The following is a 287,565-nucleotide window of genomic DNA, read 5'->3' on the forward strand; positions in this document are numbered from 1 at the left end:
ACAGGGCAGGAAGGACCCATGCTGCACCCTCAGCCTCCCCTGTGAGCACCCAGGCAAGTGGAGGGCAGAACACAAAGGGAGCTCTTGTAGAAATAAAGATGGTGAACACCCCGGGCTGTGACAAAACCGCCCACATTGTGTAGGATGCGCAGGAGGCCAGACCCAATAAAAGGCTCCTCGCTGTTTTAGTCAATCAAACACGACCTCCTGAGAAAAAGACACATCTGTCTGTCCCTTGTTTTATTTCACTAATGATGTAGTTTTTCTGTGTCCAAACATAAAGAAGTTTGAAGTTGACACAGCCACAGAGAGCAGAGCGTGCACCCCACTCACAGGCCTGCTTCGAGTCCAGACCACACCGAAATGACGTCTTCAGGGAGATTGTTCTAGACGCATCCCAGCAGATACCGACTAGAGAAGAGATGGATTCACTGGGATGTAGGTGGCTGGGCAGTACGTCCTGCAACAAGTACACCCCACCGCTGGGCACCTGAGTGGTTCTTCTTTCTCCTCGGCAAGTGTGTGGTTGGGTCCAAGTCCCTCCCGGATACCACAGTGCCACGCTCGCTAGTCATGATGATGAATTAAAGTGCTGCAAGTCAAGGTATGGCACTGAAATCACAGTCACGTGTTCGGGTGGTCTGTAATGAATCTCTGGATTCACCTTCTCAGGAGTGAAGCTTCCAGGTCCCCCACCCTGGGCAAAGCCAGACACAGGTAATTCCCCTCTCATCCTGCTGGGCTGCTCCCAGGTTTTGCAAGGAGAATGAGATGGGTTTGAAACTCAGATCTCCAGATCTCCAGATCTAGTGTGCAAGAAATAGCATTTTCTCGATATTCTATGCTTCTGGTTCTGTCAGACCCTCCTTCCACCCCCAAGGCAGAGGACCCCAGTTCGGTGGTTCTTTTCCTCCAGAAGGAACCATTCACTGTATGGACTAAGCCTTGCGGACAGAGCTGGGCTGGAAAAGGGCAGAGACGGAAATGCCTGGTGGGATTATCATGATTGGGTGTAAACTGTCTACTCTGTGAACCAATAGGAAATCCCAAAAAAAGAAAACAAAAGACACTCTTTTTTCCTTCCTCTCCCTGGGTGGGTCGCTTTGGTGTTTGTGAGCCAAGTCTGACCCCTGCTGACACCGTCTGGAAGTGGACGTCCTGTCACCAGTGCCATCCCAACCCATGCCCCACCCACATTCTCTTGTTGACTTCCTCACTGTGTGTTTGAAAAAAAAAACAAGCCTGGGCCAGGCACGGTGACTCAGGCCTGTAATCCTGGCACTTTTGGAGGCCAAGGCGGGCAGATCACGAGGCCAGGAGATCGAGACCACCCTGGCCAACATGGTGAAACCCCATCTCTACTACAATACAAAAACTTAGCCAGGCGTGGTGGCGCATACCTGTAGTTCCAGCTATTCAGGAGGCTGAGGCAGGGGAATCGCTTGAACCAGGGAGGCGGAGGTTGTAGCAAGCCGAGATCGCGCCACTGCACTCCAGCCTGGCGACAGAGCAAGACTCCGTCTCAAAAAAAAAAAAAGAAAAAAACAAGCCTGAAAGGGAATTCTACCAGCATTCCCTGAGGCTGAGCGGATGACAATGTTGTTTTGTAGCTTAATGTTCCCCTCCAAGACCTGGTTCTTTGGAAAGACGGAAAGTGGTGAGAAGGGGGCGGAGCCGGCCTCAAGCTGGGCAGCCAAGGGGCCAAAGGCCTAAGCCAGTGCCTGTCTCCAGGCTGCAGCCTGTGGTGCTGAAGAGCTTAAGGACAGGCCTGGGGCCACCAAGCCAAGCACTGGCCCTGGCAAACACTGCTGCACTCGTCAAAGAAGAAAGAGCTATCATAACCGTCCACCAAAGTACATCTTATTTTAGAACCAAATTTGAGATTTTTTTAGACGTGATTCATATTGGTGCATATTATGGGCTGAGTGGAATGCTCCCTCCCCCACCCAAATTCAACCAGCCAACAATTCTGCAAGGATCAGAGGTTGGAAGAAAGGAAAATGGCAGCATCAAATGCACAGCCGCAAATCCCAAGAAGGCCCCAGGTGCCTGGGAGTGGCTGCGGAGGAATTTAGGGCTGGATGGCCCACAGGACATGGTGAGAACCACTATCATGGGCTGAATTGTGTCCCCCTAAAAAGCTATGTTGGAGACTGATATGGTTTGGTTCTGTGTCCCCACCCAAATCTCATGTTGAATTGTAATCCCCAGTGTTGGGGGAGGGACCCTAACCCTAACCCTATAAACATGGTATTTTTTATATCCTCATATATCCTCATACCATATATAAACCTGTGGTAAGCACCTGCTCTTACACAGGAACAGCAGATAACTGGAAATCTTAGAGGCCTTCCCAGAACTGGCGTTCATCAGAACATGGGTGGCTCCCGACCCATCACTCCCAGACCCAGAGCTTATGCATCATAGGGGAGAGGTGGTTCAGAAGGGATGTGCAGGACAACTAAAGTACAGTAACATCGAGGTCGCTTGACCTGAGGGCAGGACCTATGGTAAGTACCTGCTTTTATGTAGGTATATACAGTAAAGGGAGCAGTCATAGCAGTGGGGGAAGGAAGGTGATTAAATAAATGACACTGGGACAACTGGATCACATTTGGGGAAAAGAAGGTTGGAATCACTCCTCATTCCTTACACCAAAAAAAAAAAAATCAAAGATTTAAATATTTAAAAAAAAAAGAAATAATGGGCCAGGCACAGTGGCTCACGCCTGTAATCCCAGCACTTGGGAAGCCAAGGCAGGTGGATCATTTGAGGTCAGGAGTTCGAGACCAACCTGGCCAACGTGGTGAAACCCTATCTCTACTAAAAATACAAAAATTAGCCAGGCATGGTGGCAGGCACCTGTAATCCCAGCTACTCAGGAGGCTGAGGCAGGAGAATCACTTGAACCTGGGAGGCGGAGGTCGCAGTGGGCCGAGATCACACCACTGCACTCCAGTCTGGGCGGCAGAGTGAGACTCCATCTCAAAATAAATAAATAAATAAAAATAAAAACTATCATAGAGTTAAAAAGTAAAAGGTAAGCTGGGAAAGCTGTGTGCTTCTCATGCCGCCCAGTTCCAGCCCACCCCCTCCAGGAAGCCCTCCTGGCCACCAGCCCACCTTGCTGCCCCTGAATCCCAGCTCAGGCGTCCTCTGCGCAATTCATGTCAGTCGTATCTGCCTTGTCCTGTTGTTGTGGCCTCTCATCGTCTTGTCTGTCACTCCTTCTCAGGGGTTGCAATAATGACCGTGTGCCAGGCTTCCAGGCAGCCCCAAGTCCAGTGGGACAAGTGACTCCCCTGCAAAGCTTCTCTGCTCCTATAGGCCAGGATTTCCCAGCCTTGGCACTATTGACATTTGGGGCCAGATACATCTTTGTCAGAGGACGCCCTGTGCATTGTGGGATGTCCAGCAGCATCCCTGGCCCTCCCCTACTGAAGCAGCAGTACGTCCCTCACCCCAGCCCGCCAGTTGTGATAACCAAAGATGTCTCCACATGCTGCCAAATGTCCCTGGGGGAGCAGGATCGTCCCCAGCTGAGAAGTACCGATGTATTCCCTTCACAGGGCTGCATGGAACCCTGGCCTCAGGGCTCCCACCAGGGCACTCAGGCATAGCGCAAATGGGCACAGGTGTGTTAGGAGTCTGGAGTCGCACATGTGCACTCCTGCTGAGCAGACAGACCTTTATGGAAACGAAGGTTGGAAAGGAATCAGTGCACATCTCGAGCTGAACACTTGTGTGATGCTGCTACGGAGGAAGTCCGAGCAGAACTGGAACTTTGCGGACACTGCCCCTGGACGTAGGTGTGGGCCTGGGCAGGGGGAGCCACGCGGAGGTGCGACCAAGTCCTGCACGGACCCCACTGCCTCCGTGTGATGTGGTGGCTGTGCTGTGATGGCAGCTGAGCCCTGTGTCCAGCCTCGTAGTCCTCTTGGCTGGCCCCACACTCAAATTCTAGAACATTTAAGTGCAGTGCACCGTGGACACCACGAGGCTCCACACTGTTGGACTCCAGTCCTTTAGCCCAGCTGGGAGCAGCACTGACACAATAATTCTTCAACAGAGGCTTCTCCTCAACCCTGTCTCATGCTTCTCCTCTCCCCTCATCCCCAAGGCCGACAGACGGTGGCTGCACACACATTCAGGAGATTGCAGGAAATAATTTCCAACAGCAAATGAGACATTAATTATTCAATGCAGATAAACATCAACAACAGCGCTTCATCCAAAGGAATTCCACTGGGATCCAGGGGCTCTGAGTTGGAGCCCAGTTCGGTCCTCTACTCATGGTAACCTCAGACAGTCTCTGTGTCTCGGGCTCACTGCTGTAAAATCATGCAGCCTGTCGATGGGTCCATGTCACTTGCAACATCTTAGTCCTCATTCTGGAGGACACGTGCCCTCTTAGCAGTGAGCCCTGGAGGGGCTGACTCGCAGTGTCTGCTGTGTTTTCCAGTTTCCATGATGTAAATGCACCAGGGCTGACTCTGGGCTGCCAGTGTTTTGACAATTGATTTGCAGACTGCGTGAAAATTTAAAACTCAGCTCTCTTGAGCTGATATGAGCCACCCCAGCCCACCCCTGCAGCAGGCGCGAACGTTTGCAGGGAGAGGCCAGCTGAGCTGCTGCACAGACCTGCTGGGATCATCACAGCTGTGCGCTTCAGGCCAGTGCCTCTTCCTGTAAAAGGAAACAACATTCTCTCTACAGGGGATGGAAGGACAGAAGGGCTGAGGCCCATGTGCAGGAGGGGTCAGGAGAGAGAGGAGGCCAAGTCCCTGGGTCTAGGAAAGACGGGTGGGTGGAGCCAGGCCAGGGGCACTAAGTGGAATGCTGTCTGCTCCCTGCGGAGCACTGGACAGACTTTTGGTTCCAGGGATTCATCCCGAGCTGTGTCTCTTCCGGGATCCTTGGCCAGCAGCGACTCTGGCACCTGGAGCACTCCTGAAGAGAGCCCCCAAGCTCTCGCCTCTCTCCAGCCCTGCTATCCAACCAGATGTTCCCACTCCTGCTCCTCCCTGCCTCATCGCCTCAGCCGCCCGGGGTGAGCCACCTGCTCTCCCAAGGCAAGACACAGCTGGCATGCTTCACACACTCACCTTGAAGTTCAGGGTTGGAAGGTCAGTCCATCCAGCTGAAGTTCACTACTAGAGATGTAATTGAATCAGCCCTGGCAGGAGCATCTGGACCACAGGAATAGGCGAACACGGCTGCGAGTCAGCCCCTCCAGGGCTCGCTGCTAAGAGGGCACATCGTGTCCTCCAGAATGAGGACTAAGATGCTGCAAGTGACGTGGACCCATCGACAGGCCACATGATTTTACAACGGTGGGCCCGAGGCACAGAGACTGCGTCCGAGGTCACCATGAGCAGAGGACGGAACTGAGCTTTAACCGAGATCCCAGTGTAATTCCTTCGGATGAAGCGCTGTTGTTGTTTATCAGCATTGAGTAATTAATGTCTCATTTGCTGTTGGAAATTATTTCCTGCAATCTCCTGAATGCGTGTGCAGCTGCTGTCTGCCGGTGCGTGGGGGGTTCTTCATGAAAAGTGAGAGGGGTCCAGCTGTGTGAAAGGCCTTTGCAAGTTGCCACAGCAAACTCCCAGAATTATGATGTACTTATTCCTGTGTGGTTCCAAGTAAATGCCACTTCCAGCTGTCCAGTACCATTTTTTCCTGGGACTTAAGGCCACAAAAATGAATTAAGAAACACACATGCATACATGCAATCTTCCTGGTGGAGTCTTCAAACAAAGTTCTCCAAGAAGTCATTAAAAAATTAATGATCTGGAAATGTCATGTTTCTCCTTCTCTCTCCAAAATGTATTTCTTTCAACCATTAACTCATTCTCTTTCATTGTGTTCCATAATGAGACAAAACTGTGTTAGGACAATAAACCAAGCAATTTTCCAAAGAAGCTACAGCACGAAAGCAACGTAAATCCCGAAGGAGAAACGCCTGCGAATGAGCTCACCGAAAGCACACTCTCCTCCCAGGAGCCTCCCCGGAGAGGCAGCCCGTTTATTTGAGTTAGTGATTTTGGAAGACACACTGCATTTTCTTTGCCTCCAGCTATCCTTGTGCCATTTTGTTCTCCTTGCCAGGTACTGATAGCACTTATTATCTAGAAAATATAAACAGACTTTGAGGAAAGGCAAGGGGCCCTATAGATTATTTATTTTTTTGCTTCTCAAACTCTGGACCGAGGACCAGGATTACAGGCATTGCCTGGGAGCTTGTTAGAAATGCAGGGCCTCAGGCACCCCCGTCTCCCGTGTCAGCAGCTGTGTCTTAGCAGGATCCCCAGGGCATTGCCTCAGAGTCAGGGTGGAGCAAAAGTCCCGCCTGGCGTCCTGGTGAGTGAACCAGGAGGCAGCAGGTGAAGGCGATATTATTGGTCCTTCGACTCCAGACAAGAACTTGCAGCTTAGCCCGAGGAAAGAAACTAGCCCATATGATGAAACACAATCTGATGATGTAAGGATTTTTGTACTTATGCCCACATGTTTAGACATGGCAGCCCGCATACTCTTAAACCTGAACTTTATCATACTGTGACTTAGAGCCACAAACAACAAAACAGAGGGCAGGAACCAGAGTTCTCCAGAGAAACAGCCAGTAGGAAACAGGACCCACTTCCATATGGATACAAACATACAGATACAGGCTGGGAGAGGGAAGGAGAGAGGGGCATTGGCTCACACTGTTACAGAAGCTGAGAAGCCCCACGATCTGCGGGAGCTGTCGGCCTCCCGTCTGGAGGCCAGTAGGCTCGAGACCCAGAGAGAATCGATGTTTTCATTCAAGTCCAATGGCAGGAAAAAGCCAATGCCTCAGTTCAAAGGCCGTCAGACATGAGGAGTTTCCTCTTAGCCTTTTGTTCCATTCAGACCTTCAACTGATTGGATGAGGCCCACCCACCCTGGGGAGGGCCGTTTGCTTGACAGTCTCCTGATTCGAATGTTCATCTCATTCAGAAGCCTCCTCACACACCCCCAGAGTGACACTGGGTCAAAACGTCTTTGCACCCTGCAGCCCAGTCAAATTCACATGTGCAATTGAGCTTCACATTGTGCGTTTCTGCCCTGGTAATGTCCTCCCATTACCAAGAGCCTGGCATTTCTCCTTCTTTTCAGTGGGTTTCACAGCCTAGCAGCAGCTGGCCCTCTCATAGAGCAGCAGTTCCCAGCCTTTTGGCACCAGGGACAAGTGTCGTGGAAGACAATTTTTCCACAAACCAGGGTGGGATGGGGGTGGAGAATGGTTCTGAGATGATTCAAGTGCAATTACATTTATTGTGCACACCTTATTTCTATTATCACGTTGTAACATATAATAAAATAATTATACAACTCACCATAATGTAGAATCAGCGGGAACCCTGAGCTTGTTTTCCTGCAACTAGACAGTCCCATCTGGGGGTGATGGGAGACAGTGACAGATCATCAAGCATTAGATTCTCATAAGGAGCTCACAGCCCAGATCCCTCACAGGCACAGTTCACAGTAGCATTCACACTCCTCTGAGACTCTAATGCCACCACTCATCTGACCGGAAGCGGAGCTCAGGCGGTAATGAGAGCAATGCGGGGTGGCTGTAGATATAGACGAAGCTTCACTTACTCATCCACCCATTGCTCACCTCCTGCTGTGCAGCCTGGTTCCCAACAGGGGTTGGAGGCCTCTGTTACAGAGGACCCTCTCCTGACCGCCAGTGAGACCCATGAGCTCACCGTCTTATCTGCCCTTCCACAGCCCACGCTCCCTCCTCAGCCCACACTCCCTCCTCAGCCCACACTCCCTCCTCAGCCCACACTCCCTCCGCAGGCTCAGCACTGGGAAGAGTTCGTCCTTCCTCACCTCAGCCCTCATGTGTGGAGTCCGGCCCCTCAGTCATCCACTCAACAGGCATTTATGAGGGAATGCTTGGGTGCCATTAGCACTGCTGGGAAAGCAGCAGTGGATCAGATACAAGCTCACTCTAAAAGAGCTTATATTTCAGTGGAAGGTGGTGAGCAATGGACTAATAAGCCAGTGAACACGTAACACCTCCTCTGCCAATACGTGAGGTGAAGAGAAGACAGCAGAGAGGGGGACAGAGGAGGAATACAAATGTTATGTTAGCAGTGAACAATCAGTAAGTAAAATAAAAACATCACTTATAGTAGCATAAAGAAACTAGAAGCAAAAGAGTATGTACTGCATGATTCGATTTATATACAACTATTTAGAGACAAATCCAATCTGTGCTGACAGAAAGCAGCACATCAGATGCTTAAGGCTGGGAGTAGGGGAATGGATTGCAAATGGGCATGAAGATATTTTCAGGCTGACGGGAATCTGTGTGCTGATTGTAGGGTGGTGTATCAGTCTGTTCTCACTCTGCTAATAAAGACATACCTGAGACTGGACAATTTATAAAGGAAAGAGGTTTAATGGACTCACAGTTCCACATGGCTGGGGAGGCCTTATAATTATGGCAGAAGATGAAAGGCACATCATACATGGCAGCAGGCAAGACAGAGAATGAGAGCCAAGCGAAAGCAGAAGCCCCTTATAAAAATCATCAGATCTTGCGAGCCTCATTCACTACCACGAGAACAGTATGGGGAAAACTGCCCCCACGATTCACTTATCTCCCACCAGGTCCCTCCCACAACATGTGGGAATTATGGGAGCTACAATTCAAGATGAGATTTGGGTGGGGACACAGCCAAACCATATTAGGTGGTCACATGGTTGCCTATATTTGTCCAAACTCATTTAACTGTTCACTTAAAATGGATGTTTTACTGTCTACAAAATATACTTCAAGAAAGCTGATATAACATGTTTTTAATTTTTTAATTAGATTGGGATATTAGGCTACTGGTGCCAATGCCCAAGGGCTTCCCGTGGGCCCCGTAGAGGGCCAGCTCTTGTCACACCCACCGGGTGAGGCACAGAGAGGCCAGTGCTCCCTGAACCCATAGCCAATGGCAACTGATAGAGCACTTTACAAATGTCTTTATGATGGTTAGGGTATTTGGATGATTTTGTTAATTTCTGAGTTGTCTACATTTTGGGGTGTTGGTTGGAAGTGACACTCTTACCAGGTTCCCACAACACAGGAGCCAGATTTTGAGGTGGCACAGGCAGTCTAGGGTTGTAATTACATGAGCTCAGGTTGGTTCCTCCATCCCTTAGCCACCAACCCCCTTCCAGTCCCTCTTCCACATACCTCCCTTCATTCTGTGCTGTATTATTATTATTATTATTATTATTATTATTATTATTGAGATGGAGTCTCACTCTGTTGCCCAGGCTGGAGTGCAGTGGCATGATCTCCGCTTACTGCAAGCTCCACCTCCCAGGTTCACGCCATTCTCCTGCCTCAGCCTCCCAAGTAGCTGGGACTACAGGCACCCACCACCACACCCGGCTAATTTTTTGTATTTTTAGTAGAGACGAGGTTTCACCATGTTAGCCAGGATGGTCTCAATCTCCTGACCTCCTGATCCACCCACCTTGGCCTCCCAAAGTGCTGGGATTACAGGCATGAGCCACCACACCTGGCTGCTGTATTATTATTTACTCACATACATATCTTGCCATGACGTTGCAGGGATGCAACATGAGTTTACTACTCCATGCTCCTTCCACCTAGCCACCCCCACTCCTGCCCAAGCCTGACTCCATACACAGTGTTTGATCATAGTCCCCATTCCATAAGTTGTGGTCATATTAAAAGTGAATAAAATAATCCCCAGAGTTTAGTTGTGTATCATTCTATTTCAATAGTTGTTTTTATTGTGGTGGTAAAACTAATATAACCTAGTTATAACACTCTTTATGATATTAATATAGCCTCTAATCTGTCAAAGTTTCTAATTTTGTGGGCACTCCTTTTTATTGTATTTGCAAAAAGCAGTAAAATCCGGGAATGCAGTGTACTCTTGTTCCCGGACCAGGCTGAGTGTCGGGCAGCTATTTCTTGTGGCCCAATAACGAGATGCAGATGAACTGGGGAGGAGAAGAGTTTTTATTTCTGAAACCAGTTACAGGGAGAAAGCCTGGAAATTATGACTAGACCAACTCAAAATTACAAAGTTTGCCAGAGCTTGTATACCCTAAGCTCTATGTCTACATGTAAGTGTGCATTCATCTGAAGACTTAAGTGATTAACTTATTTTAATCTATAACTAAGGTCTGAGTCCTGAAGACCTTCCTCTGGAGTCTCAGTAAATTTACTTATCTAAATGAGTCCAGGTGCTGGGGTGATTACCCTTATCTTGACTTCTGCTAAATCTTGGAGATCTAGGGAGTTCCTTCAGACCTCCAATAAACTTGTCTGTGGAAGCCTGGGGAGTTTTTTAACCCCGATAAAACTTGTTTAATCCTAAATGGGTCCTGTTAAGAATTCTTTCATTATTTTGTCATGCTCTAAGGCCCAGGAAAGGCCTGGGCAAAACCCTTGGTGGGCTTTTGTTACATTTCAGCTTTTGTATAGGGGCACTGGCTTTTCTTAGCTTTTAATATTTAACTTAACTACTCGGTCAGTACTGAAGCAGTTGTTATGGAGACCTGCGTTAGTGAAACCTGGCCCTCCACACTCTGTTTTACATACTCTTACAAATCCAAGTTCTAGAAAATTGTTTTCAAATAAATTTATCTTATGCAGCAGCTGTGTTCTGGATTGCAAGTGGATAAAATGAAACTGAGTGGATTTAACCATGCAGCACCAATAACTACCAGGTAGGGGCTTCCCACGTGGAGGTGTCAAACGAAGTTCGTTCCCTGCACTCCCTCATGCAATCCTCAAGGCAACATGTGAGATTTGCAATGAAGAAATTATACAACACGCAGAGATCACAGAGCTAGCTAACTGTGACGCTGATGTAACCTGGAAGTTACCAGTCTTTGAACTGGACGACTGTTACACTGAGCCGTGAAAGCTGATGGTTCTCAAAATGTGGCCCCTGGACTAGCAGCACCTGTCCCCACTGGAAACTTGCTACAAATGCACATGCTCAGGGGTGGATCCGAAATTTGGGATGGGGCCCAGCCATCCGTGATTGGACAGGCTCTCCAGGTGATTCTGATGCAGCTCAACCTGAGAAACATTTCTCTTGGGGAAGTGGCTTTGTGGAGGAATGCCACTACAGATCCAATACAAAGAATGGCCCTGGGAGGTTGGCAGTCAGGTGTTCAGGTCAGGTTTCCTCAAAGGCAAGACTCCTATATGACAGGAAGATGATCCTGTGACTTTATAACTACAGATGTGTGTGTGTATATGTATCTACGTGTGTGTATCTATGCCATTTGTATACACGTGTTTTTTTTTTTTCTTCCTACAATGTGATGAAGAATCAAATTGCAGGCTCTTCATCCACAGAAATTCCCCCTTGTGATCTGAGGCTCTGCCGAGCAGTGGCCCCTCTCCAAAGCAGCCCCAGTTCTCCACTTCCCTCCTGGCCCCCACCCTTGATCATGGCTCCTGAGCATTTTGGGTTTTGTCCAGGGGCTCACTAAGAACTCTGAGCAGGAAGTTCTCGCTACAAAGATTCAGCTGTGGGCGAAAACTGTATCATTTCCCCAGGTGACGTGGGGTGTGAGGGCAGGGCTGGAGTGCCCCGGGTTCACTGGGGAGCTGCAGAGACTATCACTTGCCTTCCAGGAACCCTTACCGTGTGCCAGCTTCCACAGGACTGTGGTGGAAATGCGGTCAAGGTCTTAGGAGCAGGCCACATGGGGATGGTTCATGCACTGAGCGAGGGGTGTGGAGCCTCTGATTCTGATGGGACTCCCAGGGGTGCTCACAATGGCAAATGGGCTGCTGTTACCTCCTAGCACTGGACTCTGGGTCACCCACAAGTGTAGGTCACTTCCTTGCTGGTCAGTAATGGGGCACAAGTCACCACGGCAGGCGCTGCTCCTGAAACTCTCTTCAGGGATAGCACGGGGGGAAGTGCAGGCAGCAGGCAGAGCATGGAGGTCCGTGTGGTGCTCAGTCACTATGGCAACTAGAGATCACAGAGCCACAGTCACCATCCCCCTAGGGCACCTGCCCAGGGAAAAGGAGAAATGTAAAACCACAAGCATACAATTAAGAACAGGTGCAGAGACCCAGCGGCTTCCAGGGCAGCTTTGAAGGGATCCCTCATCTCTCTGGTCCCAGGACATCTGTGCCAAGGGCCAAGCATGGGCCTGATTATAAGGAGCAGCACTGAGGTTCCGATTAAATGCTCAACCCTGCCTGATCTCTTACAAGTAAAGGGTGTGATATGTCCCCACTCAAATCTCATGTTCAATTGTAATCCCAAGTATTGGAGGTGGGGCCTGGTGGGAGGTGACTGGATCATGGGGGTGGATTTCCACCTTGCTCTTCTCATGATAGAATTCTCATGAGATCTGGTTTAAAAGTGTGTGGCACCTCCTCCTTCTCTCTCTTCCTCCTGCCCTGATCTTGTAAGACGTGTCTGCTTCCCCGTCGCCTTCCACCATGATTGTAAGTTTCCTGAGGCCTTCCCAGCCATGCTTCCTATACAGCCTGCAGATCCCTGAGTCAATTAAACCTCTTTTCTTTATAAATTACCCAGTCTCAGGTAGTTCTTTATAGCAGTACAAGAACAGACTAATACAAGGTGTCCATGGGGAAAGACACATGGAGAGATTTGGGCAGAGATGAAAGAGAGGCTGGAAATTTGGAGCTGCCAATTCCCCTGAACCCCTGTTGTCTACAGAGGCAGCTCCCCTTTGCTCTCCCTTCTCTTTCTCCCCTCCTCTCTCCTCCTGTCCCTTCCCCTCCCTTTTGCCCCCTTTTCCTCCTTTCACCTCCTGTCCCCCATGGAACCCAACACTCCTCTATTAAAAAGCCTTGCAATGACTGCACCTGGGGAAGCTGCCTCCTGAGCTGATGCCACTTCCCCAGGACCCACCTCACACCTCTCATTGCCTCCAGTCCCAGAAAACAGTTGAGACCAGCAGAGGCAGGGTGAGGAGGGCCCAAGACCCCCCTGGGAGGAGATTGCCTCAACATGGAGCTGCAGGTCCACTCTAGCAGGTAGCAGCTAGAGCCTGGCAGGCAGCAAGCGTGGGGTGGAGTCTGACAGTGCCTGCCCCACATGGAAGAGAGCGAGCCTGGATTAGGATGGGTTTCAGGGTTTAATATGTTGGCTCAAACCCTGAGAAAGTGGTTAATAATCCTCCAGGTTGGCTAATTGGACAAAGTTAATAAGATTGAAAAGCTTGAAATCTTGGCAAACTCTAGAGAACAGAGCTCAAAGGCTCAAGGAAATAGAAATGTAGAAAGGCGCCTACTATCTGCAACTGACTCAGACCTTCCCTAATATGCCTCTTCCCCAAGGGGCCCGGAGGAAGAGAGGAAATGCGTTGGTGAGTCCTTCACCAGCTCTGTGGGCTGGAGGCAGCGCCACTCTAAGCACCAGAGTAGGGGCGGCTCTTAACCATCAGAGACAAGGCAGGTCTCAATGCCCCAAGGAGCGAGGGATCGCAGGTAACAGTATTTTGACCCATAATTGTCTATGGCAACGGGTCCTTGGTCACAGGCACCCCAGACATGAGACAGAGACCTTCTAAGTGCTGCTTGACATATTTAGGCGGGGAAAGCCCAGGTCTGCTAGGAAGAATCCTGCCTCATGGCTAAATCCCAGGCACCAGACTTAAGGCGGTTTGCCACCTTTATCACAGGGTTCCAACATGAGGGCCCTTGAACTCTCCTATGGTGAGAGGCCATCTGTTTCCTGCTGGGATCCTGACTGAGAGGATGGTGCCTTCACAGACCTCACATTTCAGTGAGGGGGAGGGTCAGCACAAAGGTAATTATGCAAATTAACACAGCAGGAAGTTCTCCTTATCAGGAGATAAACAGTACAAAGTCATGCACAGCATATCCTGTTAAACCAAAATACAAAGTAAATAGTGAGAAGTTGGGTTTGATTTAGAGTCTATCTTGATCAATTAAATTAAAAATTATGAACATTGGTCCATTTTACCTTGTATTTTAAAAAGGTAAATTAGGCAAAATTGCAACTACGCCCAAATTCTTAAAATAATAGTAAGTCAACATTAACGGTGGCAGTAGAGTGCTTATACATTTTCTGACGATGTTTTATGAGAGCAGAACGCAACGTTTTTAACTTCATGTTTGACTTAATACATCATGTGTTCAGCAAGAGTCATTTTTACAAAAATATGTATGGCCTTTAATTTTCCCAAGAGCTCTTCATCATCCATTGAATTAAATTATTTGTTTTGTCAGGGCTGGTTTGTTTCTGTTTGTTTGTTTTTTCTTTTATCCCCCTAAGTAAGGAAACAAAGGACTAGTTGTTGACAGTCTCATACCCTATTGTTACTTAGTCTCATTTTTCCAGAACCTCCTTTGTCAGTAGCTTTGTGTATAATTTGAGTATTCCCCCACATAATGTTAATCAATTCCATGAAACCTTACAGCGTTTCCAAGATTGAAAATTTCCCTTTGCCGTCCATTGGTGTTATATTTGTATTGTGTTGTGGAAAATTTGACAATCAGAAAAACTGATTGCCAAGCGCGTGGACACAATGGTCAGAGGCAGAGAGATGCTCAGGCTAAACAGGGCAGGTGTTCAGTGAGGGTGCAGCCTTTAAATGGTGCGTTTATGGCAAATATTTTCAAGGCAGTCTGACCACTTTTGCTTCTCTACCAACTTTCTAATACGGGGTCCGAATAACGAATGCTTGGAGGGCATCCCTGGCCTACCCCAGCCCCAGGCACAGTGCCTGGCACACCCTTAGCTTTCCAGAAATAGTTACTGACTGGATGAATTGCAAATTATGGTAAATGGCATTGGTAAAAAAAAAAAAAAAAAAAAAAAAAAAAAAAAAAAAAAACTTCAGCCAAATTAAATTTAAAGGAGTTTAACTGAGCAATGAATGATTTGCTAATCAGGCAGCCTTCTGAGCCAGGGTAGGCTTAGAGACTCCAGCCACTTGATGGAAGCATATTTATGGACGGAAAAAGGAGAGTGACGTACAGAAAACAGAAGTGAGGTAGGGATGCAGCTGGATTGTTTACAGCTCGGCATTTGCCTATTTGGATACAGTTCGAACAGTTGGCTGCATTTGATTGGCCAAAACTCAGTGATTGGCACAGGTGTAGGCCAATCTGCTTACACCTCCGCTTGTTAGTGTTCACGACTTACAGAGAAACCTTTAGGCTGAACTTAAGTATGTACGGAGGCTAAACCTGGTTTAACAGCATAAAGGAAAACAAAAGAGCCAGGAAAGAGGACACCAGAGAGGCCTTAAAGAGTCTAGAGGCGGGGAAGGCCTCTGTGCAGGGTGAAATGGGAGGAAGTGGCTGAGGAAAAGAGGAGCATGGGGCAGGAAGTACGGGTCAGGTAGGGCGAGGGTACCACGTGTGAGTGTGAGGCAGGAGCGCAGCAAGGTGGAGATGGGGAAGGCGCGATGACGTGGGCCCTGCAATGACGCTTGTCTCTGTAAACCACAGAGCAGCAGCGGTGGACAGGGACAGAGGCAGTAAACACAGAGCATGGTCCCCTCCCCACCCCAGGGCCAGCAGCCCTCATGTGTCACTAAGGAAGATTGCCTTAGGAGAACAGTGGCTGACCAGCTCCAGCAGGGCCTGGGGTCTGTAATCCTGCTTGAGGGCTTCCAGAATTCCAGTGCTGCATGCTACTTTAGGTTTAGGAATAAAAGTATTCAGCTGGGTTTGGTGGCTCATGGCTGTAATCCCAGCACTTTGGGAGGCCAAGGCGGGAGGATCGCTTGAGCCCAGGAGTTTAAGACCACCCTGGGCAACATAGCAAGACCCTGTCTTTACAAAAAATAAAAAAAATGAGACTGGCTTGGTGGTATTCACCTATAGTCCCAACTACTCAGGAGACTAAGGTAGCAGGATCTCTTGAATTAAGAGGTTGAGGGTATAGTGGGCTGTGATTGCACCACTGCACTCCAGCCTGGGAAACAGAGTGAGACCCCATCTCTAAAAAAAAAAAAGAAAGAAAGAAAGAAAGAAAAGCATTCTCATAGTGTGATTCCCTCGTACCTGTGATAGGTCCATTGCCTGATGCACTCTGCAAATCAATATGCTAAGACCCTGGGCTGCAGCAGAGAAAGAGGCTTAATCATGGGGCTACCAGAAGAGGAAATGGCAGGAAACCTCAACTCTATCTCCCCAAGGAGTGTGGGGCTAGGGTTTTTAAGGGTTTTGGCGTAGGCTGCAGTGTGGAGATGGTTGGTAGGTTGGAGAATGGAATGAAGCCGTGGACAGGGAGATGGAAAAATGGTGTTCTCATGCTGACTCGGTTCCTGTTGTGGGGATCTTCAAACCGGTTGGCAACAGCTGTTCTGCTGGAATTCAGGATCTGCTTAAGCAATTCTTAAACAGAAGCCTTACGATTCTAACAGCAGGGAAGTTCCTGTCTAGAGGAACAGTGGGGTGCAGATGGTTGGTATCTCATGCTATGGGACTTTCCCTTACAAGGAAGTGGGTCAAAGTGTAGCCTGATTAATGTTTAATTATAACGATATTTCTGTCCAGAACTATTCTTAACCCTGAACCATGGCTCCACCATGATTTCAGATAGCAGCGGCAGCAGCTCCCTTCACCCTCCGCCTTTCTTTCTCCACCCTTTTCTACCTTCTGTCCCTTCCCTGCCTCCCTCTATTAATGGTGCCCTGACCACAGTTCCTCCCCTTTCTCCACTATCTACTTGCCCACTCAAAACCACCACCATAACCACAAAATGCTGTGTGCAGACCCAACAAGAGTCTCCTCTGAGGCTGCGATCTCAGGGCAGGAGAACAGAGAAGTTATCCAGGGTCAGGGCCAGCCCTCACACCAGCTAGGGGAAGAGCAGGTGGAGTTGAAGGGTTTCTCCAAGGTGGAGGTCCCAAAACCCCCGCTCAGGAAGGCATTGATGCAGGGTGGTGCTAGACATCCCCTAGACAGGCTCCAGTGAAACTGCCTTTGCAGTGTATTATGACAGTAAGAGAAGTCCGACATCATTGACTCTATCTTGCTTCTGACTACCACGCCATCCTTGGTCATTCCTGGGCACAGGCCAAGCTAACTTTGGGGAGAATTTATAGTTTAACTTGAAAGCAAGGATGATAACAGTCCCTTCCTAAAACTAACCCCATCCATGCTCAGGAACTGAAAACCACCTTGTAAGATTAATGAAAGGCCACAAGAATAGGATTATAGGAGGGACCTGAATTCTGCTAAAATGTAGGCATAGTTTCTATAATCCCTTACTTCCAGGGGCCATGTGGGGATTTGTGATTTTTCCCAATTGCTTCTATAAATAACATCACTATTGTAAAACCTAAGTGTTTTTTTTTAATTATTATTATTTTTCCAGACTGACCCTGTGGGGATCTGGGACTCATGACTCAACCGGTCTTGTGGCCCCACCCAGATGCAGACTCAGTACATGTGGACCATTTTCTGCACCCCTGTGATTTCATCCCTAACCAATAAGCAGCACCCATTCCCTAGCCTCCTGCCCACCAAACTGTCCATAAAAACCCTAGTGTCCAAGGCTTTGGGGAGAATGATTTGAGTAGTAACTCCAGTTCTTCTGCATGGGCCAGCCTCCTGTCAGTGACACCTCTTCTCTACTGCAATGCCGTGGCCTCGGTAAATTGATTTTGTCTGTGCAGTGGACAGGAAGAGCCCATCGGACGATTACACTGGCGGGGGGCCTGCTCTGAGGATGCTGACGCCAAGGAGACTCAAGAGAGCTGGCAAAGGCCGGGAACAGCCCAAGGTGGTAGAGATACCTGAAATAGGAATCACGCACATCTTGAGATCAAGATGAATATCTTAATATTTCAGCTTATGATAAAGACATTTGGTGATCGAAACTTTTCTGTACCCAGAGTCACATGCTGCAGGCTCCATGTCTGGTCAGCTCCTGCCAGAGCCAACCCTTCTGCAGACAGCAGCTGTCCACGCTGGAGAAATTACAAAAAATAACTGCCTGATGCCAGCGGAGAGTGAACAAGATGAAACCAATTCTGGAAGGGAGTTGACACTTGGAAGAAAGGAGGGCAGCAGGGAGCTTCTGTCATGAAGGCTGTGGTGGTGGCGGTCGTAGCCATGATGAGTGACCAAAGGAAAACAGAAAACCGCGGCCTTTCTGGTCTGCAGAGCCAGCGGACTAAGCTCATGGCAGCCGCAGCTGATAAAAAGCAAGTGAGCACCCAGGACAGAAAAGGCCACAAGGAGGAGCCTCAAATCCTGTGGTTAAACTCTGCCCAAATTAGATCATCAGAGCTTCAGCCTTTGGTGACAGAAGCCCTCATCTGCACATCTTCCCAGCGAAATGGAAAGCGAGCATTCCCCGTACAAAAACCAAGTGAACTAGACTTCCAGCCACTGGGCTGAACTCTTCCCCCAACTCCGACTCTCCACCGCTCCCAGCTATCCTAATTGAAACTCAGAGTGGAATACCAAGGTCTTTTTAAAACAAACGAACAACATTCAAACTTCTCATCAAGGACGCAGTTGAGAAAACAGCAACAGTTTGTTGTTGAGCCACAAATTAAGCAAAACCTTGCTTCTGACAAAGGACAGAAAATGTAGAGGATTTCTACAATCCAAAGAACAAGACAGCCCAATACAAACTTGAAACATATTTGAACAGGCATTTCCCAAAGGAAGATATACAAATATTAAATAAGTACATGAATGAATGCCCAATGTCATTAATATTAGCTGAAAAGGACATGATGGGGGCAACTGGTACAATGTGAATATGCACTATGGATTACAAAAATTATATCAATGTGAAATTTCTTAATTTGATAATTATACTCTATTTATATAATATCCTTGTTTTTACAAAATAGATACTGAAATAGGCATATCATACTCAAAAGGTTGTGAAGAAATGGTGTATGTCTACCATGTATTTATACCTTCTCTACATGCTATTCTCCCTCTGTCTCTCTCTCTCTCTGTCTCTCTCAGCAAGATGATAAAGCAAATGGGGCAAGATGCAAATAATTGCTGAGTCTAGTTAAGGAGTATAGAGGAGTTTCATTCTCTATTCTTGCAAGTTTTCTTTAAGTTTAAAATTATACAAAAATAAATTACAAAACATCAAAAACACTAAAAAGTTCTGAAGTTTTCAAGGACCAGTGGGGTCTTGTCAACTGGATAAAACAGTGGCATGAAGAAGCTATCACTGGCCAAAGTTGTGTCTGTCTCTGCGTCATAAAGAAAAGTGATTGGAGTGGATTGAAATGCAATGACTCGGTGACATCCACAAGCCCATGGTGACTATGCAAAAAAGATCCAGAACAAAGGGACTCGTCACCTTTGAAGCATCTGCTAAACTAACACCTCGCTTATAAAATTGGTCATACAAGGGAAAGAATGAAAGGTTTTATTCTGTTTTTCTAGGAGGAGCTGCATTTCATGGGAACCAAATAAATCCATGATTTACAGCCTAATAAATTCAGAAGGAACAGTGGAGTTGGAAAAACACCATCTCACAAACCATACTTGTAGTGGGCTGAATCATGACCGCAAAGATATCAGGCCCTAATCGTTATCTGGGGTTAACTGCTAACAGTGGATCAACCAGATAGGCTATGCCTTAGGCTGTAATGAAGGAGGAAGTCTGTAGCACCACAAATGTGAATTCCAGCTAAGAACATTACCGTGAATCCACCAAACCTTTAGCTCCAGCTTCTTTGGCGGTAAGAAGTGCCCAGAGCTTAAAGAACAAGAGAGCCCAGACAAGCCCAGAAGATGAGATATTCTGCCAGGCAGCCCGCCCAGTCCCTTCAAAGCCAGCAACATGAAAGGGACTGCACTGAATGAAAAGAATGGGGTGCAGGGATTTCCATGAAGCTGACAGCCTCCAGCTTCAGACTCTGCACAGGCACAGGCCCCTTGCAAGGTCCAGACAGGGTATCCACCTGGCCCTGTGTTTCGTCTATTTTGCATTAGTGAAGGATTTTAACCATAATCATGCCTCTGCCACTTTCCCCTCTAATTTCAATCAGACATGTGTCCCCTCAGGTGGAAGGGCATTGAAGTGGCCACAGGCACTTTTAGAATCTGTTTCAGGGGCACTAATTAAGTTGAATCAAGGGTGGATGTGGTGGTTTGGGTTCCGGAGAGTGTTGGTGTATGCCACTGGTTTGCAGTAATTTTCATATGTAGTACAGTTTCTGCCACCTGTCCTGGAGTAGTATCACTTCCAGAAATACTTCTAACACTCATTTTGCTACTTACCTAGAATTGAGACACGTAAGTGCAGGGTCAAACTTCAAATCCCAGTATGAACCTGTCCTCCAGCTCCAGCACCATTGCGTGTGGGAGTGCAGAAGAAATTAGGTTCGACGTGCACTGAGTCAGAAGCTGGGCTATGGAGATCATTTCAATCATCAGAAGTGGAAAACTGTAAGAGTGTGCTGATGCCTGCTTCTAACCAGAATATCTCCTGTCAGGGGCGTAACGATACATCATATATTTTTTTTTCTTTTTTTGAGACTGGGTCTCAACTCTACTGCCCAGGCTGGAGTGCAGTGGTGCCATCACAGCTCACTACAGCCTCAACCTCCTGGGCTCAAGTGATCATCCTGCCTCAGCCTCCTGCGTAGCCGGGATACCAGGCTAATCTTTGTATTTTTTGTAGAGATGGGGTCTTGCTGTGTTGCCCAGCTGGTCTTGAACTCCTGGTGCTCAAGTAATCCTTCACTCAGCCTTCCAAAGTGCTAGGATTGCAGAAGTAAACCACCATGACCAGCCCATCATACATAATTTTTTTTTTTTTTTTTTGAGATTGAGTCTTGCTCTGTCACCCAGGCTAGAGTGCAGTGGCACGATCTCGGCTCACTGCGACCTCCGCCTCCCAGATTCAAGAGATTCTCCTGCCTCAGCCTCCCGAGTACCTGGGATTATAGGCGCGTGCCACAACTCCTGGCTAATTTTTGTACTTTTAGTAGAGACAGGGTTTCACCATGTTGGCCAGGCTGGTCTGGAACTCCTGACCTCAAGTGATCCGTCCACCTCGGCCTCCCAAAGTGGTGGGATTACAGAAGTAAGCCACAGTGCCCTGCCCCTGTCGTATCTAATTTTGGATAAGAATCCATGCAATTGGATTTATCAGCACACCTGTTTGTCATTCACAATCCTGTAGCAGTTTTGTGCACGGTGTTATGTTTGTATGTGAAGATGAATGTTTTATGCCCTTCAATTATCAGTAATGAATAAACCACACTAAAGAAAGAGTGTAATTATCTTGCTAATATCCCTATAGAAAATATTACAAAATAGTTGTAAAAAGAGGCAATCAAAGAGTATGCTGGAAAAAAAAATGCAGGAAAAGACGTATTACAGAGTTGTATTAAGCAGTGAATTAATAACAATATTCTGATAGTTTTCTAGATTTTGTGCTGCTTATCCACTTTTCATTTGTAATTTTATTATAATTTATTTTCCTATTCTAAATAAACATTTGTTTTAATCTAATTTTATATTCATAATGCTATATGTGCTTTCTTTTTTAGATTTTTTTAAGTGTATTTCTTTAGGCTGGGCACGGTGGCTCACGCCTATAATCCCAGCACTTTGGGAGGCCGAGGCGGGCAGATCACCTGAGGTCAGGAGTTCGAGACCAGCCTGACCAACATGGAGAAACCCTGCCTCTACTAAAATTACAAAAATTAGCCGGGCGTGGTGGCAGGCGCCTGTAATCCCAGCTACTCGGGAGGCTGAGGCAGGAGAAACATTTGAAACTGGGAGGCGGAGGTTGCAGTGAGCCAAGATCACGCCACTGCACTCCAGCCTGGGCAACAAGAGTAAAACTCCATCTCAAAAAAAAATGTATTTCTTTAGAGATGGGTATCACTATTTTGCCCAGGCTAGACTCAAACTCCTGGGCTCAAATGGTCCTCCGGCTGCAGCCTCTCGCGTAGCTGGGACTACAGGCTCGCACCACCATACTCGGCTTGTGTGCTTTGTCTTGAAGAGGCCCTGTTCCATGAAAGGGCCGTGTATGCAAAGTAGACCCCAAATGCCAAAGGAGCCAAGAAACCAAAGGAGAAGGCAGACAAATCCAGTTTGTCGATATTGGTTGATGTATTGGGGAACTTACACATGGAAGCGTGGCCCTGGGCGGCCACAGGACAGGTGGCTCTCTGCACTGTTACTCCCCAGACCTGGGGCTTATATACTGCAGGGAAAGGGCGTACACGCTCCAGCAAGACAAAGGCAACTCTCCAGGACAGCAAGAATGCCATGTGCACTGTGGCCTCTAACTTGTGCGGTAACGTCAAGGTTGACACGTTCTTACACTAGAGACAGTAGATAAAGTGGACACCAGGAGGCATTCACAGGACTGGGGCCGATCAGACGTCAACATGGTGGGTTAGCATCCAAGAAGGAGCCACTTTTGTCTCCACGGGCCCCCTGTTTAGAGACATAGCCCCCAGATTATGTCTCTAAAGGACATTTTGGGGTGAACTGATAGTGTCTGGGGTGAACTGAAGATGTCTGGGATGAACTGAAAATGTCCTTGACATTTGTTAAACTAACTCTAAAGGACATTTTGGGGTGAACTGAAGACACTTGCCCTCTGAGTAACCCAGGGGAGGGGAGGATACATGAAGCAGAGCCATGAGAGCCACGCACGATGGGGAGCCGGGCTCCCCTGGGAGGTCCTCGCTTACCTGCCCAGGAACAAGGGGGTGGCCTGGCATTGGGGAGAGAAAGGAGAGGCAGAGTCTGAGACAGTCCTCAAGAAATAAGAATGAGGTGCAGGTGGCAGCCTCCAGCACACTAAGAAACCGAAGCGTGTGCAAAACAGGCCAAAGCCTGGCCTGCGGGCAGCCCTTCTCCCCAGCCACCTGCAGGGCCCCCCACAGTGGGCCTGGGCTCCACATGGAGAGGCGAAGGAGTGGGAGGGAACCCTGCGGGGCAGCGGGAGGTCTCCTACCCAAGCCGGCCGTGTACCCATCACACTGCATTCGAGGAGCATTGCACACAGCAATCCTTATGTTCCAAGTGCTTCCTACCTCCCTTGTGGGAAATCTGAGAGAGGGGTTTCGGTACAGAATTACTCTCCCAGCTCAGCCAGAAGCCAAACTTCCATTCACCGTCTCCCGCAGAGTTACAGTTTTCTCTATCCAACGAGAAGACGCCACTGAAAAACCATGGCAAAACCACGTGGTAACCTTCAGTTTACAGAACTTGAAGCAGAGGCTATTTCAGAAAGAAAGGATAATAAAGAGGTTTATTTGCATTTGTCAACCAACTTAACACACAGCTGAGAAAGAAAGACTAAAAACCCTCTAATAAAGATTGTTAACTGACAGAAGCATTTTGTTTTTGTTTATTTTTTGAGACAGGGTCTTGCTGTGTCACCCAGGCTGGAGTGCAGTGGCGTGATCTCAGCTCACTGCAACTGCCACTTTCCAGACTCAAGCAATCCTCCTGCCTCAGCCTCTCAAGTAGCTGGAACTAGATACACGCAGCACCGCACCCGGCTAATGACAGAAGCATTCTTATGATACGATCTCCTCTCGGCTCACTTCATCTTAGTCCTGGAGGTCTGACTGTCTAGTTTCTTCTTCTTCAGAATTAATGTTTCCTGAAAAGAAAAGAGAAACATGAGTATATCTCATATTTACTTCGTTCTATTTTTAAAGTCTTTATTCACTAACAGAACTTTTGCCAAAAAAAAATTGTTATAACCATTAAGCATTCATCAGTCAAAAATGGAATGTTAAATTTTATCTCATACGCACTTCAACAGTTTTTCCATTTGGTACCAGAAATAAAATAAGCAAAATACACACTCAAAGTAAATGCTAAGACAAGACTATCCATGTAACATCAGTAATTCTCTTATGCCTGCACACCTGTCCAAAACAGCCAGCTTTGTGGCTAAAACATGTAATTGCTTGGCTATTAATTTAAAAGAAAAGCAGGCCGGGTGCAGTGGCTCATGCCTGTAATCCCAGGACTTTGGGAGGCCAAGGCAGGCAGATCACTTGAGGTCAGGAGTTCGAGACCAGCCCGGCCAACATGGTGAAACCCTGTCTCTACTAAAAATACAAAAATTAGCTGGGCATGGTGGTGCATGCCTGTCAACCCAGTTACTTGGGAGGCTGAGGCAAGAGAATCGCTTGAACCCAGTGGCAGAGGTTTCAGTGAGCCGAGGTCACGCCATTGCACTCCAGCCTGAGTGACAGAGCAAGACTCCATCTTAAAAAAAAAAAAAAAAAAAAGGCAGAAATTTGCCACATTCTTATAAGATGCTATATTTAAATGTTTTGTGAAAGGTAGAGTTATTTTTTATTATTAATTAAACTCTATAACTTTCACTGTTGGGTATATTAAAGAAGAAATAAGCAGGGTAAATCTGCAATATAATGTGGGATTCATGATGAATACATGCTGAACTTGCATTATTTTGATAAATGTTCTGCCGACTAAGCCCATTTTGTATTACTCCCTTTTCACTTAGGGCCCTCCTGACACTGTGGCCTGGGTGACCCTTTGCTGGGGGCTGTCCTGTGCCCTGCAGGGTATTCAGCACCATCCCCAGCCTCCACCCAGGAAGATGCCAGCAGCACCTCCCTCACCAGCCTCCCAAGTCTCCAGACATTGCCAAATGTCCCCTGGAGCCCCAAAACCACTGAGTTAAGGGGGTGTTCCCTCTGTCCAAGGCTGGTGCATGAACCCACAGTCTCAGACGCCCGCTGGTACTGGGCATCGTCCACTCGGCCCCATCTCTCCCAGTCCGGTTTTCAGGATTCCTCCTGCTCCATCCCCTCTGTTATCTCCCCCACCAAGTTTCTGGGGCCTCCTGCCTTGCCTGGCTCCAGGGCACCCATCCTCATTGCCCCAGAGAAGCTCAGAGAGCAAGCCTGATACAGGCAATCCCCACAGCCCCCAGAGGTCCCGCCCACCGGGCTCAGGATCAAGTTCAAAGGCCATCCGGTTCCAAGGGAAAGGGGCCACCTCCCCACCCCCACACTCTTCTGCTGTCAGACTCTGCTCTCTGCCTGGAATTTCCTTCCCGGTTTCACCCATTCCTTGCCACCTCCCTCCCAGCTAACCCGGAGTTTCCTGGTCCTGCCCCAGGTGAGTCATCACCTCTCCTGGGTACATGGTAACACGTCCCTGTCACTGCAGGGAACTCACTGATTCCTTTATTCCAGCTTCCCATTAGGCGCTAGAGGGCAAGAGCCCAGCCCCTCACTCCCACACTGCCTATCAAACCCAGTGTCTCCCCCTCCAGCCCTGCTCCACAGTGACTAAGGACTGACATCTGTGGGCACAGCTGGATGCTGCTGTAACACCATGCATACTCTAGCCACTCAGTCCTAATAGAATCCTGTGGACTCCCTACCTACCAGGGCTCACTCTATCCACCCTCCCTGTGCAAGTCAGAGAAGCAGAGACCATGCTCACTTGTAAAGCCAGGTTTCCACCTGACCCCACGTCCCACCTCAGCACTGCGTCACTGGGTGCATCACTACAGCGCTCAGGGGAATTACCGATCATGAAAGTCCATGCATGCCTCAAGCATCTAAGAGAAAACTGATTTATGTGATTTCATTATTTCAGGTATTATTTTCAAAGGAATGGGAAGTATATTCTTAATTTACAACAGAGACAAACTAAGTGGAATGGGACTGCAGACCCCGTGCCTGAGGCCGCCGTGCCCAGGCTGTTCCCAGATGGCCGTTTCCCTCACAACCACGACACCCTCTTTCAGTCAGATGTGAAAAGTGCGTTAAGGGACGAGAGTCCTCTCTCTGGGCTTTCTGCAAGTGCCCACAAGCACTTGGGGAAAGATTTTTAAAGATTCCAGGAACCTGAGGCTTCAGTCAGTCAGAACTGAGGTCAAATCCCTGCCCTATGAGCTGGCAGAGGCAGAAGTTTCTAGATTAATCTTACATCCAAACCCATTGAAAAAGAGCTAGTTCCCGACACCACTAGTCTGAAACCATACTCCCGTTAGTCAGCCCTGCTAAAAATCATGCAAATCCCAGCACTTTGGGAGGCCAACGCGGGCGTACTGTGTGAGGTCAGGAGTTTGAGACCAGTCTGTCCAACACGGTGAAAACCCATCTCTACTAAAAATACAAAAAAATTAGCCGGGCATGGTGGCATGCACCTGTAATCCCAGCTACTTGGGATGCTGAGGCAGGGGAATTGCTTGAACCAGTAAGGTGGAGGTTGTAGTGAGCCAAGATCGCACCACTGTACTCCAGCCTGGGTGACACAGCAAGACTCCATCTCAAAAAAAAAAAAAAATCACACAACAGAAGAAAGCCAGGCTCTGCATGTCTGACAGGGCTCTCCAGCCTGGGGGCGGTCGTCGTGTGACAACGAGCATGGGCACCGCTGCACACCCAGGCCCCTCCCACTGCAGCCAGGCTTGCAGGAGGGCCTGCCAGGGAGCAACGTTCTGAGATGGCTCCAGTGAGTGCTCACAGGGGGCCCCCTAAGCCTTCCCCGAGTCCCTGGGGCCCAGCTGAAGGCAGGCCTTGGTGGAGGGAAGGGGAATCCCACTGTTCGTGGCCCCTAAGTGCGGGCCCTCGCCCCACTTCCCTGCGCAGGGACCTCACCCTCATCCATGTCATAGCGGAACTCCTCCTGGTCATACTCCCGGCTCTCTTCCCGGAGGATGTCTGCATCTTCATCTCCAGGCCTCATGTCCATCTCACCCTCGAAGCCCTCCAGCAGAGCTTGGGCCTCCTCCCCGGGTTCTCCTGCACCTGAGATAAAACACAAGTCAGAAGCCTGAGTTCCTGGGAACAATGGAGCCTGCAGACCTGTGCAGGGCAGCTGTCCCCTGGGCTGCCGTGCCCCCACCCTCCCACTCCCACTGGCAGCACCTCGTGTTCCCCATCTCAACATCCACCCAGCCCAGCCCAGGCCTGGCCAGGGGAGCAGCCCAGGCCCCACTGTAGTCAGTGGCTCGGGGATGGGAGCAGGTAGTCTGATAACTTTCATTCCTGAGGGTGTTGATGAGACTCTTGAGAAAGAGAAGTCCCCTGGGGTTCCTGAGAGTGCCAGTGAGAGGAGCCAGCACAGAGGAGAGCTGGGACAGAGGGCAGAGGCTGCCCAGCCATTCTGGGAGCTGTCCCGGAGCTTCCCAGTCACGTGAGCCAAGAAATTCTTAGCAGCATGAGTATTCTTTCACGGAGGCCAATCGGAGTTGGCTTTCCTCCGCTTGCCATGGAAGGGATCTCACCCGGGGTAGCCACCTTCAACTTTCCCCAGCACATTAAGGACTTCCAGAAAGACCACTGGGTTGGACATGGAGGCGCCACGCAGACCCTTCTTCAGGGAAGGGCTGTCCCCTCAGCTGCTGTCAGTGCCAGCCCGGTGTCACACCCACATTCACTCACTGACCTAGGTGAGCGGATAAAGGTCCCCGAGACGCCACAGTGCTCCCCATGGAATGAAGCAAGGTTGTGGAGGCCACACCTCCGCCTCTGTCCAATCAACCCTGTTTCTTTCGTCTCCCCTCCGCTCTCCGGGAGTGTCCTCCAATCCCAAAGGCTCTCCCTAATAACATCCCGCACACTCAACTGACCCAGCATCTGAGTTTCAGAGAGTCCAACCACACCTGGCCTGAAAACAGGATGTCCACAACTCCCACAGCCCAAAGGCGCCCCACACCCTCCATCCCACAGCCTGGGGATGCCCCACACCCTCTGTCCCATAGCCCGGGGGTGCCCCACACCCTCTGCCCCCTCCACCCCACAGCCCGGGGATGCCCCACACCCTCTGACCCCTCCACTCCACAGCCCGGGGGTGCCCTACACCCTCTGCCCCCTCCACCCCACAGCCCGGGGGTGCCCCACACTCTCAGCTCCTGGAGCGTCTTGGCCAGGTCCATCCGTAGAGGTCGGCTTTTTGGGGAGAGTTGGTGTCCACAGGGCCAATTCAGTGATTTTGGTAGCTTTCCATTTTGGAACAACAGTTACTAATTCTTCCTCCTCTTCCTCTTCTCCTCTTTCCTATTTTAAGTGCAAAAATGTACATTTACCAACATTTGTGTCATCTTGGTCTGGAATATTAAAAGTGAGGGAGGAAGGACAAGTTTTGAAAGACAGGTTGGCTTGTGTTTCAGCCTTTTTAGGACGTCACTCAGGAATCAGACTAGTTGCCGACTATCCATGGTATAATCTCAGGGTTGAGAACAGATCTTGAAAGAGCCAGGGTGAGGAATAAGGTCTCCAGAGCAATGCTGGGCCAGCGAGCTTTATAATGGGTGCCACAAAAGGCTTTCAGATGAGCATGTCGCAGTCGCCTGCAATAGCTAAGACATGGCCAGGACTAAGTGGCCAGAACTGAGTGACCAGGAGTAAGTGGTCTTTTCAATTGTTCGGCCACATTTTGCAAGTCTAATATAAAAAATCGTGTATTCGATAATTATATGTCTATTGAGCTTAGTAGAAACATAATTATTTATATTATTCTTTATATAAATAATAAAAGAAACAGCCATTTGTTTTAGGCTTAGGCCTAAGAAGTTCCTAAGATGTCCACATGATATGGATGTGCATAAACGCGAAAGCTCTAGTGTCAAGGATTATGGGGAAAAATAAAATTCAAGGAAAGCAGAATGAGAGTTCATCAAGTCTGAACGTGGAACACTTTGTAATAAAAAATGTACAATTCCGACAATGGTGAGCAGCCAACACGTGCCAATTTTGCCAAGCATATTTGCCTACTTCTCAGTTTTGTGACTATCACAAAATTCCAAAGATCTGAGCATCAGCACTATGACTATGGAACACTTCGCTGCCACGTAGGTGATAATACTGATGACAGAGAGGGGCAGACACCTGCCTCTTCCACTGAGTCACTGGGAAATCAATTACTCTCTCTTTTGGTCTCAGAGTGTTCGAGTATGGCCACCCATGAAGGGTGACACCAATGCTGCAGGACAGGGTCCTCAAACTTGACTTAGACCAGAATCACCCAGAAAGCATTAAAAGACAGATTGCTAGCCCCACCCCCAGAGTTTCAGATTCGGCAGGTCTGGGATAGCGTCCAATAAGCTGCATTCCTAACAGATTCCCAGGTGAAGCTGACAGCACTAGTTTGGGAACTGCACTCCACTTTATGTATAAAACCAAGAGGTGGAACCCTCTCACATTGCTGGTGGGAATATAAAATGCTGCAGCTACTGTAGAAAACATTTGGCAGTTCTTCAAAAAGCGAAACAGCATCACCATACGACCCAGCAATTCCACTCCTCGGTATATAACCAAAGGAACTGAAAACAGAGATTCGACCAGATGCTTGCACACCAATGTTCATTGCAGCATTATTCATAATAGCTAAAATGTGGAAGCAACTCAATTGTCCATCAACAGACGAATGGATAAGCAAGAACCTTGAAAACGTCGTGCTCAATGAAAGAAGCCAGACACAAAAGGACAAATACAGAATGAATTCATTTATATGCAACATCTAGAATAGGCAAATTCATAGAGAAAGAAAGTAGATTAAAAGCTATCAGGGGCTGGGGGAGGTCGAATGGGGAGTTGTTGCTTAATAGGTACAGAGTTTCTGTCTGGGATAACGGACAAGCTCCAGAAATGCATCGTTCTCAGAGTTGCACAACACTGAACGTACTGAATGCCACTGAAAGCATGCTTTAAAATGGCAAATTTCAAACTCTATAAACGTACATATAAAACCATAATTTAAAAAGAAACAGGGAGTGAGCCGTGGGCTGCAGCTTGGCAAGCCCTACTCTAGAAGGGATACATTCCCCTTACTAGGGAAAGAGAACACAGAGGCTCTTCTGTTCCACCACCATCCTAATCCATCCCCACAGCACAGTGGGAGGCCTTCCACAAAGCCCTCAGGTTGTTGCTGCATTATTTCATGGGTGGTTTTTCCTAAACAGCAACAGGACTTGGGGCTTACATCAGTAATTCTCCCTTAGATGTTACTGATGCTCCTTCTACCTTCTTCTCATCATCCTGAAATACTGACTTCTAGGAAGTTTTTCCAGCAGAGTCTAAAGCTGCAAAGCACTTAATAAGATGGGCTTTATTTTTATCACTACACAAATGTAAAAACTTGCTCAATCACCAGTAACCCTAAACAGTTATTACCAGTGCTGACAATATATCAATTTAACCAATAGGTTCCTTCAGGGAACAGATGAGAGGTGTCCAACCCCATGAAAATCCCAGCAAAATACTAAATACCTCCCTGTCACAATCAAATCCTAAAGCTGACTGTCTTTCTTAGACTTCTGACTATGTGTGTAGGAGGTTACACACACACACACACACACACACACACATAAATGGAGTGGAACCTCGGGGGAGGACAGTATATCAAATTCCTCTATGTTTGGTTAGATGCAGGTGACTTATAGGAAGCTGCCTTCCACCCAGACTAGAGCACCCTGCGGTCCATGAAGAATCCATGCTCAGAGGAGGTAGGGCCTCATACTTAGCAACAAAATCAAGCATTTTGGCCATTTCATTTTCTGGTTTTCTAGGGACCTGCCCCTAGCCAGTGGTTCCTTTTAGCTGGAGCAAAGCAGGAGAAGAGGCAAAGAAGACAGATCACTGTGAGGCCACACAGGATTCTGGTCAGCCAAGAAGGCGGACCATGAGCAACCACGGGCTGTTTGGGGAAACTAAATAACTGTGGCCAGAGTGATGTGCAGAAAGTAGAACATCACAGGAGCGGGAATCAGGAAAAGAGGGTGGCTGAGGTCAGGGCCGAGAGCCCTGGGGATGTCCAGACTGTGGCCACTCGGGAGGCAGCAACGGAGCATGGACAGTCACTCGATCATGGGAGGTTAAGGGATAAAGATTCAAAGACTCCCTTTGGTTTTAGAATCTAACCAACTCTAGGAAGAAAAATGAGAAAAGTTAAAAGACTGTCTGGAGGGCTGGGCGCAGTGGCTTACGCCTATAGTCCCACCACTTTGGGAGGCTGAGGCAGTGGATCATCTGAGTTCGAAAGTTTGAGACCAGCTTGACCAACATGGAGAAACCCCGTCTCTACTAAAAATACAAAATTAGCTGGGCATGGTGGCACATCCCTGTAATCCCAGCTACTCGGGAGGCTGAGACAGGAGAATCGCTTGAACCCGGGAGGCGGAGTTTGCGGCGAGCCGAGATCACGCCATTGCACTCCAGCCTGGGCAACAAGAGTGAAACTCCATCTCAAAAAAAAAAAAAAAAACACCTGTCTGGAGAGCATTGAAGAGCACTGAACTGAAAAATTGGTGATGAGTTTAGACTTAGGATTCAAGGCCAGGGCCCTTGGGGTGAAAGGATGGAGCATTAGGTAGAGACAGCAATGGGTGGCACGGAGCAGGTGCGGGACAGGCCCTCATGCGCAGGATCTCCCGCAGCCTTCCAAGCTCCCCACAGTGTGGCTTCTACCTCCTGTGACCAAGGGTAGCTTTCCACAGCCTCACACCTGAGCCCAAGGTGACGAGGAGTCAGTTTAAAGCAGGGCCTCTGGGTGATGCCAAGGGCTTGACGAGGTGACTTGGCTCAGGTTGTGACATAGTTTGGGTGTTTGTCCCCTTCAAATCGCATGTTGAAATGTGACCCCCGGGGTTGGAGGTGGGGCCTGGTAGGAGGTGTTTGGGTCACAGGGGCAGATCCCTCATGAATGGTTTGGTGCCTTCCCTGTGGTGATGAGTGAGTTCTGCCTCTATTAGTTCACACGAGAGCTGGTTGTTAAAAATATATATATATACCTGGCACCTCCTCCCCTCTTTTCCTCCTCTTTTGAGCTATAGTGCCAGCTCCCGTTCACCTTCCATCATGAGTGGAAGCTTCCTGAGACCTCACCAGAGGTCAGGCAGTTGTGGGTGCCATGCTTCTTGTACAGCCTGCAGAACTGTGAACCAAATAAACCTCTCTTCTTTATAATCTACCCAGCTTCAGGAATTCCTTTATAGCAGCACAAAAAGGACTAACCCAGGTTGAAAGGGCATTGATGTGATGGTAGACCCAAACAAGCCGTTCCCCGGCTTTCTTCAGAAAGAAAGTATGCAGATATGGGAGAGTTTGTGTACAATAATATATTCTTAACTCACTAGGAGGGGACACCTCAACAACTTCAGAGACCAAAAAACAAACAAAAGCGTGATTCCACGCTCCTTCTTAAAACTCAAAACTTCTTACAGTGAGAATGACCTCAGCTAAACAAATAAGTCAAAAGGATCAAAACCAGTACCAGGGTCAGGAAATGTTACTGAATTGCTAATTATCTAGAGGGATTGGTCAGACATTAATAATGAGAGGAATAGGAACACATATATTCCCACCTCAACACACATACGCATCTTGATGCCTTATAACGGCAATATTAGCTGACTAGCTTTACTATTAACCAGGAAATGTCAACGTAGTGTTAATATTAATGTTAGATATTAGAAAGGAAAAAACGAGAGAAAGACTTACCAACGGCACGTTCAGAGGAGCATGCTGCACACCGGACAAGCTAACAGTCACTGGACAAACTGTGGCAACACCAGTTACAGATTCAGTTTTCACTTGCAGGACCTAACACTGTCTAGAACCCTCCCACTCAGGATTAGTTTTTTATTTGTTGGTTGTTTGTTTTTGAGACAGAGTCTCACTCTGTCGCCCAGGCTGGAGTGCGGTGGCGTGATCTTGGCTCACTGCAAACTCCGCCGCCCAGGTTTACGCGATTCTCCTGCCTCAGCCTCCTGAGTAGCTGGGATTACAGGCATGTGCCACCATGCCCAGCTAATTTTTGTATTTTTAGTGGAGACAGGGATTCATCATGTTGGCCAGTCTGGTCTCAAACTCCTGACCTAAAGCAATCCACCGCTTCGGCCTCCCAAAGTGCTGGGATTACAGGCGTGAGCCATTGTGCCCCGCCAGGATTAGTTTCTATCAACAAAAACGGTATCTATCAACAAAGTTTAGAGTTCTGCAATAAATGGGAAATGATATTGTTTGCTTCTGGCAATTTAGTTCTGTACTAACACGTGCAAATAAGGAAAATGAAAATGTGAAAGTGCCTAGGAGTTGGCATAACTTTTAGGCAAATCACCTCCAACCTTGCAGGATCAATATTTTTGAGCAGCTACTTCCCGTTAATGTAACAAAACCCTACATGCTCCGCAACTTACCGTATCTGTTAAACGATATTCACCATGCTGTTCACATCCAACATCAAATACATACTTTCCAGGGCCAACAGGCTACGAGCAAAGAGAAACCATTCTTAAGTGTCAACACCCAGCAGAAAATACAAAATACAAATGTCACCACCACAATACCCACCTCAAATCACCAAATTGGGTAAAGTGTAACGTGGATTAAGGAATGCTTTTGTGAACTCGTGGCTGATGGGATTGGAACTTATATGCCCTGTTTTGTTTACTTTTGGAAACTTTAACCACATTTTACTTTTTTATAAAAGTGATGTATTCATTTTCAGAAAACCTCAGTGAATCAGTATCCATAGGCAAAATAGCTACAGATGGAACTACTACTAATATTTTGATGCACTCTTTGTAACTTTGCTTCTAGTATACATGGTTAAATAAAAATCTGATCATAATTATACATACTAACTCATACTCTATTTTTACCGAGAAATATGGCATGAACTACTTCCCGTATTTACAAATATTCTTTCCTAATAACAGTTGCCACCTGGTATTTTATTTCATCTATGGATTGCAACCTATTTTACTCAGTTACTATTGTTGGTATTTGGGATACTGATTTTTTTTTTTTTTTTTTACAAAGAACACTCCAGCAAATATACTCTGAGTTAAAACTTTATGTACGCTTTTGATACCATCCTTAAATTCTCAGAATTTCTGGACAAAAGCATACATGTGTTTTGATTAGATGAGGCTCTAATCGTTTCATTCCCATAACTGCACTTAAGAGTCCCAGATCCTCAAACTCCTGATTTTAGGAGTGTACAAATGTTCTATTTTTACATGTTTTTTTATATAAAACAACGGGGTCTCACAATTTTAATTCACTTCATTTCAGTTATTAGTAAGCCTGCATTTTTTTCAAGATTTTTAGCCATTTAAATCACATTGATTGATAAAACACTTTATATATTAAATGTTGCAAATAGTCTCTCCCCATTTAACAGTCATCTCTTAGATTTTCTTTACAGCATTTTCTAATCTATAAGAAGTTATTTTTATAAAGCTAAACCTATTGGTTTTTCCTTTCTATTTCTGTTTAGAAAGTTCTCTTTCCTCATTTCAAGGTTAACATTCATCTACATTTTTTTTCTGTATTTCCTAGGATACATTTAAATCTTTACTTCTTCTAGAAAGTATCTTCATCTGTGTGAAGGCAAAACTATTATTTTCCTCCCAAATAATTATCAAGTGTTCCTAGCACTATGTCTTGACTCCTCCCATCATCCCTTTGTTAATTTGACATCCTTATTGTGTGTGAAATTATTTTATATACTGAGAACTGTCTCTAGACTTTCTAATTTTCTTCATTGGTGTGTGTGTGTGTGTGCGTGTGTGTGTGTGTATCCTGGTATCACACTGTTTTAATTATTGAAGTTTTGTAGTATTGATAACTTGTCCACAAGGACATGCACAGGGAATTTTCTGAAGAAGAAACACAAACCAGCAATAAACGTGTGACAAGATGTTTGACCTCACTAGTAATCAGGGAAGTACACATTAAAACAATGAGATGACATTTTTTACCCATAAGATTGGAAAAGAACAAAAACAACATTAAAGACTGAGAATATCCAATGTCGATGAGAATATATGATAAAGAGACTCATATTCTATTGGCAAGAGTATAAACTGACACCACTTTTTAGGAAAATGGGCACTACCGATTGTGATTCTAAATGCCAATCCTCAAAGGTTTCACAATTCCATTATCTAACCTACATAATCGTCCCAAATGTGCAAAATGACAAAGATGTACCTTTATGTATATTTTTGTATCCTGACACAGTATGATCCTAATTATGTAATTAAAACCCCCAAACAATAATTCTGTGTCAGATGACTGTATTAGAATATGCTTACATGACACACAGAAATAGTGTGGAAGGATTGGGCCCAGGGTGGTGGGGCAGGATCCTAGTATTTAAATGCTTTACAACTGGAATGTACTTGTGTATTATTTGTATAATTTAAAGTTTTTTACTAACTAGCAAAACAAAGCCTCCATTTTTACCCTGATTTTTCAGACTGGTTTAGGCTGGACAAGTTGATTGATTCTTCCAGATTCATTTTCATCAAATTCTCTTCCTCTGCAATCACCTTCCCATCTCCTCCAAAAAGACCCACAGAAAGTTTGCTGGGAATTGTATAAACAATGTGTGGGTTTGAGGGGAATGTGCTGTTTTGATGAAGACTAAAAGTAAAATCTGTGGTTAGGGCATGAATTATATGTAAATGAAAACTGGGTTCTAAGAGAGTCTGAAGAGACTTCATTGTATCAGCTAAACATTCCCTCTGTCAACTTCTAACACCATCAATTTGCTCCGCAAATTCTCTCTTCAGGGAAAGTTTCTGCTCAACCCCTGATCAAAGCTACCACAATGGCCTGAGTATTAGCTTCTGAATTATTCAAGGTTTTCCTGTACAATAAGGGCAAGAGGAACCACCGAGTTTTCCAAACAGAAACGGCCCACCGTGGGTGCTAGAAGCTGGCAAGCCTCCAGACCCAGGGCCAGGCCCTTGGCAGCCTTAATTCCCACCACAACTAGGAGCATGCAGGCTGGCCTGTAGCATGAGGAGGGAGCTGGGGGTCTTCCTCCCCAGGGATGTCGCACCTCCCCTTCCAGGGAAACAAAACCCAAACACCTCTATGCTCAATTGCAGGAAATAGATATTTGGTATCTGATTTACCCATGAGAAGGAATACACACAAGAGGTTCAGATGCCCTCTCGTGTTATATAACAATGCAACAGGTCCCGGCTGAAAGACAGTGGGAATTTGTACTGAGACCCAGAGAAACGGGCCAATCCCTCCCTCCCCCCAATTCTGTGCTCTGTGGGTACCAGAGGCTCAGAGAATGGCACAGCTGTTCTGTTCCCCACATTTGAATAGGCCGGACTCAGTTTTCTCTGAGTTTTTGGTATTCTCTGGTCACACATTTGCACAGGCTGCCAGAGGGGGTTATTTTGTACTTCATTGGCAAATGTCACTTCCCATGGACTTACATTTTTGTTCAAGAACTTGCCCTGGTACCTGTGGTTCAGGTGAATGAGCTCGGCCGTGCCCTCCTGCTGTCCATTCACCCAGGTGCCAACATACTTACTGCCCGTCTCCGCGTATAAATAGGTGCCTTGCCCATGCCTGGTTAAGACAAGGGGAACATGGTATTTCGTTCCAGCACAGTGAAAAATCTCCCAGGTTTAAAACACAGACATTGACATTGAGGGAGGCCCAGGCTGTTGCAGGCTCACAAGCGATGTAGCTTCTATATCTGTGTCCAGTCAGAAGGTGCCCCTTGCTCAGTGTGCCCCAAGCACAGGACATTGCCAGAGGCACAGAGGACAGGCCAGCTGGACAGAGGCAAGCCTCCTGTGTGTCAGCTGCTTTCCCCAGGGAAGAGGCAGAGCTAGTGGGAGCTGTGGCTCAGGTCCCCCAGTGGCTCTTCTGTGCCCTCCACTCCCTGGGACTCTTGGGTGAAAGACTCACGTGCTCTGCCCCAACTGAGGTGCAGATGTCAGATACTTGAGTCTACACTTGCACAGAAAGGCATCCTTGCCTCAAAGCCATAGAAAGATTGGACCTGCCTGGCAGAGTTGGTAACTGGGCTTTTATTATGATTGTGTTCCTCAGTAAGTGTAAACAATCTGCAGACATCATGTTCTCATTACATAAGCAAATCCCGTTAAGACTCAAGATAGAAACCGAACCTTTGATGAGCAAACCACTCTCCAGTGTAGGTGTCATTATTGATGTAGTAGTATACGCCATGGCCGTGCCTCAGGTCATTTGCCCACTCTCCTGAAAGGAACAACACAAAGGCAAGCCCAGGTGAGAAGAAGGGATCGATGCCCTGTACCATGTCTTCAAATTGTTAACCATGGCAGAGGCAGATGTGATGTGAAGCAAATGAAGCCCATGCACACACAGGCCCCTTCTGCTCAGGAAATGCCGCAGAAGAGAGATTTTTAACAGCACCGACCAAGGCTGCTGTCTGTTTCCACTCTGACATCCCTCCACCCCTTCCTTTTGTGCCAGATGGCATAGGTGCTGAGCCACGGTGGACAGTGGGCTAAGAGAGGGCTGAGTCAGGAGTTCACGGGGTACAGAGTGAGGTGTATGGATGTGGACCACAGCCACCCGCATGTACTGACAAGCACATTTCACAGGTTAGTCAGAGGCACCACGAAGATGCAACGAGGAGGGAGACAAACCAAGGTTGTCTGACCCATTGCCAGTGATCCTAACACCACACTTCATTTACCTTGCAAATGTTTAGAGATCCAGCAACAACTCCAGGGCTTGACCATCTATCCTCAGCCACCTGGCAGCATTTCAGTCTATCTCCCACCCAATCATCTGACTCCAACATGCCACCCTAACCCCAGCTGCACACCAGCTCCATCCGCTGGTGCCATGCCTCTGTTTGAACTCTTCCCTCACCTCCTCACCTCCATACGGCTTCTGCTAAGTCCTTATAGGCTTGGTAGGCAGTACTGAAATTGGCAAGGATATCATAAAATTCATAATACCACTCCATGATGTGGACAACTGCAAACTACTTTTGTCAACCACAGTATGAATCCCTGCACTAGAAAACTCAAAATGTCCTCAAATCTTACAGCTCACTTAGGAAAGAAACTTAATAGAGGTCTCCCAAAGGTGACAGCTCTTGAAAACGTGCATATTACACCAAGTCATTAAGCTAAATGATATGTTTTGAGACTATGAATAATAAAAAGCAAATATTGATCAATTTGTTGATCAAAGAGAAAAGAAGGAATTATATTTCTATTCTCTCTATAGAAAACATTACAAAATGGTTGTCATATAGAGAAGCATTCAAAGAGTATTAGCTAACAAAGGTAGAGAAAAGCTATTCTAGAAGTATGTCAGACATTAAAACTCACGCTACTTAGATTCTGTGATGTTTGCGGTATTTTTAAATTTTTAACTTATTTTGATTTATCATTACAAATGAAAATTCACTTTTATACCAACTTTATATTTTCTTTTTTTAAAAGAGGTTCTCAAAACTTACATAAGCTTCTGGCTTATGCAAAAACTGGACCCACTTCCACATGAAGATAAAGAATACCCAATAGGCTAAGAAAATGCTAATTATTCAAGTAATATTTCTTTATGTGAATAACCCCAAAATTTATCTACAGAAGGAACTTCTACATATTTATTTCCTCAATCATCCCAGTATTTACTCAGCACCTACAATGTCCTGGGCACTTTGTGAGATGAACGAAGAGCTGTACAAAGGACAGTGCATGTCCCCAGGGCGCCAGCACCAGCCTGAGGATGGAAGGTTGGCACCTGAGCAGCAGCCGAGGACAGGGAAGGCAGCACAAAAAGCTGCATGGCACAATTTCAAAAAGTGGGTAAGTCATTCAGAAAAGAGCAGGCTTACCAAAAATTCATGGAGAGAGGGAAGGTGGCAACTGCTAACAATTAAGGAAGAGGACTAGGTCCCATGATGTGATGTGTGACAGGAACAACGTGAACAAGAGAGATGAAGATCCCCAAATTGAGATAATTCAGTAAAAAATACTTCAGGTCACTGAACCTAAATTAACCATGAGGATGTGCAAATACCTAGAGGGATTTGTCTGGGTCTTAAGGGGCAGTGATGTGCCTGGATTTGTAGCATTTGCCAGGTTCTGTGGTGTAAATACTCACACCACGGCCAATTTCAAGCTACACATGGAGCTGGGAAGAGATGCACAGAATGGGTTTTTGTGAGCTGCTATGAGGGGGTTCCAGCACAGCCCTGGGGCATAGAGACCTCAGCTGAAACAGGTACATCATTTGGTTTCTTCCCAACAAAACATCATGACAAAATTATTACATTCCTCCTCTCTTGGCCATGTCAGAGGGTCTCCAGGGTGTCATGGTGAGAAAAATATATTACATATTTTGCAGAAAAATTTCAAAAATAAAAGAGAACAGTTAAATTGCAAAAGACACTACATTTTGCACCAAGAAGACGGTGAGCAAAATTTTTTAAAGTCCCAATCTACTTAAAAAACCTGTTAAGAGGCTCTGCCCAGCATTTTGTAATGCCACCACAGGGACCCTGCACAAATAGAGAAGGTAATTCAGAGAAAAGTCACCTGCTGAGGCACATCTCTAACAGCTATAAGTCAAGTTTCCTTTTTTGAGGTGAGTGACATTTGTGAACTTTATTATTGTGGCTTTAAATTTGCACTTAATTTTTTTTTAAAGTCTTTCTACCCCAATCCTATACTTTCTGATCATTCTTGAGCTTGTCAACTGAGGTTTTTTCCAACTATATTTCTTTTCAGGAGTAACTCCCAGTTGGTTGGTTGATTGGTTGGTTAACTGTTTGGTTGGTTGGTTGGCTGGTTGGCTGGTTGGTTAGTTGGCTAACCGATTGGTTGGTTGGTTGGCTGGCTGGTAGATTGGTTAACTGGTTGGCTGGGTGGTTGGCTAGTCAGTTGGCTGGTTTTTTGATTGGTTGGCTGTTTGGTTGGCTGGTTCATTGGTTGTTTGGTTGGTTGGCTAGTCAGTTGACTGGTTTGTTGATTGGTTAGCTGTTTGGTTGGCTGGTTGGCTGGTTGGTTGGTTGGTTGGTTGGCTGGTTGGCTAATTGGTTGGTTGGCTAATTGGTTGGTTGGTTAGACAGTTGGTTGGTTAATTGGTTGGTTGATTGGTTGCTTGGTTGGCTAGTCAGTTGGCTGGTTGGTTGATTGGTTGGCTGTTTGGTTGGCTGGTTCATTGGTTGTTTGGTTGGTTGGCTAGTCAGTTGACTGGTTTGTTGATTGGTTAGCTGTTTGGTTGGCTGGTTGGCTGGTTGGTTGGTTGGTTGGTTGGCTGGTTGGCTAATTGGTTGGTTGGCTAATTGGTTGGTTGGTTAGACAGTTGGTTGGTTAATTGGTTGGTTGATTGGTTGCTTGGTTGGCTAGTCAGTTGGCTGGTTGGTTGATTGGTTGGCTGTTTGATTGGCTGGTTGGTGGGTCAGTTGGTTGGTGTGGAGCAGGTGCTCCTTGGGTAGAGCAGTTTGTCTGGCACTTGGGATTGAAGACAATTTAAAATGAGAAGCTCTCCAAGATGCTCCTCCCACCTCAAATGCTGGTTGGTCACTGGTTTGCCATGCTGGCCCATGGTCTTGCCAAGTTGGCTCCCTAAACTGCTGGGTCAGCCAAACACAGGAGAGAAGGAGCCCACACTTATGGGGAAACACTCGGTGTCAGACCCTGGGCAGGGTTCCATGCACTTGCCACAGCATTTGGTATGTGTAATCACTGAAATATGGTTTTACAGATGCAGAACCTGAAAAGCGGAGAGACTGCATGCACTTCCCAAGGTCCCACAGCTGGTGGGTAGCAAGACTGAAATGAAAATTGGAGTCTGTCTAACACCATGCTCTCTTTTCCACAAGCATTCCAACAGTCAAGTGCTCATTTTTTCCAGCTCCTGCCATTCGGGGGCTTCCAAAAAACCCAGGTTCAAGTTATCATATCATTCTTGTTTCTCCACAATGTCATTCTTAAACTTCTTTGTTTTGATGAGTTCTGTTTGACAGGCAACAAGGCCAGCAGGGAAAAGCGATGCTCTTTCTCCCCTTTAACCTCAGAGTCCTCAGTTGGCCCTACACCCCCAACCCTCAGCATCAGTACATGGGGTCCAGGCCTCCCCAACATCTGGCACCCACCCTCCCCTCCATCTCATCCCCCACTACCCCTAAAAACCTCGGCCTTCCTGCCTGTGTCCAAGTCACCCGCCACCCAGGACTGTCTCCCCACTCCTCTCCTGCAGCACTGTAGCTTCTGCTGGTTCCTGGACTCCCTAATTGGACTTGTGTGACCATCTGGGAGACAGGTAGGGTACTGGACTTTATGCCACAGGGTCCTGACGTTGAACACACTGCCCTGCGCAAAACCATTCTGGCCCATTGTGATGGCAGCCAGCCAAGATACACTGTTATGAATCACTCAGCCATACATTAACTGAGATTTTGTGATCGGAAGAGTATTGGCTTACTATGTTATAATTAATATTATAACTTCTGACCTCAGTTTCCATTGCTGCCTTCATGAAGTAAGACACTTATTTAAGCTTTTGTCAGAGAAGAAATCTCTGGGTAGTGGTTAAATCTCGCACCCTTTAAGATACAAAGCCATCTGGAGAATCAAAAATCCCAACTGTTACCAGAAGAGCTTTATATGTTAGTGTGGCATAATAAGAAATATTGGTCTTTATTCATGGTTCCCAGCACAGAGCTCCTAAAACCCTTGACATTTCCTGACTGATAGAAATGTTTTTGTTATTCAAAATGAGACTCTTTTGACCACACCTGAACTTATGCAAATGAGGCCCAGGATGGCCTCAAGATGGGACTGAACACCAGAAAGACCAAGTGATAAGAAGGATGGAACCTCCAGCCCTACCCACCAACCCTGGTAAAGAAGAAGGAAGGGGCCAGAGATTAAGCTCTGTAAAAACTCTTGAGCAAGATTTGTTGAGCTTCTGGGGTGATAAACATATCATGTGCCAGGAGGGTGGTGCACTCCACCTCCACAAGGACAGAAGCTCCTGTGCTTGGGAACCTTCCAGGCCTTGCCCTGTGTACCTCTGCATCTGGCTGTTCATCCATATTCTTTATAATATCCTTTACAGTAAACCTGAGTAAAGTGTTTTCCTGAGTCCTATGAGCCGCTATGGCACATATCAAACCTGAGTAGGGTGTTGTAGGAACCCCCAATTTGTAGCCGAGTCAGGTAGAAGTGTGGGTACCCTCGGGATCCACAACTTGAGGTTGACATCTGAAGTGGGGCAGGCTTGGAAACTGAGCCCTTAACCTGTGGGGTCTGTGCTAACTCTGGGTGGTGTCAGAATGGAGTTGCATCATTGGAAACTCAGTTGGTGTTCACAGAAGACTGGAGAAGTACATAGCATGGAAAATCCATGCATTTGGTGTCAGAGAAACAGTTGCCCATTTTTAACCTTCATATTCAAAATTCCTTAAATCCCTTATCCTAAATATCTTCGTGTGTGTGTGTGTTGTTCAAATTGTATCAACATCTACACTAAAATCAAAAGTGACAAGAATGAGATTAGGTGCATAAGGATTTGGAAAGAATTAAATTAAGCCCCAAATTAAATTGTTTAAAGTTGATTTAAAAAGCAGATGGTGCTTCTTATAGAGCAAGCCTTCTGGGATTTATGAAACAAAACAAAACAATTTCTATCTAACAGGGATGGTATTAAAACCCTCCATCTTGGTCTCAGAATTGGACAGAATCATCACTGACATCTATTAAAATAAGAACCACCTACTGGTTCTTATTTTATCTAGGAGCAAAGCAAGCAACTATAGCTCGCACTTTGTAAGAATATGTCCTCTTCACTAAGAAGTGATGCTGTCACAAGTGGTACATCACGGTCCTAGCCCCAGTTACTGAGTGCTCACTATGGATCAGGCAAGGTTGCAGGTGTCTCCCTGTATTTATCCATTGAATCTTCATGCTACAGATGAGAAACTGAGGCAAGGAGATGTGAAGTCACCTATGCAAGCTCACACCTATTGTCACCAGAGTCCAAGGTTAGGGTCACAGATCTTTTTGGAAATCTGAAGAAAACTAGACAATTTCTTTCTTCCTAGGGAAAAAACAAAAAGCCCAGAACACAGAATTTTATATACACTTTCTGAAGACTCACAAAACACTCCCTGCCGGTCCCCCTGCCCAGGTTTGGGATATCACTAATGTTGTGGTCACACCAGGTGACAATGGCACAAGGGGCGGCAGGGAGGCTCTTGGAAATAAAGGGAAAAGAATCCTCCTCAAACATAACATTGGCCTGTAAGGAATTATGGCACAGGTAGGAAAAGTCAGTTTAACAAGGCAGGAAGACTCCCAGACAGGTAGCCCTGATGTAAGGAAACACTCGATCTGAAGAAATAACACATCCGTCAGATGGCAGGGTTGGTCAGAAATGGAAAATGCAAAGACAGGTTCAGGAAGATGAATGCCGCAGAGCAGCTGAAGCCGTGGGTCCACCAGCTGCGAGGCCTGCGTCCACTCAGCAGCCTCCCTTTTGTCTGCTCCCAGGACATGGACATGCTGGCCATAGGGACAGATTTCCCACTACAGATTCATTAGTGAGTTAATTAATTACAAGGCTTTCATATTTCTGCATCAACACTGTGAATATAGTAACACGATCTGTGTTCGTTGAATGAGTAACTGGAGAACTTTAAGCTTTCTCATACATGTCAGTATTCACAGACAAGTTCAGTCATAAAGAAAGAAAAACAAACTTCTGTAACACGAAAATCTGCTTAGTGATAACATTTTACCTTCATATCTGGATCCATCTGGATATATAAAAGTGCCTTGACCGTGCTTTTTATTTCTAACATATTCTCCGATATATCGAGCACCATTTTTAAATTTGTAGATCCCCTGAAACACATTGATTATATCATTCATATCATTGTTGAATGTAGCATTTGCTAACAGAGTATTAAATAGAGAAAACCATCCAGTCAAGTCAACGGTTCTGACCTGGCCATGTCTTTTACCGAATTCGTAGCTCCCTTCGTAGGTGTCCCCGTTGGGTAGCCGTGCCCTCCCACGTCCGTGCCTTTCGCCTGCCTCATTCCGACCCCCCTCATATTCCTGGGTAATGAAAATTGACACAATTACAGCTACCATTCATTAAGCGCTAACCAGGTGCTAAGCATTTTGTAAATATCATACCCTTGAGTCACCCCACTATGCTAAACCCCCGACACTATACTCAATTGTCCCACCTTTCCCACCTTAAAGTTGAGGTAGGTAACCACGCCTGGGCTAGATGAGGCACTGGTCCAAGGCCACACCCCAGCACATGTCCAGGGCGGAAGCCTCATTCCCTCCCTCCAACACAGAGCTTGCAATTCATTGTGATAATCCTTTACCCTGTAAGCAAGGTTAACCAATTTGTGAAAAATGCTAGATACTCTAAGCTGTGTTCTTAGTAGGAACATGCTTGAAATAGCACATGTGGATAGAACAGTTCAAGTCCACACAAATACCTCCCCGTTTGCTTCCTTCAGTAATCCAGCATTTCAAAGGCAAATGCCCAGAGAGAAGCAACTCTTCCCTCAAATGATCCCTGGGGCGGGGTGTGGCCTGAAGAGACCTTTGCCCTGCAAGGAATTTCCGATGGAAGGGACAGGTTGGAGGGCACTGAGGAGTACACAGGGCTCCCTTGCCGATTAAGTTTATCTTATTTTTAAAACCCCTAGCAAGAGACTTAAGGTTCAAACACTCATGACCCAATGCTGCAATAATTATGTATCTATCTGTGGTTCGTTTTTGTTTTTGAGACAGGGCCTCACTCTGTTGCCAAGGCTAGAGTGCAGTGGCACAATCTCAGCTCTCTGCAACCTCCGCCTCCCAGGCTCCAGTGATCCTCCCACCTCAGACTCCTGAGTAGCTGAGACTATAGGCATGCACCACCATTCCCAGCTAATTTTAAAATTTTTTTGTAGAGACAAGGTCTCACTATATTGCCCTGGCTGGTCTCAAACTCCTGGACTCAAGCGATCCTTGGCCTCCCAAAGTGCTGGAATTACAGGTATGAGCCACCATGCCTGCTCAATTATGTATCTATCTTAAAAGTAAATCAATAAAAAATGTGATCAAAGCTTGCAATTTTCCTGTCCTTCAGAAAATAAACGTTCCTTAGCACCTAATACATGGGTATAGAGTGAATATAGTAAATAATAAAATGCTGAAAGCATCCAGTAATGATTTAACATGGGTATCTCATAACATCACACTGTATTTCTTAAATATACATAATAAAATTTATTAAAAATTAAAATTAAGAAATTGAATTGGATGTATATAGACTAATTATAACACAAGTACTGACACACTACTTTGAGGACTTCAGAAATAAACGTCTGTGCAATTCTTGCCCTTTTCTAGCACTGTTTGGACCACTAATTCCTGCCTAGAATATAAGGTAAAAATCTGCGACCTTACAGATTTGTTTCAGGGTTAGTTTACATCAAAATGTACAAAAGTCCCCTCCTTCCATCCAAGACGCTTCCCAATACACCCAACACTGAGCCGCTGGGGTGGCTGAATAAGACAGAAATCCTTTAAAATGACCCCAAATGTGATCTGAACCTAAAAATTATAGGCACTAAAAAGTTACAAATCAGTGGGGCCATTTGAGGAGACAAACTAGAAAGCTTGATAGTCAAGTGTTGCAGGTTGGGTTCACCTAGAAGCAGACCCTGAACAAGTGATTTTTTTTTTTTTTTTTTTTGAGACAGAGTCGCTCTGTTGCCCAGGCTGGAGTGCAGTGGCGTGATCTCGGCTCACTGCAACCTCTGCCTCCCGGGTTCAAGCCATTCTCCTGTCTCAGCCTCCCAAGTAGGTGGGATTACAGGTGCCCGCCACCATGCCCGGCTAATTTTTTGTATTTTAGTAGAGACAGGGTTTCACCGTGTTGCCCAGGCTGGTCTCAAACTCCTGAGCTCAGGCAATCTGCCCACCTCGGCCTCCCAAACTGCTGGGATTACAGGTGTGAGCCACTGCGCCTGGCCTGATTTTTTTAAGTGCTCTCCTGGGAGAAAGTAGTAAAGAGGGCAGGGAAGTAGACATGAAAGGGCAGGCAGCTAAGGAAGGATGCCTTTGCAGGTGAAGTCCCAGACTTGGCCTAATCCAACAGGGACTCTGGGGGCATCAATTGCACTGCAGACTTTGTCCTGCTTCTTGCACTAGCTACTGGCTGTCTGGCCGGATGTGAATTTCAGGCACTTCTGGCTCTCCATACTGGGCAGGTAGTTCCAGTGCACAGAGGTGACAGCTTGAGTAGCAAATCAGGCGGAAGCTGGGAGATGAGTGCCCAGAGCTAGCAAAAAGGTCTGGGCAGGCACTGACAGCACCACTGCAGAGTCGCTAGATTTTTCAGTTAATTCTGAAAGTACCTCAACTCTGTACTGTGCATGCAGACCATAGTGGCTGAGGTTCCCTACCTGTCAGCCACGGAGAGGTCACTCTCTGGAGTAGGGAGGAACTACTCTCTGGGTGATAGAAATATTCCCACACAGAACCCAGCTCACAGGCTGGATGTGCCCTCTTTCTCCTCTCTGCTGCCTAACTCAGGAAATAACTCCAAAGACCTGGGTCAGTTCAGATGGGGACTGAAGAAAGCACATGTGAGGATACGCCTATAAGGTAATATCTTCAGGAACCCTCTCCTGAGCCCAGGGCCTCCTCAGCATTCCTTGGAGGCTGCCAGGAAGCAACTATCCTCCATGCATCTAAATGCCGGGGGAGCAAATCTCAGCTACAGAAATGACTTATTCAAGGGCAGTATGGCAGCGTGGGATGATCTGCTCATCCAAGAAAACTGCCTCGATGGGAATTAACACAGGGAGGAGGAAACTTCCAAAGCCTTCTGCTGGGAAATCTTTGCCTTTAATGGGAGGCAGGATGGGGGTGGGGGAAGAACGAGGCGGCATGTGGTAACCAGACGTCACAGCGTTTCACTTTTCACCATCAACTTCCAGGACGCACGCAGGTGTGTCTGGCGTGGCCTTCGTCCCTGCCGGCGATCCTGGGGAGCTGTGGCTCAGACCTCTGGTTTCTGCGCCTCCTCACTCTCCAAACCCAACCTCGAGGTTCCCCCGCCGCTGCGCACCCTGGGAAGCCCCTTCTCACCAGGAGCTCTCACCCCAATATCATTCTCTCCCTCCTCCTCCAACTCCTCCGAGCCCAGGTCCGACATGGTCTCGCCCCAGCCTGGATCACAGCCGCAGCACCTCTAGCAGGTGGGTAGCAACCGCCTCCACCGCCGCGTCCAGCGTCGCCATGGAGACGCGGCCGGTCCCGCCTCCCTCCCAGCCCGGAAGATGGGGAGCGGGGACAGGCGACGCGGACGAAGCGGGAGGAGCCACTGGCAGCCTTTGCGTACTGTCATAGCAACGGGAAGGGCACCTCGACCAATCACCGCCCGGGAATACGGAGGGGCGGGGCGGAAGGGACGAGGTGGAGCCAGTGGCAGCACTCGGGTGCCGTCATAGCAACGAGGGGCCGCCTCGGCCAATCACTGCTCGGGAAGGGAGGGGGCGGGGACTGGGCAGGGCCTGAGCGGGTTCTGTGCCTGGCTGCCCACCGGCTCTCTGACCTGGACCTCGCCGTCGCTGGCCCCTGAAATCCATCACTTTAGTCGGCTATTCTGTGACGCCACAACGAGGCGTACCCAGGTACCCAGTACCTGGGTACTGGGCCCTCAAGAGGAAGGACGCGGGAAACGCGTCCGGGCCAACTCTCGAGAGGGTTTCACCCCTGCCCAGTGCGGGCACTGCCCGCTCCCTTCCGCCCCCAGGCCTCGCAGGCCCCTCCGGGGGTGCTGCCCACCCCCACTTACCTTTCTAGGCTCTGCTGACCCTTCGGGATTCGCGGCTAGCTGTGATGTGTCCGCCAAGATCTCTTCTCTTGTCTGTAAACAACTTCACTCTCGAGGCAGCTCTGGCCTCTCAGCAGGTGCGGCCTACACTGATGTCCGTCCGGGTTTTACATCCTTACCCGACCTCGACATGAGTCCCAGCCCCCTCGGGCCTCTGACTCTCAGGTGTCCCCTACGATCGCCTGTCCTCTCCTCTCGCTCCTGGCTCCCCTCCACTGTCACACACACACACAATCACAGACGCACACGCATGTACACGTGCAGGCTTGGAAATCTGCTTTACCTGACGCACTCCGCCTGCCGAAGGCCCCTCACGATCTCCCATTTCCTCTGCCATCATCCCAGACTGCAAAGCTGTGTTATTTGTTGTTGCTGCAGGAGCTGGGGAGGAGTGACTGAATAACTATAGGATTCGGTCTTGATGGGAGAATCCCAGAAGCCAAATCCACGCGGTGAATAAGCTGCTGATCTTCCAGAGCACACATCCCCTAGAGATTCTTCCCAATGCTAATATGAAAGGTTACAACCATAACCCATCATCAGGCCCAAATATATTACTTACTGAATAAATACACAAGTTACAACAACACACAAGATTCCAAAATTATGTCGTTTTTTAGATGCAAAGATAAAAATGTTGTAAACACCAAAATTTAACAGCTTTTCTTATGGGGAAAAGTGGGGAGTTAGGGATAACAGATGATTATTATTTTCTTCTCTACATATTGGCAGTTACCCAGTTACTACAATTAAGCATGTCCTATTTTTATAATAAAATGCCAGAAGCATTTTAAATGTTAGAAATCTAGAATGGTAACATAAGTATATGCAAATAAATACTCGTTTTTTACATTTAAAATGTCAGAAATGTATCTTTCAAATTTGTCCTAACAATGACAGTAACCAATGTTTACTAAGTTCCGACACTCTGTGTGGGCACTGTTTTAAGAATTTTATATGAGTTATCTTATTAAATCCTCACTATCATTCCTCCATTGAACATCTAAGGAAAGGGAGTTATAGGGGGGTATAAACTAAAAATAACCTCCTAAGCCCCACCACAGCCAACTGAATGGACCCCCTCTTGGCCAAGAGGGCCCCAGAAACCTTAAAAACTGAGTTCTCAGCCATGATGGGAAGGGAGGTCGAACATGCCTCACTAATACCCTTGTGCAGTTTAGACACAACAACTAACAAGCATTAGTGCTAAAATAGAGATCATAAGACTGACAGAATGGACCCTGTGGCAGTAAGATACCAACTTACAAACATGACCTAAGGCCATGCCAGGCATGAGTTAAGTCACGCATCCCTACACTTAAAAGAATAAACTATATTTTAACTACCTGGAGAAGGTCTTATGATTCATGTTTTACATCCTGTACTTGAGCAAATAATCTTACTGTGAATCTCTCAAATCTTATCATGAGTTCCTCAGACTGTTGATGTACTAATTCATACGTAAACTACTGATACTGAAAAGGATACTGATTTGTTTCTAAATCATGACGTTTCACTGATTGTCTTGTGCATATGCAGAAAACATTTTAGCCTGTATGTTGTCATCTGTAGCCAATGATTGTAACCTCTATATTGTCCCTCCAATGAAAAAAGACAACTCCAATATGAGGAGTCCCCTTCCCATTCTTCAACTTTCTTATAAAAGCACTGCAACTTGTAACAGACTTTGGAACACACCCAACTTTGTTGGTGTGTCTTCCCAATTCAATCTTCAAATTTGGCTTTCAATAAGCCTTTATCAATTTCTGCCTCAACAGCCTTAACTTTGGTCGACAGCAGTTAAGATCCTTACTCAAGATCATACAGCTAGTGGGATTCAAATCAAGCCAGCTGACCCAAGAGCAATTGTTGCCCATCACTATACTGCCTCCCAGATCTCTGATATAAAGAAATAACTATAGTTTTCTGGCAGCGACTGTAAACCATGTACCAAGCAGAGGACCACTAGTTCAAATGCCTTGGATTGCAAACACCAGAGACTGGCTTAAGCAAACCACATGGTTAAGCAAACCCTGTTCTGGATCACAGCATTAGCAGCTAGACGTCTAGCTATAGCTATTAAATCCTAAGGTTTACAATTTGATTTCTATCCCATACGAATTAGCCAGGGTCTTCCCTCCCAAATCTTTCAGTCAATCTATAGTAATTTCACCACACTGTGGGTTTAGCAATTATCCAAATAATTGACACCAAAGGCAAGAAGGGGTGAACAACAGGATGGGCCTCCCGGCATCTCCTGCAGCAGCACCTGGACTGGATTCTAAATTCCTCCTTCCAGAAAGAAGCTGCATCCCAGCCCAGATCCAGCTGAGAGCCACAGCTGCCAAGAGGCAGTCGGAGCTCTGGGCACCTCTCTGTGCACCCAGGAAGCCCCAGGAGGACTTCATCAAGCCAAGTCGATGCCTCACTCAGAGCCCCAGGATCCCTGACCCCTAACCCCACAGTGACCTGGAAATGCCTGGTGATGCCAGAAGCAGCGCTTTCCAATTCTGAAGGCCCTCAAAATGCTTGCTCAGCCCACCTTCCTCCTTTCCTGGGGCGTGGGAGTGGTGGGGAGATGAGAGGCAGAAAGATGAGGACATCATCAGGAGGTTTTTCCTTACTGGAAAATGAGAGGAAATCCTCTTTCACTACTTAAAAATCAAAAGGAGCTGTCCATATTCCTCTGGCAGGGGTCTCCCATCATCCCCCGCGAAGCCTTCCCATTATCCCCTGCGGAGCTTTCCCATCATCCACAGAGGCCCTTCCCATAACCCCCAAGCGGGAAGTTCGCGCAAGTGCGGCTCTGCAGGGAGGAGCGAGGGCCGAGGGGAAGGCCCTCGAGAGAGTGGAGGGCAACAGTGGCCACGGTTCCTCTGTACTTCGTTTCTTCCGTAAGAAATGATCTTCTTGTCCTTCTTAAGTAGAAATGGAGCGATCCATTTCCTTTTACCCATTAACCCCTTCAAAGAGAAGAAAAACAGTCCCAGGCTGGCCATGGTTGATCTCTGCAGAGGGGCTGGTTAGGGTGCCTTCTGCTTCCTGGTGGGATGGCCTAGGCCGGGGAAACTGTTGAAACCACCCTGGGGCTGTCTTCTGTATTTTCCACAACCTTCCAGGCCCACCTCCCAGCTGGAGGCCCTGCAGCTTGGCAGTTTCCATGGCGACTGAGTCCCTAAGTGTGTCTCTTCTGAGCTCTCCTGGACAGTGTGGAGAAAAGGCCTTAAGAACTGAGGGGCTTCAGTAAAATGCAAACAGATTATTTTTTTGTAGGCACTGTTCAGATAAAAAGCAGAGACTTTCAACAAAATGAGTTCAGGTCCATCTTAACTATAGAACTATGAGGTTGTTTATTAGAATAATTATACTCTGGTAAATTTACCAATTTCATATATATGCATATTTATAAACAAACATATTAGGGTATATAGATAGAAAAAGTTCTATCTACATGTAGAATCGAAAACTTTTAAAAATAGTGTTGGTAGTATCACATATTGCCATTTAGTGGATTGAGACAGACCCGAGATTGGAGCCCTAGCTCCATATACTTCTTTCTGAAGTCAGTCTACTCATCTGTAAAATGGGCTGTTGTGAGGTCAAAATTAGATATTCATAATGAGAGTAGCATAGTGCCTAGCACAAAGTAAAGCACTTAGTAAATGGGAGCTATTACTATTGTTAATCTTACAATAGGTTAAGCACCTTTTGTCTATCAGTATGTTTGGGGGGGAATTTTAACTCAAGTTTATCTTAATCGTTTTCAGTCGTGTTTTTTTCTTGAAAAGAATCAAACTGCCAAAGATGATTCTGTCAGTTGTTTGTGACAATCAGAAGTTAGTCTGTGATGAACAGATTAGTTTTAATGCTCATATTCATTAGCACTAATATACATAAGGGTGGGGAGAGACTGAAGCTTCTGGAAATATATAGACAGGTAGATTCTTAAGCGTAAGTATGTATTTGAACTGTTTGTGGATTATGTCTCGTAAAATTGGCACCCAGCAAGGAGGAAAATGCCAGATACACACACGCCCATACCTGAGGTATGTAGGTCAATGGAAGGCTATTGAAACACAGTTGTCAAGAGAGAAATGTAAAGTATTTTTCACCCAGGAAGTGAGATTATTCAGTGATGCATCATAACCAGTAGGGAAAACAGTTTAGTGGACACCAGTGTGGAGACAAGAGATGTCAGAAAATTGGATAGACTCGAATTTCACGTTGGGTAGCAACTCAAGGACATAGCTCAGTGCTTGGCACATAGTAAGTGCTCAACCAACACAGGTTTATCAAATTGAATGTTAGATATTATTTTGCAACAGAGCTGTGCTTTATGCAGCAGTAGGAAAAGACAAAAATTGACGTGAAAATTTTTCTTTTTCTTGTTTTTTTTATTCTTAAATCACACTCCATTTTCCCAGGGCTCTCTCAGGATATCAGTTGCTTAACTATGTCTGAGTGTCTTCTAGGTCGAGTACTAGAGGATTACAAGGAAATGAGAGAGAAATTACAGACCCACTGGGGGGCAAATTCTACATTAATCTACACTGTTAAAAAAATTTACTAGGGCCGGGAGCGGTAGCTCACGCCTGTAATCCCAGCAATTTGGGAGGCCAAGGTGGGTGGATTGCCTGAACTCAGGAGTTCAAGACCAGCTTGGCCAACATGGTGAAACCCTGTCTCTACTAAAAATACAAAAAATTAGCTGGGCATGGTGGCAGGCACCTGTAATCCCAGCCACTCAGGAGGTTGAGGCAGGAGAATCGCTTGAACCCGGGAGGCAGAGGTTGCAGTGAGCCGAGATTGCACCATTGCACTCCGGCCTGGGCGACAAGAGACAAGAGTGAAAGTCTATCTCAAAAAAAAAAAAAAAACTATTATGCCTTCTGGCTACATGTTAATCCTTCATTCCAAAGTGGAGGTCACTCTTTCCTACTGGTGGATATGTAAGGCTGGTTCTAGTTTTGATGCTGCAGATAGCCTCACTCTAACCAGCAGTTGTGGTGGGAGATCCTGTGCTACATGGGGCTGTACTTTTCAAGGTCTAAGGGTGGATCATATTTTCTAGAAAAGGGACGGGGAAAGAGGTGGCATGCTGAACCACGTGTCCATGATTTTCCCAGAATAAGGCTCCCCCTACCCAACTTACAGGAAGGTCATGATCAAATAAGATAACGAGAATGAAATGATTTGGAAGTGCTATAGAAATGTAACGTGTATATTTAGCTCAGGTTTTAAAATCTTTTAATTATGTAACATTTGATGCATGCAAAAGAACACATATTCACGTATGCCAGCAAAGTAATACAGTGAACACCTGTGAACCCCTGCCCAAAGTAAATAGATGAATGAGTAAATGAAATAAATATAAACATCTGAATGCATAGATCTTTGTCCACATCTCAAATTCAGCTCTTTGGATTGCAGCTTTATAGAACTGAGAGATTGCTGAGCCTAAATACATGTTGCTGCATTGCCTCCGAGAATGGCCGGACCTATCCCCACTCTCACCAAAACAGAGTGTGTGACTCACTGCTCCCTCGCCTACTGTAAGTCCTGTTTTTCTTCTTTGCTAATCTGATGGACAGGCAGTGTCTCATAGTGACTTTAGTTTGTATTAATATTTTCTCGATTATTTGAGAAGATAAGCATTTTTCCCCAAATGTTTATTCTTCACCTATGATAACCCTTGTTAATTATTTAGATTAGTTTTTTGCAGGCTACTTTCATATATCTGTGTATGTTGTTTTCTCTTTCTGAAATGTGATGCCCATGTTTCTCTACCTGGTGAACAATTTGTCAACTTTAATATCTTACCAGATGTAACCTTCCTAGGGATGCTGTTTCTAACTGCTGCCAGCCCCTTCTCACCATCTCTCTGGTTGTGCTTCTGACGCATTCCCTACACAACTGGAACGTGTTTCCAGGAGGCTTAGGTCAGCCTCCCTAAGCACCTCCCAAGGCCTCCACCCCACAGTGTCGCACAGAACTTGACACATACCAGATGCTCCAATTATTAAATATTACTGAATACTTTTAGAAAATTGGGAACATACAATAAAGTATAATGAAGAAAATAAAGAAAACCAATAATCTCACTTCCCAAAGATAATAACTACTGCCATTTTGGTGTGAATCCTTTCATGCTTTTAAAATGCATATATATGTCTAATTGAAATCATTCTATTTGTCGTTTACATTATCACGTGTCACTATATGGTGAACATGTCAAAAAAAATTTCCAAAGTGTTTTAAAGACAATAGTATTTCACTGTAAGGATATACCAAAATTATTATGTCACAAATGTTGGATAAGAGAATGAATGAAAATGTTTAATATGAAGTTGAACAAGGTAAGGGGTATTACTTAAGGAAATTATACTCCTTTTTTTTTTTTTTTTTTTGAGACAAGGTCTGGCTCTGTCATCCAGGCTGGAGTGCAGTGGCATGATCACAGCTCACTGCAGCCTCGACCTCCCAGGTTCAGGTGATCCTCCTGCCTCAGCCTCCCGAGTACCTGGGAATACAGGTGCCTGCCACCACACCTGGCTGATTTTTTTGTATTTTTTTTTTTGTAGAGACAGGGTTTTGCCATGTTGCCCAGGCTCAAACTCCTGAGCTCAAGAGATCCACTCACCTCAGCCTCCCAAAGTGCTGGAATTACAGGTGTGAGCCACCACACCCAGCCTCCATTTTGTTTTTAAGAAAGCAATGTTTCCGGTGTCTTTTCTCAGTATCTCATTCACTCATGTTTCTTGGGTGACTACCAGAAGTTCCTCAGCTCTGGGTACTGTTGCTGTCCTCCTCTCGTGGCGCTGGCATACCTGCTTGTTTGAATTGCCTTTCTCCTCTCCTCAAGCCCATTTTTAATTATCTAATTACTAGGACAAGCATCTAAATAGTTGTGGAGCAAATACAGTTATCAGAAGAGCTAAATGAACCATTTCCCTCTCCCTCTACAAAGAGGAAAGCCAGAAAGGTTTTAAACTGGACTGGTAATTTTAGGTTCCCCAGAGCTGGCTTTGTGCTATCTGACCACTGAGGCCCTGCACTGGGAGGGACCAGACGGGGCCCCTGGCAACCACATCCGGGTGGTACTAGAACAGCTCAGTGCTGTTATCTATGGCCCCAGAACAGAGTCTGAGTTCAGGGGCCCTAAAAGAGTTTCCCCACTGAACAAGCATGGAAATGTGAAAATACATATTTATTAAACAAGATAAGTGAAGATTGTTTCATTTAGAATGTGATTCACTAATGTATTTCTTTGATTACTTAGTTATCTTGGTATGTTCAAAATATTGTGGCTTTCTTTTTAGCAGTTCTTTATATTAATACATTTAAAGAGGGTCCCAGAAGGGCACCAGGCTTTAGGATGGCTAGAAATGGGGACATGGCCTGGTCATTTTGGGTCATCTTGGCCCTGGTCTCAGTTCCAAGGATGTGTTGGAGAGAGAATAGGGGTGATAGCTTAGGAAAACTCTCCGGAGTGAAGAGGCAGCTTGGCTTTATTAGGTTGTTTTCTTCACCTTAATCCTGAAAACCTTTTCAAGCTAACTGGCAGCAAGCTGGACATCGAGGTATGTGTTTAGTTCTAGAAACTTCTCTATGTGTGTCATGATATTTTCTTTTGTTACTATCTTAAGTCATGCACATATATGATATGTATTACAATGTAGTAGAAAAAGTAAAATTTATACAGTAAAGGGAGAAAAAGGACCCAGAGAGCAAGAACTCATTAGCCTGCCTGTGCCCAGCATAACCCTGCAAGACAGGCGTCTTACTCCCAAGTTCACTACCAGAATAAATGAATTAATTGACTCTAAAAGGGTTTTGAGAACAGTTTCAAGTTATTATTGCTTATGCTTCCTCCCCTACATTCCAGATCCCACAAAGAAGCCACTTCTTGGGCTGACCTTTTTATCATCCACCTCAAACTCAACAAGGGCAAAACTGAACTTCTTCTCTCCTCTTTATTTCCTTATCTTAATGAAGGGCCCACTTGCTACCGGTTTACTAAGCCAGAATCTGAACATCATCAATGTCTGGGACCAGTTCTTTCCTTCCCCCTTCCCCAACCAATCTCCAAATCCTGGAGAGTCTTCCTTCCAAATTATTCCAAATCCATCTACTTTTTTCCATTCCCACTGCTTCTTCCTTAGTCAGGACACCATCATTTTCTGCCAAGAAGACGCCAACAGCCCAGGTGGTCTCCCTGCCCTTAGTCTCACTGTCTTCTAATCTATTTGCCACACTGACCAGAATAATCTTTTAAAACCACACATCTAGTCACGTTGTTCTTCAGTTTAAAATCTTTCAGTAGTGAAGTCCAGACTCCCTCATTCGATTATTAGGCTCTGAATGATGTGGCCACTAAGTCCCTCCCCAGCCTCTTCTCTTGCCTTATGTTCACACACCATACTCTCTGCTGTGGCCGTAATGACTTTCAGTTCCCCAAACCTAACTTTCTGTAGGATTGCTGGGCCTTTGCCCATGCTGTTTGTTCTCTGCTTGGAACACCTTCCACTCTTCTTTTGGGTAACCCGATGCCTTCTCCAGGTCTCAGCTCAGCTGTCACTTACACAACCCCACAGGCAGGCTTTATCCCCAACCCTTGTCCACAGCGTCCTCCAGGTGACTGTGTCTCCCAGGTGGGTAGCCCTTGAAGTAACCCTCTACGCTCCATCACTGTCAGGCAGTTGGAAGGCTGGAGAGGCATGACCCCTCAGAGTCAACCTAGATCCTTGTGGCTTCAGTCCCCAGCAGGTAGGGAGCCCACCAAGCTTCAACTCTATAGCAGAGACACAGCCAAGGCTACTGGTATGTGCAAAATATTGGCTTGTGAAAATTACAGTATCCAAAACATGATTTTTTTTCTAAAAGAGCTTTTTAAATTTTGTTTTCTAAAAGTTAAAACCAGAAAATTTCTGATTTCTGACAGGTTAAGGATTTAGGGGAATTTTTAAGTTATGTGATGTGAGGTTCTCTGTAGTTTTGTACCCACTAGATTGTTCATTTCCTAAGAATGAGGACCTCTCCTATTCATCTTTGTAATAGGGACAGTGTCTTACAGATGAAAACATTCAATGACCCTACATTAGAGGAGAAGAAACTGGAGCACAAATTGGTTGAATGTTCCCCCATGTGACACATTTAATAAGGCTAATGTTGTTGAAGTGGAGGCTGCGCAGGCAGTAAGAGGATTCCCTTGTATACTTGCACGGTGAACATGAGTACTGGCATCGCAGGCCTCATTCAATGTTGATACTCCTGAATTTAAAGTGGCATTTCCATGTACTCTTACAGATGTTCCTTCATTTGCCATCAGAAGGATAGCTGTGAAGTGATATATAGGAACTTTGTAGGCATATTTGATTTTTAAACCTCTATTAACTTTGTGTCAAATAATCAAAGCTTAACAGGATTTATATTAAGGATGGTGAGAGGGAATCAAACTTCATTTTTAGAGAAAAATAGCAAATCAAAATAAGCTGATGAAAGGGACTTTGTGGTTCTCTCCTTCCTTCAGCTCCTGATATGAGTCGTAGACTTATTACATATTCATACTAATTAGCTGTGCTTTCCAATAATTAGAGTAGCCATAAGCATTTGTACACTAATTCACAGTTCCTAAAGCATCCTTAGGAATATTAGCATAAATGTTTATTGAATGTCTCCTGTGTGCCAGGCATGATTCTATACGTGATAAGGATTCACTGATGAATAAAACCGGTTAAAAAATCTCTGCTTTCATGGTGCCTACATTCTAACACCTTACTTTCCCCATTCATCCATACATCAACCCCACAGAGTCACACTAGGAAAACTGGAGTTCAGGAGAGTAAAGTGACTTTCACAGGGTCCCAAAATAGTAAGTTTGGGGTCACAATTTGAACTTGTCACTCCAGATTCCAAGTCCCATGCCTTTTTTTTTTTGCTAGGTCAGTATTCACTGTGGAATCATAACTGATGCTAAAAAAGATGATCTTGAATAATATTCAGGAAAGAATATCATATTCAATAAGTTGCTTTTTTTTTTTCTTTTTGAGACAGACTCTCACTCTGTCACCCAGGCTGGAGTGCAGTGGTGCGATCTCAGCTCACTGCCACCTCTGCCTCCTGGGTTCAAACAGTTCTCCTGTCTCAGCCTCCCAAGTAGCTGGGATTACAGGCATATGCCACCACACCCACCTAATTTTTTGTATTTCAGTAGAGACAAGATTTCATCGTGTTGCCCAGGCTGGTCTTGAACTTGTGAGCTCAGGCAATCCACCTGCCTTGGCCTCCGAAAGTGCTGGGATTACAGTCATGAGCAACCACACCCAGCCCAATAAGTTGCTTGTATTATTGAGTTACATAAGTCTTTTTTAGAAAAGGTTTAAGATATAAGAGTTAAATATTAATGGTCTTAACCATAAGAGTTAAAACTATAAATTAACTGGAAAGGAGCAGCTGCCTAGAGGAACCCAGGGCATGCGCCTTCTGATGGCCACAGTGAATGCTGAGGTCTTCAGTGTAGGCTGTGAGGGGGACTGGCTGCCTAAACTGTCAGCCTCTGGTGAGTAGGGTAGATTAAGCTGATGGAGCAGAAGGCCTCACCATCCAAAGCCATCCTTTCCCAGACTCCATGTCTGGTGGGAATAGATAGGCAACCCAGGAAAGAGTACTAAAGTGTGTGTCTTAGTCCTTTTGGGTTGCTATAAAGGAATCCTCGAGGCTGGGTAATTTATAAAGAAAAGAGGTTTATTTAGTTCATGGTTCTGCATGCTGAACAAGAAGCATGGCACCAGCACCTACTTCTTGCGAAGGCCTCAGGAAGCTTCCATTCCTGGTGAAAGGCCAAGTGGAGCAGGACTCACATAGTGAGAGGGGAAGGAAGAGAGAGAGCATGGAGGGAGGTGCCAGGCTCCTTCTAATCAGTGCTCACAGGGACTGATACAGTGAGAACTCACTTACTACTGAGAGGATAGCACCAAACCATTCCTGAGGGATCTCCCCCCATGACCCCGACACCTCCCACTAGGTCCCACCTCCAACAGTGGGGGTCAAGTTTCGACATGAGATTTGGAGGGGACAAATACCCAAACAATATCAGTTTGATAAAGAGGATATGAGTAATTTCATTCTCCCATCAGACAGTGTTTGTTTAAAAGAAAAGTACCATGTCCATAAATCATCAAATGCTGGCCCAGAGGGAACTTTAAAGAACAGCCCGTTGATTTAAGCCACATAGTTTACCAAACTATAACTGGACTGAAGAGTATGCTCTTTTTTTTTTTTTTTTTTTTGAGGCAGAGTCTCGCTCTGTTGCCCGGGCTGGAGTGCAATGGCGCGATCTCAGCTCACTGCAAACTCTGCCTCCCGGGTTCAAGCAATTCTTCTGCCGCAACCTCCCCAGTAGCTATGATTACAGGTGCCCGCCACCATGCCTGGCTAATTTTTGTATTTTTAGTAGAGACAGGGTTTCACCATGTTGGCCAAGCTGGTCTCAAATTCCTGACCTCAGGTGATCCACCTGCCTCAGCCTCCCAGAGTGCTGGGATTACAGGCATGAGCCACCGTGCCCGGCCTAAGAGTATGCCTTTTTGCAGACCCCATAAAAATTTTCCAACTTGCTTATCTCATGTATTTGCACTAGCTCAACTGCAAGAATGACTCCTTAGTTGATGGGTCAGTTTCCTATTTCCACATACCTGACCTCATTCTACCTATAGGCATAAACTCAAGAGGAATTTACAACAGATGGGCTCAGGCAACAAGTTAGCCCCAGAGTGGAGCTCAGCTGCAGAGGAATGCTTCACTGAAAGAAATGTAAGTCCCTGAATCTGATTCAAGCCTTTATCAAGTCCTACTTCAGTTAGAATCCAGTTTACTCCCCAAATACCCATGAGTACTCTCTCAGTTACTATTTCCCTTGCCACACACATAGAAGAAAAGCAAGAAAGTTACTCTGCTGAGAAACACTGCCAAGGGGTTTTAGAAGCAAGAAAAATTGTCTATTTTATACAGGTAGTTTAAAGAGAACCACCCTTATAAATGGGTGTTTGTCCCCTTATTATTTCAGGACACTTGCAAAGCTCCTCTCCTCCAAATATGTCTCTAATTCAAGTATCACAGTGTCTAAAATTCTACCACTAAAATGCCATTACCTAAATTAAGCACGGCCTTCTGTCTTTATGTTGGTATTTCTTTAAATATCATGCCAATAGTTTCAAAATCAAATGATACTAAAGGTATATAACAACAAACAGTCAGGCCTCGCTTTATGCCTTCAACTCCTCTGTCTCATTCCCCTACCATTTTCTACTCTTTTACCCATTTCTTCTGGTAGTTCCCTATATTTCTAAATAATGTGAGTAAACTATGATTTTTATGTCCAATTTTAAAGCTTTTCTATGGACCTCTGGTTTTAGAGACAACATCTAGTTCTCTTACATCCCTTGCCACTTCCCTTGATGCTGTAGGACAGACAGGTCTATCCCACCCATGGTGACTCAGTCATTGTTCACGGCCGCTGCCCGTTCTTCACGATCAAGGAGGAGAATGCTTTGGAGGAAACAGAGCTTTCATACGTGAATCGACTGGGAAGCGAGTCAAAAGTACTGCAACTGGAAGTGTGGCATGGGGAGGGGGCCGTGGCCAGTCTCTTCACTGGGTTCCTGGAAGTGTGGCATGGGGCAGGGGGCATGGCCAGTCTCCTCGCTGGGCTCCTGTAGGACTGGGAACACCTACTCCTTCACACCTAATTATGTTTGCTGGATTGGGTTATAGTTCTTCAGTGTGTGGACTCTTGTCAGTTTTATATCCGAAGGCCGAGCGCAATGCCTGGAATACAGAGCATGCTTAATAATCAGAGGCTTTTCATTGTATTTCTTATCAACAACACTAGTAACTGAACATAAATCACCCTTCCTTGCCAGTCAGTGCACCATACCATTAGAATTCTTGCTTTTTGATCAGTGGAGATAAAATGAGTTTCTTTTCTCCATGTTAAGTAATCAGGTTCTGATTTTCCCTTTTCTTTCTCTCTAATAGTGTTTAATGCTCTAATGATTTCTAAGCATGAGTTATTTTCTTGAGCTCTGAAGCCCAGTATCCTCAAAGCCCCCTTCAGGGAAACCTCAGTTCCCTGTCAGTCAGGGCCTGTCACTGGCTTTGCCTTGGCCTTCTCTGGGAGAATGTCTGCTCCTTAAGTTGATGGCATACAAGCTGAGGTGGGGAGAAATTAAAGTGTAGGATTTCTGTAGGCAGCTAATGTTTTATTACTGGAGTGCAGTGATGCGATCTCAGCTCACTGCAACCTCTGCCTCCTGGGTTCAAGCAATTCCCCTGCCTCAGCCTCCTGAGTAGCTGGGACTACAGGCACACGCTACGACGCCCAGCTAATTTTTTGTATTTTAGTAGAGATGGGGTTTCACCATGTTGGCCAGGATAGTCTCGATCTCCTGACCGCATGATCTGCCCGTCTCAGCCTCCCAAAGTGCTGGGATTACAGGCGAGAGCCATAGCGCCTGGCCTAAAATGTATTATATAAGCATCATAGTGACCACAAAACAAAAACCTGCAGCAGATATACAAAATGTAAAGAGAAAGGAATCAAAGCATACCATTACAGAAATCATCACATTAGAAAGGAAGATAGTAAGGGAGTAACAAAGCAACAAAGGAACTACAAACCGCCAGAAAGCAATTTTTTAAATGGCAGTAGTAAGTCCTTATCTATCAATAATTAATGTAAGTGGATTAAATTCTGCAATCAAAAGATAGAAGTGGCTGAATGGATATTAAAAAAAAGTCTAGGTGCTGCCTGCAGGAGACTCATCTTAGCTTTAAGGATACACATAGGCTGAAAGTAAAGGCATGGGAAAAGATATTCCATGCAAATGGTTACCAAATAGAGAGCAAAAAAGATACTTATATCAGACAAAACAGACTTTAAGTCAAAAACTTCATAAGAGACAAAGTCACTATATCATGATAAAGAGATAAATTCATCAAGAGGATATAACAATTATAAATGTATATGCACCCAACATCAGAGTACCTAAATATATATTAACAGAACTCAAGAGAGAAATAGCAATACAGTAATAGCAGGGTACTTCAGTACCCCATTTTCAACAATGAATAGACGATCCAGACAGAAGATGAATAAGGAAACAGTGAACCTGAACAACATTCTAGAGCAAATGGACCTAACAGACATAGAGAACACTCTTTCCCCCAGCAGCTGAATGCACATTTAAATGTACACAGAACATTCTCTAGGATAGATCATATGTTAGGCCACAAAACAAGTTTTAACAAATTTAAGAAGATTAAAATCATATCAAGTATCTTTTCTGACCACAATAACATGAACTAGAAATCAGTAACAGGAGGAAAATTGGAAAATTCACAAATATGCAGAAATTAAATACACGCCTGAACAACCAGTGGGGTCAAAGAAGATATCAAAAGGGAAATCAGAAAATTCCTTAAGACACATGAAAATGGAAACAACATACCAAAACGTATGGGATGCAGCAAAAGCAGTACTAGAGGGAAGTTTATAAAGAAAATGTGGTGTATAGCTGTATCTACACAATGGAATACTATTTAGCCTTAAAAAAGAAGGATTTCCTGTCATTTGCAACAACATGGATGAACCCAGAGTACATTACACTAGGTGAAATAAGCCAGGTACAGAAAAACAAATATAGGCCAGGCATGGTAGCTCACTTCTCTAATCCCAGCACTTTGGGAGGCTAAGGCAGGAAGACTGCTTGAACCTGGGAGTTCAAGACCAGCTTTGGCAACATATCAAGACCCTGTGTCTACGAAATTTAAAAAATTAGCTGGGCATGGTGGCATGGGCCTGTAGTCTCAGATACTCAGGAGGCTGAGGGGGAGGATCACTTGGGCCTGGGAAATCAAGGCTGCAGTGAGCCTTGACCATTGCACTCACGCCACTGCCCTCCAACCTGGGCAACAGAACAAGACCCTGTCTCAAAACAAACCAACAAACAAACAAAAAAGAAAAATATGCATGACCTCACTTATTTTTGGAATCTGAAAAACTTGAACTCAGAGAAGCAGAGCATATAATAATGGTGGTTACCAGAGGCAGTAGGGTGGGAGAAATGGGGAGTCGCTGGCCAAAGAGTACAAAGTTTCACTTAGGAAAGATGAGTAAGTTCTGGAGAGCTAATGTACAGCTCTAATGTATAGTTAGTAATAATACATTGTATACTTGAAATCTGCAAGAAGAATAGATCTTAAATATTCTCACCACCAAAAAAAAAAAAATAATGTGAAGTGATTGGATATACTAGCTTGACTGTGGCAATAATTTTACAATGTATTCATATATCAAAACATCACATCCTATACTACAAATTATGTAATTTTTATTTGTCAGTTATACGTCAGTACAACTGGGTGGGGGGGAGGGGGGTGGGAAGAAGCTGTCTCGATATGAGGCCGAGGTGTCCTATATATCCTGAGCTTGTATTATCGCCTTTCAAGTGTAAAACCTGTAGGTGATGGGATGCCCGAAAGGTTTTAAAATCAGGAATGACAAGATCAGATTTTGCTTTAGGAGGGCAATTTGAGGCAGCTTAAAGAGTGGATTGCAGGAGGTAGAACTTGGAAGTGAGAACGCTGTTGCACAAGTGCAGTGAGAGAGGGGTAGCCTCGAGCCGAACCAATGGCAAGGGCCAGGGCTGGGGAGACCATTGGAGAGAGGGGTGGAAGCCACACTGGGCTATCACCGGGAATGGAGAGCTAGAAAAGAGAGGAGAAAGCACTGGCAGAGGGGGCCTGCGGAGAGAAAGAAGGTCTGAAGAAAACCTGGCCAAAAGGAGAAGACTGGAGCCCTGGGCCATCCCGCTTGCGGAATGAGGGGCCGGCGGGCTTCCTGGGGCTGAACCCTGCGTGGCAAAGAAGTGGGCAGGTTTTCTTTCTGCCTGCAGAAGGCTTCTCAAATGCCTAACAAAGTGATGGATTTCACGCAGCCCAGCTCAGCAAAGAGAGACACAGATATCAGAGTGTTCTAGAAACAAAGCAGGGCCCCAGGGGGAAACTGCGAGGCCTAGCAGGGCAGGGGGGCCAAACACAGGGAAGAATGCCTTCTCCATTCTCCAGAGGGAAGCTCAACGTGCCTGGGGAAGGGTGCGAGGGGCACTGGCCTGTTGGGACATTTACAGCCAGGCCTCGGGTTGGTTTTATCCTTAAACATTGTTTTATCCGGGGGCAGGCTTTTTCCCCGGAAAATTTCCCCTCTGCCTCACTTTTCTCTTCCCCGAGGAGTGGGCTGGGAGCCCCCTCTGCTCTGAAGCCATCCTGGGGGTCCACTGTGGGTGTTCGGCAGTAGCTTCTAGGGGACTGGCCAGGCCCCTCCCTGGGGCTGCCTAAGGAAAAGAGTTGTTTCTGGGGTGACGTGGGAGCCTGTGTGCCAGGGCACTGGCCTGCAAGGGTAAGAACCCGGCGGGCTCCCGCAGCCTAACAGGGAGCTGCCTCTGTCACGTGCCTGCGAGGTAGGACACAAGTTGGCTTACAAGTTGGTTCGACATAGCCAAATCCGCGTGCCGCATTTCCACGCTATGGAGTGCTAGTCTTCATGATTGTGCCCCTTGACATGACACAATAGGAATAAAAGCCGGGAGGCCAAGCAAAGGCCCTCTTTGGGGGTGGGGGCGCGGCGGCATGTGACCCTCGCCGCCTGTGGGGAAGACCTGCCTTGAGGACAGAGCGCCAGGGGTGCAGAGGCCGCCTGGGACTGCCCGGAGGCCGGTGGGGAGCGCGCCAGCGAAAGCCCGTGCGCCCTCGGAGCCGGGGAAGGCGCGGGCCATGACCCGGGTTCGCCCGCAGAGGCCGGGCAGTGCCGCAGGGCGTGCGGGCGCCCCCGCCCGGTAGCCCCGGGGCTGGTGCGACCCTGGGCACGCCGGGGCCGGGGCCGGGGCCGGAGCCGGGGGTCGCGGCGGCCGGGGAGGGGGAGGAGCCGCGCGGCTCCGCCGGCGCCCCGCGGGCCAGGGAAAGTGAAAGGGCGGCGGGGCCTCCCGCGCGCCGCTCCAGGAAGTCGCGAGCAGGAAGCGCCCGCCGCGGCCGGGCCGGGCTGGGCTGCGGAGCGCGGGCCTCGGCGGCGCAGGTGAGGCGCGGGGCCGGGGCCGGACCGGGAGGCAGGGACCCCCCGCCCCACCGCCCGCACCTGCGGGGCAGCCGGCGCTCAGGCGCCGCAGCCGCTCAGCACCTGCGGCGCCCGCAGGGAGCCGGGCGCGGGGCCCTGCGCACTCGGAGCTCGGCTCCTCTCCTTCCTTTTCTTTTTTTTCGGGGGGAGGTGGGGGCTGGTTTGGATGTTTTCCGAGAGCCGGGGACGGTCTCAAGCTATTTTCGCGGAGGGAAGTCTTTGAAATACATCTAGAAGAGTGGCCCTCGGCGACAATGCCGGGCGTTCCCGGACCGGGGCAACGCTGGGATTCCGGGGAAGCGGAGGCAGAGGGAGCGGGCACGGGGCCGGCAGCCTCTCCACGGAGTCCCCGGCAGGGGCGAGCTTAGCTGTCCAGCCGGGTCCCCTGCCCACCCCGCCCGGGCGGCGGTGACAGCTGAGGGTCCAGAGAGCCGGCAGGAGGGGACCCTGCGCATTGTCTGCCGCGATGGGGACGTGGGCGTGCCCGCGGAATTCACCTCCTCCGGGGACCAGCCGCCCAGGGAGGAGCCGGCACAGAACGCTGGCTCGGAGCGCCGGCACCCTGGGCCTTTGCGTTGTTTGTCGGCTGAGCAGCTGGTTCCCGGAGCCCGTGGGCCTCCTGGCCAATGCGAGTGACAGCGACCTTCTGGGTTTATAATAAAGGGCTTGACGCGCCGGAAAGTCCCCTCGCCGCTGGCCACCAGCCTTCCAGCCCTTACGGCCCACGCCGTAATCCTGGTGACCGAGAAGGTACGTACAGTCTAAGGATTTGCATTTGAACGAAGGATACTGGCCAAGCCCCTTACCACCCCCACTCCCCGCTAACACCCCAGCCCGCGGCCCCAGGTTTGAATTTCCAAAGGAGGAATTGCTAAAGCCCCTGCCCTTTCCGGGTCTCCCTTAGCTCTTTGCCTGGAAGGTGCCTGCCTGCCTGCCGGCCCTTGAACTTAAATTGTCTGAAGTTGTGTAAGTGGATAAATATTTTAGACTTCCCCCCGTTGTTTTTTTATTAATCCCCTTTGAGAGCAAGCTTGAAAACACCTGGCCCCAGACCTGTGATTCACCAAGTCATTTTGGAACTGCATTTACACGCTCTGTTTCATGCAGCCCACCTGTGATGTTCTCTTTGTTGGGGGTTGGAGGCAGGTAAGGGAGGTGGTGCAAATGGAATTCAGGTTCCTTGTACTTCAGCCAAGGGGAAAGAGATAGTGACCATTTTCATTCATCTTTAATATGGAAAGCGCCGTTAAAAGCAAAAAGCCATAGAAAGAGCACACTCTGGACAGGAAGTTGTATTCTATCTCGTAATTTAAAAAAAAAGAAAAAATGCATGAAAACTTTTGGAGGAGAATTGCATGTCTCACCCATCTTTGCCTGTAAAGTGAGACCCAGTTAAAAAAAAAAAAAAAAGTCATGAAGTAGATTATTTAAAATATCTGTGGGGCTGCTTTGATTATGTGTAATGCCACCTCAGCCCTAAAAAGACTGATGAACCTTACTCCTGCTATTGCTCACTTCCTATCCCCATTATTTGAGTCTCTGCAGATTACTTGGAACCTTCTAGGCAGCACAGATCACATGTGGGTGGGTCTGGGAGTGGAGCTTGTGAATGTTTCTTTCCTCAACTTATTCTGTTTTACAGTTGCCTAGGGTGGGTTTTTTGAAGAAATAGGTATAAAACCATGTGTCTTTCAGAGTCTGTTTGTTTTTTTAACTTTTAGTTTCAGGGGTACATGTGCAGGTTTTACAGGTTGTAATAAAGATGCTCTAATGGGCTGTTTCCTAAGTTACTATCTTTTTTATTTTTTTAAGACAGGGTCTCGCTCTGTCGCCCAGGCTGGAGTGTGGTGGTGCAATCTCAGCTCACTGAAACTTCTGCCTCCCAGGTTCAAGTGATTTTCATGCCTCAGCCGCCTGAGTAGCTGGAATTACAGGTGTGCACCACCACGCCCAGCTCTTTTGTGTATTTTTGGTAGAGATGGGATTTAGCCATATTGGCCATGCTGGTCTCGAACTCCTGGCCTCAAGTGATCTGCCTGCCTCTGCCTCCCAAGGTGCTGGGATTGCAGGCATGAGCCACCGTGCCTGGCCTAAGTTGCTGTGTTTGACAGTGCAATGAAACTGGACATTTGGCCGCTTTTCCTCCCTGGAATGGTAAGTTCCAGGGGCGCCTGTAGAGAGTGACTTTTTAAAAAAGTATCTCTTCTTTTTATGTACTTGGGCAGTGTGCCAAAAACTGGGTTTAAACCAAGTGATTTGCTCCCATTCTGCTGCCCTTTCTCTGCAGGGGATGGGCAGGAAGAAGAGTGGCTGGAGGAAGGAGGTGGCTCAGAGAAACAGGACAAACTGGAATCTGCCCCACTTATCCAGCTGACCCAGGCGAGCTGCCTAGCCTCATTTTTCTCTCTTGTGAAAAGAACGCCCTGCCTCTTCAGGGTGGTCACGGGGCTCAAATGAGAGCATGTCAGTCATGGTTCGTGCTTCCAGAGGTCTTGACCCACTCAAAATGAAGTGGTCTTTAGTGGTGCTGCACAGGCTAGGGAGGAAGGGCCTCATTAGTTGAGCTCTTAACATCCCAAATGTAAAATCACTGTCTTTGCACATCTTAACTGCACTCACTATGAGAATTTATAGCACTTTTCTTTCACCCATTTTACAGGGAAAAGAATCCATCATTGTTTTAAAAAGAAATCAAAGAGTTTTTTTTCCCCTCTTGATTTGTCAGTGCCTTCTGGGCCTTTGATGTTGTTGTCACAGGTTTTATCAGAGTTGGAGGTTTTTGATTTATTTAGTAGATGGCAATGGAATGTTTCCAGACACGCTGGACATGGAGAAGCGGCACTTCAGAGGAAGACGTTTGCTTCTGACCATCCGTTTCCAGACACTGTTGAACCAAATTCTTTACTCTGAAGTTGTTGTCACAAAGTCATTTCCCAGAGTAGATCCAGACCCATTCTGGAGCCCACCCATTTTGAGCAAAATATTGCTTAAATCTAGAGGTTTGAGCAGACGTGGTTTTGAAGTATTTGTGGCTGTTCATTCAACGTGAGTTTCTTGAGCACGTGGTCTGTGCTAGGTTCTGGACAAGGAGATGGAAGTAGGACCTTGCCCTGCAGTCCCGGGCCTTCCTCTTTTGAATTTACAATGAGGATAATATCAGCTAGTGTTTGTTGCGCATTTACTACGTACCAGGCCACTATCAAGTGCTTCCCATAGGTTATCTCATTGCATGTTTATAACAACATGGATGCTATCGTCCCCATTGTTTAGCCTTGAAGGAGAGGGAGCAGAAAGGTTAAGTGACTTGCCTCGGCTTACACAGCCCAGGGTCAGCCTTGGAAGGAGGAGGTATTGGAGTGGGGTGAATCCCACCTGTTCAGGCCCTGTAGGACCTCGGAGAAAGGTGTAGTTCTGGCTGGAGCAGATAGAAGAGATGAGGGGCGGCTCCTGGGACGAAAGCTCAGCAGGGATTTTGAATCTTTTTGTAAAAGGTGGTATAAGGGAAAAATCCTTGGAGAATGTGCATTTTTGGAAGCTCACTCTCGAAGGAGGCAAAAGTGAATGTGGGGAACTGATTGGCTTTGGAGGACGCAGTGACTCAGGAATGTCATGAGTTTGACGTTGGGATGGGAGACCAGGCCTGCCTGCTGTGCTGGGCCCCTTCTCAGTTCTCCGGCCTCCCTCCCCATTCCTTCCTATATTGCTCTGCCTTCAGCCCTGGCTTCATAATCAGGTCATTTTCTGTGACCTCTGAGGTGACCACAGGAGATGAAAAATGAAGAGGCAGACAGAGGCAAATTCATTCCTCCTTTGGATTCAAATGGCAAAGTCACAATTAAATGATTGGTTTGATCTGCCCTCTTGTCTAGGCCCACATTTCTCTGTCACTACGGTTCAAACATGGCCTGGTCCATAGGGGTGGAACTGAGGCAGTCCAGTGCCCTGGCATGCCTTGATATCTGGGCACATAGCGTGGCTGCTGGACACATATTTGGTTTTGTGAATGGGTTGATCTCTAGATGCCTCCCAGATAGAGATGAGTTCCTTGGTTCCTTTTTATCCACCATCAGAACATTATTTGAAATTCATTTCCAGGTTCTCAGAACAAACCTCCTCGAGGGTAGATACTCCACCTCACTCCCCCTCTTCCTAGTAACACTCGTGGTGGGGGCCCCTGCTTGTATCAGACGTGCAGCTTTGATCAGGACTGGGTACTGCTACTGTACGTGTGTGTGCTTCTGCCAGTAACGCTGAAGGTGTGAAAGTCACGACACTGGACTCTGAATGCCTCTCCTCCTTGTAGAGAGCAGAGCCACTGCCAGAAGGAAGGGGACAAGACCCAGCAGGACACCTTCTTTCCACGCTTTCCAGCCTGTGGGAGCGGCAGAGGCAACAGAGAGGGGACCTGGAGCCAGGATTAATGACCCATTTATGAAGCATCTTATTCTGCGACCGAGGTTTGGTGGTCAGTGGCGACGTAAATGGCTCGACTCCCTGCTGGCATTCGCTTCATCATCTCATTCTCCAGGGATCAGTGGTGAGTCCTGGTGGGGCAGGCCCTTGGCATGGAGCTGTGTATAGGTGACGGCTACTGTGCAGGTAGTTGTGTTGCCCCAGTTTCATTATAAAACACATAAAACTTGAATCACTGACCTCACCCATAACCGTTGAATTGCTTATTGGTGGTGGAAGCCGTGACCCAGAACAGTGCTGAGGTGTCCTTTGTCCTTGGTACTGGCATTGTCAGATAGTGTTTGGGCTCCCGCGTGGTCTCCAGTGGTTTCTCTAAGAACCATGGTCCCTACAGAAAAATGACCACTGACTACCAGCAGGGTTAGCAAATGGCTGTGGTGAAATAAGCACATAACTTATATATAAGTTACACAACTCTGAGATCAGATGAGTGGCCTCGCCGGGGCAGAACTTTCAGAGAGAAAATGAAATGTTCTGGTGCAGCCCAGAATGCTGCTTTCCGTTCAGAGAGCGCCTCCCCTTGCATATTCTGAGAATCCTTCTCTTAGGTGGCCTCATTAATTCCATTCTCCTTGAAGGAAACAGTTGACAAGCCCAGAGTCTGAAGCTGGGCTCCCTGGCCTCTAACTTGTCCTGCTGACCTCTTCTGGGAGAGGAAAAACTTTGCTTCTACCCTCGTAGGTTCTGTTTTGGGGGACCTGGGAATTAAACTGACAAAAGACAGACTAGCAAGAGAAAAGACAGATTTCACCACTTATGTACCAGAGGTCATAGAAAAGTGTCCCTCAAAGGGGCATTTAGAATTCTGGGCTTATGCGCCGTCCGCCCTTCACAGGGGAAGGGGAGTGAGAGAAAGGCACCTGTGGGCAAACGAATGGCTTTTTGGAAAGACAAGTGGGCCCTCAAGAGAACAGAGAACAGATGGGCGATGTGGTAGTTTTGTGATCATTCCTGTTTCAGTACAGTGTGGAGGCTTCTCATCTCCAGTGGTAAGAGTCCAGTTTCCCTGGCCCCTCCTAAGGGACAGGATTTATAGCAGATGGATTCTTTTGACTTCTTTTGGGGAACTCTGCTTTTCAGTAGCTAAGAGAATTCAGGAACGCAAATGCCTTCTGCTCAAAATGATTTTGATGCCACAGCGGCGGATTCTGGGCCCATTCATCTCCTCCACGCCAACCCCCTGGCAGCCCCCAGCCCTGTGCAGCTTCTCAGCCCTGCTGGTTGGTGGAGCATCCACAGGGTGTCTCAGGTTTGATTTGAGGGCATCTGTGTTCTTCAACCAGATTGCTTCCCTTCTTAACTTATTTCATGTCTGCTGTGAGTCTAGCCACAAGTGCCTGAACACTTAGGTTTTATTTAGTGAATGTCTAGCTTCTTCATTTTGTAAGTTTATTTTGATATAATTTCAAACTCACGTAACTTACTAACATCTGTGAGAATGTTCCTGTAGAACCGCTGTATGTCAAAGATTAACATTTAGCCTCATCTGCTTCTCTCCCTGCCCCTCCACAGTGTGTGTGTGTGTGTGTGCATGTGTGTAGATGTATGTTTGTACACACACACTTTTCTGAACCACTTGAGAGTAAATTGCAGACATCATACCCTCTTATTTGTAAATACTTCCGTGTGTATTTCCTATGAATAAGACATTCTCTTATAAAACCACAGCAAAAAGATCAAAATCAGGAAATTTAACACCGATAAGATACTGTTATCTAACCCACAGTCCATGTTAAAAACGATATCAAATGTCAGATATCTGTGATAGCATTTCTTCTTCTGTTCAGGATCTAGTTGAGGTTTATACATTGCGTTTAATTATCCTGTGGGTCTCGTCTCTTCATCTAGCACTGTTCCTCAGCCTTTTTTCATCTTTTCTGACCTTGGCTTTTTTTCCTTCTTCTTGTGAGACAATGGCCTTGTTGTGTTTGAAGAGTTCAAGCCACTTATTTTATAGAATGTGCCACATTTTAACTTTGTTATTTCTTCATCCTCATGATTAGATTCAGATTATGCATTTTTGACAGAAATCCCATAGAAATGAGGCAGCTTTCTCTTTAATGGAGAAGAAGCTACAGACATGGGAAGAGGGAGGGGAACTGGAAGGAACTGAGTGAGGTTGGATTGGAATGAAAGGTCTCGGGATAAACTGGTGATGGTCGATATAGAAATAGAGAAGGGTGTGTGTGTGCGTGTGTGTGCGTGTGTGTGTGGGTGTGTGTGTGTAAAATGCACCCCGCTAGGAGGTCCTGGGAACAGTAAGAGCACTAAAGTGAGCACACTTTGGTCCGGGATCTTGGTTTCTGCATGGCATCTCCCACTAAAAGGAGCCAGGAGTCCTTGGAGACCTGGCCAATGCCAGGACTGGGACAGGGCAAGGAATAGATGAGCCCGGAACATCTTGTGCCAGAAAATAAGGAAGTGCTTACAAACAAAGGGACTCTGACTTGTCAAATCTAGGACAATCTGAGATTTACAATAAATGAGACTCATGAATGATAGCCCATTGAATAGCGTAAGATTCGGCGAGTCCTACTGATATAACTAAAGAAGTAGGAGAAATGCATGCTCGCCGTACAGTGGAAGCTGGCCGCTAGGTGTAGCAGGGATGTGGAGCTGCTGCAGGGTACCCAGCGCAGGCACAGAACGCCATGGATGCACCCCGTGGGGCGGCAGCTTGAGGAACAGGATGTCTACATTATCTCAAAGCAGGTTCCCAGAAATTCCATATTCGTTACTTAGAGGGAAGCGTAGTGGTTTCACTGAGGAACTATGAGGCAGACAGCACTTTAACCAGTGACCAACGTCAGTGTCACTGCCCTCCTGCGCCTTCTGACGGGATACTCTGAACAGGACATGGCATCGCTTCTCTGTCTCAGAAAACATAGATAGAATTACAAAATAAAAAAGGATTTTGGGAGGGCTGTTTGGCTTCTGGGGGTTTGAGCCCATCCATGCTGCAGAGTGAAGCAGAGGATGTCTTTGGACTAATTTCTGCACCAAATCATATCACTCAGTAATTCTCAAAAGTGTTTCTTTATTCCTTATTTGCATGTGATTGAGGTAATAACACTCAAACAAGGAGACAGATATTTTGCATGGAGCCTCTCACCCTAAGCAGGCTGCCGTTCACCTGAGAACACGTGGTCTTCCAGAACATCTCTGAGGAGGCCCAGAGGGGCACCCCCATCTGGTGCTGTCATTGCTAAGACCTGCTTTTTTGCTAGAAATGTGGGATTTTTCATATTGGTGGAAGCCAAGCATGCTATAAGTAGTCATAACTGCAAAAAGTAAGTGGAACACTGAGGAGCAGATAGATTAGATCTTTTTTTTTATCGTATTTGTTTTATATTCATAAGTCTGAACATAACATAAAACAAAAATGAAAGGATTATATTAGCCTCCTGGGGCTGCTGTAACATGGTACCACAAGCTGGGTGTCTTGAAACAACAGGAATTTACCCTCTCTTACCCTCTCACATCCCTGGAGGTCAGAAGTCCAAAGTCAAAGTGTCAGCAGGGCCACACTTCCTCTGCAGGCTCCGGGGACAGACCCTTCCTTGCCTCTTCCAGCTCCTGCTGCTGCCGCCGTTCTTGGCTGGTGGCTGCATCACACCAGTCTCTGCCTGTGTGGCCATGTGGCCTCCCTTCCTGTCTCTGAGTCTTTGCGTGGCCTTCTGGTGAGGACGCCAGTCATTGGAATTAGGGCTTACTCTATCTAATATGACCTCACCTGAGCTAATCATGTCTACATGACCCTATTTCCAAATAAGGTCACATTCTGAGGTCTTGGGTGGACATGAAATTATGGGGGACGATATTGAACCCAGTACAAAATGAACAAAAGGAAACATATCATCCAAAACATCTGCTTTATAAATGATAAAGAAAATGTAGATAGAATTACGAAATAAGAAAGGACTTCGGGAGGGCTGTTTGGCTTCTGGGGGTTTGAGCCCATCCATGCTGCAGAGTGAAGCATCTGCCTACCCAGAGGCCAGGCGTATCGGGGTGACCACCAGCAAGGCAGCAGCCCAAGTGTGGCTGCCGCGGTTTAGCAATAGTCATGGGAGCTGAAGTCAGACCTTTCAAAGAGGAAAGTCTAGCCTCCAGCCACTGCGTCCCCCATCCCCAAGCCCCAAGTCCTAAGTACAGAAGATGAAGAAATGAGAGAGGAAAGACGAATTTGGAAATAGAAGTAGAGTTGGCCTGACACCAGCTAAATAAATACAGCGCTTTCCTCTTCAGTCTTTAGGAACATTCCAGTTTGCTGTGTAAATGGACCCTTCACCCAATTCTACAGGACGGCTTCTGTCAGCCTGGCTACACTGTGGCAGTGACTCTTCCCGAAGGGGCTCATTCATTAAGGCGTCTCCCTCCACACAAGGCTGAACTAAAGGTTCCAGAGGCATGTGCTGCCCCTTGTGTGCTCCTCAGTGTTCTTAGGGCATCTCTAGGCGTGTGCTGTGAGCACCAGCCAGGAGTCACCCCGCAGAGGAAGGCAGGAGCCCAGAATGCATCACCGGGGCCTGATCACCCAAGCAGCCCTGACCATCGGGAATGCGGTGTGTGTCAGGGCCTCAGCACTCTTCAAACCTCAGCCTGACAAAGGGAGACAGCCTTCCTTCTGGGCTGTCTGGGTGGAGAGTGGAGATGTGAACCCACAGCCCATAGGACAGAGCTGCTCTTCTCAAAATCCTTCCTAGCTGGGTGATAACACCTGTAGAACTGGCACTGTGGATGGAGAATCCTCCTACATGGAGCAGGAGAGATGGTCCATGGACTTGTCTGAGACTGGGGAGGTGCTGGAGGCAACTTGGCCTGAGAACTTTGTTCACCTGTTTTGAGGAGATTGGAGAAGGAAACCCTGTACTCCAATGAGGGCCGATCAGGGTCACCCATCAGCCTTACTTGCCCTAGTCAGCACCAGCAGGTGGGGTGGAAGTGACCAGTTTGTCAGGCTGTGGGCTGGACAAGTGAGCATTGAGGGCCGGTGAAGCCCAGTGGCCTGGAATCTTCCTGCACCAGCAGTCGAAGGCATGAGAAGCAGTGGTGGCCTAACAGAGAGCTTCGTCCAAAGTGCTGAGACTTTCTTTCCTTGCCAGAAAGGATGGTTTTCAGAAACACGAGGACAGAGGCCGGGGCTTCTGGAGCAAATCCACTGTACCCACATAGCCTTTGTTCTTTGGGCTTTGGGATAAATGATAGGCTCGCCTTTTAGAGTTTCACTCTTTTCCCATTTGGCCCTTGCCATGGGCTTGGAGAGGAAGAATTGGAGAAAGGCCATTGGAAGATAGTTCCCTGATGAAGAAGAGAGCACTGGGGAATTTCTGTCTTCAGTCAGCAGGTATTCTGCGAGTTGCTTTGGTTTGGTTCCTTCCCCAAAGGCACAGGCATTCCAAAGGTTGTAGTTTTGAGTCACACGGAGCCACCAACCTTTCTTTCCCACCTGAAATATGGTCTTTTTTTTTTTTTTTAAGAAAAATCTGGAAATATTTATTTGACCCCTACTTTAGCTGGTGACCAGAGAAGAAGGCAGCTCTGGGATCCTAGGATTTTAGTTACTCGTGGAAAGCTTCCCTCGGAGTAAATCACAACATTAAAAATGTAGATGCGCAGCTGGGAGAAGCAACCCCTTATCCCAGGGACTCTCGGAAACGCTGTCTTTCTTTGTCCTGTGTAGGACGCCGCCTTAGGTAATTATTGATTCAGGTTGTTGGTGGCGCCATTTGAAGTATCTTCCCAGGCCACAAGCAGGACAGGTTCTCCAGGGTAGGGAGATGTGCCTAAGACACAGAAGAGCTGCCCCTCGCCTTCCACTCCTGTCAAATACTTCTTTCTCCCAACCCATTTTGTTGCCCCAAAAAGTATTTTTCTATGCGGTGGTTGAGACTCTTAGACTGGAGTTGCCCTTTATCTTCTTTCTAAGGCACCTTCTTTTCTTCTTTCTTCCTCACACTCATGCTGACTCTTTCGGCTGCTTTTCTCCCAGCCAAACTGAGCGAGGGGCTTTGTACCAGTGTTTCTGTCATTGGCCTATTGAGAGCCTGCCAGCGTCACTGCCTTTTTCTCTTTGAGGGCCGTGAAATATTTATATGTCTGCCTTGCTTGTGTGCTTCTGAAAAGTTGCATAGAAACCAAAGAGCCAAAAATAAATATGATCTTAATTGCCCAGGATAGCAGGCTACACCAGAAACTTGTGGTTAGTTTTGTTGTAAACTAAACATTTCATCGTGCTTGTTCTGCTTTGTAAACTCAAGTGTGCATCTCGAGTCCCAAGTTTCCCTTTGGTTACAGTTTCTTTAAATAAATGAATGCTTTTGATATTGTGATGTAATAATAAGAAACATGCTTTTGGTCTCTGGCCCTGGCTCTGGGCACACAGCTCCTACAACCTTTAGTGCTGAGTGTCTTTTTGTTTGCTAATGAGGTGACTGTGGCTGGGACTCCAGGACAGCCTCCTGGGGGACTGGTTGCCAGGGCAACCAACCACGTGATTAGAGGTTGGGACTCCACCCGTGGACCTCTGGGGAGGGGAGGGAGCCCGCAGAGGTGGAGTGGATCACCAGTGGCCGGTGTTGTGCTCGATCGTGCCTGTGTAATGAGGCCTCCACAGACTCCCTCAACGACAGCGTTTGGGGGCTTGCAGGCTGCTGAGCACGGGGAGGTTCCCGGAGGGTGGAGCCCTGGCGAGGGCACAGCAGCTCCGAGCTCCCTGCCCCATACCTCGCCCTGTGCATCTCTTCATCTGTATGTATTCTTTGTAACATCGTTTATTATAAAGCAGTAAATGTGTTTCCCTGAGTTCTGCAAGCTGCTCTGGCAAATTAATCGAACCTGAGAAGGGGTTCTTGGGAACCACCCTGAGAGCCAGTTGGTCAGAGGAGCAGGTCACAACCTGGGGCTTGCCATTGGCATGTGAAGCAGGGCAGCCTTGGCCGGAGCCCCGCCCTGTGGGCGCTGATGCTGACTCCTAGAAGACAGTGTGAGAATTGAGTTCACTTAGAGGATATCCAGTGTCAGCTGGAGAATTGCTTGGTATATGGGGAAAACCCCTACACACATAGTGTTAGAAGTATGGTATGTTGTGTGTTGTGCATGAGGGTAGGAAAAGCAGTCTGGTTTTTCCTGTCTCTTACAGTGTTCAGTTTCCATTTGGACAAAGCAAACGTGGCAATATTTTTTAATGTTCCAATATTATAGTGACATAAGTAATATTGATAATGGCTATAGAACTGAATGAATAATACACAGCATAAGAACATTTCAGAACACAGTGATATGTATTCCTAACATAACTTCTGTTATTTCATATCATCCTCTCCCACTGTTTTGTGTTTCAGGTACAGAGCCTTCATTTTTATTTTGACATTTCTGCTGTATGCAAGTTTTCACTTATCTCGAAAGCCTATCAGCATAGTTAAGGTAAGAATCATGGAAAGCACTGCCTGTCGTCTCTGTGAGGAGTTCTCACTTGAAGAGCTTGTGGGGCAGAGGATGGGGATGGTAGCAGGTACATGGGGAAACAGAATATGTAGAAACAAGTTATTCTGCTGCCGTGGCTTTTCGGTTTCCCTTTTCTAAAATTAAAGTCTTTTAAATGTTTTTTGGATTTATACTTTCAGAGATAGTAGACTTTTAGTTTTATTAGTTGACAGTTCCAGAATTTGAAAGCTTAGCTAAATATTTATTTTATCTTGTGTGACTGTTCCTTCCAAATGTATCCAGTCTTAAGTGGTTCCCCAAATTCCAGCTCTTCGTGCGATCCAACCCCAGGTCTGGCTGCGGAGGTGGCTCTCCATTGTTCTTGGAACGCTGCATTTTTGTCTGAGTGATGGGTGGGCAGGAAGTTGTTAAGCAGGTGTTCTACTAGACTTTGAGAAAAGAAGATTAAAGCAGACAAGCCTACATAATCACCAGTTATAACCTGGAGAAAAGCAGGAATAATTTTCTTACCCTCATTGGGATTATGTCACCCGGCCTGTAGACCATCAGGGGCCTGAGAGGCATTAGAGTCTCTATCGTAGAAGAACGAGGAAATCATCCACTGCCAGAGACAGTGCATTCACAGCCCAGTGGCCCCTCACTCACTCTCCAGGAGTTGGCAGGGACCCAGCTCCAGGACTGCAATTCTGTGACCTTTGGAGCTGTGCTTCCTCCACTCCTGCCGGTGGCTGAGCCCTGGGTGGCTGCCCTCTGCAGCCCTGGTCGGCAGAGGCAATGCAGAGGCTGGCTGTTTTGTGACAGTCCTAGGTTCCCCACTCCCCAGCAGCTTGGATGTTAAACATTACCCAAAAGATTCTAAAATTCCCCCTTGGCCCCTGATAAGCAAGAAACTTCCATGCCTCTCAAGTTGTTGACTGTGGAAAACGTTTGCAGACCTTTGAAAATGTGGTTTTTAAGAGAGAAGAATATGAAAAGAGGTGGTGGGCCTTAAACACTCATCTGCTTGACAAGAGACTCTCAAATCAGTACCAGTAACCAGTCATTATAAATCTGAATACTACTACTTCTTGTCTTTCTGGTTAGAGAAACATACAAACAGCTCAAGAAAATGGTAAATTATAAAGATGGAAGTGACTATTGAAGAGACTTAGTGAGCGTGTTGGAGTTGAAGGATCTGGTGTAGCTGGGGAGCCTGTGTGGGGTTTCAGGATTGACCTAGAAAGGTTGGGTGTGGATTGTAGGGGAAGAAAAACAGCTTTGCAGGTGGGAGAACTGCCTTGAGTGCTACGTGCAGGGATGGGCGTCTCCATGAAGCCACCACCTGTTGGGCTGGGGGCCTGTTGGGGCAGATGTAGCATGTAAGGTGGGCTGGCCCTTGCGGGAATCTTTGTCAGGCCGCAGCTGTTGGGGTCCACCTGATGACTATGAAGGCCCCTGTGAGCCAGGAGCAAGTGGGAGCCCTGTCCCGGTCCCTCTCCCGGCTTTCCTGGTGGTCCATCTCAAAGCCCCCGCCCCTGACTCTCGTGTGTAGTGGTGTCCAGGCCACTCAGGACTTAGGGCTTCTGAGCAGGCGGCGTCAGGGTCAGCTCTTAGTTCAGTGTCATAAGTAACAATATAAATAACTGCCGCTTACAGAGCCCGGGGTATGACAAAGTGCCACATACATTACCCCTGTGATCCTCACAGCAACCCTGTGAGTGCCCCTGTGAGGAAATTGAGGCTCGGGTCTTCATTCCCCAGGCAGGGCTGCCACACACTCGAGAATTCCCTGCGGGTCAGGCTGCCTCCAGGGCCCCCACTCTTCCTCTGTGTGCCTCAGGGTTTGTCCGGGTTTAATTACCTGAGTACAGTCCCAGCATCACCCTCAGAGCCTCCTAAATGCACAGATTTCCTGACCTAGCAGCTGTGATGTGCCTGGGCATGGATTGGCTTGACGCTGAATCCTGTGGGTTTCTTTACCTTTCAAGATAGATCAGAACATTACACCACATCAAAACTAAACTTTATAGTGCCTTCTGAAGCGCCCGTGTGCTTGAGCTCATGATATAAATGGCATCAATGAAACTGAAAGTAGTAGTGATTCTGTTGACCCACAAAACAGTTGAGTGATTATTTATAGCCTGCATTTCCCAGAATATTGTAAGCAAAACCAAAGCAAAATATATTTGCTTACTTGAAATCGAACCAGAGGCTGTGAATTAGAAAGTGATTCTCATTCTGTTATGTCATTTATAGAATGACATGGCACACCGGGTCACATTTAAGTTAGTTAAATGGAATGTTTAGACTTACCTTTGATCACTGCTGATTAATTGTATTTTTCTCGATGATGATGATAAAACCAGGGCTGGGAGGATAGTGGTGTTATAAGTGCAACCCTGTCCCTTCACCTTCTGCTCCAGCTGTGGCCCAGCCTCAGGACTCAAGGCAAGCGTCTGCCCAAGCTGGTAGACAGGTGAGTCTGACTCCCAGCAGAGATAGTGCGAGCTCTTTTCCCCTGGACTGGGCCAGAAAAGAAACCTGAAAGCAGAGGCTTCCCAGAGAAGCTTAAACTGCAGGGGTCCCTGGAGCCAGGGGGATGGCAGCATTGATTTGAATGTGATTGTGCACACCCCTCTCTGGACACACAGGACTTAAAAGGAGAAAACTGGCTAGGCGCAGTGGCTCACGCCTGTAATCCCAGCACTTTGGGAGGCCGAGGTGGGCGGATCACCTGAGGTCAGGAGTTCAAGACCAACCTGGCCAACATAGTGAAACCCTATCTATACTAGAAATACAAAAAAAATTAACCAGGCATGGTGACGGGCGCCTATAATTCCAGCTACTGGGGAGGCTGAGGCAGGAGAATAGCTTGAATCCGCGAGGCGAAGTTTGCAGTGAGCCGAGATCGCACCATTGCACTCCAGCCTGGGCGACAAAGTGAAACTCCATCTCAAAAAAAATGAAATAAAATAATCCTCAGTGGCAGACAGAAAACAAAGTCTGAAAAGCTGGAAGTATGTACTATGGGTGGGAAACTTGTTATTTGGAAAGTTCCAATTCTCCCAGTGTTAATATTTAAATAAAATGCAACTCCAGTGAAAATCTTAGCAGGGTTTTTTTTAATTGAATAAAATAATCTTAAAGTTTGTATGAAAGAATGTCCAGGAATTATCAAGAAAAGTGTAAAGATAACATTTCATGATATGAAAATATGCAAAAGATTAACATATTTTAATACCATAATCAAATTATGATATTACATGAGAATAGACAAAAAGGTCAGTAGAATAGATTAGAAAATATGGAATATTTGACAGAGCTTATTTAATAAATTTAATAAATGGTGTCAGCACAACTGGTTATTCGTCAGGAAGAAATAAATATTGAATCCCTATTTTATAAAAACAAATGGCCCGGGCACTGTGGCTCACACCTGTAATCCCAGCACTTTGGGAGGCCGAGGCAGGTGGATCACCTGAGGTCAGCAGTTCGAGACCAGCCTGGCCATCTCTACTAAAACCCCATCTCTACTAAATGTACAAAAATGAGCTGGGCATGGTGGTGGGCACCTGTAATCCCAGCTACTTGGGAGACTGACGCATGAGAATCGCTTGAACCTGGGAGGTGAACGTTGCAGTGAGCCGAGACCACACCACCGCACTCCAGCCTGGGCGACATGAGTGAGACTCCATCTCAAAAAAATAAAATAAAATAAATGGATTAAAGATATGAATGTAAAATACAAAAAGTAAAAATCCAAGAAGAAGATTATGTTTATTGTAGGAGTGAGTGTGAAGTTAGGAAACCCAAAGAAACAACGGGCAAGGGGGATGAACAAGCAGTTTACAGACACGGAATTCAGATCGCCAGGAAATATGTGAATGGTGTTCGAGTCTGCCGGTATTCCATATGCAAATTAAGGCAACACTGTGCTCAGTGGCTGGCACAGCATTGCCCAGGGCAGTAAGCGCTATTCACTGGTCGTGAGGGGAGAGGAATTTTCATGCGTTCTTGATGGGATGTCAAGCGTTAGCACCTTTTGGTGACACCCAGTGAAATAAAAAATACTACAGCCTTCAGACATACTTCTGGGAATTTCACCCTAAAAATAAAAGCACCTTACTTAGGAATATCTTCATAAGCATCTTTATGGCAGCTTTGTAGTGACCAAAAAAAGCAAAAAGGAAAAAAAAAATGCTGGATATCAAGGGAACCTAATAAGTAGGTAAAAGTTTGAATAAATTATCACAAGTCCGTATTATGAAATGTGCAGGTCCCTAAAAGAATTTATCACAGACAAACCAGTTGACTCAGAAACATTTCCAGGAGGTATTTTGAGTAAGAAGTTAACATGTGCATAGGGATGTATAGAATGATTCCATTTTTGAGAAGTAAACAATGACCAAGAAGCTCCTCCATCTATTTCTGTATCCTTCATGAGTGGAGCATTTGTGTGTCTGTCCCTGAGTGTGTATAATGCATTTCACGTGGCACCTGTGACTCATCGCAGGAGGCTGGCCGTGGGCAGGTGCTGTTGTCTGTGGGGGAGAGCCTGGCTGGTCGCTCCTACTTTTGGTACCAAAACTTTAATTGCTCTTCCAGGACTTAGATAATGCTTTGGAGAATTCTTATAGCCTTATAAAAGGAATGTGAAGGACTGGTTAGAATCAGTGCACCCACACAGCCTAATGAGCCACGTAAAGTTGACTAGACAGATCGTCAAATGCAGATGACACACACACACACACACACACACACACACACACACACCCCTGTGTTGGCTGAAGGTGGAGTGAAACTGGCCTAACCCCACTGTCCACACACACACACACACACACACACACACACACACACCCCCTGTGTTGGCTGAAGGTGGAGTGAAACTGGCCTAACCCCACTGTCCTCCAGGGGGATTCAGTGAGGCCCGAATCCCCTGCTCCTGTCCTGTCCTCTCACTGTTGCCTTTCAGTGGCTCCTGCACCCTCCAGACTGCCTGATAATCTCGTCTATTGGAGGCCACGTACCTGCTGCAGAGAATGTGTCGCGTGGCTGTAGTCTTAGGCAACTTAGGTGGGGCTGAGAACCCAGGGCAGGAATGAGTGGTTTCTGTCTGCGAAGTGGCTCAAATTCAGCATGGAAAGAACGGAGCCTTCGTGGAATGCAGGCGAATACAGTGAATGTTTGTGCCTAAATGACCACGTGGGGCTCTGCAGGTGTAGGATGAGGGAGGAGTCCAGTCTTTTCTAGTGTCATGAAATTCCCACCGCAGCTGCCTGCTGCTCCCTGGACGGGATTTCCTCTCGCTGCCAGTGGGAGGGGTGGGGAGGGCTGGATGTGGCGAGGGAGTCTGTAGACAGAAGACATTGCCAGCTCCCGGCCCCGCCGCCTTCCCCGCACACTCATCGCGCTGTGACTCCCGGCCCCGCCGCCTTCCCCGCACACTCGTCGCGCTGTGACTCCTGGCGGTTTCCTGTGTTCTTCCAGAAGATTGGCACCTTTCTTCTCCCACCCCCACCCTCCACCCGCGATGGCATCTGCTGTTTATTTTTGTTGCTATTCTGTGTGTTGCATGGACGCTTTAGCAGCCATGACGCCCGCGTGTTCACAGGGCCCACTCAGCCTCCCACCTCACATAAGTGTGGAGTTCAGTTGCTGCAGAGGCTTTTGCCTGATCAGTTTTTAATATCTACCTGATGTCGCGGCTGATTTTGTATGTAACTTGTTGAAAGGCATTTGTGTAAAAAGGTGTGAAGAAAGCTGCTTTTATGAAAGCAGACGTTTCCCAAAGGACTTGACCCCCTCCCCAAGTATTTCCGCAGGGATGGTGTGGCTATGCAGAGGTGAGGGTGCTTCCCTGAAGCGCTTTGGTGAGAATTTGCTCACCTGGCGAGGGGTTTGCTTACCAGTTCATCTTAACCTAATTAAGTTTGCATTGTCTCTGGAACGCCACGTTTGGGGGATAAAACTCATAGAAATACTGAAATATAGCAATGTTGTTGAAAACCTGTGGTTATGTAAATATCCTCAGAACTCTTTGTGCTGGAGTAATATGAAATCTCGATGGCTTTGGCAGCAGCCTTCCAACAGGTCTGCGGGGTGCGGGTGAAGGTGACCTTTCCAACATCAAGGAGAAGGGCCAGAGAGGCGCCCGGACTCACAGCGGCCCTTTCCTGGACCCTTCCCAGGGGCGGAGGGCCAGAGAGGCACACTCCGATTATGGTCCATCTTTATAGTAATGCTGGGACACAGGCATTGTCATGCCAACTCCATAACTGATGGCCAGGGAGTGTAAGTGATGTCACCAAGGCCAGAAGCCACAGAGAGGCACCAAGATCCCAGCTTAGGCCTGTCTGCTGCCGAAGCCTATATCCCTAACCAGGATGTGAGACCCCTACTCATTACATAACAAAACTAGAAAAACTTTTCTGCTTATTTATGAAGAAAAGGGAGCATTTCTAATCGGATATGTTTTCCACAGGTGGTTCCTCCCCAGAAATATTAAATCACAAAGGATATAAAATTCTGTTTTAAGCGGCGGCCTGCAGAATCTCTTTTTCCTTTCTTCTGCGCCAGGTTAATGTTAGAAACTTCAGCTTCTCCCTGCACATGATTCTCCCTCAGCCGGGGAATGTCCTGTATTCCTGCCCTAGCTGTGGCTTTCTTCAGTCAGAGGTGAATTGTAGTGGCGATGCTTAGGCCCTTTGGGTGTGGCCAGATTGACTCCCATGGGAGGCAGCAGGGAAAGGTGGGCAGAAACACCTGGCTTCTGAAGGTGCCAAGGAGGAGAAGTGTCCAACAAGGCGGCAGGTGAATGGAGAAAGGCCGCAGATACCAGCTTGATACAGAGAGGAAGGGCTGCAGGCACCCGCCCTGGGTCTCACGATCACACTCCCAGCCCCTCACGTCCACCTTGGGTGGAGAACTTAAAACACAAGCAGGAGCAGCCAGGGGGCCCCAAGCAGTCGGGGAGCAAATGAAAGCACTCTCTTCCTGAGATGCCAGGAGGTCAGCATGGCGCCTCCAGGGAGGACCAGCTCTGCCAAGGGAGCTGCTGGGCAGATGATGACTTTGCGTTGTAAAGTAGAGCCCTTGGCTAGTTTTTGGGGACAGTGTTTAATTATAGCAGAACAGCCCAGTGATGACGGCAGAGTCACGTGACCGTGGAGCAGCTGCATCCCGTGTGACATGCCAGGACTCAGTGACGTGGCCCACGTGCTGCCAGCTATAAATCAGGGTGTCTAGCTCCAATTCAAAAGCCCTGGGCTTTTGAAAGTGGCCAGCCTTGTTGGCCACTCCCTCCTGAAGAGGGGGGGCAGGACTTCCGGCTGCTGCCTGCCTGGGCACTGGGGTGGCTCCCTGCCCAGCGTTCTGTGCCCTGACCTGGAGCCAGCTTTGTGCACTGCCCTCCAGACCCCTGGCCTCTCTCAGGTTCCAGCTCACGAGGACACCCCTCTGGTATCATGGGCACTGAATGGGCACTCGATCCGCCTAAGGGACACCCCTCTGACCACAAGGACTTCACTTGCTGCCATCACTCACGCTTGATGGGGCAACTCCTTTGAGTCTTGAATAGTGCAGAATGATCACTACAGAGACCCCTGAGAAGAGAAGCATGGGAGCGACAGAGGCCACCAGGGAGGGACACACAGTCACAGAGCACATTCTGTCTTCCTCAGTTTCCCCCGCAACAAGACGAGCCCCTGCCACATGTGGCGCTGTCCTGGAAGTGTTTTTCCTCTTCCCAAGGAATGCGCTGAGGAAGAGCCTACTCAGGCCCCTCTGCCTCCCAACGAGAAGCACCCACTCAGGCCCCTCTGCCTCCCGACACATGAGCTTTCCTCTCTGCCCAGGGTTTGTTTCACAAGGGCCGTGCCATCCTAAGCTCTGTGCAAAAAGCCTGGTGTTCAGCGTCACGGGTCCCAGTGACTTCTGTAACTGGGCAGCAGCCTTGTCTGCAGAGGGGGAGACCGAGGCAGGGGCAGCAAGTAACATGCTCACACAGCCAGTCACCAAACTCCAGGGCGATGGCTTTCCCCTCCTCCCACCTCCCAGACAAGTGTCTCCAACCCTGGCCCTGCTTGCTGGTTCTGTGGACAGTTTGGTGGGTGGGTGGTCCCCTGCCCCAGGGATATTTTTAAATTGAGGTATGATTTACACTTACTAAGTATACAAATCTTCAGTGTACAGTTTGGCAGATCTGTACATGCCCATAGGGGTAGTCATCCTCTAGGTTAAGGGACGGACCCTTTCTGGCTCCCAGACAGCTCCCCATCCCCTGTCCCACATTGTCCCCCTTTAGGTAACTGTGACTCTCACCTCTAGCCGCATGGATTCATTGCCCATGCTTGGACTTCCTATGAGTGGAATGCTGCAGTCTGTACTCTTTTGTGTCTGGCTTCTTCTGCTTCATGTTATGTTTGTGAGGTTCATCCTCATTGTTGCCTGGACCTGTAACTTGTTCTTTTTCACGGGTGTGTAGCATTCAGTTGTGTGAATCTAGGAAAATGTACCCCTTCTTCCTTGTGGACAGGTGGTCAAGGATGACAGGCAGTCGGCTTTCAGCTTGGAGCTCTTAGAACTAAAACTGTTCCCGAGGCTCGTCTTCCGGTGGCATATGAAGATGGCTTATGTTCGTCGCCTGCTCAGGAGTGGGGTTGCTGGAGAGTCCTGCTGAAACGTCACCAGCAGGCATTCTTGTGGGTCCTGCAGACACACCGCCAGCAGCGCCTTGTGTCCCTCTTAGAATGCAGGGTGCAGGTGCCCTGGGCAGGCTGCTGGGAGAGGAGGGGTGACTGTTCCTCTCTGTGCCCCATGCTGAGCCTCACTGAGGGCACTTCCTCTCCCTGCTTCTGCCCTCCCATCATGTCCCAGGGTGAGCTCCACAAGTACTGCACTGCTTGGGATGAAGCTGACGTCAGGTTCAGCAGCCAGAACAGGAAGTCTGGGTCCACTGCCCCCCACCAGCTCCCTGACAATGAGACCGACTGTGGCTGGGCACCGTTTGGTAAGTCGATTATCGGTCCGTCCAGGAGCCAAAGCGGCTGTCCTTCCAGCGCCCTTCCAGCCTTGCTATTAATAATTTTAGCAGCAGTAATGCTGTTCCCAGATGTAACTGCATTTCCATGACAGCCCTCTCCTACCAAAAAGCACATGACTTCACCGCCACTGTGTCCACAGTGCCTGTGCGCAGAGCTGTTCCTCCTGAGAGAAGGTTCTCTTTATGGGGAAATGTGCTGAAGATCATTTGCATTTTGTATTTTGGACTTGCAGGGCATAGTTCTGTGGGTGAGAAGAAGAGAGAGACACGAGGCGCTGGCGTGGGTGCTGGCCTAGGCAGGCGTGCTGCAGAAAAGCCAGTGGACACGTAAAACAAAAGGCATCAATCAAATGTGCAGCCACCATGCACAATGGGGATTTTATCTCATCTGAATGACGCCTGTATTATATTTAGTGATTATTTGAAACTGCGGTGACTTCGTTTTCCTTTGCAAGAAACTGAACGGAAAATGCACCGCCTTGTTTTCTGTGTGGAAAACCACACGTTTCACTAAGTACACCCAGATTTCGGGAACAGATGCTTTGTGTTTTATAGCCGTGCTCTAGAACATAAACGAAACAATACTGAGCTTTTCCTGTTGGTTTTCAAATTCATATAGATAAGAACAACTATCAGCAGCTGCTTGGGGCCCTGGACTACTCCTTCCTGTGCGCCTATGCCGTGGGGATGTACCTCAGGTAGGTCTGCTTCAGTTTTCCAGACCCTTCCTGATTACCTGGCCCCTCCGTGCAGAGAAGACATCCGCTATGCTGAAGTGCACAGGCACGCGGGATTGAGGCCCCCGCTTGCCACTGGCTTCCCTGCTGTTCCCTTCCCAAAGACGAGGCCAAGCTTAGGAGAGAGCAAGTGCGTGTGCTGTGCCCACAACACAGGACCTCGAGGCAGAGGATTTCCGTGTCCCGGGCACTGTGCCAATTGACACAGGCTGCCCTCAGCTTTCCTGGCCCCGAGGTTTAGGACCTACCATGGATCCTGCCGATCCTGGGACGTGGTCATTCAGGAACAGAGGACTAGTTTCCTGTTCAGCAGAGCCCGACCTCTCCTGTGGTTCAGAGGTTGCCATCTGTTTACATGTCCCAAATAACGAATTTCACCTGATGATCGGGACAGTTGACACAGGATGTGCTGAACAGCTCTACCTGGATGCCCAGCTTGGCCCCAGAACTCTGAGCACAGCAGAGGCAGCCATGCATGGCGGGTGGGGAACTCCAGAGAGAGACCGGCTCGGATCTGAGTCCCAGCTCTGAGTACAGCAGAGGCAGCTCTGCGTGGTGGGCAGGGAACTCCAGAGAGACACCAGCTGGGATCTGAACCCCAGCTCTACCACCTGCTAGGATGTGGCCTTGAGCAAGTTACTATACCTCTTTGGGCCTCAGTTTCCCCTTTGCAACATGGAGGAAATAATAGTTCTTATGTCATAGGATTGGAGCAAAGATTGAGTTAATGTATGTAGAAGCTCACAACGGTGCCTGGCCTGTGCTGCCAGCCCAGCCCATTCTTGATCTCACTTTGAACTGACCAAGGCAGGTGGTGAATATTATATGGGTCATAGGACGTGTGATTGGCTGATTAAAAACTGCTATTGTGTCAGTCCAGCCAGGTTTTTTTTTAAAGGCAGTATAGGGATGTTCTAGCCCATTTTCTGTTGCTATTAGCACAATATCTGAGCTTGAGTAATTTATAATGAAAAAAGGTGTATTTAGCTCTTATCTAACTGGGAAGTTCAAGATTGGGCAGCTGCATCTGGCAAGAGCCTCGTGCCACATTGTAATGTGGTGGAGGGCGTCACCTAGCAGAGGCCCCTGTGAGATGGGTTAGCAGTGAGCAGGGCATACAAAACAGACACAGCACAGGGGTGGCGTTGCTTTATAGCAACCAGCTCTCACCTCTCACAATAGCTCATCAGTCCTGAGAGCGCGGCCACTCACTCCTGCGGATTCATTCCTTCGTCAAGGCGGATCCCTCATGACCCAAATGCCCTTCAAAACTCCCTGTACCTCTCAACACAGTTATACTGGGGGCCAAGCCTCAACACAAGTTTTGATGGAGACCAACCATAGCCAGGGACTGAGGCATGTGGTCCCAAGAGGCTTTTGTTCAGAGACAGAGGTCTTTACAGCCTGGAGAACCCCAGGGATCCCCATAAATGTTTAGCTGCTTCCCTGAGACCCGCCCAGAGTGTAGGATCATCAAGACCTGGGCCCCCCTACCCCGCTGAGAGCCCTGGTGGGTGGTTGGTGCCCAGGCAGGCAGTGTCTGCTGTTGGAGGAGAGTGCATAGCTCTCCCTTTATTGAACGTGTGTATTTGCCTCCTGCTGCAGAACTTGTCTGAGTGAACAAATGAATAATAAAGATTTGGAATCCCAGAGTGTGTGGTGTGCAGCAGACCATGAGCCTAGCTGGAGAGAGTGTGGTGTGTACCTTGGGCTTCCTTAGGGCTTGGGTCTCAGCCAGGCTGCCAGACCTTCTCCATTTTGAGGTCAAATGTTTATATTCCCCACACTGCAGTCTTACTGAACACAAATAATCTGTGGTATAAAAAGACCCAAAGTGGGAGTGTGTTTTTCTCAGTTACTAGAAAACTGTATTTAAATCTGGTTCTCAGCTGGGGGCAGTTTTGTCTCCTAGGGGACATTTAGTAATGTCTAGAGACATTTGTGGGTGTCACAGCCAGGGAAGGGATGTTGCTGGCATCTAGTGGCTAGAAACCAGGGTGTTGCTAAACATCCCACAACACACAGGACAGCCCCTAACGCCACAGAATTACCGGAGCCAGAGTATCAATAGTGCTGAGGTTCAGAAAGCCTGCTTTAAGTAAATAAACTGGTTTATTGTTGCTTATTTATCGGTAAAGATAATTCTTATGCAACTTGTCAGTAAGGTTATTAAAACAAAATTTGGTCTAATGTGACATCTACACAGTAAACTCATGACTGAAAACAAGGGCACATGCTGCTGCATTGAAGGGGCCTTTTTGTGTGACAGTCCCTACCTGAGGTCTCAGTGATGGGTGGTGTTTTGTTTGCTATGTCAGATGAAATCAGATATGATAGGGTACAGCCATTCAGCCCAGGTACTGCCTGATGGGTTCAAGCAGGTGCAGCGTGGACTTGAATCCCTGTATGAGTCCCAGGTAATGTGAAATGGTGTTTGTTCAATTAGACCTTTTCTTTAAAATTTTTCAGTAGAGATCAAAGTAGGCCCAAATCGTATAGCAAGATTAGAGAATACTTCTAAGCCTAGCCAGCAGCACCAGCTCTCAGGAGCCCATCTGGTTCTGCCAGCTGTGCTGTGACCTGGGCAGGTCAGCCAGCCTCTCAGGGACCTATCTCCTGGTCTCTGAAGTGGGCAGGTTGAAGTCGGTAACTCTCTAGCTCTAGAATGCTCTTGAGTCTGTGTGTGGTGAGGTTTTAGCTGAAATTTTCACCTGGATGTTGTCTATAATTGTAAGTTACTTTCTTCTGCTTTAGTGTTTCAAAGGTCATTTGCATGATCCAAGGTAGATCTTTTTTACTTGGTGAATTCGGAAGGTCTCTCTGGCGTAGCTTTTTGAGATGAAAGCTGAGAACATTGGAGCTGACTCCCGGAGTGGGGTTCATGGCAGGCAGGTGTCACTGTGTGTTAGGTTTCCTGTTTGTCTGACTCCTAGAATGACCCTACAGAAGAAAGTGGGACCCATAGAGCCTCTAATGCTTGCGAAGGGCTCACGTCCACCCGTGATACTCTACAGCTTTTCTGTTTACTTAATAAGTCACAATGTTAAGTTGGTCCATAGTGACATTTCCCATAAAACAGTAAGGGATGTTTTGGATGGCATTAGGTATTGTGCTGTGATGGCGGCTAAAGACTGTTAAGTCTGTTCCCTGCTGTGAAGCTGGAGACTTTTTACCACCCCTCTGGAGGCTGTTTTAGTGAGGCGCTAAGCATCCCTTATGCCACCAGGTCCCCAGACAGCTCTAGAAGATAAGACACCAAAGAGGGTAGCTGTTTAGTGAATCGCATTGCTGTTCAGAAGGATCAGAGAGATGCCACCCAAGCATTTCAGACCTTACCATAGAGCAAATCTTCTGCCTTTAAATCAGGTCAAAGTGGTGTGGCAGGAGGCGGTAGTGGCAAAGCAGCTGAAAGCCACTTCCCCACTGAGCCCAGCCAGCCAGGTGTATTAACACAGGTGACTTAATTACAGCTCGTGGGGCCGAATGACTTGCTCAGGGTCATAAGTGATCTCATGACATTTGGTGTAGTTTGACAATTGGAATTTTAAGACACTATATACATTTACTGGATATGGTTTATGTGAAAGCAGGATTAACTAGCAAGACAAGTTCCTGTTTCCTTTCATTGGCAGCTATCATAGATAAGTCATAGTGTTTGAATTTTATTATTTGACAGATAGGACTTTTACTAGAAATAAAATCTTCTAAGATGTTGCCAGTCTCTGGTTTCTGGTGAGTAAACGCTCCATAGGGAAGTAGGTGTATGAAATCTTCCTGGAAATTGTAAGGCTTGAGAGTTCCCCAAGCTCAGAGAACAGCATGAAAGCATCCGGCAAGAAACAGCCACCAGGTTGTTAACATTCGGGTGTGTTTGTTATTCCTATTTGTCTTTCCTTCTCTCCACCTCAGTGGCATCATTGGGGAGCGCCTGCCGATTAGGTATTACCTAACTTTTGGGATGCTCGCCAGCGGAGCCTTCACCGCCCTGTTCGGCTTAGGGTATTTCTACAACATCCACAGTTTCGGATTCTACGTGGTAACTCAGGTAAGGGTTTGGGTCCGTGGCTCACCATGTATGGGGTTTCCTTGGTGAATAGGGTGGGGTGTTTATGTCACGTCACCTCTGTCAAGGTGTTGGGAAGGGGCAGAAGTGCGTCCTGTCAGAAGTCAGGGTCAGCTGACGTAACAAAGTCCTTCCTTTCTCTTCTGCTTAGAAATTCCAGCAACCAGGAGGTTTTCCTTAATTTCAGGAGTTGCCTCGTAAAGAATGCTGTCTGTCAGTGCCCCGGCAAGGAGACTGACATGCAGAGCTCTTGGGAGTCACTCTGTCTTCATGTGGATAAGTTTGAGATGTTTTATCTTGCGAAAGATTTGACCACTTAGGGGTTGGAGGGTGTGTTCTCCAGCTGAAGCCCCAGCTGCAGTCACCCTAACAGCGGTGGCAGGGAGTTCCCACCAGGGAGCGCCCCAAACCATCCCAAGATGGGGCTGGTTGGGATTCCAAAGAACAAAGCACTAAATGCTGGGTGATCAATTTAAAGCATGTATTAGGGGAACTTACATACTGAGGGCTGCAGTGTATGGTCGCAACACACAGCGGGACAGAGCGTTCCACCGAGGTCTGTCCACAGCGAGGGGTTGGCATATGGAGTTTATTTGAGGGTTTAAGGAATTTGGCTCAGGGCCAGGGTTAGTTTCTTTCCATGTTTTGGGTCAACAACTGAAACACCTTTATCAGTGCCTAGGAGTGTTCAGGGACCAACTTGGGTCCAAGCCTACAAAGGAAAACCTGCAGCTGGTTGGGTCACGGTGAGAGGAAAAAGGGGGAGACCTGAGGAGTCTACAGAGGGATGCAAGGGCGGAAGGAAGGGCCGACTTTGGAGTTGGGCAGCAGGAGGGGGTGTGAGGCAGTCAGTGGAGAGAACAGGAGAGATCATGAAGGTGCTAGAAGGGGAGAAGGCCTGAGGACAGCCCGTGCTGGCTTTGCCTTTGGAGCTGGAGCCCTTCCAGAATCTCCTGGCTTCTGCCCTTCCCAGCAGTCCTGTGGATCAATATTCAGCAGCCAAGGGAAGCTGCTGAAATAATGATGCTCATCTCGGGCTTTGTGATGCTTCTGGGGCTCCCCAGATAGCTCAGGGGAATGCTATAAAACCATCAAGCAGATTGTATTTAATTTTGCTTTTCAAGATTTTGCCATAACACTTGGAAAAGTTTGGCTATTTTAATTACAAAAGCAATTCACACTTGTGTAGTAATATAGAAAATTAGAAGGGAGGAGAAAGCAATTTTCCAGAGTCCCAGCATGTTTCTGGAGTGAAGGCCCAGCCCGGTCAGCCCAGAGGCAGCAACAGGTAGACCAGCGGCTCCCAGGCGTCTTCTAGAGCAGCAGTTTCCAACCTTTTTGGCACCAGGGACCAGTTTTGTGGAAGACAGTCTTTCCACTGGGGACCAGGGTTGGGGAGAGGAGGATGGTTTGGGGATGAAACTGTTCCCCCTCAGGTCATCAGGCATTGGATTCTCATAAGGAGCGCACAACCTGGATCCCTCACATGTGCAGTTCACAGTAGGGTTCGCGCTTCTATGAGAATCTAACGCCCCGCTGATCTGACAGGAGGTGGAGCTCAGGCGGCAATGCTTGCTCTCCCACTACTCACCTCCTGCTGTGTGGCCCGGTTCCTAATAGGCCACGGATCAGGACTAGTCTGTGCCTGGGGTTGGGGACCCTGCTCTAGAGAGCTGGCTTACTGCAGTGAGGTGGTCAGAGCTGCCAGGCTGGCCCAGGGTTGGGGACCCTGCTCTAGAGAGCTGGCTTACTGCAGTGAGGTAGTCGGAGCTGCCAGGCTGGCCCTGGTTTCGTGCAGTCTTGTAGAGCCACCCCCGAGTCTCAGGACCCTAGAGCGTCCTCAGCAATACATTCCCCAAGTCCCTTCATGAAACTCAAGTCAGGGATTCTTCAAAAGTGCAGAGATACTTTGTCCAGGCGCGAAGTCAAGTTTGTGTTCATTCCAGAGAATGATTAACAACGGTACCTTCTCCATGGCATGGTAAGGGAAACATGCAATTCACAAGCCATGTTTATCATACAATTCTATAAACGGTTCATAAAGAGAAGAAAGGTTTTCTCTCTTTAAAAAGTTTGTATTTGTTTATTTTTTGAGATGGGGTCTTACTGTGTTGCCCAGGCTGGAGTGCAGTGATGCAATCACAGCTCACTACAGCCTTGACCTCCCAGGCTCAAGCAATCCTCCCATCTCGGCTTCTTGAGTAGCTTGGACCACAGGTGTGCACCACCACACCTGGCTAATTTTTATTTTTTGTAGACAAGGGGGTCTCTCTATATTGCCCAGGCTGGTCTCAAATTCCTGAACTCAAGAGACCCTCCTGCGTTGGTCTCCCAAAGTGCTTGAATTACAGGCATGAGCCGCTGCACCTAGCCTCTTTCTATGAAGTTTTTGGATTCAAAAGAGACCGGGAAGCTTGGCCCCACACTGTTATGAGGTGTGATCTCCTGGTGGTGGGGTTCTGGCTGGGTTTTTTTTCCTTGCTTTTCTCTGCTTATTCTAAAATTTCCACAATAGGCATGCATTGCTTTTATTTTGAAAAATATATAGATACCTGTATACATGGTTTAAAAATATATATGTAGTTTAAACTGTATATAAATATACAATTGACAGTCCATCTCTGGCTGTCGTGCCCCCTGCTTTGTGTAAGTGGAGCAAGCTCTGTGTACCTCCCTGCGGCGCTGTCCCGGGCCTGCTTCCCACAGGTCAGTCTCTCCTTTGGCCTCTCCCGCAGGTCATCAACGGGCTGGTGCAGACCACCGGCTGGCCCAGTGTCGTCACCTGCCTCGGCAACTGGTTTGGAAAAGGAAGGTGAGAAAAAGCAGCCGTTTCCAATAGCAGATGAAAACTAGACCATTTTACTTTTAGTTTTTCTGTAGACTGATTACAGTAAAAACACTTTAGTATCCTCTTTAAAATAAGATGGCTGAAACCTCTGGGGCTTGAATTGCTGAAATTCAGATGGCCTGTGTCCCACGAGACAGGGGAGCTCCGCCCTCCCACTGTGGGCCCGGTGAAGTCCATGTCACTCGACGGCTCCTCTGACAGCTGCATCTGGCCTCCCAGGTGTTGTGGGAGATGCAGAGTCCAGGACCCTGCCCCAGGCCTTTCGAAGCCAAAGCTACATGTTAACATGGGAGTTTGGGAAGTCCCGACCTGGGTCACCCGGGGCACAGCACCAAAGTAGCAGAGCTGGGACCCAGCCTGGCGAGTCCAGATTTATTTGTAAATGGCTTTTATTTTATACAAATAAATTTTATTTATTTGTAAAATTCAGCTCAGCCAGGCCAAAGGCTTATTTATGGTGGAAGATCGCAAACAAGATGCAGAAGCTAAAACGGGAACACCAGTGTCATCAGGTTTTAAGTCTTAGATACTGTGCCTCATTCACCTGGTGTGTGCATCCATGAGTTTTGTTCAAATGACAGTTCATCAAGTGACTGTATGTATTAATTGATTGTAGAGGCACAAATTTTAATTTCAGGCCTTCCAAGACTTTCAGGGAAAGGCCTCTTTCTTCTTCTTGAGTACAGAATGCGCTCAGAGTGAGAGGTGGAATGGGTGATGGCACAGCCTGAGGCCACATAAACACATCAGCTCTCGTGAGCATCGCGAGTCCTACATGGCACAGAAGCAGGGTCTGCATGGCCCCCGTTGATTCTGCACCGACTCCCTACTTTGCAAGCACTGCTGCACCCTGCACTGCTGGACTCGTTTCAGCTTCTCAGCTCCATCTTCTGTCTTCTGTTTTGTTGTGCTGCAGGAGAGGTTTGATTATGGGGGTCTGGAACTCCCACACCTCCGTGGGCAACATCTTGGGGTCATTGATCGCTGGCTACTGGGTGTCCACATGCTGGGGCCTGTCTTTCGTCGTGCCTGGAGCCATCGTGGCAGCCATGGGGATAGTGTGCTTTCTCTTCCTCATTGAACGTAAGTGCACGTGGCCTTGGAGACCACCCACCAAGGGAGGCCTCGGGTTTCCCTGCCCGGGTGGGCCTTGGGGGCGAGTGTGAGAGCTGCGTGGCCTAGCACCCTGTTTGCCCGTGGCTGCCTCAGCGCTCTTCTTACCAGGGAAGCTTCCCCGGGGAGCTGGTTCTCTCCTGGTTTTGCTGGATTTCCTACTCTCCCCTGATTCTGGAGTGACCCATGTCCCCATTCCTTCCTCCCGTCCTCATGCCCTCCCTTGCCCCGGCATCAGGCGTTCATGCATGGGAGTCTTCCATCTTCCCACAGGCTGTTCCTTCTCATGCCCATCTTGCCACCACCGCCTGAATTGGACCCAGTCAGCTCTTTGCCTTCTGATAAGATATATCTTAGACAGTGTTATAAAAGACTTACTTAATCCCTTAACTGGGTAAAAAGTATCTCTTGGAAAATCAAATCTCTTATTCCATTTCATATTCAATAGCAAACTTTTTATTTAATTGAATTTGAAATTCATTTCTGAAGTAGAGATCCAGCAGGCTCTGGTGCTGAGAAGATTCAGGACAGTTACAGCAAGAATAGAGATACCCAGGTGGCCCTGGCGGTCACACGACAGGGGCTCGAATCCCGCAAGCCATTCTGATAAGCTGTACTCAACTCTTAGTTCTTTGACTGAGTTTAAACCACTGTGAAACCATATGGCAGGAGACAGCTCCCTCATGCTGCCTGCCAGGTAGGGACACTCAGAGCCAGCTCCCTCCAGCCACACTGGGCATTGCTGATCACTTCAGCTCTGCATGCAGAAGTTATTCCATATTCCATTTAGTCGCTCACTTTTTTTGTCTTGCAAAAGCTAACCTTTTAATTTTTAAGGTAACCATCATCTGGCCACACTGTGAGTTTGGAGACTCTCACCCCATGCTTCTGTGTTGGTGAAAATGGAAATAAACATTCAGATGAGGAATGTCCAGACACACCCATTGGTGTGAGCAAAAAGTGGGAGCCCCGGGCTGCACTCAGCTCCCCCTTCCCCGCTTCTGCAGAGGCTGAGTAAGCCTTCGGCCACACCCCAAACAGCCTGAGCAGGGACCTCGTGGGATGGGTGGGGCTCTGGTTCCCTCCCAGTGGGCCAGCATGTGGCTTTCAGCTCTGGCTGGTGCGTCACTGCAGTTCTGAGAAAGGCCGTTTCCACCACCTGTTTTCTTCTTCCGCTCTGGTTCCTAGAACCTGGAGTTCTGTGCCCCTGCGCTCCAAGTGTTTGAGACACCAGCCACCCGGAGAACAATGTGCCTCTCTTTGTTAACGCACAGGGGCCCCTGGGCGTCTCCTGCCTGAGGGTAGAGTCCATGCGGTCTTCCGTTCTCTTCCTTAACTGGAAAGGGCCTGGCTCTGGGGAGAAAAGGACATGTGGAAGGGAAAGGAGCTTGCTCAATGGCCGGGACCTCAGCACCCGCTCCAGGCATTCAGGGCCCTATGTTGATGTTTGTCTCTGTAAGCAGAGAGAGCTCGGCTCTTGCGAATAAGCCTCCCTGATCCAATTTGGGCAGATAGCAATGAGCCAGATGCCCCCTGTCCCTGGGTCCTCTGGCCACAGGCCCACTCACCTGCAGGAGGGCTGCATGCTTCATCTCTAGCCAAACAAAACCAAACTGCCAGGACCTCCTGCCCAGGGAATCCTTCTGACACTCTTTCCCCTTGTGCCTGGGAGGTGCACTGTGTCTGAATGATGAGACCCAGCTGTGACAACAGTGGCTGGATGCTGAGTCTGAGAACAGGAGCTCTTTGCAGATAGGGAGGAAACATCAAGTGCCCCTTGGTTTGTTTCTGCCCCTCCTTGTCCCGAATCACTGATCCTGGGCAGGTACTAGAGGCATCAGATGTGCCATTCTTGCAGTCAACAGAGGATGTGGCTTTCTCTGCTGCTCCTTCACTCCTGTCTCCTGCCCAGGGTGAGCTCCAAAGGACAGGGCGTCCCCTGCTCCTTTCTCAGGCCTCTCTGAGTCTCCTTTCTGAAGCTGTTCTCAAATGTGTCCCAGCCAAGGGACGTGTGTGCCCAAGTCCCTGAAGGTGAAATTCCAGGAAGAGCCATATCAGGGGAAGCCCCTGGCTTACCCCTGGGGGCATCACACTGTGAGTGGATACCGATGGGGTGAGTTGGCTGATGTCCTTTAAATTGGTGACCATACATCACAGGTGGACCATTGGGACTGCCCAACATGCCAACCATGTGTCCTTGGTCAGTGGCCTCGCCCTATGGGCTGTGCCCAGGACAGGAGGGCGACGCACCCTACAGCCAGCCACGGACCTCTGGGTGCAGACCCACCTGGCCCTACGGCATGTTGATAATAACCTTATCAACAAAACCCAGACAAGAGGTTCGATGCTGGCCTCGAGGCCAGCAGGAGTGTGCTCGGTGGCTGCATGCCCCTCTATGATGTCACCCTGTGTTGTGTGGGAATGGACTTGGCCGTGGGGAGCCTGCAGCCCTGTAGCTCAGTTTGGGTTTCAAGGCAGTAACCAGTTTCATCCAAGGTGATAAAGAGACCAAGGTGCTGGGTAGTCAGAGGGGGCTGCAGAGGTGGAGCGAGAAGCAGTAGGGCTGGTTTCCCGCATCACCTAGAGGCCTGGGGTCTGACTCTGGGTTCCCGCATTGCTTGGGGCAGGTTGCTGGCGTCTGTAAAGGACACGCTGAAGCCTCACTTCTGGTTCTGTTCCTTTTCAAGTTTCCTCCCTTCCTTGCATTTACACAAAGGTGTTTGTTCCATATCAAGATAGATGTTTTATCTCCACTCATTTTTATTTCTAATGAATTTCATAACATGAAATACCTCATTACAGACATTCTTCCAGCCTCGCTCCCCTGATGTGCTTTTCCTGGTTTTGCTTTTCTTCTGGGGCTTGTCCTCTGAATGAGAGTCGCGGGCTTGTCCACACAGCGTCTGTGTGCTCTGCTTGTGATTATTGGCCACGCTGGCAAGTATTTTCCATATTTAAAGTAGCGTTCACGTTCACAGTGTTGGCACTGGCTGGTGGTGATCTGCCATACCGCCCTTGCACACAAGTGGGCTGCCAGGCCGAGTGACTGGGGACAGGCAGGGGCGTGTGTGGGAGTCACTGGTGGGCCAGCCAAGCTGTGCCCTTGCCCTCACCTGGCATGCTATGGCGATGGCTTTTTTCTGAAACGAATGCCGATTTAGTAAAGGTATAAGATGGCATCTTGTGTTTTATTAAATTTTATTGTGTATATTTCAGGTATGCAACATGGTGTTACAGATACATAGAGATAGTAAAAAGGTTACTAGTAAAGCGAAGCAAGTTAACATAGCCGTCGCAACTCACAGCTGCCCGCTTTTGTTTTTGTGGCAAGAGCAGCTCAAATCCACTCATTTAATGTGAATCCTGCATACAGTCCAGTTTCACACCCGGTGCTCCCGTGTTGCCCTGCCCTCGGGTTACGTAGCTTACTTGGCATTGCCATGGTGGTGGACCTGCTCAGCCTCACTCATGTTTGCTCTTTCAGATCCGAAGGACGTCAGGTGCTCCTCCACCCTGGTGACGGTAAGGACCCTGTTTTCTTGTCCTTTTCTAGAACAGTGTGTGGTTCTGACCACTTCCCCAGCCTGCTCCTGCCTGTGCGGTGTCAGACAGAAACACACAGGGTAGACAGAAGTCCCACTCTCAAAACATTGGCAGTTCTAGGAATAGAGAATATTCTGTTTTGGGTTTTGCTGATAATAACCTTATCAACAAAACCCAGACAAGAGGTTCAATGCTGTCCAGGTGAAGGACTTCATGCTAAGGGGAACCAAAGGCTGGGGCCTGGCCAGGCCTCCTCAGGAGTGGAGACCTCCTGGTTTCCCCAGGGGCCTCAGCGTGACTGGGGAAAAATGCACGTGTCAGCTGCCTGCCATCACTTAAGTTGGTGGCTGCACGTCTCAGGTGGCTGAGAGGTCTGCCCAGCACGCCATTCCTTCTCTTCTGTACCCCTGCCCAGCTCAGCCAGTGTAGGCCCTGCAGGCAGGATTGCTGACCACGTTGGCTGCCATGAATGAGCCCTGCCCTAGCTGCCTCCACCCGCAGCCAGTCACCACTGGCCACTTTCCCACCTGGCTAAGGCCAGCCCTCCCGCGGTACCGGTCCCCTCCCTCTCATGGCCCAGGGCTTGACTCCCGCAGACACACCCCCCGCCCCAAATACCATTCCTGGCACACTCATGTAGTATTGGTGGCTGTCTTGGAAGAAAGTCCCTCTGGCCCTCATGCCTGCTCCCAGCCGCCCCGCTCCCCATGTCCACTGGCATGACACCCCTCCTGTCTGCAGGCCACCGCCACCTCACGGGAACAGCCCATCAGATCCCAGCAACGTCACCTGGACACACAGGGTGGTCAGCTCTCTGGCCTCACCCTGCTGGGCCTGTCGCCCGCGTCTGACCCGATGCTTCCCTCCCTCTGGGGGTCAGCTCTCTTCCCTCCCTCTGGGAAAGACTCCCCTCCCCGGGCTAACATGTTAGTCACGTCTGTGCCGAGTGTCAGACCCCAGATGTGGGGGTGCCCCCAGGCTGCCCTGCGGCCTCCTCTCTCCTTGTCTGCCCGCTCACTGCAGGAGAGCGCGCTCAGGCCTTTCAGTGGCCCCAGGTGCGTTGATGTTGAGTCACCATGCTGTCCCCAGAGTGACCCTCCCCTGAGCTCCGCAATCTGAGGTCTCACCACCACTCAACCTTCCCACGGAGATGTCTGAGTGTCCTTCAGACTTAACACGACCGGAGGAGATCTCTTGATTTTACCCCTGCACACGCCGATCCCCCAGCATCCCCCATCTCAGTCAGGAAGCTGCTGTCCACCCTGTGGACAGGCCAGACCTGAGGAGCCAGCCCAACACCCCCTCCCTTCAGCCCCACACCCCATCCTTGGCCATGTTCTGTCAGTTCTGCTCTGTTCTGTGAGGGGGTGTGGAATGGAAACCCTCTCACCTCCTCCGCCTCTACCACCCTGGTCCCCGTCACCACCGTCAGCTCTCCTCCGAGCCACTGCTCATCAGCCTCCTAGAACGATCCACTCTTGCTCCCCAGAATCTCTTCTTCACACCTCACTTGCAGAGACTGTATTGATACAGACGCCAGAGCACATCAGCCCTTGCATAACACAGTCCAGTGGCTCCATGTCGCCCCATGTGAAATCCTCACCAGTCCATCTGGTTGGTCTCTGTCACCCTCACAGAAGGGTGTGAGCCCCTCGAGCCTGGATCATCACTGGGTCCCGGCGCCTGGGGCAGCATCTGGCCTCATGCAGGAGGGGGGCCAGAGTCCTTTTTCTGTCTTTTCATACATCGGCTCCTGGGTGTGATTCATGTGGAAAGGGAGGTTCTGATACTTGATGACAAAAACAAAGAAACAAAATGAAGTTTGAAAACCAGTGCCTTCAGGAAGGTCAAACACCATATGATGTTTTTAAAACCATGGTTGATATTTTAAAATGTTTTAAAAAGCCGTGTTCCTGCCATGAGCATGAATTTCAATTTCCAAGCTTGTACAGTTGTGCTGTGAAGAGCATGAATTTCAGTTTCCAAGCTTATACAGTCATGCTGTGAAGTAGCTTAAAGCTGCCCGGACCAGCCATCTTGAGACTGGGGAGAACTTCGGCACACACCTTCCACCCTGGAACATCTTCTGTCCTCTAAGAAGAGCTTTTCTCACCTAGGGGCGGCCAGGCCTGAGGATAGGAAGCAGGCGTGCAGGGGGTTTTGGGGAGGAGCAGGTCTTCCTCACACACAGCTTTTAGGAATATGAGAGCTTATCTAAGCGAGAGGCATTGCTTCTGCTCCTTGTGTGTATGAGTTTGGGTCTGAAGCCTGTGTTTCATTCTTTTTGTTCAAATCCTCTCCGAGCAGTTCACTGAGATCTACTGGTGCCCAGGTGTCCCCGACGTGCCCTGAGGCAGGTGGTCCAGAGAAACAGTTTCTCGTCCTCTCTCCTCTCCATGTTGGCTGGTCGCAGAGGGAGAGATGGCTGATACCTGGGGATATTTTATCAGCTTCTGCAAACAGCCCCAACGTTCTTTTTCCTGAAGGAATGTTACCTGCTCTGTGCAGGACACCGACGAGACCCTTGTCACGTGCCTTCCTGAGGGAGCTGAGGGCAGTTTGGCCAATGTCCCATCAGCTGCTGTCCTTCTGTAGTATCTTCCCTTTATCACAAATGGGAGCTTTTGGGCAAAGCAAAATGCATTTGTAAGAGATTTCAGATGTGCTGACTTGTTCTGGGAAGTTCCCATGTGGAAGTGTTATTTTTAGGATAAAATTCTAATTTTTTCCAATATTTTAAAGTTTTTGTTATGGAGACTTTAAACATATAAAAAGGTAAAAATAACAGCGTAATGAACCCCTGTGTACCCATTACCCAAATTTCCAACAGTTGGCCAATCTGACTCTATTAACGCCCCTCCTAATACTATCCCTTCCCACCTCCTGCTGATGTATTTTGCAAGCAAATAGGAATCATCTTAATATTTTGTCTCTGACTACTTCAGTATGTTTCCAAAATATAAGGACTCTTTTATGTGAAACAAAATGTAATATACCATTATCACACTTAAAAACCAATGGCGGCCGGGCGCGGTGGCTCACGCCTGTAATCCCAGCACTTTGGCAGGCCGAGGCGGGCGGATCACGAGGTCAGGAGATCGAGACCATCCTGGCTAACACAGTGAAACCCCGTCTCTACTAAAAAATACAAAAAATTAGCCGGGCGTGGTGGCGGGCGCCTGTAGTCCCAGCTATGCGGGAGGCTGAGGCAGGAGAATGGCGTGAACCCGGGAGGCGAAGCTTGCAGTGAGCCGAGATCGTGCCACTGCACTCCAGCCTGGGCGACAGAGCGAGACTCCGTCTCAAAAAAAAAAAAAAAAAAAAAAAATAATGGCAAAGAATAGAAAAACAGTAGAGAAAATCAATGAAACCAAAAGCTGGTTCTTTGGAAAGATCAACAAAATTGATCATCCTGCACCTAGACTGACCAAGAATAAAGGGAGACTCAAATTACCAAAATCAGGACCAGGAAAGGTGGCATTTCTGCCACCTTTACTGAAATAAAATGGATTATGAGGGAACTGTATGCCAACCAATTAGAAAACTTAGAATAAATGGAAAAATTCATAGAAGGACAGAAACTACCAAAACTGACTCAAGAGAGGAGGAAATCTGAATAGATCTAAAACAAGTAAAGAAATTAAATTGTTAATTTAAAAACTTCACTCAAAGAAAATCCCAGGACCAGATGGCTTTACTGGTAAATTCTGCCAAACATGGAAAGAAGAGTTAATACTAATTACTCACAAACTCTTCCAAAAAATAAAAGTGGGGGGAAACTTCCTAATTCATTCTATGAGGTGTTATCGTAATAACAGAAGAAGACTAAAACCTCTTAAGAAAACTGTACAACAGTATCTTTTATGAGTGTTGATGCAAAACTCAATAGCAGCAACCTGAATTCAGCCACCTATAAAAGGATTATATACCATGATCAAGTGGGATTTATCCCAGGAATACACAGTTGGCTTAACAGGTAATGTTAATGTAATACACCGTTTGAATGGATGAAGAACAAAAGCTGCATGATCATCTCAGTAGAAGCAGGAAAAGCACTGGACAAAATCCAACACCCTTTCATGTGAAAACACTCAGCAAACTAGGAATAGAAAGCAACTTCCTTAACCTGACAAAGGGCATCTAATAAAACCCACACCTCACAGCGTGCTTAATGGTGAAAGACCGGGTGCTTTCCCCCTGAGATCAGGAACAAGACTAGGAGGCCTGCTCTTGCCATTTCTATTTACCATTGTAATGCAGGCAGGCCAGTTAGGCAAGAAAAGGATATAAACGGCATGCAGATTGGACAAGAAGTAAGACTACTTCTCTTTGCAGATGACATGATCTTTTATACAGAAAATCATAAGGAGTCCTCAAAAAAATGGTTAGAGTGAATTAACAAGTTAGTAAGGTTGCAGGAAACAAGACCAGTATACAAAAATCAATTGTATTTCTATACACTAGCAGTCAACAATCCAAAGATGAAATTAAGGCCGTTTCATTTACAATAGCATCAAAAAACATTATGCGAAGCAGAAGAAACCAGTCACAAAAGGTCACATATTATATGATTTCATTCATATGAAATGTCCAGAATAGGCAAACCTAGAGATAGAAAGAAGATGAGTGGTTGTCAGGGACTAGGGTGGGAAGAAAGGGGGGATGACTGCTGACAGGTATGAGGTTTCTTTTTGGAGGTGATGAAAATGTTCTCAAATTGTAGTGATGGTTGCAAAACTGAATTTAAAAACCACTGAATTGTGAACATTAAATGAGTGAATGGTACAGTATGTGAATTCTGTCTCAACAATGCTATTACAAATTTTTAAAATCTATAATTCTTTCTATTATCATACAGCTACTCAATGGTCAGATCTGCTGATTGTCTTATAAATGATTTTGCACTGTGTTTAAGCAAGGCCTAGGCAAGGTCCACTCCTTCTGATTGGTTAATTTAATATGCCTCTTAAGCCTCTTCTAATTTATAGGACCTCAATGTTTTTTTTTTGTTTGGTTTTGTTTTGTTTTGTTTTTGGTTTGGTGTTATTCTCCTTTGAATTGCTTTTGTCAAAATAAAAAATGGTCATTTTTTCTATCAAGTTTCCCACATTTGAGGCTTTGTTGACCTTGTACCTGGGGTGTGTTTCACGTGTTCCTCTATCCCTTGTATCTCCTGTAAACTGGAAACTTGATCTGATCCAGATTTGATTTTTCTAATTAGTTTTTGTTTCAAATGAATCACAATTAATATGAAAGAGAGTATTCAATTCTTTACCATTTGCCTTGAGTCTGAGGGTGCTAATAAGAATGTGTCTCTTTATGCTTCTGCCCTGTGCTATTGAAGAGCCATGGGAACTTGTTCTTTTGATTTGTATTTGATTCCTAGGTTACTTAGGTTTAGGATATCTATTTTGTGCCCTAATCTAGGACGTCATTGGGTCCAAAACTCTGTATCAGTTGTGTCAAAATTAATGCTTTTTATTAATATCTTCAGATTAGTTGGGGTTGTGTTCAGCAGCAAGCAATAGAAAAGCCCACAGGCAGTTACTAAAACAAGATGGGAAGGTATTTCTCTCTTCTATTCAAGAAATCTGGAGAGAGCCAGCCCAGGATGATGTGGGGTGTGCGTGTTGAGTGTCAGGGACACAGACTCCTCTTGTCTTTTCGTTCTTCCCCTGTGCATGGCTTCATGCCAAAGGTGATATATTACAACCAATTAGAACAGTGCCAGGCACAGAGTTGATGCTTAATAATTATTTGTTGATGAGTGAATGAATGATTGGTCAGTGGCTGCTGGAGCTCCAGCCATTACATCTGTATTCCAGCCAGCAGGAAGGAGGGAAAGGACATTAGGGACAGGCCCCTTCCCTTTCAGGAGACTTCCTAGCATTTCCTAACATCATTTCTGCTTAGCTGACCACATCAAGCTGAAAAGGAATTTTAAGATAGGCTTTGCCTGAGCACCCACATTCCTGGCTGAAGAGCAGGAAGAAGAGGGCCCGGGTGATGCTGGCAGCCTCTGCTCACTGGGGGGGCCCGAGTGCTGGGGAGCAGGAACCCATCTCTGCTTCTGCCTGGAATGGTCGGATGATAAACTGGCCAGATAATCACCCCTAGCCTGGCAGGCTTTGCCCTCCCTCTGAGCACAAAACAAATGTATTTTTAAAGCTATTTTGTTACATTTTCAAGTAATAAGATCAATAGTTTTTCTTAACCTTCAGAAACCTTTTCAGGGGAAATGCCTCGAAATGTAAAGGGTGGGATCCAACTGTCCATCTGAACGGAGTTTAACCCATGCTCTGTCTTCCCCGTGTTTCCCGCCTTTTGGAGGCCCCATAGATCTCTACTTGCAGATCTCACAGTTAGCGTGCAAGCCTGGTGGTTTTTCTTCTCAAATGCATCCAGCACTAGTGCCAGAAATCTAAATCATCTGGGCCTCTCTAAGCCTTAGAAATTGTTTTGTTATGATTTATACTAGAGTGAATGAATAACATCTTTCTAAGTACAGACTGATTCCTTATTTTAAAGGAAGTTTGTTTGGACTATTTCATCAACAAACAACGACATTTTACCACTGGATAATTTCAACGATTATTTTTATACTGTTAATTATCTTCAAAAGGGGTTCTACATAGAGCCCTATAGAAATAATGATTAGGAAATGGTACCTTTATTCTAGTGCCCGAGAAACTGCCTTCATTTCTTCACTTTTCACTTGGTAACAGGAGATAATTTTGAAATGATTTTGAGTTTTGGAGTGCATCAGTGCAGTCCTTCCACCTCCCTGCCCTCTAGCGGCAGGTCCACGTTCTGGGGCTGTTGAGCAAGCCACACTCTCCTTCCGTAGAGACGGTTTTTTTTTTTTCCTTCAGAAGCATTCGGCTGACCTAGGGAGGGCAGGCGTTCCTCACATGTTAAAGGGAAAGATTGGTCTGCGCCTTTTCATTTCAAAACTGTTGAAACAATCTCACAGCCATTCAGAAAAGTTAAGTTGGCTTAATGGGTATTTTTACATTTGATTACACCTCTGTCTTAGCTCTTTCTTCAAGAGAGGATTTTATGTTCACATTCTATTATCTGAGAGTCTGGAGTGTTGAGATCAACCATTATTCTGTTTAAATCAGTTGTCTTATGTCCTCTTGGTAGCTTTTTTGGGACGATAGTAAGTATCCTTGCTACAGTAAAGCCAGGTTTAATTTCTAGCTGTTGAATCAGTATCACTCTAATGAAACTTTTTTTTTTAACCAGCACTCAAAAGGCTATGAGAATGGTACAAACAGATTGAGACTCCAGAAGCAAATCTTGAAGAGCGAAAAGAACAAGCCTCTGGTAAGTCACACACAACTTCCACTTCCTAGAATGTCGGAGCTGCAGGAAAACTCCTTTGAGCCATGTCGGCTCTCTGTCCCTCTGCCTATGTGACATGTGTCACAAACATCCAGGTCTTAAAAAAATTCTGTCTCATTGTATTTCTTCAGTAAAATTTGAGTTTGCCCTTATTGGCTTTCTTTGGATTTTACACTTAACCAATTCATTCATTCAGCAGCTCCGCACCTTTCAATGTCCCAGGCACTATTCCAGGTGTTGGGGGCAGTGCTGGCGTAGACGGAAAGCAGGCAGAGACATCCCCCAAGCGGTGCCAAGCGGCAGGAAGACAGGCTGAGCAGGCTCTATTTTCAGCTGGCCTTGGGAGGCTTCCCAAGGCAGGCAGTGTTGAAACAGAGCTGTGAGGGACTGGAGGGAGAGTCTGCAGGTGCCTGAGCACAGAGGGTGTCAGGGTGAGGGGCGCACGGTGGGCTGGCCACGTGAGGTGCACACAGAAAACTGACATCATGGGACCAAGAAAAGGGAGAAGCAGGTAACAGAAGGAGGCATCTCCACCTCCCCTATGTCACAGATGAGGAATTCCGGACACAGAAATGCTAAGTTAATCTGCCTTGTCATCCGCGGTAGCAGGGAGGCCTCAGTGCAGGTCTGGCCCACCCCTAGCACCTGAGCCTCCTGTGCCCTACCCTTCCCATCATTGATCCTTGTAGAAGCTCCTCACATTGCTGCTGCTTAGCTGACCACACCAAGCTGCAGCGGGCATTTTAAATTTGAGTTTAATCATTGAAGTTATAAGCTGTTCTCTTTCTAAATCAGGTTTTTGTTTGTTTGGTTGGTTGGTTGTGGGAAACTTTTTTTTTTTTTTTGAGACAAGATCTTACTCTGTCGCCCAGTCTGGAGTGCAGTGGCATGATCTCGGCTCACTGCAACCTCCACCTCCTGGGTTCAAGTGATTCTCCTGCCTCAGCCTCCCTATTAGCTGGGATTACAGGCACCCACCACCACACCTGGCTGAATTTTGTATTTTTTTAGTAGAGATGGGGTTTCACCATGTTGGCCAGGCTAGTCTTGAACTCCTGACCTCAGGTGACCCACCCGCCTTAGCCTCCCAAAGTGCTGGAATTACAGGCTTCAGCCACCGCACCCGGCCTCTAAATAAGGTTTAACCTTCTACAGCAGACACAGGGCCTCTCCTCTGTCAGAAAGACCCCTCCAGCATGTGTGAGGGGCTGCTCTCCCTATCTTTTTAAATTAAATAGCTTAAAGGATTAATGTACTAAACGTGCATCTCACTTTTTTATTGACTGCAGAAATTTATTTGTAGTGGCTGAAATATTAGAAAAGGGAAGAATGATGTCTCGTGCATCTGGGTTCTTGGATTTTAGGGAGACAGTAGGCAGTGACTAAGTCAACCAAAATGCTTTAAAATCTGTACTTACTTCTGAATTCACATTTAAACAAATCATGTCCCAATCAGTGTCCAAAAGGCTGTCACCCCTCTCTGATGATACTGAAGCCTGCCACTTGTTCTGAATCAAGACCACAGGCCCTTTCTTCTGGTGTAGTAACTGACCCATAGAACTAGCCTTGGCTTCTGAGTATAGTTTCTCTCTTTCCTTTTCCGGCCCTCTAAGAAAGGCTGTTTACAGACTTGCCATCAAGGAGCCAGTTATGTAAGTAAAGGCACTGGCAGGCCTTATTTCAGGCTGAGGGTGACGACCACAACCGGGCGCATGCTGACCTCGCTTATGTGGCATCCCCTTTCGGCAGGCCTGCCATTGCTCTTGGGTCAGGGTAGGCGGGGAGAGTTCCCCATGAGGTTGGCTGCACACCCTGGATGTCCCCTTTCCCAGAGTGACCGCTGGGCTCAGTGGGGTGTCACCCAGCCCCTGACCTCCACTCCTTTTCAGACAGAGCTGCTACACTATGTCACGTAGCAGGCAGTTTCTCAGTGGCCTCTTGAAGAGACATGTAAAGAAAGCTGGGGGGCGGGGAGCAAATGTAGGAAAGAGAATGAGACGCTGCTGTCACTTGGTCACGTGGTGAGCCCGCAGGTCCCCGCGGGCGTTTTAGAGGATTGTCTTGGAGACGGTCTCACTTGCCGTCCCTGTAGTCACTTGTCACTTTTCCTCCTTGATGTCTCTGAGGATCCTTCTGATTGGCTGTGGCTCAAGAACTGTTGGGCCCACCAAACGCGGCATGAGCGCGGAGTGGGTATTTGGAGGTTGAATGTGACTCCACCGTGCACTTTGCACGCCAAGTGGGGACTCCACAAATCTCTCTGTGATGGCCTTTCCCAAAGGGAAGCTGCAGACAGCATCGGGTAGTGGGGTGAGCTTAGCATTTTTAGATAGAGCGATCGTTATTACACAGTCCCCCCACATGCATCTGTGTGTATTTTTGTTGTGTGTGTGGGCATTTTAGTAGAGGGAACCCTTTTCTCTTTGAAAGTGTAAGCCCTAAGCGTGGAGTGCACTGGCCACAGAAGCCCCCACACCCACCGGGGGCTCCACAGATCCCATTTGGGGCTCTTGGGACACAGACTGGAAACTGCTTCTTTAGAGGCAGAGGTGCCTCTTGGCCTCCAGCCTTGTCTTGGTCCACCCAGTGGCTTCTTGTTTGCTATGTAAGGAGGAGGCAGCAGCAGCCCCCTGTTTGTTTTGGAAAACCAGCCGTGGCCCCACACTCTTTCCCATCTCCTCCAGGAGCAAACTGGGGTATGGTGGCTACAAGTCCTGTTTAAGATGAGTGGCTGTGAGCACAGGGCCTGTTCTCAGCAGAAACAGAGCCTTCTGTCTGTCTCGGGGGCTCCTTGCTGCTTAGATAAGGAGCAGAGGGTCTGTGTCTGTGGCTTTAAACCAGCCCAGCAAGTGGACCCTGAAGCACTTTACAAATCCTGCAAGGGCCGTGGGTGGCCCTTGGGCATCTGGGTCCTACCTGAGGCCAAGTAGGTCTTCTGTGTTGACCTGTGGTCACTTCTCTGCGGGTCAGAGGGTGCGCTTCTCCTGGCTAAGCGGCCTCGTTCCACTTGACTTTTCTCCAGCTGGCTGCATTTCACCCACTGCTTAGCCTGTTTCCTGCGGAACAGCCTGTGAAGTCCTGTAGCCCTCAGCTTGCTATGAGTGGAACTCGCCTGGGGCTGCCCCAGGGACTGCCTCCGCGGGGCTGGGGGAATTCGAGGCTTCTCAAAGCCCCCTGAGGAGATTCCAGTGCTTAGCCACAGTAGAGCATTACTGATTTAGTTTCCTAAACTGGACGATTAGCAGAATTCATGAGAGAAAAGTTTATTCAGAAACTCAAGTCGCCATTCTTTGCTTTCATGTGCCATGATGGGATTATCATCAGGAGCATGTTAGGCATCTGCACTCAGCCGTGTCATCTTCATTCCAGAGCACCTGACTATGTGGCCACATGTGAATATCTTCATCAGAGACCCGCTCTCCATGCCAGAGTCCTAGCTGTGAAGCCGGGCTTCCTGGGGCATGTAGACGCTGGGCTGCCCCCAAGGCCACCCGCTGTGCGCCCATACTGGGCTGCACTCGGTGCCACCTGCCACCCGGTTTCCAAATGTCTGTTTTCCACTGGAAGAGAATTCTAAATATTCTAAATATCAAGGGGCAGGGGAATGTGGAATACATTACCATTTTCTTTTTTTTTTTTTTAATTAAACTACATTTTTAGTCCAACTTATAACAGGTTATAGTGAGATAAGTACCATAAAGCCTGTTTGATTTTGTGAAAGGTCTGAGATACCTAGAAGCATTTCTTTGTAAGACCTTGAACCTCATAGCTCACTCGTGAAGAATATTTTTATTTTATTTTCATTCTTTTTTGAGACAGGGTCTTGCCCAGGCTGAAGTACAGCCGCACAATCACAGCTCACTGCAGCGTCCACCTCCTGGGCTCAGGTGGTCCTCCTGCCTCAGCCTCCAGAGCAGCTAGGACTACAAGCGCATACCACCACATTCCACTATTTTTTTTTTAGGTCTTACTGTGTGGCCCAGGCTAAGATTATTTTTATGTTATCCTTGCTCTGACTTGAAATCCCACTCTAGGTTGGGGAATCACTCTTCTTTGCTTTAATGAATGTACGCTTTGTCCTTTAGGAACGTCTAGACAATCAGAATTCATAAATATCAGAATAGGTGTATTTTAAAATAATGTTGGTGTATTTTAAAATAATGTTGTTTCTGTTCATATATGGCCATTGTGAACTCCTAAAAAATACAGGATCATGTAAAGAATTTCTTATTAGCATTTCAATAAAAATTACACATAATTCTACCACTCGGTGACAACCATTGTTGGCTTAGATTTTAGCTTCTTTCTTTCTAGAAATAGATCCTATAGTTGCCTAGTTATATATGTAGATATTTAAACATTCTTTGAGGTTATAATGACATGCAGTTTTGAATGATGTGTTATTTAATGTGTCATAAGCATTTTCCATCATTAAAATCTCCCAACCTTTTTTTTACAAGATGTCATTCATATGGATGTATTTGAATTTTCTATTTTTTCTCAATGATGATGTGACATCCATTTTACTTTATAAGTATCTTTTTACTTTTCAAATTATTTTTTGCAAATAGATTCCTAGAATTTCTGGATCAGAGGATCTGTTTACCTAGCCGTTCATGAAAATGCATGAATGCTAATCATTCTAACACAGTGGCCAGGTGGGAATGTCACCCAGGATGTCTCCAAGGCAGTGGAAGAGAAAGCCGCCAGGCACCCTCGTCATTAGGAAGCCTGGCCCCACTTCACCCAGACTGCCTGGCCGGTAACACCTTTCCTTTTTGTTCCCAATGGATTTGCCTCCAGGACCCAGAGATGCAGTGCCTGCTGCTCTCAGATGGGAAGGGCTCCATCCACCCGAACCACGTCGTCATTCTCCCCGGGGACGGTGGGAGTGGCACAGCCGCCATCAGCTTCACAGGGGCCTTGAAAATTCCAGTAAGTAAACGTGCCCAGGAGGAGTTTCAGAAAGGGCTGCTGTGCTGGCTGTGGGAAGTCTGGTCGGTTGATGATTAAGCTTAAAAAGAAATCTGTGGTTGTAGAACCCGGAGATTCGAATCCATAGCCAAAGCTAGACGCTGCACAATGGTAGCTTCGGGACTGAATATGTCTGCAGTGATATTTGGTTTGCCTCATACCATGTTTAAATTTTTTTTGAAATTCGTTTTCTCCATTTAGAAATTCGGAAGGTTCATAGAAAAATGGGGCTCCCTGCCTTCACTGGAAAAACGGAAAGCCTGGCGCCCTGAGCCTGCCCCCACGTGACAGGTTGGGGAACTGAGGCCCTGACTACTGTGCCACCTGGCCCCTGTGGCCCGGCCCCTCCCTGGTGCACTTGCCCTCCCACAGGCCTTGAGCGTGAGCCCATGGGAGGCGCTGGCACTGAGTGCTGTGCCGTGGCCTTCGCGAGCCTGGCTGGATTCTCTTTCCCTTTAAAGTGCCTTTAGGCCGGGCGCAGTGGCTCACGCCTATAATCCCAGCACTCTGGGAGGCCGAGGCAGGCAGATCACCTGAGGTCAGGAATTCAAAACCAGCCTGGCCAACATGGCAAAACCCCGTCTCTACTAAAAATACAAAAATTAGCTGGGCGTGGTGGCAGGCGTCTGTAGTCCCAGCTACTCAGGAGGCTGAGGCGGGAGAATCGCTTGAACCCCGGAGGCAGAAGTTGCAGTGAGCCAAGATCGTGCCACTGCATTCCAGCCTGGGCGACAGAGCAAGACTCTGTCTCAAAAAAAAAAAAAAACCACACAAAAAGTGCCTTCACTGCCACAGCCCGTGGTCTGATTGCCCACGTGTGAGCAGAGGATGCCAAGAGTGAGGGGGAGGATGCAGGGACCAAGGGAAGAATGAGTAGCACAGGCGGGAGAAGCCTTGCTACTTCTGAGGGAGAAGCCCTCAGAAGCTGGACCGGGCTGGTCCTCGGTGGTGCTGCTGGCCTTGCCTCCAGACTAGAAGGGCGTGATCAGCGGGTGATCAGTATCGGGAACAAGGTGACTTGGAGCAGATGAGCGGGAGGGGCACTGTAGGGAGATTTCTTGCTGCTTTCAGTTTTTATTACATTCATGGACTCTCTCAGCAGAGAATCTAAGGAGCCGTGCACAGGGTGTGGAGACACTGTGTTCTTCTGATGGGGGCAGAGCTGAGAGCAGGGGCGTGGGAGGGAGACCAGACCCTGCCGTGTGGGCTGGGCAGGCTGTCCAGGGTGGGCTGTCCAGGGGGCGCTGTCCAGGCGGGGGCTGTTCAGTGGGTGCTGTCCAGGGAGTGCTGTCCAGGGGGCGCTGTCCAGGAGGGGGTGTTCAGTGGGTGCTGTCCAGGGGGCGCTATCCAGGGTGGGCTGTTCGGGGGGGCTGTCCAGGCCGTGCTCTCCAGCACTGACAGCCACAGCACCAGGGAGCAGACACAGCTCTCGCTTGTTGACACCACCTAGAGAAAGGCAGAGGGCCAGGGGCACAGGCCTGAGGCCCCTCAGCAGGTCAGGGCTGGAAGTATAAACAATGCAACCCAGACCTCAAAATCATATCACAGAAATTAAAGACTGGGGAGAACCTTGGCTTCAGAACAGAAAGTATTCCAGTGCCCAGGAGAAACTGGGTCTGCAGAGGCGGACCCTGGAGCCAGTGTTCAGCCAGAGGAGAACGTCCCAGCCCAGGGTGGGCACCAGCTTATGAGGAAAGGGCTGTGCATGCTGGCCTGTGGAAGCTGCTGGGTTTAAGTAAAAAGATTTGTTTTTAATTGTGTCCTTAATGCTAGTGACCTTTTCTGCTGTACCTTCCTCTGTAGCTACCCCCAAATACTTGTACTAAAAGTAGGGTGCACACTAGTATAAAAATACAGGTTTTTATATCGTGGAGGTATAGACAGTATGGGCTTCAGAGGTCCCGCTCAAGCGTCCCCCTGCCACTGCCAAGCTGAGTGTTCAGGCAAGTGTGGCACACTCTGAGCCTCCATGTCCTCATCTGTCACACGGGTTCTATCCCTGGGGTAATACCATACGTTGTTCTGAGGATGAAGTGAGGTCATTTAATGACAACTAAGCACAATGCCAGGCCCATGAAAGGCATACGGTAAATTACACGTACACATCCTCATCAACTGTGAAGAAAGACATCAACTCGTTTCATTTTAGAATGACTTGGCGAAGTAGAGCGCTGGGTTCCCCCAGCCCCCATTTTGATTGATTTCCAATGCACAGACGGCTGGGGGATTCAGTGCCTCAGTGTTACTGGATTTCTCACTCTGAATTTTCAGATGGCATCTGGAATTTTTATCTCACAAGTGCCACCTCTTTCTAAAAGTAGACATAAAACACACACAAACAGGCATTTTACAGAACCCACCACTCGATTTCCTCACTCATACCTACGTGTCTCTTTTCACTGTTTTCCCTGATACGGACTGGTCTGTAGTACTCACAAGGCGGGATGCGGTAGCCTGTATGCCTGTGTGCTGACACAATGGTCGGAATTGTTTCATCTGTGTGTTTCCAGGTGGCTTGATAATGTACAATGATTTCAGTTCCAGGGAAGAAGAAGGAGCCATTCAATACTCAGTCCACTGCACCCGGCTATACGAGAATTATTTTAATAGCTAAGTTTTCCAGGCGATGTAGTATGAAAATCAAAACCGTCCATGTTCGCATTGACTCGACTCTGATGTAAAGACACTGGGTTTTGATCCTAAAAGGTAGTCTCCATTTCGAAATTCAGAAACGCCGTAGATAAATAGGGCTTCCTGTCTTCACTTGAAAAGTAGAAAATCTGGCCACGCTGGGCCTGCACCCCATGTGACAGTGGCCGAGGAGCTGCAGCTGTGGCCCCACCCTTCTCAGAGGCCCCGCCCCTCCCTGGTGCCCCTGCTCGGGGTGAGCGCTCCACTGTTCCCGCGTCCTCACTATACCACACAGCGGTGCAGCACCCTCCCCAGTACGTGTCTGGAGGTGCTAAAGCCAGACGAGAGACAGGATGTCTTTATGGGAGCGAAGTCATATTTAACTCTGTTGCATGTTTACACACACCTGCTGACTCCACATTTGGAGGAGACGCCCGACTGCTCTCTCTTTCAGGGCGTGATAGAGTTCTCACTGTGTCTGCTGTTTGCCAAGCTGGTCAGCTATACTTTCCTCTTCTGGCTGCCCCTGTACATCACGAATGTGGGTGAGTATCCACTGCTAGAACACATTAAATTCCGCACAGTGACTGGGGTCTGAAGTCTCTTCTATCTGCTGGTTTCTAGAGTATTGAAAACACAAGGTCATGAAGGGTGATTTGAGAGGCACACCTTTGAATAAAGTACTATGATGAAACATAGGCTAAAAGAATTCAGATATGCAAATTGTATTGCCATAATGGTAAACTTTATGGGGCTTAACGGTTGACACGTTCTATCCCAGCTAGGGCTACCAGTTCATGAGGTACTTCCTGTTCTGGGGCAGCCTGCGTTTAAACGTGGGCTACACTGAACTTTGGATCATAGCAGCCAGTGAGCAGAAGCAGAGCCTCTGGGGACCTGAGAGAAGAAATCTCTGATACTCTGACCTGGAAATGGCTTCTGGGAGACAGCGTCTCATTTTTGGCAGGGCCAACAGTTTGCTTTATGTTTCAGAAGCCCCGCAGTGGCTGCAGCTATAGATTATCAGAAAACGTGGCAGTGAAATAGTAACATGCCCCCCCCACGTCATGTGTGAACACAGGACAGACAAGAGGGGATGAACAGTGCTTAAGGGAAGGAGCTGTTGAGTGGGGAAACTGGAACCCTGGCTGAGAGGAAGCGGGGATGGTCCAGGAGCACGTGGAGGGCTCTTCGCCCCGGGAGCCAGAGAGAGCGAGAGGAAGGAGAAGACACACGCTGGGCCGTCAGGGAGGGGCAGAATCCGGCCATGTCTCAAAGAGGAGGCCTTTGAGAATGGGGGAGGCTGAGGAGCGCAGACCACCTATTCTGGGGATGCAGATCCCACCAGAGGAGGATGCTGGCAGCACGAGGCTGGAGACTGAATACCCTGGGAGGGAAGTTGAGGAGGCGGTCTGGGGACTGTCCCACAGCCTAGCAGGGACAGGGCCTGCCCCAAGGGCCAGTGACTGGGGAGGCAGCAAGGAGCGCCCTTGGATCCTGAGGTTCCTTCCCTGCCTTGTGACCCCCGCCTCACTTTGGCCAGTGAGCTGCACGCAGCTGGGCCTTCTTTCTCCCTTCTTCCCCTGTGGTTGCAAAAGGGGTGACGTTCTCAGGACTTGAGTCTTGAACTGCTGACATTTCCAGTCTGTTTGAAAAAAGCAAAATTTTCTGTCCATGCCATTGATGATTCGGAACGGCTGGGTTTGACCCACAGCCCCAGATGCCACGCAGTTTCCTCTCCCACGCCCGGCTGGCTCAGTCCACCTTAAAGCCCAGTCTCCTTTCTCACGCTGTGGTCAGCTCAGTCCACCTTAAAGCCCAGAACCTGTACAAAACCTCGTAGAGGGCACCCTGAGCTGGTGCCGGGAGGCCTCTGTGTCCTCATCTGCAGTTCTAAAGCCATGTGGTCAGATAGCACGTGTGACAGGATGATCCAGCATCCAGGCACCTTCCACACCTCCACTTCTGTCCTGTGTTAATCTAACTTTATGGCGGAGGGGCCCCTGGGGGGGCCTCTGAACCAAAGGTGGGATAATTAGACTGAGCAGAGGAAAGCCATGGTTTTTGGTTAAGAGTGTTTTCATCCTTTCTGTGTTACTTGATTTTTAAATCTGAGTTAACTACTAATTGCTCCTCGGTATAAATCAAGCTTATGAAGCCAGAGTCCCGTGCACGGGCCCTGTTCTGCCGTGGTGTGTCGCTGCGATGCGTGAAGGAGATCCTCACTGTTTCACACTCCGTTGTCATTTCAATAGATCACCTTGATGCCAAAAAAGCGGGGGAGCTCTCCACCCTGTTTGACGTGGGCGGAATCTTTGGTGAGTTCATTAAGACTTGTTCTGCTGCAACAATAATTTCGCAAGGCGCATGATCTCTGAGTTGATTCACTGCTCAGGGGGAACAGGGTTCCCCAAGGTCTCATATCCCCTGAGTGGACCCAGCCCAAGAGGGTCAGGCCGTCACCTGGGGGTGGTTTTATTGTCTCCCGTCCCTCCCCAGGGCCCTGACTCTGCACTTGAACAGCTTCCCTCAGAAATAGCATGCCAGCTGGACTCAGGGGCTCATGCCTGTTATCCAAGCACTGTGGGATGCTGAGTTGGGAGGATCGCTTGAGGTCTTCTTGTTATGAAGACCAACCCGGGCAACATAACAAGACCGCTCTCTACAAAAAAAAAAAAAAAACATAGCTGGGCGTGGTGGCTCGAGCCTGTGGTTCCAGCCTTGGGAGGCTAGGATGGGAGAATGGCTTGAGTCTGGGAGGTTGAGGCTGCAGTGAGCCATGATCATGCCATTGTGCTCCAGCCTGGGTGACAGAGTGAGACCCCATCTCAAAACTAAAACAAAAAAAGCAGCAGCATGTCTCCTGGGCAGGTGACAGACTGGCCACCTTAGTACCTTGATAGGTAAAGGGGCTTCGAGGCTGGCCTAAAACCTGAACCTGCAGATGTCTCCAAGACTCTCACATCTGACCACAACTAATGGAGGCCTGTGGGGAGGTCAGGGCTGTGAGAAGGCTGCCTGCCCGTGATGCATGGAGAGAGGGGCTTGGGAAAGGAGGAGGCCGTTCTCCGGGCTCCTGCAGTTCTGCTTCCTCCCCGTGGGCTCATGCCCCGGGACGTCAGCGCCTGAAGCCCGCCTCTCCGTTGCAGGTGGGATCCTGGCAGGTGTGATCTCAGACCGACTGGAGAAAAGGGCCTCCACCTGCGGCCTGATGCTGCTGCTCGCGGCCCCCACGGTCAGCCGTGCTGCCTTCCCTGGGCCCCAAAGCCTGCAGACAGTCCCCCACTGTCCTCCCCGCCAGCCAGCATCCTTCCATCTGGCCCGTGCTCCACTTTCCTGACAAGCCCACTTCATTCCCTCTCATGCCTCCTGTCCCCCAACCCCTCCCTTGGCACCTGCAGGCCTCCACCAGGCTCCCTCTGCCACGTGCACAGCTGCTGCTGGTTTAGCATGGGCTGTGCGCAAGCTGCTCCTCTCTTTGGGGTGCCCCCTTGCCCCAGACAAGCTCCTGCCCATCCTTTGGGATCCGCAACACCTCCCCAACCTCTTAGGCATCGTTGACACCTCCCGTCATGATGCATGGTGCATAGTGCTTTTCAGGCATTTTGTAGCTCCTGACCTTGGGCTGTGACACCCGCCTCTATGCCCCAGTTCCCTCATCTGGAAAATGGGACGTCAGTATCACCACCTTGCAGTGGGTTAGAAACAATGCACATGGTTACTGTTTTTATCATCGTAACATTAGAGGTAACAGGCTTGTCAGTGGACGCTGTAGCTCTGCACATCTGCCCCTCCGCTAGCCCCAGAACAAGGCCTGGCTTTCAGCCATCTTGGGGTTCTGGACATGGCCCAACACAGAACATGAAAGAATGCTGAGTGAAGAAATGCTTGGGTGGGCCCCTTGCTGCCACTGGGGGTGGGCAGCCTGAGGACTTGGCAGTCAGACTCGCAAATCAGGAGCTCAAAAAGGCAGCCCCTTGGCTGGGTAGGAGCTCAGGAAGGCAGCCCTTGGCTGGGGGTGTAGAGTGGGAGCACCCTGCAGACTTCCCCAGGTCGCCTGGGGTGCTTGGTCCAAAGCCCTCGTGGTGGGGACAAGGCTCAGTACCTGAGACGGGAGGGGGCGTGGCCATCACGCTTTTTTAGGGGTTTCCACTCTTGGGATGGCTGCCTGAGAATCACCCACCGGGTTTTTGAGAAGTAGATTTCCAGCAATCTCGCACTGCTTGCAGCCAGCCATGGCTTTGACCTTGTGTTTTGATGTCCACAGCTCTACATCTTCTCCACCATCAGCAAGATGGGGCTTGAGGCCACCATCGGTGAGTATGGAGGCCTTCCTGCTTTTCTACCACACACGTTTTTAAAGTTCACACAGCTGGCAAGATGAAATACTAAAATCAACAGGCGCATTGAGCTGGTTTAACTGGAGCACATGGTGTGGCTAAAATTGTCCCGTGTCCTCCTTTGGGCAAGGCCATCTGGAGAGGCCGGGGTCTCCTCTCCCCAGTGCGAGGCTTGCCATTCTGTGGGTTTCAGTGTGAGCTGGAAGAGTGCGAGCCTGGTCTGGGGCAATGGCCCTGGGCACTCAGTGGAGAAGCCAGATGTGACCTTGAGGGCAGCCCCTCCTGGGGCCTTGGTGGGGCTGGCGGGGCTGCAGCAGCCTGCGACCTGCCACCTGCACCCCTGGTGGTGAGAGCAGCCCAGGCTGGCTCTTGGGCCACGTCAGGTAGCCAGGAACCTGGCGGTGTGACCTGAACAGGGTCCGACCAGGAGCCAGGGCAGGTGGCCCCCCAGCCACCTCCTCCCAGCTTTGTCAGCTGCCCCTCCAGGAGCGGTTGCGTAACCTTGGAGGACTATTTTGAACACCCTGCAGGCAGCGCTATCAAACTATGCCTCCAGCACTTAGAAGTATGCTTTCTGTCCTAATGAGCCAGCAGTGGGGATGTGTGGTCCCCTTAAATGTTATCCAGAAGGCAGCTTGCCCACAGGAGAGGAAGCGGAATTTCCTGTGACCCCCACCTCAGGCCAGAAGCTTCCTCACCTGAGTGTGAGCCTAGAGGAGAGTTTAGGAAATGACCTGGTCCAGAGAGAGGGTGGGGGTCTGCCCTCAGCGAGCACCACAGCAGCTGTGGGTGAGGAGGAAGGCCTTTCTGCTGCAGATGAAGCAGGGGTCAGCCCAGGCCCAGGGTCCGTCCTGTGATCGCTCCCTCATGGCGGCAGCTGCTGCCCTTCGAGGGTGGATGAGCCTGAGTCTTAGGGAGGGTATGATTTGCTTTAGCTCCTCACTAGACAAGTTTAGAGGAAGCTGTTTCTGCTGCATCCCCTCCCTGTGCTCCCCAGGCGCCCACCTCAGGCTGCTCCTATGCATGCGGGGCTCTCTGGAGGGCACATTTCCATTCTCTGCCCCTCTGCCTCCCACAGCCATGCTGCTGCTCAGCGGAGCCCTGGTCAGTGGGCCCTACGCGCTCATCACCACCGCCGTCTCCGCCGACCTGGTGAGTAGAACCGGGAGAGACACCAGCCCTGTGGGCACCCTGCCATGTGCCATTCATGACAAAAGTGGCTTCCATTACTGTTAGTAAAACTGCATTTGCAGAAGCACGTTTTTGGCAGCTCACCTACACCTGTGGTCTCCAGCCTTCCCGCACCTGCCCCCCTGCTCACCCTTCTCCTAAAATCATGGGCAGGTTGGTGCGAAACTCACCGTTCAGCACAACAAAAGCCTCTCGGGCACCATCCTCATGACTCAGGCGCCTTTTCAATCCAAGGGGGCAGGGGAGAGGTCCTGTCCTGGACGCCTCTGCAGAGAGAGAGGGGCCACGAAGAGGCGCTGGGGGATTCGGCCCTTCTCATCCAGGTACCATGCCCTGCCTTGGTCACCTTTGTATTGGACGTGTCCTGAAACTGCCTGAGTGTGCGTGAGCATGCAGACTTGTGTCTGCATGGGCATGGAAAATTCTGGAAGGATCCACATCAGACCATTAGCAATGGTCAGCCTTCACAGGGTGGAGGCAGAGGAGAGACTTTCACTTATTTTTTAGACTTCAAAATACGTAGGTTCTGGATGATTTTCATATTGTGTGTTCTTTATATACATATTACGTGCATATACAAGCATTTATTTTTTTGAACGCTGGTTCATTTTTATAGTTTTAGGCTTCTAGGCACTGTTTCCCCTGATCTTTTTCCCCTCCTATTGTCCTCATTTTGGCTTTTTTCCCATTATCTATGCAACATTTTCAAAACCAGAGCTCCTGGCTGCTGCTCACCGAGGACCTGCGCCAGCCTTGGTTTCTCAGCTCTCCCCTCCTCCCTTCTTCCCCTGGCGTTTGCTATTGATCAGGTTGAATTTTAGGTCCTGCAGAGACATCTGACAGGGGTCCCAGGAAGGCCCTGGCTGTCGAGGAATCCAGCAGACATGTGGATGTGTCTGGGAAGGAAGGCCGGCGCAGCTCAGGGCAGGGGCGCACGTCGCGCACCTTCACGCCTCTCACGCTGGCTGCTCTGGGGCCTCAGGGAGGAGCAGGACTGTGCGGAACAAACGTTTTTTATTTGAAGAGAATCCTAAGAGTTCTTGTAACTAGAACCAAGCATTTCTGATGATTTTTGACTCTTAAAAACCCTTGAAGTTTTAACTCTCCAAGGCAAGCTTGGGGTGGAGTTTAAATAATGGGAAACACCCTCACAATGAGTTGTTTTGCAGAGCAGTTTGAGTAAATGGTCATACAGAGGCTTAGGTTTATTTCTCATGTTGTGGCGATGAGCTGCACGTCTGCTTTTCCTCTCTTCTAGGGGACTCATAAAAGTCTGAAAGGCAATGCGCACGCCCTCTCCACCGTGACGGCCATCATTGACGGGACCGGCTCTGTAGGTGCGCAGAGAGTTTTAGCTCTGGGAGGTTTGGTGTCTTAGGGGAAATCACATTGTCACATGCTCGTGAACAGGTACCCAGGGTTCCAACTGCATCTATAACATTGGGTGGGCCGGCTTCTTACTATACGAGCAGATGAGCAGGGGACATCGGCACACAGAGATGGTCATGCATGCCTGGGTGGCTTCAGAGAGACGGGCGTGTGACTAGCTGTGTGTGTCCAGGTTTTCACCCGAGGCAGTGGTTGGCAAACTACAGCCCGTGGGCTAACTCAGGTCCACTCTTTATCACCTTCATCTCAAGAAAGGCAGAATCTTATTTAAATTACAGAAAAACCAATTGGTCCAAAATCATACAGGGTTCTGAGTGTTACCAGCGTTGTCGAAGCTCTTGAAGAGAATTCAGTGGCATATTCTGGAATTTAAAAAGGTGGCAGGATAAGCAAGCCATCCCCTTAGGGAGCAGGCAGGTGGAGCGGGCAGAGCGCCAGTCTCCTAGCCCATGTGCAGCCTGACGGCACGGCCGTGGCCTTCCCTGAGCCCTTGTATGGGGAGCACGCACAGTGGCTGCACCTGCCAGGCGAAGATCAGGAGTTGTCACACCTGCCAGGTGAAGATCAGGAGGGTCCTTCCTACATGGGGGACGTTATGGGGGGCTGCCTGGTGTGGCTGTCACAGCTAATAAGGAGGACCTGGGGTGCCAACCTGTGTGCCACTTGCTGCGTGGGGGTCTCCAGTAAAGCCGAGTGTTTGCTAGATGAAGGTGGCTCAGTAGACCCAGGTCAGCCAGAACCTGGTGCTGGAGCCTTCCCGCTGGCTCGTGCAGGGAGCTGATGTTGCTCTTGGCTGCCCCCGGCCTTGGTGCCAGCAGGCTGGAAACATCACAGCACGTTTCTGGGTGCCCACTGCTGTCTCAGTGATGCAGAATGCAAAGCCCTCCTGCCACATGGCCTCCCTGCTGCTCCTCCGAAGGCCAGGCTGGCCCCCATGCGGGCTCTTTGCTCTGGTCACACCCCGTGCCTGGGAAGGTCCCCACAGGTGACCTCGTGCCGCACTCCCTTGTGCCTTGAGTCTTTGCCCAGATATCATCCTCTCAGTGAGACTTCCTGGGACCACCCTGCTGAGAATGCGTGAACCCTTCCAACCCGGCCTCCAGGCCCCTCTCCCGGGTCTGTTCTTCTCCGGAGCGCTCTCCCCATCTGCAGTGGGATTCGGTGCACTCCTCTGCTTTGTCTCCTCTGTCTCCTGCCACTGGAACGGAAGCTCCAGGAGGACGGGATTTGCCTGGTTCTTTGCTGTATCCCAGTGAACTGAATGAGCTGCTCCCAGACAGTTAGAATCGCAGCCGGGGCCCAGGCGGCTGACTGCACAGTGAGGAGCCAGGCCGGACAGGCCCCAGGCGCCCCCGCCCAGCCCTGGGTGGCGGGAACCCCAGCTCCATGCTGCTGCTGCTGCTGCGTTTCCTTGTTCTGCATTTCCTTGTTCTGGCCTTGTTCTGAGAAGCAGCGGGCAGGGTGGCCGTTGCCATGTGACACACGGCCTTGTTCTGAGAAGCGGCAGGCAGGGTGGCCGTTGCCATGTCATGTGACACACGGCCTGGTTCTGAGAAGCGGCGGGCAGGGTGGCCGTTGCCATGTCATGTGACACATGGCCTGGTTCTGAGAAGTGGCGGGCAGGGTGGCCGTTGCCATGTGACACATGGCCTGGTTCTGAGAAGTGGTGGGCAGGGTGGCCGTTGCCATGTCCTGTGACACATGGCCTGGTTCTGAGAAGCGGCGGGCAGGGTGGCCATTGCCATGTCATGTGACACATGGCCTGGTTCTGAGAAGTGGCGGGCAGGGTGGCCGTTGCCATGTGACACATGGCCTGGTTCTGAGAAGTGGCGGGCAGGGTGGCCGTTGCCATGTCATGTGACACATGGCCTGGTTCTGAGAAGCGGCGGGCAGGGTGGCCGTTGTCATGTGACACACGGCCTGGTTCTGAGAAGCGGCGGGCAGGGTGGCCGTTGCCATGTCATGTGACACACGGCCTGGTTCTGAGAAGCGGTGGGCAGGGTGGCCGTTTCCATGTCATGTGACACACGGCCTGGTTCTGAGAAGCGGTGGGCAGGGTGGCCGTTGCTCAGAAAGCCACACTTTGGCTTTTGCTGTTCACCAAAGTGAGACCAGACCAGCCTCGTCTCTGCCCTTCATGTTGGTTCCTTCCTTTCACTGGAGCCAGAGGGGCTTTGAGTGTATTGGGTGTCGGCGGTAATCACCCCTCTGATCTTCTGTCTTGGGCATCTCAGTAGGAAGTCGGGGGACTGCGGGGCTGAGCTCAGTTCTCTTTGACGTTGTGACTGCGTGGCCTTCTCTTGGCCTTGTGCCCCAGTGGCCTGCGGTCTGCAATTCGGTTTGACTCCGCTGTGAAACCCTGTTCTTAAAGCTAACTTGGCGCTCTACTGGCAACCCCGATTGCTGTTTTAAAAGCAGAGGATCAGCATAAAAAAAGAGAAGGAAATCATGAACTAGGTGAAAAAACACATTTTTCTTCATACTCTCAAAATGAGAGGGACGCAGAAGTCTGTGGCTAAGGGTGGAGACCCTGCGTCTGTGAACAGAGGCCACTGCCCACCACTGCCCCCGAGCAGGTGGAGGGAGGCGCAGTTCTGAATGCCTTCGGCCCCTCACAAGGAAGGTGGCACGCACACCGGACCCCCTCTGGCCTTCTGTTAACCTGCACCAAGTCCTGACTGTCCGAGGAGCTGCCGCGCCCACCTTGATGGCTGCTGCGTTACACCAGAGGCAGGACCAGGACCCGACTCCTCCAGGCTCCACTGCCTATCAGTGCCTGCTGCCTGCTCAGTGAATGGTCACCATGGAAACGGTGCTCAGGCCTACCCACCCCCACCACCACGCCTTGGTCATTGTTCCTTCCATGAGTGAGTGCTGCCCAGCGAGACAAAGTACAGGCTCCAGTGGGAAGGCCACCATGTCAGCCAAGTCCCTTCCCGAGGGAGTTGCCCGCATGCTTATTCAGTGTCACTGTCCACTCCTTGGCAGTGACTCGGGTGGAGGCGAAGCATGACTAATGGTAAATCACCCCTGCCTTCTCCCAAGTGCCACACGGTTGGTTGACACGGTGTGCGCCTGGGGCGTTCGCAGTGCTTAGAATCGCAGAGGTTGCCGTTTCTGTACATTTCATGCAGAGCAATTAAATAGGGCACTGCATTTTTCTTCAAGTTAATTTTTATTAAAGTAAAACATAATGTACCTTAGAAGCCAGACAGTCCTACAAGCTTATTATGTTGTACAGCGGCATTCCGTCCCCCTCCCCAGCCCTCTCTTTCTAGAGGCAGCCAATTTCAGCTGCCTCTCTCTGCTTACCTACGTATTTCCATGTTTCTTGGTTCATCATCTTAACGTCATCAGCTGTCCTCCTCTTATGGAAGAGGGGACCTGGCTCCCTTAGACCCCGACATTGCCCACCCCTCCTCCTCCTCAGTTATACCAGCCATGCTTCTGCCCTTCACTTTCCAGCCAAGAAAGAAACTTTAATTATGCACCCTCAATAGATACATCTTGTTTTTTCCCGGGTAAGTAAACATCTCATCTTTTCCTCTTTTTCACATTTCCGACAAAGTTCTTCCTTCCCTGCACCGTGGTCGCCATCCTGCCCTGCCCCACCCCTTTCACGCCATCAGCCTCACTCCGCCCACTGCGCGGCTTGGCCCCAGAGCACCTGTCACCACGGTGCTGGGAGTCCCCCTCCTCTCTTGCCTGCGACACAGCCCTAGCAGTCTAGACCCCTGTTTACCACTCCTGTGGTGGAAACTGTCTCCTAGCAGCTTCCTGAGTTAGGGGAGGTGGGTTCTGCAAGCTTACAAGTGTGTGATGGCTGGATTCTGCTCTCGCCTGAGGCAATGTGGATGTGGAAACACCTTCTCTTCAGAACCCCCGTCTTCCAGCCTCCATTGCCGTCACTGACACGTTCACAGACATTCTGACCCCAGCCCGTGCTTTCTGACCTTCTCTTTTTTCTCTTAGAAATCTCCAGGTTCCCTTCCTTACCCCGGGAGCCTTTCTTCCTCCACCGTCCTGGGGCACCTGGTGGCGCCTTCAGTCTGAAAACACCTGCCCTTCACTTTAGGGGAATTGGGCCTCTATTCGTTTGATAAGTTTTCCTACCATTTTCTGATTTGTTTTTTCTTTCTGGAAAATGTATTAGTCAGATGTAGGCTTTTCTGGATTAATCCTTCAACTTTCCTTTCTTTCTTTCCCTTCCTGCCTGTCTCCCTGTTCTTTCTTACACTTTCTCAGGGAGATTCTTGACTGTATTTTCCACCTTTGTATCGACCATTTTACTTTTCCTGCCATATTTTCAATGTTTACTGATGTTTCTCTGCCCTTTCAGTGCATCCTGTTTTATTTCATGTCAGACTGAATCATGTGAAATTGATAACAGGTTTTCAGCCACAAAAAAAAAAAAAATGGGAGTGTCCTGAGGTTCAACTTAGTCTTCTGTTGGCTCTCTGGGGGGCTGTGAGCTCTGGGAATGTTCTCCTCCAGGCTCCCTCCTGCCAGCTTGCTTGCTTTCACGTTGGGGCATTCCCCAGACACAGGGCAGACCTTGGTTGCCCCTTCATCACTTCCCATGGAAGAAGGGGCCCTGCATAGTGGTTTGAAGTCTCTCTGTGGGGACAGTGTGCTGGCTGCTGGTCTCCAGGCAGTGGGACCCTGCGGAACCTGCAGGAGGAGACTCCTTCAGTGCCCAGGGGAGCCTGGGTCCAGCTGCCGACATCCTTGCCATGGCATGGAAGCTTGGTAGAAGCTGGTGTCTTTCCCCAGATCCCCTGTCGCCTGTTAGGTGAGCATCCCTGTCCTGCACTGGGCTTAGTGTCCCCACGGGTTAAGCTGCGCTGTCCTGCACGGGGGCGTCAGGAGGAGTCTGTTTATCAGTGAGGATGAGAAAAGAGACCTGGGATCCGAGGTGCGGCAGAGGGAATGTAGCTAACAGTTTGTGATAAAAGACTCAACCCATGCACCTTTTTTCTCTTGCTGACCCCCTTCCCTTCCCCCTGCCTTCCTCCTTCCTTGCCTTCCCCTCCCCTGTCTCTTGGGCTCCACTGGGCCTCGCTCTGCTCCAGGTGTCCCTGTGCTGTCTCCCTCTGAGGATGCTCAGTGGAGCAGGGAACACTGGAGGCTGTGTTAGCTGTCAGCCCTTCTGTGTCCATCTTCCAAAACTACGTGCCCTTTGGTGGGAGAATTTATCATCTTTAGAAGTCAGTGATGGTGCAGTTCATGTTGCTTGGGGGTGTGGAGATAACACGAGTAGCCAACCATGTTTACCTGGAAGTTCTGAGAATTAAAAAAAAAAAAAACATACAATTGCTCCAGGGATTATAAAATAGTAAGTGCACTTTGTGAACACCTGAAAAAAATGAGTGCCTAGGGCATGAAAGACCCTGGTTATCTTACCTCTCAGAGTTGAATATGTCAGTTCATAGGTTGGTGGAAATTCTTCATGCTTTTTCCCATGCAGCTACCAAAACAGGCCATCCTACATGCGTATCAGAATTCATTTCAGTCCCTCTTGGTAAAATGCACCAGATGCTACAAAACACATTCTTAAACAGCAGTCCTTGGGCATTTAGGGGGATACGTTATTTGTTTTCATCATTTAAAAACACATCTTGACATAATTTCAGACTTTGAGAAAGTTGCAGAAATAGTACAAAGAATTCAGACATTTTAGTACATGTGGTTCATCATGCACCCCTTGTGTTTTTACACACACACATGCACACACACATATGCACACACACATGCATAATTTTTCTGAACCACTTAAGAGTAAGATGCACACATGCTGTCCCTTTCCTCGTAACTATTCAGCATATACTTCCTAAAAACAAGGAGTTCCACGACAGACCACAGTGCATGATCAGAATCAGAAAGTGAGCATTGAAAGAATATTAGTATCTACAATTCTTATTCAAATTTTACCGTTACATTTTTATAGCATAAGAATATCTAAGATTGTGCGTTGAATTCAGATTTCCTTACATGTACTCAAGAAAATAATGGGAGTGTTGGATGAAAAGAATGAACATTGCAATGTCAACACACATTTTTAGGATGGTTCTGGGAAAAGGCTGTGCCAGCTCTGCCTTCCCAGTACGGAGGTGTACAGGTGGAGTATCCTTATCTGAAGTACTTGGGACCAGAAGTGGTTATGTCTTTTTATTTTTTCAGATTGTGGGATGTTTGCATTATACTGGTTGAGCATCTCAAATCCCAATTCTGAAATGCCCCAGTGAGCATTTCCTTTGAGTGTCAGCACTCAAAAAGTTACGAATTCTGGAGATTTTGGATTTCAGGTTTTCAGATTTGGAAGGCTCAACCTATACTAGGCCTTGTACCCGCTCCCAATCTGATAGGCCAGGATGAGGTGGTGTAGTTCCATATGTGTTCCTTTCATTGTGAGTGAGGTGTTGAGCCCCATTCTGTGTGGCTGCTAGTTATGTGCTGGGATTTTCTCTAAACAGCACCATGTGTGTCCATTTGCCTGATTTCAGGAGCAGCCCTGGGCCCCCTGCTGGCTGGGCTCCTCTCCCCGTCCGGCTGGAGCAATGTGTTTTACATGCTGATGTTTGCAGATGCCTGTGCCTTACTGGTAAGTCGGCCTATTTTTAGTCCAATCCACCTTGAATGCAGATCTCTGTGGTTGTGGCCAAACACTGGTGGGACTTTCTCCCATGCATTCCTGAGTTATCAGAGAGGTTTGGGTCTCCCCATCTTTTCTAAATATGCATGGTCTAAAGCTCCTTCTCTCTCTGATTAGAAAAAGTCAGAAACAGAAGCAGGACAGTCTTGCTCTGCAGCCTCGGGCGGGATAGCACAAAGGCCAGGAGCATGGAGCTCCGTGGCTCTAGATCCTGCCTGTCACCTGTCATGTGTGTGACTTGGGCAGGTTTCATAACCTCTGCTCCACAGTTTCCACAGCTTTAAAATGGGCATGATAATGGCACCCAGTGACAAGATTGTTGTGGAAATTAAAGCAGATGATACACAGAGCCTGGCCTCCCAGTGGTCATCAGTGTCCTGGTGTCCTTCCTGCAGCCATGCTGTCAGACGGCGGAAGCGGCCCCAACTTCTTTCACCTGAAGGGATGGGAGAGAATAAAGGAGCAAAGAGGTTGCCAGTGCAGACACTGAGTCGCCTTCTGGCTTCTGCCCCCTTTTCTCTGGGCTCCTGCTTCTGTGCCCTCCTGTGTTGAGAAAGTTTGAGGTTTTCCCCTGGGTAGGGAAGACCAGTGATGATGTCACAGTCACATAGATGTGCAGTTGTGAGGGGCGCATACACATCTTTACAAGTCACCTGGCCACAAAGTCCCCAGACCCACAGCCATGCCTCTCCTCTCACTTCACCAGACAAAACCTTAGGCTGATCCCAATAAAAATGAGTTGAGAATTTCAGAAATATCAATTCACTCAATTAAATGAAAGTCTTATATTTTAATTCCAGGAAATTCTAAAACTCAACTTCCCCACCACATACAAAATCAAATACCAACTCTCAACCTATGAACTTACTAGGTTTAAATGGCTGTTCTTTGGATCATCTGTGGGTTTTTTTAATGCCTGAATGTTCTAATGAAGCCTCCAGATGGATTTCCACTAAGTAGCAGTAAAATTCCTGTCATTACAACTGTTCAGAGAATCTGAAATATCTTCTTTAGAAATATCTGGTAATATATATTGAAAATTGTTTTGATGCTTAGCCAAACGCATAAGAAAGTAAAAGAACTCCCCAGGAGCCAGAATTGTAAAGGCAATATAAATACACAAGCTCAGGAATCAATGGGTTGGGGTGGTTGTGCCCACACTGGGTAAGAGACAAGGCGTTAGGCTGGCACAAGATGAGGATTTGGAACTGGAGACTTCGTCATAGAGCCTAGAGCCAGGACCCTCGAAGAGCCATGCTTGCAGTGAAAGAGTATACTAGATGATATCTGCACACTGGCACAGGAAGACAATGGGAATCTGCCCATCTTAGCCAGATTAGGGGGAAAAAATCTCCCTTGAAAATTTTTAGCCATAGACCTCCCCACAGTCAGCTTTAATCTTTGAGCTTATATAAATATATTTTAAGTGAGCAAAGTTGGTCCTTAGGCAGTGATAATACAGAAGCAAATAGGGACAAATCTCAACCCTGCAGCATAGGATTTCTGTAGCTAACACCCTACTAAAGATGAGCTCACAATCCAAAATAATGAAACATAAGGAAGCAATCCACATTGAATGACAGTAACAGACATAAAAAATGGTGGAATTGGACTCCCCCAAAACTGCAGATAAAAGAGTTATGTAAACTAAAAATAAATATATGCAATGTTACTAATGACATAAAAAAAAGGAACTGACCTCATGAAAAAAAGAACAAGACACTATCAAAAAGACAGAGCAGGCTTCAAAAACAACCAAACAGGAGTTATAGAAATAAAAATGTGATCTTTAGCCTGGAAAAAGACTCAATGGATGGGTTAGAAAAGCAAATTAGATACCGCTGAAGAGAAGATTACTGAAGTGAAATATAGATATGAAGAAATTATCCAGAATTCAGCACAAAGAGACGGAAAATATTAGAGAGAAATTAAATATAAAATGGAGGACCAAATGAGATGGCCTAAAGTTATCTGAAAGTAATTCCAGAGGAAGATGATAGACTGGATTTGAAGCAATATTTTAAGACAAAATAGCTGAGAATTTTCCAGATACATGAAAGACAAACATTCTTAGATTCAGGAATCAAATGACTTAGAATTCTGTACCTAGATAAACTTGCACACAAGAGTAAGGGTGAAGTGAAAACATTTTTAACCAAAGATGCTCCCAGCAAAAATTGCTAAACAATGTATTTAGAGAAGGAAGATAGATCCAGAAGGAAAGTCTGAGATGCAAGGAGAAATGCAAGCAAAAAAAGTGATATTCCTAAGGATGAATCTAAAGGAGTACTGACCATATAAAATAGGGGCCAGCTAACTGTGGCCTATTTTTGTGTGATCCTCCAGCTGGGAATGGTTTATATTTTTAAATATGTCTTTAAAAAATCAACAAAAGAATGTGCAACAGAAACCATATGGCTGCAAAGCCTGAAATATTTACTATCTAGACCTTTACAGAAAAAGCTTTCTGACTCTTAGTTTAAAACAACAGCAATAATGACTAATTTGGGCAATATAAAAAAGAACTGAAATACTGAAAATGTAAGGTACAAGTGGGACAATGAGAGCTCCAGTACACTGCAGTTCTTATATTGTCAAGCCTTCAAGGCAATACAGGGAAATGAAGACTTAATCTAAGAGAACCTAGGGTCAGGGGAAGCATAGAAAAAACAGGGTAAATACAGAAAAACAGAGCAACATGGATGAAAATGATCCCAGCATAACAGCAATACAGTAACAATAAATGGACTAAACTCATCAGTTAGGAGCACAGATTGTCAGGTTGCTTTTAAAAATACAGGCACTGGTTATTTACAAGAAACACACCTGCTACACTGGAATTCCGAAAAGACGAAAGTAAAAGAATGGGAAACTACACGACAGGTAAATAATAACCAAAGGAAGCTGGATTTGCTGCATTGGAAGAAAGAGACCTAAAGCTGAAGCACTTGGGAGATGGGGGCTTGTTGCAGTGGAGAAGGAACTGTACCAGGATGTGCAGCAGGCCCGTGAGCTTGAGTTGGGCTTTTCAAACCTAAGAACTAGACATACCTTTTTCTCTTCCCTGATCAACATGCTTTTTGGTATCTTTTCACCAAAATAGACAAGTGTTTCCTCCCAAGTCTGGGGTTGAGAACCTCCATGATCTGAGCAGGTGTCCTGGGGAGCCGGAGGGCACCATGCTTCCTGCCTCACAAACGCACACTGATGGCCAGCTCTGGGGCCTGCAGGACTGCCTGGCGCACGACCGAAGGCCTCAGGTCTCCAGTGCGTGTCGCCTGGGCTCCTGGAGTTGGTAGGGCCCCTCCTTGTTGGTCATTCTTGCATGCGTGAGCCAAACACGTGGGCATGTTTTGAAATTGGATCTCTGTTCTTCAGAACTGTCACCATTTACAGTTCATCCCGTACCCACAGATAACACTTGCTACTACATTCTTCATCTTTTTCTCTCTCTTAATGATCAGCTTTTCATAATCATAGGCCTCTTCGGGCTAGCACTTTTCGTACATCACACTTGGCAGGATGTAGATGTGGGTAAGGTACCGGCTCAAACACAATAAGCCTGTGCCGGTAGTTGGAGCTAGAGGTTCAGATTCACACAGATGGATTTATTTAACAAAAATCTTGCTATTGCCACCAGCACTATTGTTCGTACCTGCCGTGTTCCCACGACTTTTACCACCTAATTGTCGCAAACACCTTTCATGCACCAAGCAGAGCAGCTGGAGGCATCTTATCTGTAGGAGGGGCCCCTGTTCTCTCCAGCTTGAACTCACCTCATACAAGGGACTCCTAAGCTCCTACTTGAACCACCAGCACCTAAGAAAATAGAAGAGTTTCTGCCTTCTAGAGCTCTGGCCTGAGGCTTGGGGTGGGGCCATGTGTTTGGTTTTTAAGTAGCCCCTCGAGACCCTCCAGCACCCCTTCCCTGCCTCCCCTGGACCCGTGATCCACCCTGGGTCTGAGGGCATCTGCTGCCCTCTAAGAACGAGGGGCCACGTCCAGGGAGAGCCCTCCCATGGGCTGATGTCACACTTGGGGAGAGACTGGATCCACACTGGAAAATGCACTAGTTAAATTGGAGGTAGCACAATCATTTGTCTGGATTTGCAGGTGGCGTTGAGCCCTCGAACATGTGAAGGGCACGGAGTTAAAGCTCTGGGTCCGGCGAGGAGCCAAGGCTGAGGCAGTGATGCTGGTGGAAAGCCCTGGGCCCCGGCCAGGCCTGGCCTCCAAGGGGCTCCCAGTGGGGTACGGCTGTCCTGTGACGGCCTCTTCAGACCCCAGGGCTGGCGCCAGAGGAGGTGCTCACCTGACTTTAGAGTCACCTGAGAAGCTCGCAGGGCCACCCACTGGGCCACCCGCATTATGGTCCTCTTGTCTTTATTTCCTTTTTCCCACTGTGGACATTTCATGATTGGATTAATTTTAGTCTAAACGTGACTTGAACCCAGAAGTAGTTCAGGCTGCATCTCTCCCAAAAGCCTTGTTTTCAGGGCAGCTCCTGGTTCTTCGTGGACCCTCATCAGACAGCCCTGCCCACATCAGACAGCCCTGCCCACATCAGACAGCCCTGCCCACAGGAGCCCAGGCCTCCGGCTGAGCATGCAGGCCCCGCTGCTCTTGCAGGGAGGCCACCCCAGGGAAGGTGCTGTGGGGAGAGAGCCACCCGCCCAGGCCTTGCGGGCCAGGTCCTCATGGTGCCCACGGCGTGGGCCGCCCTGTGCCTGCTCCAGTAACAGGTGGGCTCACCTTTGTTTTGGTGCAGTTCCTGATCCGCCTCATACACAAGGAGCTGAGCTGCCCAGGGTCAGCCACGGGGGACCAAGTTCCGTAAGTCCCACTCGGGCCCTGTCTCCGTGCGTGAAAGCTGGCTTCAAAGCGCCTTCTGTCCTATCTGCCTTCCGTACCTGGCTTTCCTGAAAGAAAGAAAACGCGTGGCTTATCTTTTCACGGCACGCTACCTTCACCCTCGCTTTTTCTTTTCTAATAAATACCTCTAGATGGGTTAGTGGTAATCTCTCCTCAAACCCTGAGTGGAAAATGTGAGGGAATTGCCGTCTTTGGCATTCTGTTGGAGCTGCAGCCCCCCGAGCTTTCCTTGCCTTCCTGCTCGCCCCCTTCTCCCTCCCTCCTCTTTTCCCTCCCCCCTTGGTCCTCCCTCGCTCCCTTCTCGCTTCTTCCTGGCCCCCAGGAGGCTGCGGGAAAGGTGCAAGGGTTTATCCAGCATCCAGCACCCCTGCAGGAGAGGAATCCCTGCTGGGCCGGGAGGGCAGCTGGCTCCCCATGGGATTTGCACATGGTGTGTGAGGTTCAGCATCTCTTGCTGAGCAACTGCTGGCTGTTAGAGCAGCTCTTCTTTCATCCTTTCTTTCAGATTTAAGGAACAGTGACACCCCACCCCCAGTTACGTGGAGGGGGTCTGGGCCCACCCTTCACAACTGCCTTTCAAGGACAGTTCAGACAAAGGGCCCTGCATGGAAAGAGTGACCTCCCTTTGCCTTTTGCACACGCACCTGGAAAAGACACAGAAGCCAACCTGAGAACTCCTGGTGCTATTTTAAAGGAGACATATTGCTGAACAGCAGTGAGAAAAGTCTGCAGGAACTGCTGCCTGAGCCGAGCCAGAGAACCGAAGACCCGGCCGGCCCTGGCCTCACAGGCGTGTGCCCATGCAGCCACCCAAATGCACGCGTGACAACAAGGCCGGGAGGGTGGGGGGGGTGCACAGGTAGCCCCGACCCTCTCAGGCATTTCAGCCACAGAACATCAAAGTGAGCGAGTGCTGCGCTGGCTGTGGCTTCAGAGAACCTGTATGTGCCATGTGGAAAAACAGGACACCAGAGCCCACCAGACAGTGCCGGCCAGCAGAGAAGCAGAGAGCCAGCGCCACACAACATCAAGAAGGCCGACAACCAGGTTGGAAACCAAGACGGAGCTCAGACCCACCACATCGCCCCAGAGGCTTTTCCAGCACCCACGATGTTCCGGACTGACCTGAAAACTAATTGTCGAGAAGCCAAGGGTGAGGAGGCAGGAAGCACCTCCAGCTGGAGGCACCCAGGCGTGCCAGCCACAGAGCGCCGCGAAGTCACCGTCATCCCAGCCCCTGGCCTTCCTGCTGCCCTCCGGGGCCATGGCGCTGCTGTTCAGCTCAGGCACAGGGGCACAGCAGAGGCTTGGGAAGCGGTCTCCCCACCGGCACTGGGATTGGCGGGTCCAAGCCCAGCAACTGGCTTTGCTCCACAACACACACCACACCTGGGACTGTTTTTAATACATAGCAACAGACTGGGTTATTTATTTAAGATGTGTATTGTGTCATATGAAGTTTAAGAAACATAAATGGCATTTTGTTATTTATTAAGACAAACTGCAATTGTTCTCTGGCTATTTTTTTCAGTTGTGTCTAGCAAAATACTTATCTGCCCTTTGAAATAAAATGTTTTTGTTTAAAAAATCTCAGAACACTCAGAGAATGTTGATGATTTCTGCTTACATTTCCATTACGCTAAAAAAGGGAACTTCCAAATCGTGTTGTGTGTTTTGGGTTTTCTCAGGTTTGGACACATTGAGGTTTCTCGGGTTTGGACACATACTGGGAAAAGACCATTTCCAGCAGAAAAGGGGCCTACCTCTCGGTCCCTTGTTTGCACAGAAGGCCAAGCTGAAGTAAACAGCCATCTGGGTATTTTATAAATCACGCAGTTTAAAGAATATCCTAAGATTTGTCCTTGACGAGGAGGTGTCACACCCCGTGGTGGTGGGGAAAGGTGCTGACCTTGGGAACTACATGGTGGGGTCCAGGCTTTCAAACGTCCTCAGAATGCTGACCATCCAGATGTGCATGGTGCGGGCTTTCTCCGGATGGAGTGCTGTGGAAGTTCACTTGGGGACCTCTCACAGCAGCAGGGCAAAGGTCAGAAACAACACACTGTGTGTCCCGCAGTTCTCAGGGGCCTCCTGCCCGAGCTCTGCGGAGAAGCCCACAGGAGGAACAGACCTGGCTGTGGCGGCTTCTGTGTGCCAGCTGCCCCACCAGATTGGCTCACTCTCTTTTTAATGGCAAGTTATTTATACATTTAAAAGCTTTCTGCTAAAAAAGAAATTCCCTAAACACCAAATGGATGGAGTGTGTTTCCCACACACGCAGCGCACTCAGCTTGTGCTGGCCTTTCCCGGTCCTCCACCCAGTGCTTCCCGCTCCTGGGAGCCTCCCACTTTCCCTCTCTCCCTGACCTGGCTCCAGGCACCAGTCCAGCCCTCTCCCGCTGGTGTCACAGTGGCCTGGGCTGCCCTGAGCCCCTGCCGGCTGCCATCCCTGAGGACGGACACCAGCCCCGTACTCACCACAGGGCACCTCTTCCCTCTGGGTGTGCAGCACTCGTATCCGTGGGGTGAACAAGCGAGGGATGAGTCAGATGGCACAGTATCATTACAGGATGCACAGAGGGCTTTTTCCATAAACAAAATTCTTTGCATTCACTGCCCCCTGCCTCTCCAGAACTGTCCCCTCTGAGGCCTCATCTAGTCAGAGGCCCAGGGCTGGTGGGCCGGAGCGGACCCTCCTCACCCCATAGCCACCAGCCAGCGTTCAGCACAGCAGCTTTGAGGTGGCGATCACTATTTCCCCAACTCAATGAACTAAAGTAAAGTACTAGAAGAAAATCTCCCACAACTCACAAAGGAAGAGCAACTTCCCATTTCTGAACCCTCTGAGCTAAACCCTGAGAACTTTTGGAAATGGAGAGTCGATCCTTTTTTTAAAATGAAGAGTATACACACAGCTATTTTTTTAAAGCAATTTAGCGGAAATTCACCTTGATTCATGGATGGAAGATTTCATCATGACTTTTAAGGAAAAAAGTACATGATTTCAATATAAAAATACATCTTCATTTGAGCATAGCTGAGGTACTTTCCATCTGCAAACAGCCAGCTCTGAGACACACACACTTGCCATCATGTGGAAGCGTAGCTCTGCCTGTCACGCACATCTGCGCTTGCCGTCATGTGGAAGCGTGGCTCTGCCTGTCGCACATCTGCACTTGCCATCCTGTGGAAGCGTGGCTCTGCCTGTCACGCACATCTGCACTTGCCGTCATGTGGAAGCGTGGCTCTGCCTGTCACGCACATGTGCACTTGCCATCCTGTGGAAGCGTGGCTCTGCCTGTCACGCACATCTGCGCTTGCCATCACATGGAAGCATGGCTCTGCCTGTCACACACATGTGCACTTGCTGTCCTGTGGAAGCGTGGCTCTGCCTGTCATGCACATCTGCGCTTGCCGTCCTGTGGAAGTGTGGCTCTGCCTGTCACACACGTGCTCTTGCCGTCCTGTGGAAGCGTGGCTCTGCCTGTCACGCACGTCTGAGCTTGCCGTCCTGTGGAAGCGTGGCTCTGCCTGTCACGCACGTGTGCACTTAGTGCACATCACTAAGACTCTCCTATTCATGTTGACAAAAAAATGCCGGATGATGGAAACACAAGCTGGTGACAGGGCCAACAAAAGAGCTCAAGGTGGGACTCCAGCTCTCCAGCCTGTAGGCAGGAAAAACTACTCGTGGAAGCTCACCTCAGTGAATGCACCTCAGAGTCCAAGAGCTGCCGCGAATACAGGTGCCTGGTGGCTGCTATACTGTGTGTCTCAGACCAGAGCCAGCTTCCCATCGCCAGCTTGTAAAATCCAAGGAAACTAAATTGCTTGATAAACTACGAACTGAAAAAAAATGAGCCCTGATTTATTATTATTCAATTCAACAGACATAAAAACCACTCTGCTAAATGGCCACAGGACCACTCCAGTCTTGACTCAGCAGAGCACAGCTGGGCCAGGTGAGAAGCAGGTGTGAGGGCACTGTGTCCCTTGCAAGCTGTGCCCACAAGGCACCCAGGCTGTCCCCCACAGGGCTCCGATGCTCCAGGCCACCTCCCTTCCCAAGGCTCCGCATTGACCCACAGTCTCTGCACAGGACACCCCAGGTCCCTGGAGGGCAGTAGAAGAGGCTGTAGCACTGGCTGCCAAGGCAGGGGCAGCTGCCAGGCCCACCAGAGACCACGGGCAGTAGGCAGGTCACTTCCCAGGGTGGGGAGGGGGGCTGAGGTGGGAGCACAACCTAGGCCCCTCCTGGGGAGGTGGTGGAGTCAGAATCACGTAAGAGCCAAAGTTCCAGTCCCTCAGTGCCGGCTCCATTGTCCCCTGGACTTCCCTTACAAACCACAGATGCAAAGAGAGCACTTCTCAGAATCTCCACACAGCCACGGTGGAGCACTCAACCCACGCGACCCTCGGGCGCAGGTACTGGGTGACTGCCCTGGCCACGTGCCCTGTGGCCCCGCAGAATGACACCTCATCCAGGATGGAAGCGGGAACCGAAAGCCTGGCTGAGAGACCCCAGGGGCCTGAGTCAGGAGGAGCGACGGTTCATTTGGAACCCAGTGGTGCCCTTCACTGAATTTGGGTTAACTGTCATCACTTCCCTGTCCCATACGTTCCAACGTGCCCTGCCCCTGAGAACAGATCCAAGGGACTCTGAAGAACGCAGTCCTGAGCTGCTTGCTCATTCTGAAGCCAGCTCTTGTTGCTCCAGACATGGGGATAATGTGGGGTCTGGGCCACCCATAGTGGTGGCCAAGTGCAGCATGTTCCCCGCCACACCCCTTGGGAGCTGGAATTTAACTCCAGCTGCTGAGCACAGGCAGTGTTTCTGGCACCCAGGGCCTCACCCTCCCAGGAGAGTCCATCATTGCTGAGCCAGTCGCAGGTCACCATGAAGCATCGTCCTGGGCAGCAAGTGGGATGCAGGGGCACAGCAGGGCACGTCCCAGGCGGCTGAGAAAGTCCACGGAGGGCAAGGGCGTGCACCATCGCCGGAGACAGTCGGGGTGGGCAGCACCCTGGACTGCTGGGAAGGACAGTGGGGGGAGGGTGGAAGGCAGGGGAGCCCTTGCCAATTGAGAATTTCTCGATCTTTGGAATTGGTCCCCAACATCCTCTGGGACACGCTTAACAATGGTCAGGTCTGGTAACTGAAAGAAGCAATTGAGGCAAATATCTCAATCAACCGAGGTTTATTCTGCCAGCGTTAGGGCATGTCCAGGAAAACACAAGCCACAGACACATCTGTGGCTGTTTTTCTAAAGAGGCTTACAAGAGGTTTGGTATTTAGACACTGAGGTGAGGTGAATGGTGACGTTCTTGTGAGACTTCAGTTAGCACCCAGTAAATCTGCATTTCACATAAGGTAAATATTTGAAGAAGAAAAGGGAGCAAAGGAGGAATCCATTTTGCAGACTTCTCTGGGTAGGTAGAGGAACACTTGATCTCGTCTTGTCTTTGGCCTGCCCCTGGGAGGACAAGCTTGTAAAGGACATTATCAGCATAGAATGGAACAGACTCTCATTTTAGGAGCTGGACTTACATTGCACACCTAAATTTACAATTGGCATGTCCTTGTTTATGGGAGGCCAGCAAAGAATGTACTGATGAAAGATCTGTGGGAGCACTTGCAGATGGCTGTGGCCTCCACCTTTCTGTGGGGACCTGGCTGATACATCCTATTCATGACAGCTGTCCATACGGACGCAGCGTTGCATGACTCTCACTCCAGGCTTAATCTTCCCTTTGGCATAAGAAGTTTGGGCATCCTGTGATTTTTACGCCCACAGCCACTTTTTTTTTTTTTTTTTTTTTTTTGAGACAGAGTCTCGCTCTGTCACCAGGCTGGAGTGCAGTGGCGCCATCTCAGCTCACTGCAACCTCTGCCTCCTGGGTTCAAGCAGTTCTCATCCCTCAGCCTCCCAAGTGGCTGGGATTACAGGCACGAGCCACCACGCCCAGCTAATTTTTGTATTTTTAGTAGAGACAGGGTTTCACCATGTTGGCCAGGCTGGTCTCAAACTCCTGATCTCATGATCCAACCACCTCGACCTCCCAAAGTGCTGGGATTACAGGCGTCAGCCACCGAGCCCGACCAGCCAGGCCAATTTTTGACCAAAACAGGATCGGTGAGTGGATGTCATGTGTCAATTGGGCCAACAGTGAACACGGACTTTGAAGGCATCTTGATCCAGAATATTCCATTCCCTTCTTCCTTGACTTGGTAATAACCAAGACGGTTCTGTCTCTCTTTGAAATTCTAAAATGAGGTAGGCATTGGACATTCTGTTACTGTTAAAATCCACACCCTGCCTGCCTCTAAAAGGAACTTGGAGTGGAGATGCAGAAAAATGGCAGGTGCGTTTAAGGAGTCCCTGCACCCCACACCCAGTGTGGGGTGTGACAGCCACACCCAGACATCCTGGAGCCCAAAAGGAGGAGCTAGTGGCTCTGGAGGGGCAGCCTCTCCCGGTCTCAAAGGCTATTATTTTTTTTTTTTTTTTGGAACTGAGGTGACATTTACATAACATGCAAATAATCATTTCAAAGCATACAGTCGGTGGCGTTTGGCACATTCAGTGTTGTGCAGCCACCAGCTCTCTCGAGGTCAACACGTCTCATCACCCCAGAAGATCACTCGAACCTGGTAAGCGATCGCTCCCCTTCCCCTCCCATTTAAAATGAGAGTTTTCAAGGAGATTGGGTCCAGGGTGGCTGTGAGCACTGAAATTCTGGAGCAAGGTGAAAAATAGACCCCACTTCTCCTTCCATGCTAAGCCACTGATTCATTAAAGAAACACAGGGAAGGAGCCTGCACTCAAAATTAGCATCTCTAGTGGAAACATGGCTTGAGAACTATGCGTCCTTACGGACCAGGGACCAGGCCTCCAAGAATTCTCCCAGGAAACAAATGTCCAGCAGGACCGTGGCTGGGCTGTCATGTTCAGAAACCACCAGGCCGCAGCAGGGGCCCTGGCAGGCAGGCCACGGTCCAGAAGCCACCAGGCCACGGCAGGGCCCCTGGCAGGCAGGCCACGGTCGGAAGCCACCAGGCCACAGCAGGGCCCCCGGCAGGCAGGCCATGGTTGGGGCTGCTTTGGCCTCTCTTTCCCTTTTGCACCAGCTTTCAATAAGGCTTTCTTCTTCCACGTCCCCACGACCCCTTGATCGTCCACCTGCTATTGGCAGCGAAGCCTTGAGGCTCTCATGGTGTGTCCCCACATGTCCGCAGACGGGAAGGAGTCACCCCAGCCTCCTGGGGCAGCAGGATGCAGCATATCTGACTCTCATCACACTTTCTGTGTCTCAGCAAGTTACCAACATTTCTTTGTATTTACTTCTGGTAAGAACAAAAACCTTAGCTGGGGCCTTGGCTGCTCTTGGAGCTGCTGGGAAAGTTACATGAGTAGAAGGGTTGGGTTAAAGGATGGAAACACCTCTGTCTACACCAGCTCACGATAAGCCTGAAGAGGAGTTTGGAGTCCCTCAGACGCTTTCGGCATAGTCAGCGGGGGGGAATAACAGCTTTCCGGGAAACAAGCCCGAGACGCGGGAAGGGAAGGGAACTCCGTGGGAAGGACCTTACTCATTGTGCCCCTTGCAGTCAGCACCTGAGGAGAAGCAGCGGGGAAAAGAAGTGCCAAGCTCGGCGCGTTGACCAGTGTCAGGGCCGAGTAGCCACAGGACAGAACTGAGAAGCGAGTACCAACGTCAAGCCTTCCGCGCCATTTATATCCACGCATGCGTTTCCCCTTACCTGCGCCGAGCCTCCCGCCCCGTTTACATCCACGCATGCGTTTCCCCTTACCTGCCCCGAGCCTCCCGCCCCGTTTACATCCACGCATGCGTTTCCCCTTACCTGCCCCGAGCCTTCCGCCCCGTTTACATCCACGCATGCGTTTCCCCTTACCTGCGCCGAGCCTTCCGCGCCGTTTACATCCACGCATGCGTTTCCCCTTACCTGCGCCGAGCCTTCCGCCCCGTTTATATCCACGCATGCGTTTCCCCTTACCTGCCCCGAGCCTGCCGCGCCGTTTATATCCACGCATTTGTTTCCCCTTACCTGCGCCGAGCCTCCCGCCCCGTTTATAACCACGCATGCGTTTCCCCTTACCTGCCCCGAGCCTCCCGCCCCGTTTATATCCACGCATGCGTTTCCCCTTACCTGCCCCGAGCCTCCCGCCCCGTTTATACCCACGCATGCGTTTCCCCTTACCTGCCCCGAGCCTGCCGCCCCGTTTATACCCACGCATGCGTTTCCCCTTACCTGCCCCGAGCCTGCCGCCCCGTTTATACCCACGCATGCGTTTCCCCTTACCTTCACCGAGCCTCCCGCCCCGTTTATATCCACGCATGCGTTTCCCCTTACCTGCCCCGAGCCTCCCGCCCCGTTTATATCCACGCATGCGTTTCCCCTTACCTGCCCCGAGCCTCCCGCCCCGTTTATAGCCACGCATGCGTTTCCCCTTACCTGCACCGAGCCTTCCGCCCCGTTTATATCCACGCATGCGTTTCCCCTTACCTGCATCGGGCCTGCCACCCTGTTTATATCTATGCCTGCGTTTTCCTCTTGCCTTTTCAACCCAGAGGCCTCAATAGCTTTGGCCTAGTCATCCTTTCTCCTTGTCTTCTCTTCAGGTATTTTATTGATGATTTCCTGATAGCACCAAATGGCTCCCCGAGGGCTCTGAGGCATTCACACGTGTGTGAAAGTGTGCAGGGATTCCCTGGAATTCAGAGGGACTGCCTTAGACTAATTTGACTGCTTTTAGGTAAAATAAGCTTATGGCCTGAAACTTGCCGATTATCCTGGCCCAGACGTGCCTTGCCAAAGGTGTCTCTGGCCTGGCTAGCGGGTTTGGGCAGCAGCAGCAATCACCAGTGTGACCTGAGGGCGCCGTGTCACAAGCGCGGGGTACTTTGGTGGACACCTGAGAGGCAGGAGTCCTGCTCAGGAGGATGAGGCTGCAGGACGCCCCCACAGCCCGTTGTGGTCAGACCCCGAGGATCCAGTGCCAGCTTGTGGTCCCCCTCCTCGCTTACTGAGAACCCAGAGCCTGCCCCCAGGGCCCCGAGAGCCTTTACGCACAGTTTAATAACTAGCTGTGACTGCACACCCATGCAACCGCTCTCCCGGGCAGGAAATCAAATGTCACCAGCACTCCGGAAACAGCCCTTATGAGGAAACGGCATTCTGGCCCCGGGGGTTTTAACTGACTTTACCTGGTGGGCCATGTGGATCCCCTCAGCCGCGCCTCTCCTCTTTACAGCCTTTGCCCACTGTCCTACTGGGCCGTTTGTCTCTTTCTAACTAATTTGTGTCAGTAGCTTCTGAGCTCCATTCACGTCTGTGAGGGTTAGTTTTCTGCGCCCTCTTGACCAGGCCTTAGGACCCAGTTATTCAAGTGAACACTACTTAGGATGTTGTCGTGAAGGCATTTTATAAATGTGCTTAACACCGTCAATCCATCAACTTTAACTAAAGGAGATTTATCCTCCATAACTTGGGTGGGCCTGGTTCAGTCAGTTGAAGGGTTTGAGAGCAAAACTGAGGCTTCCCCGAAGAAGGAGAAATTCCACCCATGGACTCAGCCTCAGCTCTGGCCTGAGAGTTTCCAGCCTGACACCTGCCCTGGATTTCAGACTTGCCTAGCCAGCCCCCACGGTTACATAAGCCAGTTCCTTGAAGTGAATCTGTGTGTGCACATGTGCATGTGTGTGTGTGCATGTGTGTGTCCATGTGTGTGTGTCCATGCATGTGTGTGCATGTGTGTATGCATACATGTGTGTCCGTGTGTGCATCCATGTGTACATGCACATGTGCATGTGTCTGCGCATGTGTGTGTGCGTGTGCATGCATGTGTGTGCGTCTGTGTGTGTGTGCGCATGTGATCTCCGACTGGTTCTGTTCCTCTGGCTGAACCTGGAGGATGCATCGTCTTTCTGCATTGTCTACCTGTTTTACAGGGATCTGTCTTATCTTTAAAATCAGAAGTAATTAAGTTCATTTTAAAAGTCAAGGCGAGTACCAAAAAGAATGTAAACACTCTATTCCAGGGCTGTTTCTTCCTGGGACAGTTGTATTTTTAACACATTTTCCCAAGAGTTGCTGCAGCCACTCTGTGTGAGCCCCGCATCCTACCACAGCCTTAGGGACAGCAAGGTCACCAGCTCTAGAAGCTCTGCCTTCAGAACGGCCCACTCTGCAGCCAGCCCCATGAAGACATCTCTTGGGTGCCTGGTGTTGTAAAATTTAACCAAATCCAGAGCCATGATTCCAAACCTGATGGTAGAAGAGCAGCATTCATTTGCTTGTTCATTCATTCAGCACACTCGTATCGCCAAGCCCTGAGAACAAGCGCAGGGATACGGTAATAAACCGGGAAAGCCAAATCGGCCCCATGGAGTCGAGTCTAGGGGAAGCAATAGACGACTAACAAAGGAACAGTAAACAGTCTGGGGCAGGAGCGGGGGGGTGTATGATTGTGTATCGACGGTCGTCTTCGAGGATGGGATAAGAGCGTGATGGAATGAACCCTGCAGATCTAGGGAAAGGCCATTCCAGACCCTGGAGGAGGTCCAGGAAGGAAGTTCAGGAGCACAGGCCACAGAGGGTCACTGATTTCACCAATTTCACCAGGATCAGGGTTTTCCATACCAGTAAGGCTGGAGGGACAAGGGACAGGAGTGTGAAAGGAGAGGCGAGGCTGGTGCCCCAGGAAACCCAAGCCTGGTCTCAGGCTGGTGAAGAGGTGGATGATGGAGCGAGTGGGGAATGAGTGGTCCCAGTGGCCGGAAGGCTCGCTGGAGGCTGATCTGGACAGATGGGAGGTGGGTGAGGTCCTGGGAGCGGAGGTTCTGGAGACGGGCGGGCATGGCCAATGATGAGCCCTAGGGCGTGACTCTCACAATGGGGACTGAAGGGGTTGGAGGGAGGTGCCGTTGGAAAATTGTAGTAAGTGAGAAGAGTCAGAAATGGGAGGACCAGAGGGAAAGCCACTTCTCAGAGAAGAGTAACAGGTTCAACTTTTGTCCAATAATCACAATTTAGAGCCGACAGCAGCTTCAGAGGCCATGTGACAGATAAGGAAACTAAGGCCCCAAAAGCAGCCGTGGAGACCACACCCAGGGGTTCCGGCCATGGCTCTGTGCCTTTTGTAAAGGCAGACTATGTCTGCACTCACCTGTGCTCTGGCCCAGGCCGGCCCTGCGCTTCGATTGCCAGGAGCCCTGCACGCGGAACTGTGTCTGCAGAAGCTCCTTTTGGCACCTGGGAGGGCACCTCTCATCAGTACTCCAGGACCTCGGCCATCGCCACGGACCGCAGGGTGAACGCTGGGTGGGCTGTACCATGGCCTCAGCCACCGCCTGCAGATCCAGGCTCCCTGCAGCCTGCTGGGCTGGTGGCCTCAGGGGACGGGTGAGCTGCGTCTGCCTGGGCTCCCGAAAGGCCGCTCCCAGGTTTTGATTTTGCTTTGTTACATAGAACCCAGGCCCTCTGTTGCCACAAGAGGGCCCCCCAGCCCCGGCTCACTGAGGCCCTCCCCGTGGAGGAGCATATCCTGTCCAGTCCGCAGCTCAAATATCCAGAGATCGGGAGACCCCGGCCCTGGCCCCACCCCTGCCCCAGCTGGGCCACACTGCCCCCTCCACCACACCCCGGCAAGCCCCTCCTGGGGCTGCACTCAGTCCTGGGTGTCAGAGGGTCCTCTGGCTTCACTTGTCACATTTAATGACAAATCAGAAATCAAATGTATCCAGAGCCAGCCTGGGCTTTAGGATAGAAGGGGAGGGCAGGAGTGGGGGCTCTGGGGACAGGGGCTGGCCAAGGAGGGAGGATGGGGGCAAGAGGATATTCGTGGAGCACCCACTCCCCACCCATCCGCCACCCCCTCCTCCCAGCGCTCCTTCTGAGGCCTCGCTGTCCCCGCCTTTTAGTAAAAAGTGGAGAAACAGCCTCACAGGGTGACCTGCTTCAGCTCCCAAAGCCATGCTGTGGCTGACCAGGGTCAGGACCCAGGTACCACGTCCACGGCTCAGGGGTGGGAGCCAAGCCTCACTCGACTCCACGCTCAGGGCCAGGACCCACGCCACAAGCCCGACCTTTGTCCTTTCCTCGAGCTTGCTGGGAAGCCTAGACTCACCCAAATCCAACCCAAAAAAGGCTGCAACAAACCAGCCTTGCTTGTGATTTCGTTTTATGATTTTCTTTTCACATTTTCTTACTATGGGAATTCTCATGGGTACATAAAAATAGACAGCTTAATAAGCACCACATCCCATCCCTCAGCCTTGACAGTTGTCAACAGCCTGCCTTTCCTGCTTCAAATCTACCCCACCATGTAAGCCTTCATTTTATCTCATATGGTTTGCTTTTTTTTTTTTTTTTTTTTTTTTTGAGTTGGTGTCTCACTCTGTTACCCAGGCTGGAGTGCAGTGGCGCCATCTCGGCTCACTGCAACCTCTGCCTTCCGGGTTCAAGCAATTCTCCTGCCTCAGCCTCCCGAGCAGCTGGGACTACAGGCTCACACTGCCATGTCTGGCTAATTTTTGTATTTTTGTAGAGATGGGGTTTCACGATGTTGGCTTCACAATGTTGGCCAGGCTGGTCTCAAACTCCTGGACTCAAGTAATCTGCCTGCCTCAGCCTCCCGAAGTGCTGGGATTACAGGTGTGAGCCACCACGCCCAGCCTTATTATGTATTTTTAAGCAAATTATTGGATCATACCATTGCACCCAAACAGTGCTGCTGTGTTACACAGCCATTTGTCCAGCCTCCTGTTCTATGGATGAAGATCGCCAGGCTTCTCCACTTTCCAGACGAACGAAGCCACTGATGCCCCGACAGGCCACGTGACTTGGCACAGCGCACCCCCCAGGATCAGGGTCCGATCAGAGCCCTCTGGGGATGCTGGTTGTGCCTGGTGGCATTGCAGAAGGGAATGAGCCCTGCCTGGACTGTCCCCAGGTGATCACACGCATGCCACTGGGATGAGGCAGGAGGGTGGACCCTTGTGAGAGGAACAAGCCACGGGTGCTCTGTCCCCTGGCGTCCCCTCAGCAGCAGGACTCTAAATCCCCTCGCCTCCTACTGAAGGAGGAGAGAAATGAGTAAGAAATTGAAGTTACCACTAACGTTATTTTTAGAAACTGCAGTATGAAATGAAAAAAAAAAATGTCTCCAGACTGCCGAGTGGGGGAAATGAGAAATACATGCCTCCAAATTATATGAAAGGCAAGAAAACCACCCAAGTGCCAATGACTCACAGGAGCTGGGGTGGGTTCAATCAGGATAGGGAACTCCTGGAGGGCCTTCAACTGGGCGGCAAGTTGATGGCACTGCTGTCACCCTGCAGGAAAGACCCGGCTCTCTTCGAAAGCCTCCCCAGCCATTTGCAAGCTCAGCGTGGGAAGCAGGCCGGGCTGAGCACGTCCAGGGCTCCCAAACTACACTGGAGCCAAAATCCAGGACTCCCGCCTGAATTGGGATCCTTGGAGCGGGGTGCTGGAGGGAATGCTGAGGCCTCTCAGGTCTGTGGCCACGTCCACGCCAAGGCTTGCTGCATGCAGCCCGTGAGCTGAGAGTTGCCACCATCCAGACACCACCCTGTGCGGCAGAGTGGGGCAGGGCAGAACTGAGAGACGGTGTCTGCCCTCCAGACCACCTTGCAGGCCCATGCTGTGGGGCTCAGTCTCCCTCACCCTGGGGCATGGATCAAGCAGGCCTGTCCCCTCTAAGAATGCCCCATCTCTGTAGTCCTCTGTAAAAGTCACTAATGCTTTCTGCCAAGTATTTCCAATTCTTGCCCCTTCTAGTCTCCTGCAGCAATTCCGCTCCCAGCCTCCTACCATGTTGGCCAACATTTTGACACGTGAACCTTCTGGGCTGGGCATGGGTCATGTGGCAGAGCCGTTTCCCCTCGGCCATGGGGACTGGCAACATCCGACACGTCGGCTGCTCAGTGAGCCTGGAGGCGTGGCAGTGTGAGGCAGAGTCCCCCAGCCCAGTAGCCCCCCAGTAACCGGGTAACCAATGTGACAGGACGGCCACGGGGAGGCCGGGGTGGTGCTCAGTGGGCAGAGGTGGCTCATTTACAGCACTGTGCCTGTGACGCTGTGGGAAGGCGACCTCACACCTAACAAAATCGCAGCTCCAGAGGAGGGGCCTGGAAACGATGTTAGTAGTAATGGGTGTTGCTTGCCTTTGGATTGCTTTAGAAAGATATTATAAGGAAATGATGCACTCAGAAATTATGTGGTTTGTAAGCCAGGATGAAAGGGAACGGAGAGTTCAATTCAGGAACGTGCAGGACTAAACAGAAGCTCCTCAAATACCAACAGCAAAATGGTAAAATGGAAAGATGCCTGAAGCAACAGCTGCCACAAAAGCTCAGCGTCTTCAAGAGGGAAATCAAGCCATGGCCTCATGTCCACTTCCACCACATATCTTAAGAAAAAACTCAAATCTTTTTTTCTCTGCTCTCACACAACTACAACAATCAACACAGAAGACTTCTGTGACCCCAAAATATGTGGAGATTTCTCCCCACCAGCAAGCAAGCAGTCAGCACTACAGCAGACACCATCTGGGTGTCCTGTAATTCCATCCTGACACTCTACCTGGAGAGAGCTTGTATTTCATAGGATGGGGGCTCCGTCCCCAAGACTGCCCCCTCCCACCTCAGACACCAGTTGCAAGCCTGTGCCTTCTGACCAACTGGCTATAAGTCAGGGTTCCCACAACCCCATCTTTGGGTTCAATTAATTTGCTGGAGCAGCTCATACAACTCAGGAAAACACTTACGTTTACCAGTTTGTTATAAAAGACATTGCAAAAGATACAGATGAAGAAACACATAGGGCAAAGTATGGGGGAAAGGGTGCAGAGCTTCCATGCCCTCCCCAGGGGCCACCCTCCAGGAGCCTCTATGTGGTCAGTGGTCAGTCATCCTGAAGAGCCCTGTCCTCTTGGGCCTTTCATGGAGATGCATGGGGTGGGCATGATTGACAACCATGTACAAATGTGATTGGCCCAAAGGGATATGGTCTAAACCCAGCGAGGCTGTCTGGTCACATTCTTCTTGGCTTTTCTGGGCAGCATTCCCTCCTCCAGGGTGTGGGGTAGGACCCCCTCTGGAATGAGGGGCTTATGACCCACAAGCAGATTAGGGTTCCACCTGCCCAAGGCAGGTGAAAAGAGGGCAGAAGAAGGTCAGGGAGAGAGATTCTGTTTGTTAGGGCTGTGGGAGTTATGAGCCAGGAACTGTGGACAAAACCCCATATATATATATGTATATACATACATATATGCATATATTAAGCCATATGTGTATGTATGTATATATACATATACATATATGTATATACATCTATATGGGGTTTTGTCCACATTTTTATACTTTTTTTTATATATAAGATAATATTACAATGTCTGAATGGACCGAAGTGAATCATGTCAGGTGGACACAATGGCTCGGGAAAAACAGACAAAGGGTACGGCGTTCCCATGTAAGCTCTGTCGCCTCGAGAGGCCTGCAATCGTCTCTCTCCATAATTTCAGTAAGAAGCCAAACAAACGCATTTTTAAGAGGATGGTAACACCAAAGGACCCATAAACCTAGAAGAAAATCATCAATTATCATTATCTGCAGCAGTTCATGTTCTAAAAAGTCACTGTAAACACGGATTTAGAGATGAATGAGCCATGCTCCTAGGAGAAAGACAGGGTTAAGTTTCCTGAGAGCTCTGGTCACTAAATTTTCATCAATCCACACACGATCTTGTTTTATGTGTGTTTCTGTTTAAAGACACCTGTGTAATATTGTTGACTCATTCACATTGAAGCTTTCTCTAAGCTGCCTTTTTTCTCTGTCTGGCGCATGGCACCCAGCTTCCCAGTGCTTAGGACCACATCAGCACTATGCTTGGGCCAACTTAGACAGCAAAACCACCAAAAAAAAAAAAAAAGTCACTAAGGAGACCATGGAAAGACCCGTGTTTACAGGACGAGCTAGAACGAGAAGGCAGAATGTCACTGTGTGCGACCTCAGCTGGGAACATGCACATCCTATGTCTCAAACTTTCCCCCTCCCTGTATGTGTCCAGTGACCCGGAGTGCCCCAAGTATTGATGTGGGGGTTACAAATACATTTTTCCCCAGTGGGTAAATTCACAGACTGCGTTTGTGATCGTTTGAGAACTTGAGAATAGCCCAGGGCTCCCATTCTTTGAGGAGTGGCAGAGAGGCTGAGAAAGTGGGGACTCTCCAGTGCCTGGGATGCGGGTGGCCCAGGGGACAGACCAAAGGAAAGGCCAGTCACTGCCACCAAGAACATGGACTGGGGCCTGCCTAGGGAGGAGAGCTAGGGCCACATCGAGGAGTGTCCTCTACCACACTGGGATCTCAGGCTGGCCGCACTGCACGATTGCCATGTGCTTGCCACTCTGCCCCTCTCTGAATGGGGGCTGGTTGCTATTGTCTCTGCTCCCGCATTTCGTAGTAAACAGGTAAGAAAAGTGAATGACTTGTCTTTCCACTTCATAGGTCTCCAGTCCAGAAAGGGCCTGTCCAGACCCGCTGAGGACCACTGGACACCACCCACAATGGAGAGACCACCTAGATCGCCAGGGCAGCTGTAGCACTTCGGGCAGGACTGGCGGGAACTTCAGGTAGGACTGGCGGGAACTTCAGGTGGGAGAGAGAAAATGTTCTTCATACGTGAGGGGAAGAAGCTTGACCTTGGGATGGCCATGTGATGTCAGCACTGCTCAGTTACTTCTGGTTTCTCTACTCTGGGAGGGTGGCAGTGTGGTAGGCGGGTACCCAGGAAACAGACTCAGATTCGGAGCCTAGCAGGCAGGAGGCTCATCATGAAGTTCCCTTGGGGTCAAGGGTCATGGAAAGGAGGCAGCAGAGGATGGCACAGGGAGAGAGATGGCAGCCTTGAGCCCCCATGGAGAGAGAGAACCATCCCATCACGCTTGGCCCAAACAACCATGCCTGACCTTCCCTAGGGGTCGTTCAGGCCTCCTCTGCGGTAGGTGCTCTCTGGGAGCAGCTGCCTGTTACACACAGATCTTTGTACCTCCTGCCCACTCCCCCATGTCCAACCCATGCCTCATCCCTGACTGCCCATCCCCACTCTCCACATCGCTCCCATTCTGGGTTCAGCCGGCAAAGTCGTTGGCCATTGCCCATGGGTTCAGAGATCTTCTAACCTCACAGCCACTTACACAGAGGGGATGACCACTGGGAGAATGTTCCCTCATCACCCTCTGTGTTAGTCCGTTCTCACATTGCTACAAAGATACTACCCAAGACTGGGTAATTTATAAAGAAAAGAGGTTTCATTGACTCACAGTTCTGCATGGCTGGGGACGCCTCAGGAAACTTACAATCATGGCGGAAGGGGAAGCAGGCACGTCTTACGTGGTGGCGGGCGAGAAAGACAAGTGCAAGCAGGGGAATTGCCAGACACTTATAAAACCATCAGATCTCCTGAGAACTCCTTCACCGTCACGAGAACAGCATGGGGAAAACAGCCCCCATGATCCAATCACTTCCCATCAGGTCTCACCCTCATCACCTGGGGATTACAGTTCAAGGTGAGATTTGGGTGGGGACACAGAGCCAAACCATATCACCCTCTTTAAAGGGCAGCTTGCTGAGACTGGAGTATGGCAGCCAGGCAATTTGGGCTGGCCCCACAGGCAGAGCAGACACCTCCATGAACTGAGGCCAGGCTTGTCCCTCCCTCCTCAGTTCACCAGAAGGTTCCTCCACTGGGGCTGTGGGGACTGCTGTGGAGGGTGGCGGGGTACTGGGCAGCTGCCGCTGCTTGGCCTCCTGCTCCTGCTTCTGCTGCTGCCACACGCACACTCCCACCTGTGATGGGTTATTTCTGAGTCCCCAACCTCATGACCCAGGGGTGAGACAGAATCCAGCTCATCTGAGCAGGTCCACATGCACAATCAGGTATTCCATCACCCCAGGCCCCAGGAGCATATCAGCAGGGACTTTTCAGAATTTTTTGCAGAATCCTCTGCCGCAGATGGCATGGCTTTGTTTCTGAATCCCAGGGGCCTGCACTGTGATTCTGGCATAGTGGCTTGCCATAAACACACAGCATTGCTTTCCCACGTTTGATACCTCTCATAACACAGGGTCTGACCAGCTGCAGGGCCTGAGTCACAGGGCTGCCAGCACTGCAGCCTCGACCTGCTGCAGGCTCAGGGAAGGCCGACAGCTTCTCGTATCAATGGTACATAGGCCGGAGTGGTCTTCATGTGTGTAGAACGTGCTGCCTCCAGAAGGCATACTGACATTGTCTGTCTCTCTTGGTCATGGGAGATGCAAGATGCAGTAATTGGCTCTTTGCTATGGACGGGAGGCCCAGTATGCTCCTGGTTATGGGACCTCCCCACCAAGAGTGTTATTAGTGGCAGTTCCCAGAATCTTTGTAGGATTTGTCTGCCAGCTGCAGGCACTCAGGCATCTTACCAAGACTCCCAGTGTGTTAGCTGCTTCTTGGTTAGCACCCGGCCAGCGCAATGTAATCAATGTGGTGGGCCAGTGCCATGCTCTTTCGGATATCCAGCTTGTCCAGCTCTCTCTGGGCTTCCTTAGGGCATAGAATACATGGTTTATTAGCACATAACACTGAGGCAAAGCCAAGGTCCACTGTTATTCATCCTATGTGAAGGCAGGCTCTTTCGGATGCTCTTTCCTCATAGGAATAGAAAAGAATGCACTTGCCGTCTCAGTGGGGCAGAGCACACACCTGAGGCTGTGTTGATCCACCTTGACCGAGATCCCGCGCCTGGCAGGGCAGCTGCCGCTGTGGATTCTCCTTGGTGCAGCTTGCTGAAGTCCACTGTCTTCCTCCAGGAGTCTCCATTTCTGCAGAGGCCAGCCTGGTAAATTAAATAGAGATACATTGAAGACCACCACTCCTATCCTTCAGCTCCTGAAGAGTAAAACTGAGTCACAACAGCTTGCATAAATCCTGTGTAAACATTTCAACTTACATAATCCTATCAACTTTTCATTTGTATGCTGTGGTCCTATTAGGGGTAGAAAATACCTGAGTCTCATGGTACCAAATATGTTACCAGTGGAGGTATCCGAGTTATTGGCAGTGAATCCTTATGGGTCTGCAGCAACCTCAGTTCTTGCCTCCTCAGAAGAAAGAATTAGACTGAGGGGCATAAGGCAGAAAAAGACACCGAGGCAGCTTTCAGAAGAGGAGTGGAAGTTTCTTTCAAAAGGCTTTAGAACAGGAAAGAGGCCGGGCGCGGTGGCTCACACCTGTAATCCCAGCACTTTGGGAGGCCGAGGTGGGTGGATCACGAGGTCAGGAGATCGAGACCATCCTGGCTAACATAGTGAAACCCTGTCTCTACTAAAAATACAAAAAAATTAGCCGGGCGTGGTCAACGGGCGCCTGTAGTCCCAGCTACTCGGGAGGCTGAGGCAGGAGAATGGCGTGAACCCGGGAGGCGGAGCTTGCAGTGAGTCGAGATCGCGCCGCTGCACTCCAGCCTGGGCAACGGAGTGAGACTCCGTCTCAAAAAAAAAAGAACAGGAAAGAAAGAAAATACACTTGGAAGAGACACAAGTGGAAGGTCGAGTGCAGTGTTTAACCATGATCCTAGGACTTTCTAGGCTGGCCCCTTTCCCATGGTTCTTCCCTTAGGATGGGCTGCCCGCATGCACATGCCCTCCTTACCCTTGGGAGGTGAGCACACACACTGTGTTTAGGAAGTGGTACGCATGCCCCTCTGAGGCTTTCTTCCCTTTTCCTGTGGTGTGCCCCTGGAAGGTCACATTCTGCCATTTTGTCTCTTAATGCACATGGTCGGGAAGGTGCTTCTCCCTGGCGCCTGCATTCAGTGAACACTTTAGTGCAACAGGTGTAGACCATCAGGAAATGGCCTCTCGCTGGTGCCGGCTGCCAATTTATCCCTTTTAGAGAGACAATGTGATCATTGCCAAAGCATCACCTGACGTTCCTAGTGGGTGGGAGAAGAGCTCTCTCCTCCCTCTGCTCATGAGTGTCTAACTATACCTGTAACAGCACCAGGAACTTCTTTTTTCAACCCCCAGACCATTCTTCCCTCTCTTGTAAAAAAGATTTAGGTTCCCAGCAGGGGCTGAGCCAAGGGTCTCTCTTGCCAAACTTTAATGTGGACTTATCTGAATCAGCATTGCCCTAGGTAACTATTGCTCAGCTTTCTCATTGCAATCTTTGCCCTCTGATTTTTTTTTTTAATTTATCCAATCTGGGATAAATACAGAAAACTGGTTTGGGGCCCTTTAACATTGTGGGGGTCAGTGGAGGCTTCCTTTGGTTCACCCAACTTTTGACAGCGTTGATTAAGACCTTTGTTTCGGCTGGGCGTGGTGGCTCACGCCTGTAATCCCAGCACTTTGGAAGGCTGAGGTGGGTGAATCATTTAAGGTCAGGAGTTTGAGACCATCCTGGCCAACATGGCAAAACCCTGTCTCTACTAAAAAATACAAAAAAATTAGCAGGGCATGTTGATGCACGCCTATAGTCCCAGCTACTCGGGAGGCTGAGGCAAAAGAATTGCTTGAACCTGGGAGGCTGAGGTTGCAGTGAGCAGCCGAGATTGTGCAGTGCCAGCCTGGGCAACAGAGCAAGACTAAATCTCAAAAAAAAACAAAACAAAACTTTTATTTTAACTCCATCAATTTCCATTTTATTCTGTTGCCGCTATAAAATATTTGAAGAGATTTATTCTGTGCCAAATCTGAGTGACCATGGCCTGTGACACAGCCCTCAGGAGTTCCTGAAAACATGTGCCCAAGGTGGTCGGGGCACAGCTTGTTTTTATGTATTTTAGGGAGGCATGAGACATCAATCAAATACATTTAAGAAATACATTGGTTTGGTTCAGAGAGGCGGGACAACTCAAAGCGGGGCCTTCCAGGCTATAGGTAAATTTAAACATTTTCTGGTTGACAATTGGTTGAGTTTATCTGAAGACCTGGGATCAATGGAAAGGAATGTTTAGGTTAAGGTAAAGGATTGTGGAGACCAAGTTTTATTGTGCAGAGGAATCGCTCAGATAGCAGACTTCAGAGAGAGAGAGAAGGTTGTAAAATGTTTCTTTTCAGACCTAAAAGGGTGCCTGGCTCTTAGTTGATTATCTCCGGGATCTGGAAAAAAAAAAGGAAGGACAAAAAAGTGGGAAGGGCATTCTCTATAGAATGCGCATTTTTCCCACAAGAGACTTTGCAGGGCAATTTCAAGGCATGGCAAGGAAATATATTTTGGAGTTAAATATTTTTTTCCTTGTCTCATAATGTTATGCCAGAGTCAGATTGAAAGTAAGTCACAATATATAGGGTTAAATACAACCCACCTGATGAGAATTTATGGTTTGTAGGGCATGAGTCCCCAGACCCCTTAAGTAGGAATTTGGGCAAGATAAAAAATAAGAAGAAATAAGTCCTCAATTCATTCCATTTCTTAGTAATTATCTAAAGATTGCCACCCTGGGATAGGCCCCAAGACTCTCTCATCTTTCCTCTTAGCTCATCTATCAATTTAAAAAAATTTATTTACCTTATTTTTATTTTATTTTTTATTTTTTATTTTTTTGAGACGGAGTTTCGCTCTTTCACCCAGGCTGGAGTGAAGTGGCGCGATCTCGGCTCACTACAACTTCCGTCCCCCCGGGTTCAAGTGATTCTCCTTCCTCAGCCTCCTGAGTAGCTGGGATTATAGGCACCCGCCACCACGCCCGGCTAATTTTTGTGTGTGTGTTTATTTTTAGTAGAGATGGGGTTTCTCCATGTTGGCCAGGCTGGTCTCAAATTCCTGACCTCAGGTGATCCACCTGCCTCGGCCTCCCAAAGTGCTAGGATTACAGGCGTGAGCCACCACGGTACCTGGCCTATTTACCTTATTTTTAAATAACCATTTTAAAATGTCCACTTCCCTTTGATGGATTCTGACTCTTCCTTTTGCCTTTCCCCTGCTCTTAACTAACCTCATGTTTTTATCAGCATCTGTAAGAGCCATGAGAAGAAACCAGCTGCTTCATCTGAGGTGCTGCACTTGGCATTTATATTGGAGTCAGACCGTCCCTTCTCAGGGTAAACAGACCTTCCAGTGCCTTTTATCCGGTTCCCCAGGCTGGCTGCTCCCTCAGGAATACTCTCCTGTGTGTCTGGATTGTGTATACCCAGCTGCATTGTTCAGTGGTGAGTGTGGGTCCTGCATCAACCCAAACATGCTCTTTCCCTCTGCAGCATTTTAAACCAGAGACACTGCTCCCAAATTAGTCACTCTCACAATCCATTTTCATAAAGGTTCTTCAGGGAGCTGATGATCCAGATCTACAAAATGGAACAATTCCTTCACACTCCCCTCTAGTTTCAATAGTCGCTTACTTTTTCCCTTCCCCAACACTGACTATCTCTTGGTAACTACAGGTCTCAAAGGTAATTTCTTTTGTTCCTGGCATAATTTTCCCATTTGTGGGTAGCTTTGAGGCTGGTGATCTGAGCTCAGACAGACTCACATCTGAGCTCAGACAGACCCAGATCTGAGCTTGGTCCAGCCCCAAGGCCCAACCCAGCATTCTCTTCCTTTCATTTTGAAACAATCTTTAAATATCCTCTATTCTAGATAAAATTGCTTTTCTTTTTAGCAAAAACCACGTTTTTATAACCTTTACCAAACACACTCTGAGTAATCCCAATTTCTGCTGAAAACCCTAGGATTAATTTAACATAACATGACTTTAAGATCTTAAATTCCTGAAGAGACTTTTGAAACTGGTTTTATTTACCATAGATTACCAAAATCACATGTGCTAAAAGGCATTCGAGCTACCATCTATTTTTCTGATAAAATATTTGATTTAAGCATGTAAATGTTCTCTTTCATATATTTTGGTAGTGTTAGGAATGCAAAATGCTTGTTCCCTGGTGCCAGAAAGAAATAGCACTTGAGAGCCGGGCGTGTTGGCTCATGCCTATAATCCCAGCACTTTGGGAGGCCAAGGCGGGCGGATCATGAGGTCAGGAGATTGAGACCATCCTGGCTAACACGGTGAAACCCTGTCTCTACTAAAAATACACAAAATTAGCTGGGCGTGGTGGTGGGCACCTGTAGTCCCAGCTACTCAGGAGGCTGAGGCAGGAGAATGGTGTGAACCCAGGAAGCGGAGTTTGCAGTGAGCCAAGATCGCGCCACTGCACTCCAGCCTGGGCGACACAGCGAGACTCCGTCTCAAAAAAAAAAAAAAAGAAATAGCACTTGAACATAAATTTAATTATCTCAGCAAGGCAATTTTCACTTTCTGCAGAAAGGGTACACTCACCAGCAGTCTTGCCACAAGAGTACACCAAACAAAGGAAAAGCAGATGTATTTATCCCTTACGTAAGTATTTGGGTCATCCTTACTGCTGTGTCCTGCATCCATTGGCTGGAGCCGAACCTCACAGTCTAAACTGACACTCGACTTGCTAACAACCTAAAACTTTCTTAAATAGGTAAAGGCAAAGGGAGAACAAAGGAAAGGAGGAAGTTGCTTATGAAAGATTTAAAGAAGCAATAACATTTCCAAATAAGGAAGGGGCATAGGCTGTGAGCTGGAACGTGCCTGTGAGCATGTCCAACAGCTACATAGGATAGGGCTTAACAAAGAGTTATTAGCACAAAGCAAGGAGGCTTGAAGAAAGTCAGTCTTTAAAAGAAACTATTATTTCTAACACTTATGATTTATTCTTTAACAGGAAGGGAAACTTTGAAGAGGAAACTTTTTCCTTTCTACAGTAGCGAAGTGTCACATACGCATGACACATATGTAGACGTAGCAGACACAGCAGCAGATCTTACACATTTAATAAGATTTTTCTTTTGCCATTTTTTAAAGATTCTCCCTCACTTTAGACTATTAATCTCTTGATTTCCTGTTTCATGCCCTAAACAAATGTTAGGGAGAAAATTCTAAATCTGCATCTCCGAAGACAGGACTCTGGGGAAACAGGTAGAAAGGAACAGAACTTCAATCTAAGCAAAAGCAAGGTCTGTTATGTAAACTTTAAGCCATTGTCTTCTCCATAGAGAAAGTTTCTAGTGGTTTCAGTATGGAGACAGACATGCCCTTACAAATGGAGATTCCCTCTAAAGATGTACATTTCCTTTACAAAGCGTTTTGAAGGCTGATTCGTTGGATAGGCGGTCTTTTCAACTTCGCTTGTTTCTTAATTAGATTACTGGCTTTAAGGTAGAGCCCTTTAAGGACCAGGACCAAGAAAGCATGCAGGTTTTAGGACCTAAACCACGACTTTCTTATTCAAACGTGCAAACACCCAAGTATCCCCGTATCAATGATCGTTTCCATTGCACGACTGTCCTGAGCCACCTCCAACACTGTGGCTTTCACCCACCAGCCACCAGCCATCACACACATCAAGGTCAAGTCCTCTCACGGTGCCAAGCAGTCTCTAGTGCCCTACAAACAGCCAGCGAGCCCAGTAACACAGTACAAGAGAGCAGAGCCCTAGACCTGAGGGGAACCTGTCTGCTTACAACCTAGGATGCCACGAGGAAAAACAGGTTCCTCCCAAAGAGAGGAGACTGGTGCCTTTTCCCTGTTCCCCAAGGATCCTAGGCTGTCAGAAATTTCCTTGTTTAGGTCCTCGTGTGTCATTGAGGGTTGCAAGAGGAAAGAGGGACAGACAGAAGCAAACAGAGAAACAGACAGGGTTCTCGACGGAGAAGTTTTACAGAGAGCAGAGGCCGTAAAGCAATAAGCAAGCCGGGCGCAGTGGTGCAAGCCTGTAATCCCGGCACTTTGGGAGGCTGAGGTGGGTGAATCACCTGAGGTCAGGGGTTCGAGACCAGCCTGACCAACATGGTGAAACCCGACTCTACTAAAAATACAAAAATTAGCCGGGCATGGTGGCGGACGCCTGTAGTCCCAGCTACCCTGGAGGCTGAGGCAGGAGAATTGCTTGAACTTGGGAGACGGAGGTGCAGTGAGCCAAGATCTCACCACTGTACTCTAGCCTGTAGCCTGGGTGATGGAGCAAGACTCCGTCTAAAAAAAAAAAAAAAAGCAATAAGCAATAGGCATGCACACATATACAACCCACATGGCAGATTGAGCCAAGTTACCTTTTGACTGCCGAGCTCTTTTAAAAACCTTTTCCCAGTTGTAATTCCTACCAAAGCGATTTTACTTTGCCTCTGCTGCTGGCTGGGCTCCATCACCAAACAGGCAGCCCCTAGAAGCAGCCGTCCACAGCAGTAGCTGCTCACCACCCTTCCTTACCGCTGTGTGATGGACGGCTCTCAGCTAATGATTGCTTTAAGCATGCCAGCGGTTTAGGGACATCACTGCATTCACACACATGCACCTAAAAGGCGAACCATGCTGCTCCACCTGGAAGTGGCTGCTGCCTGGGATTTCTCCCACAGATGCTTCATTCCCTTTGCACATTTCTTGGTCTCTCAGTCCACGTTTTACAGTGGGCAGGTCTAGGCAAACCAGCCCCAAAGTCCAAAGAAGCTGAGAGGCTGACACATTGAGTTTCTTAGAAATGTTTCATACGGACTTACAAAGAGAAGCCATGTCTGTGTCTCAGGTGGCAACGAGATGAGATGGTGGATCCCTACCCCTCAGCCCCAGACCCAGAGCTTATATAGCACAGGGAGGAGTGGTTCAGAAGGAATGTGCAGGATGATTGAAGGATGATAATGTCAAGGTTGTTTGACCTAAGGGCAGGACCTACAGTAAGTAGCTGCTCTTACACAGGGAGTGGTAGATAAACTGGAAATCTTAGAGGCCTCCTCAGAATGTTAATCATAAGCCAATGTAAACCAAAAGTAAAATTCTAAGTCCCCCAGCCATCTGAATGAATGCCTCCTCTTGGCCAAGGGCATTCCAAAGTTAACCTGAAAAGCTAGTTCAGGCTGTGATGGGAATCAGGAGCCAGACATACCTTATTATCCCCTCCTCCCTTTTGGCATTACTAATAGAACTGGTGAACAAAAGGAGTCAAACTCTGTAAAATATTTGAAGAGATTTATTCTGAGCCAAATATGAGTGACCAGTGGTCCGTGACACAGCCCTTGGGAAATCCTGAGAACACGTGCCCAAGGTAGTCAGGGTGCAGCTTGGTTTTATACATTTTAGGGAGACATGAGACATCAATCAAATATATTTAAGAAATATGTTGGGGCTGGGTGTGGTGGCTCATACCTGTAATTCCAGCATTTTGGGAGGCCGAGGTGGGGGGGATCACCTGAGGTCAGGAGTTTGAGACCAGCCTGACTAACATGCTGAAACCCCATCTCTACTAAAAATACAAAAAAAAAAAAAATTAGCCGGGCGTAGTGGCAGGCGCCTGTAATCCCAGCTACTCGGGAGGCTGAGGCAGGAGAATCACTTGAACCCAGGAGGCGGAGGTTGCAGTGAGCCGAGATTCCGCCATTGTACTCCAGCCTGGGTGACAGAGTGAGACTCCGTCTCAAAAAAAAGAAAGAAAGAAAAAAAAAAAAGAAACACATTGGTTCAGTCCAGAAAGGTGGAACAAACAACTTGAAGCTCAGGGGTTGGGTGGTTATAGGTAGATTAAACATTTTCTGATTGGCAGTTGGTTGAAAGAGTTAGCAATAGAAAGGAATGTCTGGGTTATGATAAGGGGTTGTGAAGAACAAAGTTTTATCGTGCAGATGAAGCCTCTAGGTAGCAGGCTTCAGAGAGAATAGACTTAAATGTTTCTTATCAGACTTAAGGTCTGTGTTGATATCCATGCTGGCGGGTACAATGAGGCACGTCTGACCCCCACTTCCTGTAATGGCCTAAACCAGTCTTTCAGTTTAAATTTAGAATGCCATGGCCTAGAAGGAAGTCCATTCAGATGGTTGGGCGGCCTTCAAATTTTATTTTTGGTTTATAGAACAGAATTTTTAAGTCTAATAAGAAACATTTACAATCTATTGTCTCTGAAGCCTGCTACCTGGAGGCTTCACCTACATGATAAATCCCTGGTCTCCACAACCCCTTATCTTAACCCAGACATTCCTAAGTCTTTCAACAGTAACTTAACTCTTTCAACCGACTGCCAATCAGAAAATCTTTGAATCTACCTATGACCTGGAAGCCCCCACCTTCCAGTTGTTCCACCTTTCCAGACCAAACCGATGTACATCTTCCATTTATTTGATTAATGTTTCACGTCTCCCATGACCACCTTGCACCCAGACCACCTTGAACGCATGTTCTCAGAACCTTCTGGGGCTGTGTCACAGGCCATGGTAACTCATATTTGGTTCAGAATAAATCTCTTCAAACATTTTAGAGTTTGACTCTTCATCAACGCCAATATATTAGTCCTTTCTCACACTGCTATAAAGATACTACCTGATGCTGGGTAATTTATAAACAAAGGAGGTTTCATTGACTCACAGTTCCACATGGCTGCGGAGGCCTCAGGAAACTTACAATCATAGTGGAAGGTGAAGGGGAAGCAAGGCACAACTTACATGGCAGCAGGAGAGAGAATGAAGAGTGAACTGCTACTTATAAACTATCAGATCTTATGAAAACTCACTCACTATCATGAGAACAGCATGGGGGAAATTGCCCCCATGATCCAATCACCTCCCACCAGGTCCCTCCCTCAACACGTGGGGATTACAATTGGAGATCAGATTTGGGTGGGACGCAGAGCCAAACTGTATCAACCACCATGGCAGATTAGCCTCCAGGCTGGAGCTGCTGTGGCCTCCACAGCCCTCTGTCTCAGTGCCATAATCTCTGGTGTATAATAAGAAAGATTTATGTTATTTCTCATTCATACTCCATGTGCACTGTGGTAGTTTTGGGGGCTTTTCTCTCACTCTGGGATCCACCCTAATGAAACAGCCACCACCTTAAAGGTTGAAAGAGACCACGCCTCAGGGAATGAGACCTCTGATGCACATTACCTGTGCTCACAGCTCATTGGCCACAGCAGCCATGTGACCCCACCCAACCACAAAGCTGCGCAGCTCATTGGTCACAGCAGCCATGTGACTGCACCCAACCACAAAGCTGCACAGCTCATTGGCCACACCCATGTGACCACACCCAACCACAAAGCTGCACTTGTATGAGGGCAAGACCAACTTCTTCAAAGCCAGTCACTCAAAGGGGATTCCTTAGAAAGGAATTCCCCAGGGTTGGTTGACTTCTCAGAAAAAGTCAACACCGGCTAGGACTTCCAGTACAATCTTACTCAGAAGCAGGAAGAGCAGCCATCATTGCCTCAAAGGAACATTTCACTTTTAATTATGATGGTTTCTGTAGGTTTTGGGGCATATATTTAATCAGATTAAAGAACTTCCATTATAGTCTAGTTCACTAAGAGTCCTTTTTTAAAATTACAAGTGTACATTGATTTTTTTCATGCCTTTTTCCTAATCTGAGATGGTTTAATCCTGCCTTTAATGGTTATAAAACTATTCACATTTCATTTCTTATTATTAATTTTGGTAAGTATATTTCTGTTGTATATTTGTTTTCTATTTCAATAATTTCTGTTTTTTTCCTTCCTTCTACTTTGTTTGTATTTGTTTTTGTTCTAACTTCTTTCTTTTTTTGAAACTAGGTCTTGCTCTGTTGCCCAGGCTGGAGTGCAGTGTCACAATCATGGCTCACTGTGGCCTCCACCTCCCAGGTTTAAGCAATCCTCCTACATACCTATATATGTATGTATATGTATAATAGAATGAAAATATAACGAATTTAGAATTGTTATATCTTCCTGGTGAATAAAGCATCCTTCTTTGTCTCTAATAGATTTTTCTCCAATAATTTTATGCCTAAAGTCAATTTTGTCTGATATTAGTATATGTACATTAGCTTTCTTTTTCTGAGTATTGCCATATTATGCTTTTTCCATTATTTTATTTTAAGTCACTTTTATTCTTACATTTTAGGTATTGTGGAATGCAGCAAAGCAATGCCTAGAGAGAAATGTTGATCTTAAATGCATTTCTTCAGTTTAAAATTTTTTCTTAACCAATATTTTTTCAAGTATTTTTTCTGAGCATTCTTCTCCACTTCTCCTTTTCAGACTCCAGTAAATAGTTTTTAAAACTTCTCACAATATCTTCTATGTTTTTTACCACCTCTTTTGAATGTTCAATTTTTATGTCCCTATCCATGCTTGATTCTGGATAGTTTCTTTTTTTTTTTTTTAAGACAGAGTCTCGCTGTTGCCCAGGCTGGAGTGCAGTGGCATGATCTCGGCTCACTGCAACCTCCACCTCTCAGGTTCAAGGGATTCTTTTGCCTCAGCATTCTGAGTAGCCGGGATTACAGGCGTAAGCCACCACATCTGGCTAATTTTTTAAAATATATTTTTGGTAGAGACAGGATTTCACCATGTTGACCAGGCTGGTCTGGAACTCCTGACCTCAAGTGATCCACCCACCTCGGCCTCCCAAAGTGCTGGGATTACAGGTGTGAGCCACTGTGCCAGGCCTGGATAATTTCTTTTATCCATTTTCAAGTTCACTAATTTTCTTATTAGCTGGCCCAATGTTCTGTTAAACCCATCCATTGAGTTCTTAATTTCAAAATTATATATTGCAGTTCTTAAATTTGTATATGAACTTTTTCAAATCTGTCATGTCTTTCTAAAATAGTTTAACGGTCTTACCTATTTAAAAGCTTTACCTGGTTGGCTGGGCACAGTGGCTCATGCCTGTAATCCCAGCACTTTGGGAGGCCAAGACAGGCGGTCTCGAGTTCAGGTCAGGAACTCCTGAGGTCGGGAGTTCAAGACCAGCCTAGCCAACATGGCAAAACCCCATCTCTAGTAAAAATATGAAAATTAGCCGGGCATGGTGGCATGTACTTGTAATCCCACCTACTTGGGAGGCTGAAGCAGGAGAATCACTTGAACCCTGGGGTCGAAGGTTGCAGTGAGCTGAGATCACCCCACTGCACTCCAGCATGGGCGACAAAGTGAGACTCTGCCTCAAAAAAAATTAAAATAAAATAAAAACAAAAGCTTTACCTGGTTAATTTCAGTATCTGGAGCCCATGTTGGTTGAATTTTATTGTCCTAGTTTCTGTGGGTTCTTGTCCACACTGTCTTTTCTTTTTATGTGTTTGCTTATTTTAGATTGTGTGCTAGACATTGTATTTGGAAAAAAAATACATTTTGTGGAAATAATCTGCTGATACACTCTTTCTCTGCAAATTTTTTGTAACTACCAAGCAACTGGGTATATTCACAATCTGGAATCATCTTAATCTAATTTTAGAAATTGAGATTTTTCTGGACCATCGAGATATCTAAAAACTGAAATAAAGTTATTGAAATGATTTGTCTATTTCCGGCTTATCTTTTTTCCTTAGATGTAATTCTTCCTAGTCCTAATGTGAAGAAGAAGGGTTGCTAAGACCCCCACCCTCAAAACTGGAGGGTCTCAGATGCTAAATTTTGTCCTTTATTCCTACAGAATGGCAAAAACATATGGCTCCACCATCTCTTCCATGACTAAAAAGACACTCCCAAGGAAAAATTGCCCCAAATGCTGGGTTCATTTGTCTGAATTTTTATCTTCTTCCTCATGTTCGCCCAGTCGTTTTTTGCTATCTCACTAGCCCATCAGTATTCAAGTATTTTTTTTAAGTATTTTGTGCAAAAGTTTCTGGCTATCTGCCAAAAGAAGGTTGGTCCATATTGCTTAGTTCACCATTACTAGAAAGAGAAGCCTTATACTGTCATGCTCAGTAGAAATTTAAAAAGAGCTCATCTTCTTCTGACACCAATACATCATAGCTTCATATTTTCTCACTTTGACAGCCTGGTTATGTTGTTCTATACTCTTGAATACAAGTGGGAAAAAACAATTTGGTCAAACTTTTTAAAAAGTTTGGATGCTTGAGCACAGACTAACCAGAAAGTCTGAATATGATGCATTCCAAAGATTCTGTGTCCACGGGGTGTCTAGAGTTCAGAATGCACGTTTCCATGCATGACAGGCCAACCCACGGGAACCCCTCATGGGGCTGAGCTATGGAGGCTACAGCAGTGGCCCAAATTCTGTGTTATGGAAGCAGCAGGTACAGATAGAAAGAGAACTACAGGAGAAAGAAATGTGCCCACTCTCATGCTAGGGCCCTCACACATGAAGGACCCCAGGAGAAAATGTCAGACAGGCCTTCCCTGGGGTTGGCATGTGCCCGCTGTATTAGTCTGTTCTTACACTGCTATAAAGAACTACCTGAGACTGGGTAATTTATGAAAAAAAGCAGTTGAATTGACTCATAGTTCTGCAGGCTGTACAGGAAGCATGGCTGGGGGTGCCACAGGAAACTGACAATTATGGCAGAAGAGTGAAGGGGAAGCAAGCACCTTCTTCACGTGGCAGAGCAGGAGGAAGAGAATGAAGTTGGGGGCTGGTCGTGCTAGGCACTTTTAAACAACCAGGTCTTGGAAGAACTCTATCAAGAGACAGCACCGGGGGATGGTACTAAACCATTAGAAACTACACCATGATCCAGTCACCTCCCACCAGGCCCCACCTCCAACACTGGAGAATTACAATTCAACATGGATTTGGGTAGGGACACAGAGCCAAACCACATCACCCACCTCTGTGCATTCTGAGCACACTGTTTCCCTTATTCCAAACTCTCCAGGTGCCCTGGGCCTTCCTGAGGTGCTCGGGACCCAATGAAGGGTCCCCATCCACCCTGTCCTCCCTGCTCAAAGTGCCCCATGCTCCCAAATCCAACCGTTCCCTCCAATAATAAAACCTCAAATTCTCTCCTTGCCGGCCACCTCCGTTCAGAGTTGAGGGAGGGAAGAAACTGCAAACTCATACTAATCCCCTGCCAGTTTGTCTTAGTTTTCAAAGTGACTCTTCTTGTAACAGGTGTAACAAGTGAATTGATCATTTCAGGCAAGGAAACAGAGCGGAGAGGAAGTCTGAAGGCAAAGTTAGGGAACCTATGTGGAGGCAACAGTTAGAGAGAAGGTCATTGAGGAGAGGGCACTTTCACTGCCGCCTCCCTCAGCGGGGTCCTGCCTTTCCAGCCCCTCTCCCTCCAAATCCCAGGATTCTCTCAGCGCCAGGGCCAGGGATTTACTTCCAGTGGTTCTGGGGGTGTCCATGTGGTATTAAGGAGCCACAACTGACAGAGGAGATGGGATAGGGGCACTTGGGGGCTGCCCTGAGGCTCCTGGGACTTACTGGATTTATGAGGATTTATGAAAATTTAGGAACTAGGCATCCATAACCCTAGGAGTCTCTGGACTCATATTTTTAAGATTTTTGCCTCAGATAAATAAAATATTTTCATAGGCTACAACGTTGCTGCTTTTTTTCTGTTCTTTAAATCATCAGTTTAAAAATAAATTGCATTCAAGTTTTCATTCCTGGCAGGGTGCAGGGTTAAGCCGCCTACATTTGACTTTAACAGATGATTTCATTGCACTCAATTTTTTTATAAAACAGAAAACCTTCCTAGGTTGTTGCAACCACAAAGAGGAGGCTACTATATAAGAAGGTAAAGGATTCTTAACACACCGCAGAGCCGCACAGGTCTTTATCGTTAGCCAAGCTGGATCCTGGCAACCACCTAGGACAGTCAATGTGGGGTTTTCTATTTTACAGGTGAAGAAAATGAGGCTTTCCGGTCTGGCTGCTCATCCAGGGCCCTGGTTCCCAGTACAGCGGGCCACGCTGGTCTAGGGTATTATCTGTGTGTCTGCATAACCCCCGTGGTTGACAGAGTTTGTCTGATCAAAGCATCTTTAGTGGAAAACCACACTCACCACAGGGCTATTTTCACACACCCAAACTTCGGAATACATTTTTTTTCCAGAGAGGACTTCTCTGGGACAAAATAACACTTTTACATCCCACTGCTGGTCTGGGCAGTCAACTCCCTGATGTCTCGGTTTCTGAACATACCTTGGCAAACTCCAAGAGGAGTCCAGGCGAGAGGAATGGTCCTGTGTGGGCAGAGACGCCCCAGGCAGTGCTGGAGCTGAGCGTCCCAGGCAGACCCTGTTGCCCTGGATCTCACCCGGGGTCTAGCCCTGCTGGCAGACCTGTGAGGTGTTCCTGAATTGGGTTCAGATGTCCCCCCAGACCAGCCCTCTTACAGGCAAAGCCTGTCCCAATGCTGGCCCGTACCTGTTGTCACAGGACCTGAGCTTTAGGGGATTTCGCAATTTCAGATGAGGAAGCTGATTAATGAGTGGCTCAGAACACGGAGGACGCTGGGAGCAGAGCCGAGCAAGGCAATCTGCAGCCCGTTCCTGCCCCATCAGATGGCCAGGCGGCCTCGGGGCTCGGGGCTGCACGTGGTCACACGCAGTACACACACACACCACACACACCACACACCACACACACTACACACACCACATACCACATACACACACCACACACCACACACAGTACACACACCACACACCACACACACATCAAACACCACACACACTACACGCACACCACACACCACATACACACACACCACACACATACCACACACCACACACACCACACACCACACACACCACACACCACATACACACACCACATACACACACACACCACACGCACCACACATCACACACTACACACCACACACACACACCACACACATCACACACCACACACACTATGCGCACACCACACACCACACACCGCATACACACACACCACACACACCACATACACACACCACACACACATCACACACCACACACACTACACACACCATACACCACATACACACCACACACACACCACACACCACACACACCACATACACACACCACACACTACACACCACACACACACCACACACCACACGCACACCACACACCACATACAAACACACCACTCACACCACACACACCACACACACCACACACGCACTATACACACTACACGCACACCACACACAAACAAACACACTACACACACAACACACACCACACACACCACACACTACACACCACACACACCACACACATCATATATGACACACACTACGTGCATACCACACACCACACACACCACATACACACACACACCACATACACACACACCACACACACATCACACACTACACACCACATACACACACACCACACACCACACACAGTACACACACACCACACACACACCTCAAACACACACCATACATACCACACACACCACACACACACCACACACACCACACACGCACTATACACACTACACGCACACCACACACAAACACAAACACACTACACACACAACACACACAACACACACCACACACACCACACACTACACACCACACACACCATACACCACACACCACATACACACACCACACACACCACACACTACACACCACACACACCACACACATCATATATGACACACACTACGTGCATAACACACACCACACACACCACATACACACACACACCACACACCACACACACCACACACAGTACACACACACCACACACACACCTCAAACACACGCCATACATACCACACACACCACACACACACCACACACACCACAAACGCACTACTCACACTACACACACACCACAAACACTGCACACACACCACACACACCACATACACCACATACACACCTCACACACCATACATACCACCACACCACACACACCACAAACGCACTACACACACACCACACACACACCACAAACACACTGCACACATACCGCACACACACCACACACACCACACACACCATACACCACACACACCACACACACCACACACCATACACCACACACACACTGCACACACATCACACACCACACACATACCACACACTCCACACACCACACACACTCCGCACACACATCACACACCACACACACACCACACTACACACACACAGCACACACACCGCACACATCACACACACACACCACACCACACACACAAACGTACCACGAATGCACACTTTCAGGCACACACCCCACACACACAAATACACATACACCACACACACATAAACTTACCACAGACGCACACATGCAGACACACACACACCACGCACCACCTCCACACCACACAGAAACACATACACACCACACACACAAACGTATCACAGATGCACACATGCAGACATACCCACAGCATGCAAGCACACATACACCACACACATCACACCATACACATACCACACACACATACATACTCATACACACCACACACCCATATACACAGACACCATACACATACCACACACACATACATACTTATACACACATACACACCACACAACCATATACACAGACACCACACACACCACACACACATATACACAGACACATACACACCACATATACATACACACAAACAGTTGCACACATACACGCAGACACACACAAGTACAGACACTACACAGACAAGCACACACATCACACAGACACACACAAGTACACACACTACACAGACAAGCACACACATCACACACACACACACACAGACATGACCCCTAGCCATGCCCAACTTTGCACTGGTCACTAATAATTTTTCTGGTTCTACCAATATTTACCGCTCTGATCAGGGAAGTGTCTGCATTTTTCTATTTCAAAGCTGTTCTGTAGGTATCATGTCGGGGGTGGTAATATTGGCCACCCTACGTCCTGTGTGCAGAGAAGGAATGAAGAGCGATTTGTGAACGCGAAGCAGCAAAGCTCACTAACGGGTGCAGTTAAGAAACAGAACAATCAAGAAGAAACAAGAAAACGCCCTCCAGGAAACAGAAACCGGGTGCAGAGGCACTGTCTGCAGACCCACTGGAGCCTCAGGCAACCTGCGGACGAAAAGCCCCAAAGTTCTTTTCAATCTTTGCTCCTGATAGAGAAAGACGGTGTCGCACCGTTCTTTTCATTTGCATGCGTGGGACTTCCAGTGAGGTCCACGCTCGCTGGCTCGCTGGCAGCTCCGTGGAATCCGCCCCACCCTTGCAGAGCTCTTTCATTGATTTGAAAGAGCCTCCGTGTGCACATAGTGCGACTGTTCCGAAGTCTTTATCACAGTTACTGGTGATGCTTTTTTCCAGATGTTCTCGACGTGCACCCATGAAGGGCTCCACCTGAGAGTGCCAGGGTCCTCCGTGGGATGGGGCTGGAGGGAGTGCTCTTGCAGTCCTGGGCTCCCAAGCAGCCATAGGAACAATAGGGTGATGGGGTCCCAGAGATAGAGGCCAGTGGCAGCAGCGCTTTGAACCCCTCACACGGGCACGGGCCCTCTGGCAGGGATGGGCGTCCCGGTCACACGGAGATGGGGGCTGCTGCTGCCTGCAGGTAGAGGAAGGGACATGTTTGGCAGTCCTGTGACCCCTGGGCACCTCGCCTCCCCCACGGCCGGCTCTGCTTGTAAACAGACAAGTGCACAAGCGCAGCTCGGTGAAGGCACAGCGGTCCCAGGAGGCATCTGGGCTGCACCCCAGCGAGCCGCCCATACACGTGGAGATGCCGGCCAAGGCCCTGCAGCACACGGCAGAGGAAGGCGCGATGGGAGCGGTGCTGGGCCCGGAAGGTGCCGCCGCCCGGAGCTATAGCCATCACTCCAGCTCTTCTTTTAAGTGTTCCCAGAAATTGTGACCCACCAAAATCTGAGAGCACCCGACAGTAAGCCAGAGGACTTTGATGTGAGATCCCAGCACGGTGTGGGGGCGGACTGTGGTGGGTGCTGTCTCTGCCCCCACCCCTTCCACAGGTCGGTGTGCACATCCCACGGCGCCTGCTAAGCTGCAGTCTTCTCCAAAGGGGTCACTCTCCGTGGGAAGGGAGCCACCCGCCCCCGGGTGATGTCCCCAGTCAGTGACTGACGACAGTCCCCAGCCGAGGTGGGGGACCAGCTCCTGCATCCCTCACTCCGGGGCTTGCCTGTGGGCCAGGGTGGGAGCGAGCCTCAGCTGAGACCGCGTCCCCCTTGCCTGTCCTGCCCTGCCTCCCCTGCCTCCCCCGCGCCTCTGCTGAGCACGCCCATAGGGAGCTGCTTGCTGCGGAATCCCCACGTCTAGAGAAGGCAGCCTGAGACACAGCGGCGGTGGACGCGCACTCAGCCATTTTTCCTGAGATAGGGATGGATTTATGTTGATCTTGCCACATCTTTCTACTGCTTCCTCTAAGGTGCAAATATTTTTAAAACAGCTGTGGCTAGTGAAGTCTCACATGGTCTCAGAATCATTCCAGGTGCAGAGAAAGCCCAGATGTTGAGCCCTAGCATACGGAGGCCTTAGGAGTCAATGACCTGAGAAGCTTCCAGCAAAGCACCCAACACTGATGTCAAAACCAGCACGAACCGCCCCGCCTCTCCACCTCCCCGCAAGCGTTGCCGGGACTGACAGATTACAGAGCTCTGCTCCCTCTGCACTCCTGCTCTGCCACCCCCAGGGTGTCAGAATGTGCCCCACACACAGTTTCCAAAAGATTCCACACATCTGGCTGGGCGTGGCGGCTCACGCCTGTAATCCCAGCACTTCGGGAGGCCAGGGTGGGTGGATCACAAGGTCAGGAGATTGAGACCATCCTGGCTAACACAATGGAACCCCATCTCTACTAAAAATACAAAAATTAGCTGGGCGTGGTGGCAGGTGCCTGTAGTCCCAGCTACTCGGAGGGCTGAGGCAGAAGAATCGCTTGAACCCAGGAGGTGGAGGTTGCAGTGAGCCAAGATCGCACCACTGCACTCCAGCCTGGCGAGAGAGTGAGACTCCATCACAAAACAACAACAACAAAAACCCACACATCCAACCTCCAGTTCTCCCACAACAGAATCCACAGCAGGAAGGACAAAAATGCAAAAGGACGTTTTCACAAGACTTGCTTTTCTTATCAGGGAAGAAAATATTTCCCAGAAATGCTCCAAGTGCCTTCTCCACATGTCTCCTTGGTCAGAATTGGGTGACCTGCAGACTTCTGGCTTGTTCACAGGGACAGGTGGACTGGACAGTCATGGTTGGCTTGCACCAGAAAATAGTTAATCCTGGGGCTGGGGAAATCACTGCTTAAATAAAACAGAGGTTCATTAGCAACAGCAAAGGGCTTAGAGGCAACAGTGCCTGCCACCCTCCGCCTTTAGAGAATTAAACCAGTGCTGGAGTAGAGCGTCACCAGGTGGTGGAAGGACCTTTGATGGTGCTGATCTCAGGGTCTATATTTAGTATCTAAAATAATTAACTGGTTGTTCACTGCCCAACACTGTAATTCATTCATTCTTTGAACATTCGTTAAGTACTTATCACTGATATTTCAGACAGTATTATAGATATAGTGATCTTTATCCCGGCTCCTTATGTAAGCAATATTACCAATAATAGAGTTGAAGATAAAAGGAAGGAAGCAAGCTTCCAAAGAAATAAACCAAATCAGAATTTAATGATGTCTCATTAACCTGGTGGTTGTTCACCAGATATTCTGTGGTCTTTATTAAAATACAGCTGACCAGGCAGCATCCCAGCACTTTTCCTGTGGTGAGGAATCTCGTTAAGTTGGGGAGCAAGGCCCCCAAGTTTTGCCACAAGAGCAGGAAAATACGTTCTTCCCTTCTCCCTGGAAGCTTAGATGTGGATTTGTGGCTCTCGGCCAGACAACTTACTGAAACGTCGGTAAGTACATACGCCTGTTTGAGATGTTTGCCTGTACACCCGCTCATGGATTCTCTGTGAGGTCCTCTCTGGCTATAAGGCCCCATTGTTTTAAAGACAGCAACTTACAATAACTTAAAATGTCTGTTTTGCCTGGACCCACCATGGAAAGAATTGAATTAACGTGAAGTGTGTTGCAGTGAGTTCTGTGATGTATAAATTCCTGAGAACAAAGCAAAGCAAGGGCGAGGAGCATCTGTGACTGCACTGCAGGAACGGGAGAGGGGCCGGGGCCGTCTTCAGAGGTGGCTGTGCCGTGACGGTGTCTGCGGGCAACAGTGTTGTCGCAGATGGCCATGGGTGATCTGACTATGCTCTCAGCCGCTGGGCCTGCCTGGGCCCCTGTCCTTTCCTCAGCCGGCTCTCCAGCTTTTCCTCAATCCCATGACTGTTGGTTGTTCAAGGGAGGCTGGTTTCTGTCATTTCAAAACAGGAATCCAGGCCCACGTCCCTCACCAGGGAGGATTCCCTGACTGCTCACCTGACAGGTGCTGCTGACTGGTGCACAGGGCTGGCACCCCCAACTGTACACTGGGCAGGTACCTCTGGCTGTAGGTAGGGATGGTGCCCCCCCCCCCCGCCCACTGTACACTAGGCAGGTACCTCTGGCTGTAGGTAGGGATGGTGGCCCTCACTAGTACCCCAGGCCAGTTCCCATGACTATGCAGGAGGCTGGGATCCCTGACTGTACACTCAGATGGGACCCCTGACTCTACCCCGGGGACGGAAACCCTGACCGTACGCCAGACAGGTACCCTCTGACTGTAAACTAGGATGGGATCCCTGACTGTACTCCAGGCAGTTACCTCTGTTAACTGACAAATGATGAGGTTCATGAATTTGAGAAGGAGAGTTTTATTTCTCATAGAGTTGCAGCTTGCGCAGTGGCCATTATGACAGGCTGGGAAGTGTAGCCTCCAGCCAGAAGCCACAAACAGACACCTCAAGGGAGGAGCAAAGGGAAGAGGAATTTATGCTGGTGGCGTGGCTAAATATATATATTCAATTAGCTCTAGGAAAGCCATGACTATTTATTTATACAAGGAGAAACACATGCATGTGCAACTGAGCTTCAGGCCTCTCCATGGGGCGCATGTTAAAAAAAAATGGCAGCATTAAGCTGGGCACGGTGGCTCACGTCTGTAATTCCAGCACTTTGGGAGGTCAAGACAGGCAGATCACCTGAGGTCAGGAGTTCAAGACCAGACTGGCCAACATGGCAAAACCCTGTCTCTACTAAAAATACAAAAATTAGCTGGGCTTGGTGGTGGCCATCTGTAATTACAGCTACTTGGGAGGCTGAGGCAGGAGAATTGCTTGAACCTAGGAGGCGGAGGTTATAGTGAGCCAAGATTGCACCATTGCACTCCAGCCTGGGTGACAACAAGAAAGAAAAACAGGCCGGGCGCAGTGGCTCACACCTGTAATCCCAGCACTTTGGGAGGCCAAGGCGGGCAGATCACGAGGTCAGGAGTTCAAGACCAGCCTGGCCAACATGGCAAAACCCGTCTCTGCTAAAAATACAAAAATTAGCTGGATGTGATGGTGCGTGCCTGTAATCCCAGCTACTCAGGAGGCTAAGAGAGGAGAATCACTTGAACCAGGGAGTTGGAGGTTGCAGTGAGACGAGATCACGCCACTGCACTCCAGCCTGGTAACAGAGCAAGACTCCATCTCAAACAAAAAAAGAAAGAAAAGAAAAGAAAAGAAAAACAAAACAATGGCAGCATTAGCACCATCCAAGGGTGGAGTGTTTGGCCCTCTGACATTAAAAGGTGAAGCTGAGGGCATGAACCCTCGCTGGGCATCCCCTGTAGACCATCTAGATCCACTCCACGGCCTCTCATCAGGCAGGAATGCTGGTCGGTTGCTTGTTGAAAGCACACAAGGGAGGGGCGGAGTCCAGCGGTGGGTGGATTTCAGGGAGGAGTCTGTTGAAAAGGCTGGTTTCTGTTTAGCCTTGAGGAAAGAAACAAGGGAAGTTAACGAGGGAGGAGGCATAACAAGTTATGTCCAACCTCCCATCCCATCAGGGCCAGGAACTCGGTTTCCCTGGAGTTCCTCTGGGCCGAGAGGAAGACGTCTGTTCAGTCAGTTGGTGGACTTAGTAGTTCATCTTTCTCACCCGTGACTGTACACCCGGCACATACCCCCGACCATATACCAGGCAGGCATCCCTGACTGTACTCCCGGCAGGTACCCCCAACCATATACCAGGCAGGCATCCCTGACTGTACTCCTGGCACATACCCCTGACCGAACATGTGACTGGTACATGAGCTGGTACCCTGGCTGGCACACATTCTTTGTAGGTCCAGTCTTACTGACATGCTGAAACAATTAGCTGTGCTTTTATTTCTAGGTTTCAGACCCATCGTAAGGCCATGGTCAATTTCTCTTACTCCCCAAGGGACACAGTCAAGAGAGATTGTTGTCACATAGGGGCCTTCTTTCAATGATTATGTTTGCATCTGAAAGAGGTAACCCACCATTGCCTGCCAGAAATGAGGGAAACAGACCATGTCCTGAACTGCTTCCCACATACAAATCACCGCTTGTTTCCCAGGACATCTCAGTGCCAACAACTCCCTCGCAGCACATTACTCCCCCGGCATCTTCCGAAAGCTTGCATTTTCTCCACGAGCCATTACCTCTTGAAAAACTTTCACAAAGAAGACGTAAGGGCTTAAGTGGCGTGGAAAGTGGGTTTCACACAATGAGTCTATTTGAAAAGATCTTCAGGGGCTTCCAAATCCCTCTCTCAGGGAGCAATTTATACTTCACACCACTCACGGCAACACTGTCTTTAGGCTAATTCAATTCTTTCCATGGTGGGTCCAGGCAAAACAAACATTTTAAGTTATTATAAGTTGCTGTCTTTAAAACAGTGGGGACTTATACCCAGACAGGACCTCACGAAGAATTCTTGAGTGCGTATACAGACAAAAATCTCAAACTGGTGTATGTACTTACTGAGATTTCTGAAATAGGAAAAATCTACTCATACCCCTTTGAGGAATAAGCCCTCCTCTTGTCCCCATTGCTGGCAGGGCACACTGTCTCATGTTCTCTTAGGACAATGCTCAGATTTGACGTGTTGTCACTGTGGGGTGGCCTGCAGTGCAAATTCCTAACATAAATATGATTCATTCAATGCAAAAACTCTAGAGAGCTACAATCTTTGTCCGAAATGGTCTAAAGGTGAAGGTGAATTAAGGCATGGCTCACAGGAATTATTGTCAACTTGACTTGACAAAAGTTGAAAAGGTTGAAAATGGTGCCAGCAGGCACAGGTAAGCCCTCTAAGTCAAATCATCTTTTTCCCCTCAGTACTTTCATGTTGTGTGTGACGAGTGAAAAACGTGATATTCATTCCTGCTTCAAAAACTTATAAGGGACTGGCTCTGGCAATAGAAAGCTGGCAGAAATCATAGATTTCAGGAATAAATGTAAACATCTGTCCAAGACATTCCATCTTCTATATGGACGAGTTAAAGCACATCCAGAAATTTATACCATTTTTTGTATTAGTATATGAAAGAAATGCAATTAAAAGCTAAAAATAAGAAAACATCTACTATTAAAACACAAAGACATTTACAAAGACAGCTGCACCTGTCACAGCATAGGGTAAGCGTGGGTCTTAAGCTCATCTGTCCATTGTCAGCAATTTATTGGGACCTTATTGTAAACAAGAAATGGGTTAAACAGTAAAGGTGCCAGACAGGTCATGAAACACCTGATCTCCATCTTCAAGCAGCTTATGCTATAGTTGACTGCCACGAATCAGGAAAAACGCACTTGTTCTTGTTACCCAAGACGAGCGATTTAGCAGCCTTCTAAATAGCTTTGTAGAAGTCAGATGTTTTATTCTACCTTATAAACTGTGAGTCCAAGGCTGGGTGCAGTGGCTCACACCTGTAATCCCAGCACTTTGGGAGGCCAAGGAGGGCGGATCACCTGAGGTCAGGAGTTCAAGACCAGCCTGGCCAATATGACAAAACTCTGTCTCTACTAAATATCCAAAAATTAGCTGGTTGTGGTGGTGGGCGCCTGTAGTCTCAGCTACTCAGGAGGCTGAGGCAGGAGAATCACTGGAACCCAGGAGGCGGAGGTTGCAGTGAGCCAAGATCACACTACTGCACTCCAACCTGGGCAACAGACTGAGACTCCATCTCAAGAAAAATAAAAAATAAAATAAACTGCGAGTCCAACACTCTTGTTTGGCCGTTCAATTCGGGCTGCATAGATGCTGTAAAAGTATAGACAGTTCCCACTTCAATCCTTCTCTATTTTCCTTTAACATCAACACCATTTAGCCAGAATGACAAGTAGTCAGAATGCCAGAGAGCAGAAAGAACACCCCGGTGCTTGCCCTCACTCCTCTGGATGAGTGACGTCCACCAATGCGGGCTGCTCTTCTTCCCCAGACAGGGTCTGTGCTTCTCCCCTAAGCCCCGGTGCCCTCATGCAATCCAGTCCCTCCCTGGAGTTCTTTGCTCCGTGTCTGTCTCCACGCCAGGCCTCTATGAGGATGAGCTGTGGTTACTCAACCTGGATCTCGAGGCCCCAGCTCAGTGTCCAATACCTGTCAGCATTCAAAATCATACTACTGAATGAATGAGTGAACAGATGGTACATCAACCTATTTGCTATTTTTCTTCACAAGGGCATTGCATAGAGCTCTTGGGTTCAAGATTTAGCCATTGTCATATACCCACTGCTGGTGAACTTGAAGGCATCACTTTCCTCCACTCTTGTACCAGCCTGCCAGTGACTGAACTTGGTGCAGGATGGGTCACTGCCATATCAGAGATGCCAGCTGGCCTCCCCTGTCTACCTGGTCATCACACAGGGCGGGAGGAATCCGTCAGCGTCTGGTGCCACGTGCCTCTCATTAGAAGGCTGAGCCCATCTACCGCCCAGACACTGCTGCCTTTATTCACGACTTCCTTTAAAACAAATGAATTCCTATGATGTGTCTGGCATCATGCTGGGTGCTGCGGCGATTACAGAGGGAAAAAAGATATACTTCCAGTCCTCAAGGAGTTTGCGGTCCAGTAGGGGGATAACCACATCTAGATCCTGTAAACCAAAAACAAAATCCTAAGGCCCTCCCCCACCCCCAACCAACCATCTAAACAGACTTCCTCCTCAGCCAGGGCAGTGTTAAAATTTAACCTGAAAGCCTGGTTCAGGCCATGAAGGACGTGGGGATCGGACATGTGATTATGTTTACCTCTCCAGCATTAACGTCAACACAGACCTTAAGAAACATTTCACAGCGTGTTCTCCCTGAAGCCTGACAGCTAGAAGCTTCATCTGCATGATCAAACTTTGGTCTTTGCAATGTCTTATTGCAGCCCAAACATTCCTTTCTATTGATCCCAGGTCTTTAGACAAACTCAACCAATGGTCAACCAGAAAATGTTTAAATTCACCTATAGCCTGGAAGCCCCCTACTCTGAGTTGCCCCACCTTTCTGAACCAAACCAATGTCTTTCTTAAATGTACTTGATTGATGTCTCATGCCTCTCTAAAATGTATAAAGCCAAGCTGCATCCCGACCACCTTGGGAACATGTTCTCAGGACTTCCTGAGGCTGTGTCACGGGTGTGCGTTCTCAACCTCGGCAAAATAAAGTTTCTAAATTAACTGAGACCTGTCTTAGATTATCTGGGTCTACAACCCTGCTGTACCAGCAGAGTCAGGGGACAGCCAGAGAAAGAGGTTCAGGGGGACGAAGCACCCCCAACAGGGCCAAGTCACCTTCTACAGCTCGACTCGCTCAGCCATCCAAGACCACTTGGCTTTTTTTTTTTTTTCCTGCACAAGCTGTGCTTTGAAGTGTGTGGGGTCTTAAAACTCCTGCCCATTCTATTTTGATCAGGCTTCTGTCATCTGCATTGCCATCCTGGGACAAGTTGTCAGTCACTGTCTCCCTGAAAAGCACGTGGAGATGCACAGGCTAATCTAGGGACAGCTGGATACATGACTAATATTACCGAGGAGCTAACGAGAGCCTGTGACGTTGAGATGCTGAGGAGATGGACTGGTCGTAAGCGTTCCCCAGGTTTATAGCCTTCTTTTCGGCACCCCTCATGCCTTCCTGTGGTTGTCAGCATCCCTGATTATCCTGATCATGGGGCAAAGAGAATGGGGGCTTTCCCCGGGACCTTGAAGTGGCAGCTGGACCCACATTGCAGGAGGTCTCACCCTGCACCAGCAGCCCCACCCTAGCCCCAGCCACAACACTCTTGGCCCCCAGCTGTATCCTGAATTTGCAGCAAGCAGGAAGCTCAACACAAGGGGAGAAGAGCCTGTGGGTTCTTTAGAATGCAGATTACCAGGCCCACCCTCAGAGATTCTGATCCATTTGGTCCAGGCTGGGGCCCAGGCATCACCATTTTTAACACTCCCCAGCAGATACTCACAGGCACCCAGAGTCCGGCAGGAGTCCCTGCTCTACTGAAGGACTTTCTAAACGGGGGACTCGGAGCCCTAGACAGTTCCCTCCTCCTGGGCTCTGCTTTTACCGGGCTCTGGAGCACGTTCCTACAAACATCTTTACTCAAAACACTGACTTTTTCTGAAATGTTTGAAATAATTTAGCTTATTTCACAGGAGAAGCCACTATTTCTTTTCCAAAACAATTTAGTAAAATGGCTGTTTTTCATACCCACCAATTTCTAAGGTGAAATTTTGTGTAAAATAGACACACACGCTAGTCACGTAACACCAGCCAAGGTTGTCTGTGTGCCTAGTGACATTCTCAGCATCTGTGAAGCAACGAGTGTGCGTGTGCTCTTCCCAGGCGTGGGCTCCACCGCAGGTGGTGGAAGGAACTCTGCTCCACACTGAGGAGCCTGGTTTGGACACCAACAGGCTAAGCTCCCACATACCCCACAAACACCTGGCCCAGGGATCAGCCCTTCCAATTCTACAACGAGGTAAGTCACGGACCAGCACAGCCTCGGGGGCAGGTCCAAGACAACGGCTGTGCCTTCCGTGGCAGGAGCTTTCGGAACAGAGAGCACGTCATCCCTGGTACCAACCAAATTGTATCTTCTCTCCCCAAATTCATACGTTGACACCCTAGCCCCCAGTGTGTCTGGGTTTGTAGTAAGGAGGTCATTAAGGTTAAATGGTGCCCTGAGGGTGGAGCCCTCATGATAAGATGAGGCCCTCATGAGAAGAAATAGGAGAAGCTCTCCTCCTTTCTCTGCCATGTGAGGACACAGTGAGAAGGCGGCCGTCTGCAAGCCAGGAGGAGGGCCCTGGGCCTTATGCTGCCAGGCTCCAGCTCTGTGAGCAAGTTCACTTCTGTTGTTTAAGCCCCGGCTGTGTGGTTTTCGTTATGGCAGGCAGAGCACACTAAGACACACCTTGGCCATGCTCTTCTCTCCCTAGCAATGCTTCTCTTTTGCTGTGTAGTGAAGGTCAGCCATTGTTCAGGTAATTAACGCTCTCCCGGGTCTGGCCCCAGTAACTTTCTGGTGTTATCACCCCAACCCCATCTTCAAAACCCAACGTCAGGCCAAGCTGACCCACACTGTGGATCGATTCATGGATGGACCCAGATGCATGGGGAGTCCTGGGTACATTTCATGCCTTTTCCAGCAATGCAGAGGGGCCAGAGGGGTGCAGCCACACACAGGGGGCCCTCAGCTCCTGGAGTGCTAGCACTTAGCCCGCAGGCTGCTCACTCCCCAGAGCGCACTCTCTCTGCTCTCTTCTTTAGGTGAATGGTGCCGGCAGAAAGTTGTATACATGCCGTAGGTTCCTAATGAGAAGGGTCTTGGACATCACTCTCTCCTCTGTGGAGTTCAGGTTTCCATTAGAGTTGTACATTGCTCTCTAGGTCCCTGAAGTCTTCAATCGTTTTTTTGTTTCATTTCATTATCCAGCATTTATTGAAAGGATGCTGTCTGGGATGCCAGGTCCAGGCTTGGGCGAGGCAGAGCGAGTCCCTGTCTCTTGGAACCTGGGGCCCAATGGTCAATACAGTAATGAAATAAATGCAGGTGGACAAGCCAAGTGGAATAACCTTTAGAAAGAAGGCTTTTCCGTCTTCCTAAGGTTTTATCCAAAGCAAGCCCTGATGCCGGTGTGATCGTAGTCATGGTGGCAGTTCTGAAGCACACACAGATCTACCTTATCTTCCAACGGCTGTTCCTGAAAGGCTGGCAAAGCCAACTTTCCCCATTGTACTTGAAAGCTCCTTGCAATGAGATCTGAGCTGCGGAAGTCACAGTGCAGAGGCAGGTGCTGTTGAAGGCTGTGAAACCTGAGTCATTTGAAGAAGGAGACGCGGGGAGAAGTGTCCCAGTTCAACCTCGGTGGATGGGAACTGGGTTTGAAGAGAACACCAGCCATGGCTCCAGGTGGGCCAATCACCGAGGAGACCCACATGAGCCCTGTGTGCCACTGGGCATGAAAGTTTTCATCTTTTCCTGAAAACAATTGCTGGAGGTGAGCGCTGGTTCCTTCAGCTCTGAACTCCTCTTTTTCTGCCTTGTCTTTACTTCTTCGGTACAGCATTACTTGTCAGATGCAGGCAGGAAGAATAGACATTTAGACACACTTCACACTCGGCTGTGAGCCTGGCGCTCCTCCTAAACATGCTATTCAAAGTGCTTGGCTGCCTGTCTCTGGCCCACACCTGCCAGCGCTGACAAGCGCCACTGAGTTCACGTCAACTCAGGCGCTTGTCAGAGGGAATCTAGACCAGGCTGGGGCTTAGACAGGTGGGCGATCCTCATCCCACTGCCTCCCACTGAGACATAACATTGTGTGGAACAAGGAAGGACTGGTTCAAAGCCACAGAGCTGGTTACAGGCAAAGCTAGAAGCAGAACCTCTAACTTCAGGCTCACGTCAAAAATGCCCATAGAGTGCATTTTTTTTTGTTAAGATTTTAGAACTTTTTTCATTGAATTTAATCATTTCTGATATATTTGGGCTTATGCCTACCATTTTACTATTTGTTTTCCATTTGTCCACTATTTTCTGTACCATTTTTTCTCCTTTTTGCCTTCTTTAGGATTTTCAAGTATTTCTTATGACCATTTTGATAGACAGATAGATGATAGATAGATTAGATAGATAGATAGATAGATAGATAGATAGATAGATAGATAGATAATGGAAGGATGAGAGAGAGAGATGCATGGATGGATGGATAGATAGATAGACAGACAGACAGACAGATAGATGGATAGATGTCTTCTATTGATCCTGTCTCTCTGGAGAACCTTGCCTAAGACACCCACCTTGTCACCAGTTTCCTGTTTGTGCTATCTCCTGTCTCTGGCCTGCACCTGCCAGTGCTGGCGAGTGCCACTGTGTTCACAGCAACTTGGGCGCTTCTCAGTGGGAAGCACTGGCCCCACCGGCTAACGCTTTTGCCATTGCCTGTGAATCTGTAAACACGCAATTGTACTTTCAGCCAACCCTACTTTCGTGTGAAGCATTTCGTGGCATTCTGCCCCCAGGAGGATTTTCCTTCTGCATTGTCTTTGAGGGTCACCTGCTGGGTGGCAATACCTTGGCCCCCACTTCTTGATTGTGTAGCCTACAGCCAGACCCTCTGCTAACTGGGCCTGCCCTCCCCTTCTCCATTCGCTGGCCAGAGAAACCCCTGTGGCCACAGGTGTGGTGGAGGGAGGGCTAGTGAAGGAGCGGGACAGGTTCTCTTAAGTCTGAGCTATGTGTCTTCCAGGTGGCTCAGGCCAGCTCTCCCATGTGAAAACTTCCACTCTACAATGGAATTCTGTTGCACGTATCCAAGTTTATGGTTCAGGTCTCATGGTCACTTGGTGATCTCCTCTGTTTGGGGTTGCAGCACTCCCTTTGCTATAAAATGTGTCCCCGTTGGAGATGATGGGATGTGAACACCACAGTGACTGGTGAGTGAGCTGTTCTGCAAATCCCAGAACAGCAGTGCCGGCAGAGGTGCGGAGGCCAGGGAGGACACATCGATTTGTCCCTATGAGGATGAAGAGCTGTCCCCTCCCCAGTGGGAGGGGCTCAGCACAATTCATCTGCCACCAGGTCATCGGCTTGTCCCACCAGGGAAACGCTGGTGACTCAGCGTTTGTCCAAGACCTGGCGCTCAGTGGGTTTGGCAGGCAGAGCGGCTGTAGTGAGCTCAAGCACAGCCTCCGACATTCCACACATGCAAACTGCTTGGGGTCTTCATTATTTAAAAAAAATTTTTTTTAATTTTTTTTGAGACAGAGTCTCACTCTGTCACTTAGGCTGGAGTGCAGTGGTGTGATCATAGCTCAGTGCAGCCTCGAACTCCTGGGATCAAGTAATCCTCCTGCCTTGGTCTCCCAAAGTGCTGGGATTATAGGTGTGACCCACCACCCCTGGCCTGGTTTTCCTTATTGATTGGGAAAGAAAAGAAGGTATTTTCTAGGCAATAGCTACATATCAGGTCCTGGGGCTGATTCCTTCCGGTAAAGATACCACGCCTAGAGCCACAGGTGGGTTCCACCATGTGATCACATCTGTGAAGAAAGAGCCACCGTCACATTCTAAGATCCACCTGACTTTTGCACCAACTAAAAAGGGGTGCTACCTGGGCTTATGGTGTAAATCCCCACCCCAGCGTTTCTCAGGCCTTTGCTGCTGCCCCAGCGTTTTGCAGTTTCCCCTGGGGTGCAGTGTAGGGCTTGGTTAACTGCTTTGGCAGAGGTGTGATGTGGAGGGCAGATCCAGGGCTTCCACCACAGGCTGGATGTTTCTGCCCCCTACTTACACATATATGTTGAATTTTCTTCCTTACATACATATCTCTTAGGAGGCTACCCACCTAATTCATTTTGTAACCCTGTGACCAGCTAGCCACTGCCACAGATCCCCACCAAACAGTGGGACCACCAGCCCTTCCCATTTTGATGGGGAAGTTGCACCCCCTTGTCTCTGATTGGTTTCTACCACACCAGGATTCTTCTTAGAAAGGCAGAGAACCCCCAGCCCTCCTGCAGACTGTCACTGTCTGAGCCCAGGCTTCGATGTGCCAGCCTAGCAGACTGTCAGCAGGTGCCACTCCAGAGGCTCCAGTCAACACACCTAACCATTGGTTCTCAGCCCTGGCTGCTCATTAGATCCACGTGGGGGTTGTTTAGCAATCCCAATGCCCAGCCTGGCATGGTGGCTCACACCTGTAATCCCAGCACTTTGGGAGGCTGAGGACGGTGGATCACCTGAGGTCAGGAGTTCAAGACCAGCCTGCCCAACATGGTGAAACCCTGCCTCTACTAAAAATACAAAAATTAGTCAGGTGTGGTGGCATGCACCTGTGGTCCCAGCTATTAGGGAGGCTGAGGCAGGAGAATCACTTGAACCCAGGAGGTGGAGTTAGCAGTGAGCCAAGATCGTACCACTGCACTCCAGCCTGGGCAACAGAGCAAGACTCCATCTCAAAAAAAAAAAAAAAAAAAAGAATCCTGATGCCGAAGCCCTGTCCCAGAAAACGGAATCAGAAGCGCTGGGGGTGGGACTGAGGCATCTATAGCTTATGCAGCTCTGCAGGGGGCTCCACTGAGAGGTAAGGCCCAGCCCCGGCATCCTGTCCTGCGTCCCGGTCGCTGCCCCATGTCTCGGGATTGGCCTCGTGGAGCTTGCGCATGTGCTCCTCTGGTTCCTGCCGACACAAGTGAGAAGGCCTCAAACCCTTTCCATGGATGGGAGGCTGCCTGCCCCAGCGGGTCCGTCAGGGCTGTGTTGCAGCCTGACTCCTCCCGGCTACTCAACACCTGGTCCCATGTATGCACACATCCATCCTTCCATCATCCTTCTATCCATCCATTGTCCATCTATTCATCCACCCACCCATGCATCCATCCAAGCATAGACATATACACAGATCTAACCACGTATACACACATCCATCCATCCATCATCCTTCTCTCCATCCATCCATTGTCCATCTATTCATCCACCCACCTATGCATCCATCCAAGCATAGACATATACACAGATCTAACCACGTATACACACATCCATCCATCCATCATCCTTCTATCCATCCATCCATTGTCCATCTATTCATCCACCCACCTATGCATCCATCCAAGCATAGACATATACACAGATCTAACCACGTATACACACATCCATCCATCCATCATCCTTCTATCCATCCATCCATTGTCCATCTATTCATCCACCCACCTATGCATCCATCCAAGCATAGACATATACACAGATCTAACCACGTATACACACATCCATCCATCCATCATCCTTCTCTCCATCCATCCATTGTCCATCTATTCATCCACCCACCTATGCATCCATCCAAGCACACATATATACACAGATCTAAGCACTCATGCACACATCCATCTCTCCATCCATCCATTGTCCATCTATTTGTCCACCCACCCATGCATCCACCCAAGCTACATATATACATTCATATATGCACAGATCTAAGCATTCATGCACACATCTATGCATGCGTCCATCCATTTGAGCACCTATCCACCTATCCATCACTCATGCATCCATGAGTCGTTCATCCATGAGTCCATCAATCCATTAACCTGCCCATTTAAGATAAATTAATAAGTTCTCCTATTTCTTTCAGCACCAGCATCCTCCCATCAGATGCCTGTGGCTTGTAACATTAACCTCTTCTTCAACTTCTCCCTGGCTTCTTCTCCCAGAGGCTCATGCAGAAACACAGAGTGGCACTGAGCTGCAAATGCTGAGACTGAGAAAGCCTTGCCTCCTGTTGAGGTCTGCGCAGATCGCCTCCTCACCCGGGGCAAAACAGCTCCTTGGTCAGAGGGGCCAAGGGGAGCATCCTCACATCATCCCCCGGGGCGAGCAGGCAGGGCAACCCTCACTGGCCACAGCAGTGTTTCTTATTTGCCCCTCAGTTAAAGCACAGATTAGAACACAGGGAACCTTAGTGCATATTCCCTGGTTTTCATTTTGTTTATTTAAAGACAGTTCTTTTCCTTCCTCCGTGAGGCAGCTAAGTAGATTTAACAGTGATTCATTAAAGCTCTGTCTGCAGATCATCAAATCAGTCAGTGGAAAGGTTTACATTGAGTCAAATCACTAGATATTTCCTCCACATAGTGATAAATTCCCAACGGTGAGTAGCTTTTCCACTGAAGCAAATGGTTGTTTTCATGTTCTGTAACGCTAATACTGTAACAATGTACTATTGTGTAATATATTAATTACAGCCTGCAAGCATCATAACTCAGCTGAAGAAGCCTTGCATAATTTTCCAAAGACGTTTTTGCCTTTTCAGTTTTGTGCCATTTCATACACCATTGTCTTTTCTTTTCTAAAGCACAAGGACAGCGTATTAAACCAGCGTAAAAGAAGGACAAATAATGGCATTTATTGTGAGCATGGGTTGGTATCATTTTTTATCATGCAGCCCATGCACATAATTACATCAGGCCCATGTGCCTGATCACAGCATCTCTTAAAAGGATCAATCTAAGTTGCAAAATAAGACAAAGGAATATTTCTAAAGTATTAAAGGACTATGCATTTTCTTAAGCCACAATTATGAGATTTTCACGGAGTAAGCCTCAGAGGCTGTATGTGTTTGGTAGGTGGGATTAGTTTAATCAGCCTCAGCCAGAACAAGACACTTGTGTCCAGTTCCCACTGGTGCTAAACCAGCTCGTGCATGGTATTCCACAGCGCACACACGTGCACACACAGACATATACACATGCACACACACTTACACATGCACACGCATGCACACACACAAATATACACATGCACACACGCACGCACACACATGCACACACAAAGACACACGCACACACTCGCAGACACATACACACACACAGACACATACACACATGCACACACACGCACGCACATACATGCACATGCATGCAGACACACACACATGCACGTGCACGCATACACACTCATGCACACACATACACACACGCGTGTGCACACACACGAGGAAAGCTGACTCCAGTGACGCACACCTCCTTCTCAGAAGTACCACAGCGCTGAGCTCTGATCTCACTTGCGAATTCTGATAAGAAGCGACATCTCCTAGATGGGAAGGGGGCGTGTGACCATGAGGCGACGTAGCGTCTGGGCTGCATGGGAGAGGCGTAGGGAACGCAAGAGGCAGACGGTTTCTTCACCCTTCAGCAATCGGCAAAGGACAGCTCGGGTGTCAACAGACAACTGATGCTGAGGGTCACATAGCACGAGGACGTCACATGTTCCCTGATGGATCGTGCTGGGCAACTTTTGACCAAAATACCCAGGCCAGCTCCGCTGACTCTCAAGCCTCAGGCAGGGGGGCTCCTGGCTACAGCTGCAGCTGACAGTGCAGGACCACCCCAGCCAATAGGGCAGCCTGCCCCCACGCTCACCCGCCCAGCCCCATTGCAGGAGGACAAAGCCAACAGGAAGAGCCTCAGCGCTACCCCAGAGGGAACCCTATTCCAGGAGCGGACCCGGCACCCAATACTTTAATAATGCACCAGTGTTACCAGCTGGACTTCTGGGGGCCCTGACCAGGCTCCCTCAGTCTGGCTTGGGGACTTTTCAAAGAGGCAGTCACTTTGGACGACAGGCAGGACAAGGTGCCTTTCAACATTGTGCTTGTGAGTTCCGTTTTAACCCTGGGCTTCTCGTCAAGAGGCTCACAGCTTAACTCAAAATTAACGCGTGGTCTTCTTCCAGCCCATGGAGGGTCTCTGTTCTTTTCACGCCCTCTCTGGGTTAAAGATTCTCTCTGGCTTGTCTGACAGCCCCTTCCAGTGTCTTTATGTGTTTTCTCACAGCCTTTGCTGGCTTGTGGAGCTGGGCACACTCCTCGCCTCCCACACGTGAAAACATCCTTCCTATCATCTGAGCCTCGAAGCAGACCCGCGGCATGCAGCCTGGGCTGAGAGGAGGAAATGAGCATCTCTCCGGGCCCCTTATGGAACATTCTGCAGAGGAGTGGCTCAATTGTCCATGAATTTCATGGCTGAAGTTTAGCTCCTCAAACACTGCTGGGGCTCAGCCTCCTGGTCGGGGAGGAGGGACTGTTCTGCAGCCACGGCCTTGGAGCCGGGAACAGGGTCCCACCCGGACTCCCTAGCTGGAAGCAGTCACATCCGATGTGCCCCTCCCCCACTCTCCCTCGCCGTCACATTCAGGTGGCTAGGTCCTGTGCACCCACCCCCCGGCTGGCTGGCTCTCCAAACCTCCATGCACATGAACATTGGAACCAAACAATTCAGCACCGCATGGCAGGTGGTTTGGTCAGCTTCTTCACTGCTGGGTGGGAGGTAACAGATGAGCAAGAGGAGGCTGGGGTGGTCCATGTGGCAATGGATTAGAATTGAAGGGACCAATATGAGCTCACATCTGACTTAATATACACACAGAGGCTGGGCACAGTGGCTCACACCTGTAATCTCAGCACTTTGAGAGGCCGAGGTGGGCGGATCATGAGGTCAGGAGTTCGAGACCAGCCTGACCAACATGGTGAAACCCCCGTCTCTACTAAAAATACAAAAATTAGCCTGGCGTGGTGGCATGTGCCTGTAATCTCAGCTATTCAGGAGGCTGAGGCAGGAGAATTTCTTAATCGGGGAGGCAGAGGTGGCAGTGAGCCGAGATTGTGCCACTGCACTCTAGCCTGGGCGACAGAGCGAGACTCCGTCTCAAAAAATAATATATACATACACACACAGAGTGTGTGTGTATATATATACACACATACACACACAGAGTGTGTGTGTATATATATACACACATACACACACAGAGTGTGTGTGTATATATATACACACATACACACACAGAGTGTGTGTGTATATATATACACACATACACACACAGAGTGTGTGTGTATATATATACACACATACACACACAGAGTGTGTGTGTATATATATACACACATACACACACAGTGTGTGTATATATATACACACATACACACACAGAGTGTGTGTGTATATATATACACACATACACACACACACAGAGTGCGTGTGCATATATATACATACACACACAGAGTGTGTGTGCATATACATACATACATACACACACACACACACACAGAGGCCATATGTGTAATTGGTTATGGATATGTGTACATACCCATGTCAGTGTACACGCAATGCTTTCTTGCTCTGTCAGCCAAGAGGGCCTAGAAGCAGGGACACCCAGTAGCAACAAGCACACCTAGCACCCAGGCCTTGGTTTCTAATACCCTCTCCAGGAATAGGAACCTGGGCTCCTTGGAGAAATGGCTGATTCTACAATTGGGGCAGGAAATATACAAGATGAGCCTGGAATGCCCTGTAAGTGCCAGAATTAAAAGAAGTGCTCAAAAACACAGGAAGGAAAACAGGCTCACTTATGGGGTGTGTCACAGGGCCACAGGATCCAACCAAAGGAGCTCCCAACGGCCAATGCTGGAACACTGGGAGCAACATTTAGTAAGTTGTATGGAATTGTAGCCCACAGTATGAGTCCATACAGAATAAACAAAAATGGTGGAAGAGACAAATACGTGGGGGAGAAGAAACAAATGTCCCATGCCAGATTCCAAATGACGTGGGCAGACTCCCCCTCGAGGAGGTGCTGTGGACCCCCCGCCCTAAGTGTGGGCTGTGCACAGTGACTCCCTTCCAGAGCACACGGCCTGGAGATAGGGAGAGAGAGGGTGACCTTATAGTGGGGAAGCCTGACTCACAGCACCTCAGCCAGGTGGCCAAGGTCAACGTCAACAGGAAGGACTCCTTTGGAAGTGTGTGCCTTTGACATGATTTGGCCACAATGGCCCTGCTCCTTTGTGGTCTTCCCCCTCAAACACCCTTAACCCCAGTCTAATCAGGAGAAAAACATCAGGAAGATACTAACTAAGGGACAGTCTACAAAGTACCTGACTAGGCTTCCTCAACGCTGTCAAGATCATCAAAAGCAAGGAAAGGCCAGGAAATCGCTACAGCCAAAGGGAGCTGAGGAGACAGGATGACTAAATGTCATGTGGGGTCCTGGGTGGGATCCTGGGACAGAGAAAGGACATGTTTAACCAACAGAAAATCTGAATAAACATGGACTTTAGTTAATAATAAAGTATCAGTATTGGGTCATTTATTTTAACAAGTGTAACTTCCTGAAGGAAGGTGGTAAAACTGGGGTGGGGTCTATGGGAACTCCATGCACTATCCTTGCAAGTTTTCTGTAGATCTAAAATAGTTCTAAAATAAAAATTTGATTTTAAAAATATAATTAGTGAATTAAACCCGCGACTCCTGGGTATTACTGCTTAGAGGGAACCCCACCATAGCAGTCAGGGCACCCAGTCCCCCCACTGAAATGGCTCACCGGGGGCCCAGCTCAGCCCTCAGGGTTCTCTCCAGAACATTTCTCATGAAGTTTTCGGGAAGTTACTCTCTTTCTACCAAGGTTATGAGGTTGGTAGGGTGTGAGCTCTGGGCAGCCAGCCAACCCTGATACTGGCAATACAGGAGGGGAAGGCCTTTGGGGGAGGGGAGGGGAGAGAGGGAAATTGAGTCCCTGATTCTACTTGCGTCTAAAGCCAGATCAATCTCCGGACTATTTAGTTATGAGTCAAAACATAGCCTTTGTTTAAGTTTATTTGACCGGAGCTTCCTTCTTCTGTAGCTGTAACCATTCTCACACATCTGAGATATGAGCAAGATTTGCTAGTCCTGTGTTTTAGACAGGAAAAGAAAAAAGCTTTGGAGAGCCATGTATGGTGTCATCCAATAATGAACTGAAATTTGTATTGGGCACCTCATCGGTGAAAAGCTCAAATCTGTTTGTTTCTGAAGCACCGGGCTTCCCTGTGCGCAGTGGCCAAAGCTCCTTGTTCTTTGTTTATTAGGATGGTTGAGGACCGGCTTGCCTTAAAATAACTAACGCTTTGCTGGTGGGCTATTAGATTTGCTCCTACCACTGTGCTTTGAAAGGGAGTTTATCTGAAAGCAGCAATGGCCACGACCGCCCGCAACCCCCACCCCACCGATGTGTTTCAGAAGCACAGTCACAGAGCTACTCCCGAACAAATGTCAAATAAATGTAGACTGTGGTTGCCAGGAAGACAGCCTTGGAACGGTGCTCGTTCTGTGCCCACAGGGCAGCCCAGTGCATGCTTTGGCTGTGGGGTGAGCAGGACCCACGAAGGCTGCAAGGAATGACACGGGGGGAGGGCACTCCAGGCATCTGCAATTCTTCTGAGATTTCAGCTGCCCCCGGAGGATCCTCCTCCCAACAGCCAGATGCCTGACGTGGAATTAGCTCCAGAAATGGTTGCAATTCCCCTGATAGGGAGAGAAATTTTCTCTAGAGTGCTCGACTCACTCTAAAGGGGCCTCTTCAGCAATTCGTAAACCTACGCTCCTGAGGGGGAAAGAAACTGCAACTGCCATGGCAACAGTGATCTAGTGCTTGTTACACAGAATGCGGACCTCACAGGGCCACCGCAAAGCAGCCCAGATTCTATTCATATGTTAGAAAGCAGGAAAGGAGGCAGGGAGAAGAGAGCAAAGGCAGGATAACAGCATCGTTTGTGTGGGCGAAATGCTCTCCACACTTTATACCAGATCGTCCCTGCCAGGGTCCTACTGCTCCATTTTACAGAGAAGAAAACTGAGGCACAGGAAGGCTAAGGGGTGTATCCAGTGTCCCCAGCAGGTAAGAGCTGGATTCAGGCCCCAGGGCTGGCTGGCGCAGCCACCCCGCAGACCTCTCTGTGCACCTGCACCTAAGTCAGCTCCACTCACTCCATGCCTTTGCCACCTCCAGTGGCTTCTGTCATGCCTAGAACAGAACCCCAATCCAGAGAAAACTGACCCACTGTGGTCCCTGGCTGCTCCTCTCCACCATCTCCCTGCCCAGCACCTGCTGCCTCTGGCCTTCCCTTCCAGAGTCTCCTCCTCATTCACTTGACTCACCTCTCTGCTCAAATGTCATCTCCACGATGCGTGCCCTGACCACAATATCTAAACCAGCAGCTCCAGGAATTCTCTATCCCCTTTCTCAGCTTTGTTTTTTTCCTTTAGAGCTCTTATCTCTGCCCTGACATTAGACATCTATCAATTGTTTATGGTCTATCTCCCCACCAAAATATAAGTCCCAGGTTGGTAGAACTCTGCTTGTCTTATTTACTGATGGAGCTTTTTGCACACCTCTTTTGGAGATAGCACTTGTCATGTCCTGCGGCTGTGCAGGGTTGGGTGGCCAGGGGCTAGGGTATTTTCTCTCATTTACATACCTCCCTCCTCTGTCTGCCAGTAAGCTCCTCGGAGCTAAGGCCCAGCTGCATGTAGCCCCAACTCCTGCTCCCGACTCCCAGCTTCTGAGCCAATGCCTCACCCTGATCCAGACTCACCGAAGGTTTTTGCTATTGTCTGAATTTGGGTGGGGCCCAGGGGCTGGAAGACCCCTCACTCAGCTTGGCCTTGGTGGAATCCTGGCCAGGCACAGGTCCTCTCCTCCTCATGCTTCCTCGCCTTGGCAAATCCTTGAGATTTCCCCGTCTCCCACCTTATGTAATTTTTCAGTAGACACTTCTTCGAAACACTGCAGCCTCTCCTGGTCTAAACCGGTCCAGAACAGTGTTTTCCCTCATTTAAGAACATCGAGGTGGTGGTGAGAATGGGCCTGCCCCCGAGGACTGGGGCATCCAGGACTGAACTCCAGAGTGCTCTGTCCCACCCCGAGCATACCAGAGGAGGGGAAGGCACACGACTGTGCAGGCCGCAGGTTGCACAGTGCTTAGAAAGCAAATCCAAAGGGAATGAGAGAACAGAAGAAGAGAAAGGAAATGGTCCCTCAAGGCTGGGGATCTTGACAACAGCCATTCCCAGGCAGCTGCAACCTCAGAGAGGGACCCTTCTGAGGGGAGGCACCTGCAGCTGGGCCACCGGAGACCATGTCCAGGTGAAGGCACTGGGTATTCCTCACTCCACCGGGCTCTCAGATCCAAATTACTCAAATGAGAAAATGCCAGCAAGGGCTCCACTGCTAAGAAAAATAAAGGAACAGAATTTTCCTACCTGTTAAGAACTTGGTTTTCTTTTTTTTTTTTTAAACAGAGTCTTACCCTGTTGCCCAGGCTGGAGTGCAATGGTGTGATCTCAGGCAACTGCAGCCTCTGCCTCCCAGGTTCAAGCAATTCTCCTGCCTCAGCCTCCCATGTAGCTGTGATTATAGGCGCGTACCACCATGTCCAGCTAATTTTTGTATTTTTAGTAGAGACAGGGTTTCACCATGTTGGCCAGGTTGGTCTCGAACTCCTGACCTCAGGTGGTCTACCCACCTTGGCCTCCCAAAGTGCTGGGATTACAGGCGTGAGCCACTGTGCCCAATAAAGAACTCAGTTTTCTATAATCCTGCAATCTGCGAAATATTATCTTACACACGCTTGGGGAGGGGTGCTTTGGGTCTGTTTGCTTGTGTTTTCAGAAAGCAATAGAAGAAGTGGGCTGGCAGGAGCCCTGTGCTCTCCCTGCAAGAAAGGGTCAGAGACCCCCTCTGACCTGAGCAAACACCTGGTGTTTCAGACAGGTAGGAGTGAGAGGGCCTCCAGCAGGCGGCTTCCTGCTCATGGGAGCAGGTGGTCCTTAAGAAATTAATCGGAGGCCAAGCGTGGTGGCTCACGCCTGTAATCCCAGCACTTTGAGAGGCTGAGACGCGCAGATCACAAGGTCAGGAGTTGAAGACCAGCCTGGCCAACATGGTGAAACCCCATCTCTACTAAAAACACAAAAATGAGCTGGTCATGGTGACATGTGCCTGTAATCCCAGCTACTCCAGAGGCTGAGGCAGGAGAATTGCTTGAACCGGGACCTGGGAGGTGGAGGTTGCAGCGAGCTGAGATCTTGCCGCTCTACTCCAGCCTGGGCTACAGAGCCAGACCGTCTCGAAAAAAATAAAAGAAAAAGAAAAAAGAAAGAAATTAATTGGATAAAGCGTGGCCACAGTTTCCTTCACTAAAATAAATACAAACTCTTGCGCCTAAAACTAGCATTCATTCAGTCCATTTCTAAACGAATGTGACAGGCACTGTACAAGTCACTCAAAATAAACAGACGCAGCCCTCTGTACACAGCTTGCTGCTGAGTGGGAATGACAGGACCTAGGGATCTACGTTGTTAGGGACGACGGAGCTCAGGTCTGAGGACAGTTAGGATTCCAAGTCCTATTTCTGGAAATGACATCATCAGTTTGCAGTTTCTTGCACTTTTGATGGCTGACTCAATTTGGAGTCAGGCCTGAGCAGAGGGGTCATTTGGCTTCTTGGATCAGCCTTGACCCTCACTTATAATCTGCAGCTGCTCACACGGTCACCTTGGGAAGCTCCCGGAGGCCAGGGATGCTAAAAAGAGACTCAGACGCCCACCACTCTCCCAGGGCCGGCCTGAGAGGTCCACACAGAAAGGCCCCTGCCTTTTGGGTTGGCTTCTCACAGGAGGTCATTTCCCACCAAGGAACTTTCTGCGGCTGGAGGAAATGAGATTCTTAGAGAAACACCAGCTGGCTGGCGAGCTGAAAGTGCCTGTGGGGGGCTAAGGATCAACCTCCAGGCTACTGTGGCCGAAGCATTCGGGCCCCCAGCTCGCCCCAGCCTGGCCTGCTCGGACCCTCCTCCAGTTCTCCAAGCATCGTTCCTCGGTCTTCCCACAAAAAACGCAGCCCTATAAACCACAACGAGCTCGAGAGGTGGGGTTCTCTTGCACCAAAGGGCCCCAAAGCCCCACCTACGGTGCCTGTCAGTCACACCCAGACACTGGCTCATAAGGAGTGGGCTGGCCCAGAGAACAGCCCAGGTCACTGGAAGGAAGTGTGAATTGAAAACCAGTCAGCGCTCCAGAAATTGGAATGAGATAGAAGGTGGGAGGTGAGTTGCAGGTGGGCCACGCTCCTCATGAAGAGAGTTAAGCATCTTTAGGCCTAGCTGTGCAAAGGGGATGGGGAGGGCTCCCACCTTAGAGACCATCCTGACACGCAAAGCACTCTGGCCCAGGTGGCCGTGCTGATGGCAAAACCTCGTGACCAAAACAAGGTTATCTTCCCAGCTGCGCTATCCCCAGCTCATGCCGAGAAGGTCACGTGCTACAGCAGAGCCCCGTAACTGCCTTTGGGGCACGTGGCCTCTGTGTGTGCATCTGGGGACCCAGCTCCAGTGGACATAGGCGACAAGAGAGTCACAGGCCCGTGGCTGGGGACAGAGGCCTCCTGGGGTCTGCAGGAGGCAGCACCTCTCCAGTTCAGAAAAGCCATTTTAGCCCAAGGGGGCGGGGGGTGCAGAGTTGGCTTTTAGTATTGTTTTTAATGTTAATGAAGTCAGAGGCAGACGAGCTTTGTTCAGAAGGAGCAAGGTTGTACAAAGTCACTGACTGATGGAACACTGGCCATCCACTCAGCTCCAAGTGTGGTGCCTGCCCCTGCCGGAGAGGCCCCCAGGAGCCTCCCTCGGTCCTTGCCCTCAGCAAGTTTATTATAGAGTGGGGAGGACCAGCACTGTTGCAGCGCACGGGGTGGGAGCCTTGGGGACAGCCGCACGGCAGCCTCCCAGGAGGCCCCCGGCTGAGGGATTTGCAGCACGCTCCCATCCTCCCAGTTAATCCTCAGCTTTCGGGTTGCTCGTTGTCATCCTCATTTGATAAATGAAAAATCTGCGTCTTGGGGAGGAGACACAGGTTGTCCAGGGTCACACAGCAGGCACCACCGAGGCGTGCTGGGGGTCTCAGGGACCTGGGGAGGAGCTCCTGGGTCTGCTCCAGGGATCCAGGGATTCAAGGAAGATGTGACCGTGTAGATGACACCGTAACAAATCTTAAAGAATAAAGTGACCAAGGGGAGGAGAAATGGAGGGACATTCTTCTCCAACGAGACAATGTGCAAAGTCAGGAAAGTGACACCAGAGAATCTGGTGCCTTCAGGAGTGGGGACAAAGGCTACAGGGACCAGACAACAGAGGCAGGCGTGCCACCCACCCAGGGGTCCTGAAAAAGCCTGGGCATGCCACCCTGGGGGCTCCACAGGAAGCCTGGGCAGGCCACCCTGTGGGGGACCATGGGAAGTCCAGGCAGACCACCCCGGAGGCCATGAGAAGCCCACATGTGCCACCCTGGGAGGCCATGAGAAGCCCACATGTGCCACCCTGGGAGGCTAGTCTCTAATGAGGCCAAGCAGGGACATGACAGGGACGGATAAGCAGGAGAGAAAGATCCCTGGGGAAGTGCACGAGGAAAGGACGGAGGGGGAAGGGGAAGCTGGAGACCTGGAGCCCACCAAAATGCACCAAGAGAGAAGGCAAGGTGGCCCTGACCCATCTGCTTCCCACAGAGGCACTTGCTGTCCACTAGCGGGGAGTCAGGGCAACCAGCAAACACCCCCTCGTGAAGCGCCACGACTCCACATCGCAACCGCAAAATGATAAGTACTTGCTCAGACCCAGAGGGCCATGGCACCACTTTGCGTCTACAAGGATCTGTTCTTTCCTATCCAGCCACTTCTGAGGAAGTGGGAGGGTACTGCTTTGTCCTGGCTAATTTTCTGTCACTTTCACTCCCCCTTTCTCTGAGTTTATGGCAAAAATAATCTCACCGCTCAAATTTTTTGGAAATAAAAATTTTTTTAAAAGCCTAGAATCCCACCACTCTAAACACTTCATATCCCAAATCGTTTCAACTCTACTGGATTTCACAAAGCCTGATGCTGGCGTGCAAGCTCAGTGGGGCGGGGCGGCTCTGTGCGCGGGTGGATGGCCAGGCCTGGCAGGTGGCATGCACTCAACAAGTGGGCCGTGGGCGCACATGGACAGGCGGCCAGCATGCAAACGCCCCTGCCGTCTCTGCAGTCACCAGACGTGGCAGAAGCCTCTCCCTTGGCCTCTGTCCCCTCGTCATAGTCACCGTCCTCAATGCTCCCCTCTGTAAGCATGCCAGTTTCCTTTCCCAACCTGGGGAAATCTAGGTCACTTCTTTCTTACTTTTTTCATTTTAATTTTCTATTATAAATGATGCCTCCTTTCTGGGCTGATGAGAAACCCAGAATACCTACAGGAAAAGTGGCACAGTTTTGATTACTTACATGAGGAAAGTTAAAAGACAAGCCACAGACTTGGAGAAAATAGTTGCAAAATACATAACAGCCAATGGGTTACTATCCTTTACATAGAAGGCGCTTGTAAAAATCAATAAGAAGAAGATGTTAAAATGGAAAAAAGGGCAAAGAATATGAATTCACTGGTGAGACACAAGCAGGTAGTAGACACAAGCAACATCTTGTCTCGCTTATAAACACAGAAATGAAAATCAAAACAAGATCCTTCCCTCCCTACACTGGAAAAAATAAACAAGACTAAGTCTCTCTTACTTTGTTGAAAGTGTGGTGAAAGGATCCTCTCATGTTATGATGATGGGAGTATAATAAATTGGTATAACCAATTCGGAGGGCAATTTGGCAAAATAATGTAAATATGCTTTTACTAGCACACAAAGGTGTAAAAAACACACTTTTGGCCAGGCGCAGTGGCTCACGCTTGTAATCCCAGCACTTTGGGAGGCCCAGGCAGGAGGATCACCTGAGGTCAAGAGTTCAAGACCAGCCTGACCAACATGGTGAAACCCCGTCTCTACTAAAAATACATAAATTAACTGGGCATGGTGGCAGATGCCTGTAATCCCAACTACTCGGGAGGCTGAGCCAGGAGAATCACTTGAACCCAGGAAGTGAAGGTTGCAGTGAGCCGAGATGGCGCCATTGCACTCAAGCCTGGGCAACAGAGCGAGACTCCATCTCAAAAACAAAAAAACACTTTTACCCATAAATCTTACTTCCAAAAATCAATTCTGAAGAATAGCAACACAACCAACAAAGGATATGGATATGGGTGTTCGTTCACACTGTTTACAACAACAACATATTGGGAAAATCCAAACGCCCATCACACGAGGAGCTGGCCAGGAGTCGGAAGCACACAGGCATCAGGGGCCTGCTGGTCCATGGTGAGAAGGGGTGGGTCTCCATTTTGTTTTTGTTTTTGTTTTTGTTTTTGAGGTGGAATTTCACTCTTGTCGCCCAGGCTGGAGTGCAATGGCACGATCTCAGCTCACTGCAACCTCCGCCTCCCAGGTTCAAGTGATTCTCCTACCTCAGCCTCCCGAGTAGCTGGGATTACAGGGATGTGCCACCATGCCCAGCTAATTTTGTATTTTTAGTAGAGACGGGGTTTCACCATGTTGGCCAGGATGGTCTCAATCACTTGACCTTGTGATCTGCCCTCCTCAGCCTCCCAAAGTGCTGGGATTACAGGCGTGAGCCACCGTGCCCGGCCTCCATTTTCTCTACTAGAAGAGGGACTTTGCCTTTTCTACCACATTGTTTGAAATATTTACAACTAGTAATAATTTTGCAATTACCAAGACCATAAAAAGAAACAGGTGGAGGGTATATAAATCAAATACTACTACGACAGACACGGAAGTGAGATCTTTGTGCCAGTGTCTTCTCCTTTCGCACAAAAGTCAAGGGCAGACCATCTGCCCGTCTATTTATTGATCCCATCTTGTCGGTCTCCCCCAGAGAATGCCAGCCTCTTCAGGTCAAAGGGCACCCCCTTTCTCTGATTCTTGGTGCATCCCGCCCAGTGGTTATCCTGAAGAGCTCGTCGTGGCAGGTTCATTATACACGTACAAGACAGGCTGATTCCTCTTGGTGTTCAATGGTGCACCTTTCGGAAGGTAAAGTGCCTTACCTCTGCCTGTCTGATTTATTTTAACTCTCTCCCATAAGGTTTCCAGGGTCCAGAGGGCTTCAATTCCGTTTCACAAGCCCTGCCCAGTGCCTGGTCTACAGCAAGCAGGCGCTGAATACATTTTGCTTGTTTGATGAATTGATTTTTCCCCAACCCCCTGCACCACCCCCAGCTCGGAAGAGGTGGTGGAGGAAGTGACTGGAGTCTTTTCAGAATAGTCACGAGAAATGCTGGTTAGACCCAAGAGAGAACAGGCAGATGATGCCCACGGGCACTGGTTCAGTAGCTGCCACTGACCATGGCCCTGACCCGCCAGGCCAGGACAGCTAGAGCACATGCTGGGAGCTGCTGGCCGTGGCAGGACACGCTGCCTGGACACCTTCTTTTGCCTTTGGGAACCCCCTTTAGACTTTCCCGGGGTGCTCGGACTTTCCTTCCCAGTATTCCAATCTCGTGGGAAGGTGATCACTCTTCAAGGATAGGCCAGACCCTTCTCTTCTCCTCACGTGGCTTCACTTGTCCCTTTCTTGCTGGAGACGGTGAACTGGCCAGGGACCTGGGAACCAGCAACCAGCTCCTCACTCCGCAGTCTTGGCCCTTCTTCCGGACTCAGCTCCTCCAATCTTCAATTTGGCTCTGATGCCCTAATTTGAAACTCTCCTTTGGTGTGATCTTTTTGGGAATTAAAGAGGGAGCTCTGCATACAGGAATGAGCCTGTGTGCACCCTGGAAGGTACCAGAAGAAAGTGCAGTCTGGGCAGAGAGTGGAGGCAGAGGCTGGACCCACTCGGCTCTTGGGAGCCCGGGGGCTTGGCACCTCCAGAATCTCCTCCATCTCCAGCCTCCTTCCCTGTGACACACGGGCAGAATCTCACACTCTGTCTGAAGTTTCCAGACAGTTGGAAACGTCGCTCGTGCATGTATGAACTCAGTCACCACGTTCCCCAAAGACCCAAGGCCTGAGCTGAGGAGGCATTCGACCCCACCCAGTGTCCCCAGCCTCGTGCCCCCAAGGGTCCCCAGCCTCATCCCCACCCAGGGTCCCCAGCCTCGACCCCACCCAGGGTCCCCAGCCTCGACCCCACCCAGGGTCTCCAGCCTCGTCCCCACCCAGGGTCCCCAGCCTCATCCCCACCCAGGGTGGCCAGCCTCGACCCCACCCAGGGTCCCCAGCCTCATCCCCACCCAGGGTCCCCAGCCTCGACCCCACCCAGGGTCTCCAGCCTCGTCCCCACCCAGGGTCCCCAGCCTCATCCCCACCCAGGGTGGCCAGCCTCGACCCCACCCAGGGTCCCCAGCCTCATCCCCACCCAGGGTCCCCAACCTCAACCCCACCCAGGGTCCCCAGCCTGGCCCTCGGCCTGCCTGGCAGAGGCAGGAGGTTCCCTTCGTTTTTATCTTGATTCTGAGGAACGAACATTGGCTGCATTCCCGGCAGCCGGGCCAGGAGCAGGGATGCAGGTTTAGGATACCAGGAGACCCTGGGGCTGATGTGGGGGGCACAGAGCAGGCGCCACTTCTGGAACCTTCCCCACCAAGGCTGTTCAGGACCAATGAGCATGACTGCAGGCAGAGCCAGGGGAAGGAAGGCAGAGAATAGGCATAATGCCCACCTAGGAAACAGGCACAGATGAAGACCCCACAACCTCCAACTTGGATGCGGAGTCAACCATTCCTCACCACCTGCACTGGTGAGGTCTGTGTGTCCACCTGGCCAGCCCGGGATGCCCAATAGCTGGGCACGCGCTGTTTCTGGGGGAGTCTGTGAGGTGCCTCTGGCTGAGACCAGCGTTTGCAGTGGTGGACTGTGGCGAGCAAATGCCTCCCTGTGTGCATGGGATCATGCAACCCCTTGAAGGGCTGAAGAGAACAAGAAGGCAGAGGAAGGAGGAACTTGCCTCTTTCCTCCCACCTGCCTGCTTGGGCTGGGACACTGGCCTTCTCCTGCCCTGGGACTGGGTCCCCACCATCAGCTCCCGGGTGCTGGGCCCTCAGGCTTGCACTGGAGCCACACCACCAGCTTTCCCGGGGCTCCAGCTTGCAGGCGGTAGCTGGCAGGACTTCTCAGCCTCCGTCCTCATGTGAGCCAACTCCTCACTATTGGTCTGCTTCTCTGAAGGACCCCAACTCATGGGTCCACCTGACCGTGGTCCAAGTCCCATCACACTTTGCAAAGCTGACTGCAGCTGCTGCTCACTGGCCTCCCTGCCTGGCCCCTTCCATGCACCCTCCTCCAGCATCCAAGAGGATCCTGTGAAAACCCACGTCAGACCACGGCCCTCTGCACCGCCTCCCGCGAGGCACGCAGTGGAGGAAGAGTGAGCTCAAGTCACTCGTGTGACCACGCGGGGTTGCCCCGGTCACCTCTCTGACCTCACAGCCCACTACGGTCCCCCACAGCCCACTCCCTCCCTCCGCTCTGGCCACGTGGCCTCCTGCATAAGGCTGCTTCTGTGCCAGAACGTCCTTCCCTCTGACACACACAGGCTCCTTGCTCCTAACGCCTGTAAGATCCCTCCTCCTATGTGACCTTTTGCCTGGCCACTTTCTCTAAAATTCCAACTCCCTCACACTGCACATTCCCTCACACTGCACATTCTATATCCCCTTCCCCGCAGGACTTTTCTTTTTTAGAGATGGGGTCTCACTATGGATTTTTCTTCTTTGCCTTAATTTTTATCCAAAACCCTACACATTCTATTTATTTATACCATCGTGTCTGTCTCCCCCAGAGAATGCCAGCTTCTTCAGGCCAGGGATCTCTGCTTATTCTGTTCACTACTGAATTCCCAGTGCCCAGAACAGCACCCAACACGCAGTAATGAGATTGTTGACGAATGGAAGACCGCACTGCTCCATGGGGATCTGGGAGAGGAAAGGGTTCCTCTCTAGGCAGCTGCTGCGGCCTCATCGATCCAGTATCTATACAGGGGTCCAGTCCAGCTCCTAAGAGTGCAAAGTAATTATAGATGCGATTATTCTCCTGAGCACAGAATCAGCCAGGCAGCGTGAGGGGCCAGCCTGCACTGGGGCTGGACGCACACAGAGTCTCAGAGCCACACCCTCCACCCTCCTGGGGAACTGCCCTGCAGAACCACCCCCCACGGGCGGGCACTCGTCCTTCTGGGGCTCTTGGAGGAAATGGTTACAGAAGACTAGGCCAGATGACAATAAGGGATGGAAAATAACTAAGTGCCAAGCCAACGAGCCATCTGCTGGTAAGAACTCCATGCCAGGCAGCACAGGCGGTCCCAACAGCATGATCTCTGGATTAGCCCAAATAGCATCGGAACATTTGACAACAAATTGAACTACTAGTAATAGTGCTCACTTCAATGAGCCGGGGACACAGTATCCCCGTGGCGAGTCAGGTGGCCCGCTGTAACCACCCAGCTGGGTCTCCCCACCCCAAAGGCCTCCAGGCTGTCCCCTTCTCATCCTGTCACTTGAAAAGCAAAACTCATGGTGCCAAAGCTCTGACACGGACTCCACTGGAGCTGTGGGCAGGGGGTGCCAAGGTACCGAGTTCCAAGCCGTTGTTATTTGAGAGCGTGCCCCCCGCCATGAGAGCAGGTGGGGGGACATAAAGTGACACGGGATGGACTGGCCAAAGGCTGAGGACGATCACTTACCTCACAGGATGATGCCACCCCCACGGACAGGCAGGGAGCTCTCACCTTCCCCAGGACCCCAGCTGCCACCAGAGCTCCAGATGGCCCTGGGGGTGTCTGTAAAGCCTGTGACCGTCCACCAGGTGGAGACCAGGCTGGCCAGGGGAGGGAGAGGAAGTGACCACTGGCCCTGGCACTGGCTGGCCGGCTCCAGCAGGCCCGAAGGGGAGGGAGGAGCCTGGGTGCACCAGACTCTCTCAATAAGCAGCACCCAGACACTTAACAGATGGAAAGCGGTGGCTTGGAACTCACTTCCAACGAAACAATAGCACATGCTCCGGCTGGCTTTGACACTTGCTTCCAAAGGCGACATGCACCCAGGGCCAGGACCACGGCATCTGAGCCTCCTCCCCCAGCCGCCAACCCCATTCCCCATGGAGGAGCCCAGGAGAACTGGGGGCGGCCAAGGCAGCCCTTCCCTGCTCCGCAGATCCAGAGGATGCCCACAGCCCCCTTCCCCTCCCGCCTTTCCCACACTCCCTGTAGCAATTCACACAAGGGGGGAGGGGACGAACATGCTGAATCCAGCAGATAGCTTGTGGCGGGGTAATCCTCGGTCCGGCCCCATACAGGACAGAAATAAAATCGCCATTTCAGCTCCGGGCGCAGCTGGAGGAGGCTGACGCCCCCTAGTTAGGGGAAGGCTGTGGGCGAACGAGAAGGAACTTTTCCCGTTTTCTATTCAAATGAAATGAGGGTGGCGGTCGCAGCAGGGAGAGAAGGAGCGAGGGGAGTTTTCCCGGCGGGGCTGGGGGGGTCCACAGCGGCGCTGCCACGCTCAGCCCAGCGCTGGCTTAGGAGGGACGGACTGCGTGGGGAGGCGAAGGCTCCGGGCCGAAGGGGTCGCTCAGGGCTCTGCACAGCTGTCCAGGGGGCATCGGGAGATAGGCAGCCGGCCGGGGGCTGGAGTCAAGGGAAGAAGAAAGAGGGGGAAGGGAGGTGCAGGGAGTGAAGAGGAGGGGAGAGAGGAGAGACGGCGGAGGGAGGGGGAAGGGGGGAGGGGAGAGGGGCGGGCGGCCGGGAGGAGGAGCGCGCGAGCCGGAGTCGGAGCCCGAGCCCGAGCGCGAGCCGAGCGGAGGAGACCCTGCGGCGCGCGGCGGCGGCTCCCGGGCGTCCCGGGCCCGGTGGCGGCGCGGCTGTGGTTGGCTGAGCGCCGCGGGCCGCCCCCCGCCCGCCCCCTCCCCTGCTCCCCTCCCCTGCTCCCCTCCCCCGCCTCGCGCGGCGGCTGGCGTCGGGAAAGTACAGTGAAAAGTCCGAGTGCAGCCGCCGGGCGCAGGATGGGATCCGGCTCCTCCAGCTACCGGCCCAAGGCCATCTACCTGGACATCGATGGACGCATTCAGAAGGTAGCCCCTCCCCCACCCAGACACCCCCTCCTCCCCCCGGGTGACAGCGCCGGGGCCGGGCGCGGCGGGGCGGGACTGTCCGTGCGTCTGCCGGTCCAGGCTGCGGCCTCCGTGCGCTCCGCCAGCTCTGGTCGGGGGCGGGGGTCCCCACGCGCCGGCTCCCCGGGGAAAGGGGCGACTCGCCCTGGGGGGTGGGGGGTGGGGGGCGCGCTAGTGTTTCCATTTCACAAGCAGAGCTTTTCTTTTTGAAAAGCTGATTAGGCTGAGTTTTTACATTCAAGGGCTGGCACATGAAGCCTTTAATTTCCGGTGGATCGGCCCGCCGGGCAGCCGCGGGGTCGTGGTCCGCGGAGGGGGCGAGCAGCCGCCGCTTCCTGTCGCGCGGGGGCAGGTGCGGGGGGCGCCGGCGGGGACGCTGCTCCCCCGCAGGTGGGTAGCTCCGACTACAGAGGGGGACTCGGGCCGCTGCACCTCCGGGGCCCCGCGGAGAGCCTGGGGGGCAGCGGGTCCGGCTCTCCCCTGCTGTGCGGAGATAGGAAGTCCCTCGAATGTCCAGTGTTCCTAGCGGACTTGAGTTACACGGGAGAGGGGTTCAGAATAGACCCCCTTTGTTCGTGGCCCCCTCTGACGGGCAGAGAGGGACAATGAGCGCGCCGGCTTGGAAGGGGCTCTCATGAGCTCCCCCTAAAGTCCCCAGGGAAAAGCCATTGTGAGGAAATCCCTCAAACCTCAGCTGGGCGTTTCAGGAAGCCCTTGCAGCTGCTTCTCACCTTTCTGCCCACGGAGTACTCCACTGAAGGAGGCCAGGGAGAGATGCCCCAGCCAGGCACAGAGCAGGTGCCGGCCAGGCTTGAGTCTTTCCTGTTCCCAGATGTGCATTTGGCCAGTTTAATCAGTAGATTCAAGCCAACAAGCCGCCCTCACCCCGTGCCCGGCTTAATCCCCGTGAAATGGAAAGTACAGCCCTCTCCCACTGTAGCCCGCTTTGAGAGACTCAGATAACCGGGAGGAGGAAGCATCTGCAAGGACAGGTGGTCACCCCCTTATTTCATCAGTGCTGGGCAGCTGGGCAGCGGCAGAGGCACAACTAGACCCAGGTCCCTGACTCCAGGACTAGGCGTCTGCAATTGCATGGGACTGTAACAGCCTCCTTTCTCCCCAAAGGAAGGAGTGGCCCTCCCTTGAATATGTCAATGCACCAGCATGCACACTCACACACACACACACGCTCCAATGCTCACACATCCACTCACAAACACACACACGCACACACGTGCATACACGCACGTGCACATGAGCACACAGACATGCACACCACATAGGCACATGCACACACACTTTTTTTGCCCGATAGATGAGAATGTATCAAAGACCTGCCTTTAAAAGCAAAAATCTTTTTAAAGTGAGTTGTCACCAGATCAACAGTAGCAGGTCCGTCCTAAGAACTTCCTAAAGATGTCCCGGGAGCAGCTCTCTTGGAAGCAGGTGAAAAGTGGAGGAGAGCTTCAGGAGGGGTGAGAGGAGGACGCTGGGCGTGGCAGGCCAGGCTGTTATTGTGGGCAGGGTAGCTTTTCACAGTGGACACGCTGAGGTTGGGGTGATCTCCAGAAAAGCAGCCTGCAGGTGGGCCCTGGGGAAGACATGGCATGTGGCACCTTTGCGGGGGAGGGGCGGATTGACTGCCAGGTCTACCACTTCCTGTAACCACGAGCAAGCCCCTTGGCTCCCCAAGCTGGCATCCCCGTCCATAAAGAAGGGATAATAAAATCTGCTTTATAGACTGGAATGAGAAGGGAATGAGTGAATGTAAACACTGCCTGGAACACTGCAGAACACGATGAGCATTATTCTTCCCTCAGTTCCTTCCGTAAACGTCCTTTTGTGGTGCAAACAGGGAGGCGCCAGACGGGTCTCCAACCCCCACCCCGCCCCCCATCTCCACGAGGTCTGTTGCTTGCTCCTGAGCTGCCCCCGCCCTCTGCCCCTTGCTGTGAACCCCGTTGGCAGCTCCTAGCTGGACTGTGAGTTCTGGTTGAAGCTGAATCGTTTGCCCAAGCCATGTGCCGGGCAAAGCATGATAACTTCTCGCTCATCTCCCAGGCTGCACACCCAGCAGTGCTGTCACGGATGGGTTGCACCGGGCTCAGCTGAGAGCACTTTCAGTGCCGCTGCCATCAGCCGCCATTCCTTCTCTTAAAGTACCAGGCACTGGGTAAATCCTGGAATTTCCAGCGTGAATCTGTCTCCCTGCCATCCGCCCCATCTCCTCTCCATCAAAGGTCATGGAAACAAACCCATGTTGCTTCCTAGGAGGGGGCCCTGGGGGTCAGTGGGTGCAGGAGATAAGGGATGTGTTGCTTTCCGTCACGGTGTTCGTCTGCCCTGCCTGGCCATGAGTCCTGGCGATGGGCACACCGGCCCCTTCGTTATCTCTGCTCTTTGTCCCTCTGGTTACCTGACCCCTGGCCATCTCAGTTTCCCCCTGAGACCGCAGAGAGGAATGAGGGAACATTAGAAACCGGGGCTTCTGCCGAGTTCTGTGCTCCGGCAAAGCTCCACGTTGACAATCTGAAGTTGTCTGAGGGAGGCCCCGGGCAGCAAGTGCCGGTGTCTCCTGGCTTGGCCTTACCTGTGCAGGTAACCCTGCAGACATGCCCAATGATTCAGAGGAGCCGCTGCAGCCACTTGGCAGCCAGGCCAATGCTTTATTTATGTGAAGAAAACTCCAGACACGCACAGGTGTCACATCAACCAGAGTTACACAGTGGGAGACAGCAACAGGAATTTGGGGGATTGTCTTCCCTCCTTGGGAGCTTTTCCTTCAGAGGCTGTGCAGAGGAAGCTGGGCGTGTGAAGTGAGTCGGAGGTTGCTTCCTGAGCCCTACACGAAGGCAGGACTCCGTGCCCTGGAGTGCAACTGAGGCTCCGTTTTCAGTGCTCCCATCTCATCTCGAGAACCTTGGGTCAGTTACTTCACTCTGTGCCCCTGTGCTGCTGTGCTAATAATTAAATGGGATAAGGCAGACTGCCTGGTCAATGAGCCCGCCGTGTTTATTGAGCATCTACTATGTGCTGAGTGCTGGGGTCCATGGGAAGCTGAGTGCTGGGGGAATGGGAAGGCAACTACAAATGATAAACAGCAGCAGAAGTTGCAGGCTGGGTGGGCCAGCCCCGTGTGGGGCCTGATGAACAGGTTTTTTTCCCTGATGATCGGCTTTGTAGGCTTTGTGGGCTTTGTGGGGAAGGAGCCCTTTGTGCAGAACTGGTAGCCATGAGGATGGCCTCGTGAGAAGCTGCTGAAGGGCTGGGGACAGCCTCCACCCAGCCAGCAGCATCTGCACCAGCCTGTTCCCGTCATCTGTTCCTTGGCTTGCCAGGGTGCACAGATCAGGACTTGGCACTTCCCCAGCACCAGGTGAAGCCCTCCTGTCACCCCCAACCCCGTGTCTAGACCCTCAGGTGGGCTGTTAAAGAAGGGGAGAGGTGGAAGCCAGGTCCCCAAACCTAGGGTGCTGAGGTCCTTGCTTCAGAGAGACTGTGCCTTCTAGGAGCTGAAGCGCTTCGTCGTTCCCCAGAGGGTTCGTTTTTTCCTTTCCTCAGCTGCCCCTACCCTGGGGGGCCCTGGCAGCAGCACCTGCTCCTTTCTCTTGCCTATGGAGAAAGGGTTTGCTCAGCTGAGCTGCCCACGGAGTGACAGGGACGACGCACTCAGCACTGGGGAGCTGGAGGGGGTCCCACCTGGTGGCACATCCAGGCTTGGGTTTGCCAATCTTCAGAATTGGGGAAGAGAGAGGCCTTTGGGACCCCTGGGCCAGGCTGTGGGCTCAGGTGTGGTGAGGAGCCACATCTGGTGGTGCACTGCCCTGACCTGGCGGCCCCCTCGGGACACTCGCACTGTGCGCGGCCTCCCTGGCGCCTCTGGGCTGTGGTGTTCTGGTCTTGGCCTTGCTCTGCAGCTGGAACCCAGGTCTGAACCCATTGGTGGCCGCTTGAGTTTGCGGGGCTGTTTCTACTCTAAACCAGAGCAGCGAATGCGCACAGCCCAAAGGGAGGAGCCGCGCTAGAAAGTGTTCAAGCGTCCGCAGAAGTCGGCTCCCAGTTCTTAATAGTTTGCCACCCACCGTGGCTACACCACACCTACACTTGCCTCCACCCCACCTATGCCTGCCCCCTTCACCTGCGGGAGCCCAGGGCTCCGTGCCCTGGGCAGCTGGTGGGGTCTGCCCAGGCCTTCTCGTGATGCTTCCACCCAGCCTGGTCCTGGCACCCAAGGCCAACCTCTGCGGGCCCCAGAGCTGTGCCTTTTTGGCTCAGGTCCTCCCCGCAGTGCTTGGAGTCCAGGCCTCTGCACCCTACTGGGGTGGTCTCTGGTCCTGGCCCAAGGGAATGTCGCTCCCTGCTGCCTGGTTCTACTGATCTGTCCTGTTCAGGCCCCTCTGCCTTCATTTCTTGCTTTGGCACAAGCATGAGCTGCTGTTTCCCCCAGCTCCTCAGGGGAGAGGAGTGCACTGCCCCAACCTTGTCTGGTGTGGTTAGCACGGTGGGGCCTTAAGCCCTACCCGGCTCCTGCGTGCCTTTCCCCTCTCCTGCCCACAACATGGTCAAATGCAAACCTCCTTTCATTTTAGAAGGCATGGGCTGCTCAGCCCACACGCGCAGTGCCCTTTCCTGTGGCTGCAGGCATCTCTGCTCAATCGTGCAGGGCTGCGTCCCCCTGCCACACTGACTCCTCTCCAGGTTTCTCGGCTCCAGCACCACTGTCTACGCCCTCCTTCCCAGGTGGACGGTGGCTCTCCTCGCCATCCTCTCCACTTCCAGCCTATCATCTGTCTGCCTGTTACATGTTTGTAACTTTTGATCTTTAAATTGGTATAAAAATGGTACTGTAAGTTCACTGAACCAAGAAAATCTGCTGAAGGAAGGGGGTCAGTCACACCCTTTTGGGGTTTCCAGTGTATGAATGGAGGGGGTGGCGGTGGTGGGGGGACAGGGAGCAATGAGAGTTGCCAGCCTTATTGCTGTCCTGACCCCTGGCTGGGGACGACTCCCCTGTCTCCACCTGAATTGAAGCTGGGCTGTGAAAAGTAGTAAGAACCCTCGGTTTTTGGTTCCTTTTTCAACCAGCAATCAGCCATGAAGTGCCTGACCACTTGAGAGCTACAGCAGGTGTCTCAGAGAGGGCACTGGAAACTGGGCCCTTCCCAATTTTAGCCCAGGGGCGCTGAGAAGTCAGGGAGCTGCTGGCCTCCACACTCCTTCCCATTGGTGTGGTCCAAATTCCCCTTTAGCCAGACATTTCCAATGTCCGGAGGCCCAGGAGGGGACAGCTGGAAGCCAGAAGCCCACCTGACACCATCAGGAATTTCCATGAATGACCTGGAAACCTCTCAGACTAAACCAATGCTGCCCAATCTGGGAATCCAGGAGGGCTGGTCCCATAGAGTGGTGGGGACATGGTGCTGAGACGGACAGCCTTGCCTCATCCGCCTTTCTCACTTGCCAGCCGGGAGGCCTGGGCAAAGTCACTTTCTCCCCAGGGAAGTGGAGGCTCACTGTGCAGTCCACGCGGAGCAATGGGGTGAAGTTTCCAGAGCAGGGCAGGGCATGTGGGGAGGCTCAGGAATGCCACCCTTGCCCTCAGGCCTGGGCACAGCACAGCCCCCATGACGCTTCTCTTATCCTGGACCCATCAGCCCGGAAGACTCTGGAAGCAGCAGTGGCAGCACCTTCCTGTCACTTGTCTTGTCACTCCCCGAGTCCACTGTGAGCTGGAACCACAGGCTCCCATGAAGAAGGAGCCAGAACCACAGGCCCCAGGAGCCCGGGTCCCACAGCCCGCACCTTCATCTTCCAGCCAGCCTCTCCGGAGCTCAGTGTGGGTGGAGGGGCTGTCTGGCCTCAGAAATGGGCAAAAGACAGCTCTCGTTGTCAGCGAGGTAAATCTAGCGCAGAGGAAGGGCACACTGTCCCCGTCAGACGCCTCAGATGAACTGACATGCAAATGAGAGATGAAACGGGGACGCGCCGGGCAGCTGATCTCAGTGCAGCAACCGGGACACCTCGGGGCATAAGCCGGGCAGGGAGGAGGCAGGAACTGGGCCCCAGGGGGCCAAGACTTCCTGAGAGGCTGGGCCCGGTAGCCCAGTCCTGGGCTTGCTTCCCAGGGGGTGGTGGGCAACCCCGAACCCTCTCTCACCCAATCACCTGCTCCCCTGGGCGCAGGTGACCCAGCAAGCCGCACTCCTGGGAAATTTCAGAAGGTTTTGGGCAAGAAGGGCCCAGAGAGCCACCAGAGACCAGACGGCACAGCCCGATAGCTGGGCCTGCCCCAGACAAAGCGTGTCTGCACTCCTTGGCTTTCTCCCCAGACAAACCCACCCTGAGCACAGGGTCCCTCCAGCTTCCAGGAGCAGGCGCGGGGCCTGCAGGGACGGCTCGCAGGGAAGGCAGTTTGCGAGTCAGTGCCTGGCTTGTGGAGGTTGAGACCAAGGCCAGTTGGGTGCTTGCATTTCCAGGGGTCCAAATATTTTTGAGAAGAAAATGTTCTAAGAAAGCGCACAGGGTGGTGGATGAAAGACCACGCTCTGGGTACCGTGCACACCGCTCGGGTGACAGTGCACCAGAATCTCAGAAATCACCACTAAAGAACTTACCCATGTAACCAAACACCACCCCTTCCCCAAACACTATTGAAATTTAAAAAAAAAAAAAAAAAAAAAAAAAAGATTGAAATGGTTAAAGAAAGAAAGTGCACAAGCAAGGGTCCATCTGCAGGAGTTGGAGGAGCCCATGCCTGTATTCCTGGCACCGCGGGCACAGTCATGCCATGGGCACCAGGGACGCCCAGTGCACTCAGCCACCCAGGGGTGGCTCCCAACATTTTCAAGCTCAAAAAGAAATATTTTCACTTGAGGGTGCAACTTATTTGTCTTGAACCCATCCCTGACTGCCTGTCTCCACCCTCACCCTGACCACATCTCCCCAAATCCCAAAGCTGGTCACGCAACGGGAGCATTGGCCCTGAACAGAAACACCCAGTACCCCTGAAAACTCGGTCTAGAAACAACTAAAAGAAGAACCACAACATTTTATTCCGTTTGCTTTAGATTCTCTGCCAATTTTTTTTTTTTTTTTTTTGAGATGGAGTCTCGCTCTGTCGCCCAGGCTAGAGTGCAGTGGCGTGATCTCGGCTCACTGCAACCTCCGCCTCCCAGGTTCAAGGAATTCTCCTGCCTCAGCCTCCCGAGTAGCTGGGACTACAGGCGCCTGCCACCAGGCCCGGCTAATTTTTTATTTTTAGTAGAGACGGGGTTTCACCACCTTGGCCAGGCTGGTCTCGAACTCCTGACCTTGTGATCCGCCCGCCTCAGCCTCCCAAAGTGCTGGGATTACAGGCGTGAGCCACCGCGCCCAGCCTTTTTTTTTTTTTAATTTTAAATTGTGGTAAAATATATAAACAATAAACCCTCCCTCCCCATCCCCCTCCCCCAGCCCCTGACCCCCACTGTACATTCCCCTTTCTATCTCCATGAACCTGCTGAGTGCGGGGACCTCACCGAAGTGGAGTCACACAGGATCGCCCTGCTGTGCCTGGCCTCGTTCACTCGGATCATGCCCTCAGGTGCATCCATGTTGTAGCACGTGTCCGAATTTCCTGCCTTTTTAAGGCTGAGTAGTATTCCATTGTGTGGGTGGACCACATTTTGTGTCTCCATTCAAAACGGATGAATCGATGAAACTGCCTGATATTTTTAAAGCCTCAGTCATTTTCATCTTAGTTCTTCAGTTTGCAAAGGGCCGGCCTGTTGTGATGGGTTTATTGTTGCGTCTTCTGAAAAACTTTGTGAGTTCCCGAAGGCCTCTCCACGTCTTGAGTCATGGCTGTGCTGCTTTGCGAAGCTGTGTGCATGTCCGTGGTGTAGCCTGTGATGCGTCGCAGCGGAAGGGTAGGGGGCTGCCCAGGGAAGACAGATGCGCCGGGTTCCGCTCCACGGAGCTCAGCTACCAGCCCTGGTGGAGAGCGCAGATGGGGCCGATTTGTCATTTGTCTGCGCTTGAGCCCAGCAGCCGTGTGGCCTCCCTGGGGCAAGTCACTCACCCTCTCTGTGCCTCAGTGTCTCTGTGAAGTGGGGGGAAGTTTTTGGAAGATTAAGTGGGCTAATACGTGTCAAATGCTAGAACACACTGGCAGTTGGTAAATGCTATATAAATGTTATCAGTTTTATTTGTTTGTTTATTATTTATTTATCCATGTCATGGATTTAAGGCAGTCTAATCTCAGTGCCTGGTGGAGAGAGACCCGGTCCCCACACTCCCAGGTTGTCAAGTGGCCCCTGTGCCTCCCACTATCGTCCCCAGCACGGTGCCGTGTCCGGGCGTGCGTGAAGGGCCAGCTCACCTCACAGCTCTGCTTCCCAGGTTAGCTCCCATCCACCCTCCCCCTACCTGTTTCCTCACCGAAGGAAGGGGCAGAAAGATGCCTTCCATGTCCCTTCCGACTGTTGCAAAGGGATGGAGGTCTATGGTACACACACACATATACACGCACACACCCACCACACACACACACCATGCACATGCACATCACACACATGCACACACATGCACACACCCCACACACACGCACATCACACACGTGCACACACACACCATGCACACACACATCACACACATGCACTCACCATGCACATCACACACAAGAACACACACCACACACACCAAGCACACGCACATCACACACATGCACTCACCATGCACATCACACACAAGAACACACACCACACACACCAGGCACACGCACATCACACAGATGCACACACACCACACACACGCACATCACACATGCACACATGCACACACCACGCACACACACATCACACACACGCACACATCATGCACACACACATCACACACGTACACACCATGCACATCACACACAAGAACATACACCACACACACCAAGCACACGCACATCATACACATGCACACACACCACACACACCATGCACACGCACATCATACACATGCACTCACCATGCACATCACACACAAGAACACACACCACACACACCAAGCACACACACATCACACAGATGCACACACATCACACACATGCACACACCACACACACGCATATCACACACACGCACACACCATGCACATCACACACAAGAACACACACCACACACACCAAGCACACGCACATCATACACATCCACACACACCACACACATGCACACACCACACACACGCACATCACACACCATGCACACACACACCACGCACATGCACATCATACACATGCACTCACCATGCACATCACACAAGAACACACACCACACACACCAAGTGCACGCACATCATACACATCCACACACACCACACATGCACACACCACACACACGCACATCACACACCATGCACGCACACACCATGCACATGCACTGCACACACATGCACACACCATGCACACGCACATCACACACATGTACACACCATGCACATCACACACAAGAACGCACACCACACAAGGACACACACCACACACCAAGCACACACACATCACACACGCACACACACCACACACCACACGCATGCACACACCACACACATGCATATCACACACATGCACACCACGCACACACACATCACATGCACACGCCACGTGCCTCACAAGAACACACACCACACGCACATATCACACACATGCACATCACATACATGCACACACCAGACTTACACACATGCACACACCATGCACATCACACACAAGAATGCACACCACATACACGCACATCACACACATGCACACACCACACATGCACATCACACACATGCATACACATCACACACACATCACACACATCCACATGCACCACACCCACCACACACATGCACACACCCACCACACACATGCACACACCCACCACACATGCATATCACACACATGCACACACACCACACACAAGCACATCACAAACACCACACAGGCACATCACACACATACATACACACTGCGCACACATCACACACATGCACACACAGCACACACGCACAGTATGAAGATGACAGAGAAGTCAGCAGAGCCCCTGGGGGTTTCAGGAGTTGAGTGGGGACGAGGCAGGTGGCCACACAGCTTGGAGGGAGGGCAGAAGGCACCCTTCTTCGCAGAGTCACAGTGGGGCTTGCCTCCTATACGTGCCCGAAGGGTGAAGCCCCTTATCTCATTGCCCGATTTGATGAGGTTTGAAGTGGTTGATCTTGGAGGGTATGGGCTGAGCCCACAGCAGACAGGCCTGGCAGGGCCCCCTGTCTTCCCACCCTCCGGTCATGCAGCCTGACTCTTGGGGGCGGGGTGCCACCGTGATGTGCCATCACCTGCAGCACTATGTCCTCATGCCAGGCTGAGACCAGCACTGTGTGACCAGCCTGCCCCATGTCCCTCAGCACTGTGTCACACTCCACGCTGAGGCCCCACTGAAGCATGCCAGGCCCCATCCTATTTCTTCCAGGTAGTCGTCTGCCCAGCACCTCCCCTCCCAGGCCTTTCCCTAAAGCCCAGGCCTCTCAGCATCCAGGACTCTGGAGTCTCCCAGGTGTTGATGGCTGAGGTCATCAGCTGGATGCCAGGCCACCCAGATGCTCCAGGTCCTTGCTGGGGTCTGGAGTTTGTGATTCAGCCTCAGTCCCTGTGGTGAGTCCACCATGTGTCCTCAGACAACGGATCAGAGAGCCCCCAGAGGACGGCCCGGGGCCGAGTCGGGTCCAGATGCCAAAGGGGCTTCTCGAGGCATCTCCAGCTCCCACCTGCCCCTCGGAGTGCCAGGCTTGGCTTCTGGAAGAGAAAGCTGGGGGTTTAGTGACTCCAGCCAACTGCTGTGAGCCCAAGGCATCAAACTAAAAATAGCAAGGCCAAGAGGGAGTCTTTGTGTTCGGCTCAGTGGGCAATGGTGCCTCACCTCGCAGCATGACACAGGGCTGATGACACGGGGCACGTTGGTCACAAAGTGCCAGTCTCAGCCTGGCACAGGGACATGCCACCTGCAGGTGATGACACATCACAGTGGCAGCCGCCCCTGACGGTGCTGCTGCATTGAGGAGGAGCCCAGATCCAGGGAGACACTTGCAGCAGATGAGGCAGGAGGCCAGCGAGGGGTTCTACCTGCCTTCCGGGCTGGCCTCTGCATGGACACAAAGCAGGAAGGGCATAAAGGTGACCCTGGCCACCAAAGCAGACCTGGAGCAAACTGGACCAGTGCAAGGCCCCGGTGCCAGCACTCAGAGACATTTCTTTTCTGGCAGGAAATTTGTGCTTCATTTTCTAATAAAATTCCAAGGCAATCAAAAGGCAAGGAAAGAGGAGGGAAAGGAAGGGAGGGAGGGGGTTCCATTCCCATCCGAATGGAAGCCCCCAAGGCTTCTGTAGCTCCCCCCATCACCAACTTCACTCACCACTCTTATCTGATGCCTCCTATTTGGGTACACACGGCCGGGTCAGCCTTGCGAGAGACTCAGTTTCCTCTCGACTTCCGCCTGCCTGCACTGTCACCACGTCCTGCCATTGACCTCTGTTCATCCCCTCATGGTCACTGCTGTGAGTTGAATTGTGTCTCCCAAAAAAGTGGATTCCTGTCCTAACCTGTGAATGTCCCGTTAGTTGGAAATAGGGTATTTGCAGACATAATCACATCAAGATGAGGTCATACTGCATTGGGATGGGCCTCAAGCCCATATGCCCGCCATCCTTCTAAGGAGAGGGAAAGGCAGGCACACATTTGTCCATGGAAATGAGAACGGAAGACGTAGAGACAGAATCAGGCCATGTAAAGACAGACTCAGAGACCAGAGTGATGCGTGTACAAGCCAGGCTCTGCGGGCAGCCCCTAGAAGCTGGAAGAGGCAAGCCTCCTCCCTGGAGTCCTGGGAAGGAGCCAGCCCCGCCCATGCCTCGAGCTCAGGCTTCAGGCCTCCGGAGCCATGAGAGATAAACCTCTGTGGCTTCATGTCACCCAGTTTGTGGTCTTTGTTATAGCAGCCCCAGGACACTCAGAGGGTTGCCTTGTCCACCCCCATTCTGGCCCTCTGAGGGACTGGTTGGCTCTTCAACCTGCCCTCTGGTCCTCCTCCCCCACCCAGAGACCCCTGGCTACACCCTGCCCAAGGGAGCTCACCAAAGCACACAGGGGCCCTGTGATCCTGTCACCTGGGCTCCCACAGGCCAGCAGTGTTGGAACCTGGACATCTGGCTCCAGCCTTGGTGGCCACCCCCGACCTTGCTCTGCTCCTACAGCTCCCAGCCTTCCCTGCCCTGGCCGGCCCTTGCTGAATGTCCCCTCTCCTAGGAAGCCGATTGTGTCGCGTGCAGGTGCCTCTCTGCACTGTAATAACTCCTCACCAGGCACCCTTGGAGCCCAGGATCAAGTCACTCACCTTCCAACCCTGCCTCTGCCCAGAGACTGGCACGAGAACCAGTAACAGTTGTTGAATAATGAACAATGGATGCATGCAGCTCACCCGTGAGAGGGCGTTGCTCGGCTGGGGCAGGGATGAAGCTTCTCCCGCGTGGCTCCACCGTCTATCCCTCAAGCTCCTGATGCTCCCCTGGGCACCTCTGCGCCATGAGGCCCCGCTGAAGTCAGTTGGGGAGGCAGTGTGGACCGTGAGAAGGGAGTCCTAAGCACAGGAAACGCTGCCTTCCTGGGGCCCTAAAGAACAGGCTCACCTTCCCCAAGGGCCTTCAGGCCCTGACATCTAAAAAGATGTTCTTTATCAAAGGGGAAAGCAGCCCTGGGGTGGGGGCGTGGCCATCAGTGCAGTGGGCGTGGCCACAACCGAGAGTGCGTTGTCATTCGTGCAGTGGGCGTAGTCATCAAGAAAGGGCGTGGCTGCAGTCGGAAGGGCGTGGCTATCAGCTCCAGAAGGCCCTTCTTGCTGTCCTTGGACTTGGGTTCTCCTTGTCGACGAGGATCTCAGCTGGAGCTGCCAGGGGCAGGGCTGGCACCAAAGCACTTCTGAAGTCTCCCCGCCTCCCAAGTGTGAGGCTGTGGGGAAGGAGGGAGGGCAGCTGGCTTGTTTCTGGATGAGCCCATCTGACTCAGCAGCTGGGACCCAGCAGGAGCGCAGAGCAGGTCCTGAAGGTGCCGAGGCCCCACCCACAGCTCCGTCTCAGCTTTGTGAGGGCTGCACTCCCCCGTGTGCATCCGGCGTCACAAAGGACCACAGGCCCGGCGGCCTCCACAGCAGACACCAAGGCCCTCGCGGTCTGAAGGCCGAATTCCCAGGTCAGGCTGCAGCAGGGCTGGTTCCTGAGGCCTCTCCTGGGCTGGCGCCTCCTCCCCGTGTCCATGCAGGGCCGAGCCTCTGCATGTCTGTGTCCTCAGCACCTCGTTTTACAAGGACATCTCATTTTAAAGGCCCGGTCTCCAAATAAGGTCATATCGTGAAGTGCTGGGGTCAGAACTACAGCATGAATTTTGACGGGACACAGTTCAGTCCATAGCACCCCCTTTGGGAAGTGGGAATGACATCTCCCTTCCCCATCTTCTGGCCTTTGTAACCCTAATGTGGGAAAGCAGGAGGGACCCAGAACGACATTGGGTCACCAAGGAGAGCATCGCAGCCCAAAAGGTTGAAAGGCGGCACCAAGGTCCCGCGCCTGGTGACGGCCGACTCGCCCTCCCGGGCTCCAGGCTGTCCCCACTCCCCCCCGCCCCAACCCCAGCATGTTGAGGCGCCTGGTCCCAACTGCCCATTCACTCCCTGTACACAGACTGCTTCTTTGTCCTCCAGCCAGGGGTGAAGGGCCATGCTGGCGAAACAGCAAACAACCCCAACATGCTTTGCAGCCTGGCCAACCACATGACCAGTTTGAGGAGGTTGGCTGGAGATCACAATGAGGAAGTTGGATGAGGGGGTCCAACTTCTAGCAGCCCATAAGCCTATCCATTCAGACACCAAATCCATGGAAAACGGAGAGACAATATACTGATTTTCAAAAGGGAGACATACCCCAGCAAGTACAGACCAGGGAACAGGGTGCTGACCTGGCCACAGTTCTTAAACTACTCGACTTCATGGATGGGGCACAGTTTTTTTTAAAGGGGGATTTAGAATTCTATTTGGCAGGTGGCATGAAAAAGAGTTTTGAATAGAAACACGCCCCTCCCTCCCAGTTGCCTGCCCAGTATGTTTGTTTTGTTCTCTTGAAACAAAGGAAGAGAGTGGTGAGGAGGGAGGGAAGATGAACCAGGAAGAATGAAAGCACTTGGCCTGCTTCTCAGATGGTCTCGGACTGTCTCCGTTCACAGGAGTTGCAGGTTTTTGGGTTTTATGCGAGTTCGGATCACAATGCGAGTTCGGATCACAACAGGCGTCTTGCAAGAACCAGGCATTACCTTTATTCCAAAAGCCTTGCTGGGCCTTCTTGAAAGGACTGGCAGCCACCACTTCCCTAGAAACCCGTGGCAAGTTCCCTCCTCCCGACCCCCTGCTGTTTGGTCCAGGACCCCTGCAGTCCTGGCTGGGACCCACTTGGCCCTTCTCAAGGGACCCAGCACAGGACGTGTGTTTCTGCTTTGATGAACCGCCCTTTCCCCCCTGCAGTTCTAGTGGAATCTCCCCTCCCTTATCCCATTCCCACTTGGAAATGATGATGATAGAATGGGCGATGCCGGCTTACCAAGACATCCAAGCTCTCTGGGTCAAAGTTGGGGAGAGGGGTGCACAAAAAGGATTCCACTCCCGTCTGCCTTCCCCTGCCTCCCCGCTGGGGTCTCCCTTTCCCATGGTTTCCTCTAAATCTTTTCACCCATGTCCAGCCACACCATTCTCACATACTGCCTTGAAACTGGGCTCGAAGGGGCTGCGTGCTGAGAGAAGGTTCTCTCCCCCAGTGATCCTCCAGAGGGGCTGCCGCCTGGGTCCCCCGAGCACCTCCTACCCCACCCTCCCCATTCCTGCCATCCCCAGGGTCCAGGGAGCCCAGATTCCAGGGAAGGGTCGCATTAGCTCTCACTCGGAGTCCTGATACAGCAGAGACAGACAGAGGCCCTGGGAGAACTGAGCATGAATTATTAAGACAAGACAAGGGTGAGGCCCCAGAGAGGGGGTGGCGGAAGGGTCATGTTCATGCAGCGAGAGTTGCTTCGAGCTTGAACCGGGTATCCAGGAGTCAAGCAGATTGCAACTGGCGAGAGGCCTTCAGAAATGCCCCGTGAGAGTCCTGTGCGCAGAGCTCCATCTCAGCACACTTCCTGTTCTTTTGGTTCGTCGATTTTTGCATTTTCAGTCCCCTGTGTTCCATTATTTATAACAGTGGAGATTGGCCTCAGACACTAGCAGTGAGGAAAACAAAAGCGAAGCTACCCAGAAAAGTGACAAGAGTGATGAGCACAGCAGCCATGACAAATGAGCCCTGTGCGGAGGCCCGGGATCCGCGCAGATGCCGGCGCGGGTGAAATGGGTCCTGAAATCCCGCCGTCAGGCCAGGCAGCTCTGAGCGTGACCTGGAGGGCTGTTCAGACGGTCTGGGTAGCCGTGTCCTGCGCACGAACATCCTCCGTCGGGAGAGGAATTCCCCACGGATTATCAGAGCTGCTCCCTCCACCCTCCCACGTCCCACGCGGGCCCCATCAACTCCCTCTGCAGCCTCTGGCCGGCGGCTGAGCCCTCCGTGTCTCCCCTCGTTAATACCTCCTTCACCATCCCCTCCTGAAGTTCCCCCCATTGCATACACGCGCTGAGGCTCGCCCGGTATCAAGGACTCCCATTGCTTGCGAAAAAGATTCCACCCCTCTTAGAACAGAGGCCAGGGCCGCTGTAGCAAATGGCCATAAATGCCACAGCTTAAAACAACAGAAACGGATTATCTCGCAGCTCTGGAGGATGGAGTCCAAAATCTGAATCGCTGGGCTCAAATCCAGGTGTGGGCAGGGCCGCGCTCCCTCTAGAGGCTCCCCCGGAGATTCCCTTCCTTGCCTCTTCCAGCTGCTGGTGGCTGCCAGCAGTTTGGGAATTGGGGCCGCATCACACCACCTTTCTGTTTGTTGTTGACATCCCCGCCTCCCCTGCCTGCGGGGTCTTAGATGTCTCTCTCCTTCCCACTGAGTTTCACTCCACATTTGAATTGGATTAACTCATGCCATGTTAGGCAAATGTGCCCCTTAAATCCTTCCACTTAACAGACAGACATTGAAGGTTCCTGTGTGCGGGGCCCAAGAGAAGGGACATTAAATTAGGAGATGAATCTTGGGAGGCCATGGCTTGCTTCAGAGCCTCGGCGTCAAAATGACAACCCACACCCCACTTGGCGGCTCATCTGGGGCCCTGGAATCAGCAGACTGAGGTTGGAACCCAGCAATGGCACATGCTGGCTGTATGTTCTCGGGCCTCAGTTTCAACATCAGTGACATGGGGATAGAATCTGCCCAGCGGAGTTAAGTCGCCGCATCCCGGAGAGCCGAGTGTCTCATAGAGGCTCCTGGTGTGGTCTCCATGCTGCTGCTCAGCACGCAATGAAGAGGTTCAGGAACTTGCCCACAGCCACGGATAATGAGGGACAGAGCTGGAATTGAGCCCGGGAACCTGCACACACAGCCCAGTGTGACTGTGCCTTCTAGGGAGAGGCCAGCCCTGGCACCAGGTGGGCATGCCAGCATCACCTTCAAGGTGTGCTTTAAGGATCCAAGTTAATGTGGGTGCTTCAACAGATGCATGGCAATAAAAGGAAAGGACCATGTTTCACATTCACACACACACACACACATTCACACACTCACATACACTTACACACATTCTCATACACTCACACATACGCTTACATTCAGTCTCACACATACACTTACACACATTCACACGCACACATACACTTACACACACATTCACACAATACACTTACATTCACATACATTCACACACTCATACACTTACATTCACACATACACATACATACACACATTCACATACATACACTTACATTCACACATACACATTCACACACACATACTTACAGACATCCACACTCACACATACACTTATACATTCACACACAGTCACATACATTTACACTTTCACACATACGCTTACACACATTCACACATACACTTACACACATTGACACACTTACACATTCACATTCAGTCACACACATACTTACATTCACACGCACGTACACTTACACAGTCACACACATACACTTATAGTCACACAGACTTGCACATACACACATTCACACACATACACTTACACAGTCACAGACGCGCATAACACATTCACACACATACACTTACACACGCACTCACACCTTCACACACACACATACACAGGCAATCACACATTCACACTCACATACACTCACATTCACACATACACAGTCACACACATACACGCATACACTTACACATGCACTCATACATTCACACTATCACATTCACACATACACTTACACACTCACATTCAGTCACACACCACATACACGCATACACTTACACATGCACACACACATTCACACACTATCACATTCACACACAGACTTACAAACTATCATTCACACACTCATACACACACATACACATGCACATTCACACACATGCTCACACACTCACACATACACTTACAGTCACATACACCCACATTCACACACATACACTCACATTCACACGCACATACACTCTGACACACATACACATACATTCACTCACACATACATTCACACACATTCACACACACACGGATGCATTAGTTTTCAAGTCAGGATCCTAGCACAGCCCACACCCTGCATTTGCTTGGTGTCTCCTGAGGTCTCTTTCTATTTATACTTCCCATACCCTTTTCTTGCCATGTATTTCCTGAACACATGTTGTCTTTGATCCTTAAACCATGACTTAGAGATACAGATGTATGACAAGCTGAGAGATGATATGAGACTGTTGTTAATTTTTTCTCCGTGTACTAATTACATTGTGGTTATCTTAACCACAAAGGAAGCGTTCTACTCCAGAGAACCGCGTGGAAACAGTGCAGATGGACTAGCACGATACCTGAGAGGAGCTTTAGGATAACTCCGGTGCTGGGGAGGTTGGGGCCCAGTTCAAGCAGGAGGGGAGGCGTGGGGACAGGTGTTGAAACTGTGGGTGTGCAGCGGAGGCTTCATGACGCTTTCCTCCTGCTCTTGTGTACGTCTGAGCATTTCCATAACAGGGAGGTGTTTTGTTTTTTTAATAACATCTTAAATGCCTCTGGCACATGGGAATCCATGGTAATTTATGTCGTTGTTGTATATTCTTTTTCAAATGCAAGGACCTGAAAAATATCTCCTAAACTGGAAAAGGAAATGAGGCTGAATACAGATTTTATTTTAGCAAATAGAGAAGCAGTGATTGTCTGGCGGTTAACTGTAATCCATTCTGAGTGTGACTTTACTGTTAAGTATTCTAAAAACAAGAGACCAAACAAAATGAACAATATGTCCAAATGTGTATATATATAATTTGTAACTAGAGGTAAATTGCAGATGAATTGCAGATGTACACAGATAGATGGATGGACGGATGATTGATATAGATTGATTGACAGATGATTCATAGATAACTTGCAATGTTTCTTCAGTGAACGCGTATTTATTTCTTGGGTAATAAGAAAAAACAACAGAATGTGGAATTTGGGGCTTGGCCTCTTTTAGCTCATTTTAAAAATATTAAACACTTGTAATTATCGAGCGCTGAAAAAGGCAATAGAAAATTCACCTTTTAACTCCCTCAAAGATAGAAATGTGCGAATCTGCTAGTGGGTTGCGTTTGGCTGGTCCTGCAGGCTGGTTTGGTCTGTTCTCTCTCCCAGAGAGATCCCCAAGCCCGGCTGAGATGTGCTTGTTTGTCTTGAGGGCAGACAAAGCCTAGCAAAATCTTATGGAAGCTGATATAAAAGCTTAATAGCTTATAAAAGCTCTAAAAATGATTCACAGTCTAGGATAGAGAAAATAAAAGGAATTTGAATTGGTTTATTTTCCTTTAGAGGAGCCTAAATCAATATTTATTCTGAGTATGCAATCAGAAATATCAGTAATTTGAGAACAAGGCAAACAGAGCTGCACGTCCCGTTATGGCCACGAGCCCACCTCTCCTTCGTTCAGACCACGGCTGAAGGTCTGACTTAGGTGCAGCACGCACCCCTGGAGCTGAGGGCCTGGAGCAGGGCCAGGCCGGGCTTTTCTCTCTCTTGTCTGTCCTTGTCTGTGGGAATGAAGATGACACAGCACTCAGGAGGTCCTTTTCAGGACCCAGAGTCACTGGGCTTTTAGGGCGTTTGGCTCTGGTTCTAGCCTGAGTGTGGTCTCAGTCCCCATTGGTGGTTGTGGTTGTGGCATGGGCATCATTAGTCACATAACATAAAACCACGGAGCGCAGAATTTGCGCACCCTGGTTCACACAGGAGCAAGCTTGGGCACCAGCACCCCCTGAACGCATGCCAAAGGGCAGGTCCAGCTCAGTGCTGGGGTGTGGAGGAACCCACCTGGGGCCTGCCTGCAAAGACAGATGCCCTGCCGTGTTTAGAAAAAGAGAAAACTGGCCTAAACCACAGTGAGGTCAAATGGATCATTTAACCCATGGAGTTTGGTTTCTTGTTCATCCGATGAGGTTGATCTTATTAACGCATATGTGTTTGTGTTGATGTGGCCTCCAGCTTCCGTCGCACTGTGGACACAGTTGGATGTGGCTGCTAATCAATGCAGGGCTCCGTAGGTCAGTGAGAGCAATCAGAGCCTGCTGTGTGGTGGCATCCCCGAGTTAAGACAGGCTTTTGTCCCATACTCTATTGAAACACCCAGAAATGCTGACATGTTGAAGTTAAGGCCATGTGCCTTGGTGCTACTTGCTTGCGAAACAGCCTTTGAAGGAAAAAGGAGGAGGAGGATCCATGAGTTTCAAGGGTCCCCTCCTGTAATCACGGCTGCCACTCAACGGAGTAAGTAATGTGTAGCGGGCCCTCTATCTGCATGACGAATCCTCCTAACATTCCTGTGGGCGAGGTAGGATTTGTCTCGCTTTGCAGCCGAAGAATCAGAGCCTCAGAAAAGTTAAGAAATCTTCCCTGGGTCAAGCTGGTAGGAGGAGGGACTGGAACTGAACTCACATCTCCACCTCCTCTCTTCCTACTCCTCTGCCTTTCTTGCACCTAGAGCAGTGTACAACATCAACAACTGACCAGGGCAATCCTAGAGATAAGAGACAGCCGAATGGCACCGACCCAGCCAAGCCCAGGCCTGCCCAGGTGGAACAGAGCCAGCTAGGAGCATTCGGTAGCAGAGGTCAGTCCGCCGATTGACTGTTCTCACTTCCAGGCCCACAGCCTCCTCCACCCTGATGGTCTATGAGTCTAGTGCAGCCCTTTGCACAATTTTAGCCACTGAACCCTTTTCCTCACAAAATTGTGATACCATCCTAACATATGAAGCATATATAAACAGTTGGGCAAATCATAATAGTTTCCATTATTTCATAAATTTGCATTTGTGGCACCAAGGAGAGAATTAATGGGAACAAGAGGGTTCTTGTGTGAGTTCCGCATTTGGATTTGGGGGTTCGAGGTGGCAGCTATAGGCTCACATTAGTGTCTGCATCACTTTGCTTCAGTTTGTCACGGTGGCCCCCCAAATCCAGAACTGCCCTCCTTGCTGTGTGAGGGGGGTCCTGCCTGCACCACTTTGCAGACATAGGCCAGCCCGGATGCCTGGGCAACGCTGCCCTGCGACTCGCTGGCCTGCAGGACATCTGCAAAACATTCAGGTCTCACGGCAGTGGCCATGAACGGCCTCACGGACACGGAGTGGACCTGACCCCAAAGAGAATGTGTCGTCCTTGAACGTGTCGATATTTAGGTTATTACGCAATGAGTGTGTTGCTTTGCAATTAGTGTCTGAAAGAGTTAGAGCAGATGTACATATAGAAACGAGGAAACGAAATCTGAATCCATGCTGACAGATTCCCCCTCCCCAAACCTTGCTCAAGGTAACACAGGCGACCAGGAGCAAGTCCCGGCCGGCCCCCTGCTAGCGTGGTCTGAGTGGCCCAAGCGGGACCCCTGCCCAGGCTCACTGGACTCTCCTGGAGCCCCCAAACACCACACCCTTCCTCATCACTGAAAATCCACTTCCACAGTGTAGGAGATGCGTGGATCTGAGGGCCAGTAGGAAGTGTGGAGCTTTAGACATGCTTTTTTTTTTTTTTTTTTTTTTTTTTTGAGACAGGGTCTCCATTTGTGGCCCAGGCTGGGGTACAGTGGCGTGAGAAATTCTTTAACACTCTGCCGAGTCCTGGCCCTTGGGGAGTGAGGCCTGGCTATGAGGCTTCTTGTCAGAACTCCGTGTGACTCTCAGGATGGAAGAACAGGGTGGGGGCTGCTCCTCCCCTCCCTCCCTCCCTCCAGCCCCTGGCCTTTGTAAAACGGCTCCGCCTACGCGCCTGTAGCCAGTGCAGAACCAGGGAGGCCTCTCCACTTCCCTTCCCAGGAGGGGCCCCGCCTTGTCCTCCATGCCGGATTCTGTTCGTCCTCCCCCAGGTCCTCTCTGCTGCCTCCCACTGCCCCATTTCCTCCAGGAACCTCCCTCTCTCCTACCAGCAGCCCCTCTCCTACCCCCAGACACACACTCTTTACATTCCGATTTCTGTCCTCTGGTTAACTGGCGTTTAATTTTCTCAGCTGCTTGGCTTAATGCCAAAGAGTGTTCTTCCAAATAAAAATGGTAAAGACCTTTTTTCTCCCATGAGAATTTTATGTAAACGCAGTGCAGCATGCTCGTAGGCTGGTTCTGTTATCAATTTCTAAGCTCAGCTTCCAGAGCTAGAGAACTTTTTTATTGGTTATAAAAACCCTACATATTCAGTGCAGAATTTTTGAAAAATGCAGAACAGTATCAGGGAGAACATGACTCATCCCCCACTGCCCAGAGAAAACCGCTGTCAACACCGAAGTGCCACAGTTGCTGGCGTTCTCACGCAGGTGTGCGTTTAGGAGGGTGTGCGTGTAAGTGTGTGTCTGGCTTTCTTTCACATAATTTTGTGTCCTGATCATTTTCACTCAGCATTACATCGGCAGCGGTTTCCAATATAGCATTAAATTGTCTTCAAAAACATGATTTTAATGCCTCTATAAAGTTCCATCATGGAGGCTCACTAAAATATAATCACTTCATTGTTTATGAGATACTCAGCTTAATTCCATTTCTCTGCAGTGAATAATCCAGAGGAACACGCTCAGTGTGCATCTTTGCTTGCAGCAGGGCAGCGCAGGGCATTGGTTGGGGTATAAATCCGGGGATGCAGTGGAGATTAGATTAGATCGTCCGTGGAAAGCACCAGAATGGTGCCTGGCACTTAATAAATGCTCTTATTAGTATGTTTATCTTCATTATGTCCCTAAGAGCCATTCCTGGAAATGAGACTCTGAGTCAAAGGGCACAAATACCGCCAACCTGCTTTCCGACAGCGCTGTGTGGATACACAGGCCCGAACGGCGCCAGCCTCACTGCCTCTGCGTTAGTGCCGCCACTTCGTCTCAGATACTCTCTTGAAGATAAGAGGAGAGTCCCATGCAGCCGTAAGAAAGACAACGGAGAGATCTGTGTACCCTCCACCCAGTCTCCCCTACTGGGACTGTCGTGCAAAATTATGGCCCAGTCTTACAACCAGGGTATTGACAGTGAGACAAGCCCCCATCTGATCCAGATTCTCCAGTTGTACTTGCTGATGTAGTTTAGATATTTGTCCCCGCCAAATCTCATGTTGAATTGGTATCCTCAGTGTTGGAGTGGGGCCTGGTGGGAGGTGACTGGATCATGGGGTGGGTTTCTCACAAATGCTTTAGTGCCATCCCCTTGGTGCTATCCTTGAGATAGTGAATTCTTGCAAGATCTGGTTGTTTATGTGTGAAGGTAGAAGGCATCTCCTCTCTCTCCCTCACGGGTGTGCATGCCTCCCTTCATCATGTGATATGCCTGCTCCTGTTTCACCTTCCACCCTGAGTGAAAGCTCCCTGAGGCCTCCCCAGAAGCCCAGTGATGTCGGTGCCATGCTTATACAGCCTGCAGAACTGTGAGCCAATTAGAAATTGGCTTTATAAATGACCCAGTCTCAGATATTTCTTTATAGCAATGCAAGAACAGCCTCATGCACTTGTACTCACTTGAGCATATGCACTTACTTCTGCACAATGTTCTTGCCTGTGTAGACTCTTACATCCACAACCACAGTCACAGTCTAGAACATTCCATCGCCGCAAGGCTGCCTCTTATAACCACATCCCCTACCTGCACCCATTTCCAACACCCCATCCCTAACTCGATTTCCAGCACCCCGTCCTGGTGAACATGAATCTGTTCTCTATCTCTTCAATTCCGTCATTTCAAGAATATTATGTAAATGGGATTACACAGTATGTAACCTCTTGAGACTGGCTTTTTTCAACTGGCATCATTCCCTTGAGATCCATCCAAGTGGTTGTGTGCACCTTTTCCTTGCTGAGCCGTGTTCCATGTTGTGGGCGGACCCCAGTTTAGCACTCGCCCATTGGAGGGTTGGAGGGCATCCGGCTCATCTCTAGTGTGGGGCAGTGCATCACCTTCTCACAATTGTCAACGTGATTGTCACTAGTATTTGCCTTCCATGTCTTGGAGGCCAATGTGGCTGCTCTTAGAAATCAGTCCTCCTTATTTTGGTTGGGGAGATTTCTGATGTCAGTTTGACATTTATAATTAATAAGCATCATCATCAACTTACAAGAGTAAATAAAAATATGAGGCAGGGTGAAATGTAAGATGCTCGAGAGGCTGAGATCAGTAGCTGTGTGAATACAGCAGGGCGGGCACCAGCAGTGAGCTCCACGGGGCTCAGCGTCCGGCCTCATTAACCAGCTGCCCTTGGGGAGGAGCAGAGCCCACTCTTCCCTCCTGGGGAAGGGTAGTGTGATGGAAAGACAGGCTGCCCTTCTCTCCTGCAGGAGCTCAGCATCGTGCTGTGTACATGCCTGGGCTCTCATCTTCAGCCCTAGCCACTTAAAACCACTTGGGGGGAAAAAATGTAGAATAATTACAATGAGGAAAATTTCGCTCCAGATTCGTTACTCCAAGTTCAAAGAAGCTCTGTAAAAATTGTTGCTAAGGCAATTGAATAAAGAATGTCAGCCGATGTAAGCGATAACAGCAAGACAATGAACATAATTGCATGTTTTACAACCACCAACCTCAAAGCATGACTTCCCTGACATAGATATGTTTTTTAATGATTTTGAAAGGTAACACAGATATTTTCAGGGATTTGGAGAGGAAACTAATGCCATCCTGGTTTACCAGCTTTATGGGGTCATCTCTCTGGTGAAAAAGACTGCAGCCAGCCTCGCAGAGAGGGCGCTGTCTTAGGGAGGCACCTCCAACTGTCCCCGCGACCCAGCCCCTAAGTGTTTCACATCAACACTGTTCTTTTGTGACGGTGCTGCTGTGTTTCATTCCCCAGCCTGTCATGCTCAACTCAAACCTCAGTTGCCATCCAGTTATCTTTTTTTTTTTTCTTGAGATGGAGTCTTGCTCTGTTGCCCAGGCTGGAATGCAGTGGCACAATCTTGGCTCACTGCAATCTCCACATCCCGGGTTCAAGTGATTCTCCTGCCTCGGCCTCCTGAGGAGCTGGGACTACAGGCACATGCCCCCACGCCCAGCTAATTTTTGTATTTTTAGTAGAGATGGGATTTCGCCACACTGGCCAGGCTGGGCTCAAACTCCTAACCTTGGGTGATCCACCCACCTCAGTCTCCCAAAGAGCTAGGATCACAGGCGTGAACCACTGAGCCCAGCCTAGTTATCTTGTTTGTCCAGGAATTGGAGCATTTCTAGGTAGCACCACAAATGTCTGTGCAAGAAACCCACAATTTCCAGTGGTCATTGACTTTGTGCCAATCCAAACTAGAGTCTGACAAACCCAGCAAGAAATATTCGTGGCAGCTGCAAGGAAGCTCCTCAAATAGAAATAGAAAAATGAACCAGGGTCTGCTCTTCCCTTCCGGGTGTGGAATCAACGGAAGCCAACTCAACACAGAGCCCTGGGGGTGTGAGGGGTTTGGCGGGATCTCTGCCGGCTGCAGATCTCTGCTCTGTTATTGCCAGCCCTTCTGCCCAGCTCCTAATTGCTCTGAAGAGGGAATAATTTTCTCAGCAGCCATTGCCAGCCACATTTGGACTGAATAGATGCTGAAATGGCAAGGGTAAATGGGGCAGAGACAGTGAAAAGCCATTTTCTATCTGGAGCCCAAATAAAATCTTCCTCCCACACTCCTGCCTGGCTCCTCCGCAGCCTCAATGCCCTTCTGAGAGCTGCCTGCCCCAGTAGGAGGCCAGGCTGGGACCAAGGACACCCAGTTCTGGGTAACCGTCTTCCCATGGCTCCTTGGACAACCACCTTAAAGAAGAGAAAGGCAAGAAGCAGAAGGAAAGCAGAGGCTGGACATTGGAATCAGCCTGTCTTTAAACTAAAAAAAGTTTTCATATATGTGAATGCATGTGTGAATTTGAAGTCGTATGTGGAAGGGGCCATATATCCGTCAATGCATGCTCCAAAAATCAGAACTGATGGACGGCAAACAGCATCGTATGTGCAGCCAGCATTCTTCCAGCGGCCACCTCCCGGGGAAAACAGGTGCAGCAGCCAGGACCGTCTGTGTGATGGGGACAGGCAAGCATGACAGCAGGTACCATGGATCAGGGTGCATAGACAGGGCTGGGGGAGGCAGCGTGGCACGGCACCCACTTAACCTCGGCGTGTCTGGGCTGAAGCCCAGTGGACTCGCGCTGATCAGAAGGATCCTCCACTAGAAGGATCTCACCAGACGAGTCCCCTCCAAACTGGAACATGCAGGTGCCTTGGGCTTCATGCTGCACCTTTCAGATAAAAACACACAGGTGAGCTGGGAGAGCTGGAGTCCCATGGACCCCAGAGATCCAGGTCACGAGGAGGGGATCGCGCTGCACCAGGACACATTCACCAAGGTGAGCCCTGGTTCCTCCCCACAGGCTGCGGGCGAGGAAGTGTCGATGCCAGGCTGGCACAGTAGGTGGAAGAACCTTCCGGAATGCCTACCCGCAGGCTGCTGCTGGCATCGAGTCTGTGTCCTATTTTCCATTCAGTGCATGCATCCTCCAAGTATGATTTCCACTCGGAACCCTGAGCTGCCTCATCCCTCGCTCCGTCTCCCCTCCCTCTCGCACAGCTCACACTGAAATCACGCCTCGCGTTCAGCGGCTGGAGTCCTGGTGGATTGCTGCTTCGGGGCTCTCAGAAATCCCTTTACTTGAGTCTTGGTTTTACAGGAAGACCATGAAGCACCCCCCAGGAGCTGGAGCTCCTCCTTCTGGACCCAGTGTCTCTTCTCAGCCTCACGACGAGGAGACCTGCTCATGGAGCTGCTGCCCCAGCCTGAGCTCTGATCCCTCCTCCAGCCCAGCCTCACCCTGCAAGCAGCACCATGTGGGGCTCAGAATGGGGATCTTAAGGGACCCTTCCCGCAACCTCCCGATAAGCCTTTCCATGGAGGGCCCAAGCGGAGACAGGAGAACACTCTATTTGATAAAATAGAGTCAAATCCAGGAAAATGCCTCTGGACCTGGAAAGGAAACGACTCACCCCCCACCCATGAGAGACCCTTCTGTCCTGTCCCTTAACCCAGAGGCCCTGGGTGTGGGTTTCGCAGCCCCCTCGAGGCCAGACCCTCAAACTCCAGCCTTGTTTCTTCTAAGTGTGCCAGTCAAGATGCTTCTCACTGCAAGAAACAGACTCTTTCTCAAGCCAGTTCAAGAAGATCTGCACTGCTGCAGAGGCCGATGCGTGTGGGGAGCAGGCTCAGTGAGAGACTGTTGTAAGGAGGCTGAGAGGTCTTCAGAAAAATCCCCAGGACCTGGGGTGCCAGGAGCCTGGGCGGGCCTGGGCTCTCGCAGCCTGCAGCCCCTCCCCTCCCTCTCACAGCCTCCGCTGCCCCCGGGCTCAGGGCCCCTGCTGTGCCTTCTCCTGAGGCTTCTCCTTTTTACCTCTCAGGGTCCCAGTGTGGCCAGCCCGGCACTAAATCCATGCGACCCTGGCTCACTGACAGTCACCACCAGCTCCACATCTCTCAGTAAAATTTCCCCCAAAAGAGTGTGACTGGGAGCTGGCCAGGGGGGCTTAAGGCAGCCCCCTGCTCCAGTCCCCTTGGCCATGGAGACAGGGCAGGGTTAGCAGGAGGCAAGGCATGCGCAGGACAGCTGGCCGGCAGAGGTCCCGTGTGCTGTCATGGGTGCAGGGTGGACACTGTTACCCTGGGTCCCCACTTGGAAGGGGTGATCTAGAGGGACTTTTGTCAGAAAGACCCCCACCCAGCCAATCTGACTGATGGGGCCATCACCTTGACAACAGCCTTGGTGGCAAAGCAAGAGGGTACAACCGACCAGAGCCCCGGGTCCCCTGTGCCCTCCTGCACTGCCTGACAGGGTTGGGCCATGGCCCGTACCAACCGTGAGCTGAGCCAGGAATCCAGTCAAACCGTGTGCCTGAGTGACATGCAGCTCTCTTCCTTCTCTGGATTCACTGCTGATCAACCCCAACAAGCAGCAGGACTGTCTTGCTGTGAACCCACCGCTTGCGGACCCCTCCCCAGGCCTCCATTCCTGCCTTTCTGAAGGTCAAGGCAGCGCCCTCCCCAAGAAACGGTGGGAACAGAGGAGCCAGGTGTTCGTTCTTCCCAGCTCCGGAAACGCTGCAGATTGTGCACTCGAATTCCTGCTCAAATAACAGTGGCTGCCGGACAAAATGTGGCGAAAAGTTTTTCTAGGTGCATTTGTTCACTCAGAGACCTCCTAGAGACTTGTGTGAAAATCATAGGATTTGCAACCAGTGGGGACATTGAGATTCGTGGCAACTGAAATGATACAAAATTGAACTTTGTGTCAAACCAGTAGTGATTTGTGTAATTCTTTTCAAACCTGTCATTTCACTTACTGCTTCTCACAGCCCCAAGAGGCAGGTGAAGGTGATGCCATTAACCCTATTTACAGAATGGTAAACTGAGACTCCCACTGGTTATGCGCTTGCCCACAGGGTTGAAAGAGAAGCCATGGACAAAAGGAGTCACTGGTTGCCCAAAGGGCTTCCTGTTCTCAAATCCACTGCTCCTTCCATTACATGGTGTCTAGAAGGAGGCTTTTTTGGATATAGACATTAAATCCTATACACTGGGAGTCAGTGTATGCTGTGGTCAAGCATGTGCGGTCCGCAGCCGGTGGCCCAAGATGCAGTCCTGATGTACACTTCTCGCTGGGTGCGTGGGAGCCACACACATCTCTGTGTGCCTTGGTTTCCGTGTGTAAACATCTTAGACTAGCGCTTGCCTGTGGTTGGCACCTGGTAAGTGTCAGCCTTCTCTAATGCAGGCAGCTTGAGGGCTCCCAGACAGTGACGTTCCCGCTGACATTCCCAGGTCTCAGCTGATTACGAAGAGGCATCAATTTCCAGTGGGGGAGCCGCCCTCTGTCTCATCATTTGTTTCTCTCATCTTGCTTTAATATCACAGCACTGCCAGTCAAACCACACAAAAGGGTTTGTGATGACTTGCCGTGCATTCTCGTAAGCTCCAGCCCTGACTCGCCTGCAAGCCAGAAGCCAACATAAAACTTTTGTTTTTCCCTTAATCTTGCTGCCTCTGCATCGCATTTTCAAATTTCATTTTATCAACTTTTTTCACACTATTTGTTTCTGGATAAAGGATTTGCAAAATTCTTCAGCATGTGGTCAGGAAGCCCTATGGCCTCCTGACGAGGCAGCCTGGGGGTCCTCCCATGGTCTGAAGCTGCAGCCGGGCTGGCCTCCCACAGTCAGGAGCAGCATCAGGCTGGGTGCTTCTGACACCAGCGAAGAGCGCGGCTGTCCGAGCCCCCATCCCTAGGGCTCACGCCTCACGCCCAGACTCGCACCCACTTTGGCGCCGCTGGAGACTAATGAACAGCAAAAGCTGAAGTTATGACTCACTCTCATCCAGATCTAAAATGACCGTGTGTCAAACATTTTTACTGAACTGATGAATCGAATGGGAACTGGTAAGAAGGTACGACCGGTTCAAAAGAGAAATCCAAGAACCCTAAATGTATAAGAAGTGAAGCAATGTTGAAATGGACTTACAAACGGATGCAGCTGTATTCTCCAGTGGAGACAGCCAGTGCCAACTTTTGTGCTTACTCCAAATTTCCTGACAGCCTCCCCACCTTTTTTCCAACATAATCTCAAAGAGAGATTATTCTGGATGGCAGAATATGGCTGGTCCCCCTAGGTGTGGCATCCTTGCTTGCATAGAGGTGGCAAGAGTGCCACCATACCATACAGGCCTTTTTCAGTTTGTTTTGCTGGAAGACCTCAGAAGATACTAGGAACAAAAGCCTCTGTTATTTGCTATCCTAAGGTTAGGAAGCCAAGCATCTGCACTCTCCTCCAGATTTCACCGGCAGTACTTATAAATTTGATGAACCCCTCTCTTCTCAAGGCCCCCACGATATTCCAAAATCCTGGCCTGCCAGAGTAGAGCCTTTTTTCCCATCTTGAGGCTGCGACCCTGAGAGCCCTTACCCTCCCCCAGGGGACTTTGTGGGCATGGACGTTGCACAGTCACCCTCGGCCCCTCAAGAGCGGTCACAGCCCAGCAAATGGGCGTCGTTCTCACGCACGTCTCTCAGGCTCTGGCTCGGTTGCATAAACCTTCCCCAATTATATCCTGGCAAGAAGGAGGACAGATCCTTCCGGAACCTTTGCAGATATTGCCACAAAAAGTAAAGCCTTCATAAAAGTTTGAATTTGGGGAGGAAGGAGAGCAGATGGTGAAAATCAGATATCACTTAAAAATTACTCATTTCAGTTTACAAAAAATCTAGGTCGTTAAAGGTGACTGATAGCTTAAGAAGACAGGGAAAGGGCTTCATAACAGAGCCGGAAAGTCCAACAGTACAACGACATGCATGATGCCAAAAAGTAAAGCGTTCCTCACTCATTCCTCTCAGTGCTCCGTAACTGATTCTCCACTGGCTCCTGGGCTGCAGCCTCATGAAGCCTCAACTGAAAAGAGCCCTGGAAGGCCCGGACAGCCCACTGGCAGGGTCTGAATATCATCTGAGTGAGGCCATCAGAAGCTGTCCCCAGGAGTCTGTGCTTGGGGGTCAGTCATCGGTGGTGCTTACTGCGGTCCTTTTCCATGGGGCTCGAAGCTTCTGCATTGAATCACAAGCTCTGGCCTCCAGCCTGGTGCAGAAGCTTCCAGGGGGCATTGGAGTAAAAGCTTCTGTAGATGACAGCTACCCCTTTTTTGGTCCATTTTATAGCAGAGGAAATTTAGGTTCAAAGAAGTTGAGTTGAGAGTCCCAGGAGTAAGAAGCAGTCAAGGATCCCCCCAGGCCGCCTGGCCACCTGGGCTGCCTGGCCTCATGCCCTGGCCCCATGCTCCTGAGATGGAGAAGCCCCAGGCCCATGAGCCTGGTGCCCTTGGCAAAGCCACTTCCCTTCTGAGTAAAGTCAGACGAGCCTGCCCAGTCCCAAGAGACTACGATTCCGTAATCACCCTCCCCTCGCCTTTTGAGGTCTTGCTGGTAGGTGCTCCCCCTTCAAGCCAGCCCAAGGAGCCATGATTTGAGTCGGTCTTGCCAGATGTGTCTGGAGAGAATTTAACTCCAAGATCATCCCCCGTGCACTCTGAGGGGCTGGGACAGGATGTGGTGCCCTTTGTGCCCACAAGGAGAAGCACCCAGTGGGGCGGGGTGGGGCGAGGACTTTATAAAGGCGTCATTTGCTGCGGCCACCCAGGTTGGAACACAGGGACCACAGGGCCCCCCGCCTCCTGCAGGACCACCCCGCTCATCTGAGGGAGACACTGTAGAAACACATCTTTGAGCAGTGGCTTCTAATCCAAGAAACCCAATAGAAGTCAAACACAGATTCCTAGGGCCCAACCCGGACCCACTGCGTGGGAATCCCTGAGCCGGGGCCAGAAGCACGCTTTGAAGACACCAACCTCCTTAGCAAGCCCCTTGCAAACCACATCCTGCTTCTCCAGAAGCTGCAGATCCAGAATGTTCAAAGAAAGAGCCCTCCTTGCCTTCCTCTTCTTCCACCCCTGCCCTCTGCAGACTGGGGTTCTGTAGACCCCCAAAGTAAGTCCGCCACACCGGAAGGAAGTGAGTTACACAGGGGCCCACATGGGAACCGCTTTTTGTCCTGTCTTGGTGGGAAAATGGCCACGACCCCAGCCCAGGCTCTGCCACGCCACAACTCCACGGGCATAGCCTGGGAGGCCGCAGCGTGAACTGTGACTAGGGCTGAGGATGGTGCCATGGTAGAAGTGAGGGCCTGGCACCCGGCCAAGTGCAGGACTCCTCGGCAGTGGGGTTGGGAGAAGCAGCCTCTGCAGGCGAGGCCAGGAACCAGGACACAGGAGGAGAAGCACATCTCAGAGGAGGGAGCTCTGGGAGGAGCCAGCAGAGTCCTGCAAAGGAGGATGTGGGGGAAATGGGGTGAGGCCAAAGTGGGGGCTGCTGAAGGGGCTACTGCACCCGTACAAGCATGGCCAGGACCAAGCTGCACAGGCAGCCAGGGATACAGCCGATGCCACAGACGTCAGGAACCACGCAATGACACAGGCCACCTTTGACCGACCGTTACCCCTGGGGCAAATACCAGTGGGGATAACGGGCAAGGAGAGGTGCTGTTTACTGTCTTATTGTTGCCAGTTCAGCAGCCCACAGGAAATGGTGTTAGTCACAGAAAAAAAAAAATCTGTTTTCTATATTTCACTGTTTCCAAGTAAAGAAAAAAGAAAACTAATCTTAGCTTAAAAAAAAAAAAAATGGTGCGCTGGGCACCGAAAAATAACCATCTTCCTAGGCCTGCGTTTCCCCCACGCCAGGGACTTGTGCTGGAAAGAAAAGCTGCGTTGGCAGCCAGGAGCCGGGGAAACTGTCCAGGGAGGCATCCTCTGCGATGAAGGCGGGGCCTCGGCGTGGCCCGTTCCGCGCTCTGTCCAGCCCTGGAGAAGCCCCACCCTCACCGAGCTCGAAATGCCCCCTCCCTGAGAGCCGAGACTCATGGCCGGGACCCCTTGGACAGAAGATGCGGATGCTAACCCGGCGTTTCCACCACAGCCCGGGCGGCACTGGGGAGCGAGCGCGGCCATCCCGTGCGTAGGTGGTGTTTCTCTGCAGGCGCCAGTTTCACCGCGGGCGCCCAGGATCCTCAACGGTCCCGTTGTGATGTGATTCCCCTCTTCGACTTCGTCATTCAGCCTCAGTCCCTCAGTCCCCAAATACCGAAAGGCAGTCTTTTTTTTTTTTTTTTTTTTTTTGAGACGGAGTTTCACTCTCGTTGCCCAGGCTGGAGTGCAATGGTGCGATCTTGGTTCACTGCAACCTCCGTCTCCCTGGCTCAAGCGATTCTCCCGGCTCAGCCTCCCGAGTAGCTGAGATTACAGGCACCTGCCACCACGCCCGGCTAATTTTTTGTATTTTTAGTAGAGACGGGGTTTCACCATGTTGGCCAGGATGGTCTGGAACTCCTGATCTCAGGTGATCCACCCGCCTCTGCCTCCCAAAGTGCTGGGATTACAGGCGTGATCCACCGCGCCCGGCCTTTTTTTCTTTTTTATTTTGAGGTTAATGAACTTGAATTTTATTTTATCTACAGAATAGCCCCCATGAGATACTTGAAGACCCGGTGCCAGGCGACAGTGTTGACCCCAGGTGGTCAGTCCTGCCTGGCCCCTTCCAAGGGATGCGCCTTCACCATAACCAGGTCACGGACAGGCGTGTGGGCAAGGGGCCATCGCTGTATTTTTCACAACTCTTTCCACTGAACACGACAGTGACATTTTTCACCACCCGTATGCATCAACCAAATGAAAAGATGAGCCTGTGACATTCCAGTGCCTAGAGTTACAGCTTTTCTTTTCAAAACGAACCTTCAGGTTGGAGCCGAAGCAGAAGCACGTGGCGTCTGACGTCTCCAGGGAGACCCGCCGTCCTCGCTGCCGCCTCACCGCGCTTCTGTTTTGCAGGTAATCTTCAGCAAGTACTGCAACTCCAGCGACATCATGGACCTGTTCTGCATCGCCACCGGCCTGCCTCGGTGAGTGCGCGCTGCGGGCTCTGCCCGGTGACGCCACGCGGCCTTCTCGCCTTTTCGGGATGGCTGGGAGGGGCGGGAAGAGGCGCTGAAGGGCCCGAGACACCGGCCTTCTACATGGGGCTCTTCGAAATCAGTCAATGCGCAGAACCCCGAGGGAGGCTCAGCCGCCCTCCGGGCCTCTCTGCCTCCACAGGTGATGGCTGTGTCCACAAGGAGGAAACCGTCGGGCTGAATTAAACAGAACCGCCCTCCTAAGAGTGTGGGTTTTTCTGCCGGGCGCGGTGGCTCACACCTGTAATCCCAACACTTTGAGAGGCCGAGGTGGGCAGATCACCTGAGGTCAGGAGTTCGAGACCAGCCTGGCCAACATGGTGAAATCTTGTCTCTACTAAAAATACAAAAATTAGCCGGGCGTGGTGGCGAGCACCTGTAATCCCAGCTACTTGGGAGGCTGAGGCAGGAGAATGGCTTGAACCCTGGAGGCAGAGGTTGTAGTGAGCTGAGATCATGCCATTGCACTCCAGCCTGGGCAACAGAGCGAGACTCCACCTCAAAATGAATAAATAAATAGAAAAGAGTGTGGGTTTTTTCCTCTCACTTCTTCATTCACTTTTGGAGAAAGCGGGGTGGTTGTGTGTGTTTGGTCCCCAGCGCCACATCACCCCACAGGTGCCTTTTCTACCCAGGGGGCTTGACCCAGATCAACACTGGGCGAAAGGCTGACTTCAGAAATGGGTTGAAAAGACCAGTGATCTTCCTTATCGAGTCCTCAGAGTCCCCCAGGAGTTAATGTCCTAAATCAACAGTGTGTTCGAGCCAGTGAATTTTCTAATTATCAGCAAACTTTCCAAATGTAAAGGGTGAGCAGGAGTAGCTTTGGCTCAGGGATTAACTTTAAAGTTAGGACGGAGGTAGAGAAGGGCAATTGAAGTTTTTCATAGACAGGTGAGAAAAGGGAGATGAAAGTACACGTCTGAAAGTGCAGCAAATGGCAGTTTTAGCCGCAAAAATAGCCCATGGTCTGGGGAATCTTTGGGCACCATATATGAAGCAATGTGCCAATAAATAAATATATATACACAGTATTCCGTATAGCAGCCCTGGGATTTGAGTATCACCTCTATTTCACAGATTTTAACAATTTACAACTGAAGATCAGAGATTAACTTGGTCGAGGTAACACATCTTGCAAGAGGCCCCAAAACATGTGAGGTTGGAGGAAGACTCATCCTAAGCATTTAAAACTATTTTGTAGGGGAGACTTGCGCAGTTCAGATGGACTCCCAAAGGCACTGGAAGCGGAAAGACAAACTATGAGTTCGTCATCTGCTGATATAAATGTTAGTTCCTATTTTACCACAGTTTTTTAAAAAAAATCTCCCAACTCAATAAAGTAGACTTGCTCCAATTCCCATTTTAAAGTATTTCAGCATCTACACACACTTAGGATTATACGCAGCTGTTTAATTTCATTTACAATCGGAGTCTCAATGCCCTGGGGACGGCCTCCCACCCTTCCCATCCCACCACACCTTGGTCAGGCTGGTCCCGGGACTGTCCTGGTTGTCTCAGGGCTCTGGCCCCATGTGTACATTCAAGTGTACATCCCAGAGCACGCTATGGGCGAAAACACGGGCTTGGGTGTGTTTTCCAGGAATACAACCATCTCCCTGCTGACCACCGACGACGCCATGGTCTCCATCGACCCCACCATGCCGGCGAATTCAGAACGGTAAGAGGCTCCGGCCACGCTCCTCGGGGTGTGCCTGGCACTTCTCTCCATGACATGGGAGGCTTTTTGTGATTTTGTAAATGTGCTACTGCAGAAAGGTGTGAATTGACAGCAGAGATGGAGGGCGAGGGTAGGAGCGAGTGTGAAGGAAGCTTGACTCGTCGTGTTCCCCTGCAGAGGAGCTGGGCACGTTCCAAGGTAACAATTGCAGCCGTGGCTCTGCACCTGCTTCTCAACGGGAGGAGGCATTGTACAGAGGGGAAACTGAGGCCCAGGAGGGTGAGCCGAGAGCTGCAGAGCCAGGCCCCGGGATCCCCACGTTAACCCCAGGAAGGACTGCGGGAGATTCCCTGCAGAGCCCCTGGGGACATTTCGTGTTTACCCACTTAGGGCCGGTCTCTGTGTTCATAAAGTGATGCCTGTGGGAGAGTCTAAGCACAGAAGGGCCAGGGACAAGGGAGGCCCAGGAAGTCAAGAGGAGAGGCCGGTGAAAGCCTCCGTAAATGTCTGTGAACTAGGTCAAGCCAGTGGTGTGTGGCCCAGGAAGGACGCGGAGCAGGGGCCCTCAGGTCAGTGACCTGCCCCTGTGCCTGGTGACCTGGGGAGACCCCAGCAGCCTCCACTGCTCTTTGTGGTTGGGCAAAGTGGAACTTAGATTTCCTCATGAGGCGAGGGAGCAGGTGAGCGGTTGGGTGGGGGCGTGCGACCTCAGGACCCCTCTCTGGTGTCCTCTGTTCCTCCCAGAGTGGGGCTCACTGTGCCTCCAAGGGACTCAGTAGATGTGATGGTACACTTGTCAATCTGGTCATCAGGGTGTCCTGCCCAACTGATCCATGGCCATCTCTGAGCCCACAGGAGAAAGTGCATGTCAGGCAGACCCTTGTGTCAGTGAGGTCCCAGTGGACGTGGCCAGCACCATCCCCCTCAGTGAGGCCCCAGTGGACGTGGCCAGTGCTGCCTCGCTCAGTGAGGTCTCAGTGGACATGGCCAGTGCCGTCCCCCTCAGTGAGCGCTCAGTAGACATGGCCAGTGCCGTCCTCCTCAGCGAAGTCCCCGTGGGTGTGGCCAGCGCCGTCCCCCTCAGCGAGGTCCCCGTGGGTGTGGCCAGCACCGTCCCACTCAGCGAGGTCCCAGTGGACATGGCCAGCGCCGCCCCCCTCAGTGAGGCTTCAGTGGGCATGGCCAGTGCCGTCCCCCTCAGCGAGGTCCCAGTGGACGTGTCCAGAGCTGTCCTGGTCAGCCGTCCTCCCTGTCACCTTGAGGCCTCAGCCGAGCTCCTCTCATCTGGCTGTGCCCATCAGTCTCCCCTCCTGCCCTAGCCAGGATGCCCGTCTCCTGCCCCACACAGTCTGGCTCTGACTGTTGGCTTCCAGACTCCCCGGAAGGTGCAGTGCTAACTGGCTCCCCAGAGACTCCAGTGAGCATCTTGTCAGCCTCAGCACCAGCTCCAGCCTGGGGGGTCTCGCTCAGAAGCGAAGTCACTGAGTGACCTGTCCTCCTGACACCCACAAGACTAAAATGATCTCTCAGAGGGGACCTCACAGAAACCAGCACCTTGTCCATGCCAGCTGGGTCTCTGAGAGAAACTGCTTTGTTTTCCTGAACTCATTTGAAACAGCGTGCAGAGACATTTAAACTGGGCGGGAAATAGGAGAAGCCCACCTTGACCCTTCTAATTCTCTGGCCCCAGGTGCCTTATTAACAAGAGACAGTATCAGACACACCAGACAAAAGCCCTCCTGAGCCCAAAGAGCCCAAATGTCTGGAAGCTCTCTGCTGAGATGCCAAAATGCGTGCCTTTCTGATAAAGAGACAGAGACAGATGAGGTGCCATGATATGGACATGGCAGTGGATGTGGACAGGGGAGCAGTGGAGATGGAGAAGATGGAGACACAGGCAGTTGAGGATACAGGTGGAGAAGATGGAGACACACGCGGATGAGGATACAGGCGAAGAAGATGGAGACACATGCGGATGAGGATACAGGCGAAGAAGATGGAGACACAGGCGGATGAGGATACAGGCGAAGAAGATGGAGACACACGCGGATGAGGACACAGGTGAAGAAGATGGAGACAGACGCGGATGAGGACACAGGTGGAGAAGATGGAGGTAGACGCGGATGAGGACACAGGTGGAGAAGATGGAGGTAGACGCGGATGAGGACACAGGTGGAGAAGATGGAGGTAGACGCAGATGAGGATACAGGTGGAGAAGAAGGAGGTAGACGCGGGTGCGGATACAGGTGGAGAAGAGGGAGGTAGACGCGGATGAGGATATAGATAGATGCATAGGGTGTGGATCTAACCGGGTACGGGTGCTGCGGAAACGGATCTAGACAGCGATGTGGCTGTGATCTAGGTGATGTGGCTCTGGACGTAGAAAGAGCTTCGGATGCTCTATCTATGATCGTGGGTGTGGATATAGGCATAGACATGGTGAAGAGGAGACAATAGACTCTCCTCTCTCATGACAAACTGATCGTGGCTGGGGGCGGCACGTGCTGAGATGTGGCTGTATTTGTCCCCCAGGCTGGTGCCTGCGCCTCCTGCACCCCCGTCTCCTTTGTGCCTTCTTCCATTCCCTCTGCCACTGTTAGGTCCAGGCCTCACTGAGCTCTGACCTCCCTGCCTCCAGCCTGCCTCTCCCACACGGCTGCCAGGTTCAACCTGGTAAGACACCTCCTTCTCCATGGTGGCCTCCCAATCTGGGCCCTGCCAACTTATGCCTCACCAACTTCTCCAACTTATCCCCTGTACCCACGCCCGCACCATGCCCAGCCCACAGGATCCTGCCTTTCCAGCTCTGCAGAACCAGCTTCTGCTCATCCGCTAGGTGCCAGCTCAGCCACCTGCCTTAAGCACCATCCACAGTCACCCAGCCCATCACCATCACTAGCGACCCAGTGACCCATCACCATCACCATCCAAAGTCACCTACCCCGACACCATCACCATCCAAAGTCACCAGCCCCATCACCATCACCATCCAGAGTCACCAGCCCCATCACCATCACCATCCAAAGTCACCCACCCCAATACCATCACCATCCAAAGTCACCCAGACCTATCACTAGCATCATCCAGAGTCACCAGCCCCTTCACCATCACCATCCAAAGTCACCAGCCCCTTTACCATCACCATCCAGAGTCACCCAGACCCATCACCATCACCATCCAAAGTCACCCAGCCCATCTCCATCACTATCCAAAGTCACCAGCCTCTTCACCATCACTATCACCAGGCCCTTCACCATCATCCGAAGTCACCCAGACCCATGACCATCACCATCCAAAGTCTTCCAGACCCATCATCATCACCATTCGAGGTCACCCAGACCCATCACCATCACCATCCAAAGTCACCCAGCCCATCACCATCACTATCCAAAGTGACCAGCCCCTTTACCATCACTATCCAAGTCACCCAGACCCATCACCATCACCACCCAAAGTCACCCAGCCCCTTCACCATCTCCATCCAAAGTCACCCAACCTGTCACCATCAGCACATCACTGGCTTCCTCCCCTCGGTGTGCGCCTCAGTCTGAAGTGATCTCACTTACTCGTTTGAGGTTCTCACTGCTGCTGGCCCCGCTGGACGGTCTTCTCTCGTAGGAAGGAAATTTCACCTTGCTCTCTGCTGGATTTCCAGCCCCTAAACGAGGCGGGGCATGCTGGGTGCAGGATGGAATGAGTGGGGGTCGGAGTGAACCAGTCCAGCTCATGCGTGCCTCCCCCTCTGCACTGCCCAGAGCAGTTTTTTTTTCTGGGGACGCAGGGCAACGTCTGGAGACATTTCTGGATGTCACCAGGGGTAGGGGGCTGCTACTTGTATCCGATGGGTGGAGACCTGGGATGCCACTTGGCATCCTACAGCACACAGGACAGGCCCACAACAATGACACACGTGGCCGGAGACATCAGCGGTGCTGAGGCAGAGCACCTGGTGTCTGAGGTCTCCCCTGTGCTCTGTCGCTGTCCTCTCACCCTCCCCCAATCTTCCAACCTAGTAGTTCTCAGACAACTGCGTCGGAATCCGCAGGGGGCTTGGTGGAGCACAGAGCTCCCCTCGGTCTCTGGTTTGTGACGGAGGTGGGCCCCGAGAATCTTCCTGCAGCAGAAAGCCAGGCTTTCTGCAGGTTCCCAGTGAGGAGGACGAGGCTGGCCCGGGACACGCCACTGATGCTCTTCTGACCCAGGGGCTTTTCTCTCCCGCTTCCCTCCCTCTTCCCTCGCCAGCAGGTGACGTTACTGGCCTTTTCTTTTTTGGCCCTGCCTCCTCCTTGGCTTCTCCCCTCTTCCTCTCCTCCACTCGGTGCCTGGTGACATGCGGCCATCCTCAGAGATGTGCTTCGGGGCCCGCACGCCTTGCTCCTCGCACTCTTCCTGCACCGGAGCCGCCCCGCGAGGCCTCGGGAATGCCCACCGTTTCTCTCCCGCCCCCCGGCCGCATGCTGCAGCCATTCCCTCACCACATGTCCAGGAGGGAGCCGGCATCCTTTGCTGACTTTCTTGCTGTGACTATGGTGCTGCGTGGAAAAGGGGCCGTGGGAAGGCTGGGCCGGTGGCTGCTCAGAGCCCCACCTGACACGGTGACCCACGGGGCCTGGAAATTCACTGCCCCGATTTCCACACAGGTGCCTGAGCTCCTGCAGAGAATGCCTGAGAGCGAGACGCATGCCCGTCAATTTGAGCTTTCAGGCATCCTAAGCACACACGCCTGCTCTTATTTGAACCACTCCCCGTAAGCTAGTTCAACTAAAGAGTGGCTTTCCACCCTGGCTGCAGATTGCAACCACCCAGGAATCTTTTTTTTTTTTTTTTTTTTTGAGACGGAGTCTCGCTCTGTCGCCCAGGCTGGAGTACCGTGGCACGATCTCGACTCACTGCAAGCTCCGCCTCCCGGGTTCACGCCATTCTCCTGCCTCAGCCTCCCGAGTAGCTGGGACTACAGGCACCTGCCACCACGCCCGGCTAATTTTTTGTGTTTTTAGTAGAGACGGGATGTTAGCCAGGATGATCACGATCTCCTGACCTCGTGATCCGCCTGCCTCGGCCCCCCAGAGTGCTGCAATTACAGGCGTGAGCCACCGCGTCCTACTTTTTTTTTTTTTTTTTGAGACAGAGTTTCACTCTTATTGCCCAGGCTGCAGTGCAATGGTGTGATCTCAGCTCACTGCAACCTCTGCCTCCCAGGTTCCAGGGATTCTCCTGCCTCAGCCTCCCGAGTAGCTGGGATCACAGGCATGCACGACCACACCTGGCTAATTTTGTATTTTTAGTAAAGACGGGGTTTCTCCATGTTGGTCAGGCTGGTCTCAAACTCCTGACCTCAGGTGATCCGCCCACCTCAGCCTCCCAAAGTGCTGAGATTACAGGTGTGAGCCACCATGCCCAGCCCACCCAGGAATCTTTAAAAAGGTACCAGTTGATGCCCAGACCCCTCAATTAAGTCCAGATTTTTAAGAGATTTTTTTTTTAAGCTCTGCAAGTGATTCCAGCACACAGTCTGGGGACTAACCGCTGATGTAAGGTCTGGAAAATCTAAGAAACCACTCTACCCCACCCTCTGGTGACCAGAAGCTTATGTCTACCAGATCCAGGGCCTTCCCTTGCTGAAACATGCTGGGTAAACTCTTTGTTTTTTCCTAGCAGACAGCAGCCCTCTCCCTCTAGCTCAGAAGCTACATCAGCAGTTGGTTGGTTGGTTGGTTGGTTGGTGGGTTGGTTGGGTTGTGTCTCTCTTTAACTTCCTCCACTTCTGAAGTCACCTGCAGTGACTTGGTGTGGACTTGGTCACCTCACTGTCCCCCCAGCCTCTGGCCCAGGAACCATGTCTTTGGAGGAGGTTCTCCTGCTGGCAGCTGGTTGCATCTGGCATGCTTGGATTCCTGCAGGCGGCTGGTTGCAACTAGCTTGCTTGGATTCTTCCCAGATTCACAGCCATAGGGTGGGCGTTTCATGAAATCTCCAAATTCCAAGGGCTCTTGACAGACTACCTCCATCCTGATCAGAAGGGGTGATGCCGGTTGCACGGTCTCTTAGAGCTTAAAACTCTAGCTTCTTCTCTGCTCCTCATTCCAAACTAAACAAATTGTTGCGTTGGATTATTCTTTCAAAATACTTCTTGCCTTAATGCCATCCTTTAGATTTTGGTGGCCGGCTCCTGGTGTGGACCGCATCTCACAGGTGGACTCCCTGGTTTCTGCCTCCTGTTACCCCTCACAGTTATCTCTCCCTTGAGTCCTGCTACCTTCCAGAAAAATAGGCTCCAAACACACTTTCATCCCATCACTCCCAGCATGGAGTTCTCCAGTGGCCTGTTGGCTGCAGGACACTCTCCAGCCCCCCGCATTGGGATGTCTGGCCCCAATCCACCATAATGTACTTGTCTCCAATCTGCTGAGCTGCATGAATGCCCACCCCAGCCCAGCGGGCACTCCCCTTCTGCAAACCTCCAAGCACATTCCCCCTCTGCACACTGTCAATCTTCCTGTCCCCGCCCCGAACCCAAAGGCCCCTCCTATGGCTGGGGATCCACTGGCAGCTGCCTAACCCTTCCTATGCTCCTGGACGTTTGGTGCAATCTGGAGCACGCTCAAGCCGGCATTTGAAATAACCTGGAACACGTTTACATCATGGAAAATATGGAAAATAGGCTGATTGGCTTCCACTCCCTTTTAGAGCTGGCAAGAAAAATAATTGATGACTAAACAACCTAACGACCAACAAATATAAAAAGTCATAGCCCAACCGTGATCAAATAAGGCTCCAGCATTCCTCCTTGGAGGGACTCTGAGCCATCTGGTGTCATTTTCCTTTCCAATCCGGGAACATTCTGGAGATCCTGACATCCAGCTAACATGGGCGATGCTTCCTGACAACCCTACCCCTTCCATTCCCCAGTCACTACTGCTTCAAGATGCAGTGGAAGGAGAAAAATCAGACGCCTCAGTAGCGTGAGTGAAAGTGGGGTGTGTGGTGAGACACATACAGAGGGGAGAGGGCCAGAGGACGGCGCCGTGCGACACACACCATTGCTCCTTTTGTTCCCGGTTTCAGCCAAGTTGTGCCGCGGGTGACTCTCCACCAGATGAGCTCTGTGCGTGCACGGCCAGTATTCTCGGCCATTCTGGCTTAGAGAAAAGCTTTCTATATTCCAGAATGGCTCTAGGCCTCCTCCTCCTCCAATTAAATGTGTTTTAAAAGAGGTCTTAGAGCCCAGGCAGTTAGATCTTAGGAAAAGACAAATACAGTGGAAGCTGGAGGCAAGCTTATCCTTTCCAAAGAGGGAGTGCTTCCTGTGTTAATTTGTTATTGAAGAGCATGATGAAGATTCAGCTCCACTGAGACTGAGCCAAGAGTTGACTCATTCATGGGAGCAACATAACGGGCTGTGAGAAGCCAAAGGATTAAGCATCTGGGAGCCAAGACTGATCTTGAGTGGCCCAGAAATGCAACCCAAGGATCTTGGGCCCAAGGGCCAGGAAGGTTTCTGCAGCCCCCTGGAGCATTCACAGAGGCTCCGTGTCCGTCCACTTTTCCCTCTGTTGCTGATGTGATGGCTCCTGCCCTCAGCTTACCAGACTCCTCGGAGAGGCTGGCCTCTGAATAGGTTGAATGGGCTTGAAGGGGGCTGGACTCCATTTGGGTGGATGAGCAGGCCCAGTGCCCCTGTATGAGGGGAGGGTGTCTTGGTAAGCCTGTTTTTGTGTCAGGTCCCCAGGGCACCTTCCTCTGAGTCTCTTGCGTGGGAGAAGTTGCTGGACACGCCTCTCGGGCTCTGTCCCCGCCGGCACTGTGTGGGATCCATGCTGTTCTCCCTCCAGCCCTTGCCCCACCTCCTGGAGCCCTTCTCTGCTCCTGGTCACTACCCGCCCCCCACCTCCAGCACTAATTTTCTAGGGACAAGGGGCAGGGGAAGGAGGAGAAGAAAGAGTCCTTGCTGCTCCTCAGAGGAGACGCAGGAGAAGAAAGTCGGGGAGGAGTGGGGAGCCACGGTGGCAGGAGTGATGGCAAAGCCCCTTCCTGCTGCCCACGCAGGTCCTGGCTTTCTCTCCACCCACTGCACCATCTCCAGGGCTGCTCTCATGGTGGGAGCCAGAGAGACACTGAGAAGAGGAAGGAGGATCCAAGAGGAGCCCAGCACACCCGGCTTCTCTGCTGCCCACCCTCCACTCCGTCCTCCCAGCCCAGGCCCTTCCTAGGCAACCCTGGCACGGGTCCTCACTGGCCACACTGAGGCCATCAGCAAAGCACCTGGCCTCTTCACGCCTTGGGCTCTGGGTCTGTAAGGCAGTGAGGCTGAGGTTCCTGGGACAGCTGGGTACTGTGGACTTGCCCAGCTGAGCACAGGCATCAGGGGCTAGAGGGGCCCTAGTCCCGATGACGACCGAGTGCCCTCTCCACCTGGGGAGCTTGGAGGACTTTGCTCTGCACTTAGGGCCACGCTTCAAGCCCAGTGCCTCTTATGACTGAGTCTCTGGGGAGAAATGAGCCCTCCAGTGCCAAATGACCCACCACTAAAAGGCCTTTTGAGGCAGGGCCTCTCCTGAGCCCACGCAGGCACGTGGTGGGAGATGAGAGGGTGTGGGCTCACTTCTTGACATTCTGTGTGAATGAGGTCATTCATAGGGTGAGGGGAGAATCAAGGGGACAGAGGGGCCTCTAGTCCCCAGCACTTGGGCTCAGCTGGCAAGTCCACAGTGCCCGGCTCTCCCGAGAACCTCAGCCTCACTGCCCTACAGACAAAGAGCCCAAAGTGCAGGGAGGTCAGTGCCACACAGGTTTTATTTTTTCACATTATTGGTGTTTAAAATTGTAAAGATTTTCCACGTTACCTGTAACCATCAAACCACATGTATTGCCCCTAGTTAATCACCATGAACAGCTTGGTGTGTATACCCCTCCATATTCACTGTGTTTCTTCTTCCAGAAATGAGCTCATTCTCTATACATTACTCCGTAACTTGTTGTTTTTACCTAGTAAGGAGTCATGGGCGTTCCACCAGGTGAATACTTGCATGCTTGTCTTCATCTTCTTAACAACTACCTGACACTGCAGTGTCTCGGTCTGTCTGAACTTAAACAGCTAGACATTGAGTTCTCAGAGTCTGGAGGCTGGAGTCCAAGATGAGGGTGTGGGCAGGTTCTGTTCCTGGGGAGGCCTCTCTTCCTGGCTTGCATACAGCTGCCTTCTGGCTGTGCCCTCATGAGGCAGAGCAAGAGACAGCTCTGGTGTCTTTGGCCCTTGTAAGGACACCAACCCCATCCCGTGGGCCCCACCCTCAGGAACTCCTCCAAACCCAATCACCTCCCAAGGCCCCACCTCCTAATCTTACCCACTGGGGATGAGGGCTTCATTATATGAATTTGGGGTGGGGGTGCCTCAACATTCAGACCCCAGCACCATGGGACCACTAATGTGGCATCCTGCCTGTGGAGAGATGCACAGACTGACCCATCCAGACAGCACAGTGGAGCACGCTCTTTCAACCCACCTGCACCTGACCACAGTGGGCACTCAGGAAGAAGTGGGTAGAGCGAGTGAATGAATGCATGAGCAAGTCAAAGACATGAACACATGACATCTGACTGTCTCCCTGTGTGCTCGTGTTTCATTCTGATACATCCCTCCCTAAATTCATCTGCTGAGACAAAGGATTTTAACTGGTGTTTCTACACTGCTTTCCCCAAGATGTGGCAACCCACACCCCACCAGCAACACCTGTGACGTCTGCCGCCCTGTGTCCTTGTAGCACCTCTCTTACCAGGTTTCCAAATGTTGCTAAACTGCTGGGTCAAGGAATAGCATCTGCCTGGGGTTAGCCTCACTTGTGTGGATTTTTTCTTCTCCTCTTGGCCGCTGACTGCTCCTGGTCTATGCCTGTTCCATTGGCTGCACTGTCCTTCCCTGCCTCTTGGCCAGAGGCTGTCGTGTGTCAGTGACAGAAACGTTTTGGCTGTCGTCTGCACAGCCAGTATTCTCTCCCCATCACCCTGGGCCTCGTGATGATGGGGGCGGGGGGGCAACATCACAGAGATCCCAGTGCATTTTCGACTTCGTCACTGTCACCATCCTCTCTTGTTCATTTGGGGGATACAGTCGCCATCAGCTCAACAGAGCAAAAGAGAGGGAGGCCACCTGCATCCGCCAGGTGCTGAAATGGGTCCAGGCAGCTGCCAGAGTGACGTTTCCAACTTGATACAGCACCTGTGATCGGCAGTAGTACCCATGACAACATTTATTTAATTGACCAAACACGAACATTATAGAGGAAGTTGATCATTTAAATGATATACTTGAAATTCATCTGAGTAAGGAAGCTGAGAACAGTCAAAGAAGCTAATTTAAAAAATAAAAAAATAAAAAAACCACCTAATCCGCTGAATTCTAATCATGCCGAGTGCTTATCTCTCCCACCAGACATACAGCGAGCGCCTTGCAGAGTCTCACGGCGGCACTGTCTTCTCTTTTGCAGCACTCCCTACAAAGTGAGACCTGTGGCCATCAAGCAACTCTCTGGTAAGGCCCTGCTGTCATTTTTTAAACTAAAAGAAGGAAAAAGAAATCTTGAGCTTGCCCCTGTGATAAAATATAAACTAGTTAAGCATGTGAATCTAAGCATTTGAAATGTATATGAGTTACCTTTGAAGCATTTATCTATATGTTAGTTAAGCATTTGAATCTGCATTTGAAGCCGATACCACTGCAGAATCTGAAACCTTGTACTACTGTAAGGGCTCTGCCTTTCTAACCTCAGGGAGAATAGCATCTGCCTGGGGTTAGCCTCCCTTGTGTGGATTTTTTCTTATTCCTTTTGGCCACTGCCTGTTCCTGGTCTATGGCCGTTCCATTGGCTGCACTGTCTGTTCCTGCCTCTTGGCCAGACGCCATCCCAAGGACTTTGCAGATGCAGATGCAGGGCGGCATCCACTCTGGTCTTCCTGGCGCTCTGTCCAGGTGCTCTGTCCTCCCCCCTCCACTGTGAGTTGCCAAGGCAGGCATTTGTGGCCCCTGGGATGCCTTGGGGTGCCTCATACAGTTACTTGGGCCGCTGTGTTATAATCCTTTTTCTTGTTTTTAAGACGGAGTCTGGCCCTGTCGCCCAGGGCTGGAGTGCAGTGGCACGATCTCGGCTCACTGCAACCTCTGCCTCCCAAGTTCAAGTGATTCTCCTGCCTCACCCTCCCAGGTAGCTGGGATTACAGGCGTGCACCACCAAGCCTGGGTGATTTTTTTTGTATTTTTGGTAGAGACGGGGTTTTGCCATGTTAGCCAGGCTGGTCTCGAACTCCTGACCTCAGGTGATCCACCTGTCTCAGCCTCCCAAAGTGCTAGGATTACAGGCGTGAGCCACAGCACCCAGCCTAGAATCCCTTTTCCATTTGATTTTTATCACTTTTTTTATGTGTGATTTATACATCATAAAATGCCATTTAAGTGCCTATTTTGATGAGTTTTGAAAAATGTGTACACCCTTGTAACCATCACCAAAATCAAGACATTTGCACCACCTAGAAAATCTCTCTCTTGCCCCCTCCAGTGTGTCTCAGTCCACAACCGACCTGCTTTCTGACATCATCCATGAGATTTCTTTTTGAGAGTTTCATATATAAGAAATTACATGGTACATGTACTCTTTTTTGACTCAACATAATGTTTTTGAGACCCATCCATGTGCTGTGTGTAGAGACAGTTCATGCTTTGTATTGCTAAGTGGTATCCCATGGTGTAGGTTGTACCACAGGGCGTCTTCCATTCACTGTGGATGGACATTTGGGTTGTTACCAGTCTGGGGGCTTTTAAGAATAAGGCTGCTGTGAGCATTAAAGTACAAGTATTGGTGGAAACGTATATTTGTATATATTTCATTTCGCTTGGCTAAATACCTAAGATACCTATAACCTTGCCAACTTTTTTATACAGTTAAACATATACTTAACCGTCTTCCCTAAGAGTGGATATAAGAGTCTGTAGAGTGTTCCCCAGTCTGGGTTTGTCTGACGTTTCTCTCATGACCAGCCTGGGTGTGGTGGGTTTTGGAAGGAATACATGGGGCGCATGACAGCCAGGTAGGACCACGGGCTTCTCCACTGCAGAGTTACTGTTGATCTCCTTCCCTGCTCTTCTTTTAAAGCAAGTCACTAAGTCCAGCCCACCCAAACAGAGGAGAGAAAAACCGAGGTTCGTTTTCTCTACACAGATATTCATTTCTCCAGCACCATTTGTTGAAAAGATGATCTTTTCTCCCACTGAATTACCATGACACCTTTGTGGAAAATCAATGGGCCATGTATGTGTGAGTCTTTTTCTGGACTCCAGATCCTGTCGTGTGAATTTACGTGTCTTAAAACAACAGCACACCATCTTGACTACCGTAGATAAATAGTAGGTCTTGAAATCAGGTACTCGAAGTTATCTCTGGTTTCTTTTTTCTTTTTCAAAAATGTTATTGCTTTTATTTTCAAATAAATTTTAGAATCAGTCTATGAATTGCTTCCAAAAAAACAGTCTGCTAGGATTTTGACTGAAGTTGCATTAAATATACAGACCAGTGTGGGAAGAATTAATATCTTAAGAATGTTGAGTCTTCTGATTCATAAATGTGGTCTATCTCCCCATTCATTTGGGTTTCCTTTCATGTTTCTCAATAATGTGTTACCATTGTTAATAGGGAGTACTTAATAAATACTGATAAATACATCACTATTTCATGTATTTAATGGTACTGCAAATGGATTTCTTTTTCATTTCAATTTCCAGTAGTTTTTAGTGTATAGGAATTGGCTTCTGTATGGGACCTTGCTAAACTCATTTATTAGGTCTAGTACCTTTTTGCAGATTTCCTATGATTCTATAGATGATTTTCTTATAGTGCTGGTCTTCTGACAACAAATTCCTTCTGCTTTTGTCTGAAAAAGTTTTTCTTTGCTGTTTTGCTTTTTTTTTTTTTTCGAAGAGAGAGAGAGATAAAGTCTCTCTCTGTTGCCCAGGCTGGAGTGCAGTGATGTGGTCATAGCTCACGACAGCCTTGACTTCCCAGGCTGAAGCAATCCTCCCTCCTCAGCCTCCCAAGTAGCTGGGACTATAGGCACACACCACCATGCCGGGCGAATTTTTTAAGTTTTTATAGGGACAAGGTCTCACGATGTTGCCCAGGCTGGTCTCAAACTCCTAAACTCAAGTAATCCTCCCTCCCTGAGATTACAGACATGAGCCACGATGCCCGACTGACAGTGTTTTTATTTCATCTTCATTTTGAAAGGATATTTTCTGGCCATAGAGAATTTTAGTTTCACAGTTTTCCAGCACTGTGAATATGTCTTCTCATTGTGTTTTAGCTAGTACAGCTTCTAATGAGAAGTCTGTGATGTCTTATCTTTGTTCCTCTGTGTGCAATGTGTCTTCTTCCCTCTGGCAACTTAAGATGTTTTCTTTATCACTGGTTTGCAGGAATTTGATTATGATGGCCTTGGTATGGTTTTCTTTTGGTTTAACCTGCGTGGTGTTCATTGATCTTCTTGGAACTTTGGGATCATATTTTTCATGAAATCTGGAACTTTTTCTGCTCTCCTCTGTCTCTCTCCTTTACCCTGGGACCCTAATTACCTGAATGATAGACAGCCTGAGAGCGTCCCCTGACTCACTCACACTGTTTCTTTCTTTCCAGACCTTTTTTTCTGTTTGCTTTATTTTTCTTAGACTTTTCCGTGACGTCTTCCATTGCACTGGTCTTCCCTCCTGCAGTATCTAGTCTGCTGTTAATCTCGTTCAGTGAAATTTTCATTGCAGATATTGCATTCTTCATCTCTAGGAATTATGTTTCCCTCCTTTTTCATATCTCCCATTTTTACATCTCCCATTTATGCCTCATTATGTTTATATTTCCTGTAAATGCTTATACCTCATTATAATTCTGTTTCATGCCATTGTCTGCTAGTTTCCTCCTCTCTGCCATATCCGAGTCTGTCTCTGTTGATTGATTTATCTCCTGGGTATGGGTCATATTTTTCTGATTCTCGTGAATCTGGTAGATCTTGATGGAATGCTGATCACAGGAATGCACGCTGGTTCATCATCTGGTTTTGTTTCTCCCAGGTAGAGTGTTGGGCTTTGCCTTGGCAAGCAGTTAAGTTACTTGCACATCAGTTTGATGCCTTCGAGCCCCACCTTTAAGCTTTGTGAGAATGGCTCTAGAGGGCCCTTACCCCAGGGATAGCTCAGTCCTACTAAGACTTGATCCCTTTGGGGTCTCCCCCAAACTCCTGGCTGATCACCAAATTCCACTCTGGCTGTTTAGAGTGCAAATGTTTGGAGATGAGAATGAAAGCGCCAGGGCCTTGAAGGTCGTTGCAAGGATGCTGGCTTTTATGCTGAGTGGCGTGGGCAGCTATTAGAAGGCTTTCAGGAGAGGAGTGACCTCATCACATTTGTGTTTTAAATCTTGCTCAGGGCGCTGGGTCGAGATCACGAAAGGGAAGTGGCAGCAAAGGTGGAGGCAGAGAAATCCAAGAGGAAGCTATTTTTTTGGGAGGAGATGGAGGCCTAGGCCGGGGTGGGGGCCATGGAGGTGATGAGGAGCGCAGGTTCCAGCAGGTTCTAAAGGAAGAGACAAGCTTTTTCCTAAGTGGAAGCGGGATATAGAGACCCATCCGGGGCTTCTTTGACCTGAGCACTGAGCGCCACGGCCCAGGGAGGGGGTTGCTGCGGGTGGGCTTGGCCTGCTCATCAGACATCAGGTGCATGAGGAGCAGGCAGAGTCAGGGCAGGCCGCCTCTCGGCTGTCAGCTCCCAATGGATGGTGTTGAAGTCTGGGACTTGGTGAGGCCAGCAGGGAGTGAGTGAGTGCCAGCAGGAGGGGCCAGGCCTGTGCCGGACGGAGACCGAACCCATCCGTGGGAGAAGGACGCTGGTGACAGGACACCATCAGGAGCAGAGGGAAAGCCATTAAGCCCTGGAGGCAGGAAGAGGCAAAGGCTGGCCTGGTGCGGGTGGGATGCCGCAGGGCTCTCGCAGGCCAGCGAAGACAGGCGAGATGGCTGTGCTCAGAGTTAGAAGAGCATCTCTGGGAGCAGAGGAAAGAGGGATTTCTGTGTCGCTTGGGGGCCCATCCAGGACCAGTGGGAGATGGAGTTGGGCTCATTGAGGGAAAGAGGTGAATGGAAGGAAGTTGGAACCAGCTGTCCTAAGGCCGGAGCTGCTCCTCCCTGGAGGACTCCGGCAAAGGCTGCTGGCCTTGGGCTGTGCGGGCACCCAGTGGCTGAGAGATCGGTGCCCTCTGCAGCCCTCCTGGAACTTGGATCCTAGGAGCCACCAAGGGGCTTGAAAAATAATCCATCCTGAGAAACACAAAGGCTCACATTAAACTTCGCATTGTAAAGTTTTGAGTAAAAGAACAATAAGGGGCATTTCTTCTAAAGGTGCCAGGATGAGAAAAAGCAGAAAACAGTGCTGCACCTCCAGGCTCTGCACCGTCTCTGCAGAGGGCTGGGGCTGGTTCAGGAGCATTCGGCCCAGGCTGTGATCTCCTCGAGAAGGTCGTCAGGGCCCAGGCTCCCGCCAGCCCTCATGGCAGCACGAGGCCGGCACGAGACAGGTGCTTCAGGTGTTTGTTGAGAGCTGCACACACTTCTGCTGGGCTGGGCAAGACTTCCCTCTTCAGAGAGGATGAGCGGCCACACGGAAGGCCAGGCTGGGTGTCCCTCCGGGCCAGCCAAGGAGCACTGCGCTTATTCTGCAGTGAGGAGTCGCTGGCTCTCCAGGGGAGCTGCATTTTCCTAGCAGCGTCAACCCCTCCCACATCTCCATAGTCACATCCTGGCTGGGCTAACACCACCTTTCCCCGCCTCTGGGTGCGTGGGGACCCCGCTCTCCAAATAGGCCAGTGTTCCAGGCTTTTCTTTAGGAGACAAAGTCGGTGTCAGGTAGACCCCCCCACCCCACCAAACACACACACACGCACACGGCTTTCCTGAGAAATGTGTTTAGAGAACATTTTTTCCATTTGGGGTTTGTCCTTAGGAATTCTTCACTCTCTCTATGGCAACAACCTTCCCTCTCCCATCCATCGGCCTTGGGTCACAGAGCCACTGAGCCGTGGCCCAAGGTCAGGAGTTAGCTCTAGCAATGCAGCCCTGAGTTCTGGCCTGTAAGCAGCCCCAGGTGCCCTTGTGAATCAACAGACCACATTTCCAGTGGCAATAAAAGACCCTCAGAAAAGGAAATGGGAGCTGTTTCTAGACTAGCACAAGGCTCAGGGGGTGAGGGGGCGGGGGGCAGGGAGGCCAATGCCATGCAGCCCCACACCCAGCCTTTCCCAAGACCCTGGGTTCCTCACTGATTCTCAGCAGGTTTCAGTAAATGCCTCTAACGGGCCCGGTGGAACTGTGCAATGCAGAAACACCCCGGGGTTTTGCTGTTTTGCTACTTAAATATTCAGGAAATAGTAAAGAGAAGAGTATTATCAAAAACGTGACTTTTCATAGAAAAGGAAGAATAGGCCAGCCCTGGCCTGGGTCCACAACCCCAGTGTGAGCTGCAGAGACTTCTCTGGAGTGGTGAACAGCTCCTGCCGGGAAAGAGCATGGCACAGCCTCGTTCTCCAGCATAGAGCAGAAGGAATGGCCCCGTCCATACGAAGGTCTGTGTTCACCAAGCATCTTCTGTAGAAAAATGCTCTCTTCGCCTGATCATGGGAGGGAATCAAATGGATAGAGCGTTTCTCCCTTTTGTGACTAAAATAAAGGTAATAGCGACTACAAAAACCACGACACAGGCTTCTCAGCATCTTTTTATAACAATAGTGCTGATTTTTTGGAAAATCCTTGAGCCTCAATCGCTTTTATTTGATGTAAGCTGCTCAAACTCAAAGAGTGGTGTTTTCCAGATTATAAAACACAGATCTCAGCTGATGGCGGTTGACGGGTGTCCCCCGAGTGCCCTCGGCTGCCAGGAGCTGGCAGGGGAGATGCCCGTGATGAGGACTGAATGCTGTGATCACAGCACGCGGGAAAAGGACAGGGCCTCCCTCAGCGTGGCAGATCGCGGGGGTCCATGGGTCCGTGTGATCTCATGACCGTATCAAGGGGATTGTGTCTTTTTGACCAGAGCGTTAGGGAAAGCGTGCTGCAGTCACACGCCAGGATGGCCCCCCACGGCCCAAGTCCTGTAGGAGAGCCAGGGGCCATCACGATTTTCTTAGGCACAGCAGCAGTTGAACTGTGCTGTCACACTTAACCCAAGCGATGACAGCCTCTTCAACTAGGACAGTGCGGTAGGGGTCTGGTTCTGCTTGTTCTCCCCCGCATTCCTGCCTGCCCTAGGACCCAGGACCTGTCTCTAGTCACACACACCCTGTCCAGCCTCTGCATCTGGCCCCCGCGGAGACCCACACCACATTCTACTCCCCTGGCAAGAAACCGAGGGTGACTCGGAGGCTTCCAGTTCCCAGCAGCTTTATTGGCGTTGCTGTTTCCATAGAAGGACAATAAAAGGGGGCCATAAGGAGGCGCATCCGCAGAGTGCGTGCTTGAGCTTCTGCAAGCCAGAGGAGGCCGGTGGCCGGCATGGCGGGCAGGCTGGCTGGCTGTGCCCCACAACATGCATGTGAAGAGGTTTTGGGGGCAGCCATGGAACCCCGGAGCTGCCCCCACATGAGAGTTCCCCCAGGTGGTGACCAAATGCATCTGAAGTCCAGCCGCAGTCCAGATGCAGACGCACTGTAACTGTAAAACACACAGCAAATTCTGAAGGCTTAGTATGAAAAAGAATATAAAAATCTCAGTCATTTTTATATTGATTTCATGTTTCCTGGTTGAGATGTCATTGATATAACATAAAGCCCACCATTTTAAAGTGTACAACCTCAGCCAGGCGCGGTGGCTCACGCCTGTAATCCCAGCACTCTGGGAGGCTGAGGCAGGCAGATCACCTGAGGTCAGGAGTTTGAGACCAGACTGGCCAACATGGTGAAACCCTGTCTCTACTAAAAATACAAAAATTAGCCAGGCATGGTGGTGCACATCTGTAATCCTAGCTACTTGGAAGGCTGAGGCAGGAGAATCGCTTGAACCTGGGGGGTAGAGGTTGCAGCAAGCCGAGATCACACCACTGCACTCTAGCCTGGGTGACACAGTGAGACTCTATCTCAGAAAAAAAAAGTGTACAACCTCAGTCTTTTTTAGTGTCTTCATTTTGTTGTGCAACCATCACCACTATTTAATTCCAGAACATTTCCATCAACCCAGAAAGAATCCCTGTACCTGTTAGCAGTCCTTCTCCATCCCCTTCACCCCCCAGCCCCTGGCAGGCCCTGTTCTCTGTCCTGTGCATTCTGACCTTTCACATAACAGAATCCGTGGCCTTTCCAGCCTGGCTTCTTCCACTTTGCACACTATGTTCCAGGCTTCCCGCGTTGTGGCACATGACAGCTCTTTGTTCCTTTGTGGCTGGATGACGTTCCGTTGCGTGGCTGCGTCGTGTGGCTGCATCGTGTGGCTGCGTCGTGTGGCTGCGTCACGTGGCTGCGTCACGTTTGGTTGATCCGTTCATCAGCTGATGGACATTTGGGCTGTTTCCACAAAGGCTATTGTGAATGATGCTGCTGCAAACGTTTGTGTGCAAATTTTTGTATAAAAGATACATGGTGAAATGAGGTATTTTGAGGTACATTGGATTAAATGAAATATTAAAAATTTTTTTAAAGTCTAGCCGTCTTGAAGGGGAAGCCCTGAGAGAAGTGCTGAAAGTTCGCAGCAGAGGATACCGGATGCTGCGGGTGTGCCAGGCTGGCCTGTCCAGGAGGTCCCTGCAGCCTGGATGGGAGGTCCCTTACCCACTAATGGGTGCCTCCTCCGACCCCTGAGTCCCCCTGCCTGAGGACTTCCTCTGTGCGCGGCACACGCAGCTGCCCCGAGGTCAGTCCTCCCCAGTGAGAGGGAGCTGAAGGACAGGTGCCCAGCTTCTTCGCTCCACAGTGGGACCATTCTCTGACATCATCAATGCAGTTGCTCAAAGGGAGCTCAGAGCGAGGAGTCACCTGTGCATCAACTCACCCTCTGGGAGCTCTCTTCCCTTCCATGCCTCAATCCCCCACTCCCTCCCAGGGCTTCCTGGGCTGGCCTCCAAGTGCACCACTAGCCCCCAGCTCCTTGTCTCCAGTGGGCTTTTGAGGATCTCCAACTAAGAACCTTAGACTCCAAGACAGGTCAAGCCCCCTGGCATACTCATTTGTCATTTGGATGAAATAGCCTTAGGAGAGCTACTTAACCCCACTGAACTTCCATTTCCCTTACAAAATAGGAACTCTAATGCATACCTTGCATGGTTCTTGGGAGGATAAATGAAGTAATTTATGCAAAATGCTGAGCACAGTGCCTGCCACTTGGTAAGCGCCCAGTAAATGGTTGTTATCATTGAAAACGACCTAGGGGGCATTTTTGAATGGCTAAAGTTATGTCTCTCTGGAATTGCTGAATTTTAATAGAACAAGAATGCTTCCTAAGGTCTAAAACAAAAGGCGGAGGACTGGCTGTGTCTGCCCTGGAAGCCAAGTTAATGCTGGAAGTCTGCGCGTAGACATGTTGCTCATGAGAAATAATAATGCTCCTTAATAATATTGTCTATTTCAGTGCAATTTCAGTCTAGAAGGCTTTATAAGCAAAGCCGCAGTCATCCTTACTTGCATTCTTTTTGAAACAAAAAGACTGCAGTGTATAAATGAAAAATAACCATTTCTGGAATGGTGTGTTCAGACGGATTCCCCTTAGAGTAGCCTAGCCAACAAAGACAGCAGCAGCCCTTAGCATGCCACTGTCAGAGATATTGATCACAAACAGTAATACAGAAGCCTTCAGAATGGAAGTGTCCTGACAGCAGATTTGAGTAAAATGGAGATGATGACAGCCGAACATTGCTGCACGGACCTCAAGAATGCAAACGTTAGGACTGCCCTCCCTGCTCCTAGGCATTTGTGAGAACCAGGCCAACCCATACCCACCCACTGCTGTGTCCTGCCTGACTGCAGTGAAATGCACAGATCATGTGGGTGCAGTTTGATGAGTTTTGTTTTGTTTTTTGTTGTTTTTGTTTTTGAGAAGGAGTTTCGCTCTTGTTGCTGAGGCTGGAGTGCAGTGGCGCGATCTCGGCTCACTGCAACTTCTGCCTCCTGGGTTCAAGCAATTATCCTGCCTCAGCCTCCTGAGTAGCTGAGATTACAGGCGCATGCCACCATGCCCAGCTAATTTTTTGTATTTTTAGTAGAGACAAGGTTTCACCATGTTGGCCAGGCTGATCTCGAACTCCTGACCTCAGGTGATCCACCTGCCTCAGCCTCCCAAAGAGCTGGGATTTACAGGCATGAGCCACTGTGCCCAGCCACAGTTTGATGAGTTTTGATAGAAGTGCATGTGTTAGATCTTTCAGGAATCACCACCCAAACCAGAAATACCATTTGACCCAGCAGTGACATTTATATATATACCCAAAGGAATATAAATCATTCTATTATAAAGATATATCTACGTGTATGTTCATTGTAGCACTATTCACAATAGCAAAGACATAGTATCAATCCAAATGCCCATCAATGATAGATTGGATAAAGAAAATGTGGTACATGTACACCATGGAATACTATGCAGCCATAAAAAGGAACAAGATCATGTCCTTTGCAGCGACATAGACAGAGCTGGAAGCCATTATCCTCAGCAAACTAATGCAGGAACAGAAAACCAAACACCACATGTTCTCACTTATAAGTGGGAGCTGGACAATGAGAACACATGGACACAGGGAGGGGAATAACACACACTGGGGCCTGTCGGGAGGGTTGGAGGAGGGAGAGCATCAGGATAAATAGCTACTGCATGCTGGGCTTAATACCTAGGTGATGGGTTGACAGGTGGAGCAAACCACCATGGCACACGTTTACCTATGTAACATCCCTGCATGTCCTGCACATGTGTCCCAGAACTTAAAATTAAATTAAATTTTTTAAAAGTGCACGTGCATGTAACCGCCACCACAATCAAGACAGAGGACATTTCCATCACCCTAGAAAAATGTCCCTGTACCCCCTTCAAGGCAGTCCTCACTGTGGAGTGCTCTGCCTATTTTTGAGTTTCACGGAGTTGAAATCATACAGCACAAGCTCTTTGTGTCTGGACTCTTTCACTCAACATCATTTTTGTTTGTTTGTTTGTTTGTGTGTGTGTTTGTTTTTTGAGACAGGGTCTCACACCTGTTGCCCAGGCTGGGGTGTGAGGCACAATCATGGCTCACTGCAGCCTCGACCTCCTGGGCTCAGGTGATCCTCCCACCTCAGCCTCCGAGTAGAGACATGTTGCCCACGCTGGTGTCGAACTCCTGGGCTAAAGCAATCCGCATCATGATGTTTGTAAGATCCATTCGTGCAGTTATTTCCTTTTGTACTGCTGAGCACTGCACGCCTCGCTCATTCATTCTTCTGTGGAGGGACATTTGGGTCATTTCCAGTTTAGGGTTCAGCTACTAGAATTATTGTACAAATCTTATCGTGGGCATCCTTGTCCATGATCTTGGGTCCACCTAGGAGTTAAATGGCTGGCTCATATGCTGTGTTTGTTTAACTTAAGACTTAATTGTTAAGTGTAAGAAACTGCCAAGCTGGGCCGGGCACAGTGGCTCACGCCTGTAATCCCAGCACTTTGGCAGGCCGAGGTGGGTGGATCACTTGAGGTCAGGAGTTCGAGACCAGCCTGGCCAACATGGCAAAACCCCATCTCTACAAAAAGTACAAAAAATTAGCAGGGTGTGGTGGTGTGTGCCTGTAGTCCCAGCTACTCAGGAGGCTGAGACAGGAGTATCTCTTGAACCTGGGAGGAGGAGGTTGCAGTGAGCAGAGGTTGCGCCACTGCACTCCAGTCTGGGCAACAGAGCAAGACTCCATCTCAAAAAAAAAAAAAAAAAAAAGAAACTGCCAAGCTGTTCTACCAAGAGGTTGTACCATTCCACATTCCCACCAGCAGCATCTGAGTGATCCAGCTGTTCCACATCCCTGCAACACTAAGCATTCTCTGCTTACATTTTAGACATTCGAGTAGATGTAAGAGCAATCCTATCTTCTTATAGTTTTAATTTGCATTTCCAAGTAACTTAATGATGTTGAACACGTTGCTATGTCTTATTGACTATTTGAATGTCATATTTTGTGAAGTGTCTGTTCAATAATATTTTGCTCAGGCCAGGTCCGGTGGCTCACGCCTGTAATCCTAGCTCTTTGGAAGGCCAAGGTGGGTGGATTACCTGAGGTCAAGAGTTCGAGACCAGCCTGACCAACATGGTGAAACCTCCTCTCTACTAAAAATACAAAAATTAGCTGGCTGTGGTGGCAGGTGCCTGTAATCCCAGGTACTCGAGAGGCTGAGGCAGGAGAATCGCTTGAACCCAGGAGGTGGATATTGCAGTAAGCTGAGATCGCACCTTGCACTCCAGCCTGGATGACAGAGCAAAAGCTGCATCTCAAAAAAAATATGCAAAAAGGATTTTGCTCATTTTTTAAGCTGGCTTATATTATTTTTGTCACTGGTTTGTAGAAAACTCTACATAAGCTAGGATATAATTCATTTGTCAGATATATGTGGCAAACATTTTTCCCAATTTGTGATTTGCCTTTTTCGTTTTCTTAATGAGGTCATTTGATGAGCAGAGGTTTTTAATTTGATGAATTCCATCCAGTGTAACAAGTTTTTCTGTTGTGGTCAGTACTTCTTGTGTCTTCTCTAATAAGTTTTTTTTTTTTTTTGAGACAAGGTTTCTTGTTGCCCAGGCTGGAGTGCAGCTGTGCGATAAGCTCATTGCAACCTCTGCCTCCCCGGTTCAAGTGATTCTCCTGCCTCAGGCTCCCGAGTAACTAGGATTACAGGCGTTGCCACCACGCCTGGCTAATTTTTTTGTATTTTTAGTAGAGATGGGGTTTCACCATGTTGGCCAGGCTGGTCTTGAACTCCTGACCTCAGGTGATCTGCCCACATCGGCCTCCCAAAGTGCTGAGCCACCGCACCAGCCCCCCAAATTGCTAGGATTACAGGAGTGAGCCACCATGCCTGGCCCTAATAATTTTTTTTTATCCCAAGGTCATGGAGATACGTTTTTAGAAGATTTAGAGTTATAGCTGTTATGTTTTTTCTTAATTTAAAGAAAATTTTTAACAACCCAGTCATTGTTGAGATGTTATGTTTTAATCTGTCATTCATTTCAAGTTAATGTTGTGTGTGTTGTGAAGTAGAGACTGCCATTCATTTTCTTCCCCACGCTGACACCTAGCTGTTACTGCACCACTTGTTAAAAAGACTCCTTTTCCCACTGAATCCATGGCTCCTTTGTTGAAAGTTAATGGTCTCTCTGTGTTTGGGCCTCTCGCTGAACTCTGTTCTGCTTCATTGATCTATTTGTCTATCCTCACACCAACACCACACTGGCTACGTTACTGTGCCCTGGAATCAGGTACTCTAAGTTCTCCATGTGTTCTTCCTCTGCGGTTGTTTTGACTGTATAGGTTCTTTTCTTTTCCCTACAAATTTTAGAATCAACTTGTCAATTTCAAAAAAAAAAAAAAAAAGCCATCTATGACTTTGATTACTATTTTATTTACTATATAATTTGGGGAGGGTAGTGTCTTAACCATACTGAGTCTTCCAACCCATGAACATGATATATCCCTCCACTTATTTAGGTCTCATTTAACTTCTCAAAAGGTTATGACTTTTTCAGGATAAAGGTCCTTCATGTCTTCGGTTAACTTTACTCCAAAGTGTTTTCTGTTTTCTGGTTTTATTGTGAATAGGATTTTATTAATTTTCCAATTGTTTGCTGCTAGTTTATAAAAATATAATAGATTTTTGGACGTTGGCATTGGATCCTGTGAATTTGCTTAATTCATTGGTTAGTTCTAGTTGTTGTTTTATAGGTTCCTATAATTGTCCACAGAGACAATCATGCCATCTAAGAATAATGACAGTTTTAATTATTGCATTCCAATTTTTGGCTTTTATTTCTTTTACTTGTCTTCTTGTACTAGTTGAAACTGCAATACAGTTAAACAAAAGTGAGAGCAGACATCCTCACCTTGTTCCCAATCTTAGCGGAGATGCCTTCGGTCTCTCACCATTACGTACGATGTTAGCCACAGATTTTTTTGTGGATGCCTTTCATGAGGTTGGAAGTCCCCGTCTACTGTTAGTTTTCTGAGAGTTTTTTGTCTCATGTTCTTTGACAAAATTCTTTGTTATTATCAAATGTTCTCTCTACAGCTACTGAGGTGGGTTGAGGAAGTGTCCTCTTTTTCCTTGTTTTCTAATGGTTTTGTCCCATAAAGAGGTATTGGATTTTGTTCCAATACCTTTCTGCATCTATGGGATGAGCATACATAAGGTTTTTCTCCTTTATTCTATTAAGATAATGAATAATACTGATTGATTTTCAAATGTTAAAACCACTTTGCTTTCCTAGGGTAAATGCACTTGTATTTCCAAGAAATGTTCCTAGGAAATTTCCTTGGGTAAACTCACTTGTATTTCCAGGAAATATTTCCAGGAAAATACTTGGGAATAAATGTAACAAAGTATATGTAGGCCCTCTCCCTGATGTGTTTGCTTTTTATGTATTGACTTGTTTTTGTTTTTGTTTTTGTTTTGAGACAGTGTCGCTCTGTCGCCCAGGCTGGAGTGCAGTGGCGCCATCTCGGCTCACTGCAACCTCCGCCTCCAGGCTTCAAGTGATTCTCCTGCCTCAGCCTCCCAGGTAGCTGGAATTACAGGTGTGCACCACCACACCAGATAATTTTTGTATTTTTAGTAGAGACAGGGTTTCATCATGTTGGTCAGGGTGGTCTCGAACTCCTGACCTCAGGTGATCCACCCGCCTCAGCCTCCCAAAGTGCTGGGATTACAGGCGTGAGCCACAGCACCCGGCCGCTTTTTATGTATTGCTAGATTTGATTTCCTAACAATTCGTTAAGAATGTGGCTGTCTATGCTTAAATGGGATATTGATTTGTAATTTTTTTTCTTGCAGTGTCTTTGTCATGTTTTGATATTGGCCCTATAGTGGCCTCATAAAACACATCGGGAAGTTTACTTTCTTCTGTATTTTCTGAAAGACTTTATGTAATTTTGGTATTATTTTGTCCTATGTCCCTTTACACTTAATGTATTTGGGTTTTTTGTGTGTGTCTTTTTAATAGTTAATAACAATGTATTTTATTCTTGAAAATCACTGAGGGTACATTTTGCATTCTCACCACAAAAAAATAACTATGTGGCATAATGTGTATGTTAATTCACTTGATTTAGCCATTCTACAATGTATATATTTCAAAACATCATCTTGACCATGGGAAATGTATCTAATTTTTGTCAATTTGTTAAAACTTTTTTTTAATTCCAATTTTTTTTTTTTTTTTTTTGAGATGGAGTCTTGCTTTGTCACCCAGGCTGGAGTGCAGTGGTGCAATCTTGGCTCACTGCAAGCTCCGCCTCCCGGGTTCACGCCATTCTCCTGCCTCAGCCTGCCAAGTAGCTGGGACTACAGGCGCCCACCACCATGCCCGGCTAACTTTTGTATTTTTAGTAGAGATGGGGTTTCACTGTGTTAGCCAGGATGGTCTCGCTCTCCTGACCTCATGATCCACCTGCCTTGGCCTCCCAAAGTGCTGGGATTACAGGCGTGAGCCACCAGGCCCAGCCCCAACTTTTATTTTACATACAGATCTAAACGTATCACATGCAGGTTTGTTATGTGGTGTGTCGCACCCAGATGGTGAGCAGAGCACCCAAGTCCTTGTTGATACGGTTGGGGTTAGCTCTACCAGTCTTTGTTGATATGGTTGGGGTTAGCTCTACCAGTCTTTGTTGATATGGTTGAGGTTAGCTCTACCAGTCTTTGTTGATATGGTTGGGGTTAGCTCTACCAGTCTTTGTTCATATGGTTGGGGTTAGCTCTACCAGTCTTTGTTGATATGGTTGGGGTTAGCTCTACCAGTCTTTGTTGATATGGTTGGGGTTAGCTCTACCAGTCTTTGTTGATATGGTTGGGGTTAGCTCTACCAGTCTTTGTTGATATGGTTGGGGTTAGCTCTACCACGTTGCTATTTGCTGTTTCTTGATCTTGGGTTTTGTTTTTCTGTTCCTCCTTCTCTGCCTTCTCCTGTGTTAATTGAATAAATTTTGTTTTCCATTTTATTCCTTCTGCTGACTTTTTAGCTGTCTCTTTTTGCATTATTTTTCCTCGGCTGTTATAAGTGTTACAATATGCATCTTTACCTTTTTTTTTTTTTTTTTTTTTTACAATTGATAGACTTCGTTTTTTAGATTCACGGCAAAATTGAGTGAAAAGTGCAGAGCTCCCACATGTTCCCCCGACACACAGACATTCAGCCTCTGCCACCGTCAACGTCCTGCATCAGATTGTATACTGGTTACGGCCGGGCGCAGTGGCTCACGCCTGTAATCACAGCACTTTGGGAGGCCAAGGCAGGCAGATCACTGGAGGTCAGGAGTTCAAGACCAGACTGGCCAACATGGTGAAACCCTGTCTCTACTAAAAATATAAAAATTAGCCAGGCGTCATGGCGCACACCTGTAATGCCAGCTACTTGGCAGGGGAATCGCTTGAATCCGGAAGGCGGAGGTTGCAGTGAGCTGAGATTGCATCACTGCACTCCAGCCTGGGCGACAGAGAGAGACTCTGTCTCCAGACAAAAAAAAAAAAAAAAAGATTGTACATTGGTTACAATCAGTGAACCAACATTGACATATCCTTATCAGCCAAAGTCTATATTCCACCTCAGAATTCACTCTCAGGGCTGTACATTCCCTGGGTTTGGACAAATATATGATGATCTGTGTGTCCCATCCCAGTCTCAGACAGAATCGATTCACTGCCTTCAAAACCCCCTGTGCGCCACCTATTCATCCCTCCCGCCCCAAGCCCCAGATCTTTTTACTGTCTCCATAGTTTGGCCTTTTCCAGAATGTGACGTAGTTGGAATCATACAGAATAAAGCCTTTTCAGGTTTTCTTTCACTTACTAATATGTCTTTAAGATTCTTTTATGCCTTTTTCCGGCATCTTAGCATTGAAGCATATTCCATGGTCTGTATGTATCACAGTTTGTTTGCCCACTCACCTATTGAAGAGCATCTTGGTTGCTTCCAGGTTTGGGCAGTTATGAATAAAGCTGCCATAAATATTTGTGCACAAGTTTTTGTGTGCACATAAGATTTTAACACATTTGGATAAATACCAAGAAGCACAATTGCTGGATCTTTTGGTAACAGCATGTTTAGTTTTGTAAGAAGCTGCCAAACGGTCTTCCAAAGTGACTGGGCCATTTTGCACTCCCAGCAGCAATGAACGAGCATTCCTGCCGCTCCACATCCTCCCCAGCTTTTGTGTTTCAGTGTCTTGGATTTTCACCACTCTGATAGGTGTATTGCAGTATCTTCTTCTTGTTTTAATTTGCAATTCCCTAGTGACATATCGTGATAAGCATCTTCTCATATGCCTGCTTGCCATCTGCATGTCTTCTTTGAGGTGTCTGTTCAGATCTTTTGGCCACTTTTAATCATCCTGAACTTTTCACAATCTATTTAGAATTAATACTGTACTGCCTCACATAAAAAATAAGGACATTGCAGCTATATAAGTCTACTTACTCTCCCACCACCTTTGAGCTATTGTGTCATATGTTTTATATCTGCATACATTTTAAGCCCCATAATACAATATTATAATTTCCTTTTTTTTTTTTTTTTTTGAAATGGAGTCTCACTCTCTTGCCCAGGCTGGAGTGCAGTAGTGAGATCTCAGCTCACTGCAACCTCCACCTCCTAGGTTCAAGCGATTCTCCTGCCTCAGCCTCCCGAGTAGCTGGGATTACAGATGTGTGCCGCCACGCCCGGCTAATTTTTTGTATTTTTAGTAGAGACGGGGTTTCATCATCTTGGTCAGACTGGTCTCGAACTCCTGACCTCAAGTGATCCACCCGCCTCAGCCTCCCAAAGTGCTGGGATTACAGGCGTGATTATAGGCCACTGTGCCTGGCCTATAATTTCTTATTTAAACAGCTAGTTGTTTTCTGAAGAAATTATGAAAATAAACTTCCAGATAGTTTTTTAATAGTTGCCTATATATTTGCCATTTCTGATGTTTTTATTTCTTCTCAACTTCCAACTTATATTATATCCCTTCACTCTAAAGCATTTCTTTTTTCTTTTAATGTTTCTTGCAGTGCATATCTGCTAGTAACTAATTCTCTCAGCTTTTGCTCATTGGAACATGCCTTTTTTTTTTTTTTTTTGAAATGATGTCTTGCTCTGTCGCCCAGGCTGGAGTGTACAATCAGCTCACTGTAACCTCCGCCTCCCGGGTTCAAGCAATTCTCCTGCCTCAGCCTCCCAAGTACCTGGGATTACAGGTGCCCACCACCGTGCCCACCCAGGCACTCCACCCAGGAGGTGGAGGTTGCAGTGAGCTGAGATCTCACTACTGCACTCCAGCCTGGGCAAGAGAGTGAGACTCCATCTCAAAAAAAAAAATTTTTTTTTGTATTTTTAGTAGAGACGAGGTTTCACCATGTTGGCTAGGCTGGTCTCGAACTCCGACCTCAGGTGATCCACCCACCTCAGCCTCCCAAAGTGCTGGGATTACAGGCGTGAACCACCGTGCCCAGGCAAGGAACATGCCTTTACTTTGCCTTCATTGTGAAGGATGAGTTTTCATGGTGTGGAATTCTGCATTCACAGTTTGTTTTCTTTAAGAAGCTTAAAGATATTGACTCCCTTTCTTTCTGGCCTCCATTGTTTCTGATAAGAAGTCAGCTTAATTTGATCATTATTCCTCTGTATGAAGTGTGTCTTTTTTCTCTGGCTGCTTTCTTTGGGGTTTTTTTGTTTGTTTGTTTTGTTTTGTTTTGTTTTGTTTTTGAGATGGAGTTTTTGCTCTGTTGCCCAGGCTAGAGTGCAGTGGTGCGATCTCGGCTCACTGCAACCTCCGCCTCCTGATTCTCCTGCCTCAGCCTCCAAGTAGCTGGGATTGCAGGTGCCCGCCACCACACCCAACTAATTTTTAGTAGAGACAGGATTTCACCATGTTGGCCAGGCTGATCTCGAACTCTTGACCTCAGGTGATCCACCCACCTCAGCCTCCCAAAGTGCTAGGATTACAGGCATGAGCCACTGTGCCCAGGCCTCTGGCTGTTTTCAAGCTGTTGCTTTCTTTCCTTTATCTTGAGGTTTCAGCAGTTGGACTATGATGTGCTTCAGTCTCATTTTCTTCTTATTTATTCTTTTTCATGTTCATTGAGCTTCCATGGACTATGAATTTACCTTTTCAGCAAATTTGCAAAATTGTCAGCCATTACGTGTTATATGTGCCATTCTTTCTCACTAATGACCTGTATGTTAGAAAGTTTGCTGTTGTCTTTCAAGTGACTGCGGCTTTGCGGTTTTTTATAATTTTTTTTTCTTTGCCCTTCAAATTGGGTAATTTCTGTTGATCTGTCCTTGATTTCCCTGACTCTTCCACTGACTCCAGACTTCTGTAAGTTGATCCATGAAGTTTTTTTTTATTTAGGATATTATATTTTAAAATTCTAAAATTTCCACTTGACTCTTTTTCATAGATTTGTCTCTTGAGACTCCCCTCTGTTTATGATTTACTAACGCCGTTTTTGTTTCAGTATTTGCACGTACCTGCAATTGCTGCATTAAAGTCTTGTTTGCTCATTTTGGCATCTGAGCTGGCAAGCGTCCAGGGTGTCTGAGGGATGATTTTCTCTTGGCCATGGGTGACATTTTCCTATTTCTTTGCATGTCTATTTTTTATTGTAGACTAAGATTATGAATAACAGTAGAGACACTGGATTTTCTTATCATTCTCTGAAGAGTGTTAATTTTGCTCCAGCAGTCAGTTCCGTTACTGACTGATGATCTGAACTTCGTGCAGCCTGGTTTTATGCTTTGTTAGGGTAGATCTCCAGACTGACCCTTCTGTGGTTTTAGTAGGAAGCCTGAGGTATTTATCAAGCCCCTCTAACTGGACTACATTTAAACTCCAAACTTTGTCTCCTCCACAGCAGGAGCTGAAACCTCTGCCACACTAGGCCCACAAACATGCGTCATTCAGGGATCCACCAAGGAACAGGGTAGTTTATACAGAATTTGGGTCCCACTGCCATGGCTTCCTCCTTTGGGAACTCTCCTTTCCATTTCCATCCTCTCTGACAACCTAAAACTCTGTCATCTGACACTTCAACTTGGAACTTTCTGCTTAAGTTTTAGCCATCTACATTATAAGGGCACTTTATAGCAAGAAATAGAATATTATTCCATTCTAGGCCAAGCACAGTGGCTCACACCTGACATCCCAGCACTGTGGGAGGCCGAAGTGGGTGGATCACCTGAGGTCAGGAGTTTGAAACCAGCCTGGCCAACATGGTGAAATCCTGTCTCTTCTAAAAAAAAAAATTTTTTAATTAGCTGGGTGTGGTGGCGCATACCTGTAATCCCAGCTACTCAGGAGGCTGAGGCAGGAGAATCCCTTGAACCTGGGAGCCAGAGGTTGCAGTGAGCCGAGATGGCGCCACTGCCCTCCAGCCTGGGTGACAGAGTGAGAGTCCGTCTCAAAAATCAAAAAAAAAAAAGAAATATTCCTCCATTCTTTTATAGGAGCATAGTACTTCATTTTGTAGATGTACTATTGTGTATCCTACTGATAGATATTTGTGTTGCTTCCAGTCTTGTTTTTACAGCGATCAGATGGTTCTTCTTAATTTCTCTTGCTACAAATGTTGCTGCTGTGTACAACCTGTTAAAGTCTACAGATGGAGTAAAACCTTTGGTTTGCAAAAATGACTCAATCTTTACAAACATTCTGTCATTTGTACCATAATCAATTAGTTTATTGGATCACAGAATTGCCTGACAGATTCCTTCCTGGAACTAGTCTATGGGGTCGTTTGGCACAGAGTCAAAGCCTCAGACACGATGAGCCAGAGTTGATTTCCTTTGGCTTCACATAATTAAACTTTCCCAGAGGATTATCAGGTTACAGTGACACACACACAGGCTGTCAGATAATGGACAAAGTCCCAGCAGCGTGTACAACCAGCTGGTGGCTCCCAAATTCAAATTCCCCCAGCGGCATCCATTTGGTTATTCATACCCACACCCTCCCTTAGAAGTTCACCCCTCCGCCAGGCGCAGTGGCTCACGCCTGTAATCCCAGCACTTTGGGAGGCCAAGGCGGGCGGATCACCTGAGGTTGGGAGTTCGAGACCAGCCTGACCAACATGGAGAAACCCCGTCTCTACTAAAAATACAAAAATTAGCCGGGCATGGTCACGCATGCCTGTAATCCCAGCTACTCGGGAGGCTGAGGCAGGAGAATCGCTTGAACCCGGGAGGCGGAGGTTGCGGTGAGCCGAGATCATGCCATTGCACTCCAGCCTGGGCGACAAGAGCAAAACTCCATCTCAATAAATAAATAAATAAGTTCACCCCACTATGGGCAAGAAGCCACACAGAAAGAAAAATAAAATAGGTATCTCTGGGGTTTTCTGAAGGGAAAGTAAGTGCAGCTCTGTCCCGTCTTTGCAGCTCTAAATAGGAACATGGTGGAGTAGGGCAGGTCGGGCTTGACGATGTCATGACTTGGCCTCTCTCAGTGTCACGCAGCCCCTGCAGGTTATAAGGAGGATTGAGCTGGCCAGGCGTAGTGGCTCATGCCTGTAATCCCAGCACTTTGGGAGGCCAAGGTGGGCGGATCACCTGAGGTTGGGAGTTCGAGACCAGCCTGGCCAACGTGGAGAAACCCCATGTCTACTAAAAATACAAAATTAGCCCGGCGTGGTGGTGCATGTCTGTTAACCCAGCTGCTCGGGAGGCTGAGGCAGGAGAATTGCTTGAACCCGGGAGGCGGAGGTTGCAGTGAGCTGAGATTTCGCCATTGCATTCCAGCCTGGGCAACAAGAGCGAAACTCCATCTCAAAAAAAAAAAAAGAAGGATAGAGCTAACATGCATGAACCACCTAGAACAGCACCCAGAGCATAGCAACAGCTCCTTGCAGATGTTACAGTACCTTGATCTATACAACAGTAAAGGGAAATGCATGCTAGCTGCCCCAGACGCTGCCAGCTTCACAGGCATTTTTCTGCCTGCAAACTAATCCTAAGGAAGAGAGGAGGACAGGGGGAGAAATTGCACCCAGTCAAATGTAAACGATGCAAAACATGAAATTCCCCTCTCTGAAAATGAAAGGGAAAAAACTGGATTCAATGCCTGCCCCTGAGGTGAACCTGAAATGACAAGGCAGACACTCTCCAGAACTTCACGTTTGGCCACCAGGGTCTTCGGTCGATTTTCCTTTCTTCGTCATATCTGAGTGGCTGAAACGCCAGTGATCTGGGATAGTCCTTTGGCTGCTGATAGACTTATGCAATCCCTTGGCAGGCAGGACAGGCCAGAGGAAGGGCTCCTGTGCCTTTAAGGTCACTGTTAATCATGTAACTTTATTGTGTTCCTGGGCTATAAAGGAAATGTCGTCCTTGATCTGAACGTCTGTTTTATGATGTCCATAAACAGTGAATTGCCAGTGACTGTACCCTGAGTGAGAACATCCTCAGCCAGTTGAATAGTTCAAGGGCAGTTGCAGGGGTCAGGAGAGAGCAAAAGTGGGACAGAAGATGAGTTTGCTTCCCAGGAAGAGAGACAGTGCCACCCCACCCCTCGCTGACAGGGAAGCCTGCCAGCCCTTCCTCCGAAGAGCCTTGGCTCTCAGGGGTCGGAGGTTGGACAAGAGCAGAAATAAAGGCACCCTGCCCCCACCCCCCACAATCTTCAGGACATCTAGAGTGCTTATCTCTTTGGGGGCAAGTAATGTGAATTATTTTCCCTAATGCAAAAATAAAAAATAAGAGACCCCTTTTACCCTTTTCTGAAAGGATAGCAGAGGTATTTTTCTTTTCTTTTTTTTTTTTTTTTTGAGATGGAATCTTGCTCTGTCACCAGGCTGGAGTGCAGTGGCACAATCTCAGCTCACTGCAACCTCCGACTCCCTGGTTCAAGTGATTCTCCTGCCTCAGCCTCCCGAGTAGCTGGGATTACAGGCACGCACCACCATGCCCAGCTAATTTTTTTGTATTTTTAGTAGAGACGGAGTTTCACCATGTTGGCCAGGATGGTCTTGAACTTCTGGCCTCATGATCCGCCCACCTCAGCCTCCAGAAGTGCTGGGATTACAGGCGTGAGCCACCGTGCCCGTCCAGCAGAGGTATTTTTTCTAATACTTGAGAAGTGTCTGCTAAGTATATATTCACTGGAGGGTGCTCAGCACCTCGCCCTGTTGCTCTGGGTCGGGACTAACAAGGTGAAACATGGCTCATTGCATCATATTAATAGCATGCAAATCTAAGCCCAGTGATGCCGTGCAATGGCTACGATCAAGGGCAATAGAATGGATCGTGCATGAGCTCCCAGGCCACATGCACACGCCCTTGTGATGCATTATTCCCTCTACTCTTGCAGGTCGGTGCTTGGGATGCTAGTGCCCAAGCTGATGTTCCTAGGTCACCTCCCTCAGTGCATGGGTCTAGGGGCCAGCGTGTTCTATGGCTAGGGCCATGTGTGCATTCGTTTGCCTAGGGGAGAAAAGTACACATTCCCATCAGCTCAGGTGCGTGGAGGACGGAAGAACTGCTGTTGCTGCTAGTATTCTTTTCAGCACAAGATAAAAAGGAGATAGGCAAATCAGCTGGCTGGCCAATCAAATTAACTTATTGTTACACTAATTTTTAGAATCAGAATTATGGGTCAGGCTGTGCTAGCAATCAGTGAAATCAAATTTCATGTCATTCTGCGCTGGGTAGACTCAGGATTTGCCTGAAACAAGTAAACAATTCCTGGAAGAAGTGGGCGAGGCAGAGGCTTGAACTGTCCACTCAGACCAAGAAGGAGTCAGGCAATGGCTTCTGGGCATCGCGTGGGGTGGGGGCAGCCCCTGCCCTGGACACCCGTGAACACGGAGGCAGCCGTGTGAACACCATGAGGCAGGGTGTCCATCCTGCCACCCACACAGCTGCGTCCTGCCCAGGAATGAGGCTGGCAGCCCATAGGCCCCTCCTCGGTCCCTCTAGAGGTTTGCTTCATTCCAGTACCCTTGGTTCTGTCAAGTGGGCAGGGCCTGGGCCCCTCTGCTGCAAACCCATGGCCCAAAGCGGACCTGATCCGGCTGCATCTAAAAACAGGACCCGGAGACTCTACTGCACTCCAGGATTGCCCTGGAACAAACCTAAAGTCTCCTATGACGTGCAAACAATTCTGCCAGCCCTGCCCAGCATTCCCTGCATGTGCTTATCAAGTGAGGAGGCCAGCAGGACTTAGCACCCAGGTGAACACACTTCATTGAGTCCAGGTGTGTGCAGGTCAGAAGCAGCCAGGAGTCAAGGCTGAAGAGGAGCCTACCTAAACCTGTCATTACAACTGATTGATCCTTGGTGTAGTCAAATCTTCTGCCTTTATTAAAGTCATGGTATCTAGAGGTAAATCCCCATCAGCGTGGAGCAGCACCATGAAATCCACTCTAGCATGCAGACTCGGGGGCACTTTTAGATATTCTATTGGTTGTTCTCAGGGGACAGCTTCCTTTGGAGAACATGTGAGTTGTCTGTGAATATCACCTTGCTCTCCCTCGGTTTCCATCACATGGATCAGTGAGAGTTAATGCTGACTCCCCCTCCCTCGGAGGCTTATTTGCAATCTCCCCATTTGCTCAAAAACTTCCAGGTCCAGAGGGACCCTAAAGACCCTGTCGTGTCCCCCTGTGAATTACCAGCATCCCAGGCCATTGCTGGGTTTTCTTAAAACTATTAAGACACTATCAACGTGAAATGACTTGAATATGCTTTAATTTTTAAAATTCATTATACGTCCTGCAGCATTTAGGAAAAAGTGGGAGGTGTCACACATAATATCAAATTTGGCTGACACAAGGTGATTTTGCCATGAAGGTTGGGAAGGATGAACATTTGCAATTGAAAACTGTTTGTTGCCCCCAGAATCCAGCGGTTTCAGGCTCTCTGAGGATTCCAGAAGTGCTAGAGGGGGTAAGGGCCACATTCAGGTGGTGCAGGTGGGATTCACCCCTTCACAGCCTAGAGGTGGTGCCCGGGGCGCGCCCCATCACCCCAAGGATGATGACACCCCAGGGAAGGTGGTGGAAGCAGGAAGGGGAGGTCAGAGGAAACCTGGGGCCCTCAGTGGGCGTCCGTGATGCGGAAACACTAATAATGCCAACAGCAATAGCAGAGGCAGGCAGGGCTTACGTGGCCGGGGCTGGGCTGGTGCTGTCCTGAGCACTTGACATGCATGAAATCACAGTTGTTTTAAGTTCTGAACTCCCCTGGGAGGAAACTGTGGCCACAGCAGGAATTCCAATGATTCTAGGGTCAGGAGAGGAGGCACCCACTTCCTGATCAGGGCTCTGTTTGTGGATGCGTGGGTGTGGTTGGCCTTTGTGCACACTGGCGGTTTTGCTTCTTTCCCCCAGCAAAAGAATGCAGATTTTGCATTATCTAAAGAGGCGGTTCCGTGAACCCGCTGTGCTGAGTCACATATATTCCATCGGTGTAAGTACCACCACCTGGGCAGTGCCCCTGGAGTGTTCCCACTGGGAGCGCAGCTTTGTGTCTGTACCCTTCCTGAGAATAGCTGACATGCTGGCCTGGGTGGCGCATTGGCTGAGATGTGGCTATGACAGACCAGGATACCAGCATCTGCCCCAGCACTGAACTGAGCACACCGCAGAAGGTGTGGACAGAGTGGCATGAAACATGACAGCTGCTTGTGCTCGAAATTAGATGTAGCCACACAAATCCTGTCGTGCTCAAAGGGTTCCATCTCCAAAGTCCAAAGGAAAACTCTTCCTTAACTTTTATTCCATTCTGTCTATACATTTCTTATTTTGAAGCAAGGATAGATTCACACGCTGCTGTAATGATGCATGCAGAAAAAGCCCATTCATGGCCCGGTTTCTCCCAGTGGTGACATCTTGCAAAACTCTAGCACAATGTCACAGCCTGGCATTGACCGTGACACGGTCCAGATCCGGAACATGGCGTCCCCCACAAGGATCCCACCTGCTGCTCTTTAATAGCCACACTGCTTCCCTTCCATTCCCCACTGGATCCCTGTCCCCTGGCAACCAAGAGGTCTCTCTCTTTTTTATTTTTATTTTTTGAGACAGAGTTTCGCTCTTGTTGCCCAGGCTGGAGTGCAATGGCACAATCTTGGCTCACCCCACAACCTCCGCCTCCAGGGTTCAAGCGATTCTCCTGCCTCAGCCTCCTGAGTAGGTGTGATTACAGGCATGCACCATCATGCCTGGCTAATTTTGTATTTTCAGTAGAGATGGGGTTTCTCCATGTTGGTCAGGCTGGTCTCGAACTCCTGACCTCTGGTGATCCACCCACCTCAGCCTCCCATAGTGCTGGGATTACAGGCATGAGCCACCATGCCCGGCCTCTGGTCTCTATTTGTATGATGTTGTCATTTCTGTAACGTTCTACACATCTAATCATGCAGTAGGTGACTTTGAGATTGGCGCCTTCCACCCAGCACAACCCCCTGGCATCCATCCGGGTTGTCGCCTGTATCCGTGGTTCATTCCCTTCCTTCTGAGTCATACTCCGCGGTATGGATGGACCACGGTTGGTTCAACCATTCTCCCTTGAAAGGCATCTGCATCGTTTGCACTTGCGGCTACTAGAAATACATCCGCCGGGAACATGTGGACAGGCCTTTGTGTGAACATCAGTTCTCCGTGTACATCATGTCTCTGCCCTGGTGCTTGCATCTTTAGTTGGTTTTTTTCTGTCTTTTGAAGAACCTACCAGACTGTTTTCAGAATGACTGTACCATTTTTCATTCCCACCAGCCACGAGTGAGTGAGCCGTGTTTCCACATCCTTTCCAGCACTGGGGGTTGGCACTATTTTGTATCCCAGCCATTTTGATAGGTGTGCAGTGGTGTCTCACTGTGGTTGTAACTGGCATTTCCTAATGGCCGAGTGGCGCTCAGCATCTCTTCATGGGCTTCTTTCCATCTGTGACTTTCTCGAGTACCCATCTGCTCATCTCTTGCCCGCTTTCAAGTTGGCTGGTTTTGTTTTCTACCATTGAGTTTTGACCATTCTTTATACATGCTATATGCAAGTCTTTGTCAGATACGTGTCTTGCAAATATTTTCTCCCAGACCGTAGCTTGTCTTGTCATCCTCTTACCAGGATCTTTCTCTGAGCAAAAATTTTAATTTTGATGAAGTCCAGTCTATCCATTTTTCTTTTTCTGGTTTGTGTTTTTGCTGTCAAGTCTAAGAACTCCCCACCTTACCAAAGACCCTGAAGATTTCTCCTGTTTTCTCTCTGTGTTTTATAGTTTCATGTTTTACATCTGTGGTCCACTTTGCATTGATTTTTATATAAACTGAATTCTAGGTCAAGGCTCTTTTTCTTGTTGGCCTGCGGATATCTAATTTTTCCAACACTATTTACTGAAACACTGTTTCCAACACTATTACTGAATGCCACCACGCCTGGCTTTTTTTTTTTTTTTTTTTTTGTAGAGATGGAGATCTCTCTTTGTTCGCCAGGCTGGTCTCAAACTCCTGGGCTCAAGGAATCCTCCAACCTCCACCTCCCAAAGTGCTGGGATTACAGGGATGCACCACTATGTGTGGCTGGTATTTTATTTATAATTTCAGTGTCTACATGGTCATTGCTAGGCTTTCTTTTCTCTGTTGAATTGCTTTTACATCTGGGTCAAAAATCAGCTGGGCGTATTTGTATGGACATGGTCATAGGCCCTCTGTTTCTTTCCATTGCTCTACCTGTCTGTCTTTCTGCCAGTACCTCACAGTCTTAATTGCTGAAATTATGTCATGTCTCAAAATAAGATAGGCTGATTCCTCTCATTTTATCTGTTGTTTTTCAAAATTGTTTTTATTCTTGTGAGTCCTTTCCCTTTCTATCTAAATGTTAGAATAATCTCTATTTCTACAAAAAAAAAAAAAAAGTCTTGCTAGCCTTTCAATGGGAATTTTGTAAAACTTGTTTACCTATGTGGGGAGAATTTACTATGTTGGGTCTTCCAACCCATTAACATGGTCAGTCTTGCCATTTGTTTATATCTTCGATTTCTTTCATGAATGTTTTGTAGTTTTCAACATACAACTTCTGCATATGTTTTGTCAGTTTGACACCTAGGGGCATTTTTGAGTGACTGTAAATGGTACTGGTGTTTGTTTGTTTGTTTGTTTGTTTGTTTGTTTGTTTTTGAGACAGGGTCTTTGTCCCTGAGGCTGGAGTGCAGTGGCATGATCGTGGCTCACTGCAGCCTCAACCTCCCGAGCTCAAGCAATCCTCCCACCTCAACCTCCTGAGCAGCTGGAACCACAGGCACATGCCAGCATGCCTGGCTATTTTTTTTTTTTTTTTTTTTTTTTTTTTTTTTTTTGTAGAGATGGAGATCTCTCTTTCTTCCCCAGGCTGGTCTCAAACTCCTGGGCTCAAGCAATCCTCCAACCTCGACCTCCCAAAGTGCTGGGATTACAGGCATGCGCCACTATGTGTGGCTGGTATTTTATTTATAATTTCAGTGTCTACATGGTCATTGCTAGTATATACAATTGTAGTAAATACAATTGAATTTTGTATGCTTTCCAGCCTGCAAACTTGCTAAACTCTCTTCTTAGTTCTAGGAGGGTTGTGTTTTGTTGCTGTTGTTGTTTGTAGATTCATTGGGGTTTTCTACGTAGACAACATGTCATTGGCAAACAAGGACAGTTTTCTTTCTTCCTTTCTAATCTGTTTGCCTTTTATTTCCTTCTCTTGCCTATTGCATTGGCTAGGACTCCCAGCACTATGTTAATTAGCAGCAGTGAGAGCAGACAGCTTTGCCTTGTGACAGTCTTAGACACCAAGCACTGAGTTTTTCACCATTAAGTACAGTTGGCTCTTCTGTATCTGTGTGTTCCATATCCATATATCCAACCAACCGCTGATCAGAAATGTTTTAAAAACAAGAAAAACAATACAAATTAGTAAACAGCACAGTATAGCAACTCTTTACATAACATTTACATTGTATTAGGTATTCTAAGTAATCTAGAGATGATGTAGCGTGTACGGGAGGATGTGCATAGGTTATATGCAAATACTACACCATTTTATATAAGGAATTTGAGCATCCTTGGATTTTGGCATCCTTGTGGGGGGGTCCTGGAACCAATCCCTCAGAGACACCAAGGAACAACTGTATAATGTTGGCTGTAAGGTTATGGTTGATGCTTTTAATCAACTTGAAGAAGTTCTCCTCCATTCCTAATTTTATGAGAGTTTTCTCATGAACATGTGTTGAATTTTGTCAGATGTTTTTTATGAATTAGTTAATATGATCATGTAATTTTTCTTCTTTAGCCTGTTGATTGGAGATTACATTGATTGGTTCCCAAATATTGAGCCAACTTTATATCCCTGGAATAAACCCCACTAAATCTTGATATGCAATTATTTTTATCTATTACTGAATTCTACTTGCTATTTCATTAGTGATTTTTGTATCTATATTCATGAGGGATGTTGGCATGTAGTTTTCTTTTTGTTGTTTTTCCTTGTCTGCATTTGGTATCAGGGTAATACCAACTTCATAAAATGAATGGGGCCCAGGTGCAGTGGCTCACGCCTGTAATCCCAGCACTTTGGGAGGCCAAGGCAGGCAGATCACTTGAGGCCAGGAGTTCAAGACCAGCCTGGCTAACATGCTAAAACCCCGGCTCTACTAAAAATACAAAAAATTAGCCGGACTTAGTGGCGGGCGCCTATAATCCCAGCTACTCAGGAGGCTGAGGCAGAGAATCACTTGAGCCCAGGAGGCGGAGGCTGCAGAGAGCTGGGATCATACCACTGCACTCCAGCTTGGGGGACAGAGTGAGACTCAGTCTCAAAAAAAAAAAAAAAAAAAATGGTAGTGTTCCCTCCTCTTCTGTTTTCTTGAAGATATTGTTAGAATCATGTTGACTTTTTAAACATTTGGTAGAATTCTCTATAAATGTTTAGAACCATCTCGGCCTGGACATTTCATTTTGGGGAGTTTTTAAATTACGAATTGACTTTTGCTATAGGTTGTTTAAATTACCTGTTTGATATTGAATGAGTTGTAGTACCTCATGCTTCTCTAGGACTTGGTCCATTTTATTGAAGATGTCAGAGTTATGTGCGTAGGGGCATTTGTCGTGTTCCCGTATTATCCTTTTGATGTCTGCAGGGTCTGTAGTGATGTTCCCTCTTTCATTCCTGATATTGACAGTCTGTGTCTTCCCTCTAATTGTTTCTTTATCAGTCTTGCTAGAAGTTTGACAATTTCTTATTTTCAAATACCTAGCTCTGTTTTGTTGATTTTCTGCATTGTTTTTCTGTTTTCTGTTACCGGGATTTCTATTCCCCTATCTTTGTGATTTCCCTCCTTCCTTCCTTTGCTATCATTGTGGGTTTACTTTGCTCTTCTTTTCCTGGGTTCTCACAGTGGGATCTTGGCTTATTGAGTTGAGATTTTTCCTCTCTTCTAAGGGAAGCCCATAGTGCTATAAATTTCCCTCTCAGCATTGCTTTAGTCGTGTCCCACAGCTAAATTTTGTGTTGTATTTTCATTTTTATTGAGTTCAATGTCTTTTTAATTTTCCCTTGAGACTTCCTCTTTGACCCTTAAGTTATTTAGAAGTGTGTTGTTAAGTTTCCACGTGTTTGGAGATTTGTCTGCTATCTTTCTGTTATTGATTTCTACTTTGATCCTCGTGTGGTCAGAGGACATGCTCTGTATAGCCTCAGTTCCTTTAGATTGGGTGAGATTTCCTTTATAGCCCAGGATATGGTCAATCTTGGTACATGCTCTGTAGGTGCCTGAAATGAATGTAGCACCCTGCTGCTGTTGGGTGAAGTGGTCTGTAAATATTCATCATTTGATGGACTTCTAAATTTATCTCAAGACTCTGAGATCATTTACTCTCAAAGGTTATGTGATACGCTACCTTTTCCAGAGAATTCCTAAGTGATCTAAACCCCTGCTGAGTTCACCAAGTGGCCTGTAAAACCCTATGATGATTCTTGTTGATGGGAGCCATCTTCCCCCACTAGTAGGTGTGGGCCTTTCTTAAGGCAAGGGCCTTGAGCTCACACCAGTTCAACCTATGGCTGTATGAAAATTTTCTGGCTGACATTTTTACGCTTGTACCTTCAAGAGATATAACAAAACATCATTTTTCTTCTTCTTATCAAGTCATAGAATGCTAAAGGCAGCGGGTGATCTGGTCTACCCTCTCGTTTGACAGGTGAAGCAATGAGGTGTTGCGAAGTTAAACTGATTAGTTTTTTTTAATTTTTTAAATGAAATTAATAGATGTTAATTATAGAAAATGCATAAGAAAAAGGGGAAAATGCATAAGATAGAAGGAAGCAAACATTTTTAAATAAAATTTATATAAAACTTATAACCAAAGATGACTACTATTATTATTTTGGAGTATACCCTCCCAATATGTTTTCAAAAGCAGGATCACTCTCTATGACTGCTTTAAAATCTGTGTTTTTTTTGTACTTTAACAACAGACATGAACATTTTTCAAAATATTATTTCTAATAGCAAAATATCATTCCAGATATATGTCTGATGATACAGTTTTCTCATCATTTATTTAATGAGTCTCCATTGGGTGGGTGTGCAGGTTGTTACAGTTTTCTCTGTGTTAAATAACACTGTGATGAATATCTTTTGTGTACATGCATGATGATTTCCTAGAAATGGGACCCTGGGTCAGTGCTTGTGAACATTTTTAGCTTCTGAGTCCCATTGCCAAGTTGGATTCTTGAAATTTTTTGTTTGTTTGGGCAGCTTTGGTTTTGTTTTTTTGTTTTCTTTTGAGACAGAGTTTCGCTCTTGTTCCCCAGGCTGGAGTGCAATGGCACGATCTCAGCTCACCGCAACCTCTGCCTCCCGGGTTCAAGTGATTCTCCTGCCTCAGCCTCCCGAGTACCTGGGATTACAGGCATGCACCACCATGCCTGGCTAATTTTGTATTTTTTAGTAGAGACGGGGTTTCTCCATGTCGGTCAGGCTGGTCTCGAACTCCCGACCTCAGGTGATCTGCCTGCCTCGGCCTCCCAAAGTGCTGGGATTACAGGCATGAACCACTGCGCCCAGCGCAGCTTTGGTTTTATTTGTTTTGTTTATAGTGGAGTGTTAGACATCAAATCAACATAGAAGATGATGTGAACTTATGACTAAGCCTGGTGTGGGCTCTCGGTGTTCTGGGGCATGAGCTAGAGGATGGCTGGAGCCAGGTAGAGACCGCTCCCTTCCTTAGAATGTCACCTTGCTGACAAGGACAGCGCTTTGAGCATCCACACCTTCCTGTGAGGTATCTGGCATTGAGCCTGGTCAGGAAACAGGAAGACAAGCAGGTTCCATTGAGCCTGGGACCTGGACCTTGTAAAGCCAGCCACCCAGCCCAGTTTTACAGGCCAGGCAACAAAGGGAGCAACCGGCTGGACCCAGGCCTGCCTCCCCTCTGCAGACCCGCCGTGAGAACACCGTGTTCTGAATTGAGACGTGCCTTGAACTCACTTTGTCCCAGTAATTGCCCCCATAAAATAGACCTGAACACTAAGAGGAAACTTCCCATATTTGGAAACCCAGTCCTGCCTGCTTTTTATAGCTGGTGTCGAGGACAAGAGAACCACAAGCCGTGGCCAGTCTGCTGAGAGACCACTGAGGGACAGACGGGTTGTGGGCCTGGAGCAGCCCCGGAGGGAAGGAGCATTTGAAAGTGGACAGGTAGAGCCCAGGCCCAGAGAGCCCCAGGGCTGCTGCCAGGAAGGCCAGCGCATCCCTCCAGGTAACGGGCAGCTCCTCGGCCACAGCCTCCACCCCCCAACACGTGGGATTCGGGCTGCAATGGCCTACGCATCTTTTCCTCTTGTCCGTGTTCCATCTGTCTTTCTTCTTTGGTTTGTAGAGAGAGAAGAATTAATCCAGAGCGTGCTGGCGCAGGTTGCAGAGCAGTTCTCAAGGTACAGAGTCTTCTAAACTTACAACCAGCCAGAGATGGGCACATCTTTCTCTAAGAGCGAGGGCAGGCCCCAGGCTCTGAGGCTGGCCTTGGCCGGCAAGCGTGGCTGTCTCACCTGCCTGGAGGAGCTGCCCGCACGGTGGAAGCCTTCTGTGGCTTCTGTAACTAAGCCAGCTTGGAGGGGCCCAGGAAACGCTCACCTTAGACGAAAGACCATGTTGAGTGGGCGCACTAGAATGTGAGCTCGTGAGGTCGAGAATGCTCTCCACCGGCTCTTCTGGGATGGGAGAACAAGCTATGAGAATTGGCTCCACTGGAAAATAAGCTTCCTCGCTGAGCTTCTGTGTAGTTAGGAGATTTCCTTTTCATCGGAGTCATCCCAACAATCCTGACCTGGATACCGTATTTTCCATTTCTCAAACTGACTTCTCTGTGGCGTCTTACTGCCCAGGTTAATTAAAATAGTGAAAAGCACAGACGGGTGGGATGTTTTAAAAACCTTCGAATTGGCCGGGTGCGGTGGCTCACGCCTGTAATCCCAGCACTTTGGGAGGCGGAGGCGGGCGGATCACCTGAGGTCGGGAGTTCAAGACCAGCCTGACCAACGTGGAGAAACTCCCGTCTCTACGAAAAATACAAAATTAGCCGGGCGTGGTGGCACATGCCTGTAATCCCAGCTACCCGGGAGGCTGAGGCAGGAGAATCACTTGAACCCGGGAGGTGGAGGTTGCCATGAGCCGAGATCACGCCACTGCACTCCAGCCTGGGCAACAGTGACACTCTGTCTCAAAAAACAAAACAAAACAAAAAAACCTTTGAATTGTTTAACTGACTGGGTTGGAGCCTCCAGAGAGCACAACTGGTCCTCCGAAGGTGTCTGTGCCCATCAGGGGAAGGTGCGGGGACTGGACCATCTCAACCGCATGAGCAGGGAGAGGGCCACGTGTCCACCCCAGAGAGCTTGGGTCCACTGCTCAGGCCTGAAGAAGTAAATATGCCCACCAGCTCAGAAAATACACCTCATGATAATTTGGGGATTCTTTCCTCCCCATGGGACATGATGATTTCTGAAAAGCAAGTCCTAGCATGTTGGCACCTCAGACCCTCACCAGCCCACCTAGAGGCCTTGCCCATGCCCACAGCAGGGACTCAGTAGGTGTTTGCTTAACCGGTTTTGGCTCTGAGAATTTTAAGGGTCATATTTACTCTCTCTTTTCTTTTTCATTCCTAGAGCATTCAAAATCAATGAACTGAAAGCGGAAGTTGCAAATCACTTGGCCGTGCTAGAGAAACGCGTGGAACGTGAGTGACGTTTCTGTTTCCTTTTTGCTTCTCTGTCCTTTAACCTCTATTCAAATTAACCACTTGGAACGGGGAGGAGTTCAGTGCCGAAGGTAAATACAAATGTCTTTTCTTTGTGAAATACTTGAAAATTACCTTTGATGTTAACAAAGGCTAGCACAGTGACTAACTAAGCATTTTATTTCTATTTTAAAAGAAGCACAGCTCATGGTATAAAGCATTCTTTCAGCCCCAAAGAATAAAAATGAACACACGAAGCCCTCCACACTTAGCCCCTCTGAGAACCTCTGCTGAGTGTCTTGTCTGTGCCTTTTTGTGTGTAAATGAAGACATTCTCTGCACACTGATCGGCACCCTGTGGGTCATAATTTTTTGGAATATGTCTACTAAGTTGTTATCTCTTGGTTTCTGATACAGTCTGGATGTCCCCTCCACATCTCACGTTGAAATATCATTCGCAATGTTAGAGGTGGGGCTGGTGGGAGGTGTTTGGGTCACCAGGCAGATGCCTCCTAAATGGCTTGGTGTTCTCCTTGAGATAGTGAGTTCTCACAAGATCTGGTTGTTTAAAAGCACGTGGCACCTCTCTACCCTCCTGCTTCTCCGTTGCCTTCCACCATGATTGGAGGCTTCTCGAGGCCTCCCCGAGAACCAAGCAGATGCCGGCACCAGGCTTCCTGTAAAGCCCACAGAACTGGGAGCCAATCAAACCTCTTTTCCTTATAAATTGCCCAGCCTCAGGTATCTCTTTATAGCAACAGAAGAACAGCCTACTACAGCCTCCAATCACCACCAAAGGAAAAGCAGAAAAAGGACTAGGGAGCCAAGGAGTGTCGATTCAAGTCCTGATTCAATGATCACAAAGCTCAAATTCTGGGAAGAAAACAGCTTCAAGTCACCCACCCTTTTTGTCCTCATCCATAATATCAAGATCAATGCTTGAATTCCACAGGCCTCACGATTCTGTGTTCACCTCACAGCTTGACAAGTGAACTCTTTGTCAATGACAAGGCAAAGGTTAATGATTAACAGGCACTGTATTTACCAACTTAGGAACTAAATAAACAGAATCCAGACAGGATACCATTAAGAGTTGCAGCATCACCAAAAATATCTGGCTGATTGACTGAATGTCGTCGCTTTTTTTTTTTCTTTTTTTGAGAGACAGAGTCTTGCTCTGTTGTCCAGGCTGGAGTGCAATAGCACAATCTTGGCTCAATGCAACCTTCGCCTCCTGGGTTCAAGTGATTCTCCTGAAACATGATTTACATAGTCAGATTTATACTTTTCAAAGTGTGTTGACATTTCTAAAAATGTATGTGGTCACTGGATCTTCAAGACAGTTTCCTTTTCCCCATTGTCAACGAGGAAGCCACAGAGAGGTTAGGTAACCTCAAGTTCACTCAGCAAATTAGAAAAATAAATAAAGCTGGGACTGGCACCCAGGGTCCTGGCCGGGCGCTGTCACTGCCTGCTACCTGCCCTTCTGGGACGAGTCACTTCCCTGCACACCTGGCTGAAGAGGACCAGGCACTCCATGAGGATTCCTTGATAACGCAGGTTAGAAAGCTAAAGCTGCAAGCAACAGAAACTGACCATGGCTGCTTTCGACAGAAAAGGAGTTTTTCCCTAAAGGATTTTGGGAAGCTTCCCCAGATCCCCAGGAAGGCTTGGGAACAGGGCTCAGAGGTTGTGCAGCAGCAACAATTCCCCAAATCCCGTGCAGAGCTGATGCTGTGCGGATGCCTGTGCTGCCGTCTCTGAGCCCCAGATGCGGCACCAGCTCCCCTGTACTCCTCACTCTGGACCTAGGTCCCCCGGAGGCTCCACAACCACTTATGCAGATATCAGGCTGCTTCTCCATGTCACTGGCTACAGGTTCAAAATCTAGACAGAGCCAGGCCGCGCACCCAAGGTCTAGCTGCAAGGCAGGCCCCACAAAGGGAGGCTGTGAGTGTCCTGAAGCTGCCTCACAAAGCACCACAGACTGGGAGGCTTAAGCATCAAAAACTGACTCTCTCACAGCTCTGCAGGCCAGAAGTCAGAAATCAAGGTATGAGCATGACTGGCTATTTCTGGAGGCTCTGAGGGGCCCTGGTTCCATGCCTCTCTCCTAGACCCTTGTGGTTCCCAGCAATCCTTACCGTTCCTGAGCTTGGAAGGCTACATCGCTGTAATCTCCGCCTGTGTCTACACGTGATGACATTCTCCCAGGATGTCTCCATGTCAACAGTCTCTCTCGGCTAGATCTTATAAAGATGCCTCTCTTTGAATTTAGGGCCCAACCTAAATCCAGGATGGGCCCGTCTCCAGATCCCTAATGGATTATATCTGCCAAGGACCTTTTTCTACATAAGGTCCCATTCACAAGTTCCAGGGAGTAGGTTGTGAACAGATCTTTCTGGAGGACACAATTCAACCCACCACAGCGAGTGTTTGCATTTCCATATTCTGCACTGGGAGGCTGGCTCAGCTCTCCACCAAGCCCCATGTCGCAGGGAATTCTCCAAACTTGGGTAGGGGTTTGAGCCAAAGCATGCAAAAAAGGCTTGCTGCAGAGTCACCACCCCCCTTTACAGACACAAAAAGCCACGCAGTCACTATGGGGCGAGTGTGCAGATGCCCACAGGCAGCAGGTGCCTCCCACCTCTCCTCCTCTCTCCAGCACCTGGGCTTTTCCTCAGCCTCCCCCATCTCCTACACCCCACCTGGAAGCCAGTGCCAGCTCCCCCCCATGCTCTTCCCGGAAAGTGCAAACAGGCAAGTTGAAGAGGCCATGTCGTAACTCTCAAAACTCTTACAGAGAATTATGTCGCCCACAACAAGATGAATAGTAACCCTGTGTGTCTTTGAATAACTGACCCTGGAAAATAACCATCAAGCCAGAAGAATAGTTTTCCTATTTTACCTCCAAGTGGCAGGTGAGTCGAAGACCACTGAAGGAAATGGCCCATAGGACCTTCCCCTCTAGCCTGTTCTAGCTGCGGAATTCTCCAAAATTTCTCACTTCTCAGAGGGAAGTATCTTCCCATAAGACCCTCAGTAAATGCACATAGATGGCCTGGAAGGAGACACCGCTCTTGACCCACCGAGCTCAGGCTCACTGCACAGACCAAAATTCCTGGCGCTTCTATGGGTAAAACCAGTTGTTACTAGTTGTGCTGATTTCTAGCACCAGAGACCTAGGACTGCAGAAATGGGGTTGAGGGAGCTCACCTCTCTAAGGAGTAGAGAAGGAGGAACAGTCTAGGAGTTGTGGAGGGTAAGGGAGGGGCTTGGGCGAGGTCAGGGGGCCTCTCCTCAGTCCTCCTGGCTGCCCTCCTCCCCTGGCATGCAACTCACACCCCCACCCCAGGAGGCAGCCATGTCCAGACAGGCTGTCCTCCTCCTGAACTCCACCTGGCTTTGGGCTCATCCTCCCCGGGCACTTCTGGCTGATGGCTCCCCACTCTCCAGCGGATGTGCTTTAGCGGGAGGTGGCCAGGATGCTGCACCTGTGCTGAGCCCCAGAGATTCTGAGTTCCAGAGACACTACAAGGGCAGCAGAGCCTTAACCCAAAGATGCAAGAGCCCAGACATTTCAGGAAGCTTGGAGGGCAGAAACGGAAAGTCCTTTTGAGGAGAGGGCCTGCAGCTGAATCTCTCGTGCAGGCCACTGGGTAGGTGCATGCCCAGCTTCTCAGAAGGTCAGTCCCAACCCTGCACGGCTGCCAGAAGCTAGCCAGATGGGGAAGGTGGCCAGGAGCCTGGTCCGACACCCCGATGCACAGGGCCTGGGCCAGAGGCAGATGCTCCCATCTACATATGCACACACACATATAAACACAAACAGAGAAAGGTGCACATGCACTCACATATACACATGTGAAATCACACAGGCATGTCAGGATGTCACATATACATGCACACGTGTAAGCACCCAGGCACGTGCAGATACATTCATATATATGATCACATACACACACATGCGCACACACAGCTGCTTCTGCTATACATGAGCTGCTGTGAGCTGTTTTGTTTTGTTTTGTTGTTGTTGTTGTTGTTTGAGACGGAGTTTTGCTCTTTGGCCCAGGCTAGAGAGAAGTGGCGTGATCTTGGCTCACTGCAACCTCTGCCCCCCGAAGACAGGACACTTCTGTCTCAGCCTCCCAAGTAGCTGGGATTATAGGCGCCCGCCACCATGTCCGGCTAATTTTTGTATTTTTAGTAGAGATGGGGTTTCGCCATGTTGGCCAGGCTGGTCTCGAACTCCTGACCTCAGGTGATCGACCCGCCTTGGCCTCCCAAAGTGCTAGGATTACAGGCGTGAGCCATTGTGCCCAGCCAAGCTGTTTTCTGCTTCTTGAGTTAAAGGATTCATCCACTAGAACTGGCCACCTAAGGCCATATTATATTGTGGTGGACTTGTCTTAAATGGAATTTCCTGCTTCTTCTTAAATGTATAATTCCTCTGAATTGAATATAAATTTCTTCATTTCTCTTCATTGACTTTCAAAGCTCTTCTTCCTTTTGATATATAAAGTTTAGCCTTGTTCGAGAGATCTGGGATTTCCCTTACGTTACAGATTATTTTGTAAACAGAACACCCAGGCCCCTCCCCTCATGTCCTGGCTGTAGGTGAAACATTAAAAAGAGATTTTAAAGCAGGGCCCTTTACTCCCTTCCTTCCTGGTTTGCGGCCAGGGCACAGGGCAACTCTGCTCCATCCACCCTTTGTCCCCGTGCTCTGGGCTTGGACCAAAACCTAAACACAGCGTGGGCCGTGGCAGGAGCTGACCGGCTGGGGCAAAGTTTAACACAGGCCATACAAACAGCCCAGAGCCTGGATGCTAGAACCAAGCCTTGCTTTTCTCTGTCACTCAGGAAGTGTGCTCTACGCGGGCTCTTTAGTGAGGCTCCTGGAGGAAGTGTTGAAACACAGCTCTATTCATACATGTCTTTAAACAACTTTCACTAGCTCTGTAGCCAAAGGACTGGGCCTGCCAGGTTCCCGGCCTCTTGCTGGAGCACAGTGAGGTTGGGGAAGGAGCACAGCACAGAGCCTCCTGAGCCTCGGCTCAGCTCTCCCCCACCCCCAGCTCGGCTCTCCCCAACCTCCGGCTCGGCTCCCTCTGACCCCCAGCTCAGCTCTTCCCCACCCGCCAGGCCGATTTCCCCAAAGCCAGCGTCTGTCAGAAAATCACCCTTAGTTTTTCCTGCAGGTGGCCTGTGACTTGTAGAAGCTCACAAAAATCTCTTTCAAAGCCCTTTTTTGTTGTTGTTTTGTTTTGTTTTGAGACAGAGTCTCACTTTAATGCAGTGGAGTGCAGTGGTGTGATCTTGGCTCACTGCAACCTCCACCTCCTGGGTTCAAGTGATTCTCCTGCCTCAGCCCCCAGAGTAGCTGGAATTACAGGCAGCCTGTGACCACGCCTGGCTAATTTTTGTATTTTTAGTAGAGACGGGGTTTCATTATGTTGGTTGGCCAAGCTGGTCTCAAACTCCTGACCTCAGGTGATCCACCTGCCTTGGCCTCCCAAAGTGCTGGCATTATAGGCGTGAGCCACTGCACCCGGCCTACAGTCCTTTTAAGAGGACAGCCCGGGGTTTCCAGATAATACTAGCCCCACACACAGGCACGTCCTAGGGTCCACACCTGGTCAGCGGGAATAACAGGCAGCCGTGGGCTGGACTCCCAGCCCCCTAGCAGGGTCCAGTGGGCCAGGGAGCCTCTGCTTTGGTTTGCGGTGCATGGTCTGTGCCCGCCTGTGTTCAGCGTTTGAAGGCAGAGGAGCGAACCATGATGGGCAGAGCCGACGACCAGGCTCCACGGTAGGGCCGTCCTGCTGCTGTCTGCAGACCTCTCAGGCTCAAGGCCCCACGCCCCACAGGACTGGCCCGCTCCTCCCTCTGGATTGAGGTGGAGCAGGGCTGGCAGTGGGTCGAAGAGGGGAGCTATGGAATCTTCCCCAAAGCAGCCGGGTGTCCTGGAAAGGCCGGGGAGTGAGGAGGCAGGACCCCCGGGGACACAGGCACACACATCCACCACATGCTCACCTCTGCCTCCTCCTGCAGACCTCCCCGCCAGCCCCGTCATTTCATGGCATCTTGTTTTCTCTTCATTGAGGAATGCACTTTTGCAATCTTGTTACTCACTATCCATCTACTTGGCCAACAGCCTCTTCATAAACTTAATTGCCATAAATTCTGCATCTCTGGGATTCAAACTAGTGATGCTGTGCTGTGTCACCCAAGAGGCTTAATTTTAACATCACCCCAATAGGTAGCCAGGGAAGCGGATCTCGGTGGACTCTGCACTGTCAATACAAACGCTATGCACCCATCCAAAACCATGAGCTGGCTTAAAACAGAGCCTTGTATGGACATGGGAAAAAAATTATAGGTTTGTTGCAAACTCATTTAGCAGCAAAAATGTGATCTGAACTGACATGAAGCCCTTGGTATTTATTTATCCTGCTCAGTATGATAAATAGCATTTTCCTCGGGGGATAAAAAGAAAAACGTGAGCTGGGACAGCAGCCACTAACATGGGGAAGGGCCGTGACCTCCTGATGAGTGAAAATAGCAAGTTAGAAAACAACAAATTTTATCTTTTAAAATTAATAATAGATATATAAATACATAGACACACACAGGATGGATAGAAGCTAGATAGATACATACATACATAGATACATACATAGATAGATACTATATAGATATGTAAATAGAAAGATAGGTAGAGGCTGGGTGCAGTGGCTCATGCCTAAAGTGGTTCCCCAGCACTTTGGGAGGTGAAGGCAGGAGGATTGCTTTAGCTCAGGAGTTCAAGACCATCCTGGGCAACATGGCAAAACCCCATCTATACAAAAAATACAAAAATTAGCCAGGTGTGGCGGTGCACCCCTTTAGACCCTGTTACTCAGGAGGCTGAAGTGGCAGGATCACTTGAACATAGGAGGTGAAGGTTGCAGTGAGCTGTGATTGTTCCACTGCACTCCAGCCTGGGTGACAGAGCAAGCCCCTGTCTCAAAAAAAAAAAAAAAAAAAGGAAAGAAAGATAGGTAGATACATAGAATGGGTGGATAGAGAGAACGGATAGAAAAATAGACAGGATGGATAAATAGAACATACGCAGATACATACATATGATGAATGCATAGATGGATGGATGGATGGATGGACGGACGGACGGATGGATGGATGGATGGATGGATGGATGGATGGACGGACGGACGGATGGATGGATGGATGGATGGATGGATAGATGAATGGATGGATAGATAGTAGATGAATGGATGGATGGATAGATACACGGTAGGTAGGTAGTA

At 49.3% G+C, this 287,565-nt stretch overlaps 3 protein-coding genes and 3 long non-coding RNA genes across 30 annotated transcripts in view; 4 read left to right on the forward strand and 2 right to left on the reverse strand.

Moving 5' to 3' along the window:
- Positions 1 to 23,230: 23,230 nt before the first annotated feature.
- RSPH1 (radial spoke head component 1) lies at positions 23,231 to 50,352 on the reverse strand. Of its 4 annotated transcripts, XM_055373642.2 has the most exons (10): positions 50,256 to 50,352; positions 47,915 to 48,012; positions 43,725 to 43,838; positions 43,517 to 43,622; positions 36,897 to 36,987; positions 36,195 to 36,330; positions 33,147 to 33,218; positions 27,855 to 28,008; positions 26,608 to 26,757; positions 23,231 to 23,615 (listed from the first exon to the last, which is right to left on the reverse strand). In XM_055373642.2, exons 2-10 carry the CDS (start codon positions 47,969 to 47,971, stop codon positions 23,563 to 23,565), a joined length of 933 nt encoding a protein of 310 aa, XP_055229617.1. In that variant the 5' UTR covers positions 47,972 to 48,012; positions 50,256 to 50,352; the 3' UTR covers positions 23,231 to 23,562. The 4 variants fall into 4 exon arrangements, with proteins under 4 accessions (XP_055229617.1, XP_063558755.1, XP_004062909.1 ...); XM_063702685.1 differs by lacking the exon at positions 50,256 to 50,352 and having other exon boundaries at positions 47,915 to 48,059; XM_004062861.3 differs by lacking the exons at positions 47,915 to 48,012; positions 50,256 to 50,352 and adding an exon at positions 46,897 to 47,132.
- On the forward strand, positions 47,293 to 48,225 carry LOC129529236 (uncharacterized). Its single transcript, XR_008674700.2, has 2 exons — positions 47,293 to 47,708; positions 48,010 to 48,225. It is a non-coding gene; the product is annotated as an uncharacterized lncRNA (long non-coding RNA).
- Positions 50,353 to 50,398: 46 nt separating the features above from the next.
- SLC37A1 (solute carrier family 37 member 1) lies at positions 50,399 to 133,026 on the forward strand. Of its 19 annotated transcripts, XM_055373651.2 has the most exons (22): positions 50,400 to 50,525; positions 53,062 to 53,183; positions 59,346 to 59,442; positions 69,102 to 69,335; positions 76,615 to 76,696; positions 85,571 to 85,703; positions 86,356 to 86,434; positions 90,383 to 90,518; positions 93,272 to 93,348; positions 94,301 to 94,467; positions 97,982 to 98,019; positions 105,289 to 105,369; positions 110,191 to 110,322; positions 113,447 to 113,537; positions 115,248 to 115,310; positions 116,142 to 116,227; positions 117,260 to 117,308; positions 118,411 to 118,484; positions 119,782 to 119,860; positions 126,416 to 126,513; positions 131,333 to 131,397; positions 131,942 to 133,026. In XM_055373651.2, exons 4-22 carry the CDS (start codon positions 69,280 to 69,282, stop codon positions 131,955 to 131,957), a joined length of 1,602 nt encoding a protein of 533 aa, XP_055229626.1. In that variant the 5' UTR covers positions 50,400 to 50,525; positions 53,062 to 53,183; positions 59,346 to 59,442; positions 69,102 to 69,279; the 3' UTR covers positions 131,958 to 133,026. The 19 variants fall into 19 exon arrangements, 18 of the variants coding, with proteins under 18 accessions (XP_055229628.1, XP_063558747.1, XP_055229627.1 ...); XM_055373653.2 differs by lacking the exon at positions 131,333 to 131,397 and having other exon boundaries at positions 50,399 to 50,525; XM_063702677.1 differs by lacking the exons at positions 131,333 to 131,397; positions 131,942 to 133,026 and adding an exon at positions 127,365 to 131,326 and having other exon boundaries at positions 50,399 to 50,525; positions 86,356 to 86,429; positions 90,378 to 90,518.
- A 6,972-nt stretch (positions 133,027 to 139,998) lies between these two features.
- Positions 139,999 to 141,723, forward strand: LOC134757879 (uncharacterized). Its single transcript, XR_010132415.1, has 2 exons — positions 139,999 to 140,079; positions 141,499 to 141,723. It is a non-coding gene; the product is annotated as an uncharacterized lncRNA (long non-coding RNA).
- A 7,197-nt stretch (positions 141,724 to 148,920) lies between these two features.
- Positions 148,921 to 164,649, reverse strand: LOC109024463 (uncharacterized). Its single transcript, XR_002003964.3, has 2 exons — positions 164,407 to 164,649; positions 148,921 to 150,355 (listed from the first exon to the last, which is right to left on the reverse strand). It is a non-coding gene; the product is annotated as an uncharacterized lncRNA (long non-coding RNA).
- A 35,928-nt stretch (positions 164,650 to 200,577) lies between these two features.
- Positions 200,578 to 287,565, forward strand: part of PDE9A (phosphodiesterase 9A) — a 122,088-nt gene continuing 35,100 nt past the window's right edge. Inside the window, exons 1-7 of one of the 4 annotated variants that reach the window (XM_055373654.2) lie at positions 200,578 to 200,906; positions 233,997 to 234,067; positions 235,722 to 235,799; positions 246,284 to 246,327; positions 278,600 to 278,779; positions 278,900 to 278,954; positions 280,185 to 280,255. In XM_055373654.2, coding sequence (XP_055229629.1) covers positions 200,838 to 200,906; positions 233,997 to 234,067; positions 235,722 to 235,799; positions 246,284 to 246,327; positions 278,600 to 278,779; positions 278,900 to 278,954; positions 280,185 to 280,255 — 568 coding nt within the window. In that variant the 5' untranslated portion in view covers positions 200,578 to 200,837. Of the gene's footprint in view, positions 200,907 to 233,996; positions 234,068 to 235,721; positions 235,800 to 246,283; positions 246,328 to 278,599; positions 278,780 to 278,899; positions 278,955 to 280,184; positions 280,256 to 287,565 lie in introns of those variants that run through there. The other 3 variants (XM_031005204.3, XM_031005206.3, XM_063702675.1) reach the window with 3 other exon arrangements.

This window comes from Gorilla gorilla, chromosome 22 (genome assembly GCF_029281585.2).
Source record: "Gorilla gorilla gorilla isolate KB3781 chromosome 22, NHGRI_mGorGor1-v2.1_pri, whole genome shotgun sequence".
In the NCBI taxonomy this organism is placed as follows: domain Eukaryota; kingdom Metazoa; phylum Chordata; class Mammalia; order Primates; family Hominidae; genus Gorilla; species Gorilla gorilla.

Bases quoted from the DNA above. Each gene is read 5' to 3' on its own strand.
- RSPH1 (XM_055373642.2), bottom strand. From the start codon at position 47,971: ATGATGGCAGAGGAAATGGGAGATCGTGAGGGGCCTTCGGCAGGCGGA. The intron at 36,988-43,516 runs GTAAAATGTTAT...TGTTCCTTTCAG, and splicing joins AGATGGATCCAGATATGAAG to GAGAGTGGGCAAATGACCTG. The intron at 23,616-26,607 runs GTGAGGTCCCTG...TTTTCTTTTCAG, and splicing joins CCGCTATGACATGGATGAGG to GAAACATTAATTCTGAAGAA.
- SLC37A1 (XM_063702676.1), top strand. From the start codon at position 75,873: ATGAGGCCTCCACAGACTCCCTCAACGACAGCGTTTGGGGGCTTGCAG. The intron at 117,309-118,410 runs GTGAGTATGGAG...TGCCTCCCACAG, and splicing joins GGGGCTTGAGGCCACCATCG to CCATGCTGCTGCTCAGCGGA. The intron at 118,485-119,781 runs GTGAGTAGAACC...CCTCTCTTCTAG, and splicing joins CCGCCGTCTCCGCCGACCTG to GGGACTCATAAAAGTCTGAA.